This window comes from Haliotis cracherodii, unplaced genomic scaffold (assembly GCF_022045235.1).
Source record: "Haliotis cracherodii isolate W230 unplaced genomic scaffold, xgHalCrac1.p SCAF_1, whole genome shotgun sequence".
Classification (NCBI taxonomy): domain Eukaryota; kingdom Metazoa; phylum Mollusca; class Gastropoda; order Lepetellida; family Haliotidae; genus Haliotis; species Haliotis cracherodii.
The window spans coordinates 24,456,912-24,705,441 of NW_027266264.1; the positions used below are offsets into that span (position 1 = coordinate 24,456,912).

Genomic DNA, 248,530 nt, shown 5'->3' on the forward strand with positions numbered 1-248,530 from the left:
ATGGGTCCTGTAGCTAGAATGTTGCTTGTTGTGGTGTTAAGCATTTGCCCACCAAGAAACGTGGAGCACCCAGCATCGAATGAGATTGTGATGTGAATGAAACCTTTTGCAAACTTTTGTTGCTGTTTTGTTTGCTTGTTGTTTAACGCTACACAGAGAAATGTTCCAGCTGTCTGTAAGTAATCGAGTCTGGACCAATGATTGATGTTATGAGCAACGTCCTGGACGTTGGGACACAATGACACCCAGTCAGCCAAGTCACAAGCCTGACCTCGATCCATGACATGGCCTTTGCGACAAACAACGGTTGCTGAGGGCCTGTTTTAACCCGAACCTCCAGAAGGCTTTGTGTTCGTCACTTCTTGTAGAGATCCGAAGGTAATCTTCAAGCACTAATCTTCAACTTCTATTGACCATTCATTGAACATTCATTTTCTGTTATGAGGCCACAGTAGACAAGATAATCAAATACATGACAGTTAAGATAAGTAACATCTTATAATTATTGACATACTTATCATCAAACATCAGGGGGCAATTGCCCATCATCCAAGGCGTGACAATTGGCTGTGCATATATATAATCCCAATACAACTTGCCCAATGCACGCAATTGAAATTGGTATTGTTTTACATGTTTTGATTTTAATAAAGAAAACTCTATTATTAAGATAACAACCAAACAAATATTTGATCGTAAGAATCTGTTTTTTTTCTAAATGAAATCATATCAAGCAGTGTTATCTGCATATAAAGAGTCTCTCAATCACATCACCGCTCACCTCAGTCACAGGATATGTGGCTATGGTATGCACTATTGCATCTCAACCCCGATTTCAAACAGGGGCACCTGTTTTCCAAGCAGTTGCATCTGCATTTGCACCTGCGATATGAGGCTTTGCTGTTTCTGTACACAGGAACACATACGTACAAGTGATGATTTACTCGTATAATCTTTGAGGATAAAAAGTTCCAAGTCTGACTAACTTTCAACTTTGGACCATAACAAAGTGACCTAGTCAATGTAGTAAATTTGTTTGAGTAGTCCATCGCAAGTGTATTTGGTCAGTTGAGGCCGTGTGTATATTAGTGACAGCCAGTTTAATGTAATAGGGGTCCAAATGGACACACAAACGGACAAGAACGAAAACCGAGCAGTCATCATGTTTTTGACTTCAGAGAAAAGTACTCCCCAGGAAATTCATGACCGCATGTCACAAGTTATGGGGACAAGTGCAACAGCTATTCCACTGTTAAACGTTGGGCAGCTATGTTGAAGGCTGGCTGGGAGAACAAGCCTTGATGATGACCCTAGATCTGGACGTCCCTCAACTTCCGTCAATGAAGAATCAATCAATTAAATAGAAAAATATTATACTGTCAGATAGACGTATTAGCATTGCTGAACTTGAGGAAGACACAGGCCTAATCCATGTATCTATTGAAACTATTATTCATGAACATTAATAGGTGAATAAGATATGTGCTCTTTGGGTGCCAAAGTTTCTAAATTCTTATTTATCTTAAGGCAAAAAACTGACATTTTTGCCATAGACAATTTAGAGCTTATTGAGGAGGATTTCGTCAAATTCCAAAAGATTAGTAACGGGTGATGAAACATGTGTCTGCAACTGTGATCCCGAGTCAAAACGTCAATCCATGGAATGGCACCATTCCACGTCTCCGGCACCAAAGAAATTCAAGTCTTCAAGATCAGTGAAGAAAGTTAAGGCCACTGTATTCTAGGATGCAATGGTGTGATCCTTGTTCATTACATAGAAACTCAAAAGACGATCACCGGTGCCTACTATGCTGATGCGCTTCATCGCCTGAGACATTCTATCAAAGAATAGCGGCGAGGAATGCTGACTGCTGGAGTTGTACAACTTCATGACGATGCCTCTTCTGATACCTCTCGACTTGCAGAGGCTGCTGTACGACAATGTGGGTTCGAATAGCTTCCTCATCCTCCTTACTCGCCAGATCTGGCACCAAGTGATTTCCACCTGTTTACTTAACTGAATGAACACCTTCGTGGAAAGCGCATTGACGACAACGACGGCATTAAAGCTGCCGTGAATGGGTTTTAAAGGTGGCTGCAGAAAACTTCTTCCTAACTGGAATTGAAAATCTTCATTATCAATATCGATATGAGAAGTGTATGGAAAAGCAGGGAGATTATGTTGAAAAATTAAATTAAAAACACTTTCACAATTGTTGGTTTTGTTTGTTAGGCTTAGAACTTTTTGACCAGCCCTGCTTGCATACACATGTAGATTGTTTCAAATCACTACGTGAAAACGTGACTATTGGTACTCCCATGTCTGCAGTAGAGACGTGTCCAAACCACGCCGGGACGACACTGCCAAGAAATGCATTAACAAATCGCATACATGCAATGATGACACAATGCTTATAATATCAATGCATATTTATCGCCTTTAAAGTAAATAAAGAAGTTAGACATGTGGAGGACATTTCTAAATTTGACGCATCAGTGACGCCCTATTTGTACTAAGTCCTCGTCTTTCACGCATACCTTGTATCAGCACAGTTTGATAGCAGTTCATAAAAAAATCATGCTTATAGTACAGACGAAATCGTACAGTAGAATTTGCTTTTAGCTGAGATTTCTTAATGTTTTAAAAAAAATAAAACAGGACAATAAAAGGTATACAAGTATATGTTTATGTTATTAAAAACTGAAATAACTGCTGTTAAATTTGATTATGTGTATTTAACCATCACACATTCCTCCAAATATATTGGGCCAATGAAGACTAGGAAAGAAATGAATTTGCAACCACATGACCCCTACCATTTTTTAAATGTAACTTTCTGCCGAAAAATAAGCACATTTATTAATTTTCAAAGACAAGATATCTAAGATACCAGTCAGCAGTTGTGTATCATGTGTTTTGGTTTTTGTATTTTTAAAAGGCTTAAATCAAATTATATTTTAAAAATACAACCATGAAGAAGTAGTCTTTGAGTAAATGTATGGTTCATTTTTATATGCTATCGCTAACTTAAGGTGTTTTCATGTCAATTAATAGTGCAAGCCCACTGAGATAACATGACTTGAATACCCCACTCAGACACAGTATACTGACTTTGCTGTGCAGAGTTGCGTCCCTTGAGCACGCTAGAAACCTATGATTGTTGGTTCGAATCCTGGTTCGCCCCGATTATGTTTCTAGGTTTGTCAGCACCATACCCGTGCTCTTGGGTTTCATGAAAGTGGTAAACGTCTAAGATCTGCACCACTTCGGGCTTTCCTCCCACATTAAGCTGACACGCCGCGATATGACTGGAATACTGTTAAAAGCGGCGTTAAACATAACTCACACACTCATTCACTCTCGATGTCGAGCGCCAGAGTAACAACAAGTACCATCTTATAACGTTTTTTGGTATGACGCAACGCAACAGCGCAACTACACATTAAAAAGAATAAACACTAAGAAAGAATTATTCAAGATGAAACTTGTCGATGAAGATATTTGTTCTTGCTGTAAAACTGCTTCTGAAGATATGTCTCATGTATATTTCGATTGCCAATCTGTTCAACAATTTTGGCTTAAAGTTGAAAACTTCCTAAATTTTATCCTTTCGAAACTTAATATCTTTTTTGGTATTTCCACTCAAAACCATGTAACAAATCATATTATTATACTAGCAAAAAGATGCATCTACATATCAAACATAAAACAACAAGATTTATCTTTCGAGCAATTTCTTTCACTACTAAAAGACACACTTTGTTTGGAAAGTTTTATCGCTAAAACAAATAATCAATTTAACCAATATGCTCAGAAATGGCCAAACATACATCTCATAATCTAACGAAGCAGTTGAAACATACTACCTGTTAATTAGTAATCATCTATTTTTGTAAACAAATAATTATAATCTCCCTCTCAGTTTGAGAAGAACCTTAATAACGACATATCCTACACAATCTGCCTGTCCTCACCTATGAAAACTATAACTTGTGTTAATACTGTCATTATATACATGTTAATACCTACACTTGTAACAATATACATGAAATGGAATAATAAAGAAGAAAGAACAAAAACAAAACAATGGAGGAGTGACTATTACTTTACGCCGCACTATCATCAATCTTGCAGAATTCGCGACCAATCACATAGAGAAATTACAACACCTAGAGAAAAACTTAAAATGGACGCAAAATCCTCAGCCTTGTCCTCAAGGGATATAGGACAATTTATTACAATCTTTCCTGTGGGCGTGTGGTGTCTGATAACAAACCTCTGAATATCTGCTTAGAATAGCCGGCAGTAATTGGTCATGCATGTTATATTACTCATAATTAAGAATTTAGTTACTGGTTTAATAGTAAATGTACAACATTTAAACACTGTTATCATTTCATTTAAATTTAATCATTGTATGATTGCAGCATTAAATGGATTGACCTTTGTAGAATTTCACAGATATTGCTGAAATGGTTTCATAAATTTTGTATCCAGTAACGCGTCATTGAGCTCCAGAAGGAGTTCCAAACCTCGATTGAAAATCTATCTCTTTTAAAACCATGTAGATTAAACTGGAAAGAGACATAATTTTGAGTTATCTGTTGTTTGGGAATGTGGGTCACCTATTCGAAGTTTTCGAACAAGATGACACTTTTGAATGTAGATCTACTTAGGGTATTGAATGTGTTGAATGGATGTAATGGATGCTGTCGACATGACTACCAGAAATGAGTAGTGCGTCCAGTTGCGTCCCTTGGGCACGACAGAAACCAAAGTTTGTGGGTTCGAATCCCGGTTCGCCCCGATTATGTTTCTAGGTTTGTCAGCACCATACCCGTGCTCGTGGGTTTCACCGAAGTGGTAAACATCTGGGACTTGCATCACTTTCGTCCCACATTAAGCTGACACGCCGTGATATAACTGGAATACTGTTAAAAGCGGCGTTAAACCCAACCCACTCACTCACTCACTCAAATAACATACTTGGTGTAAGTGGTTATCTATATCTACATTACACATGGGAGTGCGGCACTCTGGGTACTCCAGTCCACGTGACGTCATCGTTAAAGCTAAATAGTTAAATATATATCTTCAATGATGACAAAAACATTATAATGAATATAATTAACTTGGTATTGGTAGTAGTGAGTGTGCTTTTACGCCGCTTTTAGCAATATTCCAGCAATATCCCTTCGGGGACACCAGAAATCGGCTTCACACATTATACCCATGTGAGGAATCGAACCCGGATCTTTGGAGTGACGAGCGAACGCTTTAACCACTAGGCTACCCGACCGCCCCTAATAAATATGAAATAGATAAGGATTTTTCACTGGTATCTTTTATTTCTAGCCCAGGTGTGTAAATCATTGGAAGGGTATTTACCATTAGATCTACGCATACAGATTCAGAGTGAAACATACTTTCCACAAGTCTGTATGGTGTCACTTCAACTTTTCCCTTCAATGTCGAGTGTGACAAGGTCATATTATATTTTCAATATGTTGTGTTACTGCAGAAATGTTATATGGTAGAATGTGGAGGGCGTTTCAACATGTGTGGCATCAGTGACCATACTGATGTCCCATGCAATTCCCAAAGTTGACTTTTACCATGTGTTCTCGTGTTTATTCAGGTGAACAATTGCCTCGCCTTTGTATTGCCTTGAACCAGTTGGTCTGGCTTCCATGTTATCAACAGATCGCGTGACTGACAACATGCCTGACACCTCCATGGCAGTGTACTGACTGTAAAGGGTTCTTACCAGTCACCGTCAACAGCACTCATTGGAACGATGGCGCATTTTAGTGTATTTCAACATAAAGCTGAAAGACACTTACCTGTGGCGGCGTACGTATGGGACTAAGTGCCCATTAGAAAGAAGATGGAGACCTCTCATTGCCAGTGTCAGGCACCAATGAGGTCAGATACCCTCTCATTTTCGCAAGGTACATTTCAGGACCAAACAGGACACAGGATAATGGACATCCCCATCTTCCCGAGGCAAGGGAGTTGTAAAAGACTGTAAATGTCCAGACTCCTCCCTTGCACAACTTGGCTGGAATTTCTGGGTTCGACCGTAGCGCCACCAGTGGCTATTACGTGTTATGTCCCTTTTATGTCCCTCCTATTGACCAATCAGATCCCACCTCTTATATCACCTGCATTTGCTTCAAACAGGATGGAAGCTCTCAGTGACGACAATCTTTATTGACTAAAACGGGTCTTATTTCGCGAAGTTCATGAAATGACGTAAGCACCTTGATTAAAATCGATTAAGATTTGGAATACATATGTTCACGTTAAATTAACGGTACACATGTTTTCTCCTTTCTCCAAATCCTGCAACCCACCGAAATCTGCACGGGTGAACCGCATGTGGAAATGTTTCGTTACGCGATTTGATTCGACTATGCATAGACAAAATATAACTCTATAATTCCAGCCTAGTTCGGCAAGGGTGGAAACCAGACTGTTATTGCCAGTTAACTCCCTTACCTCGGGAAGATGGGCGTCTCTTGTCTTTGTTTACAAACTCTGACAGCTTTTTATAATGCGGCATATTCCATTCACCAAGTGTATGCTCCTAGAGCTATACTATTATTAGTCCGATCAATGGATCAGTGTGCACTCAATTTTCATTTTCAGCTCCCTGGGGAGTATGCAACCCAAACTACCCGTGAGGCGCTAGAAGGTTAACAACCGTATTGCCATCTCATCCTACCGGGTACCCAATCACTGCTGGGTGAACAGAGGCTCATTTCGAACAAAGTCACTTGCCTAAGGAGTGTGGGACAGGACAGACGCCATGGAAACTCTCAGGAGTCAAGTTGCTGAACGCGGTCACCCATCCAACTCTCCGCGACCGACGTTACTAACTTCACCTGATTTGTAACCTGTGCGCTGTGCACAGGACCACGTGACACCGCATGATGCAGTACAACGCACGCACGCACGCACGCACACACACACACACACACACACACACACACACTGTTGTCTTGGGTTCCCTGCTGCTGTTCACTCAACTCTGTGGCCTTGGGAGGATCTCTTTAGGTCTTTTTGCACATATTGGTATTTGCACAGTATTGGGTTGTCAAGGCAATGCTGCCATGATTGTTGTCCATTACATCATCAGAGACAGATTCGTATTTTAGTAGCAGCCAAGTGTTGCAGGACACTGACGGGGGTATGCTTGCCCATTACATCATCAGAGACAGATTCGTATTTTAGTAGCAGCCAAGTGTTGCAAGACACTGACGGGGGTATACTTGCCCATTACATCATCAGAGATAGATTCGTATTTTAGTAGCAGCCAAGTGTTGCAAGACACTGACGGGGTTATGCTTGCCCATTACATCATCAGACACAGATTCGTATTTTAGTAGCAGCCAAGTGTTGCAAGACACTGACGGGGTTATGCTTGCCCATTACATCATCAGAGACAGATTCGTATTTTAGTAGCAGCCAAGTGTTGCAAGACACTGACGGGGTTATGCTTGCCCATTACATCATCAGAGACAGATTCGTGTTTTAGTAGCAGACAAGTGTTGCAGGACACTGACGGGGTTATGCTTGCCCATTACATCATCAGAGACAGATTCGTATTTTAGTAGCAGCCAAGTATTGGAGGACACTGACGGGGTTATGCTTGCCCATTACATCATCAGAGACAGATTCGTATTTTAGTAGCAGCCAAGTGTTGGAAGACACTGACGGGGTTATGCTTGCCCAATACATCATCAGAGACATATTCGTATTTTAGTAGCAGCCAAGTGTTGCAGGACACTGACGGGGTTATGCTTGCCCATTACATCATCAGAGACAGATTCGTATTTTAGTAGCAGCCAAGTGTTGCAGGACACTGACGGGGGTATGCTTGCCCATTACATCATCAGAGACAGATTCGTGTTTTAGTAGCAGACAAGTGTTGCAGGACACTGACGGGGGTATGCTTGCCCATTACATCATCAGAGACAGATTCGTGTTTTAGTAGCAGCCAAGTGTTGCAGGACACTGACGGGGGTATGCTTGTCCATTACCTCATCAGAGACAGATTCGTGTTTTAGTAGCAGCCAAGTGTTGCAGGACACTGACGGGGGTATGCTTGCCCATTACATCATCAGAGACAGATTCGTATTTTAGTAGCAGCCAAGTGTTGCAAGATACTGACGGGGTTATGCTTGCCCATTACATCATCAGAGACAGATTCGTGTTTTAGTAGCAGACAAGTGTTGCAGGACACTGACGGGGGTATGCTTGCCCATTACATCATCAGAGACAGATTCGTATTTTAGTAGCAGCCAAGTGTTGCAGGACACTGACGGGGTTATGCTTGCCCATTACATCATCAGAGACAGATTCGTATTTTAGTAGCAGCCAAGTGTTGCAGGACACTGACGGGGTTATGCTTGCCCATTACATCATCAGAGACAGATTCGTATTTTAGTAGCAGCCAAGTGTTGCAGGACACTGACGGGGGTATGCTTGCCCATTACATCATCAGAGACAGATTCGTGTTTTAGTAGCAGACAAGTGTTGCAGGACACTGACGGGGGTATGCTTGCCCATTACATCATCAGAGACAGATTCGTGTTTTAGTAGCAGACAAGTGTTGCAGGACACTGACGGGGGTATGCTTGTCCATTACCTCATCAGAGACAGATTCGTGTTTTAGTAGCAGCCAAGTGTTGCAGGACACTGACGGGGGTATGCTTGCCCATTACATCATCAGAGACAGATTCGTATTTTAGTAGCAGCCAAGTGTTGCAAGACACTGACGGGGGTATACTTGCCCATTACATCATCAGAGATAGATTCGTATTTTAGTAGCAGCCAAGTGTTGCAAGATACTGACCGGGTTATGCTTGCCCATTACATCATCAGAGACAGATTCGTGTTTTAGTAGCAGACAAGTGTTGCAGGACACTGACGGGGGTATGCTTGTCCATTACATCATCAGAGACAGATTCGTGTTTTAGTAGCAGACAAGTGTTGCAGGACACTGACGGGGGTATGCTTGCCCATTACATCATCAGAGACAGATTCGTGTTTTAGTAGCAGCCAAGTGTTGCAGGACACTGACGGGGGTATGCTTGCCCAATACATCATCAGAGACAGATTCGTATTTTAGTAGCAGCCAAGTGTTGCAGGACACTGACGGGGGTATGCTTGCCCATCTTGCCAGTCTGTAGTGGGTATTGGTAGCCTTATTCTGTTCCAAGGTCAGCACTTAGATCCACCAGCCACAGAATTCAGCTATATCTGAACTGGTCCATTGTGAGATTGCAAGGGTGTCTGTGTTGCTTTCGATTTCAGTCCCCAGGACTTCCTGTTAATTGAGTTTCAACATGGGGCTGGTACTTTTGAAACCCAATCGACGGATCTTTGTGGAAATCGCTCCTTCTGGAATGTCATTGACTGTGACTTGGACTCGGGTCAAAGGGTACGTGGCAGTCACTCCTGTTGTCAACTACCACTGTTCCAAAAGCCCTTTTCAGGGCTACCCCAATCGTCACAAAAGAATGTTGAAATACATGCTTGAAACTGCCCTTATTTGTTTTTACGACTATTACGCGTACCTACATGTTGTTTCTGTTGTTACATTTCTGCTCGCCCGCATCTTCGCCTCCTCCCAACCCCCCCCCCCCCCCCCCCCCCCCTGTCTCCGCCACCTTCCTCTTCCTTTTTCTCTCACCTTCCATGCGTAAACCCCACCGAAACCACCTCAACGAAGCGAGATCCCGTCACTTCCGGTGAGAGATCGTCACACCCCCCGAGATCCAGTGAGATCCCGTCACTTCCGGCGAGAGATCGTCACACCAGACGAGATCCCGTCACTTCCGGCGAGAGATCGTCACACCCCACGAGATCCCGTCACTCCCGGAACCCGAAGACTGCCATCTTGGACAATAGATGGGTATACCCTACTCTGTCAAGACAGTGTTAACCGCCTCACTGAGGAAATTCATTGAGACTGTCAGGGATGCTGGTTTGAGTCAGTGGCGACGTCACTGGAGCCTAACGAGCAATGAAGAAGTGAAATCTTAGAAGTCTTCGTTGAAAGGGCAAGCTCGATTGTACCTTAAAAGTTGTGAAATGTAGGAGCTGCTGGATATTAAGTAGACATAAAGTCAAAGTTGTCTATTGAATAGTTGAAGTCATTCCTTTGTCTATACTCTTGTGGATAGTTTTGTGTGATATACTCAAAATTAAATCTAAAACAGATCAGGCGGTAATTGGTCTCTTGTATTTCCATAGACCTGACCATTATGGAACATTATCAGGTGACAGACATACCTGATATACAAACAATCCAAAAAATGCGAAGGTTTTGTTTTTTTCCGCGGAACGTTAAGGGCTGTACTTTAATTTAGAATGAATAACATTTCTTGTTAGATTATTCTGGTCTGAATTTAACGAAAAATTATAAAACAATTCTTGCAATCTGCTACACATAGTCAGCTATTCTTATAAATATATCAAAATATCTTGAAATACGTATGTTGTTTTACGGGTTTCGCCTTGGGCGCCGCAATTAGCTGTGCAGAATTGTGCCCTTTGGGCCTGTCAGAAACCTTCGATTTTTTTTCGAGTTCCGGTTTGCCCTGATTGTTTCTAGGTCTGTCAGCATCATACCCCGAGCTCGTTGGTTTCATAGGTTTCTACAGGTATCGCAACGTTAATAACTAACGCTTCTAGATATCAGGAGTTCGCAAAAGGGTGGGCGTATACTGTTCCACCGGTGGCACCCGTCACAGACACATGCAAAGGCAAGTCAATTGTTCACCTGAAAAAAATAATCACGGAAACATATAGTACAAATCAAAATAGGGAATCACACAGGACATTATTTTTGTCACTGATGTGTCAAATTTGAAAATAATCTCCATAAGTCTACAATAAATTATGAAAGCTTGATTGTTTTATGCAAAAAGAACCAGATCGGCAAGGACAGGAGTACAATTAGAGCCCATGTGGTTGCCTACTTATGGAGGATGTATATAAATAGGACTGGGGTGTGTTTATGGAACTTAAATCAACATATAAAAGGACATGAAAACATCACGATTGTGAAATTCTTCAAGCATTGTCTTCACAGAAACATCACCGACTTCACCGAGGGCTGAGACGTTGAAGGTACTCAAGTTTAATCATGACATTTAAATAAGAAGAAAAGATGAAAGAAAAGTTGGTTAAAGATTCCCTCCTTAAATGTCACATTCAGTTAAAACTATCATGTATTGATGGTTATCGACATGATCAGTTTTGAATTGCATTATTAATCATCATCTGTTCTCAATATCATCTTTCTGAAAATAGGTTGCGGCAACCTAAAAAATTAATCTCAGAATCTGCTGAAGGAAATGTGATCATATTTTACCTGGACGCCGATTAGACCGAAGCCAGCCAATACTTTGCAGTGAAAGGCACGAGGCCATATCACACAGCGAATCAGTGTGAAATTGTCACTGCATGAAACTTCATTTTACGTAGACTGTGCCCGATTAGCAATGGTGAAATAATGAAAGATGGTAACACACACACACGCACGCACGCACGCACGCACGCACGCACGATGAGAGTGTCGTACGTGTCGTAACTCCCATACTTTAACACATACCAACGTTGGGTAGCGATGTGTCTGTCGTAACTCCCATACTTTAACACATACCAACGTTGGGTAGCGATGTGAGTGTCGTTACTCCCATACTTTAACACATACCAACGTTGGGTAGCGATGTGAGTGTCGTAACTCCCATACTTTAACACATACCAACGTTGGGTAGCGATGTGAGTGTCGTTATTCCCATACTTTAACACATACCAACGTTGGGTAGCGATGTGAGTGTCGTTACTCCCATACTTTAACACATACCAACGTTGGGTAGCGATGTGTCTGTCGTAACTCCCATACTTTAACACATACCAACGTTGGGTAGCGATGTGAGTGTCGTTACTCCCATACTTTAACACATACCAACGTTGGGTAGCGATGTGAGTGTCGTAACTCCCATACTTTAACACATACCAACGTTGGGTAGCGATGTGAGTGTCGTTATTCCCATACTTTAACACATACCAACGTTGGGTAGCGATGTGAGTGTCGTTACTCCCATACTTTAACACATACCAACGTTGGGTAGCGATGTGTCTGTCGTAACTCCCATACTTTAACACATACCAACGTTGGGTAGCGATGTGAGTGTCGTTATTCCCATACTTTAACACACACCAACGTTGGGTAGCGATGTGAGTGTCGTAACTCCCATACTTTAACATACACCAACGTTGGGTAGCGATGTGTCTGTCGTACCTCCCATACTATAACGCACACCAGGCCCGGTCTCATATTTACGTAACCACGTCAGTGTCTTAACTCCCATGCTTTCAGATACACTTAGTTGGTGTGGCATTCCTTATTAATTATGCATAATTATGAAGTGACACGTGATATCAGTGCATCATGTCCGCTCAGGCACCCGGTGTCACCACAGCCATTGTAGTGACAAGTGCCATCAGTATGTCCATCCAGACACTCGGTGTCACAACCGCCATTGTAGTGACAAGTGATATCAGTATGTCCACCCAGACACCCGGTGTCACCACAGCCATTGTAGTGACACGTGGCATCAGTATGTCCACCCAGACACTCGGTGTCACCACAGCCATTGTAGTGACAAGTGGCATCAGTATGTCCATCTAGACACCCGGTGTCACCACAGCCATTGTAGTCACAAGTGGCATCAGTATGTCCATCCAGACACCCGGTGTCACCACAGCCATTGTAGTGACAAGTGGCATCAGTATGTCCATCCAGACACCCGGTGTCACCACAGCCATTGCAGTGACAAGTGGCATCAGTATGTCCATCCAGACACTCGGTGTCACCACAGCCATTGTAGTGACAAGTGGCATCAGTATGTCCATCTAGACACCCGGTGTCACCACAGCCATTGTAGTCACAAGTGGCATCAGTATGTCCATCCAGACACCCGGTGTCACCACAGCCATTGTAGTGACAAGTGACATCAGTATGTCCATCCAGACACCCGGTGTCACAGCCGCCATTGTAGTGACAGGTGATATCAGTATGTCCACCCAGACACCCGGTGTCACAGCCGCCATTGTAGTGACAAGTGACATCAGTATGTCCATCCAGACACCCGGTGTCACAGCCGCCATTGTAGTGACAAGTGGCATCAGTATATCCACCCAGACACTCGGTGTCACAACCGCCATTGTAGTGACAAGTGGCATCACTATGTCCATCTAGACACCCGGTGTCACCAAAGCCATTGTAGTGACAAGTGGCATCAGTATGTCCATCCAGACACCCGGTGTCACAACCGCCATTGTAGTGACAGGTGACATCAGTATGTCCACCCAGACACCCGATTTCACTACAGCAAGTATACTGACGGATGCTGTCGTTTCGCATCCGTTTCCAGGGAGACACCAGTAGTATAGTTTGAATAATGCAATCAAACAATATAAGACTCCCCTTTGTTCGTAAACTTCAACATGTCACAGACGTTAAATTTGCGCATCTTCAGACTCCTCCAATATTTACTCCAACAATTTAATAAATGATCAGTGTAAGCTTACTGAACAGTGCATGAAGACATAGAGTCATTGCTTACAGTTTCTGTGTGTTCGTTCTTTCAATCGAGAACACGTGCTTGAATGTGTATTTCATTCGTGTCTCATAAAACCTTTAACATTTTATCCCTTCAATTGCTTAAGAATACCCAAGTGGACGTTTCCATATACGAGTCTTTATTTATTCATTTTCTTTTGGCTTTTGAAATATCTTTGAAATTAAGGTCACAATCGTGACGTATTTGTTGAGTGTATTTTTGACAACATACAGAACAATGACGCATGGGAAACAGACGGAAACGTTAACGTGAACAATGTGTTTGAAGTTGATATATTATTTAGTACATACAGTTCACGTTGTATACTGCTTTCTTAAGTCACACTGCAGCGAGTCGTGTTAGCTGAGAATTCATTATGAGATGATGGTGAGGTGAAATGGGGTTTAACGTCGCGTCCAAGATTAATGCACTTAAATTAGTATAGCGACGTGCATGCATAGTGCTAGCCAACTGAGATACCATGCCGCAATTTAACAAGAATACCCCAATCAGACACAGTATACTGACTCCGAGCCGACCAGTCCTTGTTTTAGCCCCTTAATGCCGAGTGCCAGACAGGATGACAACATGTACCATATTTCATCGTTTTTCGGTATGACGCGACAGGGTATCGAACCTCCGACCTTCTACTCTCCGGGAAGACGCTCTACCAGTAGACCATGGAAGCCGTCCTTGCGAGACGAAAGATCATCGATACACTTTGTACATGCAGAGATTTTATCTATTATATGGTCTCTGGTTTATGCCAGTATCCTCTATGTATTCTCCACACGTTAAGATCCGTGGTAGAATGGTCTTCAGGTATCCATGCTTGCCGTAAAAGACGACTATGCTTGGCGTAAGAGGCGACTAATGGGATCGTGTGGTCAGGCTCGATGACTTGGTTGATGCATGCCCCCATTGCGTGGATCGATGCTCATGACATCAATCACTGGATTGTCTGGTTCAGACTAGATTTTTTTAAAGACCGCCATCATATAGCAGGAATATTGCTGAGTGCGGCGTTAAGTAACAAACAAAAATTCCACAAAAAACCCTTTGTATTCTCATTGTCCAGGGGTCTTTAGGTAGCCCAATACTTGAAGTGTTCGCCTGTCAAGCAAGCAGATTATTCGGTTCGATTTTCTGCAACAGTACAATGTGTGACAAAAAGCAACAAAACCTAATCCATAATCATAAAAAAAATCTCGATTTCAACTATATAATGAGCATGTATTTATGAATCACTACTTGTCACAAACACATGCAAAGGCAAGTTCATGTTCCGTTAAGTCATGTTTTAGTGTCGCACAGCATCGGGATGCTTGAATATTGTTCAAACGCAACTCGCTCTCGCGTATTATCTTAATGTGGTCCCTTCGCGGGTACATTCCATTTCTCATTGTGTCACTTTCATCAAAATGAACGCAAAACAGAGCAAAACATAATTATGCGTAAATTTAACTAAAAAACGATAACAAATTTTTTTTCAATAATCATCACAAATTTCATTTCTTCTAAAAGTAGTCGACTGTACGTTTCCGAATGTATCATAAGCATATGTTGTTCGCAAAAATGTAAGCATATCCAGCCCCGGCCCCACGAGTGACACCCGTCACAAACACATGCCAGGCAAGCCAAGTTTCCACATGACAAAAAAACAACACAGGCACATATGGTACAAGTCAAAATTGAGAATTGCATCATATGCTAGTAATCATTTTGTCACTGATGCGTCAAAAACAAGTGATACACGTCATCGTCCGTGAACATTCCTGCTATACCGGGTCAAATCGAATGACAATCTTCTTGCAGGTTACGGAAATATCCGAGTGGAGACGAATGCCATCGGGTTTGATTCGGCTGCAGCTGTGTACAAAACAGATCAGCTTGAGAATCTGCTGTTTACGCAGGCTGTCGTGCTCGCTGTTATAGACCAATGAATGGACTAATAAACCACTAAGGGCGTCTAATTCCTGCCGGCCGCATCAGACATGGTTGTTTTAAACACTAGGTCGTCCTTGACAAGGTAATGAAAACTATTGAGATTTATTTTAGTAAGGACCACACATTTATACTTCTAATAGGATTAGGCACTCCCTCGTGTGTTCTTCTAACTTTGATATTGTTTTGGGAAAGACGTATGTGTGTGTGTTCTATCATTTGTTATCAGACACGATTAGCCTGCCACTATAAGTTCAGTCAGAGTAGCCAATTCCTCTCTCCCAGGGACACGTGCTTTGTGACAAGAGGCACACAGTGTATTGACATGCATCTTCCATGTGACCCCACCCGACCCCACCCCCATGCCGTTGTCGGGATTAACATGGATACCCTACTCTGACATAACACTCCGAGCCGACCAGTCCCAGTTTTAGCCGCCCCCCCCTCAGGCTGGGTAACATCAAGTACCATCTGTTACGTCTTTTGGTATGGCACGGCCAGGGGATCGAACCCCGGACCTCCCGCTCTCCGGGCAGACACTCTTTAACCTTTGTATAAGTACATGTGTCAATAATCACAAAACAATGTAATGGAAATTCCAATACCTTACTAAAACTACAGTCGTCGTAATAGTAGATGTTTGACACACAATCAGCCTATTGCCCATGGTTGATAAATGTGTAAAAGCTAGCTATTGATGTAGTACTCCACTTGAATTGAATACAAACAGATTCTGTTGTTGGTATACTTATCCACTGACCGGGATCGACTACAGATACTGTTTGTGTACGACCATGTCTTTTGAACCAGTGTAAATATGCTACGATGGTGGATACATAACCTATTTCATTGTAGCAACTGATAGCTTGATACGTTCCAACTTTACAAACGGGCACCTGTCTGTTGGCTACGATCTGTAAAAATAATTGCTGATCGCGGCGTGAAACACGATTCATTCACTGCTCTGCGGCAGTAGAAGGGTGTAGAGCCTTTGATCTCCATGTCTCCCACGTGTTAGATGTCCGCTCTCTGTGTCTCCCGGCGTCTTGGTCCCACCCTGGCGGCACTCTCTTGGCACTCCTATTGCAGACTGTGCGTCTCATTCAATCTCGATAATTGATAATCTTAAGTCTTTCTTTGCCAGTGGCTGTTGACAAGACAAAAGCTGACAGACTCGACTATATTTTGCAGTGCAAGCAGATCCATTTGTGAAAGTCCATGGCTTTGCCGTCTGCGGGGGAAATTGTGGGCGCGACCATCGTGTAATTCTTCCGATCGGTGTACACGACTCACATGGCAAGCGGAAATCAAGGTATTTTTCTGATCCAATGCGTCATTGTCTGACGAGACATGTGGATACAGGTGGCCCAGGTGGAGACGTCACGGGAGCGTGGGTAGATGAGACGCTATGTTGACTGTCTCCGGCAACATGTAACCTACATGTACATACACAAGCCAGCACGCACGTACGCACGCACACGCTCACTCACTCACACCGTCAGGCACGCACGTACGCCGGACATGCCTACAGACACCATACAGACATACATGAATAAACGCACGCACGCACGCACGCATATACATACATACATACATACATACATACATACATACATACATACATACATTCATACATACATACATACATACATACATACATACATACATACGTACGTACGTACGTACGTACGTACGTATGCACGCACGCACAGCATTTCACAACTGGTAATCATATGCCTCTCATACAGCCCCTCGCTGTGACTACTTCGTGTACGTATTACGCTAAAATTTTTCATCTTAACAAGGGAGATATTTCTATGGACATACAATTTCTTTATTACAATGAATGGGACTTTTCGATGTAGACACTAACACCGTTAACAAGCTAGTGATGGGATAACGGTGTCGGTATCTACATTGTAACCATCGCAGTCATTGTAATAAAGAAATTATATACCCACCCATGTCTCCCTTGCTCATCACAAATCTTTTTTGTAAATGCCACTTAAATAAATTATTTGATTTTATTGTAATATTGTATCTCAAAATCTGTGGCAGCAATAATTATATTAATTGTGTTTTTTAGATCCACTACTCTGGGAATATTCAAGCATGTTTTTAGGTATGTGTAACATGAACATAACTTTACGTGTATATAAAACATATACATATATTTAAATGTTGATAAAAAATAATAGAAAACGTTAATGCAAGAAAATAACTGTCTCGATTATCTACCAAATCATATTCTTTTGGATGTAAAAGGCTAAATGACGCCTGAAAATGATATTTTCATGGATCAATGAAAATAAGTGATGACACCAGGTGTTCCCCAAAAGGTAAACATGTCCTCTACCGGAATGATGTGTACATGTAAGAACTATCGTGTCACTGGACTTTCGGGTCCATCACTTGATTGTCTGGTTCAAGCAACAGCCAAACACTTACTTTCTTATGCAAAGTATGTGAGTGAGGTCATGCTTGTCCTTTTCACTTAATATTCGTATAATTGTCATTGCTGTTTCGCCCTTTGTGAGTAACGGAGACTGGTTATTGTCTGGCATTGGTGTTTTGACATCATGAGCATCGTTCTATGCAATTGGGATACAATGACATGCATCAACCAAATCAGCGAGCTTGACCACCTGACCCCGTTAGTTGCCTCTTACGCCAAGCATAGTCGCTTTCTACGACAAGCATGGGTTGCTGAAGTCCTATTCTTCCTCAGATCTTCATGGGACCGTACGCTATTGCAGAAGATCTATCTATCTATCTATCTATCTATCTATCTATATATATATATATATATATATATATATATATATATATATATATATATACATGACAGAGGCTCGGCGGTGTGCTATTTACACCGCCTTGATATGTTATGACATGCAATTAGCAATATGTTCAACAAAATCTCAGATTTAAAGCATGTATGGGTGCGTTTGTGTGTGAAACAGTGCATGTACACAAGTATTGTGTTGTTGCCTATTTGTCTCGTAACGTTGTGTTAAACATTGTTTTTCATGCCAATACGATTCTAATGCTAACGTTTAAAAAGAAATTCTGATACTATGAGTAATGTGTACTGAGTCATATAATATCATAATGTGATTCCATGTCGTTCTTATCGGCGGCGACTACTTTCGCCTAAAGTACAGTTCGCCTGCGCTGGTATCAAAACAACTTTCGGTTCGAAAACAGTCCGAAGCAAAACTATCCTACCGTTATTACACCCTTGTAAAATGTGGTTTGCGTTTGCTCAATCACATATCATGTAAACTGCCGGTCAAAAGAAAGTATACACATAAAAACTAGATTTGAACAAACAATTACAACTGCAAACTTAAGGTCAACAATTCAACAATGATACCCGTATAAAATACATCACCGTGGAATAATCATTTCTTGCTTGTTTCATTTTAGCCGCCATCAAACCATCTTGTTCCGTGTTTCTCAAGCATCGTGTACAAATCAATCATACCATTGACAAGATAGACACAATTTTTATGTTTAACAACTTCTTTAATACTGTAAAAAAGCGACGTTTCGGTATAGATCCTTATACCGTTGTCAAGCAAGACTGAATGAGGGACATAGTGCAGAATATATATAGCAGGTGGAGGATAGCAGTCTGCACTATGTCCCTCATTCAGTCTTGCTTGACAACGGTATAAGGATCTATACCGAAACGTCGCTTTTTTACAGTATTAAAGACGTTGTTATCCATAAAAATTGTGTCTATCTTGTCATCCGCCAACTTCTAAGTAATGCCTATCAAACAAGTTAATCATACCATTGCAGTAGCATGTCACTGACGCCAACCAGTTCGAGAGATTTTGAAAGATGAAATTTGCTTATCACAGAAAGTTAATTTGTGCTTCAGCATTTATTAGAGTTCGGCATCTGATGACATGTCTGTGCCTGCCATATAAATTGTCGGAGGCTACAATATTGAAATAGTTGGAATCGTTTTAGATGCAATGTGATATCGTTTCTTCGATCAAGATAAAACAATCCGCAGTAGTGATTACAATCCCAGTCGTTCACAAGCAGTGAAAGTCTACCTAGTCCTATGACGAGGGATTGTAATCACAATGGACACTCGAAGCCAGCAATCATAGGGATATGACTAGATAATGTAATGGTCAAAATGAGAGACTGAGCTCCATAACAGTCATGTTGATAGATTGTTGATTATATATGTGAGAGAAATTCCGTTGTACGTTCTTGATAAGCAGTTGTCTATTGGACAATGCGTTATACTAATTCTGAAATTAATTTAATTTAATGTTGTAAGAGAGATGGAGATATAACGCCACCCCCGAAACGAATCCATGGTAGCGAAGAGATCCAAGGTATGTAGAAAAGGTGATAAAATACCCTGAAACACCGAGGATGCTGAGAAGATTTGTCTGTTTCGTTTATTATTTTTATTCAGCTGCTGATGTCAAATTATTTCCAATTATTTCCAATCAGAATTGATTTATCCAAAGAAAAACTAGTTGACGGTATATTAATTTCATGTCACTTTTATGGGACATAGAATTTACACCGCACTTATGTAAACTGCCCGGCAAAAGAAAGTATACACACATGTAGCATAGTTGTGTTTTGGAACTTAGGTTGGCTGTGTATCCACAATTGTTTTCAGCCTAGTAAATTTCGTTTGTAATTTTTCCAACTTTCAAGTGTTAACTTTCTTCTGCCCGACAGTTTATGTGCTTTTACGTGAATGCGCTATGTATGTTTTGTCCTATTGAGCTCACATAACGATCCTCGAATGACACAATCCTTGAATGAAAACAAGTGTATTAAACAATGTTGTAGAATCATTCAAACTGGTACTCATTAATGACAAAATAAGTAATACTGGTATAGAACAGATATTTATATTGTACCATTTACAATCATCTATATATACATGTACGACAAAATAACATATATCACAATAAGAGCTTATTATAAAACATGATGTTCATTACGCATAATTTCAAAATTAAAATCACCTTCATACATGTATAACACAAAGCAAGCATCACAGTCGGACCTTGTAATAACAACATCACAGTTCTGAATATCTTTGGCTTGGGGACATCACGACATAGTAATAAGCTTAGAATTACCCGCCCCTATGTGAACCTACATTCAAACAGTAAACATGTGACCAAAGCAGGGAGTAAATGAACCATGCAAGGTAAGGCTGGAACACACTAATCAACTCATTGTAAAATACTACATAATACAGATGAGATCCAAGCATGACGATATACCAGAGCATTGATGTTAAGATAACTTTATTAAGCAGGTTATTGAATTGGGATGTAACTAAAAGAAACTGATGATGTTCTTCGTTTACTGTATAATACAATTTGATCGTTTGGATATTATACTCGTTTATTTACTAAACTGTCATTAAATGCTAGCCCCCATATCGACATGGAGTGGAGAGAGTTAGTGGGCGAGTTGGACATTAAGTAGCATCTTTAGACAGTATTTGCAATGCTCTGAATCGTTAAGAGAAAGAGGTTTTTCATGAATTATTTTCAACTGCCTTGAAACGTTTAACTCATCTCCTTTCCACAAGTGTAACTTACAAAATTTGTTCTCACGACATTACATTAACAATAACTGTCTTACAGAAATGTTCTAACAAAGAAATATGATAGGGTATATACGATATCCCAAAGCATTCAATTTATATTACACACTATCACTTCAAATGATACATTATGATGTTAAAGATTTAGATATTATGTTTTAGAATTCCCTACTATATGACATTTTCACACATAAATTTTATCAAAATATTTAAAAAAATACGTGTCACAAATCAGCCAAAATGATAACGAAAGCATTAAAGTCAATGAGCATCCAGGAGCCTAGTCCTCGTCTTCATCCCTGCCGAGCATAGGGCTTTTGGCTCTGTGGGCGGGACTGTTTTCACGGCTTTTGTCCGTCTGAGCCACCCCGGCTGCTAAACCCTCTTTGAGATCACGGGTCTTGTAGCTGGACTGTTTCTCCGATTTGAAGCTGCTTAACTTGTTCCTCATCTGCTCTATCTTGTTGGAGAAGGAACTGAGTTTGTTATCAGACACGTCTAGTTCCCGCAGAGCTGGCAGCTTGGCGACCCCGTCCGGGAGAGACTCCAACAAGTTGTCTGACAGGTCCAAGACCTTTAGTGACGTCATCCTGAATATGTCTGCTGGAATAGAACTCAAATCGTTCCCGGAACAGTTGAGGATCTGGATGCGATACAGATAGGGAAGATCTGTCGGGATTATATTGATGTGGTTTTTGCAGATATTGAGGGTGAGAAGCGATGCCAGGACGTCGATCCTGTCCTCTGGTAGTTGAGTCAGCTCATTGTTAGAGAGGTCTAGAGTGACAAGTTTGTTCATCTCCCCGAAGTGGTCTGGAAGACTTCCTATATTGTTGAATGACAGGTTCAGGTACTCCAGCTGATGAAGCAGCGTCAAGCCCTCCACGAATAGGCCGATCCGATTTTGAGATGCGTCCAGACGCCTCAGATTCTGTAAGCAGTTGATGTTCTGTGGTAGAGTGAGAAGCTCGTTGTCACTGACATCCAGTTCTTCCAATAGCCGGAGTCTACAGAGGGCTCCGGGCAACTTCTTCAACTGGTTATGAGATAGGTCCAGAAACCTGAGCAGCTTCAGCCGACATACGGATAATGGCACCCTATCCATACGAATACTAGAGATGTCCAGCCGTTTCAACTTCTTCGCATGTTGCTTCTCCCCAATGACAGTTAGAGTACCTTTTGTATCTGCAGACGGGGAATAGAGGGGGTTGTTAGCCATCAGCAGGACCTGGACACTTACTGGCAGAGGGATCTCGATGAGTTCGTTGTCTGTCACGTCTACAGTGTGAAGAAACTGAAGGGTATCCAGAACTTTGGGTAAAACTGTTATCTGATTGCGCCCCACTCTTAGAACCTCCAGCGTCCTTAGTTTTCTGAGTTCCTTTGGAATTCCATGGACGCGATTCCCACTGAAGTCTAGCTCTGTGATCAGCTGGTGTTCCCCTAGCCAGTCCGGGATGCTGGAGAGCTTATTATCAGCAACCAGCACACGTTTGAGTGATGAAATTCGATTGAGAGATTGTGGTAAGTGTTTTAGGTGGTTCCCAGCCACGTCCAGGGTGACCAGCGATTTCATCTGGCCGACGTCTTCAGGGAGGTAGCCGAGGTCATTCCGGGCAAGAGATACCAAAATTGCACTTTTAAGTTTGCTGATACCGTCCGCCGACTGTAGCTTATTGCCTGACAAATCTAGAGTCAGAAGCGACTGTGTGTCATAGAAGTTCGGTGGGAGAGTTTGTATTTGGTTATTTGAAACATTAAGCGTTTGGAGAACCTGCAGCTTGTGCATATCTTCCGGCAAGGCCTTTAGCTGGTTGTCAGAAGCGTTGAAAGATGTGAGAGCATGCTGCAAGGTACAGAGTTCGTCGGGTAGAGCCACTAGCTGGTTGTGAGACACATCAAGAAAGTGCATGTACTTCAAGAACCCGATTTCCCTGGGAAGCTCCTCAAGTTCGTTGTGGGCTAGGTTGAGACTTGTGAGGGTCAGGATCATGTTGATAGTGTCTGGAATTACCGCTATCTCGTTGTGAGACACATTCAGGGATCTAAGAGCGGGCGCCTTCACCGTTGCATCTGGTAACTCCGTCAGTTTGTTTCCCGACAGGTTCACGGTAGCTCCTAGCTCATACACGCTCTTCTTTATAGATTTGATTTGGTTGTAAGATACATCGAGGTATTCCAGTTCTGGACACTTATTGATGGTCTTTGGCAGAGACTTTATTTTGTTATGGGCCGCGCTTAAAGTCCTCAATGCAGGAGCTTTGTTTATTGTACCTGGCAGACTCTTCAAAGCATTGTTCGACACTTCAATTTTTTCCAGAGTCTTAATCTTTGTGATCGTGCCAGGAAGGGCAGTGATTAGGTTGTTTCTCAAGTCTAGAAACTCCAATATCTCTAAGGCCGATACTGTCTTAGGGAACTTCTTAAGGCGATTGTTTTCAGCATGTAAACGAACGGCGTTGGCCATAACCTCCTCGTTTTTCCAGATCTCTGCAGGCAATGTCTTGAGGCTGGCAGTGGAGAAGTTGAGGATGACGACCTTACCCTCCTGGAGCACATGCCTCTTGACAATGGACGGTAGGGCGTGTATCTTACTCCCGGGACCCGTGGAGGGCGGGGGCTTATCATCCTCTTTCTTGTTCTTGCTCATGATGAAAGGACTTCTGGAATGGAAAAGAAAAGGCGTTAAGTTAAAGCGATAATATTATCATATATCATCTAAAATAATGACGAACGGGGTTTCCATTGTTGAACTCGTTTTCAGCCTAAAGGAATTGCGAATTGTTCGTACAACTGAAACAAGTATCTTCCTGTAAACGTAATCAGATCACATAAATACATAAATAATCGGCAGGTACTTCTTATTCGGGTGCATATTTTCATGTACAGTGTCCACACTATTATTAAAACAGTGCTTTAAAAATCGGGGGTCGTTTGTGTTATAAAATAGATAGACAGTCATGACTGTTACTTTTTTAAAACAGATTATTCAGACATGTGCACAAAAAATGAGGGCAAAAAGCATTTCACATAACAGAAACATAATTTGTACGGAATACCATTGTGAAATTTAAGTACATAAAAGAAATACGCTATATTTTCAACATGTTTTATGTTGCCACTGCTTGTCGATATGGAGAAAGCATGACAGGTATTATTATTTAATCTCTGTGTGAGAGATACGATGAATGGATCCCCTGTTATTACAGCGTAGGATAACCGTCTAGTTAGTTGAAGCTGGCCAGTATTCAACGTAATGCCATCTTGCAATGACACAAGCGAGGCATCCCCGTTGCGGCAGTCGTGCGTGTGTCACAGCCGTGTCTTGTAACGTGAACCAGTCTAGACACACAGACATGCTGATTGGGATGTATTAGCGTCTTGTAATTACTCACGTGCATCACAGACCTGGGGGTTTGATGTTCATTTGGAACGGATCGATACACAACGACGGATACAGAGGCAGACAGGACTTATGAGACACCGATAGAGGCAGGGACAGAGGTCGTTCTGATTCACAAACATTACTGTTAATTTAAAAGCGACGTTGAAGATAACGGTCTTTCATAGTGTTGACAGAAAGGGTCTATTATTTTGTCCGTTCTTTTCGTCCCATCGGTGTCTGGAAGAGAGGTCTCGCCGATGAGAGAAACTCTGATAGGCCATCCTCCCCTAGCTTCCCATGCCGAACACGTGGTCGGTGACACACGTCAACCTGTCCAGCCCAGTCACACCCTCTACATCACGTTGTCTAGACGTTCATGTACCTACGATGCAGTGGTCATGTCACGTGGACCAACCATCCCACTGTCAACACACGGCCTCTCGTGAGTCAGTTGACGGGTGGGTTAAATGATTGAGTGTGGGTGGAATTGTCGAAGCACTGCAGAGACCATCAGACTCGTTGGTAAACATATATAGCCTTTACATGGCTCGTTTCCTTGGCGTGGTACCATTTGCTCGTCAACTTTGAGTTCCCTGTAAGGGTCAACTGTGTGTCAAAGAGTAAGGAAATCATACTCATGACTGTAACTGGTACTAGTACTAGTACTCCCACAGGCAACATACATAGATACCTATTGAATGGGGTGTACTTGAGTATCTTATCAAAATTGTCACAATATATTGTTTAACAAACGACCATATGATAATTAAAATGTAAACTCTAAAATCGTTTACGTCTTCTGTTGGAATTTATTAACGAGTTCCTACAGAAGACGTAAACGATTTTACGAACCTACATAAAGTTGCTAACGAGTTTATGTAGAAGTAAGACGAGTTCTATGGATGAACAACTACTTTATTACAATTAGTGCGACGTTTCGGTGTAGATCCTAACACCTTTATCAAGCAATAGATGCTTAAAGGTAAAGGTAAAGGTGTTAGGATCTACACCGAAACGTCGCACTAATTGTAATAAAGTAGTTGTTCATCCATAGAACTCGTCTTACTTCATCACTCCAACTTCTAAATACCACTGAAAGAAGAGTTTATGTAGGTCTGTATACTCTGAACCGCCAGATGCAGTTCAAGTATATGGCCATCTTAACGTTGACCTGTCTGCCGCCATGTTGGATACATCAATTGAACGATGCACTGCCTGTTTTAATCAATAATATCATGTTTTGATACAGCTAACGTCTTATGTCGTCTCTGTCAATCTTTACTGTCCACAGAAGTAAATCTGCCGTCCAATTCTGGATTTTTGTCAATTATCCTAGGCTGTAGCCTTTTCACAGTATTAATTTCAACAATTCATGTTTTCTCAATACAGACACTGCAACTTCAAACGATTAATTTAATCAGAACTATGAAATCAATTTCGTATTGAATATATATGATATGTAATGTAACACTATGGTGATGGGTACTAAGGATGGACCCGTGATTATCCATGTTATAGAGTGACCATGAGTAGCCATACTCAGCCATATAACAACGGGGACACCAAGAATGACCTTGAGACATCGTATCCTTGTTGAGAATCGAACCCGGGTTTTAGGCGAGCCGGGAGAACGCTTAAGCTACTATCTTAACGTCCAGTCGATGTGCAAATCAATGTATTCAAAGGTTGCAGTGTTGAACACAGTAATCAAAGATTTGATATGTTAACATTTCAACAAGCAAGAGTCTTATTTGGTGATATTCCGTGTCTATTGGAGTGCCTGTGTATAATGTTAAAATAATCTATATTTTAAGAAATGCAATCATTTGTTAACATGCATATAGATATACGACTGAAGAGACAGACTTCCCAGAATACGGTGCGCCATTTAAGCACTGGTTCAATGTATTTCCGACATTAATAAAACTTTGCTTGTTTGTTGTTAAAAGCCGCACTCAGCAATATTCCAGCTATATGACTGCGGTCTGTAAATATTTGAGTCTGGACCAGACAATCCAGTGATTGACATCATGAGAATCGGGCCACGCAATTGGGATACGATGACATGCATCAACCAAGTCAGCGAGCCTGACCACCTAATCTCGTTAGTCGGCTCTTATGTCAAGCGTCTAGCATGGGTTGCTGAAGACCTATTCTACCCCGGATCTTCACAGGTCAAAAAACTTTGACATAAAAAACATTACCACTGTACACTTGTTTAACTTTTGTTCTTTTGACTTGGAGTCTAGCATGAGAAATCTTTCACATTTAAAACAGCATCAACTAATAATGGTATTCAATAAATAAAAAACGTCAAACATTTCATCATTAACACAGGACGCTAATCTGTCAAATGACGTCGTTGTCAACATCGCACAGCGACAACCTCGTTAACACGCGACTACACGATATTTCCTAGGAATAAGATATTTAGTGTAGTAATCAGTAACGTTACAAGAAGCAGCTGAATTCAATAAAATTAAAGGGTGGCTGACTTCAAAGGACAGATGGCGTCGCAAAGTGAAAGTATTAAAGGCAGCTAAATCACTGTGATATACATCGGATATGCTATGGTATTTCCAAATTACTTCTTATGAAACATGTCGCTGGACACGTCGGAAAATTAATCAGATGAAGTATGGGCATAAACTTGCCTGGAGTTATAAAGACGAACATCAGTTTTCCTTGGGTGTAAAAGAAAACTTTGAACAAAGTAAATAGCATCTCTGACATTTAAAAATCAAGCAAATAATCTCAGATCTTCTCCTTGAAATATCATACGTCTAGTTGTTTGGATTTATGACTCTACTTATCTCGAATACTCCAAACATGCTGTTTTCACCTGTGTGTGTAACTTGCAATGCGCTTAAACAGAAACAGTTGAATTCTCAAAGTAAAATCGTAATATATTGTTTTAAATAGCAAACATCTTTCGCTTGCTCATTTGACATTTAACCGGCATCGAATGAGTCAGTCCTTTGATTACGACAATGTCCACTACAGATTAACGCAGGGTAATTATGCCCATCAAAGCATTATTGGTTTCAGAACAGATGAAGAAGTGTGCTTTGTAATGTACGTCAATGTTCCAACCAGCTGGGCACTCAACAGCCGGATGTGATGCATTGCCTTGTAACTGTGATATGCTGGTATAATATCTGCACAAATTAAAGAGATCCGTTTACCATCTCCGAAATACAACACTGTCCAACAATTATTTGTGCTAATGAATTTCCAACGTCAGATTGTCTTGAAATGTAACACCCGTGTTAGAAAAAGAAAGATGACGATCGATTCGTCTCGCCATCAAGACTCGAAGATCTCGTCACACATAGACAGATACCTCCAGGTTATTAAGGATTTTTAAAATCTTACATTAATACCCGAGTTATTAGTTGTAATGGCAATTAAAACTGAAACGTTATCGCTTTTGATCATTTGTTAGGTGACACTAAATATAATGTTTTGCATATGGCAGTCTATGGTTGACTTGTCTACATAATACGATCATCGATGTAATCTGATGTGTGAGGCATTTACTGCATGATGTGTGAGGCATTTACTGCATGATGTGTGAGGCATTTACTGCGTGTGTGAGGCATTTACTGCATGATATGAACCATTTACTGCATATGTGAGCCATTTACTGCATGTGTGATGCATTTACTGCATGATGTGTGAGGCATTTACTGCATGTGTGAGGCATTTACTGCATATGTGAGCCATTTACTGCATGATGTGTGAGGCATTTACTGCATGATGTGTGAGGCATTTACTGCATGATTTGTGAGACATTTACTGCGTGATGTGTGAGCCATTTACTGCGTGATGTGTGAGCCATTTACTGCATGATGTGTGAGCCATTTACTGCGTGATGTATGAGCCATTTACTGCATGATGTGTGAGCCATTTACTGCATGATGAGTGAGGCATTTACTGCATGATGTGTGAGGCATTTACTGCATGATGTGTGAGCCATTTACTGCATGATGTGTGAGCCATTTACTGCATGATGTGTGAGCCATTTACTGCATGATGTGTTAGGCATTTACTGCATGATGTATGAGCCATTTACTGCATGATGTGTGAGGCATTTACTGCACGATGTGTGAGGCATTTACTGCATGATGTGTGAGCCATTTACTGCATGATGTGTGAGCCATGTACTGCATAGTAATTAGCAATAGGTTATACCTTGGCACCAAATGCAATCAGATGTCCCTAACATACAGTGACAAACAATATGCTTGTGTTTAACAAAGAAATTGTCCATTTCTTTTCACAAAAACTGTCAGAATGTTTCTTCGGTGTTTCTGAAATATTATCGCGGCTTAATATTTTGTATCATTTCAATCAGTTTTAGATTCTGTCGCAGACTGCCCTCGAGGATGACGTATGATTCATATGATATATTGTTATGAGTCAATGGAAATATCGTCTATCGAAAGATTTTATATATTGATCCTCGTGAATCTAGATTTCTAACTTTTGTTTCGGCTGTGTATGAAACTCGGCTGTGAGTAGGCATAGTGGCTGACTCATCCTTTCTGGGGACACGCTGTAAATGCTCGTTGGTGGTAGGCTGAATAAAGTAGAACCTATGACAACAGCGGTAGCGTCTATTTTGTCATGTATTAGACTTTACTGTCTGAATTAAACATTATTTTCCAAATGCAAAAAAATAAATAAAATGAATTAGCGATTTGTTTTTCTGTTTCCAGAGATAAGGAAGTAGCGAAAAAAATATGTCATGTTTTAAAACAAACTTCTTTGGCCAATAACAAAGAATGAACATAGAAATTAAAATCTGTTTACCATCATTGTGTTTCTTTTTTCAAAAGGCTTTCATACTTCATTTCAAGTTCAGCATTATACACTTCGTCTTTTTAGGTCTCACCGGGTTGTAAAACCAGTCTAGTCACGGTCTAATGACCTGGTCGCTTCCCTCTAAGGTAATTGTCCGGCTTCCGTCACCATTCGGCAAAGTTCGGCGGTCGTCATACTCCGAGAATTGGGGATCCGTAAATCTTATTCTCTAGCGGTGTAATCGCATACTTTTATCATGTATTGATTTTATATACGTTATCTTATATATGTTTGCTACCTTCATCAATGGGGGCTGTCGGTTAAAGCGTTCGCTTGTCACGCTGAAGACTCGGGTTCGATTCCCGACATGGGTACAATGTGTGAAGCATATTTCTGGTGTCCCCCGCCATGATATTGCTGGAATGTTGCTAAAAGAGGCGTAAAACCATACTCACTCACTAACTCATTATTCATGAATGGGAACTTTGATTTTCACGCAATGGCGCGATCATCAGGTACTGGTAGATATGTATTTATGGTAATTTTGCCATCTCCATAATTGTACATATCTAGTTGTAAATCTTTAGTGGTGATGTTCAGTTCTTTAGTTTGGTACCCACTTCTTCTGTAATGGTGTAGTAGTTAGCTTGCTACTCGGGCTTTCCCTGCTTGAAAACACACTTTGTTTAGCACGCCATTCAAAAGCATTCCCCCTATTGACCCAGAGAGGCTGCTTTCTCCGAGGTCCGCGTGTCTCGTATAAAGCTCTTGGCGAAGTGATGTGTCTTGTGGGACAGACAATCTAGTGACTGATGTCATGAGCATCGATCCACGCAGCTGGGATATGATGAGATGCATCAACCAAGTCAGCGAGCTTGACCACCCGATACCGTTAGTCGCTTCTAACGACAAGCATAGTCGCCTTTAACGGCATGCATTGGTTGCTGAAGACCTATTCTACCCCGGATCTTCACGGGGCCAAATACCTTTTTACTATTGGAAGTCAAGTTACTCTTTTGGTTGTGTACCTTTTTTTATGATTTTCAGTCTAGATATACCTTAGCCCAAGTACCTTGTATTTTGGGGAAGATTAGAATTTCCTTGCCCAGTCAAAGTGACAGAGCCTTTAACCTATAAGACTAGTTTGTTATACAGGCGTTAATTAACTCTCAGATGTTAATTGGTCGCAGCCGACTTAATTGGCTGTCTTTGTATCTTGTCATTTATCTGGTCAAAGCGTTGATTTAGCTACTCTCCTCTTTTACATGTATTACTGTTATACAGATGCTTATCTATTCAGCTTGAATATTTATTCTGGGGGGTACGGGGGGCCCAGTCATCTTAGGCGGCGCGATTCGCTGTGCAGAGTTGCGTCACTTGGGCACGCCAGAAACCTATCATTGTGGGTTCAAATCCCGGTTCGACCCGATTATGTTTCTAGGTTTGTCAGCACCATACTCAGCTCGTGGATTTCACCGAAGTAGTAAACGTCTGAGACCTGCATCATTTCGGGCTTTCCTCCCACATTAAGCTAACACGCCGTCATATAACTGGAGCACTGTTAAAAGCGGCGTTAAACCCAACTCACTCACTCACTGTATATTTGTTCTGGTTTAATTAATCAGTGTTCGTAGTCAGTGCAAATTGGGGTTTTCTAGATTATGTCATTGTCATTGTCATATATGCTTACAATTACCTGATAAATATTATAAACCTGTGAACCACGTTTTCATTATTATTTCATTCTTGTTTAATGACACCCTGGTCTATCGGGTGGTCAGGCTCGCCGACTTGGTTGATGCATGTCATCGCTTCGCAATGCTTGGATCGATGCACATGGTGTCAATCACTGGATTGTCTGGTCCAGACTCGATAACTTGCAGACGCCGTCACATAGCTGGACTATTGCCGAGTGCGGCGATGAACAATATATTATCTTTTACTGTTACAATCTGATTTTAATTGTAGATTATTTCCTTGATATATTGACACTATAGCGATGATATCAAACCACTATTCTAAAGAGAACGATTACACCAACGAGTGTTTTTTTTAAAACAGAATATGTACGAATTGACCCTTGTGGTGGTTTCTGACGAATGGCGAAATTCTGTTAGTGTATGGACCGATTCTCAATAATTCTTTTAGTGTGCGGACCGGTTACCAGGGTCACATCATGACGACCGTTCCTTCCTAGTCTGACTGTCGGGCGATATCAAAATTGGTCTATTTTACAGGACATGAACGCCCGTGTATCGCCGAGCACTGTGATCAATGATATATCACACAAACCCAGCCACGGCGATGGACTCGCTTCATGTTAAGTGTATACCATATAGTGTAAGGTCTTCGGTCTACTCAAAGGTCGCGGACAGACATTACCAAGATAGATTTTTCCTAGTTGGTCATTAACTAGGAGCTATGGCCGACGCTCTTTCATATTCGAGACAAACAGTGGTTGAACGAGTTAGTCCGGAGGCCCAGACTGTGGTCAGTCTGGACACACTGATATTGGCCATACTGGAAGGTCACGGCGAGATATACATATTCATCTCGCGAAATGTGATACCAGTTGTGTCTACTAAAGGCCAATCAGCGATGAAATACTACACCTACCCAAATGACCCTGGTTAGATCCGTTATCTCGATAGGGGCTGGCGTATTCCAAGAATAAGCCCCTACTTTGCATGTTAAAAGGTAGTCTGGGCAGATTTCATATATATATTTCCGTTGATTAAAACTCATAATGAAGGCGACACATCTGTGTAACTGCAGAGTGTATGGTATTGATATATCATTGTGCATCGTGTAGGTTACATGCCTATTGAAGTAGGCTTAAAATGGAAATATGAGAATCTCGTATTTGCTTTGTGAGTTCGAATTAAACGTCAACTATGAACATAATATGAAAGAATGTTTAACCATAATTATAGACACCATCATTTTTCGACACATTCGCATTGGTTTATGTATCATGTTTCTTCAGCTTATCAAAGATGTAATACAAATATGTATAGGTTGGAAATTTCAGAAATGGTCGCCCGTTGTCATCCATTATACAATTTAATTTTAGGTCCGTGATACCATGTATATAGGCAGGATGAAATTGAACAACTGTTTCTAGGCCTTTAAGCGTGAGTTCAATATGTGTAATTTCTAATACATTAAGGGCGGTCGGGTAGCCTAGTGGTTCAAGCGTTCGCTCGTCACGCCGAAGACCCGGGTTCGATTCCCCACAATGTGAGGGAGTTGGGTTTTACACCACTTTTAGCAATATTACAGCAATATCACGGCGGGGGCACAAAAAATGGGCTTCATACATTGTACACATGTGGGCGATCGAACCCAGGTCCCTGGCTTGACGAGCGAACGCTTTAACCACTGGACTACCCCCATGTTCCATAAAGGGCATTTGATCCGCAAAGATGTTTACACTTTATGTGGAATACATTCTATAAATATCTGTTTACAACCACAACTCAGTATCTTAATTACTAAGAACAGTTTTCTGTGTAAACGACACTAACATTTCCTGAATCACGAGAAACCCCGACTAAAAGCAAAGTCTATTGTACAATTGCGACTACATCATCTGCCAGGGTGATGTAGCCATGTGTTCGCGATAACATCATAAACACATCACAAACACATGCAAAGGCAAGGCAATGTTTCACCTGAAAAACAACAAAACATGTGTTCGTGACGGGCGCCACCGGTAGGACAGGATACGCTCCCGTTTTCGCGAACACCTTGTACCATAACTGTTTGATGGTGATTCAAAAACACATGCTCATGATATATTCGGAATCGGACACTCGATTCTGCTTTGGGCAGAGATTTCTTATGAATAAGGAAATGGTTTGGTCGCATTTATTACATAACGACTGACTCAAAGACTCGTGCAAGTCTAGTAATCCAGTCCCCACATATACTGCCGAAGATACATATACGTGTAACGTGTTCAGTTTACTGTCGTTTCATATGAAAGTGTTTTATTTGTTGGATAAAAAGATAAAAAAGACAAATCTAAGTCCACGTTGGCCCCCAATATATGCCTCTATTACCAGTAGCAGCATGTGCCTGATCTTGACCACCACTTCTAAATACTATGTATATCAACGGAACAAAATGAGACAGAAATTATCCAGAACAAAGTAACAGCTGTATCATTTCCATTTCTGACACTATGATTACATGAATGATGTTACAAGTTGATATGTGCCATTCTCGTCCCATTACACTGAGGCTTACCCAACACAGATACGCCAGAACAAGGTCTTTCGCTAGAGATCAATTCCTGTACCTCAAGCAATTGCTGTTGGTTCTCTGACATGCATAGATCTGCATACACGTTACATTTGAAAACTGTTATTAGGATATATACCTAAGCTTCTCAATGTGTGTTGTAAAAGTTTTAAAAAATGGATATTAATATAAATGAACCGTCCAAAAGTGGTTTAATCCCTCCCTATAGGTCAATACGACCCAAAACAGAGACACCAGAACAGGGTCTTCCACTAGAGATCAATTCCTGTCTTGTAAACAATTGTTGTTGGTTCTCTGACCTGCATCGATCTGCATGTACTGTTATTAGGATATATACCACGGCTTCTCATTGTGTCTTGCAAAAGTTTTTAAAAATGAATATTAATATAAATGAACCGTCTAAGAGTGATTTAATCCCTTAAAGGTCAGCAAAGTAACCTTATTAAAAACAACAACAATTCTTTTCCCAAATGGCTTACACAGCGGTTGAAAAAAACACATTTATTTGAACTACCGCTCGTCTGTAAACAAACGCGGATCCGAGAAGGGGTGCATGTGTCAAAGAGCATCTGTTCCCGCAGTTAAATTTTCCTAGGGGAATTATTCCTATGGAGCAGTTTTCAATGGTACATTTACATTGGGGATATTTGTTCCTAAGTTTTGTTTGTTTAACGCCGCACTCAACAATAGTCCAGCTATATGACGGCGGTCTGTAAATAATCGAGTATAGACCAGACAATCCAGTGATTGACATCATGAGAATCGATCCAAACAATTGGGATACGAAGACATGCATCAACCAAGTCAGCAAGCCTGACTACTCGATCTCGTTAGTCGTCTCTTACGACAAGCATAGTCGCCTTTTATGTCAAGCATGCGTTGCTGAAGATCTATTCTACCCCGGATCTTCACGGGTCTGTTCCGAAGTAAGTGGGGACACGGGTGGCCCAGTCGTCTGAGGCGCCGCGATTCGCTGTGCAGAGTTGCGTCCCTTGGGCACGCCAGAAACCTATGATTGAGGGTTCGAATCCCGGTTCGCCCCGATTATGTTTCTAGGTTTGTCAGCACCCTACCCTTGCTCGTGGATTTCACCGAAGTGGTAAACGTCTGAGGCCGCATCACTTCGGACTTTCCTCCCACATTAAGCTGACACGCCGCGATATAACTGGAATATTGTTAAATGCGGCGTTAAACCCAACTCACTCACTCACTCACCGAAGTAAGTCCATACTGAACTGACCATCGTTGACACATGTACATGTGCAGAGCGTACACTATCACAACCCTACCCGTAACCATTTTGAGGTAGGCTGTCTTCTTCGTGAAGATATTTAGCACGTGCCTGTTAAAATGAGATCTCTAAAAAATACCCTTTCCATATTCATAAAAACAATCTCTGCTAAAAGCAGAGTCCATTTTAAGGTTCAGACTGTATCTTGAGCATGAGTTAATGAATTACTTTCAAATAGTGATGATACCAGGTGTTCGCGAAAAGGTGAGCATATCCTGCCCCACCGGTGGCATCTGTAACAAATATATGCAAAAGCATGTCACCTGAAAAAGCACGGAAATATATGTACAAGTCAAAATAGGGAATGACATCGAGCTTAATTTGCGTCACCGATGCGTCAAATTTAGAAATGTCCACCACGTGTCTTCCATAAAACGTTTCGAAAGTTTTGCTGAGGGCTTGGATGCTGTTACCTGCATCTGACTTATATGAAAAGCAAGACTCATAGGAAAAGCAGTCCACCTTTCCCAAAATGTTCTATCCGCGCTTGCATAAACGTATGGTAAAATGGAGCACTTGGCTTGCTTGTAATAACACGGACCTCCACGAAATTCCCGTGCCGCATGAAACTCTCACCATCATTCCCGGACGGCCATTGTACGTATACCGTTTCCCCGACATTAGGCCCAGGCGTAGGGACAGTAGACATAAAAAGACGACGGTGGCAGCAGGTGTACACATGTGTTTATAAGCCATATGACATTCACTGATAACTTCAATAAAGATTAACACACACTTTAATAATAAGAAATGATACGCTGTACCTGGGTTTACTTATAATTTAAGGTGGATATTAATCATATATTTTAGACTCTTATTAATCCCTGAATGACGGCACAGACAAAAACTCTTTGTTGAAGAAGTAGTTCGGCGTGAATGTTTTCAGCGTATTTTTTTTTTTATTTGGATGAAAAAAGTGATTTAGTTTTCTTTCTAAGTTGCATGATGAGTTTGAGTTTTTGACACTCAGTGAATGCAATCGTGTTTCGCAAGTTTTTGAGCACCTATTTTAATTTGTTTCTTGGTAACTTTCAACACCTGTCCTTTCGGAATACAAATTCTACACAATCAGTTATATCAAACTGAAGAATATAGATGGGAAGATTTCAAATTACAGTTTATTGTCAAGAGGTCTTGGTAATGATGCTAACCTGTCAACTAAACATGCAACGGGCACATCGTTCAAATTTACCATTACGTTTTCGCCGCTCTTATCACGTAGAAACACAAGAAACAAGGCGAAACCACAGCGAGATTGGGATAGAGCGCGTGAAGCCAACCGGGCTCCGTCTACAGAAGACGTTATGAGCGAAGCAAAACTGGTCGCACAATCGGTCGGAGAACCACTTCACGAGATGCGAGATGAGGCGAGCCAGTGACCTGAACTCGACCTATATTTAGTCCAGTGGATAGCTCAGATCTTGTCTGCGGGCCGACGCCGACATACAATACACATGGTATGTCGGTAGGTAATGTATGGTACACCACTGGGGCAATAAAACGGATTAGGTGTACGGTTATGAGATCTGCGCAAAATAAGTTTGGAGTGGCTTGTTCAGAACCTCCTCGGGCTGGGGTTAAAGTACAGTTGTGGACGGCGGTCGGTTTGAGTGTATTTAACGAGATTTTGATGATGAAATATTGTTCCCTGCTATTTGTGTTGACGTGTAAGCAGTAAGAAATGCCCTGATTGTCGGGCATGAGATAAACATACTTCAACTCTACGGGCTTTTAGGACGAGATAGTCACCAAATTACCTAGTTGAAGTTATTTCAACTTTTTTCTTAATCAGTTCTTAGCTTTGCTTTTTATTGGACTGACAGAAGCACGATCCCCCGGAAATCTACTTGGAAGCGCATGATGTGCTATACACGAGATGATGGAGATGGCTCACTGGTGCAGCCGTCCACGGCGATCAGTAGGCTGTAGAGGAAGAGACAAATGGTTCTGCTTAGGGAACATTAAGTATCATTGTTCCTCATCACAGAGCCTGGTGATGATGCCAATCACACGTGACAAAAGTGTCCAGGTATCACCTGTCTATCAATCAATTACTCAACAAATAATTGTATTCCATCATCCATCAGTTTCCACCCAGCAAACCGACATCCATCGATTCCCCAACCATAATTTTATCCATCCATCCATCCAAATATCATCTATTCACCTATTACATCCAAGTATCCATCTGCCATTTATCCATTACCTGTCCAACCAGCCAGCTACCATCCATCCGTTTCCCAACCTCTCAAAAAGACCGTTTTATGGTTGGAACTGCAACACACATCCTTATAATTGCGGGCGTTTTTTTACTTTAACTTCTTTAACGATCCAACCTTAATGTCAGTGTTTGTCCATCCTTTGAGGTTTAACTCTTTGTTTTCTGGAATATACGCAGATTATAAAGGGATACCTTCATTTGAACTATTAACAAAGACTTTTTTAACAAATGATGTGATGTTGGGCTTCTCTCAGTGTTAGAACCATGACCAATATTTCCTTGATGGGTGATGCGAGTGTGTGATTATATTTCATATAGTCACGAACACTACGTCATTTATCAATTTATTATATTGATAAATAAGTTATTCATAAAATAGAACGAACTATGATAACCCGATTGTTTTCGACGTTTTTCGTTCAAATATAGAAATAAACAAATAACCGCTCCCATGTTTCGTTTGAAGGAAGTGCGGAATCCATGGAAGTCGATCTGGCTAGAGCAGCCCCATATACCTTCCCACAAGACACTGATACCATCTGAGAACAGACGCTTCCCTGCCTCGCCACGCTGCCTCGTATATGGACACAGTAACACAGTACAGGAGCAAAGCTCAATACATTAGCAACAGATTTTCGATACGTTGTTTACAACCCCTTCACCTATGTAGAAACGTATTAACAGTCTCAGGGTAAGACTGGTTCTAGGAGGATAGGGCGACAGCGCTCCGTAGTTACTCTTCCTGCACTCACACATATTTTTTTTATGTGGGATTCCACAGAGTGCTCCCAAATTGCGGCCTGAGCAGTGAACTCCTGTCAAGGACCATGTGTATACTACACGTAGATAACTGCTGATGACTAATAGCAATGCGAATGACGAATGTGCTCCTTACTGACTGGGATGTAATGATTTTACTCGGAAAGTAATTATTCTTTTGACTACTCCACGCTGGTCGGTTGTATCGGGGGAGAACGTGATGTGGCGCGCGAGGAGGGGTGCCCGGGAAGCAATATCGTATGCATTATATTGATTGGAGAAATTGCTCAGCGCGACAAAACATTTGATTTTTTCTTTCTTTTAAAGAAGCCAAGCAAATATTTGTATCAACCACAACGCACTGAAGTTCAGAACACCCAGGCATCAATTACAAATAATATGGTACCAGGCATTTATGATTATCATTTTTATTAAATCTAAGACCAACCTCACACACTACATCCCCACCCACCCCCACCCCACCACACAAAAAAACAACCCCATGGTCGGCACCTAAGTAAACATCATCACTTTGTTCTCCAATATATATATTCTTCCATGTAACTTTGCCATGACAAATGAACTATAGCGATATGAAATATTTAACTTCTTTTGAACACATATCATTATGTCCTTGTTTACAAACTCATCATTTACGCTCTTTCGGAACTTTAAAGTGCCTTATATTTACATAAACTGATGCTTTATATTGTCATCCTTGTACAGTAACAATTCATCATCATTTATAAATGTTAGATCAATACGCTTATTCTGTAATTCCAAATGAAGAGGCAAGAGGTAGCCTTGAGACAGCGAGATGAAACAATATATAAGATGCTATCCAGGAACGAGTGTCGCGTATTCTTGATTCTTTAGGGTAGAAAACGTGACCGATAGTGTAGCTTCTTTCCGCGTTGCTGAGTGTTTCGACTGTTTGTATCAGTAGCTGAAGGAGTCGACCCCTGCCCCACCCAACATCCCTGTAGCGGCTCAGCAAGTGTTACACAAACGGATGGACGGACGTGCTTATCCCACAGCGGGAAACTGAAATATAATCGACCTTAATTTGGACGAAAATTGCCAGCTCAGGGATTCCTCTGATACCATGAGGGCTAAACTGTCCGTCACTTCGCATCGGTGGAAAATATAAAATGCATTTATGACGACTAAAAAATTCGAATGGAAAGTGAATAATATGATTAAGAGCCTACATCAAGAGTTTTTTTTCGGTTAAATCTAGGAACAGATGGTGTATTTAAGCTCAAAGAGTATTTAAGTAATATCTTTTGTGGTATTAAACACAGTGCGTGCACCTAGATATAAGTTACGAGGGATGATGAAACCGGCATCACAAAAAAACACCTATGCATTCTTATCATCAATCAAGATATGAAGTGTTGTAATATTTGGAAGGTTCACACGCGCCATGGGTGACAAGAGAGAAATTAACGAGGAGGTCCATCTGGAAGGACTATATATTAATAAAAGCAACAAGACCCTTTCCAACCCTATAGCTATATATATATATATATATATATATATATATATATATATATATATATATATATATATATATACGTGGAGGATGATGCTAAACTAAAGCAAAGAAAAATAGCTTTCTGAGAGCCCTCTTTTACTCCGGATTACTTATTTGCCATTACAAACCAACCACTTTCTGTCATTGTTGTGGAGATGGGCAATAAACATTAATAAAACATTTTATTCTTCACCTTTTGTCTCTTTATAAACTGTTCTCCGCTCTCATTATGAACAACGAACGTGTCCGTCATGCATATGTATACGATACGCCGCAGTGCTACGACGTCTTCGACCAAACCTGCTGGTAATGCTGTCATATTGCGCGATATGGCAATGAATGCTTCTTCTGGGATGGGAACTCTCTGTCTTCGACCTATAACCCCCCCCCTTGCCCTCACGTTCTTATATTCTTGTTTGAGTAATGCGTTTATAGAGCTTGTTGGCATCGTGTTTGAGCAGAGCGAGCGTTCATCTTAATAATGTCACGCGAAGCGAGTTTTCTAGAAACGAAAGTTATTTGTTTAAGTGAGCTACAATGTCTAATAATGATATGATAACGGCTCTTTATATGGGTGCTGGGCACATGAGACGAGAAACAATGTATCTATTGTGACAGATTACTTCTTTTCTTTCGAATAAACTGTCCAGTTACCCTAAAAGAACGTTTCAGTAAACTGGAGAGTTATGACGCATTAAGTTTCAAATGGCATAATTATGTTTTTTGCAGCTCGTTCCAACATGATCCATCGTTCATTATTCCAATATTTAATCAAATGTGACAATATTCGTCAGACATATTTTAACCTTTACATTTTCGGCGTGGATGGGATTAAATGCTGTTTAGCCATTATTGCCGTAAACTTAATAAGAAAAACATATCAAGTTGCTTGTTGTGTGCTTTAAGGCAAGGCGCATTACACACGGCATTGTACGCTTAACAAACATTACTGTGGGAATGCTTTCAAATTTTGACCTCATGATTACTCTTTAATAATGTCAGATCGATTGAACATTAAAATGTTGTCTTATTGCAGTCGGTGTTCCGTTTCAAACAGACGTAATGACTTTCTCGTTGAAACTGCCCTCATTACAACTATAATGTTTTTGATATAAACAGGCACTATATGTCTGCCGAGGTTTGAAAATAAAGCATTGCGAGGGTTTGAATCAACAGGTAAAATGTGCTATTGGTCGGAAATGATGCGATATTTGTGTTTTTAATTTTGTTTTAGAAATACATGGATTCTTCGTGGATTTTGCCACAATTGAGTTTAATATGTTGTTATACTCAATTCTTCTGCTATCAGGGGCGGTCGGGTAGACTAAAGGTTAAAGCGTTCGCTCGACACGCCGAAGACCCGGTTTCGATTCCCGACATGGGTACAATGTGTGAAGCCCATTTCTGGTGTCCCCCGCCGTGATATTGCTGGAATATTGCTAAAAACGGCGTAAAACCATACTCACTCACTCAGTCTTCTGCTGTCATGTTACGTTTAATATTATGATAGATTGCCCAGGGGATATTTGCTTTTTAAACTCAGAAATGAAACAACTTATCCATCTTAAGACCGACTTTTTCACTGATTGGGAGATACGGTATTCCATGAATTAGTCGACTACTCTGTTCAGATAAACTCAACATCCACACAACTCTCAAAAGCAATTTCAAAACGAGCAAAAAAAAATAAGACGTCCTCAATTCGCTATTGGATATATTTTTTTATCCGTAAATTTTCAATTCAAACCAACCCGAGGTTAGCGATTGCAGCACTGATGTGGGAATTTAGCAAGGGCGGGGGAGCTTTAGCGGGGAGTCCATTGTTCTGCAATCAAAGAGAAGTAGCGCAAAGTCGCTCGCGCATCAGGAAGCATGTGTTCAGTCAATTGACCTTTTCCATTTCAAACCTAAACAGTTCGTGATAGATTCCCAAGAAGAAAATGGAAACGTAAAGTTCGTGTTTTGATACATTTGTATTGAGAGAGACCTCCCCTGTGAACGCGTGGCGCCGTTGGTCCGTAGTGGATGCTTTTTCTTGCCATAATTTGTGAGCTATCGAGCGCAGTTTGACTATTATCGCAGGCGGTTCAAAGCTGAGCGTCTCCCGAAGCTTATACTTTTCATAAAACGATCCATGACACACCGGTATTACACATGCCCGCGTCCGATTTGTCTTGGCAGAATATTAGAACATATTGGCGATAAAGAACAGATTCAATTATCTGCGACTAGAGAGCGCACACGTAAATGGTGGTGTCTTTAGGTCCTGTCAGAGATGCACATTGAGTCCCTTGTTGTGTCGTTGCACTCAAGGCCGTCCGTTATATAAGTGTCTTCGTGAAGAGAAGTGAGGCTATTGTACGTCACAGCAGGGCAGATTGGTGTGTTTGTAATTAAGTCTACGTGTGTGTTTGTAAGTCTGCGTGTGTGTTTGTGAGTATGCGTGTGTGTGTGTGAGTATGCGTGTGTGTGTGTGTGTGTGTGTCTGTTGGGGGCGAGGGGATGCAGTTAGATGTGTATTATTGATACAAAGTGTCCTAATGTGTCTGTATTTAAATTACTTCAGTGGCCATTAATCATTCCTACTTGAAACAATCTAATAAACACTGATAAACTATCTTGACTATGGCCATGAACGAATATGATATAATGATCCTCTCTCTCTCTCTCTCTCTCTCTCTCTCTCTCTCTCTCTCTCTCTCTCTCTCTCTCTCTCTCTCTCTCTCTCTCTCTATGTGTGTGTTACAGAGAGAATCAACACGCAATCGGAATAATGCCATGTCTTATGGTCCTCAAATATCCCATTCGTGACAACTCGTGTCATTCCGGCACAAGCCACTTGCATGTTACGGAGAGGGGTCAGTGCATGGTGTTGAAATCTAATATCCATCATTGTCAAAACGGATGTAATTTCAGATGCTGATTATCGTTTACACTTTCATGTCATTAAAGTTTTTAGACACTACACAACGCGTATTAAACAAGCATGTCAAAACGACAACCACGACCAGTAATAATGTTTCATTTCGGCCAAATTCGTAAATGTTTTGTGCCAACACTAAAACATATTTTTTTAGTAAAGCAGCATCCCATTATCGATAACTGATGAACTAAGCATGCAGACAGTGCACCCAGACTGGTAAAAGAAATATATCTCCCTCCTCATGGATGCCCACGCATTTTCTTAAGGTCGGCAGATCTATCTGCCAAAACATTGAGATTATGTTCACACAGGAAGCAAGCATACCTTTTGCCTAACAGAGCGACCATACTAGAGAACCTGATTGAACATGTAGGTTACACATAATTAACATTTTTACCTGCGCTGGGCGCACTTATCTTCCTCGCCGTACCTCACGTAAATAGCATATTAGGCTTAACATGTTATTGACAAGGTATGGCAGGTGGTGGGGAAAAACAAAAGACAAGTGATTTGATAAATGATCTGGCGACCCCCCTGGGCTGTATGAACAGCATCGACGTGGAGACAATCGATGCCGCTAATAAACTCCACGCTCTTGAAATAAAAGCGGGGTTCCACACGGATGGGTTGCGTGTTTTAATTGACTTTTTTTAGTCAATAATTCGGTTAAATGGGTCAACATTCACTTCACGCCGTGTAAGCAATACATGGCCGGAGGCAAGAAGTCGTGCAATCACTTAGAGACCGACCATTGGAGACGTGAGAGCATACAGCATGTCTGGGGAACAATTGGTCTGTGGAGCATTTTCTGGAACTAGAACTGCCTCCATATACTCACTCGCCACCCACAGTGCTGCTTCTACAAGTAACACTATTGTTTCTGCTACATCAGCTACTACAGCTACTGTTTACTACTTCCGCTACTGTTTACTTCCACAGCGACTGTTTACTACCACAGCTATTGTTTACTACCACAGCTACTGTTTACTACTACAGTTGCTACTACAGCTACTGTTTACTACCACAGCAACTGTTTATTACCATAACTACTGTTTACTACTACAGCTTCTGTTTACTACCACAGCTACTGTGTACTACTACAGCTGTTGCTTACTACCACAGCTGCTGTTTACTACTACAGCTACCGTTTACTACTACAGTTGCTACTACAGCTACTGTTTACTACCACAACTACTGTTTACTACCACAGGTGTTGTTTACTACTAAAGCTACTGTTTACTACTTCAGTTGCTACTACAGCTACTGATCACTACTGCAGCCACTGTTTACTACTACAGCTACTGTGTACTACTACTACAGCTACTGTTTACTACTACAGCTACTGTGTACTACTACTACTACAGCTACTGTTTACTACTACAGCTACTGTGTAATACTACTACTACAGCTACTGTTCACTACTACAGCCACTGTTTACGACTACAGCTACTGTTACTACTACAGCCATTGTTTACTACTAAGCTACTGCTTATTACCATAACTACTGTTTACTACTTCAGCTATTGTTTACTACTACAACCACTGTTTACTACAACAGCTACTGTTTACTACAACAACCACTGTTTACAGCTACTGTTTACTCATACAGCTACTGTTTACTGCTTCAGCAACTGTTTACTACAACATCTACTGTTTACTCACACAGCTACTGTTTACTGCTTCAGCAACTGTTTACTACTACAGCTACTGTTACTACTACAGCAACCGTTTACTACTACAGCTAGTGTTTACTACTACAGCTATTGTTACTACTACATCGACTGTTTACTACTACAGCTACTGGTCACTACGACATTGTTTACTACTACAACTACTGTTTGATACCACAACTATTGTTTACTACTACAGCCACTGTTTACTACTACAGCCATTGTTTACTGCTACAGCAACTGTTTACTACTACAGCTATTGTTACTACTACAGCCACTGTTTACTACTACAGCCACTGTTTACTACTACAGCCATTGTTTACTGCTACAGCCATTGTTTACTCCTACAGCTATTGTTACCACTACAGCAACTGTTTACTACTACAGCCATTGTTTACTACTACAGCAACTGTTTACTACTACAGCTATTGTTTACTACTACAGTAACTGTTTACTACTACAGCTAGTGTTTACTACTACAGCTATTGTTACTACTACATCGACTGTTTACTACTACAGCTACTGGTCACTACGACATTGTTTACTACTACAACTACTGTTTAATACCACAACTATTGTTTACTACTACAGCCACTGTTTACTACTACAGCCATTGTTTACTGCTACAGCAACTGTTTACTACTACAGCTATTGTTACTACTACAGCAACTGTTTACTACTACAGCCATTGTTTACTACTACAGCAACTGTTTACTACTACAGCTATTGTTTACTACTACAGCAACTGTTTACTACTACAGCCATTGTTACTACTACATCAACTGTTTACTACTACAGCTATTGTTACTACTACAGCAACTGTTTACTACTACAGCCATTGTTACTACTACAGCAACTGTTTACTACTACAGCCATTGTTACTACTACAGCAACTGTTTACTACTACAGCCATTGTTTACTACAACAGCTACTGTTTATTAGTACATCTTCTGTTTACTACTACTACAAATATGTCTGCTGTTGCTACTACTACTACTAAGTCTACTGCTGCTACACATTCTACTAGTCCGGTTACTACTGCTGGTACCTCAGTCACTACATACCAGCTGCCACAATAACGCCTTGACAATTAATCCACCAACCCTCCCTACAACACTGCATCCCTTACTGATAACCCCATTACATTTTCTATATTAAATCACCTTTCCCTGATCGGTGATTTCTGAGGGCTGCTTCCGTGGACTAAGCACCGAGAGTGTGACAAGAGAATTAATATCACAGACCTGACAGTAAAAACCGACTTTTAACGTTTCGTCTACACGGTATCCCGCCCTATCAATGTCCAAAGTTTGCGCTCGTTCAATCTGCGCGGTTATGACCGAAGGTCGGCAATTGCGACCTAGCGATAGGAGTAACTGTTTTCTCTGTTTATTACTTCATAACCGCGGACATCACTTCATCTTGGAAGTGACATTTGTCCTATATCCCGAGCGGCCTTCTACAGTAGCGGGCGGCGGTCGATGGGAATGGTCCGTTTCAGTGACTTCACAACCTCAAATCCGTGGATTGAGAATAATCGGTCATAGTTTTCTTGAAAGGTATATTGCAAAAAGTGCTATTTCCAACATAACTCAAGCCTCGTGTTTGCCTGCATATCTCTATAATGAAGAGTCAGGCTATCCGACGCCAACTGTTACTCTTTTAAGTTTCTAGGTCCGTGTGCCAAATAGCAGCCTTGGATCGATTTGGTTTGACATATCAATCGCTGGGTGTCCGCGCTTGACAAGGGAAAAGCTCAAAGTGGATTCAAGCTGTATACGTGGTAAAGATTTGATGCCATTTGTCATAAGAGACGTAATGTTAGAAACGTTAGTCATAACATGAGCCTTTTCCCGATACGTATACAATAATATTATATAATAGGATAATAATAGATGCAGTCCGCGTGTACTCCTGCCCGTAAAAACACTGATAGTAGGATGCCAATTTTGAAAATGGACTGAATGATTTAAAATCGAGATCGAAAAAGCAATTGACCGCAATCATATTGAACAGTTGTCAAATTGTTGCGACAAATCCCTTTCCACATACAGAAGAAATCTGTGCTAAAAGCAGAGTCGATTGTACGATTCCGAGCGAATCATAAGCATGTGTTTATGAATGATTATCAAATAGTGATGATACCAGGTGTTGGCGAAAAAGGTGAGCGTATCCTGTTCCACCGGCGGTACCCGTCACAAACACATGCAAAGGAAAGTCGATTAATTGAAGCGTAAAGTAATATGCTTCAGGGCATAGTGCCCGGTCGTTATGTCTGGGTGTGAATAGGTGCTAATTTGATGTAATTTTTAAAATAAAAGCCACAAAACCCTTTTCATAATCATTAGAAATATATGATAAATCCAGAGTCCATTGCACAATTCCGACCATATGATAACTAATTAATGTACAAAAGGTCCCACAAAGCATATCATTAATCAGTTGTCCCAAGCGTGTCTCGTTTCAACCTGATATGCTAAGATACTGCTGCAGGATGAAAGCAATACCAAGTACACAATGTAATATAAAGGTCTTTACATTTTTAAATAAGATATTGACTTTTCAGAAAAGAGTGACTTAACTGAGTGAAAGAGAGTACTGCATGAACCAGTAAAGACCGACATGCAATGGAGTATTAGCTGGCATAACATATAGGAAGCTGGCTTGTTGAACTTGTAGATTTGGCATATTGTCATATTATATAATATGGTAGCTGACAAATGGATGTAATGACAACATTAAGGAATCTTGGCAGTCTATCTGGCAGTCCATCTAATCAACGAACTGACAACACCAATGTATTAAGTCTGTTTTCGGCATCCCAAAGACGCCGCTGCAACCATGGTCACAAGAAAGGACGAAGGCCAAATGAAAGCATTGATTTGGAAGATTTGTTGCCTCTCCTTCAGGAACCATTGGGACTACACCCAGTAAGAACAAGACTGTTCTCTGTGTCAAACGATTTCAGCAAGTTTGGTTAATGGATGGGGTTACAAACTGTAAAAGCCCGCAGTATCGACTGGAAAGTATACTTCTTGGTATTACTTGGAAACATTTGGCCCAATCAGAAACAGGCTTAGCCAAACTAAAAGAACGCATGTTCCTGAGTTTGAAATTGGCACACAAGGGAGTTGATGCTTTTTTAATCAAGTAACATTTTTAGGAAAAAAACAGTTTTCCTAACTTTCCAAAGTCTTACTGACTTCCACTGACAGGGCCTCAAATGACATAACCCTTATATGTAAGCTTACTACATTAACTGTTTAGTCAGAGAACTTTAAATAAGTGATAAATCAATGCCATACGAACGGCCAGTATGTTAACTCAGAAAGAATACTGCCAAAACAAGTACTACAAATTTTGGCCATACTCTAAAACCTCAAGACATGTCTGTAGCTTCATAACAAAAAATGCTGATTGACTTTTAGAAACTCCTAAAATAATCTCCTATGGAGTTGTCGTCTGATCTTCAAACGGAGAGGTGAGGTGAGGTGAAATGGGGTTTAACGTCGCGTCCAAGAATATTGCACTTATATCGCGACGTGCATGCTCGTGTGTGTATGTGTGTGTGTGTGTGTGTGTGTGTGTGTGTGTGTGTGCGTGCGTGCGCGCGCGAGGCTGCTTGTAATAGTCCGGACTGATGCCCACTGATATACCATGCCGCAGTTTAACATGAACACCCCATTCAGACACAGTATACTGACTCCGAGCCGACCAGTCCTTGTTTTAGCCCCTTAATGCCGAGTGCCAGACAGGGTCACAACAAGTACCATCTTTTAACGTCTTTTGGTATGACGCGGCCGGGGATCGAACCTCAGACCTTCCGCTCTCCGGGTGGACGTTCTACCACTAGACCACGGATGCGGTCTTCAAACGGAGAGGTATTGTACTGAAGTAAAAATCTGATTTAAATAGGACTGGCGGCAAAGTTACAGCGATGACACCAGGTGTTCGCGAAACGAATAAGCACGGCCTTCTCCTCCCTTGAAATAATCTGCGATCGCCTAACTCATATACGGATATCCATATACACTGTTGTCAGAATGTCAACAAGAAGGCATATATCACCGTTATCATGTTTATAACTAGCGTGGTATATTCTGGTGTAGACACTGGACACACTGAAATCTCAATTTACCATAGCCTGCTCAGACTATGCAAATATCTAATACAGTGATGTTATATGCCTTTTATCCATCCGATAGCCTGTCCAACAAGCAAACGTCCGCAGCCTGATATAGAGTACTTAGGGGGTTTAGAGTCTAGACAGGAGGACTCACAACTGAGATTTTGACTGACACAGAACTTCACCTCTTACGTCGGGTCAGAGCATGTACCAGCCAACAGAGCCTCACTCATAAGCCGACGCCATAGCGTTTCGTCAGATATGCTGAAATTCCGTTAAGAAACTTAAGACAAACAACCAGGGCCCCGTTCCACAAAGCAATCTTAGCACTAAGGTGATCGTAACTCCCATACTTTAACATAGGATTGTGATGATCGTAACGCTAAGAACCCTTTGAAGAACGGGGCCCTGAGCTAGCGCCGCACGAATCGTTTAATTAAATCTGATTTCCACTCATCTCACATACTCGCTAGGGGGCGCCCCTGTCAACCTCCTGCTTTAATCATGCCACACGTTACCAGAGGGCGCTGCTGCCTCGCAATCCCCCTTTAACAGATAAACCTAGCATGTCGAAATTCCGCAATGTTATGACAGATTAGAGACTCGGTATAGGACGTCATTTGGTCTTATCAGTAGCTTCTGTTGATTGTAATGGCAGCTATGTGTCTATGTTTAGTATGGAGGTGTCGCAGGATGCAGTTATCTTGAATGTGTACCCTCAAGAAATACCTAAAATCTACTAACATTTGATATTTACTGTTTACGTGCGTGAAAATGTCAACTATTCTCATCAAATCTGAGAGAACGTAGATTGAAAATTATATTTTTTACACCATTATAAAGGTCAGGTGTAATTCAATACAGAAAGCGATTTGTGAAGATGTTTGAATAAATAGTTTTAAAGACTTCTTGCAATCAAGATAATCACTCATGAGAATTGCTTTGAGAAGTACAAATTTCAAAAACACCTAAAATATTTAATCAAATCCAATGAAAAACCTTCAAATGCGTCACAGTTTAATTCAAACATAGAATAAAAGCTTCATGAAACAGACGATGAAGACGAACTAAAACACCCGGATGTGAGAAAACAGCTCCAAATCGATACACGAATCCTGCTGCCAACATTCTTTTGTCACTAACTCCGCAAGAAAGCCTCTTGCCGGAAGACTCTGTGTTATTGAAAAACCATGAAATAGGAGTCAAGTTCATGGCCCCTGCTTTCCATATTGTGACCACCATCTCCGCCTGCAGTACAAGCACCTTTAAGTTACGGCAACAAGACGTTTTTTAGCATGCTCTATCATGGAATGCGCGTACTTCACCGGAAGTGCTAATGACTGGTTTGACAGGCCTGAAGCCGCAATGTGACGTCACCATGCGCGTGATTAAAAAACATGACGTGAAGTTGATTGGATCAAAGTGTGTGTTTTTTCAAACTCTCTCAAATATGAATCCACTGCGGGTTTTTATCACTCATAACGGATTTAAATATGACAGTTGGAGTGCACATTGCAAATCTCGTTCGGGGCTGGTAAACAAAGTAATTTGCTCGGCGTGGAAGTTAATCGCGTCGAAATATTACTTGGTACGAGTACATCGGGTGAGGTAGGCGATAGCTCTCAGGCTCTCAGTTTACCTTCCTAGACCATGGGGACATGGTTAAATAACAAGTCAAAGCAGATAGAACATTCAATACCCGCTCACATATGAATTAAAAACTGAAGTAGAACAAGGCCACAATTGTTCGCCGGATGGACATTGTTCCTAATTGTTCCTCATGGAAATACATAAATTCCCAATTTATGTCCGATTATATGATTTTTATATTTTTATAATTTATGATGTTTATATCTTTTGCTACATCGCTCCAGATTATATATACATGACCTAAACTGACGGTAAAAAGAAAGTATACACAGATATCTGATGGTAACTAAAACAAGAAATGGTTATTCGATGGTAATATATTTGACACAGCTATCATAGTTGTGATTTGGACCTTAAGTTTGCCGTGTTTCGGTGAGCCTAGTTACGGTTTGATAACGTTTATAATGTGTTAGTAAAATCCAATTTTCAAGTGTATACTTTCTTTTGCCTGGCAGTGTATTACAGGAAAGCTAGGTTACATTATCTGGATCCTGGATGAGTGAAGATACGTTCAATAAACTGCCTCGTGTGACACTGAGACATTTTTGTTTGCTTGTTTGTTGTTCAACTGTCCATAATTCACTCTGGACTAGACAAACCAATGATTGATAATATGATCAACTTACGAAGCCGTCGGGGTACGATGGCACGCCATCAACCAGTCAACGAGCCTGACCACGCGGTCCATTAAGTCGCCACTTTAAATCAGCAAAGGTTGTGGGCTAATTTTAACCAAGAGTCCCTCCGGGAGTGACTTTATATAATTAGGGTTATAGTATTTTACAAGGTTCATCTAGATCATTAGACTTGTGTAACTGTAATTACAATAACATGACACTAGTGGGGCTGACAATTAGGACGTAACCTAGTCCATCTTGACAGAATGTTTTTATGTTTTTTATGCCAAAGGAGATATTTCTCCTCTAGATGGTTATTTGAACGTAATTCATAAATTCACAAACAAAAAACGTCTCGCCTTATGAAAGGGGGTGGCGGCGATCATAAAGTAAAATCAACAACAATATGTTGTGTGGCCTACGGGTGTTTTATTGTTATCGTAGATTATATATCGTAGAGTCTCGAAAATGGTCGTAAGGTCAATCGGAAATGAAAGAAAGGAAGACACACTCTACCATTAACCAGTACTTTGCTCATTGTCGTCCTGCTTAGTTTCGGCTCCGCAGAAGGCTGGAACTGAAGGCTTCATCTTTGGGGATATGACTATTCAATTACTAGTATATTTGATAATCGGTTACTTATCGGAGTCGGTTGAAAAGCAAAACAAAATAGTTCGGCAGAAAAGATACGATCGGGGATGTTGAAGACACGACAAGCGAAAAGCAAATGTTGGCCAATATGTATCTTTATATCCCAGGAAAGGGGGGCCGACTGGCTTAGTCGTCTGGATTGCAGTAATCCGCTGTGCAGAGTAACGTCCCTTTGGCTTTCCAGAACCCTATGACCGTGGGTTAGAATCAACCGTGTTTTTGATGCTTGGTTTGTCAACGCAATACCCGTGTTCGTGTGTTTCACCCAAGCGGTAAACGTCAAAGTTGACCTTGGTTTGGTTGTTGTTGGTTGTTGTTGGTTGGCACTCAGCAATATACCAGCTATAAATAATCGAGTTCTGGCCCGATAATCCAGTGATTGATATCGTGAGCATCGATCCACGCAATAGGGACACGATGACATGTATCAACCAATTCACTGAGCCTGACCACCCGATCCCGTTAGTCGCCTCCTACGACAAGCATAGTCGCCTTTTAGAGCAAGCATTGGTTGCTGAAGACCTAGTCTACCCCGGACCTCCACGGGTCTGACCTTGGTTTTAAACCACATAGACTGCAGGGCAAAACAAGTATTCATTTGAAATTTAGATTTTACCCCAAAAGTACAAATGTTTCCAAAGCGCTACTATATTGAAAACAGTCGCCGAAACACTTGAAACTTAAGTCCAAAACACAACAACGATACCCGTATCAAATTTTTCACAATCGAATAACCATTTCTTGCTTGTTTCATTTTCGCCATCTTAAAACATGGATGTATACTTTCTTTTGGCCGACAGTGTAGTTGTGACAGTATTTTATAGGAACAAAAAAAGTTGATATTTCTTTTAAACCTTAACTGTTCATTTATCTTAATGTTATTGTTATTAAGTGAATAATAATATGCTTAAAGACTTACGCAAGTCTAGCTGCAAACTCGAGATAGGATCGGCAGTCTCACCCTATGCAGTAAGGACCTCATAAGTAAGGTCCATGATGCAACACACTCCTTGATTCAGCTCTCTCCATCCATGGGGGCACGGGTGGCCCAGTCGTCTGAGGCGACGTGATTCGTTGTGCAGAGTTGCGTCCCTTGGGCACGCCAGAAACCTATGATTGTGGGTTCGAATCCCGGTTCGCCTCGATTATGTTTCTAGGTTTGTCAGCACCATACTATTGCTCGTGGATTTCACCGAAGTGGTAAACGTCTGAGACCTGCATCATTTCGAGCTTTCCTCCCACATTAAGCTGACACGCCGTGATATAACTGGAAAACTGTTAAAAGCGGCGTTAAACCCAACTCACTCACTCACTCTCCATCCATACTCGTTCAGCGTAAAGGTAGGTGTCACAACTCACAACTATCTGATATCAGTCATTACTGAGAGTGATGTCCATTTAACTATGGACCGCCCACGTGGTCCAGTGGATAGAGCGTCTGCCTGGAGAGCGGAAGGTCGGGGATTCGATCCCCGGTCGCGTCAAACCAAAAAACATTAAAAAAATGGTATGTGTTGTGACCCTGTCTGGCGCTCGGCATTAAGGGGCTAAAACAAGGACTGTTCGGCTCGGAGTCAGTGTACTGTGTTACACTGCGGCATGGTATCTCAGTGAGTTAGCAATATAAAATCGGCATTCGTCCGAACTAGTACAAGTAGCCACACGCGCTTTATTAATGCAATAATCTTGAACGTGGCGTTCAACCACACCTCATCCATTTTAACTATGTCGCTGCCAAAGTTGGCACAGGGTGAATTGAAGGTGTTGATTTACTATCGGTGTAAAGTTATTGGATCTGCTATCCAACAAGATGGTCTTTCATTAAAACAGTTTTTCTTGAAGCAGGATTCACCTATATATGGTTATACCACATGTTACTTGTCCTGTGCCAACACGAACTCCATCTGTGGTGCCTAACCTTTACATATCACTGAACCATCCACGTCATGTCTATTATAAATTTATCAAAACGTCTTGATGAAGAATGGTCATTTTCTTTATCGACTATCCATTATGTCTGCACCAACCTCCACTACCTTTTGACACAATCCGGCTTGGGGTGACTTGAAACACTACCACGATCTAATTTGCATATCACGTGACCGGACTTTCTCTTTATTCTAAACAAACGCGCTGATTGTAAAATCTGATTGTCTTGCATAAATATTAAGATATGTAGCTACAACAGCGTCTGTGAGGCCTATGAGTGAGTGAGTGAGTATGGTTTTACGCCGCTTTTAGCAATATTCCAACAATAACACGGCGGGGGACACCAGAAATGGGCTTCACACATTGTACCCATGTCGGGAATCGAACCCGGGTCTTCGGCGTGACGAGCGAACGCTTTAACCAGTAGGCTACCCGACCGCCCCTGTGAGGCCTATGACAATACATCTATACGCATCAAATTGACCGTATCGCCTTCTCTCAATAGGGCTTCGATGTCAACAAAAAATATATAAATATATAATTTTTACCTAAATCGAAATAGGATTTCACGTTCTATCATATTTTCTCAAGTAAAGTAAACTATTCATGATATATATGATCTAAATGTGTAGACTTTTCAAATATGAAACAGATGTAATTTGTTGAACAGATTGTGAAAGTTGTGACAATTCGTCACTGGCCTGTGCTAGAGGTACTAGGTTGGTCGCAAGATATTCGGGATAGAAAAGTTGACTCTTTGACAGCGGCCTTGGCGGTGACCTAACGCTAAATTGGACAGCGCCACCGCATGCATACTTTTGTTGAAATCCGGGAATCATCTGAAACGCTTGTCACATAAATACTGACTGAATCAAACGTGGAGCATATAAATAGGTGTTCAGTTGCAATGGTGGCAGATCGTTTTCGAAATATTAAAAGAAACGACATCGGAAACATTTCAAGCTCATATTTCTTACGACATTAGTTGAAAGTCTTTTTATCACAATAGCCAGTCATCGATGTTTCAATCCAACAAAAGACTAAGTTAATGCCGCATGAAGGATGGCGGTGATTATATTATCAATTTCAATCTTCATTACCATAAAAGATTTAACATGACATTCACGACTTCGGAAGGAAAGACGAATTTAAGAAAAACACATTGCCTTGATGTATAACACCTGACCTCAAATCTCAAAAAGAGCGGCATTTGTTATAATCCACTTTGATAGAATGTTCATTTCCTTCTTCAGCAAGGAAAGAACTATCGGTCTACGTTTATCATTTTCATCGTTAAAACAGAATACAATTCGACAATTTTCATCACATGAAAGAAACAACTAATATTAGTTGGCACGTCAGTAAGATATGTTATGTTTTTAACGTGAGAAAAAACATAATCTGTCGACTCTGATGTCACGGCTCATCTCAATTTGGTAACTTTAAACGAGTTCTATTGATATTTGCAGTTGTGTTTAATATCACAAGGACGGTTCCAAGCAACAAGCAAAACAACGAACAGTCACAGGGACTATAACAAATTGTGAAAAATCCTGTTTAAGAATCTTCTGAAAATGTATCAGTTTTGATGTGACTGATGCGCAATTAAATTGTCGACTTTCATCTATCCAAGCAAAGGCGGCCAGAATCCCGTGTGTCGCAAACTGGAGAACAAACATACTAATTTGGACGTCGTGTTTCCAGAAGAGGGGTATTACAGGAAATTATATCAATAAACAATTATATTTTTGCAAGATTGCCAACAAATCCCCGGTAGAACCTCGCCCTGTTGCGACAAATCTGCTTCATCGTCTATTACAATGGTGGCCATTGCAAGCTCTCATTACAAAGACAACACCGGTAATTCTGATAATTAACTATACTACCACATCATGAACAACGGGGAGATCCTCCTCCCTCTGCTGCATGAAGCGGCGTGAGTCATGATCACAAGATGAACATCTTCCTTCAAGTTCTTTTTTTATACTGGACCAACAATTAACGTGAGTTTATCTAAACTAGCATGTGCTCTGACTCGAAGCTTATGCACTACCGTGGACCTGTCACTGTTAAGACCTCTCACAGCGAGTTGATTGCGGTTTAACTTCCGATGATTTCCCAAGTGCAAAGTAATCCTTCAACCATCTCGGTAATCGAGGTTCGGCGACGTTTGTGCGCATGTTGATCAATGGATTTGGGGATCACAAAACACAATAGTCATTACCAAGTTCCACCTTCCGTACCAGGGATGTTGTTGTGTGTCTACTGGCTAACACGCTGGTGAAGTTTAATCTTCATGTAATTTCAGCCGTCAGTAATTAAATGTCAGATGAAAAGTTCAAAACTCTCATCTTGAATTTTTATTACCGATTAAAGTTAAATGAAGTGTTTTTTATATTGCAGAATGAAATTTATAAAACATGATGTTTTACAACAACAGAGTCCGCTACGAAGTGTGCCAATGCACACCCAGTGTCATCTTATTGCCACCCGTGTAGACTACCTGCAAAAGTTAAACTGATAAGTATATTGTTTTATCCATGAAAGAACCTAACGCCAGCTGAAGGGTTACAAATTATATTTGTTTTCCTCTTTCTATGAAGATGGCGGATACAAAAGCTTGGTTCGGTAGTGTAGCCTAGTGGTTAAAGCGTTTCAATCATATTGTTTTTGTTGAGATTCAGTAGAAGTCCATTGCATTGTATTTTGACAATGATAAGTTGTCAGGAATGTAGTACTATTTAATGTAAACAGCGGCGAGGAAGTTATTAAATTTAGATACTCGAATTATAATTATCTAATCTTGCGGAATAACATGGCTGGATGGCAAGCTTTATAGAAACGTGGAATATGCTGCGATGTTCTAGTGACACTGGACTGGTCTAGCACTGTGTTGAAAGTGCTGGAAACGGGTTAGACTATATAAGTGGAGAGGGCGGGTGCCTGTCTCATCTCACATCTCAGTTCACATTCTATCTGACATTACATCAAGACCAGCTTTCGTGTGATCACATTTTACATTCTCAGCCTAGGCCTATCTCGGAAGCTTGATCATTGTTGCGGACAGGTGAATATTATTATCATTAACCTTTGCTATCACCACTGCCATCATATTCTGTATTTGATACTGCCATTGAATGTTGTACTTCTGCCCTATTATATATGGGTAAACCTAGTTAAATTTTGTAATACAATTGTTGAACGTATACTGTTTGTTGGTTGTTTGTTGGTTTCGCACTGAATTATTTTACGTACAGATCTCTGAGTTCACAAACTGTTTCAATTCGGGCATCGACACCTAATAAAGAACACGAATGAACATGAGGACGGAATATGAATGACGCACGTAAGTGATCTACGATGTAGGAGCTTGGCCGTTGCCATGGAGATCGAGACAATTTTCCCAAGAAGATGTTGTAAATCAAAAGCCGCAGATGAATTTTCACTACCTTTATAGATTGATCAGATAACAAAGAATAAAAAAATGAATGTTTAAACATGGCTAAATTTAATACAGTCGCTGCGTGTACGCGAACGTGTACAAAGTAATGACTCTCTATTCAAACCTGTAATATTCTGTTTCAATACAGACATATATTTACATGAGTTGGGTGGTGAGAAATATACAACGATGAATCGACTGATTGTAGATCAGTTTTATAGCTTGTCATCTCCGTAATGATACAGACCCGTGAAGATCCGGGGTAGAATAGGTCTTCAGCAACCCATGCTTGCCGTAAAGGGCGACTGTGCTTGTCGTAAGAAGCGACTAACGGGATCGGGTGGTCAGGCTCGCTGACTTGGTTGATGCATGTCATCGATCCCAATTGCGTGGATTGATGCTCATGACATCAATCACTGGGTTGTCTGGCCCAGACTCGATTATTTACAGACGGACGTCATATAGCTGGTATATTGCTGAGTGCAGCGTTAAACAACAAACCAACAAACCAACCAACCGTAACGACATAGGATGTTTTCATATTACTGACAATACATGCTGACTGTTGGAATGAGACTGTAGTTTTACTTCAAATTTATACAAAGTCGTTCTTTGGTGAAGCAGAATATGTGACTGGTCTAGTTTAATGTTCAGTTAAAGTTCATCTCGGAGGCTTCACTCATATATACTATACCGCATGTACTACATTGAACCCTTGTTTGACCGGACTCGCTAGTCTGCAATTATCAAGATCTCATATAATGACAACGCCACAACTAGGATTCTTTAATCCGGATATGTGTTAATCCTAACGATTGAAACAGTGGGGTCAGCTGTATTGCAGTGGCGGATCCAGAAGTAGGGCGCGCAACGACGGTATTATGTGCACCCTACGACACTACTCAAAAGAAAACAATGATCTGTATGTCTTCCATGGCAGATACATCAGGGTTAATACAGTTCCAATGTAGCCGTTACGATATTATATATAACAAACTGGCAGAAAAGCGAACCGAACAAATGGTTATTCCATGGTGATGTATTTAATACGTGTATCATGGTTGTGTTTTGGACCAAAACTTTTGCATTTTTTCGGATAACCTTTGTAACCTTTGTAATATTGGTCAAATACAACTTTCAAGTGAATTCTTTCTCTTGCCCGGCAGTTCACAATGTCCATACATTACATACATGCATTGTACTGTAGAATGTTCATCAGTCTAAGTAATGGTTGTAATAGTTACAGGTACTAGTGAAGAGCAGCCTCCTCGTGGTGAGTGCTGGGTAGCGCTAATAGCTCTTCCCCCGTGTGGTCCCGGGGCAGAATTTGTCCACAGCACCCCATTGCTGGTCGTAAAAGGCGACCACATTGGGCAGCCCGTTAGCCGTGGGATGCGTCCCTGTGTTTTTGCTGTCCTTTGTCGACAGATGTTAATGTCTATATTTATGAATTATTAATTTACAACTTGATTTAGTCACGATATGGCTGAAATATTGCCGATGTGACTATAAATCTTAACTCACTCACTGTAGTTACAGTGACTGTTATGAGCAATGACATTAGTAAGGCTCCTTAAAATCGACTAGACAATATACATTTTAATTGTTGAAGTTGAATCTTTTCTTTATTTAAAAAAAGTGATATTTGTAGATTTTTGATCGAGTGCCGTATATCAGCTTTATCAACTGTATTTCGAACTGAAGCATAAAAGCTGTGAAGTTTAAAACTTGTGTAGCATTTCAAATATTAACATTTAGGAATAAGAGGAATCGGTCAAGTTTTATTTGTGTGAAGGTCGTTCTTATAGGCAAGGTTATAGAGCTACAGACTGTAATAAAAAGGCCAACCCATCCACAAAACATTTTAACATTCTCCCACCCCACCCCACCCCACCCCACCCCGAACGTTTTGCGCAGTTTACCCATTAATAATATTAGAGTCGTATTAAGTGATTTGATATCGGCTTCTGAACAAGTGTTCTATCGCATGACATTTTTGAACTATAATATAAACTCACTGATTCACGATGGTTAAACGCGGTGTAGACAAGAACAATGTGTCACTTTCCATGCGTCAACGAGACAATAAAAGTGGGAGGTGTCGCGTATATAGCGTCACTGTATGGAGATTCGGTGTCAACTTACAGACTGATTGTGAAGATTGTCAAGTCCAGGAAACTGTCGATTCTACCTTACATTAAACAATCAACCATTCATGTCTTAAGAGGCAACATTAAGCTATTATTGGACAGAAGAGTCCGACTTCCGTGACAATTTACAATTAATTATGTTCAAGGGGTACCCACCCAGAGCCTCAATCTAATTTCAATAAATCAGGAGTTGAATCGTAGTGTTTTAAACATGGCGTCCGGCCTGGGGAGACCCATACAGATTGAAGAAAACAACTGTCCGGCAGGGCCATGATTTATTACACGCGAGAGCCAAGTTTCCCGATACAAGAGATCGCGGGCGCTCTAGAAAGAATTTAATATTGCTGATTGAATAGACATGCACAAAGAAGTATGGGATCGATATGGACAATGTTAGCGAACACTGTCAGAAGAAGTTTTGCATCAATTTCAAGATTAAGTTTATCTTCCCTGTTCAAGGCTCACGCTGCTTGTCTTTTAAGTCAATTTGACAGAACGCTGAAGCACAAATCACAAAGAAGATTTGCAGAAAGAAATTCAGGCGCATGTCATTTTTTAAATATTTTTTTAGTGTTTCTGTTTCTTTTTAAAGGACTGATATTAAAGAGGTGGAGAATGTGTGATGCCTCATTGTGGAGGGTGGCGTAGGTTTCCCCAGAAACACCAGACAGGAATACATGAGTGAGTGAGTTATAGAACGCATGTCGGCACTATTTCCGTTATATTGTAAATACATGAGTAATAGCTTTATGTTATTTTAAAATCCCGTCGACAAAGCGCAGTAAAATAATTAGCAACACGTCACAAATTTTCAGTTGAAACAAGCAAGAGATTAAACCCCTAGGCAACGAGACGGAATAACTTTCGAGCTGTAGATTCCAGCAACCAAACTGAGACTTGAGACTGTAACAACGATACCTTTGTTATCAAGCAAAGACGTATATAGATACGTCTTTGGATCTAGGCAGGTAATTTGGAAACCGAAATATGTTCATTAATTCACCAGATATTTTCTTACCGAAAATCCAACATTAAATTATTGCTTGCGATTAATTTAATGAAATGTCTAAGCGATTTGTTTTCGTAACACAAAGACATAATAATTGCTAATCAACAACAAACTGCATTCATAGGATTGTGATCATCCTTCGTTATGTCAAATTAATATCAATGTGTTTCAACCACAGAGTATTACCTAAACACTACCATTATCGTGTTGCTGGGTGTACATTCCTTTCCATCACCGTCTGTTTTATGTGTTCCTGTGGGAGACTTAAGGAGTTATATACATTGCTGTGTTTGAGTAACTCAAGGAAATGAGGCCAATGCGCGTTTAGTGGAAAAGGCCTGTCGACAGTCCATACTATGACGTTTTCTAATTTGAAAAGTCTCAAAATAGACCTGTTTTCTAAACTCAGTACTATGTCGCCAAGTACAATTCTCAGAACCATAAAAGCAACTTAAAGTTGCCCTTATGACTTGATGTCCTACCCATCTCCTTGACTGCAGAATCAACGAATACCAATGCACGCTTTGTTCATTAACCATTCAGAGAGGCCAATGTTTCAAGGCCGCATGCATGTTGTGTTTGAAGAGTACATTTCTTCTCTTAACACGTGACATGTCTATTGCATTTGACGATCTTTCATCCAGAACGACTCAACACGAACCGGAAATATCAGCGTCCTCTTGCAGCAACATCAGTGGCACGTACCGGAAGTCGTGCTCCGTGTCCATCCAAGATGGCGGTCAGGAAGCCACGAGGCAGTTTTATGATGTCCATTACTGGTATATGCTCGACTCATCGTCCAATCGATACCAGCAGTGCGCATGATAGGCAGGATTAAAGAAGGCACGATTGGCAGAAGGCGGCTTCTTAATGCAACATTGAAAACAAAGAAACAATCACTTCAAAGCTTTTGTGGCAGTAACTGGCATAGTTTCGCTTATTAGAAATCGATGAATGCCATATCAATGTTTAGTAGAATAGAAATATCGTTTATAAAACGTTCTTTCCTGAGTAGATGCCACGCCATTATGCACAATGATAACTATTATAGATCACGCTCTTTTCGAATAAAAGTAGAACAACATTAATGCTAGAGAGAGTTTTCGTCTAAATGTGTGTGTTCGGTCAGGTCATAGATACTTACATCGACTTAAGTGTGTACGTATTGTCATGCGTAAAGTTAAGGGCGTGGTTGGGTATCATATCGGTGCTGATGTTTAAGTTATATTCATTCTATTTATTCAGAGATATTTGTCACGAATTGAGAAGCCACCCTGTTGACCCCGTACAATGTCAGAGGACCCGAAAATCACATCTAAACAATGACCTCCCCTTGACCCCACAATGACCATCCCTACACCTCACAGTCACATCCATACATCCACTAATCACTTACTCTAGATCCAACAATCACACCCCCTATATTCAACAATCATTTCCCCTTGATCCAACAATCACTTCCTCTAGGTCCAACAATCACTTCTTCTAGGTCCAACAATTACTTCCTCTAGACATTACGATCCAAACCCTAGATCCAACAATCACTTCCTCTAGACCCAACGATCCCAACAATCACTTCGTCAAGACCCAAGGATCCAATCCCTAGATCCAACAATCACTTCCGCTAGCCCCAACGATCCCACCTCTAGATCCATCAAGCACTTCCTCTGGATCTACCAATCACTTCCTCTATATCTACCAATCACTTCCTCTAGATGTACCAAATACTTCCTTTAACCAAACGATACCACCTCTAGATCCAACAATCAGTTCCTCTAGACCCAACGATCCCAACCCTAGATAAAAAAATCACTTCGTCAAGACCCAAGGATCCAATCCCTAGATCTACCAATCACTTCCTCTAGATCTACCAATCACTTCCTCTACATGTACCAAATACTTCCTTTAACCAAACGATACCACCTCTAGATCAAACAATCACTACCTATAGCCCCAACGATCCCACCCCTAGATACAACAATTACTTCCTCTATGTCCAACAATCGTTTTCTCTAGATCTACTGATCACTTCCTCTAGACCCAACAACACACACAACCACTTCCTCTAGATACAACAGTCACATTCAATATATCCAACAGTCACTTGCTCCAGATCTTACAGTCACTTTCCCTAGGTTCAACAATCACACCTGACACCCCACAATCACAAGGTAGACCCCAAATGTTCGTGCAAGCTCTCCAGAATGTTTGACCGACCGACGGTTGACAATATGAGCATCGTCAACACAGATATCTGATACCAGTCAACACGCAGTCTGATACTAGTCAACACGCAGTCTGGTACTAGTCAACACGCAGTCTGGTACTAGTCAACACGCAGTCTGGCACTAGTCAACACGCAGTCTGATACTAGTCAACACGCAGTCTGGCACTAGTCAACACGCAGTCTAGTACTAGTCCACGCGCAATCTGACACGAGTCAACAAGCAATCGGTCACTAGTCAACACGCAATCGGTAACTAGTCAACACGCAATCTGACATTTGTCAAAACTCAGTCTGACACTAGTCAACAAGCAATTTGACACTAGTCAACATGCAATCTGACACTAGTCAACACGCAATCGGACACAAGTCAACACGCAATCGGACACAAGTCAACACGCAATCTAACACAAGTCAACACGCAATCGGACACTAGTCAACACGCAATAAGACACTAGTCAACACGCAATCTGATACTAGTTTACAAACAATCGGACACAAGTCAACACGGAATTGGACACTAGTCAACACGCAATAGGACACTAGTCAACGCGGAATCTGATACTAGTCAACACGGAATCTGATACTAGTTAACAAACAATCGGACACTAGTCAACAAGGTATCGGACACTAGTCAACAATCAATCGGACACTAGTCAACAAGGAATCGGACACTAGTCAACAATCAATCGGACACTAGTCAACAAGGAATCGGACACTAGTCAACAATCAATCGGACACTAGTCAACAAGGAATCGGACACTAGTCAACAATCAATCGGACACTAGTCAACAAGGAATCGGACACTAGTCAACAATCAATCGGACACTAGTCAACAATCAATCGGACACTAGTCAACAAGGAATCGGACACTAGTCAACAATCAATCGGACACTAGTCAACAAGGAATCGGACACTAGTCAACAATCAATCGGACACTAGTCAACAAGGAATCGGACACTAGTCAACAATCAATCGGACACTAGTCAACAAGGAATCGGACACTAGTCAACAATCAATCGGACACTAGTCAACAAGGAATCGGACACTTGTCAACAATCAATCGGACACTAGTCAACGCGGAATCTGATACTAGTTAACAAACAATCGGACACTAGTCAACAAGGAATCGGACACTAGTCAACTCGCAATCGGACACACACACACACACCCTGCAAATTCAGACCGGTCTATAGTGGTGTCAACAGTAAAAAGTAAAAGGAAACACAATTACTACAGAACATAGTAAAAATTACAACAATCTATGCGTGTTATCGCTATATGTAGATTCCTCAGCACTTTTAGGTCTGCATCCAAAGAAGTGTCCGCCCCTTAATGGATTATCACAGTTTTAGTAGGAAGACAATGACATAAATCAAGCCTGGCGAGTGTTGTTCTCCGAGGACACACTAAAGACGATGTTAGGGAGAACCGCCAAGGCCAGCCATGACCTATAGCCTAACTGAAGCTGCTTCTGGCAATGTTTTATCAACATATACATTATAATAACACGAAACGTTTTTAAAACGCAATAAAAAAACAAACTGTTCTCCATTTCTACATGGCCTGGATTAGGCTTTACGATCGAGGCAATTGAAGTCGTGTTGTTAGGAAGGCATTAAGACCGAAATATGTTAATTGCGGTATACCTTCATGTTGTACACGGGAATAGCTAGCGACAGTTTCAGACTGTGTGGCTAATAAAACACGGGGCACCCGGACTCGTGATACAGCGTACACGCATTAACATAGCCGAACATGTGCGTGTCGAGTGACGAGGATTCACGTGAGCGTCTCATCGCTCAACTGGACTTTAGCTGTCTTGTCAACAATTAATTTTCATCCTGTCTAGAACACAGCCACTAAGATCGACTGGACGTTTCCACATGGGCATTTCAACAAAATATTTTCAAACATAATAATTTTATTCTCTTTAAAATGGAAAAAATTGACATTTTAATTTGTTAGTTGTGGCTCACCTCCGTTCATTGAAACACGGTCTGTGTAAATCATGCATCTTAATGATAATATAAATCAAACTGCATTACATAAATAAAACACCGCGGTAACCCCCCACACATGTCGAGCCTCCGGTAAGTGACACATGGCCAGTGATATATAGCTACATACTCTCTCCTCCAGGAGTCGATAGGTTCTACCACAAAACACGCTCCGTTGCGCGAGGAGAGATGCCCCACATCCACTCATACACTCGCGTATACTTTAGGGCAAAATTAACCCACTAACAGATCACACACAATCTCCTAGTCTAGAATAACTACGAGTCCTTCTGGGCAAATTATGATGAGCAGGTGCTGTACCATCTTAATTATGGTTGGGTTAAAGAGTATGGAACTATATTCTTTTGTTTATATAGCTTGGGTGATTGATATAACTAGCGTAGGGCATGCTGACTGCATGTATTAGAACTTGCCTTGCTTGTCGTAGAGACATCTGTAGGTGAACGTCGGATTCGTTGAAATTATACACTTATTTAATCCCATTTGTGCTATTAATAGCTACTAAAATGATCAAAAGATCAAATTTTCTACATACATTCAGGTATCATTGTAGTTAGTCACACATACAAATAAGCATATTCAGACAAGTGTCTATCTAACTTTGTGGTTATTTTATTAACTACCCATAGGTGTTTTACATACTAAACACTATTTCCATATTATGAAAATGAAAGTATACATTTGAAAATTGGATTTGACCAAACAATTACAAACGCTATCAAGAGGTTACTAGGCTGAAAACAGTCGCCGAAACAATGCAACTTTTTTAAGGTCCGAAACACAACTATGATGAAAAAATACATCACTGTCGACTATAAACCATTTCTTGTTTCTTTCATTTTTAGCCACTGTTAAAGATGAGGGTGTATGATTCCTGTTGTTGGACAGTATATATTGGATATCAAACTTTCAGATTTCTTCCAGTGGCAAGAAACTAGCGAAGCATATACAAGAGACTTTCTACAGCGAGGCGACGCATGCCCCCCATAATGTAGACGAGAGCGTTAGTAGTGTAAAGGCCATAAGCCCCAGGTCAGCGTTCTGGTGCCTGGTTCTACAAATACGCTCCATTACAAGCACCCATTGTCTTCAGCAGCTCGCAGGACCAAAGTGACGCCAACGCGTGACAAGGGCTCGACCTAGGAATTGTTATGATAAACAGCACCTGGACATAAAAATGACCATACTTCATAATTTGCGGTAACAGAAAATACTAATTAAAATAATCTTTTGAGCGTCGAAGCATTAAAGTGAATCAACCACGAACTCTGTAAAACCTCTGACCCCCAAGCGCGACTAACCCTTTGGACTTAGCACGGCGAACAATGAAGCCACGAGTTGCTCGTGTGCCGATGTTTGGGCCATCCTGATTTGAACATCGTTATAACATTGGCTCATCAACCGCACCGATCATTTTGCTATCACATACAACAATCTCCCCGCTCATATCTCCCGCCTATAGGTTCAGATTAACGCTACAATGCTTGCAACAGGTGGCATAGCCATAAAGAGGCATAGTTTCCATCCTACTACAGTCGTTGATGCCATATTATTCGTATACATATGTTTACGTATTCATTGTAGAGACTTTTCTTTGTTACAAAAAAACCCAACTTATATTGATCGAGATAAAAGATAAATGGAAAAACATGTTCCTTTCTATATGTGCGTGTTTATATAATTTTGACGTGTTTGACATGTTCCAGGGATGTTTTGGCTAAGAAATTATGAATTCCTTCCACATAAAAAGTGTGTTTTCGGCGGAAATCCTCCCATTGTCCATCCATCAAATGCAGGGATTGAAACGCTTATGATCTTTTAGTCGTTGTCTCGTAGCAAGTTAAACAGATAAGTCCAACCAGATTTCAGTAAGTCACCAAATAGTTCATGCTAAGAGAATCTTCACAAGATTGCTATTGTTCGATCCATGAGACGGGCAGCAAAAAAACTACTTCCAATAATAGTGGTATTAAAGTGGTTATGGAATGATCTGAACACACTATTTGTTCTGGTAAATGATGGGCCCCAAGTGTTCAGTGAGTGAGTGAGTGAGTGAGTGAGTTTGGTTTTACACCGCTTTTAGCAATATTCCAGCAATATCACGGCGGGGGACACCAGAAATGGGCTTCACACATTGTACCCATGTCGGGAATCGAACCCGGGTCTTCGGCGTAACGAGCGAACGCTTTAACCACTAGGCTACCCGACCGACCCCCCCCCCCCCCCCCCCCCCCCCAAGTGTTCAGACGCGATTTGATAACCGGACGCTGAACTAATCACACATCTGATATGAAGTCAATGCCGTTTCCAGGCCATTTCCAAATTTGACACATCAATGATGTGACAACAATCATGTCCGATGCAATATCCTATTTTGAACAATTGACTTGCCTTTGCATGTGTTTGTGACGGCTGCCACCGGTGGGGCAGGATACGCTCACCTTTTCGTGAACCCCTGGTATCATCACTATTTGATAGTGATTCATAAACACATACTCATGATATAGTCGGAATTATAAATCGACTCAGATATTTCTTAAGCACATGGAACGGGTTTTGTCGCTTTTATGTGTCAGTAACTTAGGACTTCCACGGTTTCTAACACACGAGATCCGTACAGTGAGCGAGCTAAGCGTGTAAGACACATCGGCCACATTTCAGCCATACTGTGACACGATCTGGGAGAACTTAAAGAAAACGAAATAAGGGTCGGAGGGAACAAATTACGTGATTGCAGTTAGCTGGTCACATGCATCTAATTCTTAAAACGAATTTTTCCCCCTCCCAAAACAACACGATGATTAATACCCACAGCATCGAGAAACTAGTTTGACGCTTGGTCATTTTTCACGCTTAACGTGCAATTTTCCAATCATTTTCCATGAATATATTAACCTAACGCCTGGTTTCCATATCAATGGGGAAAAACAAGATAATGGCAGTTTATCGGTCACTTTCTGACCATGGTCATTTTCTCGACCACTGACGCTGTGCTTTCAACTAGTGAGGAACCCCGCGTGTTCTTTAAGTGGATCATGCCCTGTCAAAGCGATCACCATTTAAACAAACCATCGAATGAACGGGTCATTGAAAGTCATTGATCCTTATCTTGTTTCATGCAATCATGTGACACAGTTAAGTGTCCCCTCCCCTGGTGGTTTCAAACCAGTTGTCCACCAACACCCTTCTGTACAGATAACTGGGGCAGGTACCCCACCCCTCTGTCATGCCTTTAAATTTACTTCTGACCCTGGGTCATTATCACGGTATCATCTCTTGACCGGATTTGCTTGTTTAGCGCATATCAATTACATTTAGTTACATTGCCCTAAATGGATTGCTTGTATTTCCCGTGTGACCCATAGTTCCATTTGTTTAGAATTCGATTAATCCTTGACCTGAAACGCCGCCGGTCCGAGATTGACGACAACATCCTGTTTACAGCTTTGTCCGTGCTGTCCAGTATTGTCCATCCTGTCCACTCCACCTCAAATAGCCACCCTGAATACCTCGGTGACGCCAGTTGTACATCGGATCCCTCACCCCGATGCTTCAGGGTAATTGTCGCGCTACGTGACGCCCGGGACGACGCCATTCAACCATTCACCCCCGTCACCTCACGAAACCCCCCTCCGCCCATCAACGTCTCATACACCCGAAATTTCACCCGAATCTCACGCCCCTCCCCCGGGGTAGGTATACCCCCTTTGAAATCCACGCCCGTTCTCTGTGGTACCTCTCTCACCACCCCTCCGCACCCGACGGCGACATCAGAACGGCGTTGAGACTGGCATTCTCGTCCATCCCCACCCCCCTCCCCCCTTCCTCCCGTCCCTTCCCCCTTAAGTGACATCTGCGCCCTACATCATCTTCGGCCCCACCCCCATGACCTGACCCACATCTCCAGGGGGCAAGATGTCCGTCCCAGCGTAACATACAATAACTGAAAATGTAGTATAGGGCAGATGTGTTTTTTTGCATAAATTCTAATTACAGGTCATGTGTCCTTGGCACACTATAATGACCACCCCAGACACCCCATCTGTCCATCGTCCTGCGCTCCTACGTGAGTTATGTTAGTAGCCCCGCCACACAAGAAAGCGACCAAGAACGCCGGTCATAAAAAAATTATATGAAACGTGATACCTAATAATTACCGCTGGCTTAGCTCGGGAGCGGTGACATTGTTGCGGGGAGTGACAGTGGGAAGGAGGGAGCAGAGAGTGGACGGGCCTCATCAAGTCAAGTCTCCAACAGCTATAAACCAAGGCATTATAATGGACATGTAACCCAACTGTCACGGTCCATTACTTACACGCACAGCCCACACCGATTGGACTCTACCGTGTATTTTGTAAAATGTCGTTTGTTCGTAATTAGTAAGGCTTTGTTGTGTGGGGTGGGTGAGGGTCGCTTTGTGGGCGTGTTAGTCCTGTGACGACTCGAGCATACGTCCCCGGGGTGTGGGATATGACCCCCATATATGCTGCTCGCGATACGCCATATAGCATTTTTTTGTAACTTGATACTAACAGTCGCGTCATTAGAATTAGTGATTATACTATTTCATTACTATGGCGAAGTGTTACTTCAGGTAATTAACGAAAATGTGTGTGTGAAGTCCCTGCGCTGTATGACTCAAATGAGCAACGCACGCAGAGAGAGAGAGAGAGAGAGAGAGAGAGAGAGAGAGAGAGAGAGAGAGAGAGAGAGAGAGAGAGAGAGAGAGAGAGAGAGACGTACGCACAAAAGTAAATAAGAGTTCAACAACACCGTGTGTTTTTTCAGTTATGAACAAATAAATTGTTTCAGAAAATATTTCCCAAATATATTCGTGACTTTATACAATATGTTTGAAATAAAAACACAACTTATAAAAACTACAAATACATATACATATCATGAGTGGTATTACAGGGATCATATGAAATGTACGTATACTTATTTCAACATTTCCTTGCACATTCGAACCTATTCCTTATTTTTGTCATTGTGTCAAATTAATATCTCCAACATAGTTGGATGACATTTAGAATACACATGAAACCCCTAATAATTTGTTTAAAATAAAGAATGTATTTGTATTTTTTACCCGTGTATTTTACAAGTGTCTAAAACATTACGTCATATGCAATAAACATGCAGACATACATTACATTTTGTAGTCATTGTCTGTATCATGAAGTTGCTTTTGATGTGTATGTTAAATGCATTAACATAATATTAAAGATTGTTTCAATATGATAACGGAGCAATATTACGACCACGACCTTTCTATTGTCTAGACAAGACAGCCTTGAAACATTTGCATTCCTACCTAATATTTATTAAATTATTGTAACGGAAACCTCTCTGGGGTAATTAAATGAAACAGCTTTCGTAGGAAGAAGACAACAATTCTAGTGAACAGGTAGGCGATATAAATATAGACTGCAAGGGAGTCGAGTAAATGCTTCACCAATAAACCGGGTTCATTTCGGCCGTAGCGTAGATAACCATATCTCACTCACAGATTTTTTAATCAGCTATTTTTTATTTAAAAAACCCCGCGCTAATCTCCTTTAAATTGGCGATAAATATGAAAAAAACCCACACCGAACAATGTATAGGAAGTAAACCAACCAACATGATTTAAAAAGAAATTCTGAGCCGAACGAGTCCTGTAATTTAATTTAAATGCTTCCGAATACGCATAATTGACAAAACTCGCGACAAGTGACACCCCCTCCAAAGAAATTAATAAAAAAAATAAACGCACACCCTTTAACACCTCTTGATACTGAAGGTACAAATTTTTATACATTTAAAAATGTTAAAATCCCTAGCCCAATCCGCACTAAGGACCGAGCTTACGAATTCAAAAAGTGCCCCAACACCCACCCCTTTGCGTCCTCCTTCACAAACCCTGGACCAGTCACTGTGGGTGAAGGAAGCTTCGAGGGAAATGTTTGTTAACATCTGCCACGGCCAATGCGCACACGGCTCCTCCGAGGGTGTTTGTGATGTATTTCAGTCGTAATTTGTTGGCTAGTTCGTGTATACGTCAGTGAAACTTAAATATCCGTACCGTATTTGTCTCAAAGTTTCAACTCTTAAATTAATCATTGAGAAACCTTATGCATGACTGTCCGATAAAACATCTACGACTACTCTTACACTAAAACATATACTCTCTTGGAGTGCACCAAAGGTCGCCTTTATGGAGGGATCGACCGCCCTCTAAGACTCTAAACATTTAGTACAAGGATGTAGGCATGCTTGTATATATATAACCATTGAAGCGGCGGTTCCCCGCCGTTGTTGCCTTCAAAATCCTGGTGTGTCAGAGAGCGAAGTTGCCAAAGTCGATAAATACGGGCCGGGCTGTATATTCGGAGTAACCTTGTACACTTGGCCGAGTTGTTGGCCTTCCTCTCCTTCCCATGTACTGGTTGGTCCGCGCGACATATCTATGATTTATCACTGCATCCAGTTCTGAGAATCACCCACACAACTGTATACTGGCAGAACCCTGCACTGTGTGAGATATGGGACTGCTCACGATAAGATGGGGCGGTAGCCCTTTGAGGAATGACTGACCATCGAGAGAGAGAATATAGGCGTCCGATCTATCTCAGTGTGACCTGTATAGCGGACGGGGGGAGAATAGGCTGGTATCCTCTACCCTCGTTTCAATGCTAGCTTGTTTCAGCATTTATCATCCGAACTCAACCTGCGATCATACCGGCGGTTGGCTGCACTAGAAGGCAGTTTCATCAAGTGTTAACCACAACTCTATCATAATTACTTACGGAACCTTCAACTTCTTTATAGTATTCTTTGAAGACATGCCATACTGTTGACAGAAATAAAGTTAATTGGAAGTAATAATCAATACCGATCAGAGACACCGTGCAGTGAGTCACTTGGCTGTCCCTCCCGCGAGTAGCCATCAGCTGGAGGACGCGCTTCATCTAGACAAGCAGTGGGATAAACGGCTTGCTCGCGGACGCCAACAAAATATTTAAATTCAATGAACTCTTTGTTCATAACTATAATCATGCAAAAAATATTGATCAATTGAAACATATATTTCGTTATTAATGTGGCTATAACGTTGGTCAATGTGGTACAAATGGTAACGTCATCGTATAGAATTTCACCAGCATTTATCATGCGGTTAAATTAATAATTTTATTGAAATTGAAAGTCACACATGTTAGCGATTTAGCTGTATTATATATTGAGACTTCGTGATGAGACGCACGAGTGAAATAACACTGAATGTCGGAACTACCTCAGTCTTCTTCAATGGCAATTGGGCATGGAGAAAAAGATCGTGAAGATCTTTGAGAAAATACATACAGAATACAACATCTGTTTCTTGTCTCATCAAGTGGCCTCACAAAGTTCATATTTTAATGAATGGTGCAAAAATACAAAAATCTTCAACTTTTTTTAAACAGCCGATCAAAAGAACTGGTTTAATACCTAATTCAGGTTTCAAGATCAGGTTGAACACGATTCTCCGAGCACAGGCACGTCAACTGTCTGTTAGAAATGCATTTTGAGAAAATTATTTTTTCGTGAATTTTTTAAAATAAAACTTTTTTTAATGATAGCACGAGATGTAAATTCCTAGATGACATACATGGCAAGCGCTTAAGGATCATAAAACATCACAGGTCATAAAAGAAAACAGCTAATTCTTAAGGTAATCAGCAGAATACAGGGAGAGGGGTCTTTGAATGGCGCTGATGGGGATTTCGAAGGTCCTTAGGGTAAGGACGCTCGGATGCAGCCCACTGCCCATTGTCAGACAACTTCAGCGATACCACAGACTGGGCACACAAAGGTCAGACCACGTGGAACCCAGCCACCCGACACGAGGACTGCATAACCACTTCCTGGCGGTGACGGCGGTGACGGCGGTGACGGGACTGGGACGCCTCATCAGCAGACACACAGTGTCATATGACTACGTGCTGCAGGAATTCCGGTCTACAGACTCCACAGCGGAATGGCCTTGACTCCTCAACATTGGCGAAATAGACGAGGTTGGCAGCGACGTGGTTGGTCACGGATACTGTTCAGCGACGACAGGACTTGTTCCATCCTGGGTATGGGTCCGGGTGTACCGAGAAGACGTGAACGATTAGCTCTAAGATGCATCCAAGAGGTTCATCCAGGAGGTTCATCCAAGAGGTTCATCCAAGAGGTTCATCCAGGAGGTTCATCCAAGAGGTTCATCCAAGAGGTTCATCCAAGAGGTTCATCCAAGAGATTCATCCAAGAGGTTCATCCAAGAGATTCATCCAAGAGGTTCATCCAAGAGGTTCACCCAGGAGGTTCATCCAAGAGGTTCATCCAGGAGGTTCATCCAAGAGGTTTATCCAAGAGGTTCATCCTTTTGGTCCCTTGGTCACGCCAGAAAGCTATGATTGTGGGTTCGAGTCCCTGTTCGCCCTTATTGTGTTTCTAGGTTTGTCAGCACCATACATGTGCTCGGAGGTTTCACCAAAGTGGTAAACGTCACAGAAATGCATGACTTCGGGCTTTCCTCCCAAATTAAGCTCACATGCCGTGACATATCTGGAATGAAAGCGGCGTTAACTCCAACTCACTCACCCACTCTCCCTTTTGGGGGCGGTGATGTCAAGGCGTAGGGCGGGACCTGTGGTGAAATGAAGACACGCCTCATCCGTGGACATTGCGCGCGTTACAACATTACAGGTATGTCATTCTGCAGCCAGCCGTCCTTCCCATTCTCAGAGGAAAGCCACAGGGTAAACTGTTCCACCAGGACAATGCCAGGACTTGCTCAACATCAATAACGTACCCGTGTTGCCCTGGCCGTCACGCTCACCCGACCTCAAACCAACAGAACATCTTGGCAACCGTTATCTGGACCTACCGAACGATGTACATCAACTCGTACATGCGTCATTGGAGGAGTGGGTCCACATACACCATGACGTCATCAGGAGAACTACGTCATCGTGTCCAGGGCCCCGTTCCACAAAGCCATCTTAGCGCTAAGGTGATCGTAACCATACTTTAACACTGGCTTACGATAGTCGTAGCGCTAAGGTGGCTTTGTCGAACGGCGCCCTGGCCTGCTTTGACGTCAAACAAGATATTGATGCTATTGCCGAGATGGTATGGAAGCGTTTAGAAGCATTTACCGAGATGGTATGGAAGCGTTTAGAAGCTTTTTTAACAGACTGTGAAAAATGAGTTATGACGCCACCTGCGTTTTGTTATTTCATCCCAAGTGCCATGAAATTGTTTCTTGGGGTCAACATGTTGGTTTGTTGTACCAGAGACCATATAATAATATCTATTATATGGTCTCTGCTTGTACCATAAATGATTGAAGTTCAGAATGCATTTCAAATTCTTTTCATAAGCAGTCCAAGTCGATGAACGCTTTCCTTGAGCCGTAGTTTATATTAAATATCTCTCAAATACTAATAACAAGAACATTTAAAATGGGTAAATGTAAGATCAGAAAAGCAGAACATCAAAACACAGATAATGAACGAACGAACAAACGAAGCCGTACCTGTTCACAAAAAGGGGACTTTCAACACGAGCTTCAGGGTGTGAGCGAGAGCTATGAGTTGCAGTCAGCAGGGTGCAGTAAACCCGGCTGTCTAGGGATTAAGGGTCTTTAACGACTTAATCTGTGATCAGCTGATACTGCCTTGACTGTAATTCTGTATTTTATTACAGTACAAACAACCTGCCGTGCAGGCTGTGTAATCGCATTGGAGTCTGAGCTGGGATAGCACAGCTAGAATATATCGGTCGCCATAGTCACAGACCACTTATAGCCAACATATCCACTTGCATATATCCTTTTCTTATTTGTTTACATCGCATGGCTGTGATTACACCAATTGAGTAATTTAGTAATTATGTCAGAAGCATTCTGCGCGTGTTTCTATATCAGGAGACGCATGAAACTAGACGTTAATGCTAAGTATACCTGCACCGTTATTAGCTATATTGGTCATGGCTCGGGTAGCGGTAAATAGTAAAGGTGTTATCCGCTGATGCGACCACGGGTATCAAGGCACGTCTGGATCAACAATAGAATGCTGAGGAACATATTAGCTTTCATATCTTATTGTGTAACACTGTACGTGTTCTCTGAGTTAAACCTAGATTGTAAGCGATGCCTAGTCTGCCATACAGACCCTGAAACCAATATATCTAATATGCCCACCCAAGTCTATAATATTTGGCAAGTCTAGACTACTGCAGTATCAGTATCTGGAAATGAAGAAAGGTCTGCGCTCCTTTTTTTTAATTATATTTATAACTATAATTTAACAATTGTTTTTTTCTGTAAAATATGTTAATTTCAGAGACTAGATGTTAGTCATACCGATGTAATGAAGACATATATATTTATATATGGCGTATATATTTCACGCCAGCTTCGCTGGATGAAGGCGTACGAGATGATAGTTCTCTCCTTGACAAAATACTGGTTATATATTTGTAAAAACATATAAAAAATACATAATTACATCTGGAGATAGCATAAATAAAAATATACTTTACAACAATTATAAAATAAAATAAAATAATGAGAGCAAACAGTGATTTAATAGGTAATAAATGTGTGTTTATGTTATTAGGATGAATATTCAGCAGAGGCTACGGGAAGTAATAGGTACGCCCATGTGGATGGCTCAAGGCATCAAGTCCTGGTAATCTTACAATCACTAAGGAAACATCCAGTTGTCGTTGGAACTTGTTGAAGTGAGTGGGTAAGTGAGTTTGGTTTTACGCCGCTTTTGGAATCGAACGAGGGTCTTTGTCGTGACGAACGGACGCTTTTAACAACTGACAGGCTACCCTACCGCCGGGCATTTATTTATTAAAGCGGACAGTTGGAGTTTACGTGTAGGAGTTCAAAAGGTTCTCAGCTTGACTAACTTTCAACTTTGGACCATAACAAAGTGACCTAGTCAATGTAGTAAATTTGTTTGAGTAGTCCATCGCAAGTGTATTTGGTCTGTTGAGGCTGTTTGTATATTAGTGACAGCCAGTTGAATGTAATTGGGTTCCAAATGAACATAGACACGGATAAGAGCGAGAACCGAGCAGTCATCAAGTTTTTGACTTCAGAGATAAGTACTCCCCAGGAAATTCATGACCGCATGTCACAGGTGTATGGGGATAAGTGCCCCAGCTATGCCACTGTTAAACGTTAGGCAGCTATGTTTAAGGCTGGGAGAACAAGCCTTGGTGATGACTGGACGTCACACGATTTCTATCAATGAAGATTCAATCAAAGTGATAGAAAAGATTATACTGTCAGATAGACGTATTACCATTGCTGAACACAGGTCTGGAAGACACATGGATCCATTGAAGCTATTATTCATGAACATTTACAGATAATTAAGATATCGTTGGGTGCCAAAGTTTCTAAACTCTGATCTTCAGGAAAAAAGAACCGAAACTGCCAGAGAAAATTTAGAGCTAATTGAGGAGGATTTCGTCAAATTCAAATTTCCAGGTGATGAAACATGGGTCTACCACCACTTTGATCCCGAGTCAAAACGTCAGTCCAGGGAACGGCACCATTCTACTTCTCCGGCACCAAAGAAATTCAAGTCTTCAAGATCAGTGAAGAAAGTTATGGCCACTGTATTCTGGGATGCAAAGGGTGTGATCCTTGTTGATTTATTAGAAAGTCAAAAGACGATTACCGATGCCTGCTATGCTGATTGTTTCATCGCCGGAGAATTTCTATCAAAGAATAGCGGCGAGGAATGCTGACTGCTGGAAATATACCCCTTCATGACAATGCCCCTTCTCACACCTCTCGACTTGCAAAGGCTGCTGTGCGACAATTTGGGTTCGAAGAGCTTCCTTACCCTCCATACTCGCCAGACCTGGCACCCAGTCATTTCCACCTGTTTCCTAAACTGAAAGAACACCTTCGTGGACAACGATGACCTCAAAGCTGCCGTGAAAGGGTTTTTCAGGGTGGCTTCACAAAACATCTTCCTGAGATGGAATTGAAAAGCTTCACTATCGATATGAGAAGTGTATTGAAAAGCAGGGAGATTATGTTGAAAAATAAAATTAAAAACACTTTCACAATTGTTGGTTTTGTTTGTTCGGCTTAGAACGTATTGACCAGCCCTCGTATGTGATAACGATTTACTGATTGAGGAGGGGATGCGCTGGGTTTGATACTTTGATGTTTATGATATAAGTTTGCCAGCATTGAGACCTACGGCACCTCAGGCCTTAAAACTAAGTTCGGCACCAGTGGACAAAAGTAAAAGTTACAAAAGAAACATGGCTATCTTAATTGATCTCGCGTGATGTATTCCACACGGCGAGTTTATAAAAACTATCGTTATTCCAGATTATTTTAAGTGTCTGCATTACAAAAATCCAAAACACATTATGCCATGTCCTGGATGCTTGGATAATAGACAGGGTAAAAATATAGTTATGTTTCTTGTCGGTCGATGCTAAGATTACCACACAATATGGCTTGGGTAGGTTTGTCAGGCTTACACACTCGTTTACATATGTTGCAGAAAATGACGTTTCATGATTGATAGCCTGTCCGGAGAATTAAGGAAGATGTTTGTTGAGCAGAGCTAAATAGAAACAAATAAATATACAATAAATATACATATCAAATATCTTTCCTTAATTATGTGATTGTTTAGATGTAATGACCATTGTCATTAACAACACATTAGCTGAAGGGCAAAAGAAAGTATACCGAGTTTGTTTTTTATGTATAAAATCATTGAAAAAAGTATTGTTAAATTTGATTATGTATATTTAATCATCACTCGTTCCCGCAACAGTTGGTAAAAGGTAATCTGTGTACAGGTAAAAATAAATTAGTTGAATAAAGACTGGGGTAAGAAATGAATTTGCATCCATATGATCCCTACCATGTGATCCCTACCATATGATCCCTACCATGTGATCCCTACCATATGATCCCTACCATGTGATCCCTACCATGTTTGAAATGTTGTAAATGTGTGCCGATAAAGGCAAATTTATTGATTTTTTAAAATACGTTGTCTTAACATAGTTCACATTACTTATAGGCAGTTGTGTATTATGCGAATTTATTTTTAAATTTTAAAAGTTTTAAATCAAATTATAGTTTCAAAGTAGAACCAGGTAGAAGAATTCTTTGAAAGCTGACTAAGATCCAGTTCAGTTCATATTTTTAATATAATATCGCTAACGTAAGATATTTTTAATTGAAAAACAAACATATGATAACTGAGGGTATAGTTTCTTTAGCTCCTCAGTATATATATACGCGTCCTATGCGTATCCTTAATGTTATAAAATAGCGTGGTTTAAACATTTGTTCAAACTCAGTATGGCATCGTTCAGTTACATCGCATATACCCAATTTCTTCCCGACATTTGAGTTGACGACATTGATAAAAAAATAAATTAAGCAATCAACTGAAAAATTACAAATAAACGTGATTAGTCATCAAATGCACAGGGACCTATTTAGTCAAACTGGTCAAGTTTAGTTTCAATGTCGTTAATATTCTTGAGAATATTATATTCAGGCAGGCATTGACTTTTGTAAATTAACTCAATAACACTGTTGTTTATCATAAAGATATTGAATTTCCTCATATCCCTATGTCCTTGTTTTCATATCGTGTATACGCCAGGTGTTGAAACACACATTCTTGATTAATTCCAACTTATCGACGGCCGGATCAAGCCCGATTTTGATACACGACCGCGTGACACATCACACCATTACTGAAATCGATACCTCAATGTGACTGTCCAAATGTTCCCTAATTTGTAATTGTTTGGATTAATCCAATTTTCGAGCGTATACCTTCTTTTCCCAGGGAGTTAAATTACTTTGTATAAAAGACATACTACCAAATAATCAATGCGATACATTAGTTGAATTGAAATGCGGTTCCACTGTAGCAATAACTGAAACTATACATTGTGTCTATACATGCTAATAAATTCAGGCATTTAACAACGGTATTTGTGATAATCTCAAAATGTTCACTGACTTATAGGAATATGAAAACTTTTGACAGTAGGTTATGTTTGAATAACTTAATCATCATTAAGTTGCATATTACAATGTCAACGGTATAATACATTGCTTCGTGACGGCGGTCTGTAAATAATCTAGTCTGGACCAGACAATCCAGTGATTGACATCAAGCGCATCGATCCACGCAATTGGAAATAGATGACATGCATCAACCAAGTTAGCGAGCCTGAACACCAGATCCCACCTATTCTAAGCCCGACCTTAGAGGGTAAACATGTTAATGAAATATAATAACAGACCTTCATATTTTTCCTTAATTGACTAAATTCACTTTACACATGTTTCAATTTAGCATCATTTACTTAGCACCTGGACATAATTATCAGTGATCTGAAACAGCTGATGTCAGTTTGCATATGGAGTCAAATGTGAGGGGGAGATATTGACTGGAGACAGGAGGCATGACTATCGTACTCAGACACAGTGTACTGACTGCGAGTCGACCAGTGCCGACCAACGTGCAGGGTAACAACAAGTACAATCTTTTAATGTCTTTATGTATGCCACGGCCGGGGATCGAACCACCGACTTTCCGTATTCCGAGCAGACACTCCATCCACAACACCACACAGACGGTCGCCCTGCAGGTTCAAGTAAATACATTCACTGGTCTGTAGTACTGTTAAATACATTATTTCTTTTTTCATCATAAATCAACTGGGTAATGTACCAAAGTGACAAACAGCGGATATTTACATGCAATTATTGTTTAAATAAACAGAAAAGAACCCTGTATGAATATGGGATATACAAGCATAAATGACGGCCTCTTCTGCGTGGAATGCAATGCATGCGTGATGAATGCTGTGCGTTGTATGACTGGCCTGCTAAACAAGTGAGTCACACAACATTTCATTCATTTTATACATGAATGATATAGGTTAATGTAAGCATCAGCTCCCTCGCTTCCGCTCGTACTCGGGTATTTCGAATGTTTGTTTTGTTCAAGGCTTTCCAGTTAAATAGGCACAGTAATGCATAGACTATAGTCGAGCCTGGCACTTCTATCTTTAAATAATGCCCAAGTAGAAGTGAGTGAGTATGGTTTTACGCCACCGCAATATTCCAGCAATGTCATGGCAGGGGAATACCAGAAATGGAATCGAACGCGGATCTTTGCGTGACGAGTTAACACTTTAACCACTAGGCTACCCCAGCTCCCCCTGTAGAAGTTGAGGACATTCATGACATACTAGTACAACCCAAAAGAAGTTAAGGACCTCTGCCACGATGTATTAACTACAGTAATATGAAAGATCAGGTGGTCCTTCTTCGTCTAAGTAGAATAACCTATATACAGTAAACGTTCCTTGTTTATTACAGTATCAGCTTATCCGGTGTATGGTTACAGTATACAGTAAACAGTAAAGTACGGTTATAACGAACTCAAAGGGACTACTAATTTTAGTTCATTATAACCGTAGTTCGTTATAAGCATATATACAGCATAACTACAACATATAGTCGGGACCAAAAAAGTAAGTTCGTTATATCCGTAAGTTCGTTATAAGCGTGTTCGTTATAACCGTAGTTTACTGTAGTATATTAAAAACGAATAATCATGCCGCGAATACTTACATGAAGACGGTACTTGCATTGAAGTAATGAATTAGATTGTTTATGAAATATATATCCCCTCTCATAATGTTTCCCTCTGATTAACTCCATGATGGAGGAGAAGAATCTAATATTGCAAAAAGTACGAAAAGTTCTCTGAAATGATATTTGTGCTGAAATTACCGCTATTCATTACTCGGATTTCGGTTCTAGTTTTTTGTATAGCTTATGAAATAATTTGATATTCGTCAAATACGGTATTTGAGTATGGTAACGGACGTGGATAAAACCTACGGAAACAGAATCAGCTATGCCATACATACTGACACAGTGTCGAACAAAAGGTTATCAGTGATTATTATCGTAATGTAGCATGTGCCTAGAGGATACGGATATGCAAGTTGCACATGATTTGATCAACGGAGTGATAAACATCTGTGTTTGGTGATAGTGTGAAAGATACCCACGAATCTATTTCTGTTGTGTTTGGAATCATGTTCATTGCAAACCTTCAATAATTATAACTATACTGTCCCTATCACTGCTCGCGTGGATCGATGGTCATGATGTCAATCACTGGCTTTGTTTGGTCCAGACTCGAATATTTACAGACCGACGTCATATTCTTGGAATATTGCCGAGTGCGGCGTTCAAAAACAAACAACAAAACAACACATGACCAAATAAAATGATGATAGTTACACACGAAACACTCGCTACAGGAAAATATGCTATGACGTTCAAAGGTGTACTGTACACACGAATCGAGGAGAGGGTTTGAATCAAAGGGAGGCCACTCTAGTTTTACTCAGGTAACGCATGGTTTCGTGTACAGCTTGATTAGAAGGCTCTAGGAAACGGTAAAAGTGTGTGTGTGTGTGTGTGTGGTGTGTGTGTGTGTGTGGGAGGGGGAGGGGGGGGGGGGGGGGGGATGAAAGGGTACAACGCGATGTAATTGAATAAACAATAAACGTAGCCCACCAGTCTGCGAGTCTACTATAGCCTGTAGTTTTCAGTAGATTTTAGAGAATGAACTATTAACAGATGATCCTATTGGACCGAAAGACTACACAGGCTATGGATAAGTAGCTAATATCGCAGACCGACACACAGAGTACTGGGAGTAGGTATAGTCGATATAATCATTCAGTCTTGGCAGTACACGCTGCTATGAATAAACCGTATTTCCTCTTTCCATTTCGAGGCCCGGCGTCTAATCTGTTTAATGCAGGCACATTGCCAACTCACTACCGTACCGAATTCCACAGTCACTCAAAGGTGCATTTGCAGGAAACGGCCATAAGTAAGCGGAGGGAGTAATCATTACATACCGTTAATGTGATATAGAAATTATTAAAGACATCGAATGATGGACCAGGGCTATAATAGAGGCCCGGCTTCTATTTTTTTGACAGGCCGTGTATCGATTCTATCGAAGTCAAGGCATCTAATAGAGGAAATACGGTACGTACAATTCAGGAAAGTCAGTGGTGTTTTGTTTGGGGTTTTGTCATCCATAAACCTGTGTGAGTGAGTGTGTACGGTTTTACTCCGCTTTTTGCAATATTTCAGCTTTATCACGGGGGAGGACACCAGAAATGGTCTTCACGCATTATACCCACGTGGGGAAGCGAACCCCGCCCTTTAGCTGGACGAGCGACGGCATTAACCACCAGGCTATCCAACTACCTGTGTGGCAATACTTGTCATAACAGATATATAGCAGTCCTCCAAGAACAGTATTACCTCATCCTAACATTTGAAAACCACACCATCTTCATCACAACTGTCAAAATGTTACAACGTAAATTGACTGAAAGTTTCAATCATTTTTGGGGGCATATAGACTTATTCTACAAACGCGTTTAGCCTCGAGGCTACACTACCGCCCCGTACATAATCACCAAGGTACAGTTAATCCATAAGATCGTCATCTTCCCGTGGCAAGGGTGTTAACTGGGTGTAAAAGTGCAGTTTCCACCTTTGTCCTACTAGGCTGGAATTTCTGGGCTCGATCGTAGCGCCACCAGTGGCTATTACGAGTTATGCCCCTTGTATGTCCCTCCTATTGACAAATCAGATTCCACCTCTCATATCACTTGCAATTGCTTCAAACAAAATGGCGGATCCCATTGAAGACGATCTGATCGATAATCAAGATCCTTATTGTAATAAAACGTGTCTTTTTTCGCGAAGTGCATCAAATCACGTAAGCATCTTGATTAAAAACATAAAAAGATTTGGAATAAATAATTATGTTCACGCTTAATTGACGGCACACATGTTTTGCAAATCCTGCAATCTGTACGGCGGTTTACGAACCGGATGTCGAATTCGTTACGCGGTTTTGATTGGACTATGCATAGACTCGTTAGTCCAGCCAAAATATAACTCCACAATTCCAGCCTTGTTCGGCAAGGGTGGAGTCTTGACTTATAGGGGGGCACGGGTGGCCCAGTCGTCTAAGGCGCCGCAATTCGCTGTGCAGAGTTGCGTCCCTTGGGCACGCCAGAAACCTATGATTGTGGGTTCGAATCCCGGTTCGCCCCGATTATGTTTCTAGGTTTGTCAGCACCATACCCGTGCTCGTGGGTTTCACCGAAGTGGTAAACGTCCGAGACCTGCATCACTTCGGGCTTTCCTCCCACAATAAGCTGACACGCCGCGATATAACTGTAATACTGTTAAAAGCGGCGTTAAATCCAACTCACTCACTCACTTGACTTACAGGTTAACTCCCTGGCCTCGGGAAGATGGTGATATGAATGAAGTTATGAGTTTATTCCGTAAAGGGACCACTGACTATTACATCAGGGGACCAATCCATAAAGCGCCCGCACGCCACGAAAGATCGTGAGGCTCGTGGTCAAAACTCCTAGCAGTGCTAATAAGGATGCATAAAAGATTACTCAGGCCTATCATAACCTCCGAATGTCCTGCGGGTCGGGTGCAAACACATGTTATAGACACAAGCAGCATTTAGTCTCACAATGTTACAATGGCATATGGCCACACAACTAGCACATAAAAGTGTTTCTTTTCTTGTGAAAAGAAAATGTCCTCAAGAAATACATACTTTGCAAATCTTCTCAGAACATAGAGGTTGCAGCTTTATAGTTATTTTACTTTATATACATGTGTAATAATATTGAAGAAGTACATTTGAGTAAAATGGGCACTGTAGACAATATATATATATATATATAACTGATATAAAGAAGATGATGGACTAACGTGGACTTTATTATTTCATTATATATTACATGTACACCGAGTGAACATTTACATCATTTTTGTATATATATAAGAAGAAGATGTGGAGTATATATATACGTTCTGGCCTTGGTATTTCATAATGATTCCCGTTTCTACCAATACATTATGAGTAGAACAACTAAACCTCACAGATGTTATTTGATAGATGGCTACATCAATACACTGGCTTAGATGGACAGAGCAAACCTATTCCAGCCCAGAATAACATTCTAGATTATTATTCCATGTTTGTTGGCAGATTTCTTTACCTCTTTGCTTAAAACAATATAAAGGAATTTACATTTCCAATTATAATTGTAATAGTTTTAAACCATGTGTATATAACAAAGATTTAAAACTAGCAGCCCAACAGGCTTTACCAATATCTGTACTGAAAATCATTTGAATCTTTCACTTATTTTTCACTCATTTTCTTATTTTTATCAAAATCCAACATTAACAACATTTTTAATTCCGTTATACAGTTTTAATTTATTCGTACAAAATACTGTCATGCCCACCTAAATTTGTTTTATAATAAATGTTTTCAACGTTTCAAAATTCCACTTTTTAAATGTACAGAATTGATTAAATCTATTTCCGAAGTAACTCCCAAAGTACATAAACTGACGACCAAATGAAACTATAACTGTCAGTTTTATTTTATCAAATGTTTGTTTTTCAATTGAAAATATCTTAAGGTAGCGAATCTAGCGATATCATATCCAAAACATTAACTGTACTGGCCCTTAGCACTGAAAGAACATTCTACATGTTATAATTTGAAAAATATAATTTTTGATAACACTTTTTTAAAATTACGAAAAATATTCTCATAACTGCTGATCGTCTTGGACATATTATCTTTGAAAATCAATAGATTTGCTTTTTTGAACAAATTTAAAACATTTCAAATATGTTAGGGGTCATGTGGCTGCAAGTTCATTTCTTACCCCAGTTTTCATTGAACCAATATATTTTTACACAAAAATACGCATGCAGCCACAGGTTACTTTTTACAGGCTATTGCAGGAATGACTGATGGTTAAAAGGACATAATCAAATGTAACAACAGTTCTTTCAATCAGCAATTGCATCAAATAACAAAATCGGTATACCCCTCAGTTATATATGTTTTAATGTAAGAAGTTGAACGTTCGTTCGGCCATCTCGCAGTCTCGTTGACGGAAACAATCATGGAATCTATCTACATGACTAAAGCACTTCACTTATGAAGTAATCATAATCTAGCAATGTACGTGTAAATCTATAGATGGCACGCACATACTCTCTCTAGTGACTGGTTCTCTGTCAAAGATACGTCTTCTCTTTGTATCGACAATTGCACCCAGTTCAGTCAACAAAGACACGTGAATATACCAACACGCGTCTCGTGTCGTCGATTTGTTACTGCCACCCATACAGCTGTCATTCGGAAAATGACCTTCACTCAAAAGCTGTCACTTGTTATTGAGTACGGATCTAAGCGTATATAAAAGCGGTTTTATGTGACCGTATACCCCCTTAACAAACTATCAAGTGTTATTGAAAGCAGTGGCAGTGTATAACAGACTATAGCAACAGCCAAAAGGGGGATCCATTTATGTGACATGTTAACAGATATACACTTGAGTTTCTAAGTTTCAAAAGTATATCACACAGCTGATCACTAAACTGGTGATATGTTCATACACACTATTGGACAGCCGTTACAAGAAAGATCACTTTTCATCATCTAAATCAATTTGAAATACAATACAATACAATACAATACAATATATGATATAAAAGTGACAATTATCTTAATACCTTTGAAATTACTTCTGTAACGTGAAATAATCTGATATGGTATTTTCAAAAATTGTACATTAAAAAATCGCTAATAGATATCACCTGCCATTATATCCGCTACAGAACAATGTCATAACAATAGGGAAAAATATGATCACGGTATTTTAGCTATTGATTTTAGTTAATTACATTCATAAATCAAATATAAACCACGGTGGCAGGTATTTGTTCCCGCCATTAGGTCGTTTATTGTATACGGTTACAGTTGTACCCACCCCACTCAGAGGGGGTATATAAGTGTTCGCAGCAAACAATGGATCGAACGTATCCTATGTATTAAGCGTATCAGATTACAGATCTGAATGGTGTGCACTAAATGAACACCTCGCCTCAAACACCAGAAATCGATCGGAGCAATGCTAATTGTGGTGAGGCGTTATTGGGGCAACTATAGGACCGTATAATATTTGGAAATATTTATGAAAATGACTTTAGCATACATCGTTAGTCTGTCAATGCTTATTTTAGTGCATTTATGACGCATGGCGATTTTGATGATGGCGATGGACGTTACAAGAAAGAATCGTATTTATTTATCAGTGATTTTTATCATAATATTATGAGGATCATACGTCATTACTGCAGGATCATTACTGCAGATATTTCTGTCCATGGTGATGCCAATGAACATTAAAAACGGTCAGAACATCGTTTTGTTCAGGTCGTTAGGAAAATTATTCGTCTGGACGAGTGGCGTGACATTTACACTACTGAGTAACTCGGGTATAATTTCAAATAAATACCATCAGATTCAAGGTATTATTGACATGACAATATCTAAGACATTTGTGTTTTTACGAAGTCCTTTGTTGATTACCACGATTTATTGAGAGTGAAAATGTTCAATTACTCATGGTGTGGTATATGTCTACTGTTTTGTCTTTATATCTTCTTTGAAGCTTAATTGCAAGAATAATAGTTAATCAAAATGAAAATAATATATATATTTTAGTGATAGATTAATGTACTATTTCATTCATGTGTAAAATTAAATCATACCCTTAACTAAATATTACCTATTTAATTATATCTATTATTTAATCAAGCAGGCGAACAAAATGATAAATCATAATAAAAATGAAAATAGGAAAGGTTTTACCAGCACAAATAATGTGCGCATTTTTTTAAGTCAACATGTCAAAATACTTTGATAACTTACTGAAGCAAAATATACTTACCAGTCAGGATTGAACGCTGTAGTGATTGTCAACAGACCCCATAAACTCTCTTGACTCCGATAGTGTTGAATATATGTCGAACTACCATACAGGCCGAATATATATTCTTCACTTCTGGTTTTTATGTCTATTTTATCTCCAATATTTCGAGGGTCCTATTTGTCCCTCTGTCCTGTGTCAACAATCGATCTCGTGGCGTCGCGCGTTGCTATGGGTTGCTAAGACGTTTCACCCTTATTACGTTGAAGAGTTCTAAAACACAGCCGCCATTAATGTGCTAACTTTGAGTGAGAAGTTGACTAAAGACTGTAAGAAATATCGCTCGCTAATGTTTAAGTATGTCTAATATCCGCCGCTAATGAGTCTAGAGATGATTATACTTTAGTGTATCATGAATAATTCATGTAGGATCGATGTGATCGATTTCCTGTCGATCACACAACTGTATAGATCAACCGCGAGTTGATCGGCACGTACTGCAGTATTTAACTATTTAGCAGGGGGTCTTATATTGACTCCAGGGTCTTAACTCCATAATCTTAGTTTCCTATCTACGCTGATATTGTGTTGATAACAGAAATCATTTTGGAGATGTGATAAATGAGTATTCCATGACGACAGAGTTCGACAAGGGCCCCTCCGTAGGCCCGTGTGGGGTAGATCGATCTCGTGTCGGGTCCGTAGTTTCAAAGTTGTGTAGATCTAGGTCCTTATAGCCTGCGGTAAGTTTATGTGCCGATCTTTTTGTCACATTTAGATGGCATGTTCTTTATTTCAAAATGACTGACAAGTTAAATAGTCATTAATACTTGTCCCCAACTTGATTCAAATAAAACTGTTTTCTATAACACCCCCCCCCCCCCCCCCCCCGCCTTTTTTTGGGTCACATTTAGATGAAGTTTGAAATGAGGGCTAGGGCCTGCACCCCCCCCCCCCCCCCCCCCCCACCCACCCCCCCACCCCCCCATTTAAAAAAAGCTGTATCCGCCCATGTACCCCTATCAAAAGTAGAGTAGTATATTCCAAGGCAAAAGTACATTTATTATAACTTTATTGATATCTGAAAAAAAGAATGATTATAATGGTGACGTGTATGGCTTCGCAGTCTGATCACTCGTCTAACTGTGCAAGAAAACATTTGTAAAACCCGACGCCATTTTATGTTGAGAGTCACGCCGTCATATTTCCCTTCAAAGCCGCCGAACATAGCTCATGGTAATCGACAGTAACCTGAGGCATTCCCAATAACCTGGAAAGAAAATGACATTTGAAATTTGGAGTCTAGATTTCAGTTTTTAAACAAGCAGAATGTTTTAGAAATACCATGGAAACCACCACCAGCCAACACTAAACACGGTTTCATTACAAATCCTCAAAGAAAACGTTTTTGGATTATGCGCGCCTCGAAAATCACAATGTCCTCACACTTTTTCCTGAATCTGTTCGTGAATGTGAACAAGTGCTTGTGTGCTCAGTCGATCCATAGCATCCATTCATGATGTAGACGTATATTGCTTTACGACACCGTGTGTTGGTTTCGATCTTTGGAAATGGTTACCACCTGCCTGAAACCAAATATATGTGTTAAGCATTAAATAAGAACCGCGATCGTTAAAGTCCCCGTGTTGGATATAGTCTCCTATCACCGGTGCACATGTACTTTTCATCAACACCAGGTGGGGCATTCTGAAAATCAAGTTAAACTAACGATAAATAAACAGATATTTTTTTTTTTAAATATAGATTAAAAAATGCGAAGGCAAAAATATCAGTGAATTACCTATGGCAAAAAAAGTGAACTAATACTTACCAAAACGATTTCATGTATGCATAAATATAACAATAAATCTTTTATACACTATATATATGATATAAAGTTATCACCAACAGAGATGAGGAAGTAAAACGATAGAATTGAGTTGTTTGTTTCTTGCAATACATACTAGGGACATGTGTTGATCATGAACAGTCAGAGATAAAATTTAAAAATGTAAAACATATCAAAATTAATCATGAGAAAATTATGTTTAATTTAAAGTACGCTTATTTCTGGATAATAACTGCCTGTTTGGGGAATGCCCTGATAAGAAACAGGCAGCTTCCACATTATACATTTCTGTGCATGGAATTGTATTTTCGGAATCGGGCGCAGTCAATTCCATTTTATTAAAAATACTTATGTATTAAAAATTAAAATTAACTAAATAAAAAAAACTAATAGATTGCTCACATTTGCAACATTCACTTTTCGGTAACAGTATTCTGTGTCAGGGAACATCGATCAATTATATTTTCTCAAGTGTTTTGGTGCAACTTGGCAATGGTGTGAACGTATTTCGACATCATGGGTTTCGGGGTCAACATGATCCCGAAAAATAATGAAGTATTTCAGGAGTTTCAAACATAGTGACCTACTGAATGAGAATGGCTGTTTGTTGTTTGTCGCCGCACTCCAACATCCAAGATATATAATAGGACGACCGCCTGTAGATTAAGTCTTGACCAGACAACCCATTGATTGATATTGGGAGCAACGGTCCATGCAATAAACCAAGTAACCAAGCCTGACCTACCGACCCATTTGGTCACCTCTTACGACCAACATTGGTTATAACTGTAATTGTCACGTTAAAATGGGATGATTAAGAACGGCCAAATTGTATTATACTGTACAAATTACAGAATAATTGGACTGCCAATAAATTAAGTGAATCATATATTATCGATGAAAAATATAAAGGTTTGCGTTTTTCTAAAGCCAGTTTGTTCACCCAATTCAACTAATGTTTTGTTAACTTATGAATATTCATAAACCGTTCCTTTATTCAAGGACTAGTACCGTGACAAGACAATGGAGTGACTGATGTTCACACCTTGCTCAGTCACTTGGGCTCTCATTCAACTGTCGTCTGCCCAGTTTCTTCAACAGCAGACAGATGATGCGGCAATTGAAACCCTCCGGGAGACTAAAAGAATATCATCTGGTTCTTCTGTGTGCTATTTGTTACACTGGCTGTGAAATAAATGACGCCGGGAGACAGTTGTTTGGAAATTAAGATGACTAACTCGGAGACTGGAAGACGCGGAGAGTATTATTGTCACTGACAGAAAACTAAAAGACAGTAATCAATGTATCTCAAGTCATGGAAATGCCAGGGTGGCAATACGGTGTATATTTAGCCTTAATGAGGTCCATGTAATGTCAATAATGTTCGATGTTGTCCATTCCGTGAGGAAATACATATTAGATATGGTTTATTACAAAATGATATTGTACCTATGTACGTGGAGAGTGGGGTGTGTAAGATTGGGGACTCGTTCAATCTGAATTATACGAGAAACATTTGTTACTAAATATGGTCACTATCATGTATTGGATACAAGTATATATGGCCCTACAACATGTTAAATCTGTATAGGTGTATATGTACATAACTTTTACGACATATCGTAAATGCGCGACCTAAGCGTCTGTCTCCGTATTCGGCTATGCAGTGATGATACATTTTACTCGGAATTTGCGCATTTAAAGCCATTTGTTTCATTGGATAAAAAGCTTATTTGAAACCAATACGAAAATAACAGTAACTTGTCCAAACTAGCTGCGTGCAACTTCCCACAATGTCGGGGTATGATGACACGCAGTCAACCAAGTTACCGTGCCTGCCCGCCTTCCGACAATATTGGTTGGTTAATGATTAGTGAGTGAGTTGGGTTTAACGCCGCTTTTTACAATATTCCAGTTATATCACGGCGTGTCAGCTTAATGTGGGAGGAAAGCCCGAAGTGATGCAGGTCTCAGACGTTTACCACTTCGGTGAAACCCACGAGCAAGGGTATGGTGCTGACAAACCTAGAAACATAATTGGGGCGAACCGGGATTCGAACCCACAATCATTGGTTTCTGGCGTACCCAAGGGACGCAACTCTGCACAGCGAATCGCGGCGCCTTGGACGACTTGGCCACTAGTGCCTCCTGGTTAAGGATTAAACGATGTTACGAAATAGAATTTTAAAAACTGTGGTGTTGTTTTAAAAGTTTCCAAAGCTGACTTTAGGAAATCCAAAGTAATACCTTTATATGCAACCGGCATTTACAAATGATACTTATATTTTCTGGTTTGGAAATTACATTTTCCTTTCGCCATGCTCAGCCTAATGCGTAGTGTTCTTTTTGGCCTTCAAACCCCCCAAAACATAACTACCAGTTGCTTTGTCTGTGAAACATGTTCTGGGTTCCACGACTAGAACAGTCTTGACAAGACAACCTCTTGCTTTACCGGAGATATTCAAGGTGTCCTCACCAACATGTTTCCACACACACGCCCCAAAACACAAATCCTTTAAAAAGGAAGAGTTTAGGTGCAAATAACATTCAGAGGACCTGACATTGGTCGTGGAATGTTATCAATGATGGTTAAAGCAACAGGATTTTTAATGAATACTTTAAATATCTTAATAACATTAACATGGCTTGCTTAGAACTTATTTACCGTTTCTCGGAAAAATTGACAGAAGTCGCCCCTCTCATTATGTACATCTGGAAATTGTGTGACTTGCTTGTTCACAGCTCAATACAAGGGACATAACTCCTGCTGCCGCGATAAATAATACCAGTGTTCTCCGAAGTCTTAAATTCGAAACCGGACAAATCTAATGTTCGAGACATGCGAAGTAAATAACATACAAACAAATTTTTCAGCAACACAGAAATACTTTATTACTGTTCAGCTAAAATATCCTTCCACACCAAAACATTGAATTTAAAACAAAATAGTCTGAAAAACAACTGGATGCAAACATGTTGTGAAACTTAAACACTGATTGTCTTGTTTATCTGATTTGATCCAATAATTTAAACAATTTTGTGTTTTGAGTTAATACTAAGTCACATTTACCACTCGCCTGTGAATCTTGACATTCAACATAGGTAGCTGCCTTATGAAAACATAACCCAGGGTATTACTTGAGCTTATGAAATTGATAATTAATTAATAATGTAGATAATTACCACAGATAACACTTCTGTAATATCAAATAATTTTTGTTTTTGTTCCTAAGGGATTAGAAAAATATGTATTGCTAAATATGTTTAAAAAAAGCAGAAAATCAGTTTCAACCGGTACCACATGTAAGTCTCAATGCATATTTCATTGATCTTATATTATTCATGTATAACATAAGTATTTAAATGCATGAATATTCAAATCAGCCAAAACTACAAACTCAGTATTTCCTTTCATCTAGTAACACATTTTCACACCTCTAATGAAGTAAAATACGATTGTGCGTGCACTGTGTATTCAAAACAAACAATAAACATACACATAACAAATGCCTACCTACAACAAAGCACCAAAAGCCATATAATCACACACTCCTAAATTTCAACACCTAATCCACTGATTGCTAGCCGATTTATCATTATGAAACAAAGCCTTTAAAACCCTGCAAAAACCCATTCTAGTTGGCTTCCCGAGGCAAGGTAGTCAACTGACTGTAAAAGTTCAGTTTCAACCCTTGCCGAATTAGGCTGGAATTTCTGGGCTCAATCGTAGTGCCACCAGTGGCTATTATGAGATACTTTCCCTTCTAAATCCCTCCTATTGGCCAATCAGATTCCACCTCTCATATCACTTGCATTTGCTTCAACCAAACTAGCGGCGTCCAGTGAAGACAATTTGATTGATAATCAAGATCTTTGTTGTAATAAAATGGGTCTTACTACACACAGTGCATCAAATGTTATCACCTTATTTAGAAAAATTAAAAGATTTGGAATACTTATGTTGAGGCGATACATATTCCTTGCAAATCCTGCAATCGAACCGAAATCTGCACGGCAGTTTACAAACTGGATGTTGTTTTTGTTACGCAATTTTGATTGACTATGTCCTTAGTCGACCAAAATATAACTCCATAATTCCTAGTTTGGCAAGGATGGAAACTTGACTTTTATATTCAGTTAACCCTTTTGCCTCGGGAAGATGGCAGGCTTGCTGAACTGACAGATCATTGCCATAACAACATCCCAATGTTTTCACTTACTTAAACCACATATAGCTGGAATATTGCTGAAGTTTGCAAAAAAACTCAAACAAACTTACTCTAAACAACACAATTAACTTGATTTACATTTTTTTAGGAATAGTTAAGACTTCAAAATAGACATAATTTTCATACAAATAAAAAACAAAACAAATAAATTTGTGTCAACTGTCCTGAACTTTTCACATGTAATCGTTAACAAAACCATTCTGTGTCGCAAAAATTCCCCCCAGCGCACTAATGATAAATAAAACTAATTATACCTGTTCCAAGTGACCTCACCATTTTCTTTATATACTACTAAAAAAGTTAAAGACCTTCTGATTCTTTCACGTTACTATTACATATATGCCATGACAGATCAACTATAGTAATATGATAGAATTGGGGGGTCCTTAACTTATTTTGAGTAGTTCATATCATAACCCATCCTGTTATACTCAATAATCACACTTATATACATTCTCACTTCAACATGTAGAAGCTAGAGACTGTGCATAGGAGTAGAAAGACCTTTTGTATATTTCTGTCATCACCCTTTAAAATGTACACACCAAATACCATCCTGTTAGTTGCCAGGAGCAACCAATTGTCATAGAAATTCTGCAATATCCATATCAATATGCCTGTGTAACCATACATTCCAAATATGACACTTTCTAATAAAACACATTTGCAACTTTCTAAAGATTTTCAATGTCTCTTGCAGCGCCAGAATTTATAACAGCTAAAAGTGCACTTGGCAATGCCACAATTTTACAGAAGAAACCTGCAATTTTAATCCACCTTCAAGTGCGCATTCAAGTGTCCATACACTGTTAATAGCTCATGCTGGACAATGTCAATATAATTGATCCACACATCCATCTTAATACTGTAGTTTAGACAAAAACACCATTCCACAACAATATGTTTTCTGTTTGCAGCATGTACTTACCAAGTACAGTTTATACCTACCGGTAACTGTATTATACAATATCATATAACACCTTAACAATATTTATGGAGTGAGTGAGTGAGTGAGTGAGTGAGTGAGTGAGTATGGTTTTAAGCCGTTTCTTTTAGCAATATCACAAGGGGCAACACCAGAAATTGGCTTCACACATTGTGACAGTTCCCATGTGGGAATTCAAAATACTTATGGAATACAATAGCAGTTAATTTAGGAAGTATGTCATGGCTTATTTGTGAGCTTAGACATTGTGAGATATGGATCCGTATGCAAGATATGTCTTTCTTTTCTGAAAACACTGGGGTGAAAGAACACTGGTAGAAAGCCTGGTTTGGGGACTAAGAATAGTAAGAAAATTCATCATAATATAAAAATTGTCATTCTTGTCAAGTTACATCCATGTTCATCTAACCATTTGACCTGGTAACACTGACATTTTCACTCTAGATCTGGGCAATGTTCCATAAAGCAATCTTAGTGCTAAGATGATCATAATAACCATTCTTTAACATATATTTACGACAGTCACAGCACCAAGATCGCTTTGAGGAACTGGACCCTGGGTACTAATGAAAGCACAAACAGACTCGATGACTTTCACTCCATATTCTGCTACCCTGGAATGTTCCATCAGTAAGTCCCTTAATTAGTGTAACGACTTGATTAACATATACAGATATACCTGCTGCAATAGTGTTAGTACACATACCCCTAAGGGTAGCTTCAGTAGTCAGATCATTGAATTAAGGCACATATAGTAATGGCTGAACACAACCAGGGCCCACCTGCACAAAGCAGTATTAGCACCAAGACTATTACACGTCTATGTTAAAATCTGGGCGTTAGTCTTAGCGCTAAGATCACTGAGTGCAAGTCGGTTGAGGAGTTATTGACGTCTTGATGGCATAAGACAGTCTACAGCTGTAGAGCAGGTAAAACCTTTCCAGTGCATGTTCCAAAGCCGACACGATAACCTTCACCCTCACAGTAACCTGGAACCAGAGGAAAGAATGGTCATGATTAGATATCTTCGTACAAGATACTATCTCAAACTGTGACTATTGTAGTGGGGTTCTTAACACTGCATTGAAATATTTCATTCATATAATCATTGATTAAAAACATATAAGAACTGGTTCTCAGGCATACTTTTGGAAATATAGTGTGGGCAGGCAGGCAGGTGGGCGCCATTCTTTTTTTTGCTTGTTCAAACTAGTATGTAACCAAATAAACAGTTGTGAACCATCAACGTGGGAAAGGGCATCCCTACATAAACAAGCACACAAACTCCTATTGCTGCCAGGACCATAACACAAGATGTGCAGTAAAGCAGTGTACATGTAAAGGGAAGTAACTGCTTGCTATTTTGGATCGCATTGTTTTATAAGTATTAGGATTTTTTCTTTAAATGGAAATAAAAACGAAACGTGAGGCTAACTTTATTATGATTCAGGCAGTGTCGAGAACCAAGACTATAAGTGTTTTAGCCTTTGGTGAAATCCCGTTAGTCACCAGCCCTTACGACAAGCATAGTCGCCTTTTACGGCAAACATGGGTTGCTGAAGATCTATTCTAACCCAGATCTCCGCGGGTGAGACAGAATTCAAACACAGGATCAGGGATCCCTGTATGGCTAGTGAACAATCACGCCAGGCAGAGCTAGTCTGATGTACCTGTGAGAATAGCCTCATCTCCATCCTGCAGGAATTTGCGTGTGATTCCGTTTCCCAGATCCACTGGCTTTGTCCCCTTCCAGCATAACTCCAGGAAACTTCCATACGAGTCTGGAGTCTAGAGAAAAACAAATGAAATAATAAAGTGAGAGAGTGAGTGAGTTGGGTTTAACGCCGCTTTTAACAGTATTCCAGTTTTATCACGGCGTGTCAGCTTAATGTGGGAGGAAAGCCCGAAGTGATGCAGGTCTCGGACGTTTACAACTTCGGTGAAACCCACGAGCACGGGTATGGTGCTGACAAACCTAGAAACATAATCAGGGCGAACAGGGATTCGAACCCACAATCATAGGTTTCTGCCGTACCCAAGGGACGCAACTCTGCACAGCAAATAGTGGCGCCTCAGACAACTGGGCCACCCATGGCCCCCATACTGACTCCGAGCTGACACGTCCCTGTTTGAGCCTGGGTAGCAACATGTACAATCTTTTGACGTCTTTTGGATCGAGGTGGCTGGTGATTAAACCCTTCCGCTCTACGGTCGGATGCTTTACCACTAGACTTCGGAGGCATTTCCTTAATAAAGAAGGCTAGCCTAGTTGATAAAACATTTCTTCGTCATACTGCAGATCCAGTTTGATTCCACATGGACAAACTGTGTGAAGCCCACTCTTGGTGTCCCAAACTGTGATAATGTCGGAATATTGTTAATATTATTAAATCATACGCGCTGTCTTGGTCTTACATTCATCACAGTTTTTTAAAGAAAACCTATCCTGTAACAAATATTGTTTTTATTTTAGGGAACTCATTTTATTGAATTGTGCAGCAAACGAGGAATTGCGGCGCCTTAGAAGACTGGGCCACCTGTGCCCCCTGAAATAATAAATACATGATGGATAAAAATCTAGTGCATGATGTCCCTTTTGAGATTATTATTTTAAACTGAATGATTCTGTTATCAAGAACATCCTGTTAAAAGAGCCTGCTTCCTGTGGTACTAAACTACATCACTGCCGCTTGTAGTACCATGGTCTCTAACAATTCCAAATGACAATAAATCTCAAATTCTTGGTTTGGCCACTGAGAAGTCACAAAGTTCAAACCTTTCTGGTGACCCAGTAGGGCTCTAAGGACAAATTTAATGCAGAACTTTGGTGCCTTACTGCCAAGCCAAGAACTAAAACCTATTTGTCCCTGGGATCACCTCAAGGTCAGCAAGATGACTCAGTAATCAGTAAACTGACCTCGCCACTGATGGTCCCCGAGGCCATGAGGTCGCCTGCGTTGACGTTGCAGCCAGTGATGGTGTGGTGGGCAAGCTGCTGCTTCATTGACCAGTACACGTTCTGAAACGTAACATTCCAAGTGATTCTATGTACGGGAGCGAGTCAATGTGACCCCTGCCAGCTATATCAATGTGGCCTGCTTAAATATTTGAATAAGTCTGGGGCAGGCATATATTGCTTGACAGCATGACGAACAATCCAGGCTGTGAGAGTCTGACATAATCAGCCCATTCACAAATTGTGTTTTGATCCTGACCTGATACTTGTTTTAGTTGGCTCTGACCACAATCTACAGGAGCAGGAGACCTACCTGACCTGGAACCCTGAGAGTGTTACTAGCGTCGGGAGCCGAGGAGCTGGGGACCTACCTGACCTGGAACCCTGAGAGTGTTACTAGCATGGGGAGCCGGGGAGCTGGGGTCCTACCTGACCTGGAATCCTAACAAGGAGACTAGCATGGGGAGCTGGTGACCTACCTGACCTGGAATCCCAACAATGGACTAGCATGGGGAGCTGGGACCTAACCTGACCTGGAATCCCAACAAGGAGACTAGCAGGGGGAGCTGGGGACCTAACCTGACCTGGCATCCCAACAAGGAGACTAGCATTGGGAGCTGGGTACCTAACCTGACCTGGAATCCCAACAAGGAGACTAGCATTGGGAGCTGGGGACCTAACCTGACCTGGAATCCCAACAAGGAGACTAGCATGGGGAGCTGGGGACCTAACCTGACCTGGAATCCCAACAAGGAGACTAGCATGGGGAGCTGGGACTTACCTGACCTGGAATCCAAACAAGACAAGCATGGGGAGTTGGGGACCTAACCTGACCTGGAATCCTAACAAGACTAGCAGGGGGAGCTGGGGACCTAACCTGACCTGGAATCCCAACAAGGAGACTAGCATTGGGAGCTGGGGACCTAACCTGACCTGGAATCCCAACAAGGAGACTAGCATGGGGAGCTGGGGACCTAACCTGACCTGGAATCCCAACAAGACTAGCATGGGGAGCTGGGGACCTACCTGACCTGGAATCCCAACAAGACTAGCATGGGGAGCTGGGGACCTAACCTGACCTGGAATCCCAACAAGACTAGCATGGGGAGCTGGGGACCTACCTGACCTGGAATCCCAACAAGGAGACTAGCAAGGGGAGCTGGGGACCTACCTGACCTGGAATCCCAACAAGACAAGCATTGAGAGCTGGGACCTACCTGACCTGGAATCCCAACTAGGAGACTAGCATGGGGAGCTGGGTACCTACCTGACCTGGAATCCCAACAAGACTAGCATTGGGAGCTGGGGACCTACCTGAGCTGGCATGATTTAGATCTAATGATGTCATAAGAGCATATTTCAGTATATTGCCAGGTTATTTAACGTTCATGCATGCCATTGGACACACACACAACAGAGCCAGGAAGATTATATAGTTTGTTCATATTGGCTTGTTGACAAATTGGGAGTGCCAATTCTTTTCAATGTCTTTTCAGTGTCAAATCAAAGAAGCGGCATACTCCTATTTGGCAAATCAATGACTCCAATAGCAATGTCTGATATAAAAGAGGAGGCGTTGTACCTTGAAATTACTGCGGGCCACCGTTGCTGGCTTGGGTAAACCTTCAACTGGAAGAAACAAACATCTCACAATTTAATCATTTCATTTGCAGTGCAGACATTTACAAGTGAGCAAAGCACAACACTGCTTGAAGTAGCTTGCAGACAGATCTTGTCAAACAATACCAAACATGGCTTCGGCTTTTGGACACATGTAAACACAACTTTGTATGTATGTATTTTCCTGATGGTAGTGAATACAAAAACAAACAAAAAACATATTTTGGGTGGTCTCTTAAAGAGCTTCTTTCTAGGCATAATGCAACTTGAAATTCTAAATGCCCCAAAGCAACCACTAGAACTTGAGTGCAAAATACATCAAGACTATCAAGAAACAGACAAATGATGAGGCTCATTTATATACTACTCAAAAGATGTTAAGAACACCCAATTCTTTCATAAAACTTTAGTTAATTTGTCATGACAGAATGAAAGAATCTTGCATTCTTTAACTTCTTTCAAGTAGTACATACCCCCTGTCAACTATGTAGCAGTGGGATTAATAATCTTACAATTGAGCATGACTTCCAGGTTGATGTTGAAGGAGAAGGGATCGTCATGCTGAAGATACGGCAGGGGAGTCGGATCCTGAAACATCAAGTTCACACCATCAACTCAATCTAAGACTACTTGGTCTGGCGGGGAATCAAGTGCAACCCCATTTTGCATGCTAGATCAATTACCAGTTGATCATATTGCCTAGAAGATTGCACAGTCACAATTTGTATTTTGCAACTCACTCGAGTCAAATCTAAAATGTGAAATGCTTTCATATTTATCACCACACGCAGCACTATTCCAAATATAGGATCACCTGATCCATTTAGTCCCCTTGAACAACAACCATAGGTTGCTAGGAATGTATTCTAATCCGGAATCCCAAAGGTGATTCAGAAAATGGTATAAAACTTGTGCATTTAGGTACTGTGCTCTACTTCTAACTTACACTCAGTGACTTAAAGGACTATGTGTCAACATAACACACCAATGACATTAACAACTGGTTTGTCTGCCCCAGACTGGATTATTTACAGACCGATACCTTCAATACCTTCAATATTCCTGATTGCAGCGTAAAACCATAAACAAACAAACTATGATATAAGAAAAACATCCACTTCAGTTTTACCTGTGGCTGATTGGGCAACTTGAAAGGCGCCAAGGCGTCCATGGTGACAACCCATGGGGAGATGCTGGTGCCATGGTTCTTCCCAAGGAATGGCCCAAGAGGAACGTACTCCCACTTCTGTATATCCCGAGCTACGGACAGGAAAACATTATCAAACCTTTCTCAGTTCTTACAAATATCAACTAATATGAGAAAACCTCATAAAGGAGCTCTCCTACAACATGCTTCCTGAGTACCGTCTACGATCGTAATTAAGCCGAATTTTGAGGACCAGAAAAAAGATTCTGTAGAATGGGGTCGGCTTATGTATGGGTAACACATTCATCAAACTCTTTTTCTCTTGATCAAAATACTACATCATATCGCTTCAGGTGAATGAACAATGCTACAACAAACTTTGTCAATGAAAATGACAAACATAGTTATTTACTTTTTCGATTGTATTTTTAGTTAGGCTAAGCATTGTTTTATATGCAGGGATAAGATTACGGTATGTCTCATATGGTGCAAAGTGGAATATATTCTAAACCTATTTACCAAAAAGCATCCTAATCAATACATGTTAACATGCTATATATAGCACACTGATCTACTGCAGGACTCCAATCTGTAAATTTCCATGGTAAGTTAATGCTAGATGATGCCTGGAGAGTGGATACTGGAAAGTCAATGGTTTGATTCTCATAACAAAAAACAACAAAAGACAATATATTTCTAGTTACCCTGCCAGACACCTTGAATTATGTTCATAAAACAGGGACTAGTCAGCTCGGAGTCAGTATACTGTGTCTGATTGGGAAATCCATGATCACCTGCTCAATGTATCTCGGAGGGCTAGCACCATAAAACCAACACAAGTCCAGGCTAGCACAAGCAGCAGCCGCACCCACACCCACACCCACTCCCACACCCACAACAACACTTCACCCACACTCACACCAACACTTCACCCACACCCACACCCACTCCCACACCCACAACAACACTTCACCCACACTCACACCAACACTTCACCAACACCCACTCCCACACCCACAACAACACTTCACACACACTCACACCAACACTTCACCCACACCCACTCCCACACCCACAACAACACTCACACCAACACTTCACCCACACCCACACTTCACACACACTCACACCAACACTTCACCCACACCCACTCCCACACCCACAACAACACTTCACACACACTCACACCAACACTTCACCCACACCCACTCCCACACCCACAACAACACTTCACACACACTCACACCAACACTTCACCCACACCCACTCCCACACCCACAACAACACTTCACCAACACTCACACCAACACTTCACCCACACCCACTCCCACACCCACAACAACACTTCACCCACACCCACTCCCACACCCACAACAACACTTCACACACACTCACACCAACACTTCACCCACACCCACTCCCACACCCACAACAACACTTCACACACACTCACACCAACACTTCACCCACACCCACTCCCACACCCACAACAACACTTCACCCACACTCACACCAACACTTCACCCCCACCCACTCCCACAACAACACCCACACTTCACACACACTCACACCAACACTTCACCCACACCCACTCCCACACCCACAACAACACTTCACACACACTCACACCAACACTTCACCCACACCCACTCCCACACCCACAACAACACTTCACACACACTCACACCAACACTTCACCCACACCCACTCCCACACCCACACCCACACTTCACCCACACTCACACCAACACTTCACCCACACCCACTCCCACACCCACAACAACACTTCACCCACACTCACACCAACACTTCACCCACACCCACTCTCACACCCACAACAACACTTCACCCACACTCACACCAACACTTCACCCACACCCACACTTCACACACACTCACACCAACACTTCACCCACACCCACGTCCACTCCCACACCCACAACAACACTTCACCCACACTCACACCAACACTTCACCCACACTCACACCAACACTTCACCCACACCCACACTTCACCCACACTCACACCAACACTTCACCCACACTCACACCAACACTTCACCCACACCCACACTTCACCCACACTCACACCAACACTTCACCCACACTCACACCCACACTTCACCCACACCCACACTTCACCCACACTCACACCAACACTTCACCCACATCCACACCCACACCCACACTTCATCCAGTAAATTTCATTTGGAACTAACAATGTAAATAGCCGGAGGTTTCAAATGTTAATATTACTGTGCAACAAATACTCTCCAACACCCACAAATCTGAAAACATGTCTATAGTCATTGTTTAATATCAAAGTTGTTCAGATAAATATTGATCAAACTTAATCTATACATGTATTATGTATTATGAATGCAGAATGCCACATTTTTCAGACTGGGACTAAGAACAAAAAGATAGTTACAAAAAAATATGCACATGCAGTGAAAAATACAGATTTTCAGGTTTTAAATCGCATTAACATTTTCCAACCAATCAGATTGCAGCATACATGCCCATCCATCTTACAATAACTGATAAAGCATCCACATGCTATCTCACCACTCCAGTCATTCATGACCACCATCCCGAAGATGTGATCCTCCGTCTGGCTGATGGGGATAGGTTCTCCGAGCTTGTTGGATGGGCCACCCACAAAGAAAGCCATCTCCAGCTCAATGTCCATCAGCTTACACGGACCAAACACTGGCGGCTTAGCTGCTCAAACAAAACAGTAACATGGTCAAAATCATGCAGCTAAACTGTATTTTCCTGGAACTGCTATAGACACTGAAATATTGGTAATCAGGGTAAAAGACCATGTTTTAAGTAATGTAAGGTTTTTGTTCGTTTTCGAAAATTATTAGCAACATGAGAGCATGTGACACAAAGAATGGGCTCCTAAGTTCATACATGGGATATGTTGTGAATCAAACCCCAGTTTTAGTTGTGATGAGCTTATAGGGCAAGTTCAAACGAAAATAAACCTATTTTTCTTGTACTTTTTCATCATGAAAAGTATTTACCTAGTAGTTTCGGAGGCAAAACAATACAAATATCACAAGTATCAAATTTAAGGGGGATAACTCAGGCCTGTTTAGCTCGGAAAACGAAGGCCTCATAAAGGCATGACATTTTCACAGTTATTGGGAGCTGGCTACATTGACTGTGAGAAAAAGGAGTGTATATTTTCAAACACTGATACTAACTAATTCTAAAATTCCGTTTTGTTTAAAATAAGAAAGAAAGTGATTTTTGCGTGTAAACTTCCCCTTTATGCTTCAACCACCACGCGACCCAACAACCCCAACAGAACAGTAGAATAAATCATCATTTACAAAGCTAAGGCAAATGTCATACTTTGATTAGTGTGTAAGAGTGTTTGTTGGTTTGTTGTTTAATACCGCACTCAGCAATATTCCAACTGTATGACGGTCTTCTGTAAATAATCGAGTCTGGTCCAGACAATCCAGGGACTGACATCATGTGCATCGATACACGCAATTGGGATCCATGACATGCATCAACCAAGTTAGCGAGCCAGACCACCTGATCTCATTAGTCGCCTCTTACGACAGGCATAGTCACCTTTTACGGCAAACATGGATTGCTGAATACCTATTCTACCCGGGACTTCATGGGCGTCGTGTAAGAGAGAAGAAGTGAGTATGGTGTTATGTCTCTTTTAGTACTATTTCAGCAATATCACGGTGGGCAACACCAGAAATGGACTTTACACATTGTACCCATGAGGGAAACACAACCAGGACTCAGTGTGACAAATGAATGCTTTAACCACTAAGCTACCCCCCACTGCCTCTATATAGTGGACCCGTGAAGATCCGGGGTAGCATAAGTCTTCAGCAACCCATGCTTGCCGTAAAAGGCGACTATGCTTGTCATAAGAGGCGACTAACAGGATCAGGTGGTCAAGCTTGATGACTTAGTTGATGCGTGTCATCGATCCCAATTGTGTGGATTGATGCTCATGATATAAATCACTGGATTGTCTGGTCCAGACTTGATTATTTACAGACTGCCGCCATATAGCTGGAATATTGCTGAGTGCGGTGTTAAACCTACCAACCAACATCCAACAAACCAACCCTATATAGTCAACAGAGAACCTCTGCTTAAAACATTAAAGAAAACAGTAACAACCTGAAAAAAGATCAGTAATAAGTGAAGGGAAGATACACTATTTCCCTACTCACTATCATCAGGCCTTGTTTGACCATTGGGTCGTCTGATGGGAGTCCCTGACACAACCACTGAGGATGCTCGCCCGTGATAACCAACTGGAAGGTGTGTCCTGTAACCATGGCAACATGAAGAGCATGAATATGCGTGTAACAACATCTATCAAAGATCAAATAAAACGCATCACATGAAATATTGAGTAAGCAAAAGTTTCTATCTCTATCAATATGCACAGCATCATAAACAATTAAACATTCTATGTGAAGAAGTGAAATTTCAAAACAGATGATGTTTTCACAAATGATACAGTTTCAGCTTTCATGTACTTCAGCCAGAGTTTGATGGTCGTGTTAACATCTACAAGACTCACCAGTTAGGCATGAGAGCATTTTCTGGACCTCGGAACATGACGCCGACATTGTATGCATGGTACTTGGAAGAATAGAAGTCTGTGTAGTCACCTGATGCACAGAAACACAAAAACATGACAGCTTTCGGTAGTGTTGTAGGGAGATTATTAAATGCTTAACGCTGCACTCAGCAATATTCCTGCTATGTGACAGCAATCTGTAAATAGTCAGGTCTGGTCCTGACAATCCAGCGATTGATATGAAGAGCAACCATCCATGCCGTCGGGTATGTTGAAAACCCATCACCCAATTCACAGAGCCCTACTACTGATCCATTAAGTTGCAATGTACAACAAGCATAGGTAGCTGGGGAGCAATTCGGTATCCCAATGTAGACTACATAGCTCACAGCTCACAACCAATGCTTGCTGTAAAAGACGACTATGCTTGTCATAAGAGGCGACAAATGGGATCGAGTGGTCAGGCTCACTGACTTGGTCGATGCATGTCATTGTATCCCAATTGCGTGGATCAATGCTCATAAAGTCAATCACTGGATTGTCTGGTCCAGACTCGATTATTTACAGACCGCCGTCACATAGCTGGAATATTGCTGAGTGCAGCGTTAAAAAACAAACAAAGAAAAAACACAACCATATTATCATGTTTATCAGCATAAATGAATTTACATTTACGATCAGGATGATAGCACAGGTTCAGTGTATCATTGAATGTCAACAACAGATCGGCTACGTGAATACTAACATGCTAAATGAAACAAAATGTATTTAAAAATACTTTGTGGCTATGAACGTACAACTGGGTGCTAGTATTCAGGTGTATTAAAACTTTATTAATATATACTGCATATCGCTGTGTATAAGGTGAGTTTTTCTTACCTAGAATTAAGGGCTTTCAAGGGTGGTCGCCGTATACGTGGGGTTGCTTTATAGACGGCGGTATACGGTAGTGTTTGCAGCCTTAACTGGGCATATATTTATCTACAAACTACACTATGTCTACAAACACATAAATAATTAAAAAAGTCATTAAAAATGGCATTAGTTACCAATCTTGGCTGGTAGATGCATTGTAGCTTGACTTTGGGGGACAAACGCTCTGAAAAATCAAAACTCACGATGTCACCATGTCATGTAGCAGTTTCACTTTAGAGCTACATGTACTAGAAACTAAGGCAACAACAAAGTAATTATTTAAACTTCATCAAAATCTAATTATAATCATGATAATGTAAGATTGGTAGCATTTTATTGTTCATAATTTATCAGTTATTAAAAATAACTTTCCAACCAGAAAGCCAGGCTATTAAATTGCCAGTTTGTTTAAAAAGTTGCAAGTCTGGACAAAGCTATGTACTCTTATCAAAATATTGTAAATTTTACATTAGATTGTATATTATATCCTTATCCTTTCTCACACTATGCATTTTCAATCCTTATGTTGAAACGTCCTAAAGAAAGTTTCCAGCTTCCAAAAACATTTTGCCCGAACACGTCCCAGCAACACACGTCGCATTTTCCTTTGTCTGATGGGACTTAGTACTGTGAGGCAGGGTGTATTGCAGGATGAAAACCTAATTTATTATGGCATTATTATGTTCATCTAAAAACAGCTACATTAAGAATCTTCTAAACTTGTTGGAACATTTAGTGATATGTCTAACTGTTACATACTTTGTTGAATATGGCTGGATTGATTTCTGCAATAATTTTGTGAACAGAAAGTCATGGACAATCCACCTACTTTGCTCTGAGTTCGGCATTGTCTCGCAGCACGCCCTCAGACACCGAGAGAATCCTCTGTAGAACACCTCTTGCTTCTTGCCACGCTGCTCGACCCAAGGCCATAAAACTGTTCAGAGTTGGCTGTCAATGATGAAATACATAAACTCAAATGTCAAAATACACTAAACCTAGAATAACCCATGTCATATTTTACTTAATGCAGACCAGTGAGAGGCGACTAACGGGATCGAATGGTCAGGCTCAGTGACTTGGTTGATGCATGTCATCGTATCCCAATTGCATAGATTGATACTCATGACATCAATCACTGGATTGTCAGGTTCAGACTCGATTATTTACAGACCGCCATCATAAAGCTGGAATATTGCTAAATGTGACAGAACTTTATTGCACAATAACCAAAAATTAGCCTAGGAATGCCTAGGAATTAAAGCAATATACAGAGGTAGATACCACTGGTCATATATAAGTACACCCCTTCAGTGGTCCAGGGGTAGAGCGTCCTCCCAGATAGGAAGGCCCAGGGTTCATTACCCAGACACCACATACCAAAAGACGTTAAAAGATGGTACTTGTTGTTACCCTGTCTGACCCTCTGACTTATGGGGCTAAAACAAAGACTGGTTGGCTCAGAGTCAGTATACTGTGTCTAAGTGAGGTATTCATGTTAAACTGCGATATGGTACCTCAGTGGGCTAACACTATAAATCTGCATCAGTCCGACTAGTACAAACAGCCACACTCACTCACACGTGCATACATGTCACAATATAAGTGCAATAATCTTGGATGCGACGTTAAACCCCACCTCACCTCATATGTAACCTAACTGAACTGGGGGAGAAAACAACTAGTCTTTCTAAATTTTCACTAGTTTCAGATTAACGGACTAGTGGTCATGTCTATGCCTGATACAGATCTGGCAAATGAACCAGTGTCAGCTCAACACTTTCTTACAATTCACACTTCGCAAGTGATCAGTATTAATCTTACCTCATCAAAGACAGCCTGTTGAGACTTGAGTTCTGCTCCATCGAAGAAATGTTTCACCTGAGTCAGGTCTAATATCTGGTCTCCAATAGCAACACCAATTCTGTTGCGTGGCTGGAAGATGTCCAAAATACATAACATAAATGCACAGTGTTCACCACAACTATAAGGAAAAAGATGCAAATATTTCGCATACTATGGAAAACAAGATAAAATCTGAATGTTATTTTGATAACGTTTAACAAGATGAGGACCAAAGCAACAATTGTAACTTGAACAAAGTTATTTGTAGGCAGAAACTGAAGTCTGTGTTTCAATGATTATTTTATACAAGCACTTTGAATATAACATGGGTAGACATCATTGGTCAGATCCAAATACATTGCAGTTCCCAACTCATTTTGGACAAGTGGTTATGCAACTACTGAACAAGTTAATCTGGATTGGTACTTGTCTCTGACTGATCTATCATGTCTATCCCTGTTTCTGCACTTGCTGTCAGTTTGTCAGATAGTTAGATGCAATTTCCTTTGCACATATTTGCCTTACAGTCATCTATCGATCCGTAATTCGCCCAACCTGGCACAAATGGAGCGTATCATTCATGTTGCATTTATACTCCCAGAGTGGTGCTGTAACCGCTGTTATTTATGCACCACATAGTAATTGAAAATAGACAGCAGCACCATCTGCAGACAGATAGTTCAGCATATACATATGTAGCTAACCAAACATGCTTGAACAAACAAATAATGCGTACTTCACAGTCCATTAATATCAGGCAGGCTTATCCCTATGTTTACAGTGACAACATATGACACTTAATTGACTTGTAGCAACTTGTGAAATACAAATGTCTAAAATTAAACATAAGGTACGGTATATTTCAGTTTTGATTGTTTTTTATGATAAATGATTTTAATAGAGTTGTTTTGGACAGTCACTAGAGCTTCTGAAAAAATGTCATTATTGTTAAGTTCATGTGTTTGCAGTCTTTGATTCAGCAGCCGTTATAATCATGTAAAAACGCAGACACAGCTGTCAGGAATGACCACGTGACATAAAATAATGATAATGTCGCATAAAGACACGTGCTGCGGGTCTGTTTACAAATGATTGAAGGCGTGTACAATTAGTGAAGTTTGATTGGCTAGAAATTCCATCGCCTCAGCGAGTTCAAGGTCGTATGTTAGTCGCACTCTTTTCCGTTTCAATTGCGATACTTACGTTATCAGGTGTAGAAAATATACCATAAGGTAGATTTTGAATTGGGAAGTGACTGTCCGGACTGACGGTGACGAATGACATTGCTAAAGGTTGATTTTCAGTGAAACTTATGCAGCTTCGCCACACGCTTCTAGTGCAGGGGATTACGATCAAGTGAAGCTAATTGTATTAGTTTCGATAAATATACAAAATATTGACAGTTGGATAGACAGCACTGTAACAAATGCAAAACAAATATATTATTCGATATAGAATCACTTTATGAATAGTTTGTGGTGTAAAATTATTCATTATAATCAATAAACCAAGTAAGGATACTTTCGTAGAAATGCAAGGGGAGTAACTCTAGATATTTTCCGCAAAGAGCAAAGGCTGTGCGGAATCGGCAAATATGTTCAGAAAGTCGGTAAACTCTTTAGCACCTCTGCTTCGCGCCCGATGTTGGCATGTCATTCGACGAAAATACCATTTGGATGAAGTTGCTCCGATAGGCTCTTCGCCGGACTTTAGTTCACCAGAATATCAGGTCTTATTTTAGATACATTTTTGTTGATATTAATGATACTCATTCATTCTGACATTCATCATGCAAGCAAGGGCTGTAGACATTGTGAGCTCATTAGACATTTGCCAAATACCCATGTTTTAGCTAAATAATTGGCCATAGTTGCTACCAAAAGTTATAAAAAAATATAAAAGAATAAGCAAATCAAATGGGAAACATTAATGAGTGAGTTGGGGTTAACGCCGTTTTGAACAGTATTCCAGTTATATCCCGGCATGTCAGCTTGATGTGCGAGGGAGGAAAGCCCGAAATCATGCAGATCTCGGATGCTTACTACTTAACACCCACAAGCAGAGGTGTGGTGCTGACAATCCAAGAATCATAATCAGGGCTAACAATATGATTCTGTCATCTCTACACACAGTTACTGAAAAATCACAGCAATGTTAGTTACAAATATCGTTCACTAAATATGGGCTGCAGCTGCACATTTTATAGCAAGCCCCTGTTTATGCAAACATTTTCATTTTCAATATTATTTTTTTCTGGTTTTGACGTATTTCACTGTAATTTTTTTCCATTCTGGCACGTTTCATTATTATGCACAGGAATGCAGTTTATTAGGTACCGTATATCGCTGTGTATAAGGCGAGTTTTTCGTACCTTGAACTAGGGGGCTTTCAAGGGGGGAAAAGGACTCTGAGAAAATTTATATCTCCAAAGTTGCCAAAACTTATAAAATGCCGAATGACGAGGACGGCGCCATGTTTGTTTATAAACAGTGAAAGTAGTCCCTTTGATATTTGCATCTCTATCCGCATATAACCCCAACGGATATCATTTTTATCTGTTGGCTTTTTCCTGCCGAGAAACCTACCCATTATATGATAAATATATATATCATAAATGCCATACTTTGACTCGCAGAAAGTCATATTTGTTGTAGTTTGACTATTATGTGTCAACATAAAGTTTTCACTATTGCGAGCGTGGGAGCATCAACGGTGATTGGTCAAATTGTTCCATACGACAAAATATCCGGCAATAGCGATCAGCTGTACCAAAGTGCTACACTTGTGGTTATTAATTTATTTCAAATATATATAGTAAAATGCTACTAAAATAACATGATATCGGAAAAAAATATTCCGAATAAACTAATAATTTCAGATTCAATTCTTTCGATTATTGTATCAAAATTCTTTAATGTTATATTATTGGATTGTTATTAACCAAATCACCGGTAGATTCCGAGAAACGTGTGTACAGCTGATTGCTACTTCCTGCTTAGTTTACGAGAAAACACACTTGGTAATCTTAATCTCTGCATATAAAACAATGCCTATCAGAACAGGAAATACAATTTATTCAGTAAATGATCATGTCAAGGTTTGTTTATTTCAAATTTTAAATTTGTATTGACCAAGTTTAATTGTTTATGATCTGCGCGCTTCCCTGAATTGCTGAGGTTTATTGACGTTGCACACATTTCAACATTGTCGGTCCTGTGGGACTTGTTTTGACATTAATAATTGTGATTTTTCCTTTAGGAGAATTATGTTCGAATGAAAGCTCTTGTGGATGAGTTGAAACAGAATGTTGGAAGCATTTGTGAAGGTATGTTTATCACAAAAAAGTTACATGATTGCATTGATATGTGATGTCATAGCTTGATTCATGCTGTCTTTTCTGATAGTGACTGGTATCCTAACATGACCAACACTTGTTCAATAAGTATCGTGATCCATACATACATTGATGTAGCCTTTGGCCACTAGTACAAAGCTCTGTCTGTATGATGGAAAGAGTGTACTGCTTTATTACAGATTAATTGACTAAATTCATTACCGTTAGTGACAATTAGTGATTTACACTGATTTACACAGCGATCCTACAATGGCGAATGAGTACATTGTAGTACTCGTGGCAAACAGCTGACTGTGTTTACTTGTGTGATTTTATGTAGTACTCAGGGAATACAGCTGACTGTGTTTACTTGTGTGATTTTATGTAGTACTCAGGGAATACAGCTGACTGTGTTTACTTGTGTGATTTTATGTAGTACTCAGGGAATACAGCTGACTGTGTTTACTTGTGTGATTTTATGTAGTACTCAGGGAATACAGCTGACTGTGTTTACTTGTGTGATTTTATGTAGTACTCAGGGAATACAGTTGACTGTGTTTACTTGTGTGATTTTATGTAGTACTCAGGGAATACAGCTGACTGTGTTTACTTGTGTGATTTTATGTAGTACTCAGGGAATATACAGCTGACTGTGGCTAGTTGTGTGATTTTATGTAGTACTCAGGGAATATACAGCTGACTGTGGCTAGTTGTGTGATTTTATGTAGTACTCAGGGAATACAGCTGACTGTGTTTACTTGTGTGATTTTATGTAGTACTCAGGGAATACAGCTGACTGTGTTTACTTGTGTGATTTTATGTAGTACTCAGGGAATATACAGCTGACTGTGGCTAGTTGTGTGATTTTATGTAGTACTCAGGGAATATACAGCTGACTGTGGCTAGTTGTGTGATTTTATGTAGTACTCAGGGAATACAGCTGACTGTGGCTAGTTGTGTGATTTTATGTAGTACTCAGGGAATATACAGCTGACTGTGGCTAGTTGTGTGATTTTATGTAGTACTCAGGGAATATACAGCTGACTGTGGCTAGTTGTGTGATTTTATGTAGTACTCAGGGAATACAGCTGACTGTGGCTAGTTGTGTGATTTTATGTAGTACTCAGGGAATACAGCTGACTGTGTTTACTTGTGTGATTTTATGTAGTACTCAGGGAATACAGCTGACTGTGTTTACTTGTGTGATTTTATGTAGTACTCAGGGAATACAGTTGACTGTGTTTACTTGTGTGATTTTATGTAGTACTCAGGGAATACAGCTGACTGTGTTTACTTGTGTGATTTTATGTAGTACTCAGGGAATATACAGCTGACTGTGGCTAGTTGTGTGATTTTATGTAGTACTCAGGGAATATACAGCTGACTGTGGCTAGTTGTGTGATTTTATGTAGTACTCAGGGAATATACAGCTGACTGGGGCTAGTTGTGTGATTTTATGTAGTACTCAGGGAATATACAGCTGACTGTGGCTAGTTGTGTGATTTTATGTAGTACTCAGGGAATATACAGCTGACTGTGGCTAGTTGTGTGATTTTATGTAGTACTCAGGGAATACAGCTGACTGTGGCTAGTTGTGTGATTTTATGTAGTACTCAGGGAATATACAGCTGACTGTGTCTACTTGTGTGATTTTATGTAGTACTCAGGGAATATACAGCTGACTGTGGCTAGTTGTGTGATGTCTTACATCTGCAGGCGGCGGGGTCAAGGCCAGAGACCGACACACCTCTCGGGGTAAGATGCTGCCCAGAGATAGAATCAACACCTTGTTAGACCCAGAGTAAGTTGGCAACTATTCTACATCTTAAGAAAATGTATTCACTGTTTGCATAGTTGCCGTATTGTAGTGTTTCATGGAATCTTTCCACTCTGAAATAGTTTGTCTGAATTATAAAGACTTAATTTTTGCAAATGATGAAATATGAAAGTATGAAAAGTTTATGACTTCAAGATGGAAAAGATTGCTTTAGGCAGGAGCCTATTATTACTCTGGAGAATCCTGATGTAGAATTGGAATATGGTGTTGCTTTTCTTGCAGGTCGCCATTCCTTGAGTTGAGTCAGTTGGCTGGTTACAATTTGTACAAGGGAGAAGACGTCCCCGCTGGGGGGATAATCACTGGAATCGGGCGAGTGTCAGGGTAAGAGAAGACGTCCCTGCTGGGGGGATAATCACTGGAATCGGGCAAGTGTCAGGGTAAGAGAAGACGTCTCTCCAGGGGGAGATAATCACTGGAATCAGGCGAGTGTCAGGGTAAGAGAAGACGTCCCTGCTGGGGGGATAATCACTGGAATCGGGCGAGTGTCAGGGTAAGAGAAGACGTCCCTGCTGGGGGGATAATCACTGGAATCGGGCGAGTGTCAGGGTAAGAGAAGACGTCCCTGCTGGGGGGATAATCACTGGAATCGGGCGAGTGTCAGGGTAAGAGAAGACGTCCCTGCTGGGGGGATAATCACTGGAATCGGGCGAGTGTCAGGGTAAGAGAAGACGTCCCTGCTGGGGGGATAATCACTGGAATCGGGCGAGTGTCAGGGTAAGAGAAGACGTCCCTGCTGGGGGGATAATCACTGGAATCGGGGGAGTGTCAGGGTAAGAGAAGACGTCTCTCCAGGGGGAGATAATCACTGGAATCAGGCAATGTCAGATGAGAGAAGACATCATCTCCATGGGGAGATAATCACTGGATTTGGGCCAGTGTAAAGTTAGACATCACATTTCCAAGCCTGTAGCATGTTTCTTATCTTTAATAGGGTTGTTTTTACTATTTGTGTCAAGATCACATCCCTAATGCCATAAAATATACTGACGTTAAGGTTAGGAAAGTGTTCCCAATGGCTGAGTTAGAATAACGGGACACAAGTACCAGTGAATGATGTTTTAATGGGGGTAATGTCATGAAGGGATGAAGCTGTGATGGCTGCATGTCACGTGTTTCAGTGTGGAGTGTATGATCGTCACTAACGACCCCACAGTCAAGGGAGGATCCTACTATCCTGTCACAGTGAAAAAACATCTGAGAGCCCAGGAGATAGCTCAGCAAAATAACCTGCCATGTATTTATCTAGGTGAGGCAGCTACGTCTACATATAAATATAGGTGTGATATTAATGTGAATAGTTATTCCTCACCAATGTAATGATAATCAAAATGATATTCCATATGTTTGTTATGATCCAATCTCATTAAAATCAGACCTTAGTGTTCACTGCCGCTACACTCGCACGTAATCAAATGCAGATAGCAGAAACTCTTCGCAAACCCTCAAAATCTGCTCATTGTTCCGAGATATTCAGAGTTCATCATTCACATTAACAATGAAATTGATTGGCACTCTTTGGGCAATAGATTTTGTATCACTGTGACCGACTTACGTACACCCATGGAGTCTTGGAGTGATTGAGTGAGGATGGTTTTACGCTGCTTTTAGCATATTTCAGCAATATCACGGCACGGGACACCAGAAATGGGCTTCACACATTGTACCCATGTTGGGAATCGAACCCAGGTCTTCGGCGTGACGAGTGAACGCTTTAACCACTAGGCTACCTGACCGCCCCTGGGGGCTTGGAAGGTATAAGGTTTATTTGTTACTATGCAGAGTTGCATCCCTTAGCTGTGCAAGTATCAATAAGTTTGTGTAATTGTTTCCAAATTATGTTGTCTTCCAGTGGATTCTGGTGGGGCTAATCTACCTCGACAAGATGAAGTGTTCCCCGACAGGGACCACTTTGGTCGGATATTTTTTAATCAAGCCAATATGTCCGCACAAGGAATTCCGCAGGTAAAATGTATTAGCATCACTAACATTCTTAGGTATGTGGATATATAGTAATAAGATAATTTTGTCGTATGCTGCATTTATTGATCGAACCAGCTATGCCTTCAACAAGTTCCAGGTTACCAACTTCATATCCCAGGGTTAATGACCCCTACTGCTTACATGTGGCGTTGTATAGCCTCTTCTTGTATGAAGGGACTAACAGTATTTGCTGCACTTAAAAACAACAACATACAAACAGGTGGTATGATCTGTGTTGCAGGTGTTATGATGTGTGTTGCAGGTGGTATGATGTGTGTTGCAGGTGGTATGATGTGTGTTGCAGGTGGTATGATGTGTGTTGCAGGTGGTATGATGTGTGTTGCAGGTGGCTGTTGTTCTCGGCAGCTGTACTGCAGGTGGGGCCTATGTCCCAGCCATGTCAGACGAGAGTATCATTGTCCGGAAACAGGGAACAATTTTCTTGGCCGGGCCACCACTGGTAAGAAATCATTAAGATAACATTTGACAGTCTGTTCATATTGATATCATGACCCATGTAAATGATTTTGTAATAATATTGGAAGAAATGGAAACATGCCCTTGAAATATTGCTTGATTATCTCCCCTTGTAATAAGAAAATTCTGTATGTTTCTATTAGTATTGGTACCTAAAGTTATCTCCCTTTACATTACAAATATTATCAGTTTATTGTCATCTTCCCGAGGCAAGTGAGTTAACTGACTATAAAAGTCCAGTTTCCACCCTTGCCGAACTAGGCTGGTATTATGGAGTTATATTTTGGCTGGACTAACGAGTTTATGCCTAGTCCAATCAAAATCGCACTCCGAAATCGAAATCCTGTTCGTAAACTGTCATACAACTGCCTACACCAGGATCTAATGCACTGTCGTTGTGTTGCCAAGGGAGGCCACTCCAGTGTTCTGGGGTGTCTCCGACTGATTATGTTGATACGACTGCCTACACCAGGATCTAATGCACTGTCGTTGTGTTGCCAAGGGAGGCCACTCCGCTGTACTGGGGTGTCTCCGACTGTTTATATTGATACGACTGCCTACACCAGGATCTAATGCACTGTCGTTGTGTTGCCAAGGGAGGTAACTACAGTGTTCTGGGGTGTCTCCGACTGTTTATGTTGATACGACTGCCTACACCAGGATCTAATGCACTGTCGTTGTGTTGCCAAGGGAGGTAACTACAGTGTTCTGGGGTGTCTCCGACTGTTTATGTTGATACAACTGCCTACACCAGGATCTAATGCACTGTCGTTGTATTGCCAAGGGAGGCCACTCCGCTGTACTGGGGTGTCTCCGACTGTTTATGTTGATACAACTGCCTTCACCAGGATCTAATGCACTGTCGTTGTATTGCCAAGGGAGGCCACTCCGCTGTACTGGGGTGTCTCCGACTGTTTATGTTGATACAACTGCCTTCACCAGGATCTGATGCACTGTTGTAGTGTTGCCAAAGGAGGCCACTCCAGTGTTCTGGGGTGTCTCCGACTGTTTATTTTGATACGACTGCCTTCACCAGGATCTGATGCACTGTTGTAGTGTTGCCAAGGGAGGCCACTCCAGTTTTCTGGGGTGTCTCCGACTGTTTATGTTGATACGACTGCCTTCACCAGGATCTGATGCACTGTTGTAGTGTTGCCAAGGGAGGCAACTCCAGTGTTCTGGGGTGTCTCCGACTGTTTATGTTGATACGACTGCCTTCACCAGGATCTGATGCACTGTTGTAGTGTTGCCAAGGGAGGCAACTCCAGTGTTCTGGGGTGTCTCCGACTGTTTATGTTGATACGACTGCCTTCACCAGGATCTAATGAACTGTTGTAGTGTTGCCAACTCCACTGTACTGGGGTGTCTCTGACTGTTTATGTTGCATGCACGGTAGTGTGACGTGTCCTGGAATGTTTGTCCCAACAGGTGAAGGCTGCAACAGGGGAGGAAGTGTCAGCAGAAGACCTTGGTGGGGCTGACTTGCATTGTGGGTAAGAAATCACTCCAACTGCTTGAATACATCACAGGAAATCTGAGGAAGGAAATGTCAGCCTCCTTTTCAGCAGCCCTGCTTTGGGTTGTTTGTTCTCTTTTCCATGTTAAAAGCTTTATGGCTTTGGGAATCTGATAGGCATTGTACAGCAAATGTTCTCACAGGTCAGGAACACATTAGGGAATTAAGAACAACGGTCAAGTCTAACAGTGACAGAAATGTTGTTGTTTTTCCAGTGTGTCACAGGGCACTCGTAAGGTTGTTGGGGATTGAGGTGAGGCAACCAGAAGAATACCTTCAATGAAAAAGCGAATGGGTTACGTGTGTTCATGCATTCAACATTTTCCATGCATTTGACCATTTTACTTGTGAAAAAGTAGATTTGGGTGAAAATCTCAACACCGTAACAATTTCCCACTTGACCTGTTCATCAGTAGTTTGTTTGCAGAAATGTATTTTAAAATATTTGATTTCCTTTTCAAGACTATTCACAAGTAGATTACCTTTCTTCAAATGTAAAATGCTAAAAAAATGTACTTTCAAGTTAATATTTGTTTGTTTATAAGCAAATATTTTCTGGATTTACTAAAAACATGGCTGTCCCTCAGCTGGACCAGAATAAAAAATAATACCTTATCTATATCTAAATATTCTAAAAATGTAACAAATTTTGTTTTTCACACTGTCAAATGAACATTAATTACACGTATCCTATCATTATTATTTAAAACCTAATTGAAAAAAAATATATTAGGAAAAAAAAGATGTCCCTCAAAAGGCACTCAACTCCGTTACAACTGTGCTATGGGAGATAACTCTCATACGCTTCCTCTTTTGGCAACATGTGTATGAAGATCATCTTCTGGTGATAGATAGATGCCACATTTATGTACACTGTTCAAGCCAATGACATCAAGATATGTCTGTTAAGTACAGTATGTTTTCTAAGCCTCAACTCTGTTACACTGTCTATAGATCTATATCTCATTCTAATTTCCTTCACTTTTCCAAGAGAAATTGGTTAGCAAGACCATGTTAGCAGTGAGTATTTTAATTTCCATAAAAAGCAAAGCATGCTGGGATATGAGCCATTTATAGTAAGGTTACTCAACTCTGTTACACTCAACTCTGTAATGCTGTACAGCGTAACGGAGAGGAAAAATTTGTGCATCTGCACAATTTCGATAGTTATTGTCAGTACATAGCTTTGTTCTTCAAGAATATTTTATTTTATTTGAACCCTATACCTGACAAATAATTTTCCCACAGTCTGTAGTAAGAACTTTTTTTTAACATAGTCACTCAGACTGCTCTGATGTTTCGGATGAACAAGATGTTAGGACCTGTGCAAAATGTGGATTTGATACTATTGATAACACTCTTTCAGACAGTGGACTAATTATTGAAGACAGAACTGTTGTCTTTTACATTGATGGGAGTGCCTGGCTATTGTGTTTTGGCTGCAGAAAGCAATTTCATTATGCATGTATAAACAACATATTTTCTGACAGTGTTGATGATATGATTGATCTGAGATTTGATCTTGAAGTTTTGTAACTATATTATAGTGATCTAAAATAGCATTTTAAGCAACTTTGTGCTTATTTATTTCAACGTCTATACAAAGGGTTGAACATTAGTAATTTAGTAGACCCACTTTTGTATGCCATTACTGCAGAAACTGGCTCATAAACCATGAGTACCAAAGTCCTGACAAGTAACACAACACTGCATGTATTTTCACATTTCATCTCAAAAGGGATGAAAAGGTTGTTATTTTATGCTAGAGAGCAGTAAGAAAATATATGAGTTACAACTCTGTTACAACAAACTCAACTCTGTTACGTCAGAATTTTTTTAATAGATGACTTCTTTTGACAACTGACGAAAAACTTTGTTGTTTTTATGAGTTTTAACTTTAGATTAGGATTAATGATAATATATGTTGTGACAAAAGATGAAAAATACTATATTTTGGATACCGTCTTTCATGTTAATGACTTTGTTGTCTAGGCAAACTTTTGAAATATGGAGCGAGCACTTACAAATGTCCAATCATACATTTTATTTAGCCAGTTTCCATTTGTTTAACACTGAATTGTATTCACACTTAATGTTAATTGCTGAATATGATTTTATATTTCAAAGCAACCTAGTGCTATTAAAATTACTTTCCATTTTGTGATCCGTAACGGAGTTGAATGTCCTAGCAGATTAGGCTAATTCATTAATTATTTTCTAATTAATTAAACACATCACTGCACTGCATTGAACTAGAAAGTACTTCTCAAGTATCATATTCTCTAATATCAAGAGAAAAATTATATTAGGGACACTTTTATTTTTGCAAGTTGATATCAGAAAATTTGTCGGTTTTGAGATTTTTACCCATTTATCACTTTTTTAAAATAATATAATTTGTAACAAGTTTTTTTTGTCTTAAACAAATGTGTTTTCTAAGTGTGTGTTTAAGGCCATGCCATTATGATTTTGATCATGCCATTGGCACTTCAAACCCTGGTGAAAATTTCGAATTTCATTAAGGCGGAAGGTAAGCGTCAGGGTATTTAAGAAATGACCATTGCAGTTGTTAATAGGGCTGTCGGGTAGCCTAGTGGTTAAAGCGTTCGCTCATCACGCTGAAGACCCAGGTTCAATTCCCGACATGGGTACAATGTGTGATGCCCATTTCTGGTGTCCCCCACCATGATATTGCTCGAATATTGCTGAAAGCGGCATCAAACATACTCACTAGTTGTTTTAATAACTGTTTTCAGTATGGCATACAGCATGTACAGTATTCACCATATTAGGCACTGCTCTCCAATGAGAGGCTCCTGGCCCCAAAACACTGCAGTAAAGAAGTGGTACATAATTGCCAAGCTTGAACATTTTATTTTCATCAACGTTTGACCTAAGTTTATTCTCTGTCGCTTGATCTCTGACAGCAAATTAAACTTGTGTATGGGTTTAATAAGCACTACCCACCCCCCCCCCCCCCCCCCCCCCCCCCCCCCCCCCCTTCCCCTTATATATACGATTAGATCAGTGGTGGGATGGTCAGTATTTTACATGTAGTTCTTTGCATTGTTATTTATACTGAACTAAACAAGTTAGGGATCATGAGTGAGTTAGTGAGTGAGTTTGGTTTTACGCCGCTTTTAACAGTTTTTCAGTTATATCATGTCGTGTCAGCTTAATGTGGGAGGAAAGGCCGAATAGATGCAGGTCTCAGACGTTTACCACTTCGGTGAAACCCACGAGCCAGGTATGGTGCTGACAAACCTAGAAACATAATTGGGGCGAACCGGGATTCGAACCCACAATCATAGGTTTCTGGCGTGTCCAAGGGACGCAACTCTGCACAGCGAATCGCGGCGCCTTAGACGACTGGGCCACCTGTGCCCCCTTAGGGATCATGAATACTTTGGGGGATATTTTTTGTGGTGAAGATCACAAAAATCATAGGTATCATGTTGAAGGAAACACGTGGATCTGTATTAGAGTATTTTCACTCTTTTTTTTTAGATGATGTTTTTTAACATATAAATGATTTAATCGAATCAATCTTGCTTACATTGAGTGCTATATTTCAGGAAGTCTGGAGTGACAGACTACTATGCACAGGACGACCAGCATGCACTGCATTTAGCCAGGAGGGTCATTAGAAACCTTAACTATGAAAAATCTCCAGGGGTAAGACTTTGGAAAATGTGGGATTTGGATTAGCCAGTGATTTAAAATCCCATTAATGTGTCTTTGATTACAACAGCTGATTAGATGGTTGCGTAGAGCTATATGAGTAAACATATCCCACAACTTTCTATGTTATTTTAGTGCAGCATGATTAGTTTTCCCAAATATATTTCTGCTCAAACATTTAAAAAAATCTGCAACTATCCATGTTTTCAGACAAATGTGTATAATTTATAATTTGCTAAAAGAAATAAGGTGAAACAGGTGTAGGGGGAGAGATTTTACCATACATGCATCATATAGTACGGAATTTGTTAGAACTTTGGTACACTTACCTTATTTAAGAAATAAGCGATGAGTGGGTGTTGTTTATCATACAATAAAAAACTGCACTGCGAATAAACCATGAGGTGCACAGCCACGAGTGGTTTATTCTCCCCGCAGTGTTTTATTGTACGATAAACAATGACCACAAGTCGTTTATTTTTCATATGAGATATCCACAAGCTTTAAAAATATTTACCCAAATTTTATAAATGATAGAACCAGGGGTCCGGAAAATTTAAAATCCCAATCGGACATTTACATTTATGCCATGCCCCCTTCAAACAGCGTGTTTTAGTACGACTTTTTACACACAAATTACAAGTTGACTTGGCAATATCGGACAGGACCATTTATGCACAGATGGATATTTCCCGCATATTCTCACAATCCTCCCGTCAATTACCTGTACCTTTTCTCCCAAAACTGGTTGTCATATCTTTTCCGCTTTTGGGTGCATTCATTCGGCCATCGTGTTTATCTGCGTTGCCCAGCTACATCAATGGGGAACTACTCACTTGAAACTCCCCTCACAAAAATAATGCCCAATATATGACGTCATCAAGTTGCGAGCGCATGTTTGAATTTCCAGAAATGACGTCATGATAGAACAATGTATTATCATGAAATAAAACACACTTTGTTCTTCATTGTTCTTTGTGATTTGTCCCATAGATATCTTATATAGAATGATACATTGCAATATTAACCTGACAATACAACATAGCATGGTTCTGCCTGTAGTAACATTGTTGTGACTCTTGTTTGTTGCCCCAGGTAACTATTGAGACCCCTGAAGACCCACTGTACCCAACTGATGAGCTGTATGGGATTGTGGGAGACAACCTAAAGAAAACCTTCGACATCAGGCAGGTGGGTACCACTGTACTTCACAGACGTATGAAGCCATAGTTGGAAGCGCTGACAAGATGAGAACTCTGTGGGGATGCCAGGTTGGAATTGCTCCCTAGCAACCAATGTTGGTCATTAGAAGCGACTCAATGATTGTCTGATCCAGACTTGATTATTTACAGGTGAATTCCTAAACTGAAAGGATCGCGTAGCCTAGTGGTTAAAGCGTTTGCTCGTCATCCCGGGTTCGATTCCCGACATGGGTACAATGTGTGAAGTCCATTTCTGGTGTCCCCCCGTCGTGATATTGCTGGAATATTGCTAAAAGCAGCGTAAAACCATACTCACTGTCTCCTTCATTCCTAAACTGAAAAATAGAAGAAGCTTTGCCTAACATTGTCATAAACAACTGACATGAATACACAGAAAATATTTATGGCACATGATGTATGCATGATTTGTGTTGTATGCAGTGGGTACAGATGCTGTAATGATCTTTTTTTTTTTCTTTTTTTTTTTCTTTTTTTTATTATTCCATTCCATATATATTGTTACAAGTGTAGGTATTAGCATGTACATATAAGACAGAATTAAAAATAATGATCTTATTAAGGCTGCAAATTTTCCTTGCAAATTTTAATTCTTATTTAACACCATTTGCTAATAGAGGGTTTGAACCCCAGATTCATTCTGATAGTGATCCTTGGTTTGTCTGCACCATACTCATGTTTGTGAGTTTCCCTGAAGTTGTTATCATGCATGACTTGTAGCACTTTGGACTTTCCCCCCACATCAAGTTGACATGCCATATTTCCGCTTTGAAAAGTATTCCAGTTATATCATGGTGTGTCAGCTTAATGTTGGAGGAAAGCCCGTTGTGATACAGGTCTTCCTACTTTGCTGAAACCCACGAGAACGGGTATGGTACTGACAAACCTAGAAACATAATCCAGGCAAACTGTGAATTGAACCCCACAATCATAGCTACCTGGCATGCCCAAGGGACACAACTTTGCACAGCGAATTGCAGTGTCCCCATGATATATCACCGTGTTTGGGGTTTTCTCGCTAAACACAAGAACAACAATAAAACATCTCACACACTTATAAAAGACGCCTTTATCTTAAAAACAGGCCATCACCTCAGTATTTACAATGTCTGTGTGAGGACACCCCCCTTGTTATAGCACGAGTAATCGCAATAAACATGGCTGTCTGAAATCGTATGACATCCAAAATCTTTGATCCAACGATAACTAAGATTTTGTTCAGTACAGTGTTCAGCACAGTTTCCTCTCACTGTATGGACCCGTGAAGATCCGGGGTAGAATAGGTCATCAGCAACCCATGCTTGCCGTAAAAGGCGACGATGCTTGTCGTTAGAGACGACTAACCGGATCAGGTGGTCAGGCTCACTGTCTTGGTTAATGCATCACATTTTATCCCATTTGAGTAGATCAATGCTCATGATGTCAATCACTGGACGGTCACAGACTCGATCATTTACAGAACGTCGTCATATAGCTGGACTATTGCTGAGTGCGGCGTTAAACAACAAACAAACAAAACTCACCGTACATGCAGCATGAATGTTTATGGCAGATGGGTTCACAGTGGGTCACATCTTACGACAGTTAATGACATTTGTTTGTTGCAGGTTATAGCAAGGCTAGTGGATGGTAGTCGGTTTGATGAGTTTAAGGCGATGTATGGTGACACATTGATAACTGGTAAGCTGACAAATACTTATTGTGTCATTGTTCCCAATATTGTGTTATTGACACAGATGTGTTGAAAATTGAATAAGTGTTAAATGTTTCTCAACTGTTTTTGATAAGAAAATAATTTGTTTCTGATTCCTTGATGAGTTACAGCTGTGACGTGTTCTGTTGACAGGTTTTGCCAGACTCTGGGGTTATCCTGTGGGTATTATTGGAAACAATGGTGTCTTATTCTCTGATTCTGCTCTTAAGGTAGCTTTTACAAATATAACTGACACCGTTTATAAGCATCATTAAATACAATGTGTACATCAACTCTCACCTCAATAAAGAGTTGAGGTGAAATGGGGTTTAACGTCGCGTCCAATCCTGCAGTTTAACATGAATACCCCACTCAGACACAGTATACTGACTCCGAGTGAGTCAGTGTGTTGGGTATAACGCTGCTGTTAACAATATTCAAGTTATATCATGGCGTGTCAGCTTAATGTCGGAGGAAAGCCCGAAATGATGCAGGTCTAAGACGTTTACCACTTCGGTGAAACCCACGAGCCCGGGTATGGTGCTGACACACTTAGAAACATAATCGGAGCGAACTGGAATACGAGCCCACAATCTTAGGTTTCTGGCGTGCGCAAGTGACAAAACTCTACACAGCGAATTGTGGCGCCTCAGACAACTGGGCCACCCATGCCCCCCATACTGACTCCAAGCTGACAAGTCCCTGTTTGAGCCTGACTTTTGACGTCTTTTGGAATGAGGTGGCTGGTGATTTGACCCTTCCGCTCTACGGTCGGATGCTCTACCACTAGATTTCGGAGGCATTTCCTTAATAAAGAAGGCTAGCCTAGTTGATAAAACATTTCTTCGTCATACTGCAGATCCAGTTTGATTCCACATGGACAAACTGTGTGAAGCCCACTCTTGGTGTCCCAAGCTGTGATAATGTTGGAACATTGTTAACATTATTAAATCATACGCGCTGTCTAGGTCTTACATTTACAGTTTTTTAAAGAAAACCTATCCTGTAACAAATATTGTTTTCATTTTAGGGAACTCATTTTATTGAATTGTGCAGCAAACGAGGAATCCCTTTAATATTCCTGCAAAATATTACAGGTATGTTCGATTTGTAGAAAAACACATCAAACCTACTCTATTTATATCTCCACAAACATTCTAAACAAAAACACAACAACCTTTCATGCTGTTACCGTACATCAAGCCCTCTTGACAACTACAGTTAAGTATTAAAAATATCAACAACTCAGCTTATGCCTACTTGGTGTTTTACAAGCTAACGATGACAAGTCATTGGTTGGAGTGAAAGATGACCCTGGAGCTGGTCTAGTCTATTGTAGTCCATTCCACTTGGCGCCTTGTGAACTGTATTCACTGCTACAATATCGGTTTGGCTCCTAGGGAAATAACATCCTAGAGAAAACTTGAATGATGAGACCTGCTGTATTTATGCAGAGATGACAACCATAACAATTGGGCGGAATTGTTTTGATATTTTGAACCAGTCTGCTAATACAATTCATGTGAAATACTATAGAAATTTGTCAAAAGAAATTGCCAATAATTTAGTCATTGACCTCGCAAAAGGTATTGTCTCATCATGCTCATCTGCAACCAATTAATTATCAACTGGCGAAATGGGACAAAATGTGATGCAAATCACCAGGGCTTTTTTCAAACCACAGTATCATGCCAAGAAAGATTGCTAATTGTTTTTGAAAATCACCAAGTTTAGACCCAAATTATCCCACATATTCCAAACTGCCTCAGTTTAGGATTGACATGTACTGTTTATGGCCCTACTGTGTGTGGTGTGAGTCTCACCGTCATATTCTGGCGCCAGGTTTCATGGTGGGGAGTGAGGCAGAGGCAGGTGGGATAGCAAAGAATGGCGCCAAGATGGTGACTGCTGTGGCATGTGCTAAAGTGCCCAAGTTGACCGTCATCATTGGGGGGTCCTATGGTGCAGGCAACTACGGCATGTGTGGTCGAGCTTACAGGTAGGTCAAGAATCCTGGAGGAAATATTGGTAGAGTAAATATAATATAAGTTGTAGCAGGATCATGAAGGGTACATGGTGTTTTATGCGTCCCTCGTTAGGTTTTATACCACGAGCCTTACAAAACCTAAGCGGGACGGATAAAACCCCATGTATCCCTCGTGATCCTGCTACAAGGAATTTATCTTACCGACATGTTTCAATGTGACATTGTAAAAGAATTAACAAAAATTCAAAATTGATAGAAAATAGCTGTTTGATTGAGCCGAGGTTAACTTGTGCTATGTCACGTGACGTCCATTGACTCAGGAAGAGCGTGCAGCTTTTTGGTTTGAAGTGGGGTTATATATAAGGGATTTATTCTGTCACTCCGAAATCCATGTGCAGCCTGTATTGCTCATGGTGGGGTATAAGAGATTTATTCCCCAGCTGAGAAATTTATTACCCTCCATGGCGGGTTACACAATATTTTATCAAGATCACATGGACCAATCAGATCTCATCATTTTGATGGAAGTTGATAATATGTTTTCTAATGATCTGTTTGACCATATGATTTGAACATTATAAGTTGATTATCTAAAGAGTTACACATCTTGCCTTACGTTGCCATTTACATACATTTCAGAAATATTGTGTGGGTACATCAGATCTCTTCGAAACTCACTTTTAGTATTCATACACGAATTATGAATTATTTATGCATTTTGGGGGGCCTTACTCTTCTGATTGTGAACAGTTGCTATTTGGTACATGATGGACATATTTGCTGTTTCAGTCCACGTTTTCTGTACATGTGGCCAAACTCCCGTATCTCCGTGATGGGGGGTGAACAGGCTGCCAACGTTCTTGCTCAGATTACACGGGAACAACGATCTCGTGAAGGGAAGACGGTGAGAGGATGGAAAGGATTTGCTTTTCCTAAATGTGAATTATCAGATCATTTGGGTATTAGTTGTCATGGTTATGGCCCTTGGTTTTTTATGGATATTGATATTCAAAATATATACCCCTAACATGCTTAAATAATGTTTAATGGTGAAAAAAGTTAAGGATGATAATTAATGAATGTCAACTTCATTATTATGAGGAACACGTTTAGAAGTATATACTTACACCTTCATAAGGTGAATAAAAAGTTTGTTTTTGAATGCCATCATGCATCCCGCTGTTTGGGGGTTGATGAGAGTTTATTATATTGCTTTGACACTGATGTGTTTGAAATTCAAGTACAGAAACACATGAATGATTTGGAAGGGCTATGAAAAGAAGAGACTATGACACAGCATTTCTTTGTGAAATAGCTGGTTCTCTTGATTGGACACACTCCTGAACATTGCGTGTTTGCTGCCTGTTTGTAGTGGACAGAGGAGGAGGAGAAGGCCCTGAAGGACCCTGTAATAAAGAAATACGAGAAGGAAGGCAGTCCTTACTACGCTAGTGCTAGGTGAGTAGAGGGTAGGGAGGCAGTCCTTACTACGCTAGTGCTAGGTGAGTAGAGATAGGGAGGCAGTCCTTACTACACTAGTGCTAGGTGAGTAGAGGGTAGGGAGGCAGTCCTTACTACGCTAGTGCTAGGTGAGTAGAGATAGGGAGGCAGTCCTTACTACACTAGTACTAGGTGAGTAGAGGATAGGGAGGCAGTCCTTACTACGCTAGTGCAAGGTGAGAAGAGGATAGGGAGGCAGTCCTTACTACGCTAGTGCTAGGTGAGTAGAGGATAGGGAGGCAGTCCTTACTACACTAGTGCTAGGTGAGTAGAGGGTAGGGAGGCAGGCCTTACTACACTAGTGCTAGGTGAGTAGAGGGTAGGGAGGCAGTCCTTACTACACTAGTGCTAGGTGAGTAGAGGATAGGGAGGCAGTCCTTACTACACTAGTGCTAGGTGAGTAGAGGAAAGAAAGGCAGTCCTTACTACGCTAGTGCTAGGTGAGTAGAGGATAGGGAGGCAGTCCTTACTACACTAGTGCTAGGTGAGTAGAGGGTAGGGAGGCAGGCCTTACTACACTAGTGCTAGGTGAGTAGAGGATAGGGAGGCAGTCCTTACTACGCTAGTGCTAGGTGAGTAGAGGATAGGGAGGCAGTCCTTACTACACTAGTGCTAGGTGAGTAGAGGATAGAAAGGCAGTCCTTACTACGCTAGTGCTAGGTGAGTAGAGGATAGGGAGGCAGTCCTTACTACGCTAGTGCTAGGTGAGTAGAGGATAGAAAGGCAGTCCTTACTACGCTAGTGCTAGGTGAGTAGAGGATAGGGAGACAGTCCTTACTACGCTAGTGCTAGGTGAGTAGAGGATAGAAAGGCAGGCCTTACTACACTAGTGCTAGGTGAGTAGAGGGTAGGGAGGCAGTCCTTACTACACTAGTGCTAGGTGAGTAGAGGATAGGGAGGCAGTCCTTACTACGCTAGTGCTAGGTGAGTAGAGGAAAGAAAGGCAGTCCTTACTACGCTAGTGCTAGGTGAGTAGAGGATAGGGAGGCAGTCCTTACTACACTAGTGCTAGGTGAGTAGAGGAAAGAAAGGCAGTCCTTACTACGCTAGTGCTAGGTGAGTAGAGGGTAGGGAGGCAGGCCTTACTACACTAGTGCTAGGTGAGTAGAGGATAGGGAGGCAGTCCTTACTACGCTAGTGCTAGGTGAGTAGAGGATAGGGAGGCAGTCCTTACTACGCTAGTGCTAGGTGAGTAGAGGATAGGGAGGCAGTCCTTACTACACTAGTGCTAGGTGAGTAGAGGAAAGAAAGGCAGTCCTTACTACGCTAGTGCTAGGTGAGTAGAGGGTAGGGAGGCAGGCCTTACTACGCTAGTGCTAGGTGAGTAGAGGATAGGGCGGCAGTCCTTACTACGCTAGTGCTAGGTGAGTAGAGGATAGGGCGGCAGTCCTTAGAACGCTAGTGCTAGGTGAGTAGAGGGTAGGGAGGCAGGCCTTACTACACTAGTGCTAGGTGAGTAGAGGATAGAAAGGCAGTCCTTACTACGCTAGTGCTAGGTGAGTAGAGGATAGGGAGGCAGTCCTTACTACACTAGTGCTAGGTGAGTAGAGATAGGGAGGCAGGCCTTACTACGCTAGTGCTAGGTGAGTAGAGATAGGGAGGCAGTCCTTACTACACTAGTGCTAGGTGAGTAGAGATAGGGAGGCAGTCCTTACTACACTAGTGCTAGGTGAGTAGAGGGTAGGGAGGCAGGCCTTACTACACTAGTGCTAGGTGAGTAGAGGATAGAAAGGCAGTCCTTACTACGCTAGTGCTAGGTGAGTAGAGGATAGGGAGGCAGTCCTTACTACGCTAGTGCTAGGTGAGTAGAGGATAGAAAGGCAGTCCTTACTACGCTAGTGCTAGGTGAGTAGAGGATAGGGAGGCAGTCCTTACTACGCTAGTGCTAGGTGAGTAGAGGATAGAAAGGCAGTCCTTACTACACTAGTGCTAGGTGAGTAGAGGATAGAAAGGCAGTCCTTACTACGCTAGTGCTAGGTGAGTAGAGGGTAGGGAGGCAGTCCTTACTACACTAGTGCTAGGTGAGTAGAGGATAGGGAGGCAGTCCTTACTACGCTAGTGCTAGGTGAGTAGAGGATAGGGCGGCAGTCCTTACTACGCTAGTACTAGGTGAGTAGAGGATAGAAAGGCAGTCCTTACTACGCTAGTGCTAGGTGAGTAGAGGATAGGGCGGCAGTCCTTACTACACTAGTGCTAGGTGAGTAGAGGATAGGGAGGCAGGCCTTACTATGCTAGTGCTAGGTGAGTAGAGATAGGGAGGCAGTCCTTACTACGCTAGTGCTAGGTGAGTAGAGGATAGGGCGGCAGTCCTTACTACGCTAGTGCTAGGTGAGTAGAGGATAGGGAGGCAGTCCTTACTACGCTAGTGCTAGGTGAGTAGAGGGTAGGGAGGCGAGCCTTACTACACAAGTGCTAGGTGAGTAGAGGATAGGGAGGCGGGCCTTACTACACAAGTGCTAGGTGAGTAGAGGATCTCAGTGAGAGTAAGGACTCACACCTTATTGCAAGGTAATAATACCATGGCTCTGTTGTCTGTACAGAAGACCTTTTATTAAAAATCATCTCTAAACACAATTTCTTTTCTGACTGTGTACGATATTCAGAGTAAGTTCTGTTTTTTGTTATATTGATGTCGTAGGTAGCACAGTGGTGAATGATGCTGTAATTTGAGTTGCATGACTTACATGTGCAAGTATATGGCAACGCTGATCATTGCCTTGAATCCCAGATCAGATTATGACCCTTGGTTTATCAGCACCATACTAGTGGACATCCACATCTTCAACCCACAGTTAGCCGACACGCCATGATTTGCTCAAAGTGGCACCAAACACAACTCACTACAATAAATAATGAAGAGGTATTACAAATCAACCGCCTCTGAGGTCTAGTGGTAGAGCGTCTGCCCCGAGAGCGGAAGGTCCGGGGTTCAATCCCCGTCCGCGTCATACCAAAAGATGTTAAAAGATGGTACTTGTTGTTACTCTGTCTTGCGCTCGGCATTAAGGGGCTAAAACAAGGACTGGTCGGCTCGGAGTCAGTATACTGTGTCTGAGTGGGGTATTCATGTTAAACTGCAGCATGGTATCTCAGTGGGCTAGCACTATAAATTGGCATCAGTCCGGACTCGTATAAGCTCGTATAAGTGCAATAATCTTGGTCACGACGTTAAACCCAATTTCACCTCACCTATTACAAATCAGGGTGCTTCTGTTACCACTTTGTAGGTCATCTTTCAGCAATACTGCTTGAAGAACTTGAAGTTCATTATTACAGTCAAATAATCACCAGACACTTGTTTGTGAAGGTCCCTGACAGTCTTTGTGTTGTTTCCAGGTTATGGGATGATGGTGTGATTGATCCTGCGGATACTCGGACGGTGCTGGGACTGAGTCTTAGTGCGGCACTAAATGCTCCTCGACAGGAAACCACTTTCGGTGTCTTCCGAATGTAATCAATGAACTATAGTTGCGTGTGTATGTGTACAGTGTTAGTGATGAACGGAACTACCACAATATGAGATATGCTGATTTTAAACAGTGATCGATTCCATGTGAGTGCTCCATTTGGTCCAGTGGTCTCAGGTGCAGTAGCTCGCTGTGCAGAGTTGTGTCCCTTGGTCGTGTTTTTAGTAGTGAATGTCAACAACACATTACAGTGGTCTCTAGAACTGAGTATCGCCCGGCTTCTTGCGATATGATTCGTATCAGGATACGGACTGACAATACACATCAAATAGTAAGAAATGATGAAATTACATAAATACAGCTCTAAAACCTATTTCTTCATACATGTATTTAATGTTTTCTTTAACTTTAACAATGAAAACCACAAGGACAAAAACAGTTATAAATGAGGGGATGGTCATTGAATGTAACAGTCATCCTCAGCTACAACAGCCTTGTGTTCTGCTATGCTTACAGGTGCGCTAAGCCACCTTTACCATTATGGGAGGTGACTCTAATAGTTCCTCTTCTATTTATAGAGTATCGCGATCTCTCAAACTGACGATGCAAGTATTGTGTGTACCTAGGTATTGATATCGTAGGTATCGGTGAATCCTTACAGCCCTTGTGGCCTCTTCCTCTCTCATTAAGCTTCCTGAAGATTTTAAAGGCTTGTACAGGGGGGTCGTTTTATATGTTGGGTCGCTTTATAGACGGTAGGCATGCAAACTGAAGAGGCTACTTTGGGTACTTATACACAGTGTTGTTACTCCATTGGGTTTTTGACGTCTTTCATGTGTATTTGTACGCAAGCAACTCAAAATTAACTGGGTAATGGTGAATTATTTTAATTTTACACAAATACACAGCTTATCTGGACCTGGGGGCTCCCTGTCTTGTCTTAGGTCAGTGGTGTTTAATGTAGGATGCGAACTGTGTCGAGAGACACAATATTTGTTTCATATGCTATTGTAAAAAAGCAGGCCATGTCTACAGGAGTTGTCTCAGTGGTCAACATGGTCGACAAGGAGTATAAACATCGATCATGCATCATGTTTAATAAATCAGTAGATAGTCTTTATACCTATTTGATTGTAATCATGCAACTTGAGATTGTCTCTGCCTAGAAGTGACTTGTTTACTGACATGGGGTATCTTATGACTCAAGTGGTTCTGCTGTGCGAGTAACAGTAACACACAACAGACAGCATGATACAGCATTTAATGTCAGAGGAGGAGTAAATAAATTCCCAGGCTGCTTATTTTTATGGCAATAATAAGTGTTGATTAGAGCCACAAGATCCTCTAATAATGACATTACTACTGTATGAACTGTTGTGTGAGGTCATAACAGTATAATGTGTCGCTGGAATGTCACTCTACAAACATTTAAGGATATAAATGTACATAAATAACATGCTAACATATGGAAGTTGTAATGTTTTCTTAAAATATTTATCCATATGGGATTAATAACGTCTTACAAGTTTGATTTTAGTAAGCGATTTACTTACAGGTATAATATACAGTGTTGCCTCAGGGAAAACAATTTGCATTTAAAGCAAAATAATGAAACCCATGATATTTTAACATTCAAATAATACAATTAAACTATATACCTGTCTTTGAAAAGAGTTAAATGCTCACTTAGGACAAGTGATTGATAGTCTGGATGATCAGAATGATTATTGATCTGTCATGTCTGAGAGATTTGACAACAAAAAAAAGGGATAAATATTTTCTAATGTAATTTCTATGAAAGTAACTTTTTGACAATCACAATAGTTTTAATAAATTGCTCTCTTAATAAAGTGAACATGAGGACTATCAACAGAAAATTCAATGCAGTTTCCAGCACTTCAGACCATGGTAGTTCCTTAACATACTGTAGGTTAGTGAATTGATCACATGACATGCAAGCGAGACCTACTTGAATGGCAGCTTAATCATGGCAGCAACAGAATTCAGTCTGACCCAACAATAATAAATAATGTGTTACTGTGAATGCCATGAGACTGGAATTCAAATCAAAGAGGCTTAGCGGGTAACATGACATGCACAATATTTTTTAATGAGAATTTAAATGATTTACTTTTATTTTGCATGTGTCTTGTGACAAGTATTTATTTCTCATGATAGTTTTTCCCCAACCTTATGGTGAGGTAGCCTAGTGGTTACGCCGAATAGAAAAGGTTTGATTCCCAGATGGATACATGTAAAGCCCATTTCTGGTGTCTACCGCCGGGATATTGCTGGAATATTGCTGAGAGCAGCGTAAAACCACACTCACTCACTCACCCACTCCATCTGGCAGAAAAAACAAAATGGTATTTGTTGTACATGTTGTGACACATTACTTGATCACTTGCTTGTGTTTGCTGCTCGACTGCCCAATTTGCTGATGCAGTATAAAGCACTATTCACTCTCACTAATAGAGTTGTCAGGCAGAGCATTGAAAGTAACAAAGCCTGTGGTAAAAGTAGAGTTGGTCTCCAGCAACCTATGTATGTTATAAAAAGCAACTTAATCAGGTGTCAGATGAGTGTGTTGTCCTAGTAACCTGATGGCTTCTGAACCTGCTGATAATAATACTGGTTTGTCTGGTCCAGCCTTCATTATTTACAGGCCACCATCGTGTAGTTGTAATATTGCTGAATGCCTTGTTTAAAGACTCAGGAGTTATTTGCTGTTATCATGCTTGGTGGTGGTAAGTTTCCCTATGTACCTACTGTGTGTGAGAGTGCCATGTGAACTGACCTGTATGAAGTGTGTCAGCTGGTGTATAACATGTATAACGGTGTGCTGTTGGGTATACAGTTTGGAGGTGTATGTCCGTTGTGTATGTCACAGATCAAAGCCAAGGAATAAACAAATAGGTTTCTCTAACACTGTTGTTGTTTTTTCAACTATTTATGCTCCGTGCAGCTTTTGAGGAAGAATTATGTCAAGTGATTTTGTTTGCTTTACTTTGCAATTTCCTTATGTATTTGGTTTTAATGTTTGAAGAAAATCTTGACTCGAAAATATACTGTGAGGAAAAACAGTTTGCTGCAACTGCTGCCTGGAAAATATACTTGAATTTATTTTAATAGAAAGTCATCAGTAACTTTGTGTCAATTCAATTCAATTCTTTATTGTATGAAAGGCCACAGGCCCATATACAACAGAGTTACATAACATATTTATAAGATACATAGTCAAGGTAACAATTTACTTTGTAACAAAAACGCATGATTTATGTGCATTTTGTATTAGAGGATCCTTGCAGGACAGTAATGAAGACAATCTTATAGCATTAAAATGTGATAAAGACCACTCTGTAAGTACTTGTTTCTTACATTTTCGTATATAGGGCAAATAAACATAAAATGGTATTCATCTTAGGACAACATTGTCACAGAATGGGCATAACCTTAGGGATTTCTTAACAGATGAAAATCTCCCTGTGTTTATTTTTAGATCATTCAGGCAAAGTCTAAAATGAATAATGAGGTTACGAAAATACCTGTACCATAAGTTTCATAAAAAAGATTCTGGTTCAAGCAATGACTTGAACTCGCGATAAGTATCATATCTTGAACTTTCGTAAATATCTGAACACCATTTCTGATGAAACATATCAATGGCATGCATGCGAAAGTACTAAATGAAAACATTTGCATTACCAATTTTCTGGGACAGCCAAATGAAACCAAAGCCATATGTGAAAAGCAATGTACGTATACAAGAAGCCCATGTGTTCTTTCCCAGACTATCGAGTTGTACAAGCATGTTGTAGGCATTCATAGGTCATATAAAAAAACTTGTGGATATTAATGCGATTTGGGAAAGGAAACTGTGATCCCCGTCTTGGTTACCTCCCTTGACCGCCGTCACTGAATGCATTGTGTTGGTTGGCAGCCCACACTATAATCTGGAGCAGTTTAATAGTTGATATATTCAGATGTTCAACAAAAGATGAAACATCTGGCCCTGAACATGGGAACAGATGAAACACATCTGGCCCTGAACATGGCAACAGATGAAGCACATCTGGCCCTGAACATGGCAACAGATGAAGCACATCTGGCCCTGAACATGTCAACAGATGAAACACATCTGATCTGAACATGGCAACAGATGAAGCACATCTGGCCCTGAACATGGCAACAGATGAAACACATCTGGCCCTGAACATGGCAACAGATGAAGCACATCTGGCCCTGAACATGGCAACAGATGAAACACATCTGATCTGAACATGGCAACAGTTGAAACACATCTGGCCCTGAACATGGCAACAGATGAAATACATCTGGCCCTGAACATGGCAACAGATGAAATACATCTGGCCCTGAACATGGCAACAGATGAAACACATCTGATCTGAACATGGCAACAGTTGAAACACATCTGGCCCTGAACATGGCAACAGATGAAATACATCTGGCCCTGAACATGGCAACAGATGAAACACATCCGGCCCTGAACATGGCAACAGAAATAACAGAAAGATGAAGGGAAAAGACAATCTGAAACTTCATTAAAACATAATTTAAGGAAGGAAGGACCTGATTGGGTGGGGTCACAAGTCCAGTCAGTAAACGTTTGGGCCCATAGCCTGTCATTAATCTTCTGGCGAATGTGGATCGTTTGTCGGTCTGAGTGAGTGAGTGAGTTTGGTTTAACGCCGCTTTTAACAGTATTCCAGTTATATTGCGGCGTGTCAGCTTAATGTGGGAGGAAAGCCCTAAGTGATGCAGGTCTCAGACGTTTACCACTTCAGTGAAACCCACGAGCACGGGTATGGTGCTGACAAACCTAGAAACATAATCGGGGCGAACCGGGATTCGAACCCACAATCATAGGTTTCTGGCGTGCCCTAGGGATGCAACTCTGTTGTCTGTCTGAAGGGACATATGTGGTCACCATGTTCTTCACTTCTGTAGTTTGTGTTTTGCAAATACCAAACACTGACTGGTTTTGTGGTGTCAATGGATCTACTTATATACAACATTCTTGCGATGTCAGCACGAACACGAACAAAAGTAACATTTATATATCCGCTATGCAGTTTTTTATGGACATTAACTTTTGCCATAAAAATTTGACTTATGTTTATGATAGTTGTTTTGGGTTGTGTTATTCAAAACAGCACACCCATCCAAGATCCTCATGAAAGACATACTGCTCAAACTCAACAACTTCATCACAAGAAATATCACAGCTGGGCTTATAAATAAACGGTTATCACATTCAACAGTTTTTGAAAATATAAGTCATCAACATACGTATACTCTAAAACTTTGCATTCAGCAAACAGCTACTTGCAGTAATAAACTCACACATTTATTTCAACCGGGTAGTAAATCTATTCCGTACCAGCTTTCAATCAACCTTCTCTAAACCTATGTTTCTGTCACTTCAATGAACAGAAGAAAGACTTAAGTAAGCAACATTATCTACACAGTAAACATGTCAAATGCATTTCTGTCCCTTTAAACATGAAGAATTCGAGCATAAATATTGTTTGAGTTTGAAAGGGTCAGGTGGTTACAGAGAAGAACCCCGGTACAAGAGCTGGGACGGGTACCTGGGTCAGGTGGGTACAGAGTAGAACCCCGGTACAAGAGCTGGTTCAGGTGGTTACTGAGTAGAACCCACTGGGCTACCCTGACCCGTGGTTAGTCATGTGATATATTGTTTTATGACCAAAATTCACTATAACTCCATGGTTACATTACAAGTCACTATTGTTTGCATTTCTTTTTGACTATGCACACATTTCTTCTGACTTTCATATGTTTGAGTAAGATGAAGCTTCAGCACATTCAGTTACTTTCAGTACATGCATGACTAGGTCATGTGTATCTAAATACTTTTTTCCAGGGCTCCAGTGAAATAATTCCCAGTCGGACATTTTGTACCCAACTCTTGAGACCTAAATCTGGTACCTGGGTAAGGGCCGGTAATAGCCGGTCGGGTGCCCAGGTAGTAAATTTGAACTCACCATAGGCTTCTGCGGACAAATTGCTTGTAAAATATGGAAAGCGGCACCTAATGGTCAAGGGTGACAACTCTGAAAAGTCAAACCAAGCTTAAAGCAAAATATGAAACATTCATGGCCTAAGGTGGACAACATCTTGTAAAAAATTAAAAACTATCATCAAATACACTGGAGCCACTGAGAACAGCTCCAAGTGGCAGTGAACAGTGGACCAGTTGCTAGTGTTTAAAAAAGCTGCCTGTCCTTTTGGTAATACATGTACCGTATTCAATGTAATAAGGGCTCCGCTCTAATAAGTGCCCATGGCGATATTTGCTAATATCTTGCCTTGTGAACAATCCCAATTAGCACCTCTTCCGATTGATCAATGTACACAAGACTTATTTATTCTTGTATAAAACGCACTTGTGTGTTATGCACCCTTAATTATGGGCAATTAAATTCTGGAAAAATATATCTGTCGTACATTTCAGGCTGTCAGCATAAACCACAAAATTTATCTTTCAACTCTGTTTTTTTCACCAAAATGATATTCTAATTTTGAGAGCACCCTGGGCACTTAATTATGTCCTATACGGTATATTTATTCTGCATGAAACTATAGAATAAATTCAAGAATTTGAATTTCAAACTCCATTCTTGCAGTGGCCAATCTTAATGAATGCCTAATTAGATTTGAGAGCATCAATCTAACAAAATTGCATCTTGAGAATCCTAAACACTGTTTGAAGCCCTAGAGGTCACAAAGTCATCCAACTCAGGAAAATCCAGATAGTCACGGACGGATTGTGGTAGAGGAAGTTGGGAAAACTTCCTTGCCGGCCTGTCACCAAGGTAACCCCTCACGGCCTGTCGACACTGACGTTTCAGACTGGCAACTCCGTTGATGAGAAACTGCAACTGACTAAGATCTTCTGTGGACATTGTTTCTGTGATGGGGAGTTTCTGCAGCTGCTTGATATCCCCGGGTGTGACGCGGTAGCCGGACAGAAGCACCATCTTTGCGATGTTGTACTGGGCACAGTGGGCCACTGCTGCTGTGAAGGCTGTTAGCTTGTTGCGACATGGTTTGTTGACGTCACACCCAGCTCTTAATAATATGGCTGCTATCACGGCATTGAATTTGAATATGGACGTGATAAGGGGAGTAACTCCATAGTGGTCACCTAAATCTACATCTGCTCCAGAATCAATCAGTCTGTTGATGATTGCTAAGTGTCCACATTCGATAGCTTTTAATAGGGGTGTTTTTGCTTCATCATTCTCCATACTCAAAATATTTACTTTACAACCATGTGACAGTAGAGCTTCCAATCCCTGTAAAAAAACAACAACTTTTTATTCCAAACAACTTCCAATACCATGAATACTTGATCATAAAATGAATACCATGAATACTTGATCATAAAATGAATACCATGAATACTGGATCATAAAATGAAAAACATGAATACTGGATCATAAAATGAATACCATGAATACTTGGACATCAAATGAATACCATGAATACTTGATCATAAAACGAATACAATGAATACTTGATTTTAAAAAGAATACCATGAATACTGGATCATAAAATGAATACTTGATCATAAAATGAATACCATAAATATACTGGACAATAAAATGAATAAAATGAATACTTGATCATAATCTATTAAATGTAAACCATTTTTTTCATTACAACTGGATAATATACAAAATCTCTTCCTAGTCTCAAGAAGGAAAACAGGTGAGAGGTTCAGATTCTCTGTGCATCCATAAACACAAAGTTACTTTCATTAACCGCTATACAGAGACGGATCACTGCTCTTGAACCACCAGGGCCCACTTGCACAAAGTGATCTTAGCGCTAAGATAATTTTAACTCCCATACTTTAACATCAGCTTACAATAGTCTTAGCGCTAAGATCGTTTTGTGCAAGTGGCCCCAGTGTGTAAGTGGCTAATGGAAATGAGGAGTGTAGATGATATATCATCCACATTGCCGTAATTGTGCCAACATGCATAATATAGATATGCCAGCTGTATGTTAACTGAATTATGAGACTAGATCTGTCAGCACCTGTGTTTGGGGTTTCACTGGCATCATTTTCGTCTTTCTTCTCACATTAAGCTGGCACATGATGATATACAGTAAACTAAGGTTATAACAAACTCAAAAGGACCACTTATTTTAGTTTGTTTTGGTAAATGGACGAGACAACACAGTTCCTTATGTCCGTCAGTTCGTTATAAGTGTGTTTCTTATAAACATAGTTTCCTGTAAGTTCAAAACAGCGTTAAACCCAATTCACTAACAGAATGAATAATTTCCATAACAGGAAACAGTATACTTGAAAAGAGTGAGTGTTACATAGCCCGACCTGATAGTTGTTCTTGATGCAGGCGAAGTGTATCGGAGCACGCTTGTTGTCATCGTTGATACAGTCCACGTCTGCTCCAGCATTGACCAGCATATGAATGGTCTTGGGGGAACCTTGAAATGCAGCGAGATGTATTGGGGACACTCCCTGGGGGCCCTTGGTGGCATTTACACTGGCCCCCGCACCCAGCAGCATCTGGAACAGTCCAGTCATACCTCCCTCATACACAGGTTGGTTGGTTTGTTGTTTAACGCCACACTCAGCAATATTCCAGCTATATGACTGCGGTCTGTAAACAATCGAGTCTGGACCAGACAATCCAGTGATTGACATCATGCGCATCGATCCACGCAATTAGGACCAATGACATGCATCAACCAAGTCAGCGAGTCTGACCCCCCTATCCCGTTACTCGCCTTTTACGACAAGCATAGTCGCCTTTTACGGCAAGCATGGGTTGCTGAAGACCTATTCTACCCCGGATCTTCACCGGTCCCCTCATACACAGGAGAAAGTTTGGTTTGTTTTGCTCATATCTGGCCACAAAAAAATATCCCCCAAAACAATGGTTTGTTTTGCCAAAACACACAAAAAACAATGGAAGAAAAAAGTCTAATTCCCCAAAAGTGAAATATAAATAAATAGATAAAAATAATAAAATAATAATATCTAATGTCACTAATCTTTGTGCATCAGACCTTTGAAATATTATCTGTGGTGGCAGTTAAATTTCCCCAAAACATTGAAGCAGCCCCACTTCTCAATTAGTGTCAAGCATGTCTCTGAGTTGAGTGGAATGCACCCTTCACATATACAGAGATGGAGTGAGTGAGTATGGTTTTACGCCACTTTTAGCAATATTCCAGCAATATCACGACAGGGGACACCAAGGATAACTCGAAGTATTTACGTAAGTCCCTTTAACTTCGTAACAACAGTGTTTGACTGGACATTCAATAAACCTCATGTTGACAGTACAGTAAGATGCAGGAAATGAACTTTACTGGGTAAGTTCAAACACTACACCAGGGTGCCGTTGCACAAAGCGATCGTAGCGCTAAGTTGATCTTAACTCCCATATCTTAACATAGACTTACGACAATGGCAGCACTTGGGTTGTTTTGTACAACGACACCCTGGGTTTTACTTTACCCATTATGACGTCAAGGCCGAAATACCTGAACGATGGCAGTGTGTCCAAACAGGCAGGCAATATGTAGCGGTGTTTCCTTGCCATTGTCGACAACATGGACATCGGCGCCTGCAGACAGGAGCTCCATGACAACCCCATCGCAACCCCTGCTTACAGCCTCGTGCAGCGGTGTGTATCCTGATGGTGTATTCAGATTGTGGTACATATATAGCAGTACAGTTAAGTAATGCCCACCTCATGTCCAGCTAGCCTCTACATAGACATTAGCACGGACTCTCCTCCAACAATAGACATACCCTATTTGACGTAATAAGCGCCCAGGGTGCTCTCAAAATTAGAAATAGGGGGCTCTTAGAACATAATTTTGGTGAGAAAAAAACAACAGATTTGAAAGATTGTAAATTTCGTGGTTTATGCTTACAGCCTGAAATGATACAAAAGAAAAGTTTGTGTGTATTATACATGACAGTTATATTTTCCAGAATTTAATTGCCCATAATTAAGGGTGCATATAACACACGAGTATATAGGTCTTGTGTACATTGATCAATCGGAAGGGTTGATAATTGGGATTGTTCACTAGCCAATATATTAGCAAATATCACTGTGGCCGCTTATTAGAGAGGGGCGCTTATTACGTTGAATACGATAATAATTAATGCAAGGTCAAAGGTATTAAATTCCCTTAGTAGTATGATAAGAACACAGAAAATTAATTACTAGATTTACATTTAAAGTTTCAAAAAATATTGGACCAATTGCATCATATATTAACTATTTTAGTTTTTTAAACAAACTGTAAAAGTCATGTGTGCATTACCGTTATCGACAATAAGCGCCCCTGGAGTTTTCAAAATCAGAAATAGGGGCTTTTATTAGAATTTTATTTTGGTGAAAAAAAAACAGTTGAAAGATAAATTTTGTGGTTTATGCTGACAGCCTGAAATGTTTATGTACAACAGATATATTTTTCCAGAATTTAATTGCCAATAATAAAGGGTGTATCTAACACACGAGTGCGTATCATACGCGAATAGGGGAAGGAAGCGGTGCATATTATATGCAAAAAGGGGTCGGAAGGGGTGCTAATTGGGATTGTTCAATAGCCGGTATACTAGCAAATCTTGACGTGGGTGCTTATTAGAGCAGGGCGCTTATTACGTCGAATACGGTAATGCACACGACTTTTACAGTTTGTTTAAAAAAGTAAAATAGTTAATATATGATGCAATTGGTCCAATATAATTTGAAAAAAAAATCTAGTAATTAATTTTCTGTGTTCTTACGGTAACTGTTGACAGATGAAGCATGGATGGTAGGTAGAACTCTGCATCATGTAATATTTTAAGAAAGAGGGGACCACAAGTAGCAGCCTTCTCGGTGTTTAGTTTGTGAGGTGGGCAGGCATCAGAATCCAGAAATTGAATATCGGAGACCAGGATGAGTGAGTGAGTATGGTTTTACGTCGCTTTTAGCAATATTCCAGCAAGATCACTGAAGGGCACACCAGAAATGGGCTTCACACATTGTACCCATGTAGGGAACTGAACCCGGGTCTTCGGCGTGACAAGTGAATGCTTTAACCACTAGGCTACCCGACTGCCCCTGGAGATCCAAGATTATGATAATTACTAGTAAGCATAGAGTATCAAGGGCAGAGTTGGTTGTCCAAGAATGTGACCGAATAAGGACCGATAATATACTCAGCAGCCATTGGGGCCATGCAATCCCCATGAAAATCCAGAATGTACCGTATTCGACGTAATAAGCGCCCCGCTCTAATAAGCGCCCACGGCGATATTCGCTAATAAATTGGCCAGTGAACAATCTTAATTAGCACCCCTTCCAATTGATCAATGTACACAAGACTTATATATTCGCTTAAAATACACACTCATCTGTTATATGCATTCTTAATTATGGGCAATTAAATGCTGGGAAAATATAACTGTCGTACATAAACATTTCAGGCTGTCAGCATTAACCACGAAATTTACCTTTTAACTTTGTTTTTTTCCACTAAAATAATATTCTAATAAGAGCCTCCTGTTTCTAATTTTGAGAGCGCCCTGGGCGCTTATTACGTCGAATACGGTATCTGTGACCAACATTCTGCTCCAGGTTGGAATCTACACTAAACTGATGCCAATATTTGCCTTAATGTATGACCTGACGAGAACCATAAGACGCCACACAAATAAATACTATGAATGTATTTGCATTTAACCTGTCAGCTCATTTTTGAAATTGATGGAGTAGAAAATGCACACAAAATATCACCAAAAAAGTTAATAAACTTGAATAATGCTGATCAAATGCATACATAGTACATGTAGTATATCCTCCGGCCACTGCAAATATCTTATAAAAAGTACCCTCCTTTTTCATAGACTTGTACTTGTTTGTATAAACGAGTAAGGTTTGAAACTGGTAAAGAATGAAATCTGTAAATAATTAAACAACAAAAGTGTGTATGACATACATTCAGGAGTCAGGACCTACCATTAAAGCGTTTATGTTTGAGGTTAGCTCCAGCTCGGATGAGGACTTTCACAAGTTCTCTGTCATTGGACTGCACCGCAACAAACAGGGGAGACTTGAGATAGCGATCCAGTGTGTTCACACTGCACCCATGTTCGATCAGCATCTTAGCGATGCTGCTTCTGCCATACTGGGCCGCAGTTGCTGAAACACATGCACCTTGTCTCACTACCACTAAACCTTGTCGTGTATCACCTATACCCAGTCACAGGTCAACATAGGGTCACACCTTAAAGTACTGATGGCAATTACTGATCAATAATCAATAAAAAATTATGTGTCCTAAGTATAAACATCATTCTACCATTATTTTTCACTGTTTCAATATCTGAATTCATTCACAGGTAGTTCAATTGATGACAATGTCTCTCAATCTGATGTTAAAGAGATTAATCTACATCATGTTCAAATGAAATTTAATTTTTTGGAGAAATGAACCTGTAACATGTACAACATGCAAAATGAGTTAACAAAATCATTCAAATCATTTTTAGTCCTAATAAAAATACTGTTGTGGTTTGGACTACACTTAGTTTCAAATGAGGGTAAAGGTAGGTTGGCTTGTTTCTTTTTCAAAATGACTGCAACTAAGTAGTGTTTTTGTACACATTTTTAAATAAAACATAACCTTAAATTAGAGTTGGTACAAACATCAATGTTCAATGGCCTTAGTAAATCTAAGAGTCCTTCTATTTAACATCCGTGAATGTCCGGAAACGTCTTGGAGGTTTCATCATGATCAGACATCTGGGAGTTAAATAATGCAGTTTCTCAGTTTGATACGACTGTGATAATATCCACCGTTAATGAAGTACAAATAAATAAAACACAGCAAAAAACAAAACAAACTAAATAAAGTAACATAGTAAGAAATATTAAATAGGCTAGTAAGGCTTTTCATTATCCATAAATGCAAACCTAATACTAATTACTGAAAAGTATGTTAACTAGGTTAAATTAATCATTTCTTATAACAATATTGAAGGGTAGGGTCGGGTCGGGTCGGGTAATGGGTTATAGCGAAAATGGCACCTAAGCAAAACGTCACTTGGCGATTGGTGAAAACGGCACCTCGACACAAGCGAAAACGGCTACTATTGCCTGGCGAGAAGCACCTTATTTTTTTACACCTTGGTCAAATAAATGATAATAAACTTACATAAAACAAGTAAGAAATTAGACCCCTTCTCCAATTTACTCGCCGACTCTGATTGGTAGGCGCAGTTAACTTATTGTGAAAACACTATGCGCTTTGAAGTTTTAAGTACTTTTACTCAATTTAAGCTGAAACTGTATATAAGAGGCCAAACATGGCGCTGTCAGATCACAATTATTCATGATGGCCTTTCAATGTGTTGCATGCGAGAAGAATGTCAGAAAAAATCAACATGCTGTATCCTGTGATAACTGTGGCCCATAAAAAAGAAATTTGCCAGTCAGAAGAAGAATTCCCTTTCCGCTGTTTGAGATGCATAGATCCCATCATTGAAGAGGTGATTGGTAACTTTGATGTCAGTTTCCAATCAGAAGATGCAGAAGAAATGAGAGCACCAAACCAGGTACCAGGACAGTGTTGACAGCAATTCAAGTCCGAGTTGAGGTATTAATATTGTTGTTATAACTGATTGGTGTAATTGTTCTCGGTAATTTACAATAAGCTCTCACTTACATGTTGAATAGTTTATTGTTACAGTAGAGTAATTGAACGTATTATGTTTTAGGTAAAGGAACAGATTTCAGATTGCCGAGGACTTCTAAACTGTCCGTGTAAATACATCACATACATCCAAAAACATGTAAATACATCAAATACCATGTAAATAAGCCACGTATATAACTACAAAAATCGTTCTTATCATTATTAAAAATATAGGTGCCGTTTTCGCCCGCTATTTTCACCAAATGCGGTGCCGTTTTCGCCAGAGAAATCGGTGACGTTTTCGCCTGCTGCCCGGGTAATAAGGGGATCAGGTACCCAGGTAATAAATTTTGACTCTTAACAGAGACAATCTCTCACCTTACACATGGTACTTACCATGCCAATAAAAATGTTCAGACATAACCTGGAAATAGACACCAGACAATGGAGGCTAGTTGCCCCTTGTTAAGTTGCTAGCTAAAGAAGAATTACCTAATGGAGACTCGTAGTTGATATCTGCATTCACGTTCATACCACTCTGTAGAAATGTCAAAACCATTTCTTCTTCACCTTGACGAATTGCCTCATGAAACTTGACCACTCTGTCCGATTCCTGAATGGATTCTTCACTCAAACTGGTTCTCTTGAACATGTTGTATCTTTGGGAAAAACAGTAATATATGCAGTGATTGGGAACAAAAATAATTTGCTACGTGTTGTGTAGAAATGCATGATATATTGTAAATCTCCATCGGTAAACATGCACATATATTTTTAATTCGTTCACATGATATATCATTTGCCCTACCTAACATATGCGTTTCGTCTATTTTGAGAATTTAATCATAATGTAGAGACGATTTCACTTTGAGGAAGCTCAAGCACATGTGAATGTTGTCATGCGAGGTCAAGGTCATTTCCTGCTCGCGTCAAAGGTGCGCTTGGCACCCGTCTATAGAGCCGATGAGCATAATTCTTTCAATCAATTTTCTTGTTAAAGTGCGCCGTCGCCATGGTGAAAATTTGCTTTAAGAACTATGACCGTCCTCTTCTTTTTAAAGACATTCTAAACCCACAGATCATTAAATCTAAGCGTAACAAAAAGACGGCATTACTGACGTCATGCAAATTTTACGTAACGTGATTATCTAAACTCATTTCATAATTTCCATTCGCACCACAAGTACGCATGTGCGAATCTGTGACCTTCCCCTTACACAGTGTATTTGCAAAATGGCCTCTCTGCTGAACGTACCTGCGAAGTTGGCCCAAACACTGGGCTCAAAGTCTTTGGTATGTGATCCAAGGCATAATTTCGTTTGCGAGAATTTATCGCATATTATGCTAATAATGCTGTCACTTATACATTGTCTGTTAGAAACTGAAGCATGACAAATGAACAAACTGCATAAGAATTTTCGAGCTGTTATACAACGTCCGAAAGTGAAACTGATGAAATGTATTCTGTTAACTTGCCATCATGTGTTGTAGCTTGCAATGTCGATGTGTTTCAATACACTTCATTCACGAACAGTTTGCACTGTTGTATGTAGAATTGTGTTTGAAATCCATGTCTTAAACCTGAACATATTTACCCTGACCTGACCTTGATAGTAAACAAAAGGTCATTTTTAAGATTTTGCTTTATGGTTCATGGCCATATCAAAGTTTTGGTGATTAATAATAATGTATCCACTTGATGAACAGCCACTTGCCAGGACAGACTTGATGAAATGTTATGCACAGTGAATTGATGGACTTGATCAGTTGATGTTTTTGAGTTTGTCATAATTGTTAATCATTGTTAATATGGTTCATTACTGGATATTTAAAAAAGGGGTTACAGTAACACCTAGTCACATTTCTACATAAGATGTGGACCCTCTATCGATCTTGGTTTTATCTTGTATGTTGACCCATAACTTGGCTTAAGTCCTGGTTAGTTGGTCTTCAGCAACACATGCTTGTCGTAAGAGCGACTAACAAGATTGAGTGGTAAGCATAGTCTTTTACAGCAAGTCTGGGTTGCTGAAGACTGATTCTACCCCGGACATTCATGGGTCTATTAACAGAAGCAGACAGATGATGTCTATCAAAGTTATTCAAAAACTATTCTATTATCAAAGAAAGAAGTGATTTTCTTAGGTCAGTGATTTAACAAAATGAATGTGATAAAAAGAAGAAGAGTACTTTGTCCTTTTTCTGTTCCACAATACAAATATGAAAGCAAATTAATAGAGTTTCTTATTGTATACATGTTTTGGAAAATGTAAGTTCTGTTTCATGATTAAGTAAGTTTGTACTCACTTGTACATGTTGTAAACAATTAAGGATGCCTTTAAAATGGAGTTTATCAAGCAATCCTTCTAATGGTCATTGTCACTGTATTTGAGTTTACACATGACATGATTTTATAGCAATAAGTATTTGATTAATTACCTTACCAGGTTTACCCAGTGAAATCTTGTATATCCTTTGACCAGTCTCAGCTTATAATACATTCTCTGTTTTCATGACCGCCTCCGTGGTCTAGTGGTGGAGTGTCCCCCCGGAGAGTGGAAGGTCCAGGGTTTGATCCCCGTCCATGTCATACCAAAAGACGGTATTAAAAGATGGTACTTGTTGTTACCCTGTCTGGCGCTCAGCTTAAAGGGGCTAAAACAAGGACTGGTTGGCTCGGAGTTAGTATACTGTGTCTGAGTGGGGTATTCATGTGGCATGGTATCTCAGTGGGCTAGCACTATAAATCGGCATCAGTCTGGACTGGTACAAGCACACACACGTGCATGCACGTCGCTATAAAAGTGCAAAAATCTTGGACGCAACATTTAACCCAATTTCACCTCACCTCACCTCTCTGTTTTCATCCTGTCCATATCATCATGATCATTATCAGTTTTGATCTCTTGTGAATTTCAATTTTCTTAGACATGTTTAAATGCGGTTGGTGGAGGTCTACAAATGATATTTTGTGTTTTGATGTATTTTCAGCTAGGCCACCTATCCAAACCCCTTGCAGCCTCCTCCAGGGACTTCCACTTCAAGATCCATGGCCGGAACACAGATGCCAAAGTCTCCAACTCTTCACAGGTATTACTCTCATCATTCTAATAGTCCATGGGACCGCCTCCGTGGTCTAGTGGTAGAGCATCCACCCGGAGAGCGGAAGATCCGGGGTTCGATCCCAGGCCACATCATACCAAAAGACGTTAAAAGATGGTACTTGTTGTTACCTTGTCTGGCCCTCGGCATTAAGGGGCTAAAACAAGGACTGTTCAGCTCTGAGTATACTGTGTTAAACTGCAGCATGGTATCTCAGTGAGCTAGCACTATAAATCACCATCAGTCCACAGTAGTACAAGCAGCCACACATGTGCATGCACATCGCTATATAAGTGCAATAATCTTGGTTGCTACGTTAAACTCAATTTCACTTCACCTCACCTAATAGTCCATGGGACATGGGTGGCCCAATCATGTAAAGCACTGCAATTCATTTTGCAGAGTTGCATCCCTTATGCATGCCATAAACCTATGATCGTGGGTCAGAATCCCAGTTATATTTCTAGCTCTGTCAGCCCCATACCCCTGCTTCTGTTCATTATATTGGCCTAACCTGTAGACCTATTAACTAATTTCACTACATGCATAAATGGAAATTGTACTTTTGTACACTTGAAATAGAATCACGCAATACTGTGGCTAATAGTTAACTAGGATAGCTGTATGTCTAAAACTTATAAATGAAACCAAGCCATTCCTGTGATAAGGAATATATCTCACTGGAAGGACAAAATTTGCAAAATGCATATTTCAAGAAATATCCATTTTGCTTGCAGTAAACATCATCATTGAGTTTTGATCACATGGTTAAGGATCAGCACTCATGTGACTGTGAGCAGTTATGTTTAGCAATGTATGCAGAACTAGGTTGTCTCCTGACATGTTATGGTGAGGATTTTGCTGACTTCGGCTGTAAAACAACATTCACCTCTTAGTTTTTTAGTTTGTCTGAATAATTCTGAGAACAGTTTCAGACTGTGTCAGTTAGTTGAGATGTTTGCTGCTCTGTCCAGATATCCCGTGACTACCCCGTGATTGACCACCAGTACGATGCCGTGGTGGTGGGAGCTGGTGGGGCGGGACTGCGGGCTGCTTTCGGCCTGGCCAACGAAGGGTTCAAGACAGCTTGCATCACCAAGTTGTTCCCCACCAGATCACATACAGTTGCAGCCCAGGTTTGTCTTACTGTGTAGCCATTTTGATTTTCATTAGTTGGTTTATGAATCAACTGATATAAAGAAAACCTTATTTGAGAAGAATAAAAGATGTTTGACAAAATAGTTAGCCCTACTCAGTTTCATAATTATGTGGTGTCCCAAGAACATGTTAATATTGAAATATATAACTGTTTTGAGAACAAAATCACTGTTTACAAACTAGATTTGAGTGGTTTTGTTTGTTCTCTTAAAAATGTAGAACTAGTCTGTTAGGTAAAGTGAACAAAAACTTATAAAACATTTTGAAGAAATTGGCTGGTATAGCATATTTCATTGGAGTGAAAGATTCATCGTGTTGGTTGACCTTGGACATACCTGAATTTGTGTGTGTATTGTTCTAGGGTGGTATCAATGCTGCCCTCGGACATATGGAGGAGGACAACTGGCGCTGGCACTTCTATGACACTGTGAAGGGATCTGATTGGCTGGGAGACCAGGACGCCATACACTACATGTGTGAGGAGGCACCAAAAGCTGTCATCGAGGTAACTACTGTACTGTTGTCCATTAAGTTGTTAGATGAAGTCAAACCATGTTTCATCTTATTTTGTTTCATCAGTAACTGCCAGAGACGAGGCATTTGCAGTGTTCAATATCATGAGGTGTTCTGGTCTCTGTGGTTGCCTTTATAGTATTTAGAAACTAAGGACCTAAATTTTTAAAGTTTTTATTTAGAGGTATGACAAGGATCCTATTACTTTTGGCTTAATTTTGAACACTGCATTAGTGTATACTATCTCTACTGGTTTGTTTTAACCTTGTGTGATGTTTATGCTACAAGGTAAAGGCACACAGTGTCTGGAGTTGTCTCCACTTGGTACCTACCACCATGAGGCTATCTTGACCTCATTCTTCTGTTGTTGAAATATTGCAGGGATTAATGTTTTTTTCTGTATTTTTGCATAGTTGGAGAACTATGGTATGCCCTTCAGTCGATTAGAGAATGGCAAGATCTATCAGCGGGCGTTTGGAGGTCAGAGTCTCAAGTTTGGCAAGGGTGGTCAGGCTCACCGCTGCTGCTGTGTTGCGGACCGTACCGGCCACTCTCTCCTCCACACACTTTACGGCAGGGTGAGTGTCTTGTAGGGAGCCGTCCTAGCTGAGCCTTGGAAGTCATGAAATGTGTACTTTGTGTACTTTGTGTACTTTGTGTACTGACTCCAAGTTTATGATGTGTATAGTTTGATCAAATGGTTAAATATTACCCTAAATACTGCATTTCTCAGTTTCACACCTGATGTTCATCACTTTGTTTATATCTATACTGGACACATCTTTTACATTACATGTATTTTGAATTGGTTTCAGTCTTTGAAGTATGATACCAACTACTTCATTGAGTATTTCGCTCTGGATCTTATCATGGAGGGAGGAGAGTGTCGTGGAGTTACTGCCCTTTGTTTGGAAGATGGAACAATCCATAGATTCCATTCCAAGAATACTATCATAGCTACTGGGTGAGTTTACTATTCATTGCTACTGGGTGAGTTTACTATCATAGCTACTGGGTGAGTTTACTATCATTGCTACTGGGTGAGTTGACTGTCATTGCTACTGGGTGAGTTTACTATCATTGCTACTGGGTGAGTTGACTGTCATTGCTACTGGGTGAGTTGACTGTCATTGCTACTGGGTGAGTTGACTACCATTGCTACTGGGTGAGTTGACTATCATTGCTACTGGGTGAGTTGACTGTCATTGCTACTGGGTGAGTTGACTGTCATTGCTACTGAGTGAGTTGACTGTCATTGCTACTGGGTGAGTTGACTGTCATTGCTACTGGGTGAGTTTACTATCATTGCTACTGGGTGAGTTGACTATCATTGCTACTGGGTGAGTTGACTATCATTGCTACTGGGTGAGTTGACTTATCATTGCTACTGGGTGAGTTGACTATCATTGCTACTGGGTGAGTTGACTATCATTGCTACTGGGTGAGTTGACTGTCATTGCTACTGGGTGAGTTGACTGTCATTGCTACTGGGTGAGTTTACTATCATTGCTACTGGGTGAGTTTACTATCATAGCTACTGGGTGAGTTGACTATCATTGCTACTGGGTGAGTTTACTGTCATTGCTACTGGGTGAGTTGACTATTATTGCTACTGGGTGAGTTGACTTATCATTGCTACTGGGTGAGTTGACTGTCATTGCCACTGGGTGAGTTGACTGTCATTGCCACTGGGTGAGTTTACTATCATTGCTACTGGATGAGTTGACTATCATTGCTACTGGGTGAGTTGACTGTCATTGCTACTTGGTGAGTTGACTGTTATTGCTACTGGGTGAGTTGACTATCATAGCTACTGGGTGAGTTGACTGTCATTGCTACTGGGTGAGTTGACTATCATAGCTACTGGGTGAGTTGACTGTCATTGCTACTGGGTGAGTTGACTGTCATTGCTACTGGGTGAGTTTACTATCATAGCTTCTGGGTGAGTTTACTATCATTGCTACTGGGTGAGTTTACTATCATAGCTACTGGGTGAGTTGACTGTCATTGCTGCTGTGTGAGTTGACTGTCATTGCTACTGGGTGAGTTTACTATCATAGCTACTGGGTGAGTTGACTGTCATTGCTGCTGGGTGTGGTTACTGTCATTGCAACTGGGTGAGTTTACTATCATTGCTACTGGGTGAGGGTACTGTCATTGCTGCTGGGTGCGGTTACTGTCATTGCTACTGGGTGAGGGTACTGTCATTGCTGCTGGGTGCGGTTACTGTCAATGCTGCTGGGTGCGGTTACTGTCATTGCTACTGGGTGAGTTGACTGTCATAACAATCATCCCGAGATGAGAATGCATGTCATCGATCCCAATTGCGTGGATCGATGCTCATGATATTAATCACTGGATTGTCTGGTCCAGACTTGATTATATACAGACCGCCGTCATATAGCTGTAATATTGCTGAGTGCAGCTTTAAACAACAAACCAACCAACCAACATTATTTACCCGTATTACTACATCAACATGTTTCAGGGGATATGGGCGTGCCTACTTCTCGTGCACATCTGCTCACACCTGTACTGGGGACGGCACAGCTATGGTGAATCGGGCAGGACTGGCTAATGAGGACATGGAGTTTGTGCAGTTCCACCCCACAGGTCAGTTCAACACTAGACATCACTGCCACCTAACATGATGTGGCACATGAATTTGTAAACGACCCTTTCATTACCCTGTGGTGGTCAGTCTCTTTCAGATGTGGTTGGTAGGATGAAATAGGAAAACATTGCTGATAGGATGAATAAAAAAAAAATTGTATTAGCATTTACGTTTGGGGTGAACCATGTGCTAAATGTAATGAAATCAAAGCGGTACTTCCCTTCCTATGACCATCTACAGCATGGAAAGTTCAATGTTGTGTTGGTGGGTATGGGTTGCGTATTGTGTCACCACTGGCTGTTCAAACACTTGGTTGTCAGCTTCGTGTCCCTGCTTGAAGGTTTTCCACATTGATAAACATTATTCATATTGGCCTCACCTGCTGCATTGGGCTGACACAGCTGATCGTAAGAGGTGACTAACGGGACTGGGTGGTCAGGCTCGCTGACTTGGTTCATCCCAATTGCGATGTTCATGATGTCAATCACTAGATTCTCTGGTCCAAACTCGATTCTTTACAGACCGCTGTCATATAGCTGGAAAATTGCTGAGTGCGGCATTAAACAACAAAAAAACAAACATCTGATGTAGCTGGGGGCGGTCGGGTAGCCTAGTGGTTAAAGCGTTGGCTCGTCACGCCGAAGGCCCATTTCTGGTGTCCCCCGCCGTGATATTGCTGGAATATTGCTAAAAGCGGCGTAAAACCATACTCACTCACTCACTCTCTCTGATTTAGCTGAAATACTGTTGACAGCAATGTTAAACACATCTTACTCACTCCACATGCTCAAGCTGATGTAGCAACGTGATGTTACAATTCCAGGCTGATTGCCCTGTGTTTGCCGCACGTACAGGAATGGGAGGCGTAGAATAAGTCCCCAGCAACCAGTGCTTCATTAGAGGCAGTCAGTGACTCTTCTGATTGAGTGACATTGTACACAGGCATAGGGCTTTGCACATAATTTCAACCACTGGTTTGTGTGGCCATACCTGATTATTTACAGGGCACTTTGTTATAGCTGAAATATTGCTGAAAAAGTTAAACAACAAACCGACTTGTTAGTCTGAGATGGTGATCCTCCTGTGTGTACAAGTGCTTGTGTACCCACAGGTATCTACGGCGCTGGTTGTCTGATCACAGAAGGATCTCGGGGGGAGGGGGGATACCTTGTCAACTCGGAGGGAGAGCGCTTCATGGAGAGATATGCTCCCACAGCCAAAGATCTGGCCTCTCGCGATGTTGTGTCCAGGTCTATTACCCTTGAAATCCGAGAGGGAAGGTAAGAAAACAACTAAGTGCATTTTCACTGTGCTGCATTATTTTGACAATTTAATCATCATTGGTGCAAGTAGTTTATACTTTTATGATTCAGTCACAACTTGTGCAATTGAGGATATTTTGAAGATTGGGTGAAGTAAATAATATTTAAAAATTCAGTCACCATTGGTGCAAGTAGATGTTCCTGCTGTCCTGAAGGACACCATTAACATATGGCAGATTGCCTTGGTGTATAGGCGAAACCCAGTCAGGGGGTAGGCTTCTATTGTTACCATGGTGATATGGGTGTAGGCCCAGGGAGCTCCATGTGTCACTGATGGTTGTTGTTTTGGTTCCCATGGTAACAGGGATGTAGTCCCTGAGAATGACCATGCGTCACTGATTGCTATTATGGTGGCTGCCATGGTTACATCGACATAGGCCGAGGGAAGCTCAATGTATCACTGATGACTGTTGTGTTGGTTACCATGGTTGCAGGGGTGTAGGCCCAGAGAAGCTCCATGTATCACCGATGACTGTTGTTGGTTACCATAGTTACAGGTGTAGGCCCAGCTCCATGTATCACTGATTACTGTTGTTGGTTACCATGGTTACAGGGGTGTAGGCCCAGAGAAGGACCACGTGTTCCTACAGCTCCACCATCTGCCACCAGATGTCCTCAAGGCTCGTCTCCCTGGCATCTCCGAGACTGCCATGATCTTTGCCGGAGTAGATGTGACGCGGGAACCTATCCCTGTCCTGCCTACCGTTCACTACAACATGGGAGGAGTCCCCACCAACTACAAGGGACAGGTAGGTGTAGTACAGGGAGGCTTCAGTCCCAGCTATCAGACGGACATGTAGAGGGACACCTACCAGTGTAGTTCGTGATAGGAATACCTACAAATGTTGTAAAATGTTTGATGTCACATATTCTCCATACAGATTCATTCTTCTATTTTTTAACTTATCTCTCCACAACAGTATGCAATATTCCTTCTTGCTTCGATAATGTAACAGTGTAGAACAATGTAAAAGAGTCACCGGAACACAACCTCCGACCACCTTCTTCCCAGCATACTCCTGTACTACTCATCACTTTTTCCTTCATCGCCCGTGGTGAACAGATGTATTTTACTTCAGCTCCACATTACCATTGGATCGGTTTCGTCATTTTGGTTTGACTTTGATTTATCATCCTTAGTGAATCGTTATTTTGGGTCCTTGGTTGTTATTTATCAATAAATATAGTTAAATGGCTACTTATCTTCCTTACACATGTTCTTTTCCTGACATTGCTCTGAAATCAGCCCAGGACTCCCATCAGTCTGTGCCCCAAGTGCGGGGTCACTTTTGAGCAACATTGGGATTAAGATGCTCTCAAGTGGAATGGCCAAGCGTATGTGTTTACACCTCCAGCGCTCCTTCCCGAGTTCTACAGAAACTGGCATCCACAGTGAACATCCAGATTCTTTTGGTAGTGCCTTATTGGTCCAGTCGGACATGGTTCCTCCATCTCCCAGGAGAGCCAGACTAAAACTCCCCTTTCCTGGTCTGCTCAGGAATCCACACACTCGTCAACCACATCCATGCCCAGAGTCTTGCCATCTACGTTGTTCTACACTTTTATATGATTGAAGCTTGAAGGAATATTGCATACTGTTGTGTCAGGAAAAATATAAACATAAGGTGAATACTCTGATTTCTTATTTTGGTTGTACCCAACTGCTTTGAAGCTTTCTCTATTCTATATTTGTATTACAGAGTGTTTTCAAAGTGCAGGCACCTCATTTGATGCTTTCATTAATCATTTATAAATGTTAAACTTCATCATGTGTTTATGTTTGAATTTTCCCAAATGATACATTCTTCTTTTGAATCTGCCTGCATGTTAAATCTGAAATGACCACACTGCATCACTGATCTCTGAACACCATGACACAGGTGGTGCAGTACACAAGGGAGTCTGGTGACCGTGTGGTACCGGGCCTATATGCCTGTGGGGAAGCGGCATGTGCGTCGGTTCACGGAGCTAACCGTCTTGGCGCCAACTCCCTCCTCGATCTGGTCGTATTTGGCCGAGCCTGTGCCAACACTATCATTGAAGAGAACAGACCAGGGGAGCCTATTGGTCCCATCAGTCAGAATGCTGGTGAAGCCTCCGTAGCTAATGTGGACAAAGTCAGATACTCCGATGGAAGCATCCCCACAGCGGACCTTCGACTCAAGATGCAGAAGGTTTGTGTTTATGGCAGCATTGCACAGGAACTCTTAGACATATTGAATCAAGCATATGACATGTTTCTATATGATCCGTTGATCAGTTATTGTTTCAAATAATTAGGATTTTTTTAATATCAGTTTGTTTGTTTTTTTCCTCACTTTAACTAAGTCAGTGTGAACTTATGTCATGGGTCTCAGTCTATTGTCATCCATCCTTTAGCAATGAACTAAAAACTTTTCTCTCCTCCACAATATATTGAAAATATCAACATCATATTCACACGTGTTCTACATTCAATTGGCTACAGCCATGTCAAAGTTCAGAATGACCGCTGCAGCAGCTCAGTTTAATTTAAAAAATATTATAGCCTTTTTTTTCATAATTCTTTCTGATTGTAGCATATTGTACCCAACATTTTTTAATCTCTATTTGTACAACATTTTGTTGTTTTTGGTCTATGAAAGTTCTATGCCGTAATTTTGGTAACAAAATCAGCACTTTCAGCACATCTTCACTCAACATGTTGAAGTGTTAATTGATCCAATAATAGTGATCTTCTTTACCTCTGGTAAAATATATTGCATATTGGTGAAAAAGATTTTTTAAAATTCATTTCTATTTTATTTTCTGTTGATTGCATTTAGTTCCATTTATTTCATTAATTAATCCAATATGTATTCAAATGTTTATTTGCACATCATATAAGGGAATATAAAAACACATTAAAACTTTGCATAACGACAATTTTGGTACATAGTTTTCCTTGAGACAAATGGATAATGGCACAGACGATGTATTGTATGAGGTACATATTTTCCACAGAACATGCAGTTGTATGCCAGTGTGTTCCGTGATGGCAGCTCATTGGAGGAAGGCTGCAGGAAGATGGAAGGGGTCTACAAGGATATGGAGGACTTGAAGGTGAGTAGTGGGCTGAACACTCTGGCATTTACTCTGGGTGGGTCACATATAGGGAAATAACTATGTATTGATGCACTGGTTAATTATAATAGATCTTGACGAATACGACACATGTAAAGCTTAAACGAGAACCTGTACCCCTCCTGCAATAGTACATATGACGTACCGCCAGTCAGATCAACGACTGGGCTCTGTCCAATATGCTGGGGACACCTTGCTGTGCTTTTGGTATAGAAGGGAGTGCTCGGAGGAGGAGCAATAACGTAAAGCTGTTCCTGTATAAAAAGTACCAAAAGAAAATGTTATGGTGTGACAAATAAACTAGAGACTATATGTCCTTGTAAAATGTGTAAAAAACTCAGGACCTTCTTATGTTGTGTTTACGTCACAGAAGACCCGTGAAGATCCGGGGCAGAATAGGTCTTCAGCAACCAATGCTTGCTGTAAAATGTTAGTCGTAAGAGGCGACTAACGGGATCGGGTGGTCAGGCTTGCTGACATGGTTGATGCATGTCATCGTATCCCAATTGTGTGGATCGATGCTCATGATGTCAATCACTGGATTGTCTGGTCCAGACTTGATTATTTACAGACTGCCATCATATAGCTGGAATATTGCTGAGTGCGGCATTAAACAACAAACAAACAAACGAAACATTACCTAATGACCATACTCTCGGACAATGCAGAATTACGGTTACGTCCCTTTCATGGTTCCGTTGTCATGACAACTCAGTTGAATGCAACCCCTGCCAACATCAGTTTGGTTTTGAATAAGAGCACCCAAAGTGAAGTGTGGAATCTGGTTTTGCGACATCCCTGAAACAATGCATTTCAATACCTGCTGTTGTTCAACCATTTGTCTGCCTCCAGGTGTCTGACCGAGGTCTTATCTGGAACACAGACTTGGTGGAGACGCTGGAACTCCAGAACTTGATGCTTAATGCTGTCCAGACAATCGTGTCTGCTGAGCGAAGGAAGGAGAGCCGGGGAGCCCATGCCAGGGAAGACTTCCAGGTGAGCTATAGTGTTGGACACATGTTGCTTGGTAAACTTCCAGAGGAGTGTAACTGTCCGACACATGTTGTTTGATAAGCTACCAGGTGAGCTATAGTGTCGGACACATGTTGCTTGGTAAACTTCCAGAGGAGCGTAACTGTCCGACACATGTTGCTTGATAAGCTTCCGGGTGAGCTATAGTGTCGGACTCATGTATTTCTTTAGTTATAGGGATTCAATTCATAAATTCTGGTGTTTTTATAAATATGTTACATGTTGACCATGCTTTTGTATTTCTCTCAAAAGTTGTATTTTTGAATATATATGCGTTGAGGTTGCATTACACTGACTACTCAAATAATAAGAACTCCGACTTCTCCTCCAGGTCCGACTTGATGAATACGACTACAGTAAGCCAATTGAGGGTCAGAAGATGAAGGCCTTTGATGACCACTGGAGGAAACACACTCTCTCATATGTTGATGCTGATACTGGGAAAGTAGGTATCAGCCCCATGGTGACCTGGATTAAATATGTCCTCCAGACATATATTACTTGTCTCTTCTTGGAGTCCTGGGTTAGAATATGTCCCAGCTGTCTATTACTTGTCTCTACTTGTAGTCCTGGGTTAGAATATGTCCCAGCTGTCTATTGCTTGTCTCTACTTGTAGTCCTGGGTTAGAATATGTCCCAGCTGTCTATTGCTTGTCTCTGTGTGGTGACTGGGTTGGAATAGGTCCCAGCTGTCTATTGCTTGTCTCTATGTGGTGACCTGGGTTGGAATAGGTCCCAGCTGTCTATTGCTTGTCTCTACTTGTAGTCCTGGGTTAGAATATGTCCCAGCTGTCTATTACTTGTCTCTACTTGTAGTCCTGGGTTAGAATATGTCCCAGCTGTCTATTGCTTGTCTCTACTTGTAGTCCTGGGTTAGAATATGTCCCAGCTGTCTATTGCTTGTCTCTATGTGGTGACTGGGTTGGAATAGGTCCCAGCTGTCTATTGCTTGTCTCTATGTGGTGACCTGGGTTGGAATAGGTCCCAGCTGTCTATTGCTTGTCTCTACTTGTAGTCCTGGGTTAGAATGTGTCCCAGCTGTCTATTGCTTGTCTCTACTTGTAGTCCTGGGTTAGAATATGTCCCAGCTGTCTATTGCTTGTCTCTATGTGGTGACAGGGTTGGAATAGGTCCCAGCTGCCTGTTGCTTGTCTCTATGTGGTGACTAGGTTGGAATAGGTCCCAGCTGTCTATTGCTTGTCTCTATGTGGTGACTAGGTTGGAATAGGTCCCAGTTGTCTATTGTGTGTCTCTATGTGGTGACTGGGTTGGAATAGGTCCCAGCTGTCTATTGCTTGTCTCTATGTGGTGACTGGGTTGGAATAGGTCCCAGCTGCCTGTTGCTTGTCTCTATGTGGTGACTGGGTTGGAATAGATCCCAGCTGCCTGTTGCTTGTCTCTATGTGGTGACTGGGTTGGAATAGGTCCCAGCTGTCTATTGCTTGTCTCTATGTGGTGACAGGGTTGGAATAGGTCCCAGCTGTCTATTGCTTGTCTCTATGTGGTGACTGGGTTGGAATAGGTCCCAGCTGTCTATTGCTTGTCTCTATGTGGTGACTGGGTTGGAATAGGTCCCAGCTGTCTATTGCTTGTCTCTATGTGGTGACAGGGTTGGAATAGGTCCCAGCTGTCTATTGCTTGTCTCTATGTAGTGACAGGGTTGGAATAGGTCCCAGCTGTCTATTGCTTGTCTCTATGTAGTGACAGGGTTGGAATAGGTCCCAGCTGTCTATTGCTTGTCTCTATATAGTGACAGGGTTGGAATAGGTCCCAGCTGTCTATTGCTTGTCTCTATGTGGTGACTGGGTTGGAATAGGTCCCAGCTGTCTATTGCTTGTCTCTATGTGGTGACTGGGTTGGAATAGGTCCCAGCTGTCTGTTCTTGTCTCTATGTGGTGACAGGGTTGGAATAGGTCCCAGCTGTCTATTGCTTGTCTCTATGTGATGACTGGGTTGGTATAGGTCCCAGTTGTCTATTGTGTGTCTCTATGTGGTGACTGGGTTGGAATAGGTCCCAGCTGTCTATTGCTTGTCTCTATGTGGTGACTGGGTTGGAATAAGTCCCAGCTGCCTGTTGCTTGTCTCTATGTGGTGACTGGGTTGGAATAGATCCCAGCTGCCTGTTGCTTGTCTCTATGTGGTGACTGGGTTGGAATAGGTCCCAGCTGTCTATTGCTTGTCTCTATGTGGTGACAGGGTTGGAATAGGTCCCAGCTGTCTATTGCTTGTCTCTATGTGGTGACTGGGTTGGAATAGGTCCCAGCTGTCTATTGCTTGTCTCTATGTGGTGACTGGGTTGGAATAGGTCCCAGCTGTCTATTGCTTGTCTCTATGTGGTGACAGGGTTGGAATAGGTCCCAGCTGTCTATTGCTTGTCTCTATGTAGTGACAGGGTTGGAATAGGTCCCAGCTGTCTATTGCTTGTCTCTATGTAGTGACAGGGTTGGAATAGGTCCCAGCTGTCTATTGCTTGTCTCTATATAGTGACAGGGTTGGAATAGGTCCCAGCTGTCTATTGCTTGTCTCTATGTGGTGACTGGGTTGGAATAGGTCCCAGCTGTCTATTGCTTGTCTCTATGTGGTGACTGGGTTGGAATAGGTCCCAGCTGTCTGTTCTTGTCTCTATGTGGTGACAGGGTTGGAATAGGTCCCAGCTGTCTATTGCTTGTCTCTATGTGATGACTGGGTTGGTATAGGTCCCAGCTGTCTATTGCTTGTCTCTATGTGGTGACTGGGTTGGAATAGGTCCCAGCTGTCTATTGCTTGTCTCTATGTGGTGACTGGGTTGGAATAGGTCCCAGCTGTCTATTGCTTGTCTCTATGTAGTGACAGGGTTGGAATAGGTCCCAGCTGTCTATTGCTTGTCTCTATGTAGTGACAGGGTTGGAATAGGTCCCAGCTGCCTGTTGCTTGTCTCTATGTGGTGACTGGGTTGGAATAGATCCCAGCTGCCTGTTGCTTGTCTCTATGTGGTGACTGGGTTGGAATAGGTCCCAGCTGTCTATTGCTTGTCTCTATGTGGTGACAGGGTTGGAATAGGTCCCAGCTGTCTATTGCTTGTCTCTATGTGGTGACTGGGTTGGAATAGGTCCCAGCTGTCTATTGCTTGTCTCTATGTGGTGACTGGGTTGGAATAGGTCCCAGCTGTCTATTGCTTGTCTCTATGTGGTGACAGGGTTGGAATAGGTCCCAGCTGTCTATTGCTTGTCTCTATGTGGTGACTGGGTTGGAATAGGTCCCAGCTGTCTATTGCTTGTCTCTATGTGGTGACTGGGTTGGAATAGGTCCCAGCTGTCTATTGCTTGTCTCTATGTGGTGACAGGGTTGGAATAGGTCCCAGCTGTCTATTGCTTGTCTCTATGTGGTGACTGGGTTGGAATAGGTCCCAGCTGTCTATTGCTTGTCTCTATGTGGTGACAGGGTTGGAATAGGTCCCAGCTGTCTATTGCTTGTCTCTATGTGGTGACTGGGTTGGAATAGGTCCCAGCTGTCTATTGCTTGTCTCTATGTGGTGACAAGGTTGGAATGGGTCCCAGCTACAAGTTGTAGTAGTATCACTCGGGGTTCATGTGGTTTGATGTGTCCTGTTTCCCTAACCAGGGATGCATATAACCACATGGACCCCGAGTTATCCTACCACAACTAATTTATCTAACTGACATGTTTTAATCTGCCATTGTAAGAAAATTAAAACAAATTCAAAATCGATAGAAAACAGCTGTTCGATGGATCTGAGGTTAACGTGTGCTGTCACATTACTTCCATTGACTCGAAGCAGGGTATAAGGGATTTAATCTCCCACTCAGAAATCCATGTGCAGCCTCTTTATTCGTGGCAGGGTATAAAGGATTTAATCTCCCACACAGAAATGTATTTCCCTCTCAGGTGGGATACAGAGCTTACAGAGGATACAGATCATGTGAACCTATCAGATCTCATCAGTATTTAACATGGAGGTGTCATAATATTACTTATCACTCTGTGAGGACCTAGGCTGGAATGCGTCCCCTGCTTTCATAGAATTTTTACTTGTCACACAATCGGGACATGGGTTAGAATAGGTCCCCAGCACTATTGTCACCCTTTGGACTTTGGTAAGATAGATCCCCAGCCCTGTGTTGGAATGTGTTGTAAGAGGCACCACACTGGATCAGGTGTTCAGACTGCTGTGTATGTATTTGCAGGTGACAATAGACTACAGGCCTGTGAAAGATGAAACGCTCAATGCTCAGGATTGTCCCATGGTAGAGCCAGCAGTCAGGTCATACTAGGAACAAACACAGTTTACAGTGATGGTAAGGAAATGGTTTGAGTGACAACACTAAGCATAACCGTCCAATCAAATTACACGATCTTGCTCACCTTCTTGTGTACAAAGGGGCGATGGGTTAGCCTAGTGGTTAAGGCGTTCGCTCGTCATGCTGAAGACCCAGGTTCGATTCCCCACATGGGCACAATGTGTGAAGCCCAATTCTGGTGTGTCCCTGGCCGTGATATTGCTGTAATATTGCTAAAAGCGGCGTAAAATCATACTCAATCACTCTTGTGTACAAACTCCAAGCAAAGACAGGTAACTCCTGACAGCATAAGGACGACCTTCCAAAATTTATTTATCAGGAGAACAAGTTAATGTTCTTTTATTGGTCATTTGATTCAAATATGTATATTGAGGCCCGCTCATTCAAGGCCACGATTTATGATGTAGCTCTTGTTTAGAAGAATTATCTTAATTATACCCCCGACCTTATAGGTCGGGTGTATATAGTTATACCAAGGTTCCGTCCGTCCGTCCGAAAACTTTGTCCTCGCAATTTCTCTTAAACTATTCAGTGGATTCATCTCAAACTTAGTACATATAATCTGTGTCATATGGAGGGGTGCAGTCAAAAGAAAAAATTGTTTTGATTAATTTTCCATTTTTTTATGAATTTTTCAAACCCTAACCCTATCCATTATTCAATTTGAAACTACTGACACACTTGGTGGGTTGGGGGTATTAGTGAGCCACGCTCACATTTGCCCTTGCTGGTTGTTGATTTCTCACCCATAACAAGAAAATCAGCCCTAAGTGATCTGTTAGTGACCTGTGAGATGGAGATCAGCTGTATAAACTAATATTTTTAGTCCCCTTGTCCTCATAATGATAACAAATAGCATAATCTTTAAAAAGGGCACATTTCTACAAGTCCTTATGATACCTTAACTGTTCAGCAGTTTGATGGACTACAGGACCAATTTCTAATGCTGGAGATGGTGGCATCACGTGCAAGCAAAGCTATGGTGGTGAATAGGTCAAGGCTAGTTATCGTTATAGAATACAGTTATCATACACTGGATAATGAGGGATGGCCCTTGGATTTCTAGAAAGTAGACTGTATACTGCATAAAGCATTCTCTTGTATTTCAGATCAGGTTGGTCGACAAGTGTCGACACATCCCATTGCCATTGAGAGCGTTCCTTAAAGGCAAAACAGCTGATTAGGTTTGAAACAGCTGACTTAATACTGATGCAACTGACTGGGATGTAGACACTGCCGCATGTTTAGCTCTTGTATACCCTATGTTGCCGTCATGCTTGCTGACGCTTTCATGTCAACCAACGCTGGAGAATAATTGTTATAATTACTTTTTGTGATGAAAGTCGGTTGATATGAAAGTCGGTTGATCTATGAAGATGTGAAAATGATAAAGGATTGATCATGTGATGCATGAAACTTGTTTGTACATATTTATTGTGGAATACATTCATTCATATGTAAATAAAGTGTCCGAGTTGTGTGTCATTCACTGAAAGACAGCAGCCTTGCAGGAGATTCTCTCACATGATCACAAACTTGTAGTGGAACTACTGTGACCCTTCTCTCTGTGTATACAGTTATCTGTGTTAGGAGTACCTGTCTTCATCGAGGCTAGGTAATTGTCTGATGTTAAGAAACTTTTCATTCAATATACAAATAAAAATAAAAATAAAAATAATAATAATAAAAATAATAATAGCGACAACAATAATAGTCATTTGTCACATGCTAACATCCGTCTACTCAGTAGTTGCTCATAGCGTTACATAGGGGTTGTGCAGTACACTTTACTGGAGAGATGGGCTTCCCAGTTTGATTTGAAAGAGACTTGGCGGGGAGAAGATAGCTTGCAGTAAAGTGTTCTATAACAGATTAGGAAAAGGATCAGGATCCAAAAGACTGTTAGGGCCTGTGAGTAGGTCTGAGACTTCAAACAGGTTAGTACTAACACCAAATACGAAGGTGCTGTTCCACAGTAGCAGCAATAGGTCACACACAAGATCTCAAAGTCCTTTCTAGCGTCAGCCGGGGGCCAGTGTAGGGACTTCAAAACAGGAGTAATATGAGATCTTTAACTACGTCCATCGATAATAAGATTTGCTGCAGCATTCTGGACATGTTAGAGTTTTCTGAGGAATCCTGCCCTGAAGTTAGCCAGGAGGCTATTCCCGTAGACTATTGTGGGGAGAAAAAACGAAAACCGATTCGCGACATGGGAACAATGTGTGAAGCCCATTTCTAGTGTCCTCCGCCGTGATATTGCTGGAATACTGCTAAAAGCAGCAGAAAAATACATACTCACTCACTCACTTGATGGGTAACCTCCCTTGTCAGCATGTGTCGGTGCTACTGTTGTTCCTGAGATGGTAATAGCAGGTCTTAAAATAGACTTGTTGTGGGACACTATGCATTAACATCCTTTGCTCTTGGATAATATCTATCATGAAGATAGGGCACAAAATATTTCAGGGCTTGACCAGCTTCGCCAAACTGAAGACTTGAGTAATGGCCTAAGGTGTCAAAAGCTGCAGTTAGCACAATCAGGCTGACTTCCCATATAATAATAATAATAATAGGCTATTTATATTGTGCATATTTCCACACCTTTCAGGGGCATGCTCAAAGCACAATTGTTACCCCTGTCACTGGATCAATGTGCTCTCAATCATTCTCAGCTCCCTGGGGAGTATACAACCCAAGCTGCCTGTTAGGTGCTAGAAGGTTAACAACCACATTGCCATCTCATCCAACCAGGTACCCCTTCGCTGCTGGTGAGCAGAGGCACATTTCGAACAAACTCACTTGCCCAAGGAGAGGCCACATGTGTTACATGTGCGCCAGTGTGGGTCAGGACCGAAGCCCTAGAAACTCATCCATCCAAAGACTCTTTGCAACCAGCGTTGCTGAACTTCTCCTGATTTGTGACCTGTGCACAGGACTATGTGCCACCACTGCACCTAGAGGATCACCAGTGACACAGAGGAGGCTTGCCTCTGTACTGTGAGCTGCCATGTAAAGTTGTTTTTCTTCTACTTAATTGCCTTTTCTAGAACTCTGGATGAAAAGAAAAGGTCGGAAATTGGACAATAATGTTTCATTTAATTGGGATCTAAACCATTCTATAACAGTTGTGTCACTCCGCTGGATGTGCAGATTCCAGACTAAGCTTAATAATCTTTGTAATCACTGGCAGGAGAATGTCCATATGGTCATGGACCATTTTTGTTGGAATAAGATTGAGGAAACAGTAAGTAGGTTTGATCTACTGGATTTCTGATTCAGACAAAGGCTGAAGGAACTCCATTTTCTCTAGGTCATGTTGGACCACAGCAGGAGTTAATGTCATCAGCATCATGATGTTCTGTGACCAGTGTGTTCTGATCTATGAAAAGTGGGGTGTTTTGGTAGCCTAGTGGTTTAAGCGTTAGCCCCGTCACAGTGTAGGGCCTGGGTTCTAGTCTAATGTCATGAAACTTCTAATTCAATGTACATATCCTACCAGGTAACAATGTTCTATGAGCAACATGTTCTGTGAAAAGTCCAATATCTGCTATTGTGTGACAAGGTCAGGTGAAACTCATCCATTCTTGTTCCAACTTGATGTCATTACTCCAGTGTGTATTGAAAAACGTGCATTGAGTGCATGCTTCACTGGTTGAAAATGGTTGTATGGGATTGTTTGTTGTTTGTTTCTTTTTTAACACCGCATTTAGCAATATTTCAGCTGTATGACAGCAGTCTGTAACTAATCGAGTCTGGACCAGACAATCCAGTGAATGACATCATGAGCATCAATCTATGCAATTGGGATACGATGACATGCATCAACCAAGTCTGCGAGCCAGACCACCTGATCCCGTAAGTTGCCTCTTACGACAAGCATAGTCGCCTTTTACGGCAAGCATAGTATGGGATTGGAAAACCAGAATCTTTTTCTCCATAATTATCTTTATATTCTCAATGCCCAATTTGAACATAACATTTGGCTTGGCAGGTGGCTACAGCATTCATTATGCACCTGGTCTAATTTTAGCTCTGTGGCCACTGCAAATTGTTTTCTGAACCACATGCCCATGACAGATGTTAGAGACTTCATACCTGATACTCCAATACTTTCCTATCACTTGTGATTGGCTCTCAAAAATTACCTCTATACCTGCCATATGTCATTGTTGTGTCAAATGGCAACGTCACTTTGAAGGTTATTCACACATGAAATAACTTTTAAATAGTTTCATTGAGGAAGTATTGTATGGTATTAATCCTTCATATTTTTAACACCACCTTAGTATTGTTCTCACATGTGATTGGATGTAATTGGAGGTCAAGGTCACTGTGAAGTACACGTCCCAAAATGTATGTGTACACAATACCTTGAACATTTAATAAATATAATTTACCAAACTTTACATACATGATCTCAAGGCAGTTTATGGTTGTACAACTGTATCGAGATCGGAAGAGGCATTGTACTTTTTGATTCAAAGTTGTGCTGCATTAGACGCGTGTGAAGTCACCTGTCACCTGATGCAATAATGTCAAAATGTTTAATGATGCATGTTTCTGATGGGAAAGCTTTGGGTCATGCAGATAAAGATGGAGCTGCTTCTGTTTTGCATGTAATGCAAGCACCTTTCGTAACTGTTTTAAATATGCAAGCACCTTTCATAACTATTTAAGACCTGTGAAGATTCCGGGGTAGAATGGGTCTTCAGCAACCCATGCTTGCCGTAAAAGGCGAATATGCTTGTCGTAAAAGGCGACTAATGGGATCGGGTGGTCAGGCTCGCAGACTTGGTTGATGCATGTCATCGATCCCATTAGCGTGGATCGATGCTCATGATATCAATCACTGGATTGTCTGGTCCAGACTCGATTATTTACAGACCGCCATCATATAGCTGGAATATTGCTGAGTGCGGCGTTAAACAACAAACAAACAAACAAACCATAACTATTTTAAAAAATTTAATACCGTACCTCTATTACATCATAGCCACAATTCCTGTATTTTGGCTGACATCGCACTATAAAATCTTCAGTGTTTTCAACAGATAACCTCTTCACTGTCAGCTATCTAATTTGTGTCATGTGGAAGATAGTATAATTACAAACCATATGCATATGGTGGGAAATGTCACTGCTTTCCTCTGTGTGCAAAGTGGAACAAGGAAACATACCGTATTCGACGTAATAAGCGCCCTGCTCTAATAAGCGCCCACGGCGATATTTGCCAATATATTGGCTAGTGAACAATGTCAATTAGCACCCCTTCCAATTGGTTTACGTACACAAGACTTATTTATTTGTGTATAATACGCACTCGTATGTTACATGCACCCTTAATTATGGGCAATTAAATCCTGGGAAAATATATCTGTCGTATATAAACATTTCAGGCTGTCAGCATAAACCACGAAATTAACGATCTTTCAACTCAAAATAATATTCTAATAAGAGCCCCCTATTTCTAACTTTGAGAGCGCCCTGGGCGCTTATTATGTCGAATACGGTAATCCAAATCTACTCAGCTCTATGATGTAATAGATGTGGTACTTGTAATTATTCACAATGATAACTACTATTTCATACACTGATTGGAAAACTGATTTCATTATATTTCTCTGCACTGAGCCAACTCAGCGGGTGGGATCAGTTGTCAAGGAAGCATGAAGACTTCCTGTTTTTCAAAGCTTACTCCATATCAGAGTGACAACTAATCATTGTCCAAATACAATGCAATGAACTTCTACTGAATCTCAAACAATGTAATACAGTTACAATCATCGTTTAACAATAGATTACGCTGCCATATGACAACGTAGAAAGAGAGAACTACACAGTTACTGAAAACTTGGTTTTTGCAGTGTCGATAAAAATAAATCAATGTTATGGAGTATTTGATGCACAGCAATTACTGTGAACACTTGCAGGTCTCAAAACTTAACAGTGAATACTGTATGTAAGCTTTAGGTGTTTGTAGGTACATCTTAACCAAAAATTTTGGGGGGCAATATCAGCTTGAAAACAATCTGTCCTGCATCTTTGAATCTGCTTGGAAAGAGATTCAGTGAAGTTACTGAAGATGAGCCAAGAGATGAGCTCATCAGTGCAATTGCCATGGGAACCATTCAAGAACATCATGAGTCATGTTCACATCTGCTGCGGAGGCTCACAGATGTTTGGCTGATCAGGTAGCTCGAGTAGCAAAAAAAGTAAATATATTTGTGTAGCTGAATATTTTCTTTATATTAGTATAGTATAGTATTTACCAAAAACATAATAAAAGTTGTTTTGGTCTGTTGGTTTTCATAAAACATAACTGCAAATTCAGTTTAATGTGCATAATGTTTAATATTTCTACAGTGACATTTACATGTTTAAGTTTTGCTGTGGCCCAGAACAATGTAATACAATGTATACTACACAACATTTGATAGGGATAGTCGGAGTGCCCCAATGGGGGATAAATCTGACTGGATGTTAGACATTGGCATACAAATACGATGTGATTTGGGCATGTTTATTATGAAATGAAGCTTAACAAGAGTCAGGTCTAGCCCAAATCACATCCTATTAATACAATGACATCTCCAAACAAACAGTCAGATTTACACACACACACACCCCACCTCGACTCACAGAATCCCCCTATCAAATACTGAGTAGTATATATGACCCATTGTCATCTACCCTTCTAACAGTTAAGTACTACATGTTTGAAGTTGTCTTAATGCTAATAAATCCATCCAGATAGAACATGTAGAAACATTTGGCAAAGTTAAGTAAACATATCCATATTATATTTGGCTAATTGCGGCTTTTGGGTCAATTGATCAAATCTGTGAACTGAAACATTAAAACAAAAGTATGGCCTGGCCAATGTGGGCATTAAGCAGTCAACACTCCGAAGAACAAATGACAGGAGAAACAACAGCTGGCTTTCTTATTATTTATTGACTAGATTCATGTCACATAGAACATACAATCTGAGACAATAACATCTGAAGGAACTACCTCACATACAAAATTATGCTCGCACAAGAGGTGGAATTGTTGTCAACAAAACATGAAAGACACACCTTCAGTTTTTACCTATTGCAGCAAGAGGTAAGAAAATATTCACTTAGCCAATAAAAAAGTACAACTATTTACTCAAAGTCTACAAAGAAACAGTTGTTTTGGCAATACAAAAACAGGTCAACAAATTGCAGCACTGTCCATAATCAAGGACCGAAACAAATACAGCAAATCTAAATCAACTAAAGCTTTCATTTTTTTTTTCTTCAAAATTTGGTTACTGACAATCTGGATTCGTAAAATCCATGCACCATGACATTCAATCATTAAACATACCGATTATGATAAAATATTTCGTACATATTAGGTGCTGTATATGTGTAATAAAATACAGGTATTGAAAGGTTAATTGCTTCATGTTGCAAATAACATATCCACACGTAACCATGGCTACTACTGCCTGTCCAACTATGTCATAAAACAATCATAATTGAGAACTTCTATTATTGTGACAATGCCCTTTACTCCATTGTGTCGATGACTACCGTAAATATTGCAATAACTAGCCATGCACCAACACAGTAAGTTTACATGCTGATTATAGTTGAATATTGTGTACTACACCATGTACATGTTTGGTGCTTCACAGCTCCATCATACACGTGCAGTAGATACAAAGATATAAAAGCGTTTACCGTATTCGACCAAACAAGCGCCCAGGGCGCCCTCAAAATTAGAAATAGGGGTTTCTTATTAGAATATTATTTTGGTGAAAAAAAAAACAGAGTTGAAAGATCGTAAATTTCATGGTTTATGCTGACAGCCTGAAATGTTTAAATATAATTGCCCACAATTAAGGGTGCATAAAACACACGAGTGCGTATTATACACGAATAAATAAGTCTTGTGTACATTGATCAATCGGAAGGGATGCTAATTGGGATTGTTCACTTGCCAATATATTAGCAAATATAGCCGTGGGCGCTTATTACGTCGAATACGGTAATTATTATTCAATTAAGGAAATACTACTAAAGATAAAATGCTGTGTAAAATCATCTAAAACAATTTCCACATACCCAAAACTGAAATTAAAATGTAATAGTGTGAACATTTTGCAGCAAGTGCTACATGATTTGAAAATGGATGGTTCAGTGTGAGATAATCATTCATTATGGACAAGGTATTTTCCCTCCAGTATTAAATACTACTCAATTTTTTATAGGGATATTTCAGAATGTCCAGGTAAGACTAAGTGTCATGTCTGGAACATGTCATGTTGAATATTGCTAAAAACCAATTCAGTTTCCTCTCAAGTTACCCCAAGATACTATGTCTTATAGCCGAATAGAGTATCGCATTATCCCTATCAGAAGTTAGGCACATACCTCTGACATGAACACACCGTAAGACACACTTGTTAGCTCATGACAATGTTTAGTAAGGCAAAAAGCAACAGCCACGTCTATAGAAGGAACACTACTGTGAACTAGGATAGCTGTCACACACATACAACACATACCACAGAAGCACCTGGGCAATCACGCTGCATCTGTCTACATCGTCCCCATCCTGGCAACAGGCCTCTCACAGAACATCCCACATCATATGCCTGGACACATGGCTATAACTAGAGTCAGAACTATCCGTGAATGTACTTTCTTGTTTTATTCACAAGCCTACCCCGAGTTTTGAAGAGTAAAACAAATAACACATTGGTGTACTGGCTTTTGAACATTTTGTTGTTTTAGGAAAGTTATATTAAAGAGTTTTGTTCAGGAAATATCTTCACATTAACCCACCAAGAATAGCTGCAAGGTTGCTGATTTTCAGTGTTAAGCAATACTCATATAAACCCTGACAAAAAAATAACATTTAATTAATTTTGCCTCCCACCTATTAACCAAAACAAAAAACACAAATCCAAGAAATGCATAGGTGTAGCCGAAGGATAAGTTGTGTACCAAATAATTTCCATCATCACTTATACTTTTGTAACCTCTGAATTTACACTATTCTACTGTAAAATACAAACTCTGACAGAAGGCAAGATAGATGTGTTGTTTAAGAGAGTTGTGTCACCATGTACAAAAGTTGAGATCGTGTCAATGGTAAAGGAACATCACTTGTAACAATGATATTGCACACACTAAGGCTATGAGCCATGAACATGGGTAGTCGATGCTAACTGTAGCACTGAGGTAAACACAACACTGTAAAATACCTTGAGGAAGACGGGACACAAAGGCATTCCTTTTTAAAAATTCAGGCTAACATTTCAAAACACCTTTCAGTATCTGCTATGAAAGTCCTGTAACACAATGCCAACACTTCCTTGATCATCCTCGATCACCCATTATATCTGTTTAATTTTGATAAATACTCTGGACTTATTTGAAACAAGCAGCTCCATTTAAATTGAACCTGTGAAAATCTAGACTTGCTTCATATACGGCTATAGCTTTACAGCAAGGGCTCGGTGGAAGGGAAAATAATACGGTTCAGACACTGGGAGACAGACTACATTAGCTTCAATAGCTTTGTTGTAGCATAAATTCAAATAAAACAATGCTATGTATAGCTATCTATTCAAATTACATTCAAGAGAAGTTCTCTGTTAGGTTCATGAGTTAACATCTAACATAGCATCAGCATTTTTTCAGGTGTTAGGTGAGTGATAAGAGAGAAAGAGTATGTCATTAAGGGCTGGAGCTTTCGTGACAAATCGGTCCAGGATATTTATCATAATAACATGTAGACATAGCACCCTGGAAAATCAAGGATGTTTCCAGATTTACAAGGCTATGTTCCACAGAGAAGTTGCTGGTGCAACATCCGAATCTTAATATGGACGAGGTAATCAGTCAAAACATCACTTTGAAAAACAGGGCCAAGTACCATGAGTACTGTGTTTACTTCAAAACAAATCTGTCCAACATGGTTGACTGTTAAATACATTTTATTGGTAATCTAAGCTTACAACTATGGTCCTAAAGTTGTCCTGAGTAGATTTACAATATCTACAGAGTCAGGGTTCAAAATGAGCTTAACAAACTTTTTAGAAGGACAAGCAACATCACATGGACTGTCGCTTTTACAAATGAGGCTTCAAATGAAACCTCTTTTGTGTGGACTAGTGAAATGAAAATAAAGTTCTAAACGTAATGGAGAACTCCATGATAACATAATCAAGAACAGAGTAGTCACTGGGCCTCTTCAAACCATCTTTCAGGCGATGTCAGTTGCTCTCAAATGCTCAGCATATCTGGTACATTCACAATAAATTCTTAAACACAACCAGCATTACCAATACCATAGTATTCAATGACAATAATATCAAGGCTGGGGACCACAAGAATGGATTTCACACATTGGGCATCCAACCACTGTTGGGTCAAGCCGAACCTTGAACCTCTGGGCTACAACACCGCCCCCAAAGGAAGATCTAAGACTGTGCCTTGACACTGAATTGAAGCCGTCACACTGCAAATACAGGTTTTCTGAATAACCACTCAGCAATAAGCAGGCTGACATTCAGAAGAAAGCTAAGACAAAATGATCCATTACAGCATTAACAAGGAGATTATCTGAATTATGCATTGTATAACTGGACGTTTTTCACATATTCAATGAGCAAAAACAGAAATCTTTCACATACTATCAATTATCATTTTCAATGGGTCAATTCAGTTTTAATAAAATATCTAAGCCATATCATAAAAGCAGCCCAACTGTTGTGACTAAAACATGACAGCAGGACTTGGATAAATATTCCACACATACATGAAGACATGCGAAACAGGACACGTCACTGTAACATTATGACACATGCAACAAAGGAAGACACACAAAACATTGGCCTTGTCAAATATCCAGCACAGCAGGATTTAAATAAAATGACATGAAACTTGACAATGTTGTTACAGCACATTTAATACTGATTTTTACTTAAACATGTTAAGACACTTGAATGAATTGTATCAGTGTTGTTTCCACTTGTTGACATACTCCAGGTTTGCTACATTTGAACTTGGTATTGTTTCATGCAAAGATAACAATCATTGTCCATATAAACAAGATTCGTTACTTATGATAATACTTGTCACAACATGACAATATTATGTTTGACAGGACATCGTATTTCAAGTACTGTATTCGACGTAATAAGCGCCCATGGCGCTCTCAAAATTAGAAAGAGGGCTCATATTAGAATATTATTTTGGTGAAAAAAACAGAGTTGAAAGATAAATTTCTTGGTTTATGCTGACGGTCTGAACTGTTTATATACGACAGGTATATTTTTCCAGAATTTAATTGCCCATAATTAAGGGTGCATATAACACACGAGTGCATATTATACACGAATAAATGTCTTGTGTACATTGATCAATCGGAAGGGATGCTAATTGGGATTGTTCATTTGCCAATATATTAGCAAACATCGCTGTGGGCGCTTATTAGAGTGGGGCACTTATTACATCAATACGGTCCTTATTCAAAACATTATACAGTAAACAAGACTACCACAAGTACAGAGGTTCACGTAAATCTGATGATGTAAAACTTGAGCTAAGTTGGTTTTCTTAACCTAGCCTGCCTAAGTGTGTAACTGTACAGTAGACTGCCTTCATATGTTAATAATTATGATATCAAACGCTGTGCTCTATCCTAAAGTCAGAATTATCCTCAATAATGCCCGATATTAAACTCTACACTGTTTCCCATACCTTAATTATTTTGGTTAAAAAAAACTTCAATGTGTGAAGGAACTCGTAAACAGTATGTGATAATTGATGTGAATGAAGAGGATGCTTATGAAAGCGTCTACAATAAATCCATGTCTTATCAGGGTTTGAATAATAAGAATAACCCGAGGTTCACACAATGTTTGACTTCTGTCCACCTTGATCTTCAACAGAAGACAGCCAAACAAAATGTTCCATAGAGATCATGTTATGATGTTTATCATGTTTGTTAAATATTCTACAATAAAGACTCAAATAGATGTAATCATAACCTGTTTGAACACTTATCCCACAAACAGTGAGTCCTTGACCTCAAACAACATGGAAACTGGTGAACAAATGTCTTAAGAAAGATCTGGTCTGCAGAACAGAACTATACATTTTTCACCATTAAATATTGCTCATAGCATCTGGAACACACCACGGATATTTCAAACATGTCATTTCTTATCACGCTTATTGCAACTCTCCAGTGACAACACTTCACAGAGGTGAACTGATTATGCATATGTATTTCCCTTTGGCCAAAAGGATGAGCTATATTCTAGTTAACCATGTTGACTTGTCCCTGACAAACAGATCAATGGGTGCTGTACTTTAATACATCAGGGAATTATCAACTTATAGTTTTGTTGTTTATCTTAAATCTATAAACAAGAAAGAGAATTCATGTGGATCATTGGCTCTATTTCTGACAAATTTCAAAATATGTAATACAGTCTGTGCCCAAAATATTTGGGAGTGAGTGAGTGAGGTTTTGCGCCACTTTTAGCAATATTCCAGCAATATCACGGCGGAGGACACCACAAATGGGCTTCAGACATTGTACCCATGTCGGGAAATCAAACCCGGGTCTTCGGTGTGACAAGCGAACACTTTAACCACTAGGCTACCCAACCAAAATTATTTCAAACACTGGACAGAATACATTCTCTTCTGTCATATGAAAATGAGAGGGAAGATGCCTGAAGCACATCCTGGTCGTGGAGATCTTATAGAAGAGAGCATATCGGATGCTTACAAGGACGACTATGTAAGGAGCACCACCTCCTACACGTTTAACACAATTAATATGTAACAGAATGTAACCTTCCAATAAATAAATATTTATTCATCATTAACACAGATCATTAATAAGTTAAATACAAGAGTTACATAAAAAATAGTGGCATTAGAAGACTGTGCATCTATAATTTAACACTAACAGTTGAACAGTTTAACAAGAAACTTCACTCTCTAGTAACATCTCTCTCACATGGCTGGGGTCCTTCTCTCCCGGCTTCTTCTCATTATTAGAATCATTAGGCTGAGTTTCATTATTGATGCCCTCAGCCCTACGTGACTGTTCAGCATCACCTGCAGACAAATGGGGAGGCATTGAGCTGTACTGTTCGTAAGTACTACCATTTCCCCCTGTACGTTCTTGGTATCCCGAACGTTGATCGTCAATGTGTTCAACATTTTGTTCACTTGCACAAGCCTTGAGTTCAAGAAGGTCCAAGGCGGCATTGATCAGTTTGACAGCCTGCCTTCGTGAATCTCGGATCCTGTCCTGACCCCCAGCTTGCACTCCGTCAAGTTTCAGGAGGCTCCGAGTTAGCATCTCCTCTAAGTATTTGTACCCCTTGTCCGTCTTCTTCCCCTGAAACACGTTCACACTTGCTTCCAGATTTTTCACATCATTCACAACACCATTAATAATATCGAAAGCTTTTTCTTCCTCAGACTTTTGCTGTTGAGGAGCCGACGTGGTTTGCTGCTGCTGACCACCCATTGGTTGCTGGGGGTTAAATGACTTCTGAGCATGCTCATTCAACGATGGACCACTTGAAAAATGAGGCTGGGTTCTTGGCTGGGGCATTTGCTGACTGGATTGGTTTTGAGCTCCTGGTTTTGAGTTTTCATGGAGAATTGGTATAACAATTGGCTCGTTAGTCTCACGTCGGGGTGGAGCTTGTTGCGGACTTGGCTGATGTATCCCCTGATCTCTCACATGCTGAGGAGGATATCCCTGGGGCTGTGGGTAAGTCTGGGGTTGGTGTCCCTGTGGGTGGGGATACCCAGGCTGAGGCTGGCCTTGCATTGGCTGTTGGTGGGGGTGGCCCTGCATTGGCTGTTGGGGGTGCCCCTGCATTGGCTGTTGGGGGTGCCCTTGTGATGGCTGTGGATATCCTTGACCATGTCCATGAGCTGGCTGTACCTGGGGTCGATTTTCATTGATAGTTAAATGTTGAACAGGTATTTCCCTCATGCTAGGGGAACTTCTCCCTTGGGCGTGTTGCATGTGAGTGGGATGGCTTTGTTGGGAGGGGGGAGTTGCACGCCCCTGGGGGTATGGCTGGTGAGGCTGTGGCTGAGGTGGACCTGGCCATGTACTGGTATGATGAGGCACCTGCCTATTAGGTGATGCTCTAGAAGATTCATGAAGGACAGGAATTTCCACTGTCTTCCCCTGAGGGTAGTAGCTTGGCTGATGACCACGCCCCATTCCATAATCTTGTTGTGGGTAACCCATTGACTGAGTCTGTAAATGATACAACAACAAAAATGTAGATGGTCATTGTACACACAATTCCTTCTCAGTCACATTTATTTGATATTACTGATAGTTCTGTTTGATATAACAAACAGGTCTGGGTGAGTACTAATTTAAATCTGTTTATCAAAATAAGAATGGCAACTGAGCTTAGAGACATATTCAAGACATAATCACTTAATTCATTCTTAGTATGCAGCCAGCTAACCACTCCAAAGCCTAAGTCTACAAATACTTGTCTTTACCATACACTTTCCTAATAAAGTTGACATATTAATACTAAACATACTGAAAAAATAATGCAAAGGTACATATTCAGGCTAAAAAAGTGTCTGCTTGTCCACTGTCAGATGATTACAAACTGGTGCTGAACTGAACTGATCACACGGATCATGGGATGGATCAATCATCTCTCATCTGAATTACTTCAAACATGTCGCTGATATGACAAAAACAATTATTTTGCAGAGAAGAAAGTAGTTATTATTATCCTTTGCTCAATACAGATTTTACCCAATAAATGTATGCTGAACAAAATTTCCTGATATAGATCATGATATGATAGTATTATTAGCCATGAGTCCGGTGTATATTACCCATTAATGAACGAAGATAATCGATTACCGACTGCAAAAAGATTTTACTGTCTAATATGACAAATCAAAGGGTTTTCACCTATCTGAGCCTTTGTAACAGATGGGCTGATTTGTAAAGCAAAGTTTTGTAAACGATGATCAACAGGCCGAAGACACGAGAAGCTTTGGTCGACTTTGACAAGGACTAGGCCAAGCTATTTAAACTCAAGACAGCTCTGAGCTCGTTCCGCCAGTGCTGACAGTGACAGTTTACAGTCACATCAAGTAATTTCATTAATCCTTTTTTTCACAATTAAGCCAATATTTAGTGGATACCATCAGGTGTATCTTACTTGGATAATGTACAACAAATCTGTATCAGCTAAAAAAAAAATCCGAATCGAAGACTTACCATCCTTATCCTTGGATCTTGCCAAGTCGTTTGATGCGTGTTGTGATCCACAAAATATGGCCAACCTGTTGTTTTGTCGTATAACATTTCCCAACCTGTCGGTAGAGATTCGTTCCTTTGAAAAGGCTGACTGTAAGGATCTTGATAAACTGACCTCCCAGCCATTGTCGCGTGTATATATAGTCCTTCAGCCAAAGCCCTCGAAACAACACCTCAGTTCGTTCACCATCTAGAAAGGTCTCAGAAGGACTCAACACTATTTCCCTTACGCCTAGTTAGTTCGCGTAAGACGCTTCCAGAAGTTTAGCGAATGTTAATTGATTGCGATGAAAATTTACATATCGTCAAACACAAATATATTTCATATATATCTGAAATTAATTGCACAAATTTATACTTGCCTAGTCTGTACCATTATTACGACAGTCTGCTAATTTGGTGAAATAATATTATAATACTAAAACCGATTTTCATATACATATCGTATTTTCTAATTACTGCTTCCAGTGCTTCGTATTTTCATTTTCACTTATCGGCTTTTTCTAGAGATGTAAAGTCAATAACATTTTAATATATGTTTCCTTACATATATGTGAAGAAAGGTGCAACCAAAGTTTGGTTTTAGCTTATCATTTTGTGTTTATATTGTTTATATATAAAGCTATACAGCTCTTCTGCCTCTGTGAGAATACATTCCTATTTGTTTACTCATTTTATTGCCGGTGATATATTTCTTTTGTATGTTGTTGTATTTATTTATCCTGATAACAGAGCACAACACAGTAATAAAGTTGCGATTGCAAAACTTTAGAAATAGTAATCTTCTATTATAACCAGTTTTTAGGAAAGCACTCTTGTTTATGACGGGCACCTGCGCCATCATCGGGAACGTTCGCGAGAGAACCATTCTAAGGGAGATAATCACTGGCATTCCGAGCAGATAAACTCCCAGTCAGTTCATCACAAACCGGCTTTATGGGCGGGATTCGTCATTCAATTTTGCGCCATAGCAAATTCCTTGCCTTTAAATGGCATTTCGTAATTTATTTCACAACACGAGAAAATGTGACAAAGTTAGGGTCCGTTTCACTTCATTTGTAAGTTGATCATTAAATATAATGTAAACATGATTGTGACAATCTATGCGGAGACAATACACATAACGTGGCATTTTGCCATTGTGATCAACATTTAATATCATGGGATTTCATGACACAATGATATAAAACGTACAGCTACTAAAACCTATGTTGGCTGTTGGCTGCAGTCGAATCACGTTCAGTGCATAGTAAACGGCAAATGAAAGTTTACACCCATATTTGATGTTGTCTAAAATGAAACAAACAAGAAATGGTTATTTTATGGTGATGTATTTGAAATGTTTGCAGAGCTTCGGCGACTTTTTTCAGCCTAGTAACGTTTTGATAATGTTTGTATTTTTGTTGTTGTCAAATCCAACTTTAAAGTGTATATTTTTTCTCCAACATTTTTTTCTCTCACATGAATAAAAGAAAAGAAAAAGTTCATGCATAAAACGGTTTCGAAGGGATCAAGAAATTATACAGATCAAACTGAGAGCGTAAAGACAGTGTATTATTTAAAACAAACATGAAAAGACATCTCCACAAAAATGTGCAAGTTAATACATGTTTTGGTGTAAACTGGCAGCGTTATTTAGACTATACAAGGGTGGATCCAGTATTTTTAAAAGGGAGGGGTCCAAAATATCGAAATCCTCTCTCAGTCAATTGTACTGCCTGCAACATTCTTCATTGGGGGGGGGGGGGGGGGGGGGGGGGGGGGCAACCTCTGGATCTCTAAATACTTTTCTCGTGGAGCGACCTATATGGGATTAAGTGATGCACATTTTCTCTCTTGGTATTCGACTAACACGCAATATATAATTGTATATACAGCGATGTCCCGCACCCTGTGCGTATGGCATTTATATATGTTCGCCCACAAATACTAGATGATACAAATACATCCACAAGTACGTGATGATACACATACATCGTGATTTATCGACAGAGATTTAGTACAGGGCGCTTCCCGTATGGCTACATACCAACTGTATAGAAACATGTTTACGTTTTCGATAGGCGAACCACGACAAAACATTCGTAACAAACAAGCTGGTATGTAAACACACTATTCGATACATACTAAACTCTGTGCATTGCCCAGGTCACGACAAGCCTTGTTAGGAGTACTATCGGCCTTTACATGACGTCAGGGAGAGAGCACGAAACGCGCATAATTTGTCATTGGAGACAGATGACCTGTTGTCAAGGTGTGTTAGCTGGTGGTCCCTTTCATCTCAGAGAGACGAGTCGATGTTGTTTAGATAGAAGTAATGCTCTAATCTCCTTGAATTAACCTGTCTTGAACATTCAATATATCAAAGTATTATCATTTCGACCACGGTTATACCACTCAACTTTTGATAGGGGCAGTCTGTGTTTTCAGGTGAGAACTGAATGCGGCTAAATGAGGAATAGGTCCCGCGGAGAGGAGTCGATGCCGCAATGACACAGACTCAAGGGCCGCATATTCAGTTTCACTTCAAGTTAAAAAGATAAAGGTGATAGATATCAGGAATAAATAATATTTTTTCACTCATCTATTCATCACTCTATTGGGTTTTTCCCAAAATGAGATAACATTTTGAGATTTCAAAAAAAATAAAAATGTTTTATATGTATAATAACGGTTCAAACTATAGACTTGACTCGTAAAGTAATTTCGCTTGTAATTGTGTTTCGGAAATTAGCTCCATCGTGCTGAAAAAGCTTCACTGGGTATTTACGCATGCTGCTTTTATACATTTGAGTTTTTCATTTAATGCATGCGTTTCTGTACGCAAGTTAATTGAAAGTAATTGGGTTTTGAATACTTTTGGGGTATTTTACGCAAATGCTCAGCTACATGTATCTGTAGCTCGGCTAAATAGTGTAACAGTTCGAAATTAGCATAAGTCCGCTAGTTCGAGAATAGTGAAAATTAGGAAGGAGTTGTGCCATTTCCTTGTGGACTACCACGTATTTTTACCATTAGGTAGAAAGCAAATCTGTAGCAGATCATGTTTGGCGTCAAGTGAGATAAAAATAATTTCTAACCCTTGAGAAAATAGCAACAAATAAATGGAAATGATTTAATTCAATATATTAACCCTTTTTTAATTGTATGTAATTGTTTTCTCAAGTCATGCTACACGCGGGTTATTCACACAGCAAGCATATACACTAGCTATAATTACTGAGTTTAGTAAGAATGAGTGAGTGAATTAAAGTCGCTGTCAGCAATATTCAAGCCCACAAACCTTCACATTACGGACACTTTGAATCTTGGACAGAAAGCAATATTTTTCTATAATACAAGCACGCCAATTAAATTCGGAGAGAAGGACAAGTTTTGTGTAACATTATAACAACATTAAAAGAGACAACTTGTCAAGTGTTTATGGGTTTGTTTTGTTCGCGCGTGTATGTGATACATGTATTTATTTGTAGCGTTAGGGCATAACGACCAATGCATGGACTATTCATGTGATATAAAAACTGTCATAAGCTAACTTGTAAATGGTGAACAGATTTACATTTCACAAACTTTTCACATTTACACAACCAGGGACACAATCTTTTATGTTATTGTTTACAAATTCTTGCAAGCGAATTACTTTAGGTCGGTCGAAAAAGAAATAAATGTGAGTACATCAATACTTGTTTTTGTTTGGATTGTTTGGATGTTTAGTGCACTGCAGTATGATAACTGCATCTATACATTTTTTTACTGCTGTTTTGTTATGACCAGAGACTACATACAATGCACTTCAACAATTATTTTTTGTAAGCTAGTCATTAAAAACCTCTATACACCATGCGCCTTTTCAATGATTTACGGTATGTAGAACGCTTAATCAAGGAGTTACGGTACACAAATGAGTTTAGTTTCACCCCACGTTCAATAGTATTTCAGTTATTATGAATGTTCTAGACGTTTACAACTTTGGTGAAACCCACGAGCACTGGTACTGGTGCTGACAAACCATAGATCATATAACATGCACGAAACATGAGAGTGAGTGAGTGAGTATGGTTTTACGCCGCTTTTAGCAATATTCCCGCAATATCACGGCGGGGGACACCAGAAATGGGCTTCACACATTGTACCCATGTCGGGAATCGAACCCGGGTCCTTTGCGTGCCGAGCGAACGCTTTAACCACAAGGCTACCAGACCGCCCCGCACGAAACATGGGCTCAAACTAGGGCTGGGACGAGTCCAACTTTACTACCCTGAAACCGCCGTCCTATTACCCGACCGCACCCGGGTTCCCGCTGTAGATATTCAGAGATAGATACAAACTCTCCGATTTGGAAAAGTGTGATCGTAGCCCTGGCAAAGTGTATTTAGATACACGTGTAAAACGATAAGGTCATGCATACACTGAAGTTTACTATTGAGAATTTTATAAGACTTATGTCAGCTGAAAACGAACAAATTATGAAAAGCTTAGATAAATTTCTCTTCCAAGTCATGAACATTCGAACGGAAACACAGTGTTGAAAGGTAAATCATTATTAAATCTACTCAGCACGCAAATATATATACAGTATATTTCCATTGTAGTATGGGCCGGTGGCATGAAGTACCGAATACATTTGTCTGTCTGTCTGTCAGTGTACTGCATGAAGTTTTATCTTTATTCAAACATATGGAAGTCAGAAGGAATAGGTGCATTGTCAGAAAGAAATGGGAATATTAGTGACTTATTGTGTAACCATAGAGTTTTAGATAATTTTTGACATTAAACAATACATATCACGTTACTAACCACTGGTCCGGGTAGTCCTGTGGGTACCCGGGTCCTACTCAGTACCCACCCGACCCGAGGACCCGAGTTACCCGTCTCAGCCCTAGCTCAAACCCACGATCAGCGGATCCTGGATTGCTACTGTCATTCCGGATCTCCGCGGCGAAGTTGACTTTGTACAAGGTTTTGTCTAGACTAACATATAGTCTCTGAAATGAACATATCGTACAGAAAAAAACCAGTTGTTCAGTTATCTTAATAAAAATCTAATAAAAAGGGAGCCCAGTGATTCTCTTCATTTTCAGATACTGCAGTAATCTAGACTTGCCAAACATTATAGACTTGCATGGGCTGTAGTTGATATATATGTATCAGGGTCTGTAAGACAGATTACGTTTTGTCAACAAGGGCCCCATTTACCATTATCCCACAGCAATGGGCGTTGTCCTTTGAAATTATAATACTATGTCGTAAAAGTAGCCGTATCGATGCAAATTTGTCGTAGCTTATTTCCGCTGAAAAATAGAACGCTTTCATAGTACGCTGACATAGTACGACATGGTCTACAATCATGACTATCTGGAATTACTAGGTTCAAGACTAGAAGTAAGTCTAGTCACTCAAAGGGACGTAACTCGAAATCACGTGATTTAGGCAATCCATCCTGCTCAAGTCACCCATTTTCGTGGTCGCGTCTCCAGTTTTCGATGTGCTTGAAACAAATCATTGTATTATCAGTTATCTGAGAGTATGTCTGATAACATACATACTTAGATATTACAGCATCTGAATATGAGGGGAAAGAAGGTACTTTCACGCACTTCATTATGATGTTTGACAGTTTAGGAAGTAGGCCTAGATCTAGATCTATCTCATGTCAGTATGATATAAATTTACTAACTAATTAACTAATATTGACGAATATCGTGGAGAAAACATAATTATGGCTTTGTGTGTTTCAGGCAGTACCGAAGAAGACAACAGGAGACGCGATACCACCTCAAGTTGTAAGTAGAAGTGATATCATTTGAACAGGCAGCCTGATACTCAGATACTAGGTTGTCACATATCACATTTGAAGAATGATGCTTGATAACTACACGCTAATAACACTGTACTGTTTTCATCACTTTGAAAAAGCAAAATGGGAAGGTAGGTGAAAAGTTGTAGATCTATTGAAATTTAAAAAAAATTATTCCTCAAACACTCTTCATTCACAAATGTATTAGATCTAGATCTACATGACAACAATGGGAGAAAGTGAATGAGGTTGGGTAACACTGATTTCAACAGTCTCTCTGTGACGTATCATGTCGTGTCAGCTTGAGGTGGGAGTAAAGCCTTAAGTCATGACTCACATAAGTGTAGTGGACATAAAATTCTGAATCCCACAATGGGATTCAAACTCTTCAGATCCAAGTTTGGACACCTTGTCCATGTTGTCCACATGACTAAAGAGGTTAACCATGTCAGCAAGCTGATGAGGTAAGGAGAATGTCATCTGTGTTGTGTGACTCCACGACCTGATATACAGACAATCCTTGGGTCATAATTTGGGGACAATGATATAAAGATGATTGTTTTCTCAATTAATTTTAAGTTACTTGTGGATTAAATATGTATCTCAGTTGACTTTTTTATCAATGAAACCAGAGTTATTTAGTTTTATTTGTCAACATCAGTGAATCACTGAAATGGCATCTTGTAAACACAAACAGATTTAGGTGCAGCGAAGCCTTTGGTGATATGGCTGAAGATCGAGTGTATGTTTGTGTGGCTTTTCAACATGAATTAGGAATGACATTGCTGGTTATCAGGACGGGTTGCAGAGCTCCAGATAAGCTGCGTATCTGAGCAAAATACGCATCAGAAATGCAGAAATAGACAGTAAAATAAAATCCAAGCATATCAAATACGCAACGAACATTACAGATACACTACAAAAATAAAACTTGTGCGTATCATCAAAATATTGTGAAGTAACCCTGCGTATTCGATTAGCAAATTAGCAACTTATTTTGAAATTATAAACAGGCATTCCATCAACCTTGCCAAACTCCACGCTGACAATTACATCATGATCATTTGCCATCACACTTTCTTGTGGAAGTATCGTGGTATTTTTGAGTCCTATAAAGCTCTCGAACCCCCACGACACCAGTTTGCAGGGACTAGATGAATAGTGTTTTTAAATATTTAACTTAAATACCCACATGTGTAAAAACTAGTGGGTAACAGAAATTTGAATACACAGATAGAATTACTGATACCCAATGATTTTAAAATGCATGGGTAAAATACCCACAACACCAAAAGCTGATCTGGAGCTCTAGGTTGTATGAAACAGTGAAACTTCCAATGGAATATAATTACAAATGAAGTACTGTGGGGCTGAAGTTTCCATGTGAAAAAATAGATAAAACTTTCTGGTTAATCTGGCTGATTTACATGGACACTGAATGGAAACAGGACACAAGGCGGTAGATATGTGACATACCGTATTCGACGTAATAAGCGCCCCGTTCTAATAAGCGCCCACAGCGGTATTTGCTAATATATTGGCTAGTGAACAATCCCAATTAGCCCCCCCCCCGATTGATCAATGTTCACAAGATTTATTTATTTGCGTACAATACGCACTCGTGTGTTATATGCAGACTTAATTATGGGCAATCAAATTCTAGAAAAATATATATCTGTCATACATAAACATTTCAGGCTGTCAGCATTGTTATGTCACATAAGGGTGTTCTTCAGCATTCTTCCTCGAGTATCCAGTGTGTACATGTATCTCCATTCTGTTTTGAAAAACTCGCCTGGACACATCTGTCACCTAAACCTCTCCATCTCTCTTATCATGACCCCCATGAAGATCGGAGTTAGAACTGGTCTGCAGCAACCCATGCTTGTTGTAAGAGGCGGCTAATGGGATCGGGTGGTCAGGCTCGCTGACTTGGTTGATGCATCTCATTGAACCCAATTGCAAAAATCAATGCTTATGATGTCAGTCATGGAATTGTCTGATCCAGACTCGATTATTTACGGGCTGCTGTCATATAGCTGGAATATTGATGAGTGTGGATTTATACAACAAGCAAACAACATCTTGATATTCTTATCACCAACTTAGCACAGAATTCCTCTTGCTCATGAACTTGAAATTAACAGTCAAAGAACATAACTCTTCTGACATACAAGCAAGCCTGCCAATCAGAAGACTGTTATAAATGATCTACGTTAAGTGCAAGCAATTTGACCATGACAGTTCACTCAGTTGCTTGTTGGGATGCTCCCCTACAACCTGAACAAGTATCCAGCCATCGCTCATCATATATATGTACAAGTTGACAGCCATCACTCATAACATGTCCATGTTGGGTGTCTGTTACTGCCTGTGTCATGCTTCCCTTCCAAGCAAATAGGACTTAGGTTTGTAAAGTTCATCAGGATTAATTGCAGTTTATGTTCAGATCTTGGTGAACACAGGTTCACCACTACTTGGACCCAGTATGGTTACATCTTCCAGAGGCAAGGGAATTAACTGACTATAAAAGTCCAGTTTCAACCATTGACGAACGAACCTGGAATGTCCAGGCTCCACTATAATGCCACCACTGGCTATTACGAGTTATTCCCATGCTATGTCCCTGTCGTGTTTTTCTGCACGAAATGTATTGCCACACAGCTTTTGAATATTGTTGTAACCGCATCTGTGCATTTTTTAACCTGTAATTGTAGATATAATTATTTAAATATGCCTACTGATAATGACTGAAAATAGTACTATTTTATGAATATTAGCTTCCGCAGTGATGCTGCCGTCAAACCAGCTGTTTCAATCAGAGGGGGTTTATTGTGATTTAATAGCCTCTGATTGACCAATCAGAATCGAGTAAATGCCAAATTCATGGTAGAATACACCTTAACAAGTACCTTTTTTTTAAAAGTAATAATCCCAGTATATCCCACTACTTTTGTTTAAAGTATACTGAACAAAAAAAGTTAGGGATCATGAATATTTTTGGTGACTTTTTTTTGTAGTGAAGACAGAGCACACAATTTTGTAAAAGTATCCCAACAATATTCATGATAACTTTTATTGTTCACTAATATTACACTACATCCCACTACTTTCAAACAGGAAATGTCTGATGTAGATTTGATAATTATCAAATTATTGAGACATTGCAAACGCATCAAGTGAGGAGGGGCAGTCAGTGGTGTAGCAGAGTAGTTAAAGTGTTGGCAATAGGTCCGGGTTTGATTCCCCACATGGGTGCAGAGTATGAAGCCCTCTCGCAGCTGTTGAAGGACTGGAGTATTACAGAGAACATCAGTCTATACTCTCACAGCTGTTGTAGGACTGGAGTATTACAGAGAACATCGGTCTATACTCTCACAGCTGTTGTAGGACTGGAGTATTACAGAGAACATCGGTCTATACTCTCACAGCTGTTGTAGGACTGGAGTATTACAGAGAACATCAGTCTATACTCTCACAGCTGTTGTAGGACTGGAGTATTACAGAGAACATCAGTCTATACTCTCACAGCTGTTGTAGGACTGGAGTATTACAGAGAACATCAGTCTATACTCTCACAGCTGTTGTAGGACTGGAGTATTACAGAGAACATCAGTCTATACTCTCACAGCTGTTGTAGGACTGGAGTATTACAGAGAACATCGGTCTATACTCTCACAGCTGTTGTAGGACTGGAGTATTACAGAGAACATCAGTCTATACTCTCACAGCTGTTGTAGGACTGGAGTATTACAGAGAACATCAGTCTATACTCTCAGCTGTTGTAGGACTGGAGTATTACAGAGAACATCGGTCTATACTCTCACAGCTGTTGTAGGACTGGAGTATTACAGAGAACATCAGTCTATACTCTCAGCTGTTGTAGGACTGGAGTATTACAGAGAACATCGGTCTATACTCTCACAGCTGTTGTAGGACTGGAGTATTACAGAGAACATCAGTCTATACTCTCACCTGTTGTAGGACTGGAGTATTACAGAGAACATCGGTCTATACTCTCACAGCTGTTGTAGGACTGGAGTATTACAGAGAACATCGGTCTATACTCTCAGCTGTTGTAGGACTGGAGTATTACAGAGAACATCGGTCTATACTCTCACAGCTGTTGTAGGACTGGAGTATTACAGAGAACATCGGTCTATACTCTCACAGCTGTTGTAGGACTGGAGTATTACAGAGAACATCAGTCTATACTCGCACAGCTGTTGTAGGACTGGAGTATTACAGAGAACATCAGTCTATACTCTCAAAAATATTATTGCACCACATATTCATGTATCCTATGAATGATTTAGATATTACATTACAGTGATTTGGAGACACAGGCCTGCAGTAGGGAAGATGTTATGGCAATGCACAGCTTGTAGAGTTCTGTGTTTATATGAAACTCATGTCACTATTGGTGGCATCCTTAATTTGTTTGTTTGTTTGTTGTTTAATGCTGCACTTAGCAATATTGCAGCTATATGACAACAGTCTGTAAATAATAGAGTCTGGACCACACAATCCCATGATCGACATCATGAACATCGATCAACACAATAGGGTGTGATGACATGCATCAACCAAGTGTGACCATGTGGTCATGTTAGTTGCCTCTTACAACATGGATGCTGGAGACCAATTCTAACCCGGATCTTTATGGGTGAGGGTTGGCATGCTTCAACAAATGAGGGTGTGTGTAAAACATCCTATGTTGATGTAAGACATTTGGGAAATAAATGATGTTGATGTAAAGACATTTGGGAAATAAATGATGTTGATGTAAAGACATTTGAGGAGTCAATGATGTTGATGTAAAGACATTTGGGGAATAAATGATGTTGATGTAAAGACACTTGGGGAATCAATAATGTTGATGTAAAGACATTTGAGGAATCAATGATGTTGATGTAAAGACATTTGGGGAATAAATGATGTTGATGTAAAGACATTTGGGGAATAAATGATGTTGATGTAAAGACATTTGGGGAGTCAATGATGTTGATGTTAAGACATTTGGGGAATCAATGATGTTGATGTTAAGACATTAGGGGAATAAATTATGTTGATGTAAAGACATTTGGGGAATAAATGATGTTGATGTAAAGACATTTGGGGAATCAATAATGTTGATGTAAAGACATTTGGGGAATCAATGATGTTGATGTAAAGACATTTGGGGAATCAATGATGTTGATGTAAAGACACTTGGGGAATCAATAATGTTGATGTAAAGACATTTGGGGAATCAATGATGTTGATGTAAAGACATTTGGGGAATCAATTATGTTGATGTAAAGACATTTGGGGAATCAATGATGTTTTTTTTTAATGATTTTATATCTTTTTGGAGTACGCAAACAATATTTACAGAATATAGTTCACATGCAAGCTTAAATACATACAAGTTATAAAGTATATCTATAGATGATAACAAACAAAAACTATTCCAGTGTCATATTGTTGGATTGTGCAAGTTCGTGGCTTTACACGAATAGGTGGTGGCAGAGAGACCAAAATGTCATGAACTGTGTGTATTTACATTGTGAATATGATATATTTCTGTCGATGTAATATGAATCGATTATTTCTTGTTTGATGTGTGGGAAATTTTGTATGGAGTCAGAAATGTTTGATATGAATATGTTTTGCTTTGTTACAATTATAATATGATTTAATACATCATTTCGCTTTTGTTGATATCCTAATAAAATTGTCAATTTTGAAATTCTAGTTCTATTCCACTTTTGTCTTTGATCCATTTTGTAAGGTTGTTCCAGATATGTTTTACAATTTTGCACTCAAAGAACATGTGCACTAAGGTTTGATTTTCTCGTTTACAAAAATTGCAAAGAAATGATTCTTTATATTCCATTTTTGTACAGTAACTCGTTTGTTGGTATAATTCTATGAATAATACTGTATTGGAACCATTTTATTTTGAGGACACATTATATCTGTGGGGGGCTATGATTTATCGTTTGCCAATCTTTTTTTTAAGGCCAAGATCTAGTTCCCATCATTGAATGTATTTATGGGATATCATATTGTTGGATACTTTATTTAATATATCATCCCCCTCCCCACTACGTTTTCAAGGAAATATGGTATTAAGGGCAGATGTTAGGGCTATACTCTTACGCTTCAGATATTGTTTTATTGCTTGGATAAGACTAGAATATTCCAGAAAATTGTTTTACGGTCATATACATGTTTTAGGTCTAAAAGATCTAGAAAATTTCCGTTCTCGTCTATCAAATCATTAACAAGATTAATGCCTTTTCCCGAATACTGTTTATAGTATACCGGAGTGTCTCCGATTCTTATATTCGTATTTTGCCATAAAGGTAGTGATGATATAACTTTTTCCTCTTTGATGTTGATGTAAAGACATTTGGGGAATCAATGATAAAGATGTTTAATAAACACCTTTGAATATCATTATCTTTCACTATAAGTCTGAGTGTCTAAAAACTGTATTTGCAGCATTCTAGCAGCATAGATGATGAAGAGGAGGAGGAGGAGGAGGACCTGTCCAGTCTGTCCGAGACTTCATCGAGTGAGGAGGAGGCCGACAGCGACAAGGAGGACAAGGACGATGAACAGGAGCTGGTCAGCACGAGAGAAGAAAAGAAACACCGAGTGAGTTGCAGACAAGTTCAGCATGTTGTTTTGTGAAATTGTGGTTAGTTGTCTCTCAGTCAAGTGACCTATTCTGACAGGGGATCTCCACAGGTTCTAGCTGGAAGAACAATCAGTAATGATGTGTTTACATACACACTGAAACAATGTTGTTTGGTTACAGGGAGGACGCAAGAAGGGCCAATCTTATCGGAGCAGCTATGACATAGGAACACTGAAGGCTGCGTACGCTGCTGTCGTGGAGGATGGTATGGCTGTGTATGCTGCATCCAAGAAGTTCAAGGTGCCTCAGAGCACTCTCAGAGACCGAGTCCTGGGTCGGATATCAGCAGACGTCACAACGTCTGGACCCCCAACAATCTTCACAGCGGAGGAGGAGGCTGGCATTGCCAACTATGTCAAACTGTTCGCTGATATTGGGCATCCATTATCGAGAAACAAAGTTCGGCAGATGGCCGGAGAGCTAGCAGCGCAGTTAGAGCGCCGTGGGTTCACCGATGGGAAAATACTAAGCTTGAGATGGTACTACAAACTCATGGACAGATTCCCAAACACACAGACTCAGAAATTTTCCAATTCCAAGTTACAGGAGATAGGGTATGGTTATTACAAGAAGCTTGCTGAGGTTATTGAAGACTATGGTTTAGAAGATGCGCCAAAACGTGTTTTAAGTCTGGATGAGATTTGTGTTAGAACAGAGGAGTCGTCACTAAAGATGATCTGTCGGAATGTGACGGACGAGAATGCTGACATTGCTGTTGTGTGCAAAGATGATGCAAGAATCACCTTCCTCGGTTGTGCAAGTGCCAGTGGGAAAAAAATTCCACCCTGTTTTGTATTTGCCTCAAACAGCGATAACCCAAGTCGTAAAACAGTTAGTAAAATTCAACATGGTGCTGTGGTAAAGTATTCCCCTACGGGAGAGTGCACCTCACAAATTCTCAAAGAATACTTTGAATCTCACTTCAGCCAGTTTGTGAAAGTTGGGCCCAAGTCAAAGAAGCACATCCTGTTCTACAACAGCCGACGGATGTGTATTCCCCTGCTTCTGTGGCTGTGGAGTGAGAGTCACAATGTCATGTTCTTCCCCCTACCGCTACACCGGGGACCGAGTAAGGACCCAGTGACACTCAGATCCACTGGCTGTCTGTATGGCGTGTCACAATCGTATGAAATGGAGCAGAAACAGTTTGAAGACAAAAATCCGGACATCAAGTTCACCAGTTCTGATGCTTGTAAGATCCTGAGTCGGATCTACTCAGGTCTGTCTGTCTCCCACTTCGAGCATATGTTCCGACTGATGGGAGTCTTCCCTCTGCCAGACAGGAACCCGGGAATGCTCAGGTTTGACAAAATAGTGGATGATATGAAACATGAGGGTAAACAGAAGAGGAGGCGTGCAAAGAAAAAACCTGTTGCTTTGAATACTGAAGCAAGTCCTCCAATCAAGAAGCGACGGAAAGCCATAGTGAAAACCAAGTCCAAGCCTGTTGTCCGTCCTATCATCTTGAGCAAGAGCAGGAAGTCCATGGACAGGATCAGACATTCAGTGCCTGTTGACTGGAGTGGAATCATTGCACCAGACGAGATTATATCTGTGCCAGTTGTGTCCGGTGGTGGGGATGAGGAGGACAGTGTTGATGAGGGGCGAGATGGGTATGCTGGTAATGCTGCTGCCCATTACAAGTCACAGGGCATCGAAAACGGAGTGACGCTGGAGCCAGACGCTGAGGGTGTTGCTGGAGGCGGGTCTCAACAAAGTTTTCACGTGTACATCCAAAGTGCTGAATGTGTAACGCAGGGGGCGGACATTGACACAGACAACATTGTGGTGGCGGAAGAGGTGGTGATTGTAAATACAGTTGAAGACGTGTAGAGGATGGGTGTTGTTCAGCATCATGCTTATCCTGGTACTTATGTTTAACAGCACTGAGGTGTGCTGGCACAGTCATTTCATCAGATCATCTTTTCCAGATCATCTAAAGATGAATTTGTTAACACCACATTGGGTGGACTGTAATGTTGTCAGATAAAAGTTAAAATCCCCCTTACCAGTTTCGATGTCCTTTTTGACTTTGCTTACATTAGGCTGAAAAAAATAATAGCCTTGGTTCTCAGGCACCGCCCACATCATCATTAAGTCTGCTGCATGTTTCGTTTTTATTTCCACTTTCCAAAAAAATAAAATAATCCTAATACTTAAAAACAATGCGATCCAATATATCACACAGTTACTTCCCCTTACATGCGCACTGCTTTACTGTGTATCTCGTGTTATGGTCATGTTCGTAATCGGAGTTTGTATGCTCGTTTATGTAGGGAGGTCCTTTCCCAGGTTAATGGTACACATCTGTTTATTTGGTTACTAGTTTGAACAAGCAACAACAAAAAAACACCATCCGCCCGCACTATATTTTCAAAAGTCATTGCCTGAGAACCAATTCTTATATTTTTTTAAGCCTTATTGATGTTGAAGGTTCACAGAGTGAGTTCGGTGTAACTGGAGTGTAATCTCATTAAAATCAGATCTTAGTTCTCGCTATTGCTCAACAAAGATCTGAGGACATCCCATTACGGGTCACGTCAGAATGACCCTTCATCCAACCAATCAGAGCGTCGCTTACCAAATCATGGAAGTGACTGTCGGAATGTGTTTTCTAATCATGCAACCACGAAATATTTAACAAGGGGTATTCCGAACGACAGTTATGGGTTTTATGATTATATCCATACAATCTAGACCATCTATAAGCCATTCCAGAATGTTCTTCTTATCAGTTTAAGTTTTTATGATCAAGAATATGTCTAAATATGTTTCGAAGTGTAGTCGCCAGTTTGAAACCAGCGGACCATCAATGGTGATTGTTGCAAATCAGAAACTGATGCTCCATTAAACTGCAATATTTGTTGAATATGTATTGTATTTTGGAATAATTCTATATTTAACATATAATATGGCTGAAGACAGGATTGACTTGAATTTCAAATTCTTTTTATCTTTTTAAACGAAGTCCAAATCCATGTCAAGTCTGCCTCCATTGGTATTTTCCTGTCAGTGAAAAGTGTGTTATAGTTATTGTGACATACCATATTCGCCATATGAAGCACCCTGATCAAATAAGCGCACCTGACCAACATTGAAACCACTCTGTTAGTAATCTTCATACACAGTAAACTACGGTTATAACGAACTCAAAGAGACCACTAATTTTAATTTGTTATACCCTTATCAGGTCTTTGAAAGACATTTAGAAGGGATACACATAAGGAAGAGAATTTATGGATGTCAACTGCTTTATTATGAGGAACACAACGTTTCAGAGTATATGCTTACTCCTTCATCAGGTGAATGGATGCCATGAGGCAGAGAGCATATATATGTCCATGTAAGGACAACAAAATTAATAAAAATTAATCTTCCTTATGTTATAACCGTAGTTCATTATAAACATATAACCAGCATATATACAGCAAATGGACAGGACCCATAGTGAGTGAGCAGGTATGGTTTTACGCCGCTTTTAGAAATATTCCAGCAATATCATGGCGGGGGACACCAGAAATGGCCTTCATTCATTGTACCCATGTCGGGAATCGAACCAGGGTCTTCGGTGTGATGAGCGAACGCTTTAACCACTAGGCTACCCAACCACCCCAACAGGACCCAAAGACAGTTTGTTATATCAATCAGCTAGTTATAAGGGTGTTCATTATAAACGTAGTCTACTGTTTATCCGAAGGTATACATGACACTCCGTTTTGTCTTGTACGTTACAAATGTACTAGAAGACACAGCAGTGTAGAAGGGTTGTAGTTGACATGTAACTATTTTCGAAAAAGGTTTTAATAGTTTCATGGACATTTGAACTGAGTTTCTTTACCAGTCGATCTGTGATAACACATTCTGTATATTTAAATAAGAACCCCCCTTTGTCAAGTTTATGAGCGCCTGGGATGCTTATTATGGCAAATACTGTATGTGACTTTCACCACATTCGGGCAGAAGTACATCATTAAATATGAGTGAGTGAGTGAGGTTTAACGACGCTTTTAGCAATATTCCAGCAATATCACGGCGGGGGACACCAGAAATGGGCTTCACACATAGTACCCATGTCAGGAATCGAACCCGGGTCTTCGGTGTGACGAGCTAACGCTTTAACCACTAGGCTACCCGACCGCCCCTCATTGAATATGAAGATGATGAACAGATGGAGTGTACAATCTGTCATGGAGCCTTGTCAGACAGGTCTCCACCATATTGTTATCAAATACTGTCGTGACAGATGTACTTGACATATTCAGTGTAATAGGAGCTGGGCTAATCACATGATGTATTGCCATGTATGAAGCCTTGAATGTGGAATTGTTTCTGGCCTGATGGGTCGATAGAAAGAACTGAGAAACTGTTTACTCTTCAGGCTTCTCATCATTCATGTCTGTTGTTTTCAGGCGTTGTAAAATCCTGTATTTCCTGTTTGTCTTGCAATGACATTGGACTGCAGCATGACACACCGTGATAGAGAGACTGCAATACATAGCACAAACCTGTTGCTGTGACATCCGACAGTGCACACTGTGCTATATTCAAGGCATGTGTTCAAAGGGGTGAACTTGGTGCAGCTTCAAATATTGGAATAATATTTCTGATCTCAAAAATACCTTTGATAATTGAAATTTTCAGAGCTTGTCTTTTTTTAAGTCCAAATGAACTTGTCTGAAATGTAGGTGAAAGCTTTTTTTTCATTTCATGAATAAAGAAGTCTTATTTTGAAATTCCCCACTATTCCATTCTTCATTAAAGTCTGTTATACACTTTTCTTGATGGATGAAAGTGAATGGACATATTTCTCACCATGTTGAAAATGTTCTTCATATATATATACTTCTTTGTACACATAAATGTATAAAGCCAATCCCAGATTTGGTTTGTTGAAGTAAAATTATTACAATGGTTTACATATAGAGTTTGTGATTTTCAGAGCCTGTCATTTTTTTTAGTCCGATCACCTATTTCAGACAAGTAAAAGACTAAAAAATGACAAGCTTTGAACATCACTAACATTACATATGTAAACCATTAATAACTTTACTTTAACAACCAAATCAACATGTTTTCTTGGTATGAACATACAAAATGTCATCAGATGTAAACAACAGATGTGGCCACCAACCCCAACCCCGGATCCGCCTCTGAACAATGTCCCAATTCTCTCAGCCCTACCTACCCTTGAAGATTCGGATTGCAATAGGTCTTCAGCAACCCATGCTTGTCATCAGAGGCAACAATGCATGGTTTTAAGAGGCGACTAACGGGATCGGGTGGTCAGGCTCACTGACTTGGCTGATGCATGTCATCGTATGCCATTTGTGTGTATCGATGCTGATGATATCAATCACTGGACTGTCCTGTTCAGATTCGATTATTTACAGGTTGTCATCATAGTTCCGAATGTGGTGTTAAACAACAAACATCTCAGCCCTACTAGTGTATGGACCCCGATGTCTCCACAGCATCAGAAGAGCGACATGGGCAGCCTGGGAGCCAGAGACCACCAAATTGAGCTTAGGACAACTACAAGTGGTGGTTGTCTTCAATGTCTAGTAATATTTGAGGGCTGTAATACCAGTCCTCCATGCTTTGATTTTAGTACAAGTCAGTCCAGCAGGACTAGCAACAAACTCTGAGGACTAGTGACAAGTCTTGTACGAGTCCTAAACCCAGAAATGAGGCTGCATGGGACAGCTCTGTCAACAGCTCATCTCAGTGTATTTCATCTGGTAACATTTTCTAGCTTCCATACAACTGTAAATTTATTGTTGGTTATCTTTAAAAAATATTATCTGACTTGTCCATTGTTGATAATCAGTTATACAGATTTGCAAACAATGGAATCACTCAGACACTGTTTGAACCTAAGCTCTACTAAATTTCTTAGGTTGTTTCGTCTGGCAAAGACTGCATGAAGAAGAATGATCCTGTAAATTGTCTTTTGCAAGGCCATACTAAATCTGAATTAGGAAAATTATGCTGCTCTGTGTTTTTGAGGTACTGTTGTGATTGTTTCAGGTGATAACAATATTGATTGTTGTTAACATCGCATTCAGCAATATTTCTGTGACATGACTGCAGCCTGTAATTTATCAAATCTGGACCAGATATCCAGGGATAATTATTCTGAGCAATGTTTCATGCCTTTCTTGTGTTATGACACACAATCAACAGAGTCACAGAACCTGACCACAAATACTTAGTCACCTCTTACTACGAACCAGCATAGATTGTACTGGGGATCTATCGGAACCATCGGTGATTTGTGATTACAAACTGAGTGAGTTGCTGCTTTGAACCTGTTAAATAACTTTTCATCATAGTAGTAGTAGTAGTAGTAGGCAGTTACCTATTTGGTGAACCCAATGAGCAGGTATATGGTTATGCCAAAATATCACGATGTGAGTGAATGTGAGATTCGAACCGACAATAAGTGGATCGTTACAAAGCTAAGGGACACAACTCTGTATATAGAATTGTGTTGTCTAGGACCACTGGACCACCTGTGATACACAAGAAAAGCATCCAGTTAGAGTGAGTGAGTGAGGGAGTGAGTTGGGTTTAACACCGCTTTCAACAGTTTTCCAGTTATATCACGGCGTGTCAGCTTAATGTGGGAGCAAAGCCCGAAGTGATGCAGGTCTCAGACGTTTACCACGTCGGTGAAACCAACGAGCACGGGTATGGTGCTGACAAACCTAGAAACATAATTGGGGCGAACTTGGATTAGAACCCACAATCATAGGTTTCGGGTGCATCCAGTTAGAACTAAAGGCTCCCGTCCAATGGGCATTTGGCATTTCGGTCAATACACTTCCTATAACAGTGACTCAAGCTCCATGTACACAGATTCAAGAGTCATTAAGAGTTCACAAGTGGGAAATGTAAAGTACCACTTGTGTGAACTGTTCACTTTATACACAGATGTGCTATTTGTGGAACTCTAACAAATGGATATGCTCTAACATTAATAGTCTATACAGACACTTGGCCAATGCACCATTGCAGGGTTCACGCTAATTATGTTATAATCACGTATGTTAAAACCAGTTGTGTGTGAAAGATCTCTCAGAAAGAAAATCAATCCCGATTTGATATTTCAGTGAGCGCGATAATTTTATTTATAAAGAAATTGAGAAGTCTAGTTTGATGTCAACAAAGTCTGCCATACTCACAGCTATTATATTTACTATGAAAATGAATGAATTCCTGGAAATCCCTGGGATGTATTTAGAAACATTGATCTGCGCATGGCCGGAATCGATATCTCTCCGTTTGAGATTTCACGAAGATGGACCGAACGTAAAAAACACATCTATGATTTTAGCTACCGTATGACTTTCATACACTCCCCCACTGGTTGAATGGAAATACCCCCTTTCAGAAACTGTGAGGGGGCACCTCTCCCATATTCATAAATCTCTGCATAAAGGATTTGTGACAGTTTTACAAATGAAAAAATAGACAGTTGCGAGAATTGGCCTCAGATTCACCTTGCCCTTTGTTCTTGCAACTGTGCTTCTATCCCCTCAAACTTACTGTCACTTGCTCTCGCTCTCTATTAGAGCAATATTCTAGCTGTATAATGGCTGTCTGTAAATGATCGAATCTGGACCAGACAATCCAGTGATTAACATCATGAGCATGAACCCATGCTTTGGGATACGGTGACATGCATCAATCAAGTCACTGATCCTGACACCCCCCAATCCCAATAAGTTGCCTCTTACGACAAGCATAGTCATCTCTTAGGGCAAGCATGGGTTCCTGAAGACCTATTCTAACCCGGATTCAGTCTATTAGGTGAGTGAGTGAGTTGGATTTAACACCGCTTTTAACAGTGTTCCTGTTATATCACGGCGTGTCAGCTTAATGTGGGAGGAAAGCCCGAAGTGATGCAGGTCTCGGACGTTTACCACTTGGGTGAAACCCATGAGCACGGGTATGGTGCTGACAAATTATAGGTTTCTGGCGTGCCCAAGGGACGCAACTCTGCACAGCGAACCACGACGCCTTAGACGACAGGGCCACCCGTGATGCTAAATCTATTAGAGGAGCATAGAGCATCCGAGATGCCTAGAGGTGGTTTTACATGTCCAACAAATCTGCTGATTCAACAAAAAACTCTGTCAAATATGTCACATTTTTCATTTATTTTAGTTGAGGATCAATTCAACAACACATGTAAAATACAGAAAGGACACTGGCAAAGTATGTAGTTAAAACCTGTGTGCAGATCTGTGTACTAACACTGAGCATGGACTAGGGGTGGATGGAGAAACGATTACAAATTAAATCTAATTGTTTCTTAGAAAGAAATGTACAAACATACAAAATAATTCACACTGATTATATTTTCACTCATAAATAATAATAATAATAATGAGGAAACTATGCACCCATTATGCAGATTTAGAACTGGTTATCTGAACACTGTATCACAAATGTAAGTGAAAAGAAGATCTGCTTTATAAGTTTGTAATAAGGTTGAAATTGATGTTGTTTAAGTGAACAATCACTGTTGTCACTGTAAGTTTTAATGGTGTGAATACTGATAAGCTGTCACAGTGGTCATGGTCGGACGTTAGCACGAACACCTGAATCAGTGTTTGTAACAATCTGAAAACCCAACGAGACAGTCGGGCAGATGACCAATAAATGTTGTCTGCCCATCTTCAAAGTTACCTGTCCGCATTCAGACATTATAAACACTGAAAACTAAGAGACGAATCTCGTCTTGATACAGATGAAATAATGCAAACAATTACTTGAGAATCTACAAGGAGTTACGGTAAAACTGAATACTTAATTTCAGTTATTTCGAACACTGCACCTGATGTCTCCGTTGGTTGTGTTAATTTCGTACAAGTTCACAAGCTGGATGGACAGTGATTTATACTGGACCAAGAACATATACACATATACTACTCAAAAGAAGTTAAGGACCACCCGATTCTTTAATATTACTATAGTTAATCTGTCATGTAATGTCAGATTAACTACGATAATATAAAAGAATCAGGTGTTCTTTAACTTCTTTTGAGTAGTATATATGCTGATAAACCAACTAAAAAGGAAGAGACAGATTAAGTGGAATATATTAGCACATAAACACATAACTGCAAACATTTACACAATTATCAATATGTATATCATAATGGCAGATCATCTAGAGAACACTGACATTCAATAAAACAAATATAATGTAAATAAAAATAAATATACTTGGTATTGAAGACACGACTAAGACGCTGTTACAATCAGTAGATATAAAGGAGTAGTAGCAGCATATTGTACATATTTTCATTGATTCTTCAATGACAAAGTGTAAAATAAGCTTAAAGGATATGTCAATGTTTCTTACCATTACTGAACGTATGTCTTACTTCATCTTTTGCAGTTCTAATTTAATTTTCAAATTTTGCAAAAATGTCTTGGTATCTAATCTAAATGTTTATTCATATTGAACCACAAAACGCATGCTTGTAAATGTTTCTTGCAATCTTTGCAGCTATTGTTTCAACAGACAGCGGCTTATATCACAAGCTTAAAACACATGGCAGATAGATTGAGATATACTACACACTCTTGATAGGGATAATCAGAAATGTCATTCCATTTAAATATACACTTGACATTCTTGAGAATTAGTTTTGTGTACAATGGATTGATAACATATCTCTTCAAAGTGGAGTAGGATATAATGCATGTGAGCCAAGTCTCTCTGAATACAGAGACAGTGAAGAAAACAAGAAAATCTGGACTAATATCCACACCCCTGGAAGAACCGAGACACCTCAAATAACTAAAAATACAATACACTTAGGAAAACCAGAAACTGTCATTTACCAGGACAACTGGTAATTACTTGAAAAATCAAACACTCAGTGATATAAATGTATTGTCAAAACGTAGCGTTACATAAATGCATGGTATCCATTGTTCTCCGCCAACAACACGGAATCTCAGTAAGTAAACATTAACTTGACATCAAATTATACACCTCCTCTTGATGGGCCTCCTGTCATCTGATTTAATTCCAACAAACAACTTTATACAGAAAGGTGGATGAAATGCGTATTATTTACTGCTGCTTCTTGCAAGTCATGTAACAGCAATGGAGACGAAGAACTGGCTTAACTAGAGAGGCCACTAAGAGAGACCATTTACAGGCAAATACTGTCACTGACAGTAGCAACATTAATAAATCTTGGTGGGAAATTGCCAATGTCATCAACAAAACATAATGTTCCTCATAATACTTATTTGGAATCACAAACTTTGGTATTTGGTGATGGTTTACCTTGTTAACCTGTTCTACAAGACATATTACTTGTCTCGTTACATCAATCAAGATGGTTTCTTCATAGTCTTGTTATACAGCATGTAACTTTCAGTTCCACAATAAAACTAAAAGTATAAATCCTAACATCAGTGTTAGAAATTGGCACTAGTCCTATAGTCCTTGCCAAAGTGCCCAATGGTAAAGGTATCATAAGGACTGGTAGAAATTTGTCCTTTTTTAGGGTTTTGCTATATGTTATCATATGCTAAACTGTTAGTTTCTAACCCTGTAACATTATGATTGTAGCACAGATTTTTTCCATATCATAATGTTTTAGAAACAAACATCCTTGAAACTTGGCTGGACAATCATACCATTGCATACCTTCTCCTCTCAAGTCTATGGTAAATTTGTTCCTTTCTAGTCTGACTAACTTACACAACTGAACAATCTTAACAATGTTAGACACTGCAAAACTGATGAATCTACCTTTTCTTTGGTACAAATGTAAAACTGTACGGCAAATTCTACAACCAAAACATGAAACACAAGTCGCAGACCCATCAATCATCCTCTCTGAAAATACCCTTTCATCTCATAGTCACGAAAAGCTGGTCTCATTGAGTCACTTTAACACACTGAGACCAGGGTGTGGGAGAGCTTGGCAGCTCAACAGGCAAGGGAAGCAGGCAGCTCTTGTTGCTATGGACTGACTGGAACTGGAACATCTAATAATCCTAACACTGTTACACACGGCACAAGCTCATATCTCGGCCACCTCGTCCACCTGTGCTGTGACAGCCTCCGTCTCAAAGCTGCCCACTGAGTGCTTTGACAGAATCCTAAGCAATGGCCGTACTTTCATCCACCATTCTTCCTTCGGGATTCTCTTACTGGAAGTAAAAACATTTAAACCATGAATCTATTCACTTGCCCACTTGCACAAAGCCATCTTAGCGCTAAGAGCATCATAAGTCAATGTTAAACTATGGGAGTTACAATCATCTTAGAGCTAAGTTCACATATGCATGTGGGCCCAAATTGTCAGACAGACACTGCTCTTGGAACTTCACTTAAGTTGATGATGAATTTTCTGTCCTTGCATTCCCAAGGGCAGTGTCTGTGAAAATCAGTGACATTCATGGTGAACATTGCATATTGAGCCATTGTCTTAAGAATGGCTTGGTAGGACATACCTGAAGGTATGTTACACATGCTGTGTCCAGCTGCTGGCATCAAAGATGTACTGTGATGTAATACACTTTGATTGTCCAATCAGAATCAGGAATACCAAAAAATCATCATTAAAAATTCTGTTCCTTCTAGCCAACAGCAGAGCAAATCTGTTAAAAGCAACATAATTTTCCATTCCAAAGATATCTCATGCTCCCCCACATCAAAGATAAGATGGTCCATTATGTGAAATACATTCCTGGACCCACTGAGTGAGTGAGTGAGTTGGGTTTAACGCCGCTTTTAACAGTATTCCAGTTATATCACGGCCTGTCAGCTTGATGTGGGAGGAAAGCCCGAAGTAATGCAGGTCTGAGACGTTTACCACTTCGGTGAAACCCACGAGCACGGGTATGGTGCTGACAAACCTAGAAACATAATTGGGGAGAACCGGGATTCGAACCCACAATCATAGGTTTCTGGCGTGCCCAAGGAACGCAACTCAGCAAAGCAAATCGCGGCACCTTAGACGACTGGACCCCCCGTGCCCCCTGAACGTCAGCTGTCCATGCAAACTTACTCGAAGTTGGTTTCACTGGAGAGCTCCTGTACTGGAGAGAAGGTGAGGAACCTCTTGGTCATCCCCAGCAGGACAACACCGTCCGGAGTGGACGACACAACGCGACCTGGGGGAGGAGACAGTCATGCTTCAAACACAGGCCTGTTGATACACTAGCTTCACACATGTCTATCACTTGGGAGTTCAATTACCATAACTGCTTTCTTTTAAACAACTTACTTTGCATTCATGCATTGTACTAAAGTAGTGACTTGTAATGTAACCATGGAGTCTTCTTGTTTTTAAACAATATACTGTTAATCGTGAAATTAATGCGTCTCCAAAAGAATGCGATCACTGGCCCCTAGCCAAAAATGCGATTCAAATGAATGCGACAGCCCCCCTCCTCTCAAGCAACAGTGGATTTATATATAAATAAAATGACTTCTGTCAGGTTTACAGGAGAATTCTCACCTTAATCTAACCTTACATTAATCCAAGCACACACCTAATAGCACCACTTATTAGCGCTGAGTTGAGTACTTTCCCTAAAACAATACATAGTGTTTTCTTTAGAACCACAGATACTTTTGGTGTTTATTCTGTTGACTGGTATTAAGGAAGTTTAAAGGAAGAAAGTGCGGTGAAAGTGTCAACAAACTTGAAGGTGGGTGACAAAACAAAGGCTGTAGATCTAATGATTAGTGTGATGAAACCTTTCCATGCACACTGGCTCGTGTCGGCCTTTGACGCGGTCGCAAAGAACAAAGACACTATGTTGCGTGGGTGGCATCTGTCTGGACTTGCTGGTGTGTTCAGTGATGAGATTAGTGAGTAGAACTCTTGTCTTGACCACTAGGGGCTACCCCATCGCCCTCTCATATTAATGACAACTAGGATACTCTATGACTGACTGGTGGAGGTTGTTGAGAGCTTTAGCTATTGTGTACGGCACCATGACTGTTTATGACTCACCGTCTTCCTGAACGGAGTCTTCTACCTTGTGGATGAGCCAGTCCACAGCCTTGGCAGCCATCTTGGTGCCATAGTTCCTGTCGAAGGGGCTGGGCCTGCCTCCCTGCTGCATGTGCCCCAACACGTTGGTGCGGCAGGTGAACACGCCCTTGCCTTCCTCCGCAAACAGGTTGTGTATGAACTCAGTGGTGTAGTTATTGTTGGCACTCTCATTTCTGCAACCAAGATGTCCATTTGTACAACAAGAATATGATAAATGTTTTGGCGATGCAAATGTTAACACCTCTAACTGTGTTTAATGTCACACTTGGCCTTATTCCAGTTATATGATAGCAGTGAGTAAATAATCGAGTCTGGACCAGACAATCCAGTGATTGATATCATGAACATCTATTCACCCAATTGGGACACAATGCCATGCATCAACCAAGTCAGCGAGCTTGACCACCCGATCCCGTTAGTTGCCTCTTACGACAAGCATAGTCGCCTTTTACAGCATGCTAATCTAGGAATGAAAGACAAAAAGAATGTTGAAATTGTTGTGAAAGTACGGGCAAACCAGTGATGGAAAGCATGGGCAATGATCCTACAAATGGGGCACATGACTCACAATCACTGAGCCGAGCTACTTGATCATCTGTCGGCAGTTCTACCACAAACGTTAGGTATTGGAGACCTATTCTTCCAATTGGGTTGAAATTTGTGTGGAAATGTAGCATTTGTGGTCACAACTGCACAGTAGCAGTAGTGCATAAACTAAGGGGATATCTGCCACAATGGATGTTTCACATAGATTCACTTCAGTAGGTATTACCATCAGTGGGTGAAAACATACCTGAGAATTAGACCTCGCTGCACACCAGCATTTAGAATCTTATCTTTAAGATGGTTTACATCATTCTGAAAATAAAATGAACCATATTTATTTCCTAAAGACATTAATACCCATTTGCTCAACAGAGATCCTAGATCTCGGAGCATATCCCCAAATATCTAAACCTCCTTCCCTTCGTAGAAAGTGTCCAGTGATGACATCACAAAAAAATGTATACATGACCAGATGATCAATAATAATTTTATGTTTCATAATTGTTGCCAGTAATACAAGAGAGTATTAACCCCCGAAACATTATCAGCCTGGAGCCAGTCTCATGCATTCTTAGCACCACACACAAAGCATATCAGTAACTTCCATTTTGGCACAAAGTGCATATTTCTTACTGGTGACCCACACTGACCTATGTTGGTTCACAATGTCTATTTCATGCCATACAGGCAACAAAAGTTAAATAAATACTGTTAGACAGAAATAATTTTTCTAGAACCAATAGTTGGTTCCTTTCCTTTTTTTTGTAAACAACATAGGATGAAACTGACATATAGTAGTAAAAAAAGTTAAGGACTATCCCCAAAAATTCAGGACCACTAAGATGTCAATCACATGAATCGGCAGTCCTTAACTTTCTTATATATTCAAGGTTAACATCAAAATCAAACACATTATGTTTTTCACTTTTATTTTTAATGATAGTAAAACATAACAGCTGGCTTTTCATCTTAACCCAGACGATGTTACAGACAGATAAACTTACCCTATTATTACTGTGAAAGCAGTTAAAATGTGCCTTACCCTCAAATCAGTGATGGAAAACTTTTCTTCATATATATAGGCAGCATCAGCTCCACCTGCCAGACCACTCATGGTTGCTAGGTAACCGCAGTAGCCACCCATCGTCTCCACAACAAACACACGTCTCTTCGTGCCAGTAGCAGATTGCTTGATTCTATCACAGATCTGGCAACAAATTGGACCTGATTAGTTTCGGCAACAGTTGCATTGGCTAGAAGACAGAATACCGGATACCTTCCTCCATATTGGTTAAGAACCAATGAGCTCTTTCCTAAGTATTGTTTCTTTTTTAATTTTAGCATCAACATCACTAAAATAACAAGGGGTTTGGGGGGCTTGCCCACCACTTCGTAACTTCAAAGAAATGCAAACATACAAAAATGTCAATTCTAGTTTCCAAAGTTAATGCAAATACTGCTGGTACATGTTTGTTGAAATGTGGTATCGATAAATATCACTGACAAGGTTGTTGCCTCCATTCACGTAACTTCAATTTTCAAGTAATAATTCTGCGTTATGTCCAATTTTTAGTGATTATGAACTGCTTACATTTTCAGATTTTATATATGGTGCTGACAAACCTAGAAACATAATCACAGCAAACTGGGTTTCCAAACCACGATCACAGGTTCCTGGCACGTCAAAGGGATGCAACTCTGTGCAGCAAATCGCAGCACCTTAGTCTGTTCATATCATTTGCCACTAATGACACGCATGAGGAGGAAACAAGGCTGCTCCATGTACATAGTAGCATTATGACTGATTATGATGACCACCTTGGCCACTTACATCAGTGATTTCATTGAGGGCGGTGTCAGCCCCCAGACTGAAGTCGGTGCCGGGTACGTTGTTGCTGATGGTGCAGGGGATGACGACGATGGGGATGCACATCGATGGGTACTGGGGTCTGGCCTCCGCTAGCTGGAGGGCACTGTGATAGGCCTGCAACCAATGGCTTACTTCTCACACACTGCAGTCATGTTAGAACCCTATCTAAGCACAGAAACTAAATGAAGTAGATTAGGCCATAATTATTAGATTTTCCCCAGCAAAGTCTCAAAGAAATAAAAAGCAGACAGGTGTGACCAACTGATGGCAACCCTCAACACAGTCCCAGGCATACTTCCACAATGAGCCCTAAATGTATGCTAAAGTACCCCCAAAATATGTTTCAGAAACCAAAATTAAGAACAAAGTTTCGCCAAAAAAACAGTAGAATCTTAAGTATTTTCTTAAAGATCAATGCAGAGTCATGTTTTGCATTTTCTGATTATTTCTGTCTGTTGTCTTACACCAGTCACCAATAATCCATCAGCAGTACCTCAAAGCCGCCAATGATACACAACCCAACGATTTTATGTTCCTGAAGTTTCTCTGCTATTCTTCCAAGGCTGACCTCTATAGTAGTTTGTCTGGAAAAAAGACATAACTGAGTGACATGTCAGCAATAATAATATACCATGGTTTACAGTTTTGCATGAGATTGATACAAAATAATATTCCTTTGATGATAAGCATGAAGGAAGCCATGGTCTGGGAAGCTATTGTGACATTACTCTCCAAAACAGCTACAAAACTGCAGATGTGGCAGCATGTGAGGTGAAATGGGATTTAACGTCACATTCAAGATTTTTGCACTTACATAGCGATGCTCATGCCAGTCCTTGTTTCATCCCATTAATGCCAAGCACCAGGCAGGCTAACAACAAGTACCACATTTTCACATCTTTTGATATGGCACATCTTCCCAAGGCAAGGGAGTTAACTGACTATAAAAGTCCCGTTTCCACCCTTGCCAAACTAGGCTCATATTATGAAGTTACATTTTGGCTGGACTAACGAGTCGCTCTTCGAAATCGAAATCTGGTTTTCATAAAATGTCACCAAGATTTCGGTCAATTGCAGGATTTGCAAAGCATGTGCACCGCTAACTCGTTGTCAACAGATATTTTCTTAATCTTTTCACGTTTTTAATCAAAGTGCTCACGTGATTTGATGGACGTCGCGATGTAAGACTCGTTTATCACAATATATAGATCTTGATTATCGATCAGATCATCTTGACTGGGCACTGCAGTTTTGTTTGAAGCAAATGCAAGTGATACAAGAGGTGGAATCTGATTGGTCCATAGGAGAGGCTTAGAAGGCACATAACTCGTAATAGGCACTGGTGGAGCTACGATCAAGCCCAGGAATTCCATAGGCGGTCTCCGCTATGTGAGTGAGTGAATGAAAGTAGTTCAAGCCAGTCAGTAGCATAACAGTTATATCGCAGCTGCCTGTAAATAATCAAGTCTGGAACTGGCCAACCAGAGCAGTGCATCAGAAACAATCCAAGCCATCAGGATCCGGATACTCAGATCCATTTCTACCCTGGAATCCCACTTAGGTTTACCCGACTTACTTCTTTGTCCCTAGAAGGGATCCTCCCTTCCCTGCCCAGCCCTGCACCTGGTTCCAGCCAATGTGGTGAACCTAGAAGGAGGGACAGTGCATTCAGGTATCTTCTTCATCAGCTGGTCTCTGTTATTCAACCACTGTATAAAAGTTAGAGGTGTTTCCTCGTACTTGCAAGACCAAGAACCTCGTACTTGCAAAACCAAGAACCTCGTTACTGCCATTACTGTAAAACTCCTAAAATCTTAACATGCCATGTACTTCCAGTATGAAAACATTATTTCCAGTGCCCTGTTCCACAAAGTAATCACATCACTACAACTGTCAGAAGTCTATGTTAAATAGGGAGTTAGGATCACCTTTGCACCACGACTGTCAGAAGTCTATGTTAAATATGGGAGTTAGGATCACCTTTGCACCATGACTGTCAGAAGTCTATGTTAAATATGGGAGTTAGGATCACCTTTGCACCGCGACTGTCAGAAGTCTATGTTAAATATGGGAGTTAGGATCACCTTTGCACCACAACTGTCAGAAGTCTATGTTAAATATGGGAGTTAGGATCACCTTTGCACCATGACTGTCAGAAGTCTATGTTAAATATGGGAGTTAGGATCACCTTTGCACCACGACTGTCAGAAGTCTATGTTAAATATGGGAGTTAGGATCACCTTTGCACCACGACTGTCAGAAGTCTATGTTAAATATGGGAGTTAGGATCATCTTTGCACCACAACTGTCAGAAGTCTATGTTAAATATGGGAGTTAGGATCACCTTTGCACCACGACTGTCAGAAGTCTTTGTCAAATATGGGGCAGTTGGGTAGCCTAGTGGTTTTTACAAACCTGTAGAGGTTATGAATTCTCTGATGAAATCCTCCTTGGGGCACTTATTGCATTTTCCTTGCTCAAGAAAATCTACATGACATAGTTGTAACCATTTTCCTTAATAAAAAATGTTACCACACAAAAAACTTTGTTTTTGTATGATATACGACCACCCTTACGGGGCCTCACCACCAACGGCGCCTCACGCCAGGGGGAGCAACTCTCACCCAAATCACTTTCCATATGTCAAATGCTGACGGAATGTGGGGAGGTGGGTGGCCGTGCCCCAAGGAGGATTTCATCAGAGAATTCATAACCTCTACAGGTTTGTAAAATTCTCTTTCTGATTAAATCCTCCTTGGGGCACTTATTGCATCAGGACAGACTCCCAAAGATAATCTAGGAAGTGGCATCCGTCAGCAACAGGCGTAAATAAATACATCGTATTTGATTATTCAACAGAATAAAATATTGAGTTCAATAAATGGAACCAACCTTATCGTGAGGCACCACCGTCGAAAGGCGGGGGCTAGAGACAGGGCGTGGTCGACCATATATTATGATAAAGCCTGTTTTTGCGGCTTGTCATAAGTTGAGAACTCGAAACACCTCCCACCCCCACACTTTTTTTGAACAAGTGATATAGGGGCGTAGATCACGAGAGACCATAACCAGCACTGAGCTAGGCCAGAGGGTCCCCGAGGATCGAAGGAGCGCGTGCGCAAAATACGAGTATTATCGAGTAGTACGGACTGATATTTATCGACCGCAGAAGATAAAATCCGGACCATTACCGAGCAGTATAACCGGAGGACTGTCTAAAATCTCGAATGCTCAATCGGCTAGAGATTAGAACTTTGCCCCGTTCGGAGAACTGACTGACCAAACCGAGTACGCTCGCTTGAGTGTTTGTCGAGTTGGTAAGGTTTGATGAATCGTGCTCGGCTGGCTCCAAATAGCCGCGGAGCAGATCTGCTCAATGTGCAGAGCCGCGGCGTACGCTTTTGACGCAGCCACTGCTCTAACCTAATGAGCCTTCAACCTGGTAGGGGGGTCCCTGCCTGTAAGCGTATACGCTGTACAAATGGTTGAAACTATCCACCTCGAGATAGATTGTTTACTCGCAGGTGAGCCAACCTTCCTACCGCCGTAACAGCAAAATAGTTGGTTATCCTTACGGACACCAATATTTCTGCTGATATAGGCCTTGAGAGTCGTGCGGACATCCAAGACATGAGCATGTCTTGCAGTGGTCCCCGACGAGGAAGGCTGTGAAAGAGCAGGTAGCTCAATCATAGGAGCCGTTCACGTGGAAGCGTGTGCGACCCTTTGACGGTAAGAGTCCGGTAGTCGAAAACTGACTGTCCCGGTGATATTTATCGACCGCATGGAAGACAGTTATTTCGGGATCGGCTGACATAACACGAATGTCGCCTACCCGTCTGCCGGACGTTACCACCACAAGGAACGCCGTCTCCCAGCTCAACAGCTGAAGAGAGAGAGACGACAGATCCCGAAAGGAAGGACCGGACAGCCAATCGAGAATGATTGACAAGTCCCAAGGGGGACTGATCCGCCGGACTGGCGGTCGGATCCTGTCCACACCTGCTAAAAAGCGCTGCACTAATGGGTGTGCACCCAGAAGTGCCCCGTCGACAGTGACGTGAAAAGCTGCGATAGCTGTAGAGTACCCCCGGACTGTTGATGCGGCCAGGCCGTCATCTAGTCGCGACTGGAGAAACTCAAGCACGGATACGAGATCTGCAGAAAAAAGATCTGCAATCCCTCTATCGACACACCAGGGCGCATAGCAGGCCTATTTATCGTACTGAACGTTTGTCGAATCTCTCCGCGAAGCCAGTATTGTGTCTGCAACTCGTGCAGGAATACCGCTCTTCTGGAGGCGATTCCTGACAGTGGCCAAGCCACCCATTGAATCCTGGGATTCGGGTGGAGGGCCCCGTTCTGGGATAGGAGGTCCGGTCATAAAGATAATATAACAGGAGGCTGAGCCAGAAACCTGAGTATTACTTGAAACCCACTCTGCGCCGACAAAGAGGTGCCAGGAGCACAATTAGTCGCGCAGGCTGAGTGCTTAGCTGAGACAGGACCTTGGAAATCAGAGGTACTGGGGGGAATGCCCACAGAATTCTGTCCGTCCAATCTAGCTGGAAGGCGTCCGGTGCCACCGACCTCGGGTCGCGGACTCGGGAGCAGAACGTTGGTGTCTGGTGATTCATCACAGACGCAAACAGATCCACCTGTAACGGCCTGTATAACAGGGAGAAAATCCCGAATATCCCCGGGTCGAGCCTCCACTCGTGAGGAGCGAGGATCCGGCGAGACAGAGCGTCCGTACGGACGTTGTCCACCCCCGGGAGATAAACAGGTAGCACCCTGATATCGTGAGAGTCGCACTATAGTAGGAACTGCCACGTCTTTCGTCGAAGCGACGGAGACGCCGTTCCCCCCTGCTTCCGGATGTAAGTCATCGCCGTTTGGTTGTCCATCTCTAGACGAACCACTTGGCCACGAAGCAGACCCGGGAAGCGTTGGAACACCAACCTGACCGCTCTCAGTTCTAGCACATTGATATGCAGTTTGATCTCCTGCTGAGACCATAGTCCCGAGGCAGTGTGATCATTCAGAACGCCTCCCCAGCCGGAGAGTGACGCGTCTGTTTGAACTGTGAGAGACGGAACGGGAGTGTCGAGGGGGAGCCCCCGGGACAGATTCCCGACCTCGGTCCACCACTGGAGGTGTGTTATGAGCCACTACGGAGTCTCGAGCACAGTCTCGAGATCTTCCGAGTTCGCCCAAAGTCGACAGAGTGCTTGTTGAATGGGACTCATTCTCAAGCGCCCCGCCAGACCAAATCCACTGTCGCCGCCATGTTGTCCAGTAACTGGAGCTATGTACGAGCAGTGTGACTTGCGCTTAAGGGACTTGATATCTTGTGACAGAGATACACGTCCTCTCACCGTGTTGAAATTAGCCACTAGGAAGACTAGATCCTGAGTGGGGCTCAGATCTGACTTCTTGAGACTGACCATCCACCCTAGAGTGATCAGAATATCTATCACTTGTTGTGTAGCTATCTGACTCAGGGATTGCGATAGAGCTCTTAGTAACCAGTCGTCGAGGTACGGATGGCAGAACCGACCTTTTGACCTGGCCACTTGGGCGGCAATCAACATCAGCTTGGTGAACACCCTCGGGGCCGTGAAGATCCCGAATGGTAGAACCCTGAACTGATAACACCTCCCGTCGAAAGAAAACCTCAGGTATTTCTTGAACTCGGGGTGTATTGGTATGTGGAGATAGGCGTATTTAAGTCTATTGACGTTAGCCATTCTCCTGTCTCGACAGGTGAGGTCACTGTTTGGTGACTAGGAAACAAGTCGGGTAGAAGCCCTCGCTTTCCTGTCCCTCGGGACCCGGTTCGATCGCAGCTTTCATAAGTGCGTCGACCTCGGCACGGAGGAATTCCGCCTTCTCTCGGGTAGCAGGCACCGGAGTGTGCTTTATCCCGGAGAAGGGGAGGGGCGGATGATGTTTCCACCGAGGCAAATGGCCATCCCTTAAAATGGACGGGGTCCGGGGATTGTGATGTAACTGTCTCCGATTCCTTCAGGAATAGAGCCAGTCGGCCGCCTACGGGGACATCCGGCTGGAGGCAGTGGACCCCGGCTGTCGGCAGTTCGATAACTTGCGACTGTGGGTTCACCCGGGGCTCTTCGGGCGCTAATGGGAACCCATCGTTCCCAGCCCCGCGAATAAGCTGTTGGTCTCGACCAGCTGCCTTGCCCCGGCCCGTGCCTCTCTTGCTCCTCCCGGCGCCCTTATACCTGAAGGAAGCGGCGGCTTCCAAGCAGGTGTGGACGTATGACCCGTGCATTAGCGTAGGAGGGGACAATTGGAGAGGCCCGCTTATGCGGTTTTAACGCTTGATACCTCCAACATGGCCTCATGAGTCTTTGATGGAAGTATACAATTGAGCGGCCTCTCGGACCACCTGCTGAGCCCCAGGGAAGAGGGTGGCACCCTCTTATACGGCAAAGCAAGTAAGTCTTGGCGTGTGTAAGTCGAGTATTTAGATACCGACATCCACCGCCTGCGCATGCCCATTACAGCGCACATCATCTGCGAGGGACAGCTACGAATAGCGTCCCGCGTAAGATAACTGAACTTCCGTTAGTTGCGCGGCCAACTCCGAAGAGTCGACCGGCCCCTCTCCCGCTAGCTCCCTCTGTACAGCCGACAGATACACGGAGTGTACGGACACACGGAGCTGTTGGCATGCATTATGATATTGCTCCTCGAAGCATATTAGTCAAGTTGGGTGTCTCCGACTCTGGCATGGGCGCAGCCACCTGAGGCTGTACCTGGACAATCCTGTCCCGCACGTGCCTCTGCACCCGGCCCGATGACGAGTCCCGGTGCCGAGGTGCCGGAGGTTCAAGGGAACCCACCTGGCACCGGGCTAGGTATCGACTAGTGGAAGCCTCGGCCTCGGAAGAGGCGTCTGGCTCCGCTAGGGAAAATTGTGCGTCGGTAGTGCACGGGCCGAGCCGGCGCCCGCCACCACTACGCTGGGGATCGACCGCGAGCCAGAGCCGAAGCTCGGTCTCGGATCGTCCCCGAGACAAAGGGAACCAACCTTGCTCCGGGGCAGGTATCCACTAGTGGAAGCCTCGGCCTCGGAAGAGGCGTCTGGCTCCGCTAGGGAAAATTGTGCGTCGGTGGTGCACAGGCCGGCGCCCGCCACCACTACGCTTGGGAGCGACCTCGAGCCGGAGCCGAAGCTCGGTCTCGGATCGTCCCCGAGACAAAGGGAACCCCCCTGGCTCCGGGCTACGAATCCACTAGTGAAAGCCTCGGCCTCGGAAGAGGCGTCTGGCTCCGCTAGGGAAAATTGTGCGTCGGTAGTGCACGGGCCGAGCCGGCGCCCGCCACCACTACGCTGGGGATCGACCGCGAGCCAGAGCCGAAGCTCGGTCTCGGATCGTCCCCGAGACAAAGGGAACCAACCTTGCTCCGGGGCAGGTATCCACTAGTGGAAGCCTCGGCCTCGGAAGAGGCGTCTGGCTCCGCTAGGGAAAATTGTGCGTCGGTGGTGCACAGGCCGGCGCCCGCCACCACTACGCTTGGGAGCGACCTCGAGCCGGAGCCGAAGCTCGGTCTCGGATCGTCCCCGAGACAAAGGGAACCCCCCTGGCTCCGGGCTACGAATCCACTAGTGAAAGCCTCGGCCTCGGAAGAGGCGTCTGGCTCCGCTAGGGAAAATTGTGCGTCGGTAGTGCACGGGCCGGCGCCCGCCACCCCTCCGCTGGGGAGCGACCTCGAGCCGGAGCCGAAGCCCGGTCTCGGATCGTCCCCGAGATCAAGTGGCCTGCCTCGGCCGACGCCGGGCATAACACAGATCTCGAAGCCGCGTCCGGCGCCGACAACGGGGAAGGCTCAGCCCGTAGCTCCTGCCGGAGCCGAGACTTCACCTCCTCCATCATCGACGCCATCGGCGACTTAAGTAACGCAGAACAGTCTGCCAAAGACAGTGCAGGAGAGGGTGCAGTGCTTACTACGGGGACCCTCTAGCCTTCTCCCCCGGCCCCCGGAGAGGGAGCGGGGGAGACAATCTCGGCAGCTTTTTTACCCTTTTTAGATGGGGAGGGGGGATGTCTTAGTAGATCTGATATCTACCCCAGCCTTTATAGACCTCTTTAAAGTGGAACAAGTCAACTTGTCTCTTTTGGGGGGTAAAGGCAATGTCCTCCGCCAGACATATCAGGCAGCGTTCGTGCCTGTCTTAGAACAACCCGTACACAGTTTGAAGGTCTTTGTAAACAAGACCGTACTTTCTGAGGTGGGCGGGAAGGGTATTAACGTGTATCAGTGCGATATAAAGATTGGAAAGATACGTGCTTAAATTGTGAAACTAGAAGCAAAGGCGTAATGTAGAATGCGATTTGTAACGCGATACTAATAGCCAATGTCGTAGTTTAATTAGAACACCAAAGGGGCGTGTTACGCGCTAAGGTGTAAAACCCGTAAAAAAGGTAAGTGTAGTTTATAAATTAACACACCACCTTGGGTTTTGTAAAGGAAAAAATTGTAGACCAATGCTGTATGATATAACAAAACCCCAAGCCGTTTCTTAATGGCCTTGGTGTTACATGTATCAGCCCGTGGAACTACAATATGGACGCCATTACGGCCATTTGAATTCAAAGGTACCGTGCACGTGGCGTCAATTACAACTCTATAACTTCACAATGCGAGGTATTACGCCTTTGCAATGAAAGAAATGTACCATACATACAGTTTGGTCAGCCATGGTTCTTGTCGAACGATAGATTTCTCTTATTTTGTCTTGTGTGAAAAATCAACACGTCTGTCTCTTACAGATGACATAAGGAAAGTGATTTGGGTGAGAGTTGCTCCCCCTGGCGTGAGGCGCCGTTGGTGGTGAGGCCCCGTAAGGGTGGTCGTATATCATACAAAAACAAAGTTTTTTGTGTGGTAACATTTTTTATTAAGGAAAATGGTTACAACTATGTCATGTAGATTTTCTTGAGCAAGGAAAATGCAATAAGTGCCCCAAGGAGGATTTAATCAGAAAGAGAATAAAGCGTTTGCTCGTCACACCGAAGACCTGGGTTCGATTCCCGACATGGGTACAATGTGTGAAGCCCATTTCTGGTGTCTCCCGCCGTGATATTGCTGGAATATTGCTAAAACCAGCGTAAAATCTCACTCACTCACTATGTTAAATATGGGAATTAGGATCACCTTAGCACTATGACAGCTTTGTGGAACAGGGTCCAGTCTTTGACCATGGTGACCTTCATCAAGACAATTGTCAAATTCAATAACACCTTAAAGTAATCTTGTTTTGTTGATCTGCTAAATATCAATTCAGTCTGTGCCAATAAGCTTTTCTAACCTAGATTGAAGTCTGAAAGTTCATATCTTTGTTATTACCCGCTGCAGGCTTCAGGCAAGACCTTGACAACAATTATACACAACTTTGTGAGTTAATATTGTGTTTTGAAACTGAACAATATGCAGATGTTAACATGTACAAGTATGACCAATTATGCAAACTTCAATTTTAAACACTATTATTTTAGTTTGAATTATGTATGTTGCATAGTTGTCTCCCTTCCACATCACCAGCATCTCACTGTGAAGTGTTCAGGATCATCACTCGGGTCGATTTTTTAAAAACAGAGTTATCTCCCTTCCACCACCAGCTGTTTGTCAAACTGGATGTAACAGCATCATTCTGAGGTCGGGATATTTCATATAGAGTTATCCCCTTCCACCATCAGCTATTCAAACACTAGATGGCACGTGCTGATTTATAGATCGTGCAATTTCCATTCTGAATGTGAAGGGCGGACTTACCTCATTTGCAACAAGTCCATCAAAACTGTCATAGATGCCCTTGACATTGTATCCCTGGGTCAAGGCCAGTCGGACAAAGGATCTGACTGCAGCATTCATCCCACAGGCAGGGGCGCCGATGTTCATCACTGCCAGATTTCTGGCGGACTACAACAGAAGTTGACAGAACCTGCACTGACGAACCTCTTAAATGTATCAGTCCACAGGTTGCATGCTTTACCTTGACAGAATATTAGCAACTGCTTTCATATATCTGAAAATGATGTATTTTACTGCACAAAGATTATATTTAGAGGCTATTGCAGTGTCCAAATATGACAATAATATTTGCGAACATAAATTCCTCATATAGAAAGGATTGGCTGTGTTCAGTCGTAATTTCAAACAAGTCGACAAATTAAATTTGGTCCAACCCCATCAATATTAACCTACAATTCAGTCATACACGTTTTAGTCTGATCATGTGAGCTCTGACCAACTTGATGCTGACTGAATTGCCTGGCTATGAAACACAACCTGTATTTTCCACAAACCAAATCAATCTGTATTTGCTGAATCTGGAGACAATCATGAGCTGATAGATAGTAGGTAGGAAGCCATGCCATTGCATAAACTCATTCTGGTCATTGGTCAGTTTAACTTTCTTGAAATGAATTTTTAAGAATCTTATTGATTGATGTACAGTTGAATCTCGTTGTGTCAAACTCGTGGGGACCTGGAAAAAAGTTTCAGTTAACCTGGGTTAGAGCCATCAGGGAAATTTTATGCTGAGTTTGGATACTCGGGTCTCCCAAATGAGTTTGAGACAACCGGGAATTCAACACATCCAAGTTCTACACAACAAGGTTCAACTGTAATTACTTTAACCATGCAGTGGATGTTTTTTCAGTTATTCAATTGTTATTAATTTTAATGATTAATTTCCCATTTTCTTCACTCTATCTACTCCCGTGTTAACTTTAAAATTGTACGGATAAATGGCTCAAAGAGAAACAAGATGATACAGATTTCAACATCTTTTGGTGAAATAACAGTTCAAAGCTACTTCTTGCCCCTCATTGGGTATAAGGTGGAAACTTCAGCAAGCAACACAGAGGGGCAAGAACTAACTTGAAGCTGAATAGCGTTTTTTACACCATAAAATAGAGCGTCTGACATCCTGTTTCCCCGCAAACCGGCACCTCCAGCTATGTGTGCTGGCTACGAGCAGTGGGGCATGCATAAGGCACTATACCATCACGGTTGGGATGACGACACATGCAAAGCAGAGCCCATATAAATAAAATACTATTAAAAACAAGGCATTTTATAAAAGCAATTGGTTCTCTGTACACATTGTAAATGCTGTTTTAAAACCTTTTCAAACAAACTGGAATATATGACAGGCCAGTTTCTATTCCTTGTATTACAGACAATACTTGCAGAGATTTGAAATCCAGAAAACAACCCTTATAATATACAGGCATTTGCAAAAAAGCAAGATTTCCAATTTTCACTTTGGTTATTTTTTTTCATGGCTTATGGCAACAACCTGAAGTCAAACCTGAACCATTTCATGAAGCTTCTTGTCCCTGCTGCATCTATACCTAAACTTTCCTAAGACAAGAAAAACAATAACTGGTCATGCCCTGGTCTCTGTTCCACACAGCGATCGTAGCCCTGCAACTGCAACAATCCTATATTCAACAATAGGTGTCATCTTAGTGCTAAGATCGCCTTGTGAAATGAGGCCACGATTTTGGTAGGCTATCAGTCTTCAGGATTTATCAGTTATTCCAAGTTGATGAAGAGGCTCTGAATCAGTACAGTGTTTCTTGAGAACCAAGGCTTTTACCTTTCCAGTAAATACAACATACAGATGCAATAAGATCAAGCACAACGAGGGGAAGAATAAAACTATGTTGCCAATGTGACACTGATGAAGTGACACTACAAGCAGTTCGTGTAGTGGATGGACTGTAGCAGGTGCAGCATTTGAACAGTCCCTACAGAACTTCTAGATGCTAAGGCTGTGTAGCAAAATGAAAGTCAATATGACAAATAAACTTCGATTTTGAGTCAGGACATTTACCTTACCTCCATGCTAGGTCATGGTACCAATGATTTCAGACAGAGATGACATTAAATATCTGAGAACTTTTGGTGGTGTTGAACATTAGGAGACTGCACAACAATGTCTTAACTGTATCACAATGAGTCTTGTTGCATGACGTAAGTGTGTCATGTCATTCCAGCAATACAGAAACTTGATGTTTTATACAACAGTCTGTTTGGTGGATGTTTCATGGCACATGTGTTGATGGAGGATGACACTAATGACTTGCTTTGTTGGTTGACAGTTACATCATTATCTATGTTACACAATGTGTTGTCAACCCTTTTTAGGTATATGTTGAAGTTGCACATATTTGTGGTTGGATGGTTGGTTGGTTTAACACCGTACTCAGTAATATTACAGCTTTACAACGGCAATCTGTAAATAATTGTGTCTGGACCAGACAATCCAGTGATTGATATCATGAACATCACATCACTCATCAGTCCACGCAATTGGGATATTATGACATGCTTCAACCAAGAGAATGATTACCCGATCCTGTCAGTCGCCTCTTATGACAAGCATAGTTGCCTTTTATGGCAAGCATGGGTTGCTGAAGACCTATTCTACCCCAGATCTTCACAGGTCATATCTACTGTGAAACGGTCTCATAATGATAACCGAACTGGACATTGCTGGATGCTTGTTGATGAAACAGGTGATCATACAACCCATATATTAAGAACAGACATCACTGCTTGCTGTTGTGTTAAGATAGTTCTCACCTGGAACCCCTAGCTGGTTAGCAACTACTGGTGGACGATCATTAGATTTAGTTTGTTATGTAGACAAAGAAAATGAATGTTAAACTCGAGAAATGGTACGATAATGAAAATATGAAAAAGATATAAAATAAACATGTTGATTTGCTATGAATTTACCTCTGGTAGAAACTGTAACAGAGATTAAATGTGGGACATTGGCGATGGCAACAAAGATGCAGCTGATCCCAGACAGAGCATCTTCCTGCATCTAGGGTATTCTACCTCCTTTCTATCATGACAAACACCCTGGACCCATTTGCCACCATAGCTTCTTCATGCAGTGATGTGAGCATCTCAATCTCCTATCATTAACTGAGCATGGAATTTCTCTCGTTTTAGAGCTTATTTCAACAACCAATCAAAATGACTCTTCTGAATCAGAATGAAGGCCTTGTATGAGTGAGCTGTTCAAATGCTTAAAGTAAACATGTTTCCACCAAAGCAGAAGACTCACGTTACTGGAGTTTTAACGCCAAAAGAGTCTTCCTAATTATAAACAACTTCCTGAGTATTCTTATATATCCAGGCATTCTTAGTGGTGAAAGCGTTTTCTCGTCACACCGAAGACCCGGGTTCAATTCTCCACATGGGTACAATGTGTAAAGCCCATTTCGGACATTCTCCGCTGTGATATTGCTGGAATATTGCAAAAAGCGGCATACAACCATACTCACCCATATATTCACCAGGTATTCTCAGTTGTATATGAGATGGTATGCAACAAGACAGGTTGAGTACTGCTGATAATGCTACGAGTTTCGGTTAGGAAAGAATGTAATTTGATTGGACTTCTATTTTTGGCACCGTGTCATTAGTAATCGGACTAAGAGGTAACGGATCCTTGGAAGCATGTGAGTCATGGGTGGTTATCAGATTAAACAGGAGATGTAATACACTGGATTGTGGAAGATGGAGATACAGCACCATTGCTTCAAGTAAACTGGGCAGTCAAACCAGGATCCTAATGACACGACTACAAAAATATATGATCAAAATGCACATGTGGGGAACTCATTGAAGATACAGGCAAAACAGCAAAAGCTTAGGACGACAGTTTCAAAGTGACTTGAAGATACCTACTGATCTGCGCAACTGGTGAATCAAAGCAAATAGTCAACAACCATGTAACTACTTTTACGTTTCCTTGTTCACTTGCATGAAGAAGAGATGTCAACTTTCTATACACCATTTCCTTCTTTTCCGAACACTGTACTGATGAGAGAGTTCTTGAAGAATATTGATGCTATCACTTTGAACAAACTCATCAAACAAGCTTGGTTTTGGGGTATGAACTTCTGTTCAAATAGTCTCGTATCAAAATAGAATTAGAAGAGTGAGGGTCAAAATATTGAAATCTTAAAATATCATATATTGTCATTCTCATAGTCTCTGGTGTCATACTTTCTGAACACACTGAAAACACAATGTCAATTACAATGATTACTTTGATTTTCTGTCACAAATTTGATGAGGTGACTTGTCTTCAGGTAAAGTATGGCAGTTGGTAATTCTCGACACAATGGCTCCAATGTCTGCCTTGTTTATACTGTTATACAACAGTAGAAGATATAAACACGTCAATCACTTTTCATTATTGGTTTTTGTTCCCACTGTACATGAACCAGTGCACATGAACAGTGCACATTTTCAGGAGAAAAGAGATGATTGTGTTTTCATAGTGTTATTACCAGTCATAACTATCAGGAACGGCTGAGGTACTGTTTGTTTGTTTGTTGTTTAACGCCACACTCAGCATAATCAAGCTATATGGCGGCGGTCTGTAAATAATTGAGTCTGGACCAGACAATACAGTGATTGATATCATGAGCATCGATCCACGCAATTGAGATGATGACACGCATCAACCAAGTCAGCGACCCTGACCACCTGATTCCATAAGTCGTCTCTTAGGACAAGCATAGTCACCTGGCTGTAGTACTGAATGCAGGAGAATAAACGTCACACTTTATAATAGGTACCCATAGCAACTGCATGCACAATCCCTCCATGTCGATTGTTCCACAAATTGATGTGAGGATGGAGAAACAATGTCAGTCGGGTCAACTTTGGACTGCCTGACAACGTCTGATATATTTAGTTACGAGGGTTGCTTTTTGTTACAGCTATATACCTGAGATATAGATATATGTTGTCTTTCTCAAAACAAGAACAAAGAGACTTACATGATCCTGGAAAGAATCCCAATGTCCCTGCAAAAATGACTTACAGTGTCTGATCTCACATTCTGTACAGTCTGGCAACAATAAACACTGAATATGTCACATACTAAGGGTTAACAGCCATATATATATATCCATGGCAACCATCAACACTGACTATGTCAAGTACCTAGTGTAAGAGCTACTTATATCACCATGGATAGATGTCAACAAGTATCCGTTGCATACATACTTCAGAGTGATCTGAATCCTGCACAAATAATGATGGCTAGATATGATTTAGAGACCCAAATTGCCCAGAATGGGAGGTCAAGAGGATGCATATTGCACAGAAATAGGAATTAAACCATAATATTGGTCAGACAGAGAGAGCCATTGGACCCATACTACTCTAGAAAAGGGTCAAGGTGTCCATACTGCTCAAGAAGGTCAAGGTGTCCATACTGCTCAAGCTCAAAGGGTGCATATTGTTCAAGAAGGTCACAGGGCTCATATTGTTCAAGAAGGTCACAGGGCCCATATTGTTCAAGAAGGTCACAGGGCTCATATTGTTCAAGAAGGTCACAGGGCCCATATTGTTCAAGAAGATCACAGGGCTCATATTTGTTCAAGAAGGTCATAGGGCCCATATTTGTTCAAGAAGGTCACAGGGCCCATATTGTTCAAGAAGGTCACAAGGCCCATATTGTTCAAGAAGGTCACAAGGCCCATATTGTTCAAGAAGGTCACAGGGCCCATATTGTTCAAGAAGATCACAGGGCTCATATTTGTTCAAGAAGGTCACAGGGCTCATATTGTTCAAGAAGGTCAAAGTGTCCATATTGTTCAAGAAGATCACAGGGCTCATATTTGTTCAAGAAGGTCAAAGTGTGCATATTGTTCAAGAAGATCACAGGGCTCATATCGTTCAAGAAGGTCACAGGGCCCATATTGTTCAAGATCACAGGGCTCATATTTGTTCAAGAAGGTCAAAGTGTCCATATTGTTCAAGAAGATCACAGGGCTCATATTTGTTCAAGAAGGTCACAGGGCTCATATTGTTCAAGGTCAAAGGGCCCATATCGTTCAAGAAGGTCACAGGGCCCATATTGTTCAAGAAGGTCACAGGGCTCATGTTTGTTCAAGAAGGTCAAAGTGTCCATATTGCTGAAGAAGGTCAAGGTGAACACACTGCTCAGGAAGGTCGTTGAGTCAATGTTGATCTAGAAGAAGGTAAAGGGGAACTATTGCTCAAGAAGGTCTAGGTGTCCCTATTGCTCAAGAAGAAGGTCATTGAGTCCATATTGATCTAGAAGGTCAAGGTGTCCCTACTGCTCAAGAAGGTCATTGAGTCCATATTGATCTAGAAGAAGGTCAAGGTGTCCCTACTGCTCAAGAAGAAGGTCATTGAGTCCATATCAGGGTTAGAAATTGGCACTAGTCCTGTAGTCCTTGCCAAACTGCCCAATAGTAAAGGTATCCTAAGGACTAGTAGAATTTTGACATTTTTAAAGGTTTTGCTATATGCTATCATAATAAGGACTAGTGGACTGAAACTGTTAGTTTCTACCGCTGCATGATATTGATCTAGAAGAAGGTCAAGGTGTCCCTACTGCTCAAGAAGGAGGTCATTGAGTCCATATTGATCTAGAAGAAGGTCAAGGTGTCCCTACTGCTCAAGAAGGTCAAAGTGCCCATATTTCTCTTCTTGAAGGCCATTGTTTAAAAATGGGCTGGTTGACCCATGCTGCTGAGAGTCATTTGAAACACAAGCAATCTGAAGCACTGTTACATTAATAACTGAGGTAAGATTGTTAGCCTGGGGAAATGTAACATATATGGTAAACAAAGGACAATCTGTGAAATAAGCAATTTTCACACATTTCATGTAATTTCAATACCTTCAATGTTTTTTCTAATATTTGAGTTTCATTTGTCATGTTTGCAATGCAAGGCTTGAAATATATTGTCTGTTAACAGTTAACAGTTTCACAAAAATCCTTAAACTGGGCATCATGCTGATGCCACTGCTGTCTTCTTGTTCTCCAAAGACTCGGGGACACTAGTGTCTGTGTAACACTGACATCAAAGTGAGGAGAAGAATAGAAAAACATCTACTAAAGAAGACAACCAAACTCAAAAACACAAAGCTGAAGCATAACATCTAATTCCAAACAATAAGTGAGAACCACACTTGTTAATTCCCAACACTCAGGTATTTCAACACATGCATCTACTAAAGACAACTCATATTAGCAAACAACTCCAGTCAATTCAACCAGAAAACGTTAAAATTAAACCATAAGAGGACATCAAAATTATTTTCCTGAACTCTGCAGAAAAAATAAATATATACTCCAATAAAGAAGTTCTTTTTTTGCATGTATAATAGAAATAAGTCTTCAACAAATGAGTAAAATAGATGTCGATGTAATCAACATGATGTTGAGATGGCTTCTTCATGTATTTGTATAACTTTGTGTGATAGCTGTTACCATGGGAACGTACCTGGCAGTCGGTCCCCTCCACGTTACACAGGGCTGCTGGGGGCCTCAGCTTACTCAGTTTACGGTAGGTGTTTAGGTTGTTCTGGAAACTCCTGGAAGAAAAGAAGCAAGGAATCCTTCAAGCATGAACACTCATTGTTGACAGTCAGAAACAGAGGTACTAAGGTTTGTGTTTGACTGTTGTTTAACACCGCAATCAGAAACATTCCAGGTATATAGTTATATATAATTTACGTAATTGGGACATGATGACACGCATTAACATAGTCAGCAAGCCTGACCACCCGATCCCGTTAATCAGCTCTCATGAAAAGCATTGGTTGCTGAAGACCTATTCTAACACAGAACTTCACTGGGGGGTTACTTTGGTGACTGTCAAGCACTTGTTATTGCAATTAGAGGTTCCCAGTATTGTGCTACCATGAAGTCCCTCACAAAGCTTGCATAAACAGAGAAGTTTTTTTCTGAAACGTATGCAACCGTAACAGATTGGAGACCACACCTTTCCATTTTCTGGTGTCTTGTTTGGTTTCATACATCTACACCAAATATTAGTACAACTGCCTGAATAACCTGGATCAACTGACACTGATTGGCTAAAAAGAACACCGACCATATCATTAATTTTCACTGCCAGTCAAAAGGCCACTCAAAGTTCACCAGACGTGTTCCAAAAGGGTTTGTCAGACTTGATAGTAGGTGGTGTGAAATCAGAGTAAAAGATATGATCAGCAAATGGTAAATGAGACTTACACTAACAAGAACTGCTACTTAACGGACAAAATGGGATTTCAATGTAAAAAGATAACTGAATCAGATGTACGATGGATGCTAGACATCCAGTTACATTCCACGGCACGTTCTACGTGACCTACTTTCCCCGGAGGCGAACAGCTTCCTCCCAGTTCTTCTCACTCATGTTCTTCTGAACAGCCTGGGTCTGGAAACAAATAACACGTGTAGCACTAGCAGTCAGTATGTGGCAATGTGAATGAGAATCCTGTCTCTGCAATGACAAGCACGGAAGAGTGAGTGAGTGAGCGAGTTGTGTTTAACGCCGCTTTTAACAGTATTCCAGTTATATCGCGGCGTGTCAGCATAATGTGGGAGGAAAGCCCGAAGTGATGCAGGTCTCAGACGTTTATCACTTCGGTGAAACCCACGAGCACGGGTATGGTGCTGACAAACCTAGAAACATAATCAGGACGAACCGGGATTCGAACCCACAATCATAGGTTTCTGGCGTGTCCATGGGACGCAACTCTGCACAGCGAATCGCGGCGCCCTAGACAACTTGGCTACCCGTGCCCCCTTGTATCTTTAGAGGTTCAGAACTAAACTCATTAGCTTTACTAAACCAGGCAAATATGAAATGGCCTTGTAATGTTAGAAGAATGGCGCAATTGGGAAATGTGTACTAGCCCAGAGGAATTTGTACTAGCCCAGGGCTAACAGGCTAGTCCTAAGTTCTAACCCAGCTATAACATGTCATGACCTCTAGACATGACACTCATATCATCAGCGTAAGAAATTGGCACTAGTCCTGTAGTCCTTGCCAAACTGCCCAATAGTAAAGGTACCATAAGGACTAGTAGAAATTTGCAATTTTTAGGGGTTTTGCTATTTGTTATCATTATAAGGACTAGTGGACTGAAACTGTTAGTTTCTACCGCTGATATGGCACCAAGTATCGCAATACAACAAACATTTGGTGAATGGTTATGCCACTATTATTCAGAAGTCACAAATGAGATATCTCCTTCCAGTTATGATGAAGGATTAATTGGCCAAAAAACCGAAGACAATATTTTGTAGGGAACCATGCTAAATGAGCTTGCATAGCAACAGACAGGACAAATGTAATGACAAAGATTCATCATGAAGATGTCAGTTGGGAGTGATCCTAGCCCACCTACCCTCTCCACACACTGCATGAGTGGCACTCTGACAGTCTGGTTTCCCTCCAGGGACACGACACAGGCGGGAGTGTCGGGGTCTGCATCCATAAGAGCCAGCACTGCTTCAGCACCCATTCTGGAACCCTGAACAAGTATGGAGTCACAACAACGTTCCAATTTAAGGGGGGTCCTTGGTTCTCGTATTTGAGTCAAGTCCCCCCTCCCTGAGGAAGCGAGTGAGGTAAAATTTTAAATCACATTAGTCACAGCAGTATCTATATCATTTCTCTGAGTGCCTTTCAACAGTACCACTGGTACTCCAATAAAAGAGTGAGTGAGTATGGTTTTATGCCGCTTTAAGCAATATTCCTGAAATTTTCACACATTGTACCCATGTGGGGAATCGAACCCGGGTCTTTGGCATGACAAGCGGATGCTTTAACCTACCCCAACGCCACCCGATACAAGGAATTTCAAACCCTGATTTGTGACTTTATTAGATTTAGTCAGAAAAAGTAGTGAAATATGTTCCACTCACCAGGATCCTGTCAAAGGCAGAGGGACTTCCACCTCTCTGTACGTGGCCGAGCACCGTCACGCGAGTGTCATAGCCCAGGCGGGAGGACAGCAGCTGCAGACAGTTGACAAATCTTTAATTATGTCACTTAACCCGCTTGTGCGGATTGTAGAGAAGGAGTTATCTCCCTTATATCGAGCTGCAACTATTCAGGTAAGCAGAAACACAGTCAGCCACAAATAATACTGAATAATGAAGTCTTTATCTATTGCTCTCAACACAATAAGGAGGTGAGGTTATCATGGTAATAGTATTCCAAAGCGTATTCACATGATCGTATGTATAATTCTACTGAAATGACAAACTATTGCATACCAATTGAATAATCTTTACAGGTCCTGTATGGTCTTACCCTACAAGATTAATCTCTGGATTGTGTTACCATAGTTACATTACAGCAATCATGCTGGACCTACATTTTTGACCATATCAGCTGTGATAGGTTTGCCATGCCTGTCTATAGCTCCCTCTGCAACCAGGATGATATTCAAGCGCTGACCAAAGGATCTCTCCTGCGACATAAAATTCACAGAAAGCACTGAAATAAATTTGAAAACATACAACGAGCACATCAAAATGACAAAATATGTCTCCAGCAAAAACACTGCATGGCTCACTTGCTGTCATGGAAACAAGTTTGAATTTTTTTTCAAAACACAACCTTACTTTATTCAGTAACAAGGGATACCATTTGAAAACGTCATGGTGAGCTAAAAATTAAATGTTAATTTATATTTTTGTCTGAGCAGCAGCTTCATTCTTATCAGCATTCCATTCTAGTCAGTATCAATATATCTGAGATCTGTGTTACATCAGCAGTCCAGCTGGTCTATTCACTTGTCAGTACTAACAAGGTTCCCGATGTATTTTGTGCTATTTATAACTTTCAAGTATTCATCTCTGGAGCATGCTTTCGCTTTGCCAATGCTAGTTTTAATCTGTCGAAAGTATGCATGATAGGTCTGTGTTTTTCCATGTATATTAAAGCCAATTCACATGACCACTTCCTTCCTCTGTTTATCTTACGACTGGATTTTAACTCCCACCCTCCTTTCATTGTATTAGGGCTGAGTTTTGTTACTAAGGTGGTATTTATAGTCCTTTTCATATCAGTATAACGTGGAATGGACTACAGTTTCCCCAAAGGGGTGGTAGGACGCCACAGCTGGGAGGGATGGTTCACGTCCACGACCCCAGGACTTACACATCCCAGGGATAATCCTGGGTTCATGATCCAGGACAAACAACGTATGCCATGAGACAATCCGGGTCCACGACCCAGGGCAACACGTCTCGATGCTTCGGGCCCTACTACTGATTCACGGTTCATGACCTCTGCATTGTTATGCAACCGAGTCAGCCCCCTAGCACCAATGTATTTCCTGTTAATAAATATTTATATGTATTAGCGTGTTTTGTATATTATTATGTATATTAAATATTATCCCTATGGTATATGTCCAGGGGTGAAATTCGTATTTCTCGTAAAAACTTAGAGTTCAGTTTTATATCCATTTATCACCTTTGCACTTTTACAAAGAATGAAACTCTGGCATGATTCAACCCCTGAAAACCCATCTACATGTGATAGGTGATGAGTATATATATACACTGGACCTCTGTTGTGTCAACTGACCGTGGTGAGCTTGTTGCACAGTGTATCCTCCCATCCATCCTCTGGGGGCCACTCAGGGATGAACACCCAGTCAGCCTCACTGGCCAGGGCAGCCACGAGGGCCAGGTACCTACACAGGGGTCACAAAGTGTTATGTTAGCATACTTTATTTACTGAATGTTTCTACATGTACTTAGTGAGTTTGTTCAACACTGTTTTAAAAATATTTCAATTACATCCCAACAGTCAGCTTGTGTCAGGAATGCCGAAGTGATGCAGGTCTTAGATGTTTACCACTTTGCTGAAACCCACGAGCCTAGTGCTGACAAACCTTAAAGCATAATCAGGGCAACTAGGATTTGAACCCACCAACATGTCATCGGTCAGCAATGGTTTCTTTACATACTTCTGTCAACAGCCTATTGTCATTCAATTGATTGTTACTGTTACTTAATGAGCATAACCAAACAAACCATTTCAAAATTATCCTTGCTTACTTTGGCAAAATGAAGCACGTTTAGGCTTGAAATGCAAAAAATAATTGGTTTTGTGTTAAAGCTTTTGTAATGACCAAGCAAATGCAAAAAAACAAAAACTTGGTTGATATTTCTCAAATCAAAACACACTCGTGACAAATGCTCTAGTTATCATATAGAAGATGTTATACTACAGAAGATGTTAGTCCTGATGAAATGTCGACAAAGAACAAAACTTGCCCACAGTGTCTGCCCATCAGTTCCAGAACAAACGCCCTCTGGTGACTGTTAAAAAATACAAGGACACATACTGAATATAACAGCAAGGAAATCAAACTGGAGCTTCTGTAAGAAGTCATAATACATCAATCATAAAACTGACACAAAGTTCCTCTCATGACAAATTACATTTAGAAATCAAACATGACATGATATTTCCAGTGGCCTATCACACTGATTCAACATGTGCACATTTTCTTACATTATGTAGGTAAGGGGTCTGTAAAAGGGTCTGTACTGTACCTTGTCCAAACAAAACTTGTCAGCAAATAAAGATATATGACATTATAGCTAAAATGGATAGAAGTATCATTAAACCGCCTGCATGTTATCAGAAATGAGCGGGCCAGTGTAACTTGATAATGCCCATTATCACGCCCGTTGTTAGGTGACGTCATAGGATAGGGATAGGTGACGTCACGTTCAATAGTGATGTCATCTGGTTTGTTCTATGACTTTTCCATGTTTGTAAAAGTGGGTCAGTGACATTCGTGTTGATTGCAGTAAATGTGTCGAAACCGATATTTCGTTTCTTTTCATTTGACAACAAATTCCATCCATTTTAGCTATAATAACGGTAACGCTATTTTTCAGGGCATTATCATTTGCAGAAGCCCTCGGTCTTTTCAACTGCACTTCTTCGTCGGGCAGTTAATGGAAGACCTCTGGCTTCTGCAAATGATAATGCCCTGAAAACTAGGGTTACCCTTCTAACAATAGGAAAAGTCAGTGGTATGGACTGACCTAGAGGCAGTGGTGGTGATAGCATCCACAGCCTCGATGATCCTGTGGAGAGCTGTGTCAGTGCCTATAGTCATGTCAGTACCACAGAAGTCGTTGTCGATGGAGCCCACCATCCCAGCAATGTTCAGGTGGGAACAACGGTCGGCGCTTGACTGCGGAATCTTTCCTAGTGTAACAACAAATAATGCACACAATGACCAGGACAAGTTTCTAGTACATTGATATAATGATGTAGTAATTGTGACCATAGAGGCTGTTAACCTGTCAAGCCATTGACTAGTTATAGTTTAACCTGACTAGAAATCCTTTCTCCTCAGTCTAGTAACATGCACTGTTTTGGCGTAATCTAACATCAGAATAACAAATAAAATTGACAATCATGACAAGTCATCATCAAACTTGAAGGCTGGAGATCTCTTATACAGAATTGAAATATACTACTCAAAAGAAGTCAAAATCCACCCAGTCATAGGAAATAAATGTGTGTTCTTTAACTCCTTTTGAGTCGTATAATGAAACACTTTGAAAATGCTTATTGAATTTTTTTTAATATTTGACAAAATGGCCAGAAAAATCAAATTAAGTTGTTCTTTGTATTTAGGCATGAGATAAAACACAACAATGTTATAAATACACAATGCCTTTAAGAAAGTGTTCAAACGTAGCAAATGTCATATTTGGGACTACACTTTCGAGTGAAGTACAAATTCTAATATGTTTTGGGGGGTTGAGTCTCATCTGGGATTCAAACCCACAGTCTCAGAGTGTCGCACCTTATCGCCAGCGACCAGTGATCTAACCCACTCGACCACCGAAGCTTCCACAAAATGGAAGTCAGACAACTGGTAGTCTAGATCACATACTTCGTGTACCCCTCTAACAAGTGTAACTTAAAATTGTTTTAAAGGTAAAGGAAAAGTTGTCAGTCAGGAACCAATAAACTTTGCAGGAATGACAAATAACCAATCACATTATCCCAAAATAAGCCAAATATGACAATTTATCATATAAGTTGTCATATGACAACCAAGCGTGATTGTATACTTGATCCCCTCTAGCAAAGTTAGCATTAGTGGTCACGCATTTCAAAAGCAGAACCAGTTCATGAGTATAGGCATATCACCGGAAATGCTGCTACCAGAAGTAGCGCTTTGCGAGGCTTACGGGGCCCTATTGTGAGAATATGCAGGAAAGGGAGATCAAACCACTCAGTATTTATTTCTGCTCTGTCTGTTCCTGACAGAGCAAATATCTTGTGAATATCATCTCTTTCAATTGGACAAAAGATTTTCTGTTATTTACCTAACACAACCTTCCATGAAGGTTGCCAAATCTCCATGCAGAGAGGTATATCCATTAAGAGAAAGAAATCAGATTGTAATATAATTGAAGTGTTTCAAACCTTCTTTGACCAGATCAGCGAGGAGGCTGGACCATTCCTTCCTGAAGAGGTTGGCGCCGGTGAGACTGCCATCACCCCCAATCACAACCAGGTTGGTGATATTCAAGTTGACGAGATTCTCCGCTGCCTGAAGACGGCCCTCCCTCTCACGGAATGTCTTACATCGGGCACTTCCTATTACTGTACCTCCCTGCCAATGGACAGAATTAAGTTAAACAGCCATGTATCGGAATCATCAGTGTCAGAGCATGCTGATACAAGTATTAGTCAATCGGTTTATTTGGTCTAGGCCATCGGCCCATATAATACCTCTTAGGTATCACTCTGATGCAACATTTTGGAAAAGCAGGGGTGCATTTGGGGATAAGAATTTCAAATCCTTTCTAGAATTCCTTTCACAAAGCAATGATGGTGACAATAGCTTTAATAACCATATTACCGTATATGACGTAGATGAGCCAAATTTTGAGGACCAGAAAATATATTCCATAGAAAGGGGTCGGCTTATGTATGGGTTACACTTTTATCAAACTCTTTTTCTGTTGGTAAAAAAATACATCATATCGCTTCAAGTGCTGAACAACACCATAACAATATTATTGAATAAAAAGTTTGATAAAAATTAATAAAAAAGATTACGTAGATTACAAACGTGAGTTAAGATATTCACTTAAACAATTTTCATTCATGTGTTCTGTGAAGTTTGTCATGCTGTCTTGTTCTTGATGTCATCAACATGTGGGTACTTCAAGACAAGGTGCACATGTTCCAATTATGATTTACAGCAATTCATCATTAGTTTATGTGACACTGGCAGAAGACCGGCCTATGTTTCAACTTTGATACATTTATGGGACCTGGGTGAAGCTAGGCTTTCATGTCAACATACAAAGGGTGCAAATTACATCAAGTTCCTTTAAACAGGCCCTGCCAAACAATGTTGGAAGGAACGTCGAAATGGTCTCAAAAGATAGCTGGCTTCAATGTCAACACTATAATACAATGCTCATTACGACATGGGTAAGGCATGGGTATAATATCTCACCAACTGCATGATGCCGGAAACACTGGCCCATGTTGCCAGTTGAATATGGTCACTGCCATCAACCATCCCCTGGTAGCCCTGGAAACAAAATATAGTGAGTGAGTGAGTATGGTTTTACGCCACAATAGTCCAGTAATACCCAGGCAGGGGACACAAGAAATGGGCTTCACACATTGTACCCATGTCGGGAATCGAACCTGGGTCTTCGGCGTGACGAGCAAACGCTTAAACCACTAGGCTACCTGACTGCCCATAACAAACAATAGACAGCTCTAAGTTCTAGAAAATAATATACCATAGTCATGTTCACAATCTGAACTATTTGCGCAACCTTAAGTGTAATCATTGGTGGGAATGAGCAATGAATGTTGTTTATGGGATTGTCACACAACCTTCAGTGTAATCAATTGACAGAAAGTGAGTGAGTGAGTTTGGTTTTACGCCGATTTTAGCAATATTCCTGCAATATCACGGCGGGGCACGCCAGAAATGGGCTTCACACATTGTACCGATGTCAGGAATCGAACCTGAGTCTTCGGCGTGACGTGCGAACACTTTAACCAGTAGGCTACCCGACCGCCCCAATTGACAGAAAGAGCAGTGAATGTTGTTTACACAGGTGTAATACAAACTTCAGTGTAATCATTGATGGGAATGAGCAATGAATATTGTTTACACTGGCGTCACACAACCTTCAGTGTAATCATTGATAGGAATGAGCAATGAATATTGTTTACACAGGCGTCACACAACCTTCCGTGTAATCATTGATAGGAATGAGTGATGAATATTGTTTACACTGGCATCACACAACCTTTAGTGTAATCATTGATGGGAATGAGCAATGAATATTGTTTACACTGGCATTTCACAACCTTCAGTGTAATCATTGATAGGAATGAGCAATGAATATTGTTTACACTGGCGTCACATAACCTTCAGTGTAATCATTGATAGGAATGAGTGATGAATATTGTTTACACTGGCATCACACAACCTTTAGTGTAATCATTGATGGGAATGAGCAATGAATATTGTTTACACTGGCGTTTCACAACCTTCAGTGTAATCATTGATGGGAATGAGCAATGAATATTGTTTACACTGGCGTCACACAACCTTCAGTGTAATCATTGATAGGAATGAGTGATGAATATTGTTTACACTGGCATCACACAACCTTTAGTGTAATCATTGATGGGAATGAGCAATGAATATTGTTTACACTGGCGTTTCACAACCTTCAGTGTAATCATTAATGGGAATGAGCAATGAATATTGTTTACACTGGCGTCACACAACCTTCAGTGTAATCATTGATAGGAATGAGCAATGAATATTGTTTACACAGGCGTCACACAACTTTCAGTGTAATCATTGATGGGAATGAGCAATGAATATTGTTTACACTGGCGTCACACAACCTTCAGTGTAATCATTGATGGGAATGAGCAATGAATATTGTTTACACAGGCGTCACACAACTTTCAGTGTAATCATTGATTGGAATGAGCAATGAATATTGTTTACACTGGCGTCACACAACTTTCAGTGTAATCATTGATGGGAATGAGCATTGAATATTGTTTACACTGGCGTCACACAACCTTCAGTGTAATCATTGATAGGAATGAGCAATGAATATTGTTTACACAGGCGTCACACAACTTTCAGTGTAATCATTGATGGGAATGAGCAATGAATATTGTTTACACTGGCATCATACAACCTTCAGTGTAATCATTGATGGGAATGAGCAATGAATATTGTTTACACTGGCGTCACACAACCTTCAGTGTAATCATTGATGGGAATGAGCAATGAATATTGTTTACACAGGCGTCACACAACTTTCAGTGTAATCATTGATGGGAATGAGCAATGAATATTGTTTACACTGGCGTCACACAACTTTCAGTGTAATCATGGATGGGAATGAGCAATGAATATTGTTTACACAGGCGTCACACAACCTTCAGTGTAATCATTGATAGGAATGAGCAATGAATATTGTTTACACTGGCATCATACAACCTTCAGTGTAATCATTGATGGGAATGAGCAATGAATATTGTTTACACTGGCGTCACACAACCTTCAGTGTAATCATTGATGGGAATGAGCAATGAATATTGTTTACACAGGCGTCACACAACTTTCAGTGTAATCATTGATGGGAATGAGCAATGAATATTGTTTACACTGGCGTCACACAACTTTCAGTGTAATCATGGATGGGAATGAGCAATGAATATTGTTTACACAGGCGTCACACAACCTTCAGTGTAATCATTGATAGGAATGAGCAATGAATATTGTTTACACTGGCGTCACACAACTTTCAGTGTAATCATGGATGGGAATGAGCAATGAATATTGTTTACACTCACGTCATACAACCTTCAGTGTAATCATGGATAGGAATGAGCAATGAATATTGTTTACACTGGCGTCACACAACCTTTAGTGTAATCATTGATGGGAATGAGCAATGAATGTTGTTTACACTCACGTCATACAACCTTCAGTGTAATCATGGATAGGAATGAGCAATGAATATTGTTTACACTGGCGTCACACAACCTTTAGTGTAATCATTGATAGGAATGAGTGATGAATATTGTTAACACAGGCGTCACACAACTTTCAGTGTAATCATTGATGGGAATGAGCAATGAATGTTGTTTACACAGGCGTCACACAACCTTCAGTGTAATCATTGATAGGAATGAGCAATGAATATTGTTTACACAGGCGTCACACAACCTTCAGTGTAATCATTGATGGGAATGAGCAATGAATATTGTTTACACTGGCGTCACACAACTTTCAGTGTAATCATTGATGGGAATGAGCAATGAATATTGTTAACACAGGCGTCACACAACCTTCAGTGTAATCATTGATGGGAATGAGCAATGAATATTGTTTACACTGGCGTCACACAACCTTCAGTGTAATCATTGATAGGAATGAGCAATGAATATTGTTTACACAGGCGTCACACAACCTTCAGTGTAATCATTGATGGGAATGAGCAATGAATATTGTTTACACTGGCGTCACACAACTTTCAGTGTAATCATTGATGGGAATGAGCAATGAATATTGTTTACACAGGCGTCACACAACCTTCAGTGTAATCATTGATGGGAATGAGCAATGAATATTGTTTACACTGGCATCACACAACCTTCAGTGTAATCATTGATGGGAATGAGCAATGAATATTGTTTACACTAGCCTTTAAACATGTTTAACAAATCAAGTTCAGGCCAGGCACACCAGTTGTTGAAAATATAAGCAACAGAGTCCATGTTCAGAAACTATGATCCACAATCAGACATGTCCCAGATTTAACCTATCAACCCTCACAGGGTACTGGAAACCAGCTTGTACCAGAGTCCCCACAAGTATCATTGGTCAGAACGTGTTTTGAGGTTTGAGATTTATCAGCAGGACTCATGTGAATACAGACAATGTCATAATTCATGATGTCACTAGAGGGCCAGCACTGGAGAGGGTCTCATTCTTATTGTGTTAATTCCTGACGAATGATGACAGATGATGGACAGTGATGAAAAAAAAAGCCATCATCAGTCACAAGTATGTGATGACATGAACCACAACTCTAAACAATCCTCTATTTTGACTGTATACATTTACTATTTACTCATTCCCAGCAATGATTACACTGAAGGTTGCTATATAGTATCATTATAAGGGCGAGTGGACCATAAATGTATACACCTGTTATTTTGATGAACATTATTTCATTTTGAAAATGTGATAATTATTACTGTTACCTCTTTGATGAAGTAGACTTTGGTCCCAAGGAAGAAGCCCATACGGACCACTGCCCGCACAGCAGCATTCATACCTGCAACAGAACAGCTAGAAGTGGGGAAAATCAAATTTAAGATGTATGTGACTCAATATCTGAAATATTGGTGTAAGCAAAAGGGCTGTTACGATTCACTCGCGTATTCGGTGAATCGAACCGTATCCCTTCATGAATTGATTTCGCTACTCATGGTCACCAGAATTGAATATTTCCCAAAAAGAATTAAAAGGTGTTTTGTTATTTATCAAAGCAAGATAATTATGTAAAATGGAATATATACAAGTCATGCAGTAGTCTGTTGTGTGGGTCATCTACAACTCCACCTTGGTGAAACGGCTGATTGTCCGTAACGCTCATCAATTATTTGGACCCTAAAGGTAGCGTTGTACCGAGCGATCACTGTATTTTTTTGCAACCATGGTTATGCAGCCATGTGCATTTAAATACCCTGTACCTAAAAATATCTGTAAGAAGTTATTATAGGCAAACAAAGATTTCTTCAAAGACAACACTCTTATGTATTTAACATGACAGTAATGTAGTCCCTGGTCATTGTCACATTTGAGCAGATACAAGTACCTGGATAAGTGCAGTATATAAATTATTATTATTATTACTATTATCATAATTGCAGTATATAAATGTATATTATTATGATGATGATTTATTTTGTTATTGTTTCACTGAATATAATAAATATTACTGTACATTAACCGCTTACTTGTTGTATTCATGAATATACTCATATGTGTTACCCTATATTTGTGATGTGTATCGTTATCGTCTCATAGTGTATTCGCTGCAACCCTAGTAAGCAATGCCATCTCAGTCCTGTTATTCTTTTATAAAACCTCTACCATTTAGCTACAAAGCTAGTTAAGAATCTTAACTAATATATATCATAACAGCAGTGATTGGGATATTCATGAGGCAAAACATTGTTTGGTTGTTGATTCTGTTGATACTAAAATATTGAAAGAGGAAAAGATAACCTTTTTGAAGAACATAAAATTCCCGTGAAATGTCTTCTTATTATATTTTCCCCCTACTTACTGACCAAGATTTTGTCAAAAAGAAATCACAATGTCTAGAGTTCTTGTCGAACCTGGGGAACCGAAGTTGTTTGGGTTCTTATACTATAGCCTACAGTAATGTCATGTGTGTATTTATTTGACACATATTTGATACCATAAGGTGGCATGTGGCCCTGTGCACAGTGCACAGGTAATCAGGTGAAGTTAAGCAACGTTGGACGCGGAGAAGTCCTTGGATGGGTGACCGCGTTTTGGCAGCTTGGCTCATGAGTTTCCATGGCTTCTGTCCTGTCCCACACTGAAGCACATGTACCACATGTGGTGTCTCCTTGGGCAAGTGACTTTGTTTGAAATGTGCCTTTGTTCACCCAGCAGTGCATGGGTACCCGGTAGCATGAGATGGCAATGTGGTTGTTAACCTTATAGCACCTAACAGACATCTTGGGTTATATTCCCAGGGAGCTGAGAATGATTCTTGAGTACACACTGACCTAGTGACCTGGGGAATAGCATGCCCCTAGGTGGTGTGGAAATATGCGCAAAATAAATGGCCTCTGTTTGACGTAATAAGCGCCCACAGCGAGATTTGCTGATGTATTGGCTAGTGAACAATCCCAATTAGCACCCCTTCCGACCCCTATTCGCATATAATACGCACTGCTTCATTCCCCTATTCGCGTACAATACGCACTCGAGTGTTATATGCACCTTTTATTATTGGCAATCAAATTCTGGAAAAATATATCTGTCGTACATAAACATTTCAATCTGTTAGCACAAACCATGAAATTTATCTTTCAACACTTATTTAATGACGTGCAAGCATGAGTGTGTGCGTGTGTGGCTGCTTGTATGTGTCCGGACTGATGCCAATTTATAGTGCTCGCCCACTGATATACCATGCCGCAGTTTAACATGAATACCCCACTCAAACACAGAATACTGACTCCGAGCCGACCAGTCCTTGTTTTAGCCCCTTAATGCCGAGTGCCAGACAGGGTAAAAACAAGTGCCATCTTTAAACTTTCTTTTGGTATGACGCTCTACCACTTGACCACGGAGGCGGTCTTTCACTTTTTGTGACTTCAATAGGTACTAGGGCTGTTACCATTCACTCGTGTGTTCGGTGAAACGAACCGTATCCATTCATGAATTGAATTCGTTATTCGTGGTCACTAGAATCAAATATTTATGAATATGCAATTATGTGCATTTACATATCCTGTACCTAAAAATATTCACTTGTCATTGTTGCATTTGAGCAGATACTAGTACCTGGATATGTGCAGTATATAAATGTATAATATGTTAATAATTAACAAACCATGTCAAATACTGTATTTCGTTATTTTTTCAACGAATATAACAAATAATAAATCAACTGCTGACTTATTGTATTTGTGATTTAATATTCATATTTGTTACCCTATATTCATTATACATATTCGCCTCATAATGTATTCATTGCAGCCCTAAAAGGTACAATATAATGAAATATTAATGACAAAGAATTCCTGTTATACTTCAGAGCTCAGGAATATGTACAGTGGTAGAAACTAACAGTTTTCGTCCACTAGTCCTTATAATGCTAACATATAGCAAAACCCTTAAAAGGGCAAATTTCTATTAGTCCTTATGATACCATAACCATTTGGCAGTTCGGCAGGGACTATAGGACTAGTGCCAATTCCTAACTCTGATGTATATGTTAGTTCTGTGAATGACAGCATGGTACCAGTATCTAATTGCAGGATTACTGTCAGAGTTAAACACTAGCTCAGACACATGAAATATATCTCCTATTTTCTTATAATGCTCAAAATGAATCTTAAACACTAAAAGTGAAGATACAAGAAGTTCTTGTGTAGGAATCTACAATGGAATACTGGTTGAGCAGACCAGTAAGTGTTACAAAATTCAAAACTGTTAAAAATTATCAAACACACATACCATATTTCCCATAATAAGCATCCTGGGTGCTAAGTGCTAGAGTATTTTTCACAGTACAACTAAAAAGTACAAACAGCCCTCATATACTTGAAAGGATTTCACCTCCCCATGCAAGATGTCATTTAAATTATGATCCAAATGATATCATGAACACGGAAATAGAATTTTCAGTCAAATTATTGAATTCATGACCATGCATTCAGTCACTCACTTGTGCTCAGAATTCATGAAAATACAATATTTTAATGCGAGTAAATGGAAGCCTGTACACTTGTACTGAATGGAAATATTGGCAATAATATTTACCTAGTGGATGTGATTTTTGGTTATCAGATTGCTGATCTATATTCTAGAATTATACAAATAAACACAACCAACCAAAATAAAACATCCTTCTTTTAACTTTGACCTTATTAAGAAATTACATCTGCACTTACAACTGTTCCAATATTGATGATTTAAAATTGCATCATGAACATCATATACAATTGCAGAATATGCCAAAACCATTCTTAAGAATGTTTTATTTTTTTCTTGGTCATTTTGACTGAATAACACTTCCCAGCTACAAACAGTTGAAATTGGAATGGTCTTGAACTGAACATGCTGAAGCCCAATGTAACACCGCATGTTAGGGGGAAATCAATACACAAAATAATGTCTCTTACATAGTAAATGTTTTCCTACATATAGGCCTATATCCTTTAAGTCTTGGTAGCCAAGAGTGACTGGTAATATTTCAATTCATTGAAACACACATTAAAAGCAGCGTACACATTCATGTTTATTATCATTGTTGATACATGAGGGTCTCTGTGACCTGCAAGTACCACTTGGCATGATCCATATGAACTCTCACAACGACATCAAACCAGCTTTTAAATTATGTGAAATCCTTTCGCGTCTATGACCAATTCTACAAACACGCCCATACCAAGGCATTGCATAAAGTCGCATGTCCTTGTCGCTTTAATGTCATTCGGCAATGTCACAATTTCGCTAATCATAAACACGAATTACTGGCCTATCGATCTTAACCATAAGGTCTATCACCAAAATACATGTCCCACACTCTAGGCCTAGCTCTACGCGTCTTGCATCGTATAGAACTGCTGGCTGCAGCTATAATGATCTACTCTTTTCAATGGCATCGTCTGTCGCATACGTCGGTTCTTCATATGTTTCAAATTAAGACTCTCTGTCGCCAATAAAGCTCCATAATAAACACAATACTAGTCAAATGAATCTCATAGCGACTCCTACCTTGGGAGTCCCCTCCGCTGGTGAAAACGCCGATGCATTTTCCCGAGCAGCTCCCGGGAGCTAGTCTGGATCCCTCTTTGCCTGGTGTAGCCATGACACTGTCTTTCCTTGACATCACACGATGCCGCGGGTTGAATGTTGGTAACTGTTGATCGTTGAACACCGCGTCAGACTCCATGTTTGGTGATGCGACCTTCACGTTTTTGTCAGACAAGCAAATCGACCTTCGTTTACGTGACCTTGCTGTCACTGTCTCACGGAATGACGAGAGATGTTGCGAGAGTATATAACTAGTTTCCGTCATCTGCAGCGCTTAACTATTTTGCGCAACTATATTTGTTTAGGGTAAGAGCCCAGTTTAGCCGGTAACATAAACGGCTCTCGGGCAAAAGGTTGCGCTCAACACAGGGCGCCGACTTTAACTTGTTGGTTGGTTTGTTGTTTAACGCCGTACTCAGCTATATGACGGCGGTCTGTAAATAACCGAGTCTGGACCAGGAGGTAATCAGGATAAGTGTCGTTTCTTTCTAAAATGTAAAACGTTTTCAGTTTGGAAACATTAAATAAACATCAGAGAAGTTTCAAAACATGTTGGGAATGTATTTTAATGACGGAAAAAGAAAAAAAATTATTTACGTGTCAACCTTGAGCTCAATTTCTTACCACTGATTTTCAATTTCAGAATATCCCACAAGACAATGCAGATATAAAGTATCTTCATTTCTTGTTGCCTAGGAATTTCTCAGAGTTCACTGTTAACATATAAATTCATTTGCCTGAAAATATATTGAGAAACTGCATAGAGAGAACCCCTATGACTTGCATGGACATTCTACACCATGATGTTTCTGGCAACCCCACGATGATTGAGAATAGGTCCCAAGTATGGAGTTAAGGCTCTGTGTCTTAGGGAATGAAGGTGGCACATATGTTTGTTTGACACATAATATGCCTTATTTGAAAGGGGCAGCCAGACTTGTAGGGACCCACAACACGTTTTATTCAAGACATCTAGTGAGCGACGTATTTCTGTGTGCAAACTCTAAGGCAATATATTCCAGAATGTTCGTGAGCAAATAATTTTGCAATCCCTTCCCATCTAATCTACACTTACGGCTGTGAGGTGAGGTGAGGTGAAATGGGGTTCTACGTCGCGTTCAAGATTATTGCACTAAGTCTTATATAGTGACTTGCATGCACGTTTGTGTGTGTGTGTGTGTGTGTGTGTGTGCCTGCGCACGCGTGTGTGTGTTGCTACTTGTACTAGTCCGGACTGATGCCCATTTTTTAGTGCTAGCCCACTGAGATACCATGCCGTAATTTAACATGAATACACCACTCAGACACAGTATACTGACTCTGAGCCGACCAGTCCTTGTTTCCGAGCGCCAGTCAGTGTAACAACTGGTCGACGTAGACTAACATAATAAGTATAGTCCCTGAAATCAGCTGCCTGAAATATAAGGTGCAATAAAACTAATTCTGTAAGAGACGATCAAGTATTCAAGAACTCTCAAGTGTCTCAAGAATGGGGTTAAGTATTAAATATAATTTGTTTTATTAAATATATGCTAAGGTGTATGTGAGCGAGAGTATGGTCCCCGTACAGGGAGGTGGTCACTCTGTCTCTGACAGGATCCCGGCGAATGGCACATATACAGTGCATCATGTGAACCCAACTATACATGTATGAACAAAATCTATGAGCAAATCAAGTGCAGTGTTTTTTATGCTTTATTCATGCATGAGGTGTAGTCTATTTATCAAAGTAATTATAGCCATTACGTCAAACCAACAGGTCCAATGCAAATTTGAATAATGAACAAGCAGAGTATTATGTTAATGAGACTGTTAATAATGCCTTGTGTCACTCCTGTCCAAACATACATTGTTATCTCGCCATAAACTCCTTACAAATGAATGATGCTTTGCAAAGGTTTTACATTGGTTTTCCTACAACAGATACCAAAACCCATGAAGGTTTTAGTTTTGCAACCCAATATATGTGGGGTCAAGCATATAAAGGAGCCTTTGCTTTAGAGACATGTTGAAGATAGACAATTAGGTATATAGGTAGGCTTGTTTGTTGTTCAACGCCGCACCAGGCAATATTACAATTATATGACGGTGGTCTGCAAATAATTGAGTCTAAAGCAGACAATCCAGCGATTGGCACCATGAGCATCGATCTATGCCGTTGGGATACGGTGACATGCATCAACCAAGTCAGCGAGCAAGACCACCAGATCCAGTGGTATAGGTAGGTATGTATTTGATCTTGTATGCTCTTTGTTCTCGCAACTGTGCTTATATCCCCTTAAAATTACTGTCACTCACTATTAGATTTGTTTGGTTTGTTGTTTAACGCCGCACTCAGCAATATTCCAGCTTTATGGTAACGGTCTGTAAATAATCGAGTCTGCATCCGACAATCCAGTGATTGACATCATGAGCATCGATCTATGCAATTGGGATACGATGACATGGTAGGTAGGTAGGTAGGTAGGTAGGATGACTCGATTATTTACAGGCCGCCGTGATATAGTAGGAGTTTTCTGACTGCGACAGAAAAGGGTGTGTAGATTTGTCGATATCACATCACAATACAAAATACGTGACTAACTGCAGGAAACGGCTGACGTGAAATATCGACTGGATTGATAGGCGGCGGAAAAGACAACGTGTGTTTCCTCTTTCATATATAGTACTTTTCAAAGTGTTACGTGATATTTAGTACGTTTCTATCACGGCACGAGGCGAGTCTTGTAGCAACTCCGCAAACTTCAGGTAGTTCATTCCTGTTCAGAGTCAAACATGTCCCAAATTATCATAATATGTCAGATTTGACAAAAAGGGTGAAATTAAATGTGTACTTCCAACAAGGTCAGTTGCTTGTCACAATTAAGCACATCGTTTCCTCTACGTTGAACGATATTATAACTTCTGTCTCGAACTCTCTGCAAAAAAGCGCCAAACAATTTCCATTGTACGATTCTGACTTCATCACAAGTAATGGTAGTTTTATTCAGATGGTGTTATTTTTTAAACATCGTACAAAGGCAGGTTTATAATGAATCCAGAGAAATGTTACTTATATTGCACATTAAAACTTATATATATATCTGACCTGTTGAACAGGAAACCAAAACACTTGTATCCGATGTTGAAGCCTCACTCAGGGAAGGAAACAATAAATGTTAAGTTGAGTAATGTTGAGTGGTGTTTTCTGCACTTAGTTAACAGCGTCTCCGGCTATAAAGCTTACAGGGCCACGATGATATAAATCTTTGTTAAACTAACCTTGGGATGACCTCTCAATGTTAATTAGCAACGTTGAACAAATAAACCGACAGTGGGTGGGTGAATTTTGTTTTAGTCACAATCAGCAACATTCCCGCTGTCATGGCCTCTGGACCTGGAAAAGTGTTCGACTCTGGAGCTGGCAAACCAGCGGTTGATAGCATGAACAACTATTCATGCACGGCATCCGAGTACAATTGCACACATACACCTGTGTCGGACCGGGGAGGCGAAAATCAGCATTCAGTAAGTACCGCCGAGTCAACGAACACAAAACGGGTAATTAAGAGTTGGGGGCGGGTTAGCAAAAGACCCAGGTAATGAAACCATAGCACCGGCTTGTCGACCAGACATAAACCGGACAATTCAGCAATCTGGTCAATATGGTGCATTTCATGAAGATTTATTAGTATCTGAATGTTTATAAGATAAACTCAGCGAGAGAAAATAACCTTTTTAGCCCACTAGTCCATATAATGATAACATATAGCAAAACCATAAAAAGGGCAATATTCTACTTGTCTATCGATTTGATTGAACCGAAATAGAGTCATTCGGGCTTAGTGACATGCGTTGAATTTATACTAACTAATCCACGTTTACGACTGGTTCTAAAAGAAATCCAGGTGGCGGCGATTCCTGTGAACGTGTAACCGTTTGGTTTGGGTTTGGGCAACCAACATCTGGGTAGATACATCACACAGTTACAGAGATGCGGCAGGCGGGGATCCAGTAGTCACTCTACACTCGATGATAACCAGTCACACATGTCTTACATCATGTCAGTAGATGGTATTGGGTGTACGCATATAACATGGAGTAATCGCAGAGGTGGATAATGCATGGTCTATTGGGGTTGTATTCGATTTGTTTGTTTGTTGAATGCCGCACTCGGCAATATTCTAGTTATATGACGGCGGTCTAAATAATCGACACTGTACCAGACAATCCAGTGATTAACATCATGAGGATCGTTCTACGCAATTGGGACACGATGGCATGCTTTAACCAAGTCAGCAAGCTTGACCACCCGATCCCGTTAGTCGCCTCTTACGACATGCATAGTCGCCTTTAACGGCAAGCATGGGTTGCTGAAAACCTATTCTAACCCGGATATTTACGAGTTGTATTCGGTAAACGGTACCATCTGCATGTCATTTCTACTCATTTATTAAAATGAAAAAAATAATGAAATCGTGATATTCAAAGATCCAATTCTTGTTATCAATATACTATACAATATAGTTGCGCGTGGTCCCGCGTACAACACACTAGGTCACAAAACAGGCGAAGTTAAGAAAATTGCGGAGAGTGGATGGATGGGTGACCGTGTTTGACAGCTTGTATCCTAAGAGTTCCTAGGGCATCGGTCCTGCCCCGTGCGGAAGCAAATGTTGCATGTGGTGTCTACTTAGGCAAACGACTGTGAAAAATATGCACTATGCGAAATGTGCACTCTGCAGTGAATGGATGCCCTGTATGATGAGATGGTAATAGGACTGTAAATTAAGGTTCCAGCGCCTCACAAACAACTTGGATCGTATACCCCCCAGGGAGTTGGGAATAAAAATCGAGTAATCGATATAATGTAGCGCTTTCAGGATGCTTTAGGGTGTTGATTTTTTGCATTAAAAATATGCACATTATTATTATAGTTGTTATCATTATTATTATTATTATTTTTTTATTTTTTTTGAAATAACAATTTCAATAAATGATGCCGAATGGTGACTGTGTAGGACAGATATTACTCAGGCATAATGTCGAATAATCATTGTCACCTATCAAACATTGTTTATTATAACCACCCCAAATTTGCATACGTATCTAAGAAATGAAATTTCCTTTGAATGGTAGTTTATTATTTATTCTATATCTGAGACTCATCTGAAAATCCTACGGTGTTAATCGCATTGATCTTAATATTTACATAATGTATTACGTGGTAATTTTGCAAAAAAAACCCCTTAAAAACAACAACTTCTTTTTTCTCAACAAACAGAATCTAGTGTCCGTTACCGGTGTTTTATCAATATATTTTCGTTGAAATTGACGCAATATACAAAACATAGCTGAAATTATATAAACATGTAAAAAAAAAATATGTCATTGAACAGTATTGCCTAACTGTTTAATTACATCCCCTGACATTGTCGCATTAAGCATTTTAGTTATTTCATTGTCACTTTATGCAAATCAATATTATTAGAGAACAATATCATTTTCAAGTGACTGTACATATCATTGCAATCAGAACATCCCAGGTGGATCAAGGGAGATAATTCTAACATGGCATGCGTATGAATATTGTCTAAGTTTGCACTGCATAGACCTATCGTTTGTATACATCCCGTTAACATACATATAATTCATTGTAAAAGCATATTCTATTCTCCTTTCAATATAATTACCATTCTGTCATGAAAACTCACACGCAAATCTGCCGATCTATTTTTAACAGTGCTGTCACACCACGTGTTAGTATCCCTCCACTTCCTCTTTCTCAACAACGTGAAACGAAGCGAACATGAGGTGAGGCATGGTGCTGTAAAACAGCCTCATAGCTGTATCCTGTGTACACGTATCGGCGCATTCGATTTAAATTAGAAATAAAGAATGACCTTCAGAGTGAAATATATAAAGAGTGACCGAATTTCAACGCGACATCACATACTGTGGTCTCAAAATGTCTTGCCCGAAGTGCCGAGCTTCTTTCAAAATGGCGGCTCCCATATGAAAGCACGTTTTACTTATATGATTTTCAGATCGTCGTCAATATGTCTGATTATCGTTTGTTTTTAAATATCATTTGGGGGCCATCATTTGATCTACATACTGTCTATTTATGCTAAGGTCTATTATTATCTGATAATGACACTGGCGACTTAAATGTTATTCAACATGTTCAATGATTTAGGAACTCGTACAGTCAAGAGGCCTAATGACTGGTGTTGGCGCGTGATATTTAGAAAGCTGGTGGACTCGCTTTCAGTTTGATGGCAAAATATTAGGAAGGCTTTCCAACCGCAGTAGATTTGGATTAAGTAAAGCTTAAGTTTACTTAGTTATTAATGACAATTTTAGGCTATGATCACTACTAAGACCACTGCAGATGGATACATGTGTCGTGTGACACGTCCAAATCCGGGGTAGAATTTAGTAGAATAGGTTTTCAGCTAGCAATGCTTGCCGTAAAAGGTGACTATGCTTGTCTTAAAGGGCGACTTACAGGATCGGGTGGTCAGGCTTTCTGACTTGGTTAAAGCATGTCATTGATCCCAATTGTCGGATTGATGCTCATGATATCAATCACTGGATTGTCTGGTCCAGACTCCATTATTTACAGACTGCTGTCATACAGCAGGAATATTGCTGAGTGCAGCGTAAAACAACCAACCAACCAGCCAAACCAACATGTCATGTAAACTGTAATAACGCAGTTGGGTTACTGGTAGCTTGGCTAAACATGCAAAAGACAATGATAAAATGATCAAGTCGTGGCTGCAGGTTACCGGGTGAAGTGCTATTGGTGAATCCCACATAACTCTTCGATCTTTAGGCTTTGATGGTTGTTAGTGTTAGTGTGATTTACCCTCAACTCTATCCTAAGACCTTGGGAGTCCCTTTAACGATCAAGCACCCCTTTCCGATCCTTAGCCTATTTATTCTGATGTAAATATGTAATACTTTTTTCAAGGTTTTTCTAGTTTTGCAAGAAAAGTGGTTGCTATGAATGTTGCATTAATATAAACACTTGGGTGCTGATCACAAGGGAAACTGGCACTCAATATGCATGAGAGCACATGGGGTTCTGTGGCAAAATGTTGGGTTAATTCACTAATAAGTCTTAATTCTTTGATAGGCATTTAGAGGTTGGTGTTCTAAGTAAGTACTAGTTAAGCATTGAGCTTGTGACATGGGTTCACTCGCCTGGTATATTGTAGTACTCTATAAGTTCTGTGGTAGGTTTGTGAGCAAATTGTGCTGATGTGTGCTAACAATATCTGTGAGACCGTGACCACATGATCTTTTCAAAGGTTGTTTCATTCTTTCTCACACATGAAAGTTACACAAAACAGTGTTTTAAGGATCTCATTTTATATCCCGGGTAGCAAACCAGTCTGGTAAATAACCAATAAGAGTTTCTGGGTAGTGAGATTACACATTGCTGCAACAGTAGGGAACTTGCGAAAAAGAGAGTCCCCTTATAGCGTATGTTGTTGCTGATGTCGTAAGGTACTGGATTGCCTGGACCTGTTACAATTATTTTCAGGCCTTTATCGATAGCTGCAATGTCGCTGACTGGTGGAAAACAACATTCACCTTACTTTTATTTGTTTATTAATTCTATGTGAAACATGTTTTGTACTACAAATTATTACTTTCTTTTTTTCCAGCACGCTTCGTTTACAGAAACGGCTTGCAGCCGCAGTGCTCAAATGTGGTAAAAACAAAGTGTGGTTGGATCCCAATGAGACCAATGAAATTGCCAATGCTAATTCTAGTAAGTATTTTCTGTGTTTTTCGAGTGAATAGATTATCAAGAATGTCTGTTTTGCTTTTTTTGCACAGTAACTGTGCAATATCACTAATAAAGTCATTCTATCTCCATTATTTCGTGAATGAAACATGTATTATAGTCATGATATTAGACTGAAATGCATAAAGGTAAAGCCATAGTGTTTCATGTGTTACTCTTAGAATTCAATGATTACTCAGGGTTTTACACAACGCAGAAATGTGCTTCCAGTAGGTACAAATGTATAGCATGAATGCAGAAAAAATACATTTTGCGTCCGCGAGGCATGCACAGTTATATTCATTGTACCAAATTTTTGACAAAAAATTTATATACTTGTTGTTCCTGTAATTAAAGTAATGATTAAATCTTACAGTATGGTACACTGTACTATTTCATTAGAATAGGGTCTTCAGCAACCCATGTTTGCCTTAAAGATGTCTATGGTTGTCGTAAGTGGCGACTAACATGATCAGGCTCGCTGACTTGGTTGATGCATGTCATCGTATCCCAATTGCATGGCTCAATGCTCAATGCTCCTGATGTCAATACTTGGATTGTCTGGTCCAGACTCGATTATTTACAGACCGCCGTCACATAGCTGGAACTTTGCTCAGTGTGGTGTTAAACAACAAACGTTACATTACAGGACCCTCATTTCCTGTGAGTTCTAGTTATGTAGGTCAAGGTAAAACCCTGATACTATAATGATTTATTGAGCTCAATGGTAACACATCCTCAAAATTATGTTTTCAATTTGAGTGTTTTCCCTATATGTAGTTTTTCATTAGCAGATTAGAACTTTGACAATCAATTGGACTACTGTCACTATTCAGACAAGTAGTAGACCTTCCGAATCCTTGTTAATTTGTATCAGTTAAATCTGTCTTTTGAAGTTGATCAGTTACCATAGACATGATAGAGATTAATGGAAAAAAATGGTTATGTGAAATTTATTTTAAACTTTTCAGGACAGAATGTGCGTAAACTAGTTAAGGATGGTCTTATCATCCGGAAGCCTGTCAAGGTACACTCCCGAGCCCGTGTTCGCAAGAACACCATTGCTAGGCGGAAGGGTCGTCACATGGGTCAAGGCAAGAGGAAAGGTACAGCTAATGCCAGAATGCCGGAAAAGATCATCTGGATCCGCCGTATGAGAGTCCTCCGCAACCTGCTTCGCAGATATCGGGAAGCCAAGAAGGTCGATAAGCACCTGTGAGTATTTCATGGCTGTATCAAACATAACCAACCAAATGGGGATTCGGGGTCCCCCATCAACCTATGCATATCGGACAAGGCATCTTAATGAGTCTGGTAGTCTCATACGGGTGACTTGATTGATGGGGTGTCAGCTTTTCCTGATGGCATGGATTGTTGTTCGTAATGTCAACCACTGGTTGTCCAGACTCAATTATTCAGCTTGAATATAGCCTGAATATTGCTTGCTGCAGTGTTAAACAACGAACAAGCAGTCATAGCAATTAACTTGTCTACACTGCTAAACAGGACGAAGAAACCATTTTAAGGATCCATTCTATTCTCACTACCACTCAGTAAGGACTATTCAATTAAACTTGAAGTATAGGAAGCTAGTGTCTGTAGCTACTTCACCCCCAAAATGGTGAAAATTGATCAATTATTGTCAAACACCTAATTAGCATCCCATTTTTTCTCTTTGAAGACTAAATACTTGTTTCTCTCTTTGAAGGAAACATCCACCAATAAACTGTTGTAGCATGAGGCTTTTCTACACTCAACCATGAGTAATTTGTAACTATGAAATAAAAGTGTGATTTCACCTTGATCAAACATGAATTGTTTTGGACTGGCTTTTAGATATTGATAGACCATGGAGACTTAAAATTTGTTGGATCATACCTCCTTTGTTTTCACATTGAGTTTCAGGGCTACTTATTTACCCATCATTATTGATCTTTTGAAGACACAAAACAAGTCCTGATACTGCTTTTATGAATAATAATAATCAATAATAGTACCTTGTCATCCTTAAGTTTCATGTCTTTGCAAAGAATATTCAAAAATTGAGTTCAAGATATATCTAGCAGATGATTCTTGATGTTTCTCATGATGGCATATTGGAAATATCAGAAGTTTTTATCAATGTGAATGAGAATTTTACAATAGAAAAATAATGACTAAATAACTTAAGATTTTTCAGTTTTCAGGCTTGAGAGGTTTTTTGTTTTTTTAAGGAATAGGTAAAAAAGTTTTTTTGTGGACAAATCTTGTTTCATAAGATGATCTTCAGAATACAGTATAGTACTGTTATGACGAACTCAAAAGGGACCACTTAGTTTAGTTCTTAATAACTCGTTTTAGCCTATACATGGAATATATACAGTTCATTATATCCATCAGTTTGTTATAAACATAGTTACTTTACTATGTGTGTTTTTGTTTCAGTTACCATGAGTTGTACATGAAGTGCAAAGGTAATGGCTTCAAGAACAAGCGTGTCCTCATGGAGCATATCCACAAGAGGAAGGCTGAGAAGCAGAGATCCAAACTGCTCAGGTACTTACAAATGTCACAGGCAGTGAGGTAGCGGAGTCGTTAAAACAATCAGCAATTTTCCCTAGAACCTGGGTGGATTAGACACATGTAATGCCCAGTTTGTTTTCTCTGCTGGGGTGTTGCTAAAATATTACAAAAAGTGGTGCAAGGTTGCGAGGATGTCAAACTTCTATGTGGAGACAATTGTGTCAACTAGGGTCGACAATCAAGAACAGTAGTAATAGTATTGTGATAGCATTGGTTGAAATTGAGCATGAACGTTAAAGCGCCTTTGTCATAACACTAAAGTTGAGGGTTAAAAATTGGGGGGATCCTTAGATTAAGACATTACAGGATCGTCATTTATTTCAAACACTGGAAAGTATAAATGATAACATTTACTCTGCAGTTTGGGCAAGTGTTGAACAGCTGCCAGCCCTAACAATGACCCAAATTTTTATCAACCCATATGTAGAACTGTACAATGTGCAAAAATACGTTTGGTGCCCCCTGCCATGATAACACTAAATTTTTTGGTTGTTTTGAGTTTTGGAGGAGGATGATCATCTGTCAATCTTAGCAGTTGTCACTTAAAATTTGGATAGAACCGCCGCTTTGTAATACTGAGTTATCTTGCTTGTTACAGCGACCAAGCCGAGGCTCGCAGACAGAAGGTCAAGGAGGCCCGTCGCCGTAGAGACGAGCGCATTCAGCAGAAGAAAGCAGAGATGCTCAAGTCCTACCATAAGGAGGATGAGGCATCCAAGAAATAAGCACTTCTGTACAATTGGTGTAAAATAAAAAAAATTAAAAGACATTTGTATATATTTGTGATCTTAGATTTTTCTGTGCATGTTTGTTAGTTTTAACGCTGCACTCAGCAGTATTACAGCTATGTGACGGCAGTCTGTAAATAATGGAGTCTGGACCAGACAATCCAGTGATTGACATCATGAGCATCGATCCACACAATTGGGACACGATGACATGTATCTACCAAGTCAGTGACCCTGACGACCTGATCCCGTTGGTCGCCTCTTACGAAAAGCAAGAGTTGCCTTTTAGTGCAAGCATGGGTTTGTTGTAGGGGCATGAGTTCAAATCTTTAAAACGTAATTCATCTTCCTCTTAATTAATCATTATAAAGGAAGGATCTCTTTCCTCCAATGGATACCTATCTAGGTGAAAATCGGAACTTGATCAGCCAAATAGCCTCCAGGCTTCTGATCATGCCTGATTTCTGCATCTCGGACACAAAACTTGAGACCACTTGAATTTAATTGAAGTAATGAAGATAGTGCCAGTATTTGGTTGTGGATAGAAAGGGAGTACCATCAAAGGAATGTTTGTGTTTTGTTTCTTTTCTGTTTTTAAATCAATTTTTTTCAAATTAAAGTTGTAAGGAAGTTCAGCAGAAGTATTTTAGAACCCTGACATCTGACTCGAGAAGCTTTCATTTAGATTGGGCAGTCAACATAAGATCAGTGTTCACCTGCTGTCACCTTTTAATGAGTGGTCTTCCCATAGCAGAGGTATCCTTGAGAGTAACAGACCTCATTCCAATGAGATTGCATTTAAATGGGTCACCACCACATTTGGTTGGTCATCACATGTATTATTTCCTGTTGTGCAAAGGGAAGCTATTGGGACACAATCAGTTGTATTAAGGTCATCCTCAAGGTCATTGACTGGAGAAAGTTTGTTTACCGCCTAATTTGCTAAATTCATTGCAGGCCAATGAAATTACATGTCACCCTGAGGCTCACATCTGAAAAGATTCTGATAGACCTAAATATGAGGTCAAGGTCGCATTTAGGATGATTCATAAAGAATGTTCGCCATTTTCACAAAACAAGACCAATCTCAATAGCTAATGGTATACATGTATATTCGTTGTTGAATTCCACCTTGAATTTTCTTGGCAATGTTCTTGAAAAAAATATTGGGTTCATAGTAAAGCCAGTGTCTTCGCTAGTAGAATGGAAACTTGGTACAGTTTACCCTCTTGGTGTGACATTAAAGTGGCAAGGTTTTTGGAATCGTATTCCTCTTACTTTTCATTTGTATACGTTACCAACCCCGTATCATCTCCCCGACGCAA

General features: G+C 40.7%; 9 protein-coding genes across 11 annotated transcripts; 4 read left to right on the plus strand and 5 right to left on the minus strand.

Annotated features, from left to right (window-relative positions):
• Positions 1-21,473: 21,473 nt before the first annotated feature.
• On the minus strand, positions 21,474-85,877 carry LOC139462248 (leucine-rich repeat protein SHOC-2-like). The gene is made up of 2 exons (XM_071243850.1): positions 85,804-85,877; positions 21,474-23,856 (listed from the first exon to the last, which is right to left on the minus strand). The coding sequence occupies exon 2, from the start codon at positions 23,841-23,843 to the stop codon at positions 21,474-21,476; it is 2,370 nt and encodes a 789-aa protein (XP_071099951.1). The 5' UTR covers positions 23,844-23,856; positions 85,804-85,877.
• Positions 85,878-90,515: 4,638 nt separating this feature from the next.
• LOC139474860 (fumarylacetoacetase-like) lies at positions 90,516-107,213 on the minus strand. Its single transcript, XM_071258038.1, has 13 exons — positions 107,069-107,213; positions 105,845-105,955; positions 104,850-104,971; positions 104,155-104,204; positions 103,106-103,196; positions 102,750-102,847; positions 101,098-101,253; positions 98,512-98,642; positions 97,895-97,970; positions 97,345-97,391; positions 95,724-95,825; positions 94,477-94,594; positions 90,516-93,795 (listed from the first exon to the last, which is right to left on the minus strand). Exons 1-13 carry the CDS (start codon positions 107,147-107,149, stop codon positions 93,719-93,721), a joined length of 1,260 nt encoding a protein of 419 aa, XP_071114139.1. The 5' UTR covers positions 107,150-107,213; the 3' UTR covers positions 90,516-93,718.
• Positions 107,214-107,425: 212 nt separating this feature from the next.
• LOC139474871 (methylcrotonoyl-CoA carboxylase beta chain, mitochondrial-like) lies at positions 107,426-131,426 on the plus strand. Its single transcript, XM_071258064.1, has 17 exons — positions 107,426-107,594; positions 109,124-109,190; positions 110,916-111,000; positions 111,259-111,360; positions 112,158-112,285; positions 112,889-113,001; positions 113,366-113,479; positions 114,925-114,989; positions 118,588-118,687; positions 119,789-119,884; positions 121,521-121,593; positions 121,760-121,836; positions 122,637-122,703; positions 123,449-123,605; positions 124,383-124,497; positions 124,966-125,051; positions 128,430-131,426. The coding sequence occupies exons 1-17, from the start codon at positions 107,460-107,462 to the stop codon at positions 128,545-128,547; spliced, it is 1,698 nt and encodes a 565-aa protein (XP_071114165.1). The 5' UTR covers positions 107,426-107,459; the 3' UTR covers positions 128,548-131,426.
• A 1,657-nt stretch (positions 131,427-133,083) lies between these two features.
• Positions 133,084-143,091, minus strand: LOC139474881 (serine/threonine-protein phosphatase 6 regulatory ankyrin repeat subunit A-like). The gene is made up of 6 exons (XM_071258076.1): positions 143,034-143,091; positions 142,718-142,884; positions 140,548-140,730; positions 138,071-138,222; positions 136,893-137,087; positions 133,084-135,843 (listed from the first exon to the last, which is right to left on the minus strand). The coding sequence occupies exons 2-6, from the start codon at positions 142,875-142,877 to the stop codon at positions 135,241-135,243; spliced, it is 1,293 nt and encodes a 430-aa protein (XP_071114177.1). The 5' UTR covers positions 142,878-142,884; positions 143,034-143,091; the 3' UTR covers positions 133,084-135,240.
• A 351-nt stretch (positions 143,092-143,442) lies between these two features.
• On the plus strand, positions 143,443-160,822 carry LOC139474864 (succinate dehydrogenase [ubiquinone] flavoprotein subunit, mitochondrial-like). The gene is made up of 15 exons (XM_071258051.1): positions 143,443-143,518; positions 145,217-145,315; positions 146,302-146,463; positions 146,847-146,990; positions 147,412-147,576; positions 147,814-147,962; positions 149,487-149,611; positions 150,724-150,892; positions 151,488-151,683; positions 152,815-153,108; positions 153,917-154,015; positions 154,889-155,032; positions 155,400-155,513; positions 159,253-159,363; positions 160,476-160,822. The coding sequence occupies exons 1-14, from the start codon at positions 143,459-143,461 to the stop codon at positions 159,337-159,339; spliced, it is 2,007 nt and encodes a 668-aa protein (XP_071114152.1). The 5' UTR covers positions 143,443-143,458; the 3' UTR covers positions 159,340-159,363; positions 160,476-160,822.
• Positions 160,823-172,216: 11,394 nt separating this feature from the next.
• On the minus strand, positions 172,217-174,888 carry LOC139474889 (BAG family molecular chaperone regulator 3-like). The gene is made up of 2 exons (XM_071258086.1): positions 174,655-174,888; positions 172,217-173,655 (listed from the first exon to the last, which is right to left on the minus strand). The coding sequence occupies exons 1-2, from the start codon at positions 174,817-174,819 to the stop codon at positions 172,348-172,350; spliced, it is 1,473 nt and encodes a 490-aa protein (XP_071114187.1). The 5' UTR covers positions 174,820-174,888; the 3' UTR covers positions 172,217-172,347.
• A 5,238-nt stretch (positions 174,889-180,126) lies between these two features.
• LOC139462259 (uncharacterized) lies at positions 180,127-189,176 on the plus strand. Its single transcript, XM_071243862.1, has 4 exons — positions 180,127-180,276; positions 180,432-180,476; positions 186,980-187,135; positions 187,299-189,176. The coding sequence occupies exons 1-4, from the start codon at positions 180,262-180,264 to the stop codon at positions 189,009-189,011; spliced, it is 1,929 nt and encodes a 642-aa protein (XP_071099963.1). The 5' UTR covers positions 180,127-180,261; the 3' UTR covers positions 189,012-189,176.
• Positions 189,177-195,330: 6,154 nt separating this feature from the next.
• LOC139474910 (ATP-dependent 6-phosphofructokinase-like) lies at positions 195,331-236,346 on the minus strand. 3 transcript variants are annotated; one of them, XM_071258106.1, is made up of 23 exons: positions 236,097-236,346; positions 231,812-231,885; positions 228,006-228,083; positions 226,961-227,150; positions 225,559-225,724; positions 224,776-224,820; positions 224,081-224,189; positions 222,861-222,956; positions 222,406-222,498; positions 221,886-222,011; positions 220,845-220,909; positions 219,971-220,061; positions 217,487-217,513; positions 216,384-216,395; positions 212,442-212,588; positions 204,214-204,284; positions 203,131-203,221; positions 202,599-202,751; positions 201,810-201,974; positions 201,015-201,079; positions 200,180-200,394; positions 199,226-199,331; positions 195,331-198,365 (listed from the first exon to the last, which is right to left on the minus strand). In XM_071258106.1, the coding sequence occupies exons 1-23, from the start codon at positions 236,272-236,274 to the stop codon at positions 198,236-198,238; spliced, it is 2,493 nt and encodes an 830-aa protein (XP_071114207.1). In that variant the 5' UTR covers positions 236,275-236,346; the 3' UTR covers positions 195,331-198,235. The 3 variants fall into 3 exon arrangements, with proteins under 3 accessions (XP_071114207.1, XP_071114215.1, XP_071114222.1); XM_071258114.1 differs by lacking the exon at positions 216,384-216,395; XM_071258121.1 differs by lacking the exons at positions 216,384-216,395; positions 217,487-217,513.
• Positions 236,347-241,876: 5,530 nt separating this feature from the next.
• LOC139474934 (large ribosomal subunit protein eL19-like) lies at positions 241,877-247,246 on the plus strand. Its single transcript, XM_071258130.1, has 5 exons — positions 241,877-241,928; positions 243,794-243,900; positions 244,887-245,130; positions 246,340-246,450; positions 247,076-247,246. The coding sequence occupies exons 1-5, from the start codon at positions 241,924-241,926 to the stop codon at positions 247,200-247,202; spliced, it is 594 nt and encodes a 197-aa protein (XP_071114231.1). The 5' UTR covers positions 241,877-241,923; the 3' UTR covers positions 247,203-247,246.
• The last annotated feature ends 1,284 nt before the right edge of the window (positions 247,247-248,530 follow it).

What these genes read in the sequence shown, in the direction of transcription:
- LOC139474889 (XM_071258086.1), bottom strand. Translation starts at nt 174,819, where the DNA reads ATGGCTGGGAGGTCAGTTTATCAAGATCCTTACAGTCAGCCTTTTCAA. An exon ending in AAGATCCAAGGATAAGGATG is followed by an intron (nt 173,656 to 174,654) that starts GTAAGTCTTCGA and finishes TATCATTTACAG; the next exon opens with ACTCAGTCAATGGGTTACCC.
- LOC139474864 (XM_071258051.1), top strand. Translation starts at nt 143,459, where the DNA reads ATGGCCTCTCTGCTGAACGTACCTGCGAAGTTGGCCCAAACACTGGGC. An exon ending in AAGTCTCCAACTCTTCACAG is followed by an intron (nt 145,316 to 146,301) that starts GTATTACTCTCA and finishes TGCTCTGTCCAG; the next exon opens with ATATCCCGTGACTACCCCGT. An exon ending in AATACTATCATAGCTACTGG is followed by an intron (nt 147,963 to 149,486) that starts GTGAGTTTACTA and finishes AACATGTTTCAG; the next exon opens with GGGATATGGGCGTGCCTACT.
- LOC139462248 (XM_071243850.1), bottom strand. Translation starts at nt 23,843, where the DNA reads ATGAGCAAGAACAAGAAAGAGGATGATAAGCCCCCGCCCTCCACGGGT.
- LOC139474881 (XM_071258076.1), bottom strand. Translation starts at nt 142,877, where the DNA reads ATGTTCAAGAGAACCAGTTTGAGTGAAGAATCCATTCAGGAATCGGAC. An exon ending in GACACACTGCCATCGTTCAG is followed by an intron (nt 137,088 to 138,070) that starts GTATTTCGGCCT and finishes GGACTGTTCCAG; the next exon opens with ATGCTGCTGGGTGCGGGGGC. An exon ending in GCATCAAGAACAACTATCAG is followed by an intron (nt 135,844 to 136,892) that starts GTCGGGCTATGT and finishes GTTTTTTTACAG; the next exon opens with GGATTGGAAGCTCTACTGTC.
- LOC139474934 (XM_071258130.1), top strand. An exon ending in AAGAAGGTCGATAAGCACCT is followed by an intron (nt 245,131 to 246,339) that starts GTGAGTATTTCA and finishes TTTTTGTTTCAG; the next exon opens with TTACCATGAGTTGTACATGA. An exon ending in CAGAGATCCAAACTGCTCAG is followed by an intron (nt 246,451 to 247,075) that starts GTACTTACAAAT and finishes TGCTTGTTACAG; the next exon opens with CGACCAAGCCGAGGCTCGCA.
- LOC139474910 (XM_071258106.1), bottom strand. Translation starts at nt 236,274, where the DNA reads ATGGAGTCTGACGCGGTGTTCAACGATCAACAGTTACCAACATTCAAC. An exon ending in GCTGTTCGCCTCCGGGGAAA is followed by an intron (nt 220,062 to 220,844) that starts GTAGGTCACGTA and finishes CTTTTCTTCCAG; the next exon opens with GAGTTTCCAGAACAACCTAA. An exon ending in TTTCCATCACTGATTTGAGG is followed by an intron (nt 201,080 to 201,809) that starts GTAAGGCACATT and finishes TTTTATTTTCAG; the next exon opens with AATGATGTAAACCATCTTAA.
- LOC139474871 (XM_071258064.1), top strand. Translation starts at nt 107,460, where the DNA reads ATGTTCAGAAAGTCGGTAAACTCTTTAGCACCTCTGCTTCGCGCCCGA. An exon ending in GGAATCGGGCGAGTGTCAGG is followed by an intron (nt 111,361 to 112,157) that starts GTAAGAGAAGAC and finishes CACGTGTTTCAG; the next exon opens with TGTGGAGTGTATGATCGTCA. An exon ending in CCTGCCATGTATTTATCTAG is followed by an intron (nt 112,286 to 112,888) that starts GTGAGGCAGCTA and finishes GTTGTCTTCCAG; the next exon opens with TGGATTCTGGTGGGGCTAAT.
- LOC139462259 (XM_071243862.1), top strand. An exon ending in ACGCGATACCACCTCAAGTT is followed by an intron (nt 180,477 to 186,979) that starts GTAAGTAGAAGT and finishes CTGTATTTGCAG; the next exon opens with CATTCTAGCAGCATAGATGA. An exon ending in GAGAAGAAAAGAAACACCGA is followed by an intron (nt 187,136 to 187,298) that starts GTGAGTTGCAGA and finishes GTTTGGTTACAG; the next exon opens with GGAGGACGCAAGAAGGGCCA.
- LOC139474860 (XM_071258038.1), bottom strand. Translation starts at nt 107,149, where the DNA reads ATGTCATTCGTCACCGTCAGTCCGGACAGTCACTTCCCAATTCAAAAT. An exon ending in TATTTTCTACACCTGATAAC is followed by an intron (nt 105,956 to 107,068) that starts GTAAGTATCGCA and finishes GACATCTTCCAG; the next exon opens with CCACGCAACAGAATTGGTGT. An exon ending in AATGCCGAACTCAGAGCAAA is followed by an intron (nt 104,205 to 104,849) that starts GTAGGTGGATTG and finishes TTGATTTTTCAG; the next exon opens with AGCGTTTGTCCCCCAAAGTC.